Here is a 288,358-nt window from a genome sequence, read left to right on the forward strand (position 1 = left end):
AAATCTTGTTGTACTTTTCCTTCCAAATCAGGAGTCTTTTTTCCTCCTAACAGACCCAAGTTGCATTAAAAATATCTCTTAAAAGAGTTTTAGGAGATTCTTATCAGCACTTACACAGCAGAGCATCGATGAAGAGCAAAGTAAATGTCCCCACCCAGCACCCTCCTCCCTCTCCCTCCCCTTCCCCCTCCCTCTCTCTTCCCACCCGACCCCAAACACACACACGCCTGGTCCCTAGTGTCATCGTCATGCATCAGAATCCCCTCAGTGCCCACTCTGCTTTCTTGCGTCCTCTCTGACTTATATTCCGCTGTCATTGCTTGTTCAGTTGTTACTGTGATTTTGCAAACAATCGAGGCACTTAAATGTGCCCTGGGGTAGGGGTCTCACGAGGGTCAAAGATTTAGGGTGTTCTTCCCGTGCTGTTAGTGCTCTCGCAAACATGGTCAAGGTTCCTAAAACCCGCCGGACTTTCTGTGAGAAGTGTGGCAGCATCAACCCCGCGAAGTCACACAGTACAAGGAGGCAAGGTTCTCCTAGCGCGCAGGGGGAGTGGCGTTACGACAGGAAGCAGAGTGGGTATGGTGGGCAGACTGAGCCGATTTTCTGGGAAAAGGCTAAAACTACAGAGAAGATTGTGCCGAGGCTTGAATGTGTTGGGCCCAAGTGCAGATCTAAGAGAATGCTGGCTATTAAGGGAGCATTCTGAACCGGGAAGAGATAAGAAGAGAAAGGGCCAAGTGACCCAGTTCTAAGCTTCATTTTCTGTTTTATTATGTGACAACAAAACCATGAGGATATGTTAAGAAAAGATTTAGGGTATTGGAGTGTTTGATTGTTTTTTAACAGTTGAAGTTTCAGCGACTTGCTCACATGTGCGAGCCGTTTGGAAAGCAGGGCGAGCATCTCTGCGTCACTGACGTGGGCGTGCAGAGGGAATGTCTGCGGGGCGGGCTGCACCGTGTCGTCATCAATCATTAGCTTCCTGCAGGGTTGGCTGTGTCTTGGTTTCTAACAGGCACTCTCTATCTGTTACCAAAAGCACCCCTGTCCCACCGCACCTAGTGAGACACAGGATGATTCAGAGCACTGACTAGGGATGGGTCACTCAGATGTATACTGGATCCACCAGGTACTAGTTCAGCGAGTGTGGGAAAGTTCTTCAATTTCTGTGTGCTTCAGTGGCCTTGTCTGTCAAATGGAAATAGCAAAGGGTAGGATTTTTGAGAAGATTGAATGAGCCAATGCACAGGAAACACAGCCCCGTGCCTGGCAGCCGGGGAACCAGTGAGCCATTGCTACAGCTGCTGCCACAGCTATGGCGGCCACCAGCAGTGACTCTGTTTCTGTGTAGAGATGCAACCTTTATTATCTTATGTTTGGTGACAACTTAGTTTAGCAAATGATTTATTGTGTTCTTACAGTTTATCAGGCTCAGTGTAGACTGGACTTACACAGGTTAAAAAGGTACAGCTCCTGCCCTTGATACGATTACAGTCTAATGGAGAAGGGAATTTTCCAGCATTACGTACGTGCCAGGAACCTTTTAGCTCTGCCTGCTCTGGGGGAGGATTGAAGGAGAGCACAGCCGCCTAGGAGCCCAGAGGAGGCTTGGTGAGGCAGGGCGCCTAAACCTGGGGTTGTAGCATGAGCGGTGAGTGAGTGGTTAGACTTTACTTTTGTAAAGTATGTTTAGATGAGATTACATATATGTGTATGTGTAAGGGATTTATATATTCTTGTATGTACAGAATGTGGCAAAGTGCTAATTCCCTGCAGTGTCCATTCCATTCTCCCCACCCCCTTTGTAAAGTAGTAGCACACTTCTCAGTGTTACAGGGCACGAGGCACTGATGTCTCCAGTTCCCAGCCTCCCTTGCTGCCTGCTGTGGCCCTGTGGTGGTGCTCCTGTTACTTGAGCGACAAAGTGTTCCGTGCAACTGCTGGGATTAGCTCTTAGAAATGGCTGCGTATGAATGTTGCAGGTTTGATTTCCAGTCAGGGCACATCCAAGAAGCAACCCGTGAATGCATAAATAAGTGGACCAACAAACCAATGTTTCTCTCCCCACTATTCCCCACCCCCCTCTCTCTCTTAAAATTAATTTAAAAATGGGTGGGAATACTCCACCCACTCTCTTTTACTCTTCTTGTTGATTGAGAAATTGGCAGATTTAGAAAAGCTTCTCGTACCTGAAAACAGAAGCCACACATTGATGATGGCAGAGGTGCCCTGCCAAGCACGTGCTCTGGGGTTACTACAGGAGAGTGAAATAAATTTCTGTCTTATTTTCAGCTGCTCTGGTTGGTGTAACTTTTTTCAGAGGTTAGGTCTGTACCATATAGAGGACAGTGTCATGTAATGAATTAGGAATTGGGACACCTACTTCTTGCCTCTAAATCTGCCATGAACTAGAGGCATGTTATTGGGTGACCTTTCATGTCATGATTTATTTTTCTCCAAAAGGCGGGAGTTCAACTAGATCTTTCAGTACCATGGAACATATAATAATGGCTGTCACTTATGTTTTATGCTATAATTCTTTACAGTTTTAACAAAGTAGTTTTTCTCTTCAATGAAATGTCACAGACTCTTGGGACAGAAGCTGGGGATAGGCTGGGGACTGGGTGGGTGGTACTTCCTTCCAGGCCGACTTAGCTGAGACTGGCAATGCTTTGGGCCTGGACAGAGCATCACTACAGGTGTGCTCAGGGACAATGGCCACGAGTATATTGGCTCAGGGAAGAAGTCACCAAAGCAGGCAGGCAAGCCAAGGTCACTGGGCAACACGTGCAGGTGCCGTGCAGACAGGGTGGTCAGCCAACTAACTGACAGCTGTGTTCCTTGCAGTGCATTCTTGGGCCCGTTCCGGAGGCCAGAGACACCTGCCCGGACTCAACGGTGGGCCAAGCAGACGGGCGTCCGAGGTAGCAGGAGAGGTCAGATTCATAGAGGGCACGACCTGTTCTCCCCAGAGGAGCCCTCTGGGGGTGGAGGAGGAAGGCAGTTTAGAGCCCCCGGGCCTCCGTCCAGGCCTGGTGTGGCTGAGGCCTCCAGAATGAGGAAAAGAGCTGGAACTCTGTCGGGTCAAGCAGGGCTTTTGTTTAACCAGGTCTGCCTGGCTGCTTTTCTTGGAAGATAAGAAGTATTTAGGGGAGAGAAAAAAGAGACATTTTCAGTGTCAGCAGGATGGGGACTCAACGTCATTTATTTAATTTGAAGATTTAGAGAACTGGGACCTCTTTGGGAATGCCAGTTGGGATTTTGAGTTTCCAAAGCACTCACCTCATTTGACTTTTACTCCCTGTGGGGAGGTAGGCAGGGCTGCCATGAAGCCTATTTCTCAGATGGGGGAGAGGAAGCGCCCAGAGTCTCAATGACTGTCCCACAAATGGCGAGGCCAGCCAGGACTAGAACCCAAACCCACAGACTCACAATGTGACATGTGCTTCCTTTTGAAGGACTTTGCCTTGTGAGAAGCGAAAACTCCAAGTTGCTAAATGAGGGGTGGCTTTCCTTGGAAGCCTCTTTGTGGGGCTGGTGTCCCAGTACCTTGCCCTCAGGCCGACGCTGGGCCCTCCTCTGTCCCTGGGCCCAGGTCTGTCTGCTGGTCTGGCCTAGTAATTAAAGAGGATCTTTTTGGGTCAGTCTTTACAGAGGACAAAACAAGCCCTTTGGTTTCTTGATTAGGAAGCTCAACAGATTAAGTGACAAGAAAAAGTTTTTGATCTTGCCATTCTAGTCCCCTAATTAAAATGAGATGCAGATGCTCCAACACCTAGTAATTTTCACCTCACTCACTGTGGCTCCGGTTACAGCCCTTCCCCGCTGACTTACACTGTTTAAATTACGGAGTCCGAAGGAATATGACTGTTTACCTGTTTCTATTCATACTTATGAGTCTAACACATTATCTTTTTTTCCCAAGCAAGAAATTTGATCACAGGATTTCTCTTCACCCTGGAAATTGAGGGTAATAAGTCTTGGGTTAAATAAAATTAAACACTAATGAGAACTCAAATCACCCAACACCTATGTCAAACTTCAACAATTTAGTTTCACTTTAAAAAATGTATCCTTTCCCAGGGTCTTCAGAGTAACGGTAGCATTTCATACCGTCCTAGAACACACTCTTTGGGATGGAAAACTTTCCCTCATTCTGTTCAGGAAAGAGCTGTGGACTCATCCACTCTCAGATGTGACTAAGGATACCTTTAAAATGGAAAAGAAGTTAATTGGTATTGACTCTGACACTCTAGATCAGTTTAAGTTAATTGTTTCAAAGGTTGTTACCTTTATTGAGAACATAAGGAAATAGCGCTGCAGTTGAAATCACATGCACAGGGTCCAGCAGAAGTAAGGCCTGCTTGAGTGTGGTTGGTAGGGTAGTAACATGGGTGTAATAATTTAGAGTTTTAATTTGCACATTTTACCTAACATGTCATGGGGTGTGCTTGAGTGTGATATTGTTTATGTTAGAGAATTACATGCTTATGATTTTGTAATAAAACAAAGGGTGTTATTTGTACTGGATCCTGTATATATTTTACCAAAGTTGGTGGCAACCGGGCCTTCGTCTTTACTAAAAAGCATATTTGTGTAGGCAGAAAAGCTTTGTGGGCTGGGAACAGGGCTTCAATTGGCAAGCAAATAAACAAGCAAATAAAAACAACAGCAACCAAGCAAAGAGAACAGTGGGGTTCTAAGAAGGGTGGCTATTTTTCTCACCCTCTGAGTGAAGTCTGTCTGAAGTCATCTGTCAAGGCAGCAAACAGAAGATGCTGGCTTCGTCAGGGTGCTGTGAGCTCTGCATAGTGACTGGCCAGGCCGCGCTGCTCCCAGGGCAGGAGGGCAGCCCGGGGCCCATTCTAAAGAAGGTGGCCCCGCCTCTTCTGCACTTCATGCACTTGAACACCACGTAGCTTTTGAAGTGCAGGAGGGCCAGTCTGAGGAAGTAGCGACATGGAACATGAGCAGTGATGTGGAGGAGGAAGATAGGTACCCGTGAGCAGATGATCTCTCTTCTGTCTCCTCTTGATAGATTTTTCTAGTCTCTCGACCACTGACATCAGGGATGAAGTCAAATTGTTTGGTACCGCCAGTGCCAAAGGAGTTAATGGGACTAACAAAGACAACAGTGATATTTCTTACCTCTTCCTTCATACTTACTTTCCCTTGGCCTTCTATGAAGGGATATGTGGGCAAATTCTTCACCATTTTAACTTATAAGGCATTCAGATTAACCCTGGGTTCTCTTAAGCTTCTTCAATTTCTCTTGTGATCTATGGCTTGAGTAGCATAGTGAAGCTGTGAAAGCCGGGCTTTTCATCCTTTTCCTTCCACGGAGGCAGTCGGTGGCGTCACTGGCCCTGAGGTGGCAGGGTGCGCCTCGCGGGGGAGGTTGCCAAACTTGGCTCGGGCGCTCTCTTTCCCTGCTTTGTTGACAGTTCCTAATAACACTGCCGGCATCAGGACTTTGCAGACGCAGGAAGGAAGAGATGTGTTCTTTAATGATGGAAAAATATTAGAGCACAATGCCCTTAAAATAGCATGTGTGTGCCTAGCCTTTATTTTGGGGACTTTATTGTTGTAACCATCTCTCCTGGGAAATGCTGTGTGAGGCCTTTTCCCCTTTGGTGAAGCAGAGTAATTGTGTAACCCGAGGTGTCCCCCAGAGAGCAGAGGGGATGATGGCAACTCAGGCTTTTGAGATATGACTATGTTTTTATGTTGGTGACTGCTACAATACGGTCCTCCTCTCCGAACTCCAATTTCTGTAAAATGAGGATAATCACCTGTGCTGCCCACCTCACTGGGCTGCAATGAGGATCTACCGAAATAATAAACAAGAGTTTGTCCGCCAACTGTAAAATGCCATTAATGTTGTCATTGTTATTGACGACCAGAAGCCCTGCCCCTGTTGGGTGGTAGAGTTTTCATTTTTTTAATGAAATAACCCTTGTTCTATTGTTGAAATTTATACTTTTGCACTGACATGGATGGAGGAGGAGGGCAAAATGTTCAGCATCCGCCCCAGAGAACTGATGCTAAATGTGCGAGACCAGCCCACTTTCTCACCACCGAGAACACGGTAAGGGCGGTTGTCAGGATGGACAGGAAGAAAGAGACTGTTTGGCTCTCAGACAGACTTTTCATCATCTTCCTCATCCTAGAACACCCTGGGGAAGCCCTCCCAAGTTTCTTTCACACCGGCCTCCTGGCATTTGGTATTGTGTCCAATGTCACCTTCATGGGTTTTTTGTTTTCTCTGAAAATCATCAATGAAAAATTCTCCTGATTTCATGGTTCCCTACCATTCCCCTTCGTTAACATCACTTTATTTGGACCATTCTTGTCACTGGTTAGTGGGACTGATGACTTGCTCTGGGGATGATGGTAATGTTCTCAAGGGAGTCTTCATCTGAAGGTGATTAGGAAGAATAAAGAAGTTGCTAGCCACCTCAGTCAGCACCAGTGGGCTGTAGGGGACCGCTGTCCAGCCTCCTCTGCTAAGGTCTTGGTTGGCTCCCATTCTTTGAACTGTAGTTCATGACAGTTGAGTTGATCAAAAAGTGCTGAGGTGGAACCAAACCCTGTTTTACCAGGAAAAGGGGTGAGAGGCCTCTGAAAGGCCCCACATTCTGCAAACACGGGTTCTGAGCACCAACATTTTTGGTTTTAGGCACCAAGAGGAAGAGGCCTGCTGAAAGCGCTTCTGTGTGTGTGTGTGCATTCAGGGATGTGTGTGCAGAGGGGGGTGGGGAACTCCCCGCTAGTCAGCTGCCTCTCTTGATTCACTCCAATTTCATTTCCATTTGCTAGAGGGACATCTGCACATTTTTCTGCCCAGCCAACATTTAATGCACATCAGTTCAGCCCTAACCCTCTGTCGAGGTCAACCGCCCTCCACCTCCGGGCTTCCCAGGGGGTTAGAGCTAAGGATACACAATACTCTAAATGGAATATTGAAGATCTCCATCTGTCTGGAACTCCTGATCAATAAATGTGAGCCCTTCCTTTCCAATTCTGTACAAGTTACACGTCACCACCTGGTTTTAAGACAAGCGTGAGATGTGGGAGTCTGAGCACCCAGCTGTCACAGTGCTCAGCCGGGACAAGGATTATACTTTTAATCATGTTATTCTATGACTAAAAGGTTCTTTTAAATTTCCCTCACCCCCTTTCCCTCAAGGAAAATGTACCAGTGTCTTGTCTGAAATTACAGGTGCCTTTCCGACACTTTTATTTCACTTGCCGAATCACTTTTTTTTGAAAGAGCTTTTGTTCAGGCAGTCAAACCCAGGCTCCGCGCTTTCTGGGGCATCTCAATGGCTTCTGCCAACTTGCAAGGCTGAACAATACCAGTTTGCATGTATGAACAAAGCATTTAAGGAAAGCAGGCAGGTCCAAGATGCCAACTCTGGCCTCATGAAATACCTAGCCCCTTGGCTGCATTGGGGCAGCCACTCACCGCCGAAGACCAACAGTTTAAAAACACCCTGCAGAAACCTCCAACCCTGTAACAAGCAAGCAAACGCAATGAAACAGCTGGGTTGTCGGAGGCACTTCTCCAGCCTGAGCAGGGACATCCCTGGGGCTCCAGCCAAAATACAGGCTGCACCTGTTCAGCCTCTTCCCCAGATCAGAACAAAGCTGACTGCAGCAGAAGCCACCATACCAAGTATCAGGTTGCACTGCAGGGACTGTCTGCCTCTAGCCCACCCCTTCCCTCGGCCCAGATGGAGGAACTGGGGGTGCCCAGATGTGTGGGGGTGGGGTGAGGTGGGTATGAAGGGTTTTCTGGGAGGAAGGAAGGCTGAGTAAGGTGGAGATGCTGCCCGGGCTGAGGGGTATCTCAGGTCTTCCTAGCTAGTGTTGCTCTAATGATATGAACGAATGGGGTGGGTGTGGGGTGAGAGGCAAAAGACAGATGGATTTGTTTTCCGAAGCTGTTCTACCACCAGCTTTTGGATTGCGGGCACATGCGTTCACCCAGTGAGGTGCTCAGCTTCCTCATTTTTTAAAAGGAACGGGTCAAGGTAGCTGTGGGTCATTCTCTCCGTTTGACATTTGGGTGTAAGTGGGCAGGGCAGACCTGTCAGTCATTAGACGAGATTTTCTTTCAGGCAGAAGGGGATGATCACAGAGCTGTTTCCTAAAGAATCTTAAGCCAGATGTGGAGTTTTCCCTCGTGTTGCTCCTAATGATTTGGCTCCTGGCGCACTGCCCAGGGGCCCACAGCTTCTCCCTGGACCAGTCCGTTTTCCACATCACCATCAGGTCCTGTGTACAAGGAGACCTAGCTCTCTCACAGACCCTGCTCAAGGCCTGCCAGACCCTTGTTTCCCGAACAGCACACTTGGTGCTTGTGCCCAAGTTATCCCTTCTGCCGGGGCTGGATGTCCAGAGAACTCATTCTGCAAGAAACAGCTCAAATGTAGACCCCTGCCCCAAACTTCTGGGCCACTTCCTCAGCACTTTGTTACACCCAGTGTAACAATTACAGTGGCAACTACAGACGCCTGTCAGTCTCTCCTTACAGGAGAGGAGGGACTGTATTCTGGTCGACTTTGTGCCTGACGGTGCCTGGCCCTATAGGTGGGGTTTAAGAAATTCAATTGGAAGTGACTCATCAGAGGAGACTGGGTTACTAGAGGTGTGAACCGAAAACCAAGCCAAGCTTTCCCCGCTCCAACTGACCTGAAGCATTAAAAACTATTTCAGAAGGACAAAGGTAAACTACTGTACCCAAGGACTTATTTAAGTACTTGAAAAAATATCCCAGAGGGGAAAACCTGACCCAGGCATTTCCTAATGCTATTCTGCAAAGTGAAAAGGAAGGGCTGCATCCTCATTTACCTCCAACAGTGCCTTCTGGGTTACGAGAGATACATGCTAACAAGGAGTGAAATCCGGTGCCCTCCACCTTATTAATATGTAAAAGGCTGAAGTCACATCTGTGCAAGGATCTATTTTTAGTGGACCCTACATACTAAAACCCTAGTCTTGCTCTCTTAAACTATCAAGCCTACCATAAATGTTTGATGATGAACAAGCCCATAAAAAGAAAACGCACAAAATGAATAGAGAGAGTCAGCGCGTGCCCTGCCTTTTAATTACCGGTGGCTTCCGTACAATCCTGCTCCAGGCTGGGCGCAGGCAGAGAAAGCACATCAATAATTTTTTGGGGGGTGGGGACAGGGTGTGGGTACTGCAAACACATGGGTCTAACTACATTGTTATTTATTCTTTGCAAGCCAGATAGAGATGGAAGGGGTGGAATCCTACCCCCAAAGTGTGAGATTTAAGAAGGGAAAAGTTGAGAGAAATAAAAGCATCCAAGACACGAAAGATAATGAACAGTCTTGTTTTATTACTTTTAAGTAATAAAGAGCCTTTTCCTTGCTTTTTTTTTGTCTTTTTCCCCTTTTTTCTTTTCTTTTTTTTTTTTTACAACATACATTAAGTCGTGAATCAGATGTTAGGAGATGTGGAGATGGAAGGAAAATTGGTGACATCACAATATTTTTACAACTTTACAACAAATATAAATCTGAGTTTGTTGTATCTACCAGTGTCTAGCAAGGGTGGAAAGCAAAGGCACACTCGGGTTTATGGACCCTCCCCCCACATGCAGTGGGGAAATAAAAGAAAAAGGGAAAAATACTAAAATGCAGAAGACCAACTCAACACATGTGGGCACTCTAGGGTCAACCCCGTAAGTGATGGGTGGCGGCATGTAATTTTGACACAGGTCTTCATAACACAGCGGCGGCAGTGATGCCCACACACAGGAGGAGACAGTGAGCACCGCACTGTCAATACTCTTGGGAGTCAGGCTCGGGGAAGAAGGTGGCGGAGTAGCACACACCCATCACTTTCCTAAGTTCTGCATTTCTAAGAAAACCCAAAAATCCAAGGGAAAAATACAACGATCTGTTTCTATCTAGAAAAGACTTCACGGTTTCAGGGCACAGAGTTCACAGGATGTGAACTTTGATTCCAGTAACAAAACAAAAATATAAGGACACAAAAACAGAAATCTACCCTGAACAGCAAAACCGCGAGAGGTGGTGGGACAGGAGGCCTTCTCACTGCGCACCCAGCTCTGACCGCCAAGGCATCCCCTTCTCACCAGCCAACTCAAAATTGCCCAAACTTATCTTTTTTGGAAGTTTTTTCTTTTTTAAAGACAAAACTAAATGCAGATCAAACTAGAAATAAAAAGACAAAGAGACCATCAACTATGTTTACTTGTTTAAAAAAAAAAAACCATAACCAATAATGCTCACAGTTTACGTATGCTGAGAGTTCCTTTGTTCATGATAGCGTAAACAAAAGTCCCGTCTGTGTGCTTGCACTAATAAAAACCCAGGGGAAACACACACACCTACGCACCCCCACAAACCATAACAAAAGGATAAAGAATTTTTCTTAGAAATTAAAAATCTTTTGCCCCCGTCAAGGTTTTTGCAGCATCCATTGTGGTTGGCCTTGTACTCGGAGTTACTCATTAATCACAGCAGGGTCCAGCCTGCCCGCATCTATTTCCATGTCATTTCTTTGTGTGCATTGCTCGAGTGCACTGAGCACAGGGCTTGGAGGCTCCTCCCAGTCGCCTGCCCAGCCGCACACAGCGTGTTTTCCAGCCAGTGGACCTGGCAGAAATAAGGACTGGGACTTCAGTCCTTTTCCTGCTGGTAAATGAGGATATCACCAGGTTGAAATGATCTGAGGATTTATGGGAAGCAGGGAGCCCTGGAGGGAGAAGGGATTTGCCACCCACAACACTGGGGTCCATGCTTGGCAACATGGCCGAAGGGTGGTTGCAATTGGCACGGCTAGAAGGGTGAACTGGAGGGTGCTGTGTGCCCAGCTTTCCCAGGCTGCAAGATTACAAACATCACAACTGCATTCATCTTCCATCTGCTGGACAGCTAATTTTCCAGAGGACTGGAGTGGGGTGGGGGGAGGGTTAAATAAATATCTGTATTTCAAAAGGAGGAAAAAGTTTATCATGACATTTTACAAGGGTACACAACTCAGGGTGTAAGGCACAAATTTACATGTGGAAAACAGGCTATTCACAGATGTAACCCCACGAAAAACCCGTGTGATCAAACCATTAGTTTATGCAAGGTAGCAGCCAGCGTATTAATTAGTTCACACTGTTTGCGGATTCTGTTTGCTGTCTCACATGCAGGATGAGATTAGATGGCATATCACAAGCTGGTGCCTTCACAGAAAGTAGGAGCCACTGACATGTCGGCAGCAATGGGGCATGGATGTGGTGGCTTTAGAAGTTAGGATCTGGAAGGACTTTTCAACTAATTCATTTTTTTTGCATGTTATATAGCACAGAGACCTGACCAGCAAAGTGACTGGTAGATTTAAATAAATATTCCCCTCAACTTTTTCCTTTAGCTAGATACCAGACAGTCCAAACACAACGCTCAGAATTCCAGATCCAACTTATTTACTCAGTGAATTTATTGTAAAAATAAAGAAACTCAATTATTCCAGTTAATGGATTTCACGTTAAATAGTGTGACTTCCAGGGGCTTTTCGGAAGAGCTGTTCACAGGGTGGTATGTGGAAGAGTCCTTTCCTTAAGGAAAAAAAGGGTGAACAATAAATAAAGTTACTTGCGTTAACCGTCACGTTACTTCATTAAAAGAGAGGAGCAGAAACCTATGACATAGTTGCCCAGCATGGCATTAATCTGCTACAACAGAAAGCTGTTAACACTGGTGGGCACTTCACAGTATCTGCGCATAGTAAACTTCTGCCATTGTTAAAAGTCTGAGTTAGAATTATCAATGAATTCTTTTTTTTTTTGTCTTTTTAACTTGCATGATTTTTAAAAATGTATTTGTTTTGCAGGCTGGAACGCTAGCCTAGTTTGGCAGCGTTCTGTGCAGTCAGGGAGAGTGTTGTAGTTGTTCACCTGTGTGAATGTGAATGTGTGTGTGTGTGTGTGTGTGTGTGTGTTCGCGCGCACATGCGCACACGTGTGGGTGGGTATGTGCTTTTGGCTCATGTTTGTGATGATAATTTAAGTCTTTTGTGAGTACAACCTGTCGCAGGGAGTGGGGGGAGAGTGAAGGAAGAGAATGGAGGCGAGTCCCGCGTGGCAAAGCTTCACCAAACCGCGTGGGCCACTTGGAGAGCCCCCGAATCCCCGAGGACGCAGCGTCCGGCTCGGCCGCGGCCATCTTGGTCTGGTGCGCACTCGGGCGGCTGAGACCCGAGCGGAGCGAGCGAGCGCCTCGCCTTTCCTGTTGGCTCGACACCTGACCCCACCCCTGGGATTATGTACACGCATCATTGGGCTTCATGGACGTGGAAAGGGGGGCAAAGGTAGGTTTGGGGGGTACGTCCGGCTTTAGCGAGGGTGTGCGCTTCAGCCCCGACCTGGTCAATGAGTTGTAGGCGTTGAGGCTGGGCTGCCTCGACACAGTCACGGCCTGGCCAGACGCCTGCGAGCTGTGCACCTGGATGGAGTCCACTCGCTGTGGGGCGGGGGGCGGGTTGTCTCCCCGGCCAAAGCTCTGGTTTCTGGAGAGGTGGGAGGAATTGGAGGAATTGGTATTGTTTCTTTTGAGAGTGGCAGCCTGGTGGCTTCTCGTGAGCGAGTTCGTGGGGTAGCTCCTCTTATAGTCAAGCCCGTAGGAGGAGGAGGGGTGCATCTCCAGCCGCTTGCTTAGGCCGCTCTGAGACAGGGAGGCTCCCGGGGGGGCTAGGGAGGCCTCCCTCTGGGGGACTTTGGGGGGCAGGCTGTCCAGGTTCTCCACTAGGTTCACCCCATGGTTGGGACTCTTGCTGTTGAGATGCTCCTTGATGGTTTTATACTCCAGGGTGGCCGCCTGGTCCTCCAGGGCCATCTGGGCCACCTCGCTCATTTTAGGCTGGTCCACGTACTCATGCTGGTAGCCCTGCTGCGTGATGGGCAGGACCACCACGCTGGGGATGTGGCTGGGCGAGGCGCGGAGGGGCAGGTCCGTGGGAATCACAGGGGATCCCATGGGGGGCATGTCCTTTGTGCAGGCATTGATGAGGTTCTGGTTCCTTTCCCACTCCCGGCTGCCGCGGCTGGGTTTCCGCTTCTGCTGCAGTGTTGGCGTGGACTCTGGGGTGGGCAAGGCTGCCAGGTCCAGGTGGTGCTGATCAGCCTTAATGAGCATCTTGGCGGTGTTGCTGGGCGTGGTGAGCTTGCCGTTGTGCATGAGTGGTGTGAGGATGGCCTCTGGCTTTGGGTCTTTGGATTGGGTGTCACCAAAGAGGCCGCTGAGCTTGGTGACGCTGCTCATGGAGCCCCGGCGAGAGTGGGTGAGCTCCTCCTTGCGTTGCACCGTGGACACCTCTTTGCGCCGGTGGTCGCAGACACAGTAGACGATGATGCCTGAGAAAACGGCCCCCATGACAAAAGCCAGAATCACCGCAATGGCCAAGAGAGTGACAGGAACGAGCTGGTCGTGGCCTTTGAGGTAACTTTCACGTATCACTCCTGCAATAGATATGGCATGTGGTGTTAAGAAATGAAAGGATACGGAGAGGCACATATTTGTTTGGCACTCACCCTGTTAATTAATAACAGTAATAAGTGACAATAGCACCTCAGCATAAATTGTCACCAAGGCGCAGCTCGCCAAACATTAACTAATTAATCCTCCTCAAGCTCCCCCCACCCTGTGAAGTATGTAAATAGACTTTATTTGTTGCCTTCTTTCTGTTCTGAAAAAGTGCTTCTCTGAAGTGCTTGCTCTTTCTACTTTGAATCACTCTGTGGAATGTGGGAGTTCGTTGTTTCCAAAATTTAACCCCTTTTCCCTCTTCATCGTTTTTCAATCTGCCCCTCGTAAAATTGGGATAACGGAGATATTTTGAGTCAGGAAGAAGAGGCAACAATTTCACCCACGTTAAATGAACAAACCCGCACAACGATTCGGGCTTCCAGGACCTTTTCTGATGACTTCCTTAGAGCAGTGGCCTTCATTTGGAGAAAAGCTAAGTTTGCTTTTTAAGCAACTGGAGGAAGGACAGTGTGTGTCATTTATAGTGAAAGAAAATAGCTAAAGCCCACAGATTACAAATGTATGCTGTTTTGGCATCACCCCTCAAAAGAAAAAATTCACATACACACACACACAATTTCAGGTAAATATGCTGAATATTTGAATTAAGCTCTTCCCATACTTGAACTGAAAGGATATTTAGAAAAGGGGACCATTTGGGGCCCTGAAGTGGGTTTGAGAAGTGCCAGGTCTCATTATTGCAGCTAGATTTTGTTGTCACATTGAGATTTTTCATTAGAGCTAATCTCTTCAATTTAATAAAAATTACGTGACTACACCCATCAATAATCTCACACTACATCACCCAGGATGCTGTTTCAGAAGAAAGTTCCTGCTTCATCAGCCACCTCGCTGAAAGACTAATCAAACGCAAACACTGGAGCTTTTATTTTTAACACCAAGTGAGAACATGCATCACAAATGTCGGCTCTTAAGTGCTTGAAGCGGTAGCTAAAAAATAAAATCTCAAATACTTCAATCCCTGCCTCTGGAGAGTGAAAGAACAGGAATACATTAGCGGCGCTGCATGGGCTGAGAAAATGTAAACATTGTTTCTATGATGGAAACTGATAGTAAGACAGAAAATGTCCCTTCTCTGGGCCCAGGAGACCCATTTTTCATCTACTAAATCAACTCTTTCTGGACTATGTTTAATGCATTTCCTGGCAGATATCAATGGCACAGAATTAGAATGAAATGAAAGAAGAATCTCTACCCATTCCCAAACCCAATGCAACCCTTAAACTTCTGCTGAAATGCTTTGTCTATGTCACAGCTGAGACCTTGAAGAAATGAAGCTTTGTCTTGGGGTTTTTCTGCTAGAATATTCTGATTAGTGAAGTGACGGCTTTGAAACTCAGAAGATACATGCCCTTTTCTTTCTAAATAGCCCTCCCCCCTCAATGGTGACATCACAGTTAGTTGCCGTGGAAATGATTGTCCAGGAACAAAGGATTGTGACTTCAGGTGAGGAATAAATAGAAGCAGCCAAGACCTCTTGAGAAAGAAAGATCCTGTGATGAAATAAATGCCCTCGATAATGAAAAGTAGAGAAGGCCATTCATCCCTGGGAAAGGGTGTGTAAGATGGTATGACACCGAATAACTTCCAAATGTGACACTTTTCAAATATTTATACATGTATCTTCATGAACTTTTAAGGGGTAGCAACTGAGCAGAGACAGCAGGACCTTCAGGTGTAACTCACACCTCTTATGCCGTGGAATGTCTTCGTGTCCAAGTATGTTTAGTGCCTAGTCACCAAGGAACTGTGCTAATGAAAACTGCTTCCTTAAATCTGCATTTCCTTGTAGTTAATGCTAAAACAGCACTGCTTTTCTTTCCATTTTGATGGTGCACCGTGTTCTGTTGAATATCATCATTTCCAACCATTTAGGTATAATGGTAAAAAAAAGTAAACCGAGTAAAATGGTTTTAATTTCCCTCATTGATTTGGTGATCTCTGTGGGGCAACACTGTTTATTTTACTTTTAGACAGAGGAGAAAGGAGGGATACAGAGACATCAATGTGTGGTTGTCCCTCATGTGACCCCCCCTCCCCACTGGGGACCTTGCCTGCAAACCTTGGCATGTGCTCCGACTGGGAATTGAACTGGCACCCCTTTGGCTGGAAGGCCAGTGCTGAATCCACCAAGCCACACTAGCCAGGGCTAGGTGAATTTTTTTCATAGCCAACGGTTTTTCATAATCCCTTTCAGGCAAGCATATTCATGGGAGCTGTGCCTTCGCAATAAATGCATCCTCATAATAGGTACCTGTCCACAGCTGGCTTTGGAATTTTGTAATTTAAATTGCCCTCTCCACTTAAGAGGAACATGAAAAGAAGAAGCCTAGAACAACCGTCTGTTTTTTTTTTCATTCATTGTTTAATTGAGAAGACTGCAAAACTTTCAAGTTTGTCCACTGCTTCTTTACTTTTAACTTCCATTCATCTTTCATGTCTGAAAGTGCTCGACTACCTTTGACTCATGGAAACCACTTGCTCTTTCACTGGGAAAAACTCCTTTTTAGTGAGCACTTTGGGTTCAGGTTTTTAGTTGTTAATGAATCAAGCAAGGTCTGACTTTTGAGAAAAATGGTGTCTCAGACAGTTCCCCCGTCTCATTTTGTTTCGTAAATAATGCCCTTAAAACCTTTCCGTATCTCTTCAACTTTGAGATCTCTACCTTGAAGCACATGGCTTCCCTCAGCTGCTTGTGGAAATGCAGAAACTCCAAACCAAAATTAGAAAGAGGTCAGAGATTAAGTTGAAAGTGCCGTCCAGGAGAAGTTAAAAATTATTTTCAGAAAATCCCTTCTAAAGTTAAAGCTTTTTGCTTATGTCATGAAAAAGGGCAGAGGGGCATTCGTGGAAACGATTAAACCATCTCTGCAACACATTGGTCACAGCGAAGGACTGAACACAGCAGACTATCAGAGAGGCTGGGGGTGGTGTGAGCTGTACCAGACCAGGTCTCCGAAGGCGTCCACTTACTGCTTGCTGGGTGACCTTTTGGCGAGTGACTTAATGACTCCGGGCCTCAGTTTTTTCATGTTATGTGGGGTTAACCCATCCTTATTGGGTTGTTACTCCATCAAATGAAGTAATGGATAAGAAAGTAGTTAGATGTCATAGTTTGCAGGACAAATCTAAAGGTCAAAAACAGCCACAGGAGAGAATTGGTGGATCAGTACCTCACCAAGGGCTTAAGACCAACAGTCAGGGCTGCCCCAGTCGGTGTCTTTGGCTATGGGCCTCCTGGGGGAGAAGGGGGCAGGACGTTTTTCCCAGACCCAAACATTGTGCTGTCCAAATGCTGCCAAAGCGTGATATGGGGAGGCAACATAAGAAGACACTGCCTATTGGTCCAGAATTTTGAAATAAGTAAAACAACAAAAGTGGGGAATGTTCAAAAAACAGAGATTATAGTCTTCTTTCTAGTGGGGCAGTGATCCTGTAATCAGCACCTTGAGGAAAGGCACCAAATATTATATACATGTATCAACCTCACCACCCCCAGAGTACTAAGTAAATGATTATTAAACAAATGAGTTTGTAGTGTCTGATAGAGACAAGTTTTTAATGGTCTTCTAAACTTGGTGGGTCATCTTTGGAGTGACTGTAACCTTGCATCTGAAGTCACTGAAACATTATCTCCAGTCATGTAACAGAATATAAGTATATCAACATCCATTAGACAAAAGAAATCTGTAAAGATGCTCATAATTTGTTCAAAATAATGAAAGAAACTATTTTGAAAAATGAAAAGAAATTCATTCTGGGGTAATTCCAGAAGAGACAGTGAGGGTGAATGGCTTGTTTGTAACAGCCGAGTGTTCAGGTGGACTCGAGTAATCCAAAACAAGTGCCTCTGTGCAAAGGGCACAGGGCAGCCCTGGGGCAGTGGAAGGGCCTTTGTTCTGTGGGGAGTGTCCCACCCCAGGTTTCCCGACACTGTGGGATGACCAATTAGAGTTGGTTTCCCTACTCTAGGGTGTAGAAATGCCTTTCTCTACCAATCCCTGGGTTTTCTGCTCCCACCAATTGAAAATGGGGCATTAGTAATGAAAACAGTCTCTGAAAAATCCTTTGCATTGATTCATTAACCACACGCTATTTCTCACCCGTCATGAGGTGCTAAATGGTTTATTCTTCCCACCTTCCTATTGCAGGAAGCAAGGCACACAATGGCTTAGAGATTTCTCCGAAATCATGACTAAATGGGCAGAGCTGAGAAAGAATAGAATCTCCATTGTTTTTTTTTTTTCTCTCCCTGAGATGAGAGTTTTCAGATGCTGGAGGGAGGTCTCAGAGGGGCCGTCTGAAGGGTTTTACAGAAGGAAGCAATGAAAAGAACAACCCCACCCTCCAGCCCCTATAATATGTCATTCAAATAAGAACAATTATAAGCTGTAAAAGAGGAAGTCCAACAGAGTTCCGATTTTACCTACGATGACCATGTCAGTGCATTTTGACATTTCAGACAACGAATTCTTTAAAAATTGGTCTCTGGTAGTAGCCCTGCTTGCAGGTTCTCTGCAGTTGCCTAGTGAGCCTAGTGAGCCCAGCACCAGGGTCTGGACTGTGATGTTCTTGGCGCCTTTTCTGTCACTCTCGTATACCAAGGTTCCAGCTGCAAGCATCTTTGTGGCTGTCTTCAGCAAACGTTCACTGGACACGGACTAAAGCACTGTGCTTGGGGCTGGGGAGACCAAGGTGAAGGTGGCCTGACCCTGTGATACAGGAGGGGGATGGTGCTCACACATGAACTATATTCAGAGTGTGGACGCACCATGAGATGCATCACTTCCACTTCAATATGGGCAGAGACCTTATGGAGGAGGCGGCATTTGAGACAAGCCTTGAGGGCACAGGTGGTGTCAGCTGAAGTGGAGAGAGCAGCCCGAGCCAAGGCATGGAGGGAAGGAAGTGAAGGCCGTGCTCCTTAACAGCGAATGGTCTCATTCCCTGCTAGTCTCCTCTGTTCTGCATACCTGGCACTGTGCTGCACTCTTACCTTGCCTCTGGGCTTTCACACAGGCGGTTGCCTCTGGAATATCCTTGCTCACCTTCTGTTCCTCTGACTCTCTCCTTTAGGTCTCAGCTTAAGTGGAGAAGCCCTGTCCAGCTCCCTCAGTGTAGGTCAGCTCTTCCTCCTACAAGTGTCCTGAACTCTACCCGAAAACCATCGCTCTTATACTTGCTTTCTGTTTGTTTTTCTTACCCACCTAGGCTGCTCTTGGAGGGAGAGGTTTACCGCTGAATCCCCAGACGTAAAGAGTGCTCACTAAACACGTGTTAAATAAGTCATAAATGAGTATTTGTAGAAAGGAAATAAGAGTTAGCTCTGAACAGCATCGGGAAGCAGGTTGTGATAGCCTCGAATGACTGAAAAAGATATTTAGAAGACATGCCCATTTTGAAAGGAAAGCTTTTGGTTAGTTTGCCTGCAATTCCAAGGGTCTCCTTCCCCGAGAACGCTGACTTTCAGCTTTACTTGCTCCACGTTGAATCCATTATTGAAAAACTGGCTTCAGAGAGTCAATACCATTGTAATAAAAGCACAGCTAGTCTCCATGAATCTATAATTGCTATTTATAAAATTAAAATAGTCTTCAACTATATTTATCCCCTGCATTGTACAGAAATAGATGTTATCCTTTAAAAAAAGAATCAAAACAAACAAAAAAACCCTACTTAAAATTAATTGCTCTGATTTCTAAGCTAAATAACAAGGACAAGCCCTACCCATCTGTTGCCAATTATCTTGCTAAGTACGTGAAACCTAGGCAGCCGGTACCTCGAAATGGTTAAGTGCGTACTCTCGCCTCACCCCTGTTCACTGGACTGCCCGTTTCAGAGCTGCTGTGATATGATGGATGTGTCTGTCTCCATAGTGAAGTGATTAATAGGCATCTGTGTAAATCAGACCCGGTAACCACAAAGACAACAAAGCCTCTCTGTGTCCTGTAGAGAAATCTGCAAAGGCAAAAAGGAGGATGGACATTTCCTCCACTGCTGAGCCAGAGCGGGGCTGGTGTTGGGTCTGAGAGCTAGGAAAGATGGCAAAACACCAAGAAAAGCCCTGGAGTAGTATCCCCTAAAAATAGACTCTTGATTCTGCTTTATAGTAAGACAAGCCTACAATTTCCTTGAAATCCTCATAACAACTTGGGTGAATGGAATCTAACAACCCAGTTTTTCTTGTTTGAAAATCTTATTGCACCAAAACGCCAGGCTTACAATCCTGCAAGGCAGTATGAATGAAGTAATCATGGGCCAAGCGTCATGGCCGCTAACCACAGAGAGCCTGCTGTAATCCCTCCTAAGAAGAGAAGAAAATAAATAGGGGGAAAACCCTCACTGGAGACAATCTAGCCTCAAAGCCACGCCCCCGCCAATGGTGATGACCACACTGAAAGTGCAGTGGGAGCTCTCTGCGGTTATCTAGGCAGGAAGCAGCCTTCTTCTTGTCTTACGGCGTAATGTGAACCAGATGGCTTAGTAATAAACTAAAACTTTGGGAGCCGTGGAAATGGGCTCAGAATTCATAACTCTAACTTTCCTTTTCCTTTTATTTTATCCCCCTGCCCCTGGGTCTGTGCCAACACAAGAGTGAAGATTTGGTGCTGGAGGGGCCGTGGTCATCAAGGTGGTCAAGTTGAATGGCCACACCAGAGTAGAGGCAGCTTGCTGGCTGTGTAATATCCTCAGTTCAGAAGCTGTTTTTTTTAAAACTTATCTATTGAAATAGTGCTGACTGACTGACTGTGGATGAACCCACTTCCAGTTCTATCACCTTTAAAATGGATGCATATTGTTGAGGTTGGGAGGCCATCCCAGGAGGAAAAGGGAGAATGAGCATGAAACTCACTGGATTTCATACTCTGTGAGAAGTAGCTGCCACCGGGAGCGCTCGGTTCCCTGTCCCCCTCTGCTCCACTGTTTTAGACTGGGCCCCACCCAGGGCAGGGGGTGAGGTCTGCAGTGGGAGCCATGATGAGTTACCTTTTAAAAACCATTCCCTGGGACGGTTGGTGGCCTGCGGTTCCATGTGCTAGAACTCTCACCGTCTGTGCAAAGGTAATGATTCTTTCAGGTGCACGAGGTTTTAGCAGTATTTGCATGGTTTATTTTCCTCCTTTTTGAGATTTTCTTTCTAATAACGCTAGACACCTAACATCTAAGTAATTTCTGAAACCAGACAAAGCATTTCTATTACCCAGCTTCCTGGCTGCACCTTGTTCCTTTGCTCTCTCACAAAGCACAGAGTTACAAAATGGATTAACAGGATTTTCTTATAAATTTGTGACATTCAGGTGATTCTTTGTATTATTTGCAGGCTTTTCTTTTCTTTTTTTTTTTTACAAAGATAAAACAAATATGAGGAAATAGGTCTGTGTGAATACTCCTAAAACCAACAAATTAAACTTACTAGAAATATAGTTCTTTGGACCGAGGTTATAGATGAGGCTGAATGTTAGTAGTTAAGAACTTTCAGGTCATAAAGACCTGGGTTTAAGTAACAGCTTCGTAACTAACTAGCTGTATGCTGTTGGGCAGGTGACCAGTCTAAACCCCAGTAGTGTTGGCTGTAGGTATTGTTGGGAAAGTTAAATAGATTAAGTAAATGAATGCATTTAAAGCAGTTGGCATTGCAGAAATGTGTTAAGGCTGAACTAATAATGTGAGGGAAGTGTTTCTATAATTTGTGACAAGTTAACCTGCTTTTGACAGGGTCCAAGATAGAGTATTTTAATGCAACACTTTGGTAGGGTTCAATTATGTTTGCCAAGAGTGGAAAGTAGGATTTAAAAATACAACAAAATCTTGGAGAGTGACTTTAAATAAGTTGGCCCACTGCAATGGGGAAATTCTCCTAAATCAGTGCTACTTGGCATCAGCGTCACCTGTAACTTGGTAGAAATAGAAATACCCGGGTCCCACCCAGACCTTCTGAATCAGAATCTCTGGAGTTGGAATTCAGAAATTTGCGTGTTAACAAGGCCTTCAGATGATTCTATGTTCACGAAAGGTTCAGAAGCACTGCCCTAAATGACATGAATAGTATTCCGGAAAAAGCATCTACGTGTTTACCTTTAAAGTCCCACCTCAGACACCACAGAGGCAGCGTATAACCAGATTTTAAATGAGTAAGTGCAGTCTTCCTTGTTGTTCGAAGTCTGCGTCTTTAGCGGGCCTCGTGTATGACAATTGCTTTCCTGCGGTTACCTTATTCTGACAAAGAATACAGAACTGATGTGATTTTATTGGAAAGACTAATCCCTGCCACTTTCCCTGTTACCTGACAAAAGCTTGACATGGCCTAAAGTATTGTGCCATCACTCCTGTGACAGAATCAGCCCAGTCTGCTCGAGCCAAGAGCCGCTGGAAAAATGCTGGTGGTCTCTTTCTTTGCCCCAGCACGAAGAAGACGTGGAGGGAAGTTTCGGGTGCTCCCCACCAGTGTCCCAGGGGCCATCAGATATGTCCAAGATTGGACCAGGCCAGTCAGGACCAGGTCCCAGGGAGAGAAGCAGCAGAATCTCAGTGGGAGCTCACTACTGAACAGCACAACCTTCTTTTAAAGGCCTGCACCTCACGTCACCTCAAAATCAGCTCCACTAAGGACCACACACAGCATCCGGCAGCATTTCCCCTCTATCTTTGTATAATCGGGCAAGAGAATAAGAAACTCGGGAAGATTATTTTCCTTTTTATTTCCAGATTGAAGGCAGGACCCGAGTTCACATTTCATTCCCACGTTAGAATAATACAAATGCCTCGCACGATAATGATGAAAATGCCTGGTGCACTCATTGGAGCACAGTGCTCACAGAACTGCTGAGCTGAACTGAATCTGCAAATCCATAGAATTATATAAGATACCTTAAATTACATTAAATTTTTGCTGTGTGCTTTTAAATCATGGAGTGCAAGACCCATCGGCACTCAGAGTGTATTTATTACCTTAACAAATGTCAGATGATTGTGTCCAGTGTTATCTATTATTTATGAATAACAAGAAGCTGTAAGACTGGAAATGACAAGCTTTAATATGTCCAAAAGGTTAGGCGTAATGCAGTTTGCTGCCCTATAAATTTCTCGACATCATCTTCCCTCCTCATAAAGCCCTGCCAGTGGTGACTGCGCCGAACTTCCATTATTACTGCATGGTTCCTAATGACTGCCCCTGCCTTCCGTGAAGAAGTATAATTAATTGCAGATACGTTTTTGAAAAAGAATGCATCCTTGAAAGAAATGTAAAACTTTAAAATAATTGGGAAATGCCTGTTATCCCATTAAAAATGAATATTTATTTCTACAAAGACCGTTTTCAGGCTGTAGACTTCTGAGCTTAAGACATAACTAATTAAGGACAGCAAACCGCCGCACTGCTGGTAATGAGCTTTCCGACACCGGTGATGATCCCATCTACTGTGCATCCAATGTATTTGAATATACCCAACTACATTTCACTAGTTCACTTCGGGGCCCTTCAAGGACGGGAGGTGCTGGGAACTTAGCCCATGACGCTGTGCCTGTGGACCCTGTCGGGCCTGCTCTTTGCCTCACAGGACTTCCCCTAATACTTGCGCAGCCTGTACTTCCCTGGGACCTGCCCGAGAACACAGCTTTTCTGTTCTTTCTCTCTGTGGCATGAGTTATGTATTGTGAGCAACTCTCGCAGCTTTCGAGGCCATTGTTGTATGTCAAGAAAGGAGAAATGTCCTCAGGAAATTTCCCTGTGTCCACTTTTTGCCCTTGCTAGACTACTTTGTCTATGGAGGGGTAAGGTAATGCAAAATAAAACTTGTTATAATCATTTTTTTTTAACTCCAAGAAACGAGGCTATCAGAAATGTTATTTTTCTATTATTATACATGATTCTAAATACAAATGACTTCACAGTTTTACCGTTAGGACAAAAAAATTTTAGATGAGCACAGTGTAGTTGAAGCAATAAAGAGCGAATCTGTAACTACTCCAGATGTTCAGTTAATAAGATCATGCCTAGCCCAGCCCCTGCAATCCTTGGAAGTTCCATTAAGCTGTCAGAAAGCTTTGTCATTGTGTGTGTGTTTGTGCATAAGACGGGCTAGTGGAAATGGATTTTCAGGAACAGGGTGGGGGCAAAGTGGACTCATGTCTGTGGTGGGGCGGCTTGAAAAAATGGTTATACGTTAAAGGTAAGAAGCCCCTCTAGTAGGTGAGTTGAGTTTTTAAACACCCTAGGGGTTAAGTTGTTGATTTTAAAAGAAAAATTCAAGTCCCCATAACTATAATTTAAGTCTTTTGCTTTAAAAAACAAAGAAAAATGGATGCTAGGTGAAAAAAAGGCTTAGTATCTCTAAAGAGGAAGTTAAAATATTGGTGTGTAGATTCAGAGAGGCTGGGAGATGAAACAGCTTTCTACATGGCTGGCATTTAACTTATTTCCTCTTCTACCTTTCTACAATTTCATCCAGACCTTAGGTAAATTCAGCAAGTCCCCAAGAGGATACCCAATTAATTAGATCAAATCTACATCTCTGCTGACACTGCCGGAAGAACAATTACAGCCTTCTTTCTACCTGGGCTCCTCGGCCCTTGTCCCTCCTTCCCAGCACACAGGCCCATGGAAACTCCCACATCTTCTGTTAAAGAGCTCAGCACCTAACCTTGCAAAATCATTTTTTCTCAACTTTCAAAGTAAAGCCAGACTACAAAAAAATTCCCTTTTGGTAAGTGACAAAGAAATAATATAGCAAAAATAAATGGTGGCTCCCTGGATTATATTCTCATTTTTCTCAGTCTCCCTGATTACGAAAATCTCTATTCTGGATGAAAATTCTGCCATGTGCCATGCACCCCAGTATTTAACTAAAGTGACAGAGAAGCCCACGGGTGGAGTTCAGCTTGCGTGGGGTTTTCCCTAAAATAGAGCTTTTAGCTTGGCTTGGAGCATCTGCCAGGGAAATGCCAGTGATGTGCAGACACTTCAGATCCCAAAAGTGATATGAAACCTATGTCCCAAATTTATTGTGTATGTAACTAATAACCTGATGTGATTGAGTAATCAATTTATTATATCCCTGTCATCTGTCAGTCTCTTAATCTCCATCTTTCCCTCTCTCCTATCTCATTTTGTCCCTTTCCATTCGTCTGCCCTCCTGTCCCCCACTGCCTCCAGCTAAAGCCAAAACCCCTTAGTCTGACTTTCAAGGCTCCACACTACCATTTCAATCTAATTCCCATTCCAGCCTTCTGTACTTTGTCACTTTCAGCCCAGCTCACTACTTGCCTCTTTATCATGACACTCTCTTTTAATAGCATTGTGTCTCGGTCATGGCACTTATTTAACTTGGAATATCGTCCCCTTTTCCTTCAAGGCTTTGCAAGGCTTTCCCCAAGTACCCAGCTTGGAATGAGTTCTGTCTCCCTAACCCTCTCTCAGCACTTGGCCCGCCAAGTTCACTTCTTTTACTCTCAGACTTCACTCTGCCCCATCAGCTCGCCAGGAGGTCTGTCACCTGTGCGTGGCCCCTGCCAGACCGAAGCATCTTGAGTGCAAGGCTTATGCTGTAACACTGAGCATAAGGCTTGTGTGCAACACAGGTTTGCTGAATGTTGAATGCATGAAAAGAGAAATGAAGGAGGGTTGCTGTTTTGCCTTTCTTTGAGACTAAGGTTATTGTCGCTGGTATTTAAGTGTTATTTTGTAGTGCTTTTTTGGCTTCCAGTTTATCCCCTTCAAAGCCATGGAAATGGGCAATGGAAAAAAAAATGAAAGAACCACACAAAGAAGGAAAAATAATATGGTTAAAATACAGTTGGTTAATACCCGAGGTTAAATAAAACTAGGAAGGATTAAGGTTGCAACCGCACCGTGCTTAGGAACAATGGATTCTGAGCCCTTCGTACTTAGAAGTGGCGTGTGACAGCCTCCTTTTAGTGACAGTCATTTAGATTGTGTTTCAAACACATATAACTTGTAACTCTCTGAAATTAAATATTTTTCACAGAATGAAATTTTTACTTTAATTCCTCTTACATGGTTTATTCTAAGAGTTAAAGGGCAAATGCGATCTTACATTCTCACTGAATAAGTTATCAGGAATCTGTTCCACAGGATTACCAGGCAGCAATGGGCAATATATAGAACACGTGGTTCAATTTAAACTGCAGACAATATTTTAGTACAAGTATGCCCTGTGTACTATGTGGGACATATTTATACTAAAAAATTACATGGTTTACTTGAAATTCCAATATAGCTGGGCAGTCTGTATTTTTTCTAGCAATCCTCCTCTACCCCTAAATGATATGCTGGAGAATCTTCCTACAAATATTCTTTAGACTGTTAGACCCACTCTAAACTTTTGGAGAGTAAAATAGTTTAACAAATAGTAATAGAAATGGTACTGAATCATTATGGCTTAGCATAATTTACAAATGAGAAAATATTAATGGACTGAATTTTAAGAATTGTATTTTATTTTTCATTTTATCAGCAATAGCAGCAACTGGATACCAAATTTCTTGTGAGCTTTGTAAGATACTTTTCCTCCACCCCTCAGAAACAGAAATAAGTGAACTCTAATTCAAAAGGGGTTTTGGAACAATAGCAGTCAGTTTCCCATCTCTTAGTGTCCTTGGCCCTGACCACGCGTGTTCCCAACCAGGTCAGTTAATGGTCAGACTGTGGGTCGAAGGCAGAGAACGCCTTGCTCCTCCCATTCATGGGCCTCCTCACCCGACAGAAGTCCTTTCTCTGAATTCTCTTAAAACTGTCCCGTTCAACTCTCACATTTAGAAATAACCAGGATACGCTACAGGTTTTCCTTTAAAAGTTATGCAAATTATCACAGGCTTAGTTGTTAAACAAAAATAAAGCTCAGGCTGTTTAAAAAATAAGAAGGCCTGAATTTGCCAGCATTTCCACAAAAAATTTTAAATATGAGCCTTGTGCCAAACATCCCTCACTTTCTTCTTCCTCCTTGTCAAGTGATATATGACTGCTATAATATTGGTCCTAAAGGGAAGGACTGAAGAAAAGGGACTGAAACACTATTTCCAAGTGCTGCGTCCTGGATGTGTTCAGCCAAGTTGTCTTCGGTTGTCTACTATCTTTTTCTAAAATCTGCCGTGCACAGTTTTGCCTTGTTCACAAAGACAGCGGTGGTTGTAAAAGCTTTTTGGTACATTTCCTAGTCTGCGTATGCTTCATCTGTCTGGCCATTTGATAGTTCTTGGACAGGAACTATGTCTTTCTCCAGAATAGCCTCTAACTCCTTATTGGCATCCAATACTGTGCTATGGAGCCAGTAATAAATTTTGTTTGAGAAGCTGCAGAAAACATTTTTGTTATGGTAATAGTACTGAAGAAATGGCAGAGAAAATTCCATCCAAGTTAAGGAAAGAAGGGAAGCTTATCCCTCTCCCTTTATTACTGTCATCAGCAATAATTTTCTCAGTACATAAAATTACCTACACATGACTTTGATAGGAGCTAAGAAACTCCTTTCCCCATCAGGAGAACTGGGATGCTTTAAAAATCCCCAATCCATCAGGTTTTAAGGACTGGAGATTGTTAAAATGGAAGAGTGCTCAGGCTAGGTTCTCCTATCAAATGGACTCACTTAACATCAGATTGCTAAGCCTGTTAATGAAGAAAGCTGGGCTGTAATGGTCTGGGACTCAGAATAGGTAAAATTTGAATGAGAGAAAAGGGAAAGAAGGGTCAAGTGTAGGTTATTGCCAGGCCAGGGTAATGTACTGTAACACAAGGGTTCTTACAGATATGGGAAAGGTAGCTGAAGTCCTAAAGGGAAACTTCACCCTAGGCCACAGTTTGGGTATTAACTAGCTGGAGTCCACACTTGGCTGCTCACTGCTGGTCTGGAGAAAATCTCACCAGATGTTTAACAAGCCCAGAATGACTAATTTTTTTAGTTAAATTTATTTTGCTCTAAATTCTTCCTTGACTAAACTTCTCATTCCCAGTCACAAAAGCTCAATAGTTGGAGGAGAAATCAAAAAGCACTAGATAATATAATTGCAACATTTATAACCCTGCCAACAGAAGGCATAGAGGTTATTAAATCTTACTCTTTCCAAATGCTAGAAGCAAAGTTTTGGTAGTAATCTAATCCTTATTGGACTCTGAATTACTCTAGGCCAGAGTTGCCCAAATTTGAGTCATTCCACTATCAACACTACAATTTTGTGATATCAGTGAGCCTTATCAACCATATTATTTGCTTAATATTTTCTTTAAATTACCTTTAGAATGTATTTCAGATGGAAGTTATATCATTATCATAAATGGAAAAAAGTGTCACTTGTCATAGCTAGAAGGTAACCATAAGAATAAAATTCAGTTAAAGCAAAACAGTGTTAATTCTAGCTAGCTCCAGCAGCCAGTGAAAGCCCACAATCTAAGGCCCGTTCCTCCTTGCCAGAAAGAGACAGTAGCCAGTTGAGGGAGTTGTCAGTGATAAAGTACCGAAATTGAGACATTTTCCTCGACAGAACCAAGAAGAAGAAGACGGAAAGAGAAGTGAAAATGGTGTAACTTTCCACACCCCGTGATTCTTGCAATCCACGAGGCCCTGAAGACACCTAAATCATCTCATAGAAGGTGCAGCGTGTCCAGTGCGGAGACACTACTGCTGTAGGCTACAGTGCATTTGAGGAATAAATAATTGACCATAAAGAGGGTTATTGATAAACCCCGTACTTTATAGAATTCCATTCCAGATCGTTACAAAGTGTGCACAGTACACTCATTACCCTTTGTGGGCCTTGTGAGTCTTACCGGACTGTTGTTTCCCAGACTAAAAATTGCTGATACAAATCGTCTGTGCATTGATTGAAATACATTCAATGTTTTAAATTATTCATTTGCTCTCTTATTTAAATTCTGTTTCTACATCTTTTCCTTATCTATAATAAGCATATCTTGATTAAATGTAATATAGTGGTCATATCTCACTTTAAAGAGTTCCCAAAATATATAAACACACCACATTTCTGGCATTTCCACTCAAATGGTAACATGTTGTATATGTTGGCTACTTCATCCACTTTCTGAGAGCTCACTAAAACTCCATAAAATGAAGTCAGAAGTAGGGGTTTTTCTCCTATTCCCAATTTATTCTTGCATCGCAATGGTCAGCATTTACATTTTATATTTGTGCTACCCAGCTCTCTTGGCAGATCTGTGCGCAGCTAATTTCCTCACACATCTTGCAGTCTTCTTGGAAGTCAGTTTTTATGGTATTGTTACTTTTGGTCAGAAACAAGAAGCCCAAGAGTGGCTATTAATTCTCAGTATTGCTTAACCTAAAAAAGAAGGCTCTTATTTCTTTTGCTGTGGGAAGGAGCGGTGGTGAGGGGAAACAAGCCAGATCTAAAAATAAACTGGATTCTCTTTCTTATTCATATGTAATTAGAGCCCCTTTGTAACTACTGCTTACTACCTCAATAGTTATAGGAAGAATAAATAATATGTATTTTTAAATGTGGCAAAACTAAGAAAGCAGTAGCCAGGGCTGCATCTAATTTATCAACTTGGTGATTAAAGGGCTGGCTCTAGAGGCTCCAGACATCTGGGGACCCAGAGATAAAACAGAGTGGCTGGCTGTGTTTTTACTAATGAATCTAGGCCTTGAAAGATATCAGGCAATTTTAAAGAAAAGCAGCAAGGACGAGAGACATTAGACAAGGCCAATAGGGTAATGAAGGGCAAGCCAGTTACTGAGAGAGAAAATTACTTCATTTTCTGTGATAATGCTTCTGGTGTGCTTTGCAGGTCTCTTCTCACACTTTGTTAATACGACTGTATCTACATACGACATCAGACTGCTACTCACAGTATAGAAGGGAAGAGCCTTGGAACATTCCACAGAGGGGCAGAGGGCTGGGGTCTATTATTTTGAAAGGAGGAGGCTAAGAACAATGGTAGCAGAAGGGGGTTAGATTGCAAGGTTGGGAACGGTGCTTTAACAGAATGTGAAGGACGCACAGGGTTAAATCAACACGAAAGACACAGCCAGGAAAAGAAAGGACAGGCGAGCAAACATACTCTGGAAATGCAGAACTGTTTGGAGGATGAGGTGGGACCGAGAATGAGACTAGCCCCGAGTTGTTCAGAGTATCTGCAGAGCAGAGCTATGGGCTCGTCTGCTCGCTGGTTTTTTTTTTCCAGCGGCCAAAATAAAAGGGCAATGGACACCTGATTCCTCCTCAGCTAGCTGGTCAGTGGACACATTTTCTGCTTAGTAGGGGGAAATGCGCAGTATTTTAGAAACAATTCCAGAGTATATTTAGCTCCTAAAGCTGGCGCATACAAATGTCACATTCCTATGAGACAATCGACCCAGTGAAAAGAGCACCTGCCAGAGGCCCTCAGAAAACCCAGGAAACCCTCGCATCCCAGGAGATGCTGCACACACGGATGTGACATCATTAAGGCGTCCGCGTCAGGGGAGGGAGAGAAAAGCAGCGAGAGGATTACAGACTGGGTCACATAAGGAACGGCATAATGAGTCAGAGAAGAAACAAGACTTTCCCACAGAATAACGCCACCACCAAGTCGTAACACACAGTGCTTGGCAAAAGAAAAGAAAAGATCAAAAGAAATCATGATCCTTCAAAACAATTCGGAGCAAAATGGAAATCAAAATCACAAAAATCATGGTGAAAGGAACATTAAAGCTACATCTTTCAAAAATTTCTGCACAGCGTCTCATTGTCTTTGCCCCATCAAATACCTAATTGTCAAAAATCAAACTCAAATTTGATAGGGCAAGGCAAGGAGCTAATAGCACAAGAACAGTGATCATGTTAAACACCCATGCAGTCCCCTCTGCCACCATTGTTTGACAATCTGTAGACTGCTTCCAGCTTTGTCAATATTCATAATAAGACCCAAGAGAATGAACAATGCCGAATTTTAAAATGATGTCAAAGTGTTAATTGGACTCTGATAACCTCCATCCCTTGGGGGACTTAACGATTGGAGAAAATTTGAGCCACTGGTTTCACTGAAGTGAAGAAAAACATAATTGTAACCAACAGCTAGATATTTGGTTGACATATTTAATGCTTTACTGGAAAGGCTGTTTGGTTTTTTAGAAAGTCACAGTGGGCAAACACAGAGTGTTTTTACTGAGCTGTCTCTTCTTGAGAACCCAGCCAAGACTAATACCTCTGCAGTCTGGAGCCACACATAACAAATAATGACACATGCTAGGGGGCTGGTGGCCTGTTGTGACAGTTCTGTCTCACCACAAACCGGCCTGGTGCTTTCTCAGTGTGGTAAGTGCAAGGATCCCTCCAACTTAAAGAGGCTGCTGAGACAAAACCCACTTTTGAAAAGAGATTTGGGGCAGGACACATTAATAAGAGGTTACAGAATAATAATAAAATCAATTAAGGGGACATGCTGAAGAACCAGCTAAAAGGGCTGCGTCTTCTCGTTCTGGCTTGGCACACAGAGCAGCTGAGTATACAGCACTCTCAGGAGACCAGACGCAGAAGAGAGGATGGAAATGGAGCGTGCAAGGCTGCCTAGAACACATGCTCTCAGAGTAAAGACGGAGATGGGTATACAGAAAACCCGGGGGCGGACGTGCTCAAGACTGTCCTCCAAGGGTCACTGTGGCCGGACTCAAATTCCTGCTTGGACGAAAGTCTTGAAAACATATAGAAGTAAACAATTCCATATAGGGGGAAACAGCTCGAAATAAAACTGGCTTTTCAGTCTCTGTTTTGCAAGACTGTTTTTTTTGACAAGTAAAAGCCTCTTTGGTTGCAGCTGCAATGCAAGTAGGTTGTGTTACCAGAAGCAGCAAATGGCAAGAAAAAAGATGACATTTTCTGTCTCTAGCTGAGCAAAGAAAGCAAAGGAGAATTTAGGGCAGTTCACAGTTGAGCCCCTTTGATTTACTGCAGCTTCCTTTCCGTTTTAGATGCATAGCAATTTTGCTTGATTAAATAACACATTTTTACAGAAGAACATTTAGCTGTTGTTCTGTAAAGGCAGTTACAGTATGTCTCAGGACCACGGCTCTATTCAAATTCAGTGCCATGGGAGAGTGAGGTGCTACCAGCCAGGAAAGGCTTTGCCTTGCTATTTCTCTATAAACTGATTAAACGGACCTTTGACTACATGCACTTGCCAAAGCCCTCACTGTACCCCATTCCCTTATGTTGCAAAATGAAGATCCAAAAATTACAGAACCACGGAAGAGGAGTGGAAAGGGATCTCAGGATCCTGCATCTGCTTTTGACCAGGCCACACTGGTTTTGGGTGGAGAAAGCTTAGCGGCTGTGTTATTTGTTTTGTGCGGTTTCTCCGTGCTTGGGCAATAATTCAGGATCAAGCCTAGCACAGAGGATTGGGTTGCAGTCTTTTTTGAGATGCTTTCAATCATAGTGTGTTGGAGGTTCTTAAACTTTGCTGTGATTCAGCTGGAAGCAGTTACAAAGTCCTCCCTACTTTTCCCTCCCTCTCCCCCCAGAGGAAGAGGCAATTCCAAGGCCTTACCCTTCTTGTCTTGGTGATTATGGGAAGACACTGCCCCCAAAGAGTCTGTGCTGTCAGGTGAATGGAGCAGATTCTTCCAGTCCAGCATTCCTCCCCTAGACTCATACCCCTCTTGAGCCGCCGAATCTGACGTGGTGGTGCTGGGCAAGAGGGAACTGGAGTGCCCTGTTTTCATCACAAATACGGTTAGGGAAAACATCACTGGACATGCCCACAGTCCCTTTGCTCAGCGGAGGCCAGGAGATGTCAGTGGGGTTCAGTGGAAGACTCCTTGAACTCAGAGAATAAAAGGTCAGATCCCATCTCTGCTGCTTGGTGGGTGAGCCTCAGGGAATCATTTAACCTCTCTGGGTCGATTTTCCTTGTGCCCCAAATGGAGATTGAGTGGGATAAAGTGGCACAATGGTAAAAATACCTGGCAGTGTCTGGCACATAGTAGGTGCTCAATGCTATTATCCTTCTTTGGTATTCCCATAGCAGCACTGGAGGCAGAACGTGCCCACTGTGGGGACGGACACTCTTTGTGACTGGTAGGGGAGGTTTATGGTAGTGAACCAGCCTCTCCCCCAGCACAAATAGCTCAGCTGTGCTGAGCCTTTTTCCTGGAGGTGTGTCTAGTTTGCAGCTTTTCCAACCAACAGGCAATCCTTTTTGGGAGAAGCGACTGCTTTCTAAAGGGATCTGCTCCCACCTCCTTTTCACTGCAATGGAGGCCTCAACTGCTCCACGTTGTCATGATTTTGCCTTTCATGTTTTAATTCCAGCAACGTTATTTTCATGTTTTTATGAGTCATACTTTTGAAAGGTTGTTTTTGAGGCCACACTGACTGATACTATTCTGATAAGAAAGATAGCTTTTTGAGGTGCAGTATAGCCTGTGATAGGATGTCAGGAGATTAGCTAGTCTGGGAATTAGGGCAGACACTAGACATTTCCTGTGCACACATACCTAAGCTTTCTTCCCATCATTCCACAAGGTCAAATGCAGATCGTGGCTTTGATCTACACTGGCACAATGATTTAAAGAAGCCCCACTACCTGATATTCTTTCTGGCAGAAATAAAACATTACCTCCCTGTGATTTTCAAGTAGTCTTTGGTTTATTCAACCATTTGACCTATAGCAACTTCCTGAGCAATTTTTAGAAAGACATCGGGGCAACTACCATGAATGAGCAATTGTGCCTTTGGTAGAAAGCAGGACAGATTCTCAGGTGACTTCAACCTTGGGCTGTGATCATCAAGTATGTGATAAGTAAAATGCTGGCCACCAGAAAGAAAGCTTATAATGATCAATGCATCTTCTTCTTCCTTTTTACAATTATTATTGGATGTTGGCGCTCCAGGAGACTTTAATACTGCCAGTTACAAATATATTTATGTGAGCAGGAAAAAGCAAGTCAGCCAGTGGCTTATCTAAGCGGTAATGATCTCTGTGGAAGTGCCGCGGCTACACGCTGCAGCAAAGCTTCGGTAACACTGAAGAGGGAGGGAGCTTTCTGTGTAGAACTGGTTTGGCTCCCACGCAGCTTCAAACATCCACTTCGCTGCAAACAGTCTGGTTCCTATCCCACTGCTAAAACCACGTTCATTTAAAACTCAAGAATGCTTGATCTAGACTTTTTGTTTTTACAAGTCTGGCTTCCACATCTCATCTCCTAATGCTGATTAGAGAGCTGGGGTAAGAAAATAACCCAGAAATGGAAATACAGAATTTACTTTTACTTCCTCTAGCTTATACTGAGGTCCAAAATATCCTGTATTTTTTTCTACTCTTCAACACTGCTCTAATGAAATACACAGTTAACCTAAGAGAGAATTCAGCACTCTCAGGAGAAGCAAACGATTCAAAATAGCTTTGTACTGAGTAAGGAAGGGGGGAATGGGGGGAAAAGCTGGTCCCCTCCAAGTAGCAAAAATTTCTTTTACCTGAATTGATACACATTTTGAGCTCTTTCAATCTGACTGTGTTCAAGGGGCAATTTTATGATAATGCCTTAAGTATGGTTTAGGGAGAACATTTCTTAATACGGTAATCTAGGGGAAATATATGCCTGAGGGGCACATTATCTGTAGAAAGATTTCTTGGACCATATGCTGCAAATACGTGGGCAACTCATTGGTGATGGAAAGCTATGGCTATGAGAGGATATTAATGTGGACCAGATGGTGGTTAGGTAGGAAAATGTTTCACACAAATGTCAGAAATTAGCTCCTTCCTATTGCTTAAGTGTTAGCCTAATACCCACCACATCTCCCTTCTCTATATGTAAATCTAGAGAAACCATGCATCTGATGTACTCAACAGAAAAATATATACAACAGCATGAGGTTTGTGATCTTGTAAACTCAACACTTGAGGACAGGCAACACGTGTCACTGGTGAAGCAGACAGTCCAAGAAAGCAGTACCTGACTCTCAGAGATTTTAGAGCCGCCGTGTGAAGGACCGTTCAGCAATTCTTAGTTTAAAATCAAAGAAGTATACGATTATCGCTTAAGTTTAAAATAATGATAAAAGGAAATCACTTTATTTCTTCCTAGAATAATATAGCCTGTAGGCTATATTATTTTTGTTCATTCCCTAAGAGACTTTAAAACCAAAGTAATGCTACAAAAATAGGTAATCATTTGTGGATACAGTATGAGATGCCAATAGAATTGGAACCTATAATTTTGTCTTGTTAACCCAATTAGGGAGGCCATATTTTAATTAGTGGAGTTTATGATGTATAATTCTTATAATAAAGAGACAGATTTTAAAAGTTAATTTTAGTATGCATCATATTGTTTCTCTATATCTACAAGTCTCCGTGATTGCAAAGGTTAGAGACCCTTCAAACTAACCTAGTCACAATGATTGTAGACAATTAGACACAAAAAGAGACACTGTATCAGTACAACAGAGGAAAAGAGAAGGAAAATGTCAGGGTCCCATTCACTAAAAAGGGGTTCTCGATGATATAACTGGTGTTGTGCAGAGCTTTGGCCAAGCAAAGAGTGCATGTTTTATTGAAATGGTCTCTTTTTCAGACTTACGCAGTTGGGGTGGTGGTGTTCACTTTATGAGCCTGCACTCAGCCAATGACCTTGAATGGAAATATTCAAAGGACACAGCTAGAAACAGTGTGTGTGCTTTGCACTGTGGGGTTGGCTTCCTAATGTACATCCATGCTCTTAAATATAGCAATTTGGTATTTCATTTGATGGTACAAATACAGCGCCTAGTCCAGTGCCTGGTACATAGCAGGCACTCAATAAATATTTGATGAATGAATTAATTAAATCTATCTTTCATTTATTAACTCTAAAATAAGCATATCTTCACTATTTGGTGAGAAGAAAGTTCCCTGTATTTTTCTAATTACTGTCTGGACCAGCCCTCATTTTGATGGTCAAATCATTGTCTAACCACTTCACACTGGATAGATTTAGCCCGGAATGGACAGGACCATTGGTTAAAAGGAATGGTCCAACTCTTTACTTTCATTCCAGAAACCACTGATTGAGACCTGAGGGTGAAGGGTGTAACATTGTTATGGTGTTAACATGGAGGAATTTATAAGTTCCTTTCTGTGTGTGTGTGTGTGTGTGTATGACTGATTTTTGCTCATAAAGAACATCCCCCCATGGTTTACTTGTTCTATCTAAATAAGGAACTACCTGGGAGTTAACGTTGGTCTAAGTACAAATTGATGAATGCTAGGGAGGTTGCTGGTTCAATTAGATTGAAGACCTGAATTTCTCAGTATCTGATAAAGATTATTCAATTACAAGAAATGATTGCAAAGTGTGGTATTGTAGAAGAGCAGATGCAGAGTGGGTTCTCTTTCTGAAGGACAAGCTAAGCTGGATGACATTTGCCTCCTGAGAATTTCTCCTCCCAGTAGTTGGTATTTAATATTCTGGTTTGAATCACAGAGGAGATAGTGTTGAAGGTGGATGAGTTCTGTGGGCCCATCCACTCCATGCTGCCTCACTTCACGGGAGGACAATCAGGAGAAAGCAGGCATTGTTTTCCAGCTTATAAGACAGTCATTAGGACTTTTAGAGAGGCTTTTTATTTATGCTAATTAGACACGTTGCATGAGCATTTACATAGAGCCGTGAGACACACTTGTAGCCGTCCTGAACTACTACTTTGAATCCAAAATCTACTTGGCTGCCTTTTCTTTCCTATTTTATTCATTTCTTTATTTCCCCCTTCCTTTCTTACCTACTTCTACATTTAAAGACTGTCCTAGAACTGTTCTTAAACACAAAAACTATAAAATGTCTGCATATCAATGAAATTTCTAGTCCCCACTGTAATGCATAAGCTTAAATTCATCACATACCTTCTTTTCACTTTATATTTAAAAAATACATGAATAGTTTACCCTAATAAGTATCTGGAGGAACTTCGAGAAGTGGAGAGGAAACATTTCAACCACATCTCAACTCTTCTTATAAAGATCTCAGAATATTCTGCTTGTGGACATAACAGCTTTGTTCAGTGGTGTGTCTGTGTATCTCAGCAGGAACAAAGGGGTAACTCCTGTTTGCCTGTCACGTGTATGGTGCCACTCTTCCTTGTCCACAGTCTAAAGAAATCTTGATGAAAACGTGTCTAAATAGTCTCATTCTTTGTGAACTTGAATTTCGATGGCCAATATTGTGCTCTATTGGAAAGTTTTGCCTAGTAAGAGCTCAGTATGTTCACCCTGTACAGATTTTCCCCTGCAGAATGTATTGTCCCAAATTAGCATTTTGGGAAGGTTACTCTCTATCAGTTGAAGAGCTATGGCCTATCAGTTATAAGTACTATTCTTTTATCTTGGATATACTTATACCCAAAAGTAATTTCTTCTCCCTCGAGAACTCATGAAATATACTCACCAAATTCCTACAGTTGGCATATTTCACGTTACATGGATTATACTGTAGGACTCGGTCTCACACATCAAAAACAAGTAGAGTGATTTTATGGCATCAGGAAATTATCATTTTAGTGAATTGGGACCCTGAAGTAACAAAGATTCTGGTCCATGGTGTTTAGGGATGAAAACTATAAACTACCACAGGGTGAGTGGCTTGAAGAATTAAAAAAAAAAAGAAATCCACAAACTGACCATATACTGTGTTGTAAGACATTTCATGATCTGGTGGAGGAGTTGAAATGTCTATAAAGAATAATGAGAATAAAAAAATTAACAAGAGAACTAAGGTTTGAAAATACTGAAGAGGATTAGTGAAACAGGATTTCCTAAACAGATTTGTAGCGATAATTAATTAATATCTTCCTTACCATTCAGCGCCACGAAGGAGTCTGAAAGACAAAAGGAGGAGGAGGTTACTTATGTTTGATGCATGCTTAGTGTGACTTACACAGTACATGGGAATGAACTAATACAGAACTATGATAATGTATGGTACCCAATACTAAGTAAATACACTTTAATTTTGACTTTGTAACATGAGATGCTTTATTTTCCATCCAATTTCATACCCCCATCTCTTCCCCAAGTGAGTTTTCTCTGTCACTGCTTTTGTTGCCAAGAGACAGAGAAAAAACAAAGAGGTAGTCAAGAAATGGTAACTGCCATTATATGTGTTTCTGAGAACTTAAGCCCTACTCTATACTGAGGGACACATATGTGGATAAAGTAAGTGACATGAGGACACTTACAAAGTACTTTTAATCACTATACCTAAGGATCAGCAGATTGTATCCAAGTAGAAAATAAATATCAGTCTATGATATCAACAGTCTTCTGTCCAAAGTGAATAAAAGTGTTTCATTTAAAAAAATAAAAATTCATTGCACTTAGGGGATTTGTAAAAAAGTAACAAAATATCTTTGTTTCTTTTTTACATTCTCTCCTTCCATCCTAACCACCACCCTGTGAGGAACAATCCAGTTCATTGCAACAGTCTGAACTCAGCAGGGGTTTCAGTTAGGTAATTACAAACAAAAATAAAAGTAATCACACACACTCAGGCAACATATTGGGTGTACCGTGTGTCTGGGGTAGGACGCTGGTTCACTCGTCCTGCTACTCAGCCCCTAGCACTGGTTCTTTATGATTTCCTCGTTTCCCATGAAATCCTGTCAGAGTCACTGTGCACCAATCATCTAAACCCTCTGAGTGCCTATCAGTGAGGAGGTTTGCCCAGTTGAAGCAGGTCCCACTCTGGCAGGAGCACAGGCTGCTGAGAAGGCGCTAGGAAAGGCAGCAGAGGGTCAGGTCCGCCCACCTCCTGCCTGCAGTGGGTGCTCTCAGTGCCTTGGCAGGGATGGGATTTGGGGTCAGGCGGCTCATGAAAACACTGAGCCTACACTGCAGAGATTGAAGAGTAAATCACTGGCTTGGGGCCTGAGGGTCTCCCCTGGGCTAGATACTGAGGCTTCCTTAGGCTTTTCTGCCACGGACATAGGTGTGGTGTGAGCCTACTGGTGTAGCGGACACATGATAGAGATATTGACCATGTTTACATTTTTTCATACATTTACCTATGAAATCCAAATCAACACCCCAGTTTCCTACAGATGCCCATACCACCAGATCATAAAAATGTGATGTGAGTGAATTAAGTTCACTCACAAAGAAACACATAGAAACCAAAATCTGTTTCACTCAAAAATGGAGTATTAAGGTACCAAAGTGATTAAGACCCATAGATTGAATTGTTTTACCACACAGAAGTCACACAGATCTTCTGGCAATGACTCTGTGTCCTACGATGATTTCTTAACTCGTTAAATTTTATGTGTGAATAAAAAACTTTTACCAATATATAACATTTGCAAACAAAATAGTACATGGCAAAGAATTTGGAGATTAGGTTGCCTTATCTCTGTAGTTGATTGTGTCTGATCTCTACAAAAATATAAGGTAGAAGGTTGAACGGCCCGTTAGCATTTTCAGGAGAATTTTGGTATTAATCAGATCACAGGACAACCAGGATCCTTTCCATGAAGTTCTACCTATAATGTTACTGTTTAATGACTTTTGAAATGAGCTCTGAGATTAGCATAAGTTAATTTCTATGAAAAGGTTATTTTTGAGTCACTTTGTACTAAGTGGGTTTTTTTTGAAAAATGTTTTCTACTGCATGTGCTAACAGACATAAAACTAATTTTAAAAGTAATTACTTTTTGTAGTGTGCATGTTCAAGAAAGATAAAACAGTTTTACCACTCAATTAAAAAGCTAGAGTATAATGCCCAATCTTTTTATTATTTGGCTAAAAATGACAATGTAACAGCACATTTAAAAAAACAACAAAAATGGGTTTTTAAAAATGAAGATGCAGATATAACTTACTCTTCTGTTATCATTAATTCTCGTAGAGTGAATTTGTTCCACAGCATTATAATAATGAAATAGGTGCCAGCATTTATAGCAACTACATTGGCTTTAAAACACACTATTTTCTTTATTTGATATTTGGAAGATGGTTTCTGTTATTTATGCATTTTCGGTGCCAGCTGTACTGGGTTCCACAGGCAGGGTAATGTTTCTAGGCCATTCGATAAATCACCTCCGCCCAAAGGTAAACGTGGAGAAAAAGCTTTAACTTACTGTGACAGTCTCCTAGGCCTTCTGTACTGCCACGCTCTACATCCTGTTCGAAAGTCAGTCTTCAAGAAAGGAGGGAGGAGAAAAACAGAAACAAATTCAACAACGTGAGTCACTATGCTAGTTTAGTTTATTAAAGCAATTAACTCAGTTTGATAAGTCAAGTGGCATGTGCAAAAAAAATCAGTATATAACAGCTTGACAGTTCATCTCTGAAATTTATAGAAATGAATCTTCTATATAAGAATCTCCAAAGAGAAGCCATGGTTTAATTCAGATATTATTCAGGAGTTAATTAGTTAGTGCCTAATTTCTATTCCTCTTTTACTCTGATTCCCTGATCATTCCCTGAACATTTAAATGTTAAAACATACCCTTATAAACAATACAGAAGTCTATAAATGAAAAATAAAATTTGTTCCTCTCTACTTTCTCTTTCACTCCGACTCCTGCCTTTCTAGACATTTATCTATCTCCTTGCTTAACAACAACTTCTATAACAAAGTGTTAAAAGGTACAAATGGCCAGTGGAACTGTGGGGCCCAAGATGAGAGGACTGGGAGGTGCGTTTTGCTGCGAGCACTCGGGTACTCTGTTCATCGCCCCCAGCCCTCAAGAGTGCGGAGCTCGGGTCGGAAACCCACAGGTGCACTCTTCTCCCAGGTCCGCTCGGTCAACACTGGGCTGTACAAGCTACATAATACTAATGAGACTAATAAGAACATGTGTTTTGGTTTTTAACATAAGCACACTGGAATCACCCCAAAGAGTATAGTCCTTTGGGGTGAACTTTGTGTTTCTTCCCACGACATAATTAAAATTCCTGTTTTGCAACTGCCTTCAGAGTTTATTTATGAGCCATACAGGAAAACTCTTTTGAAATTCACTCCTTTATCTAATAATTTACTATGTTTGCTAATTTGGGGGACTGTTTTAAAACATCAAATTCATCCTCAAAGGATAAAGATTTCTAGTAGTAATGAAAGCCAGGATTCATCAGGCCCCAAAGACCTCTTTCCAAGGAAAGTTGCCTACTTTTGGAGCAATATTCATGTAGATGTTTTGAGAAATATGTGTGTAGATCTTTAAGGGAACAACTTTGGAGTTCATGTTAATTTAGAAATGATTTTTAAAAATCAGTCTTACTACCTTTGGTTACATCTTGAGTCTAGAAAGGACATAAGTTGTGTCTTAGCTCTACTCACTGTGCTTTGTGATCCTTCCCCCTTCACACCAAGAGGCCCCATGAAAAGATACAAAGTGCTAGCACTGTAGTATGTCTATATTGCTACTTGTAAAGCTGAGCTAACAATATATAGAAGTTAGCCCTTTGTTTTAGTCAAATTTCCAGGTCAGACTTAGAGTTATCATCAGCCCTGCTTACAGGAATCCTTTCCCTCCTCCGTATCAGGCAGGCAGTGGTTATGAAATGCCCTTGTCTCTTTGCTTAGCTGTTCTAAAATGGGAGAGGAGATTCAGGGTGATGTGAGGGCCACTCCGTCCCCCTTTGGATCTGGGGGAGTTGAAGGAATTGGCTAAGAAAGAACTGTGCTGCCATGTGGCATTTTCCTTGAGTGGCCATAACCTGTGAATGACATACATGGAATGTTTTTCCAATATTATTTTGGATTTCACATCCACTGGAGTAAAAACATAAACCTTTTAACTAATATCATCTAAGCACTTAAAGACAGAGTAACAATTTTAAACACCAAGATCACAGGCGTGTTAGCCTGCCCCGATCTAGCCGACCTGCTGGAGAACTGCCAAGAATTGACTACCTAGTGAGTAATGGGGTCACTGTTCTTCAGCACAGAAGAAAGATTTATTGGATGTATACAACATGCTTGCAGTACAAATGCATTGCTTAACAAATGCTCCGCAATTTCTTCTCAGCCTTGTATGGTCAATTAGAGGAGCCAGTCCTGTGAGGGTTGGACAGACCACATCACTAATCTAATTGGTATCCAACTGCTCCTTTTCTCCGCTGTTGTCAAATCGCAATGATTAAGGCTTGCACCTCCTTGTCCCTCTCTCCAGGGAACACTTAGAACGCACTGTGTTTCTTCTCTTTGTGTTTTTAATCAGCCTGAGGATGGATGATTAATCCATTTGAAATCTGCCACATGTGATATTGGGGTGTTCTATGAAATGGGAGAAGGAGGGAGAGTGGCTGAGTGGGGTGGTATGTGTGAGCACAATTAACTGTATATAGAGAATGTATAGCACTTTACCCTTTCCCACACCACGGGCACCTTACCTGCTGCCAGGCGACAGGTGGGCACATGAGCCTCCTTCCTTCACCCAGCCGCAGTACGGGTCCCTGGAGGCAATGCAGGTTCTGCAGGAAGAAGGTGACCATGAGCTACCTAGGATTCCTTTCTAAGCACCTCCTAATGGTCAATGAGCAAAGTACATACTTTTTACATTTCCCATGTCGTTCACACCGGCCAAGGGGAACCTTTATCACACAGGTGGAGAATGCAACATACAGGGAATTGCTTGCTTTGTCCAGTTGCAATCCCATAATCCTCTTGTCTTCTACTCCATCATAGCTGCACCTAATTTTATAGGGCAGGATAATAATATCATTAAAAGTTTCTCCCGGGTCAGTTCTCTTTTTCCCACCACCACCCTGATACCTCACCTCCCAGCCCACAAAGTGATCACTTAATCTGATCTAACTGAAGATGAAACAGATCCTTATGCATGTACACACACATCGCACACACACAAAAACACATGTGTGTATCTCTATAAATACATTATTGGCAAGGAGAAAATGTTTTTAGTGTATCAAAAGATTTTTACAAATAATATTAAAAGCCACCTAAAAATGCATAAAACCTAAGTCTGCTATAATTTTCTCTGAAAGAAAGGGATCACAATAACATAGCAAATAATTACTAAGAAAAGACCAAACATTCTACATACTTTTCTGGGTTGTAAACGCTCATCTCCTCCAGGAAAAGGCTGTCATTTAGGAAACCACTGTTTCCTATTCTGGCCAAGAACTTCAGGATGATTCCCTTCTCCGATCCCAGGAAAACCACAGTGTGGTTCTGATATGGCCCAGCAGCCGTGTCCACTGCGATTTTGGTGAGGCGGTACCTAAAATAACAGGATCACATATTTTGTCTCTTTGTTGGCCTGTCATTAAAGTGTCCCCTTTTCTGCTTGAAACAGTTGTAACACTGCTTTCTAGCAATAACCTTAAGAGAAGTATATGCCTACAAATAACGCTCCCAGGCTGCTCTGGTACGTTATTGCCATATGCAGAGCATCAGTACGGCTCCAAGGGGAGCGAGGAGGTATGGTGTGCGGAGGCCAAGTTACACAATAAATAGAGAGCCTTAACCATCTGAAATCACTCAGCCATGATCCCTTCCATGAGCAACGGGGAAAGGCTAATGTCTCCTCTGAAGAGGGGAAGAAAGAAGGGAACTCATTTAACGTGTCATGTAACATTGGAAAGAAAAGCAATGGCTACCACTTTTCATAATGTTCTTCTGAGGTGCAAAGCCTCATCAACAGAAAGCTTTTCAACTGTATGCAAGAGGGCTGAGACTTCAGCAGGACGTGCCAGCCAAACAAGGTCCCACTTAAAGCAAAGGTGAAGGGCATCGGTCTCGTCACATAAGTTCCTGTCTGGGATAAGTCCTGCTGGGCACTCTTTCTCTGAGACCCCTCAGCCACTCAGTACTCCAGACACCTACTTGTCCTAAGTGCCACGGCAGGTGCCTGGAGGCATGGACCCCGCTGCGGGTTACACTGTTTCCATCTTATAGGCAAGAGCCATTATAATACTTTAATATTTATCAATAAAGGCACAGTTTAAAAAAATGATAAAGTTCATTAACATTTTGTTTGATGTCTGCCACAACTGGAGGGCACTAGGGAAGGCCTGTTGAGCTGTTTGGAAATAAGCTCTAAATATATACCAGGAGGAGTTTTTAGGGCTTTCAGATTTCAGATCAGCTATCCCGTCTCTGTTGGCCACCACTTCAGATAACAAATGCTGAAGTATGAGCCTTCATACTGGTATATCTGTGCAAATCCTCCTTTTGTCCATGCGCCATCTGACAGTTAACAACCCAGGCACAATGCCAGGATGGAGTCTGTGCTCGTTTTGTAACCGCATCCAGCCAAACAGGTATCTACATCCACTGATCGATTCTCTTTCACCGGTCCCCTACTCTTGCACAGATTGGACTAAAGAGCTGACCAGGAAGGAAATAGCTTTGTTTCCTCTACTTGCTGTTAGTGTCCAGTTAGCCCAGAAACACCCAAACTCTTCTCACTGGGGATGTGATTATGTGGGTTTGGGGGTGTCCACCCAACCCACCAGCATTTCATAACTGAATCAGTATGTATGATAAGATGTCTATGGCATTTCTAAACATGATCCACTGAGATGAGCATAAGATGTTGAAGGGAAGCTCCACTCAGGACAGAGTCTGCTTGATACCCACCTGACCATCGTCCTCAGGAACCACGGCCTGTTGATGATAGAAGGCACGGCCTCATCCATGAGTGGGTGTGTTTTGATGAAGTTCAGGGTATCATCAGGAAACTCATTAGAGGTCGTATATTTTTCTAAGGAGGATGAGCCTGCGCAGCAACCTGGCCTAAAAAGAAAAAGACAGGGACCTGACTGGCGTGGCTTAGTGGGTTGAGCATCATTCTGCAAACCCAAAGGTAGCCACTCTGATTCCCAGTCAGGGAATAGGCCTGGGTTGTGAGCCAGGTCCTCAGTTGGGGGTATGCAAGAGAGGCAACCAACCTAACTAGGTTTCTCTAGCACATCGATATTTCCCTTTCCCCCTCCCTTCCCCTCTCTCTAAAAATAAATAAAATCTAAAAAAAGAAAAAGAAAGAAAGGGAGGGAGCTTATTTCATGCCTTATGGCAAATTCTTTGAATGAACTGCTTCTGTAAGCATCTGGCATGGAGGAGAATGTACTGTAGGCTGAGAGGAGGAAGTTGAACAATGCAGAATGCCACCAAATACAAAGTGCTTAGATTTCCTCCAGACCCCCTCATTCCACAGAGGAGTCTCGGCCAGGGCAGTTCAGCCTTGCTGGGGGCGGCTTGGCTTCCCCCCAGAAGCACAAACAAAGCCCATAAACAGCGATGGAACATGAAACAAGTGGGGGAGTGTATGGTTTGCACACGTCGCAAGGACTGCTCTCTGTGTCCTAAAACCCTGTGAGAAGTTCTTGAGGCGTTTGCTCCAGAGAAGGAGAGAATTAAGCTGACTTTTCCACACTCGTGTTTTGTTTTTTATTGATGAGTTTGTTATTGTTTGATTTGGGTGCGTATGAAAAGCCAATTACACTGAAGAGTCCCTCTTGAAAGGTCATTTCTTTATAACGCGAAATTTGTTTCTACAAGCTTTCAGGAGTCGAGGGACATCTCAGTGAAGTCCGATTGGGGAAACACTGACACTAATCCTCTCCAGACACCTGGTTTGCCTGCTGGTGCAGGAATGGAAATCAGACCGTGATAACAATGGCATAGTCTAGCCCCTCACACATGCCGCTTCGTGGCACTTGCCCGGTGGGCCCTGTGAAAGGATCCTGCTGTCTGCAAAATGGGCCAGGCAAGCACATGGGAAGATGAGGGTAAACACATTTCCAATAGTAGAAAATCACTTCAAGTATGTTTCCTGGCCATAGCTAACACCATCTTCTACACCAAGGGCAACATGTTATGTAAGTTCACCCTGAAATCTGAGCCCTGAGGCCTAATTCCCCTTCCTGTCTACCTAGAAGGTAGCTAACAATTCCAGACAGTGACTTAGAAAATCCATCTGAAGTTTTGCCAGAGTGTGCTTTTTGCACCTAGTCTGCTTTCCATAAGTAATGGGGCATGCACATGTCAGATAATTCATCAGATGAAGAAGACAGAAAAATCGTAAGGGTACCTCTCCTGGGTACAGTGGTTCACATTATCTAACTTAATTCAATTAAACGGCTAAGTATTTTCTGTGGGGCACTGGAGGTTGGAGGAGGTAGTTGGAAACCAAAAAACTTAAGACATTGGGCTGCTTTTCAGAGGCCCCAAAATTCAGTGGAGGACACCAAGCACACAGGGATGTTTCTGTGTAACTTAGATAGTAAATGCTGTAATGATGGTACCCAGTGTGTGCCAGGTACAGAGGGCAAGCGCTGGGTTGGGGCCAGCTTTCTCCTGTCTCAGTTAAAGAGAGTGACTTAATTGCTTTAGTGTGAGGATTGAGGGAGATTACAGAGGACCGAGGGGTCTCTGGGTTGTCTCTGGACAACAGGTTCCCAACGAAGGCAACTCTGGGGCATATTTTGGGAAGAGGGGAACCTGGACTGTGTCTGGACCCAAAACTGACCAGAACCTGGCTGACCAGAGACACGTTAATGGTCCATTGCACCTATGGGTTCTTCTTGCCCTTGGCCCAAGTCTTGACTCAGTTCTGATCCGACCTGATCGAAAAGTCCAGGGAACACCATTATATTTCTCATTTTATTAGGGTTTCAAGACATTAGTCTTTGTAAAATGGAAGGGAAGCAGGGAGGAGCGGTGGAAATCTATCCAGCTGTGTGAATTTGCACAACACACTTTATACCTCTCTGGGCTTCAGTTTCCTCAACTATAGAGAATTGGAACTAGCTGGCAGAAAGGTTCTATTCTTCTTAGAATTACATTGGATAAACCACAGATTAAGCAAAAGACAAGAGAGTCACAGTTTTAAATATAATGTAGGTAACTCTGAATTTTACTTAAGTGGATGAAAGCAAATGGCCTCATAGGCCCTTCTGTTGTTCTGGCATTTCTACCAGTACAGCTAGCGTGGAGGACACTGGCGGGCCGTCTGCAAGATGTTCATTGTCCGAGGAGCAAGCTGTACCATTTCTAGGAGTTCAAAATAGCCATATAAATATCGGCATGTACCTGGGCTTAGGCACTCGCTCATCAGGAACTGGCGTCCAGGTGGAATCTGGAGACTTCTGCTCTTTGAATCTTCCAGTAAAGACATTGGCAATGTCACGCATGTCATAGGCGCAGACCGCAGACCCAGGGATGCTGCAACACAGCGTTTCACACAGTTACTCATGCGACAGGGGCACATACAGCTTGAAAAGCACACTTCAGAGAAACTTCCTGTTACGGGCAGTTGTGTTTAAAGTTCATATTCTGAAAAATGAATTCTACTGTATAAAGAGAATATTCCTGTGAATCAAATGTTCATCAGTGGCCCTAAAGAAAGGGCTAGTTATAGCAAACTCATAAAAAGAAAGAACCTTTTCTGTCTTCTGGAACTGCTTTGGTTTACAAAGGAAGAGTGGTTGAACTGGGGATTTAAAGTGTCATGAATTCCTGGATACTAATTATCAGTCAACAACCCCAAAATCAAATCTTCACAAAATATTCTACATCTTTAATACTGGTAAAAATTTGAAGTAGAAGTGCCTCCACTGTCCACATACTGCTTCTTTGGATTTGGTACCTCAAGCCAAGGACGCCAGGAGTGACAATGAATGTGCGCAAAACCCATGAATATTTTTAGTCACTGTACAGTTTTTACTTCCTGTTTATTTGCATAAGACTGAACAATTTAAGTCTCTAAAGCATCAACACTTTGCAAATAAAGTACTCTATTAAGGGCTAAATAATAATAATGACGGTAATCTCTACCTGTAATTGCATTCTTGCCTGGCACTCCTGGAAGGACTTGGGGATTTTTTTTCATCAGTGGTGAAAGGCATGAATAATTCATTCATCTGGGTATACTGTTTGAACCCACGTTTATTTTTGACTAAGGTTGTTCCTTGATTTTGATCAAATAAATTGCAGGCACCAGCTGGCCGAGAGTTTGAATCAGGCTCTGAGGCTGTGGGCCAGTGCACAGCACAGGCACCAGGGCAGGGCTCAGCACTTTGCCGTGTGGGAGCACCGCCCAGTGCAGAGAGGACGGTTTAGTCTGGATTTTGCAAATGTTGAAAGGATATGGAAATTGCTTCATAAATAGTAAGAACTTTGTTATGCTATTTTATATTTCACATAACAATTATTGAAGAATAACATGTATAGCAAGAAATAGAGACAAAATTAGCTTATTTAAAACAAGGTGGGAGAATGAATTTTAAAGTGTTTTAAAATTAATAGTAGTAAATTTTTGAAGGCTGTGTGTATGTGTGTATACTCATATATACACCACACACATACACTCACTGTTTACAGAATTGAGTATATAAGACAGGGATCCTCATTTGTTTTGCAATTTTAGAACCCTGGCATTACTTAATTTTGTGACATACTTCATAACCCCCTTTCCTAAAAGTAACGGGTATACTTATTTATTTTAAATATTAAGAAAAATAGGGTAAATATTGAATTATTTTATGAGGTACTTTGTAAAAACTGAAGACACCCTAGGACTTTATAATCCTCCCAAGGTTAGAATCCTCGTGACACCCTCTCCTCTTCCCTGTACTCCCTGCCTCCATCCTTTCATCTTTTCTTCATTCATCTTTCTTCCCACCTGCTGTTCATTCAGCCTTTATTTATGGAATCTCTAATCTCAAGCAGTAAATGCTCAATAAATAACAGAGTACTGTTCTCGACTGACTCACAGTTCAGTGTGCATGCACATAACCACAATGGTGAGAATAAATTAGCCCAGGACAATCTGTTAAGAGCAGTATTTAAAGTGGTATGCACAAGGTCTCACAGGAAGTGACGTGAGCTTAGACTTGGAGCATTCTTAGGGTTTCAGTGGGCAAACAGACAGTGGGTGTACAGGGGACTTGGAAGACAGCAGGACATGAGCAAACATGGCACGTTCAAGACAGATCATGTTCAGAAAGTCTGTACCCCTGGAGGAGGACATGGGACAGATCTGGAGGGGCTTTGCCGTTCCAGGGAACCGAGGACTGTCCCCAGTGCAAAGAGGAGCACCTGAAGGGTTTGAAACAACCTGACAGTGGCCAGGTTTGCTTGAGTGGAGGATGGGGTGGAGTGGAGTGAAACTAGAGGGAGTCAAAACTGGAGAGGGACTATAATTTATAGATGAAAATGGGTGTGTGGGTTTTTACCATTTTCTGATCTTATTGAACAAATATCTTTCTAAGACCGTATAAGCATGCAATAATTGGATGTTTCCTAGGGGCCTTCAGAGAAAATACTTTAAATGAAGTATCTGTATTATGCAGTAATCTACTCGTATATTGTAATCACAGAGTAACTCACCCCCCTCAGAAAACAAACGAAACAGAAGTGTACTGTGAAATTCCACTAGCCCCTGCATTCCCATGTACAAAGACATCATTTTTTCAACAATCCTAGATACTAAGTACAGACAGACAAGGCCTGAATTATTGTATCTTTTCCATTATCAAGTCTAAAAATCCCTACAGATGGCTAAAGTGTACTTAAATCTCACTGAGTACTTCTTGCTGTAATATGGTTTCATACTCTCGTACATCTTCAGTGGGGGACTTTTGACCTCAGTATAAGGAACACTATTTCATCATTTAGCTTGCTCTCTGTTCTGGACTCTACCCAATCACGACCCATTTCTTTCAAGGGCTGCCCTCTAGTCTCATCATGAGTGTGCCTGTCATCGAGTTCTGAAGAGTCTTTGTGAAAAGTGTAATCCAAAATAAAACTGTATTCCTAAAGGAAGATAATACGGAGCATCCAAATTCTACATAGAAATGCGAATATAGTAAATGTATTCGGATTTCAGGACCATGCCCGGAGTTATGATCATTTTCGCAGCAGTGCTAGGACTCTGTCAAGTGTGAGAGCCGAGGACCAGGGAATGTGAATGCCGCCCTCCTTCTGTCCTTCACACTCCATACATTCCCACTGCCCTAGAAACAGTCATTGGTGTCTTCGTTCATGGCTCAGTCTTAGCTTAAAAAATACCAAAATAGGAATAAACAGGCTGGCGCTTAGTACTTCCAGGTTTGATAACAGAAGTCCTCGTTCGAGCCCTCCCGAGTCAGGCCGTGCTGCCGTCACTGGGATCCAGGTTCCTCCGACAGGAGTATAACCAGGGTGTCATAGGCGGGGTGCAAGGTGGGCTCATCTGGATCCTAACCTTCTCTATGTAGCACGTAAATAAATTTACTGTAAAAGTTATCAGTAATAAAAGTCAAACAGAATAGCATGTGACCAAGAGAGAAAGGAGACACATTCTTGAGTTTGAAGCTGCCTCTTCTTTCTGTCGAGTACCTTGACCAGGTAATATAATCGAATTTAGTTTTCTTAAGTGTAAAGGGCAACAGTCTTCATTTCTAGGCTTATTGGAAGGATTGAGAAATAACAGTGTTTATATGCCAGGCATGTAATTAGAAGATATTGTTATAACTTACCTAATTACAATACTTTCCCTAAAATCCTAATCTAATAATGCTTATCAGTGACTCTGAACATGTTGATGAAAACTGATTGTTGAGTGCATTTTAGCTACAAGGAGTGAACAGCAATTTTTCCATCAGTTGTGAATCTTGTGTATTAGAAGAGAGCCCCTGGGAAAAGGAAGCCAGGAAGAACTGATTAGGTCAGCACAGCCAGGGCACGGTTACCTGTTGTAAGGTGTGGAAAAGGTTGCCAGGACAACATCGCGGCCATTAATGCGAATCACATCCGTAACGGCCTGGAGTATGTTGAAATAAAAATGGGAGTCTCCGGGAACGGAGCAGTTCAGCCGAGCCTTAAGGAAAGATGTCCACTGTTTTTCCAAGACTCTCTGCGACCCTCCCATGTCGTTCTTACAAACCTGGGCCACTCTTGGGAAAACTACCTGCAGAGATGAAACACACAGGAAAAATGAAATGCACTCACTTTTCAAGGAGACTTTAGTAGAAATCCCCTTTCTTTGAAAACAGAAACAAAACAACAAGGTGCTTAATTTAATCTTGTGTTTCTAAAATCAGTGCCCTCCCTCCCTGCAAGAAGGAAAACCTCAGCATTGGAACAGCATGTTTTAAAAGATAAGGCTGTGCCATTTCATACAGAGCCATAAATCCTTCAGGGGATCAGCTCTCGGCCACATAAACTCATTTCCATACAGACTGCTTAGCTTTTTATTTCCTCAAACAAAAGCACACTTTGTATGCACCATCTCTGGCGTTCCCACTCTGGGCCTTAAATCTCATACTTTGAATTCCTCCAGCTCTGCAAGCCACCCTGGCATTGAATCTGTGCCCTCTCACTTGGTGACCTCGATCCACTCTCTGGTAATGACAACTGAAATGGACATCTCCTAGGTATTCATTCGCTTTCTTCAACAAAGGTAAAATTCAATACTCTCAGTTCCCTTAAACATGCTGGGCATCTACTCTCTGGGTGGAGCAACTCATTAAAGAGATGAAGCTGTTGAGTGAACCTGGAAAGTACCTCTTAACACCCTCGAAACTCAGAATGGAATCACCAAACATCTGTTTCTCACATTTTCCAAAGAAATAGTTAAGATGTCCCCTGTACTCTGTTACTATAATGAGAAAGCACACAGGACTTTGAGGCAGCACGTTTTCACTGCCACTAATCCTTGGATCTTTTCAAAATGATGGCCTTGTCTGTAGATTTATGGTTCCTACTTCAAGGGCACTTACAACAACATTGGTCTGGAAGTGAGGCACCGTCCAGCCCTTACCTTTCCCATGGTGTTGTATTCCACCGCTATTTCCCTGAAGAAGAAGTAGATGTAGTCTCCATAGTCCACCGCTTGTACAAAGTACGGTTCTATGGACAAATCGGAAACTTTAATTAGAGACAAGTCACACAGAGTTAAAAGAACTTTAATCAGTTGCAACCAGTGACATGTTATTAATTATAAGTGTAGGGCCACTAGGCATTTGGTTAACACTAACCATTTCTAGTGACCTCACATGTGCAAAGGCTGGTGATTTCAGAAAGCATCCGAGCCTACAAATTATGTATTTCAGAACTGGTTGCAACTAACAAAGAAGACTTAATGAGTTTTGCATATCTCTGTAATTTTATTTTCCACAATGGAATGCCCACATTACAGAAAGGATTTTGTACACATCTCCTTCTCAACCCGGACTCATACAAGGTTATGAATAGCTTTTTTCCTGCTCCCCACCATCTCCAATCCCCTGCTCCCCTTTATGAATGAAATGTTCAGTTCTTTTCATGGGGGACTCTGAAATGAGAGTTTGAGACAGGAAAAGATGAATGTAATGCATTCTATTGTAGGGGCATTGGTAGTTTTGTTAATATTTCAGAAACTCATGGGAAGTGAAAAAGGAGGTAAATAAATCAGTTGAGACAAAAGGCACAATTTGCACCTTCCTGTCTGTCAGAAGCCATTACTAAAATGAAACTACAGTCTGGTCCTTCGGGACCTTAAATCTCCCTCAAGACATGTATCTTCCTCCCTCCCCCATTTCTTCTTTTGTTTGTTCACCTTTCAACCATTTTGAATCGTGCTTGACGGTCCGTAGGGTCGGGCTGTCCCCAAGACTCCGGTAAATAACTGCATCGATGGCAAGGAAGTCAGTCACTGTGGCCGAGTAGAGTTTTCCATCTTCGGAGGAAAAGAAAAAAGGCAAAGGGGGTGGAGAGCAAGGCAGTGGGCATGGGGGAATAATAGAGACATACCCCAGATTGCCCTCCTATATCAGGCAAATGAGATAGGACGACTGGGAGAAATTCAAGAATCTCTGGGAAAATACTTGGCCCACATTTCCAACCATTTGAAATTGGGATCATGAGAGATGAAACATTTTTCATTTTTCAACTGCACGGCAATTTGTAAGCAGCAGCAGCAGCAGCTCCAGGAACAGGGTAAATGAAAAACGCTGTTTGCTTCACTTGACTGGATGGTCCTGGACTGAAACCTCCAGGCCAAGGCCCCTGGGACACGGCTGCCGCCACCACACCGTCGTCAGTCAGCTGGATCAGCTGGGATCCCAGGGAAGGGCAGGAGCTGATTGCTCGCCCCTGAAATGCTGTGTTCACACAGAAGTGACGGAGTCTTCAGACGGAAGAGGGGAGGGGAGTTAAGAAAGGGGGGGTCGTAAACAAAAGGGAGCAGGCTCACTTCTTGCTTATATCCTGAGAGTCACTGCTCCTAAGTCACAAGAGCCACTAAACCCTGCCAATCTAGCGAAATAAGAAATATTTACTTCAGTATTTTTGAAGTTGTAAACTTGAAAACATTCTGACATATAAGATACCAAAACGAAGAGAAAAGTGGGGAGGGTGATACTGAGTTCAGGCTTGGCTTTCTTTATGAATTCATGCTTTTTGGTAGATAAGCTTGAGGGTACATCCAAGGCAAAAGAGACTAAATTAGACTAAATCTAATCCCTAAACATTTTCATTCTTTTTCCAGATTGGCAAACTATCTTCACGCAAAAAATTAAATGGAATGTTCTGGGGTAACAACATCTATATAGATGAAACAGAGACAATAATTACATTCAAACTAAAAAATTAGTCCAATTTGAATGGATTACACATCTTCATTAGCTGTATGTCAGAACGGCTTACGTACATACAGTGTAGTATTCTTTAAGCTCTTCTACTTGTGAAAAGTATAATGGTTGATGAAAAGCTGATTCCAACATACCTAAATTCTTAATGTCTACTTTTGGTTTTAAAATAACTAAAGTTGGTTCAGGTTCAGTTTAGAGCTGTCTTAATACCTGAATTATTAACAGCCATCTGTATTAGTGAGTGTTGACTGGGTTAGATTGGAACTGCAGACAACAGACCTTTCTGTTGATACAGATATCCACAAAACCACAAGTTTTGTTCACAGAGGCACAGCCACGGGTCATACAGGTGTAACTAGGGTTGGGTACAGGGGGTGTGCGTGTGTCTTCCTCCTGACCACTCTCCACTACTCTTACTTGTAAAATGGAGCACTATTCTGGCACTCTTTTTAAAAATATATTTTATTGATTATGCTATTACAATTGTCCCATTTCCCCCTTCATCCCCTTCCACCCTGCACACCCCCTTCCGCCCACATTCCCTCCCTCTAGTTCATGTCCATGTGTCATAAGTTCTTTAGCTTCTACATTTCCCACACTACTCTTGCCCTCCCCACTGTCCATTTTCTACCTACCGTCTATGCTACTTATTCTCTGTACCTTCTCCCCCCTTCTCCTCCTCCCACTTTCCCTGTTGCTAACCCTCCATGTGATCTCCATTTCTGTGGCTCTGCTCCTGAACTATTCTGGCATTCTTGATCATGTGACAACCATTCAGTGGCAACAAGGCCCTTCTGTTAATAGGGGATGAGCTTGTGTGAGGTTTCAAACATCCAGTGAACACCTGTTTAGTACACCTGCTGGGGAAGTGGCCACCATAGAATTAACTTGGCACAAGCTGTTTCTACATTCTCTGACTACAGACTTAGGACCACAAATGGATGACACTGAGGATGAGGTTTAAGGAGCTAATCTTGTTTCATAATCAAAGGCCTAAAGCTCCTCATCTAACTAGAATTTTATAATGGAAATTATAGCTAACTGCTCTATTATGTGCTGTAACAATCACTAGTGTACCAGCTCTTTTTCCTATACGCACCTCCACACACACAGCTGGCAATGAATTCCTAGACAAATTTATAATAAAACACACACACCCTCATCTATAAAAATTTCAATCAGAAAATGATGACTTCTTTGCTGCTGCATTTATCTTTTGCAATGCAAGGAAGGTGTGAGGATGGGGAGTGTGGGTCAACCTGAGCTGACCAGCACCGTCCCTCTCGGTCACTACAACCTTCCCATCAGAGACAGGCATGTAACTCAATCATATCAATGATATTCGAGGAGGTATTTCCTGGAATCTTGCCTCACTGTTCTGAGAGAACTTCCAGCACTTCCTTTGTCTCTTTCCTTCTCCCTTCTATATGTGGACAAGAAGATATGTAGCCCTAATTGGGGTTGGCAGGCATCCTTATGATTGTGAGAGCAGTGAGTCTCTCTCAGAAGGAAAATAAAGGGAGCAGAGAAATGAAAAGGATCCATGTCCTGGATGATATCGATGAGTTGTTGAATCAAACCAACTTTTACCTTAAATAATGAGTCTTATTTGAGCCCAAGCAGGCCCTAACCAATGTCACATATTCAGTGCAAAGCTATTAGCCTTTTCTGAAGGCGCAAAATCATGGGTATGTGTCAAAAGAATTCTTTTAAGAAGCAAGTAACAATTTCCATACTGATTTCAAATGGAAAAGACATTCCTAATCACAGTAGTCACCAGAGAAATAAAGTAGGACTGCAACTCCTCCAGAGCAGGTTTGCAGCAACCAGCAGAACATGCAAAAGCAGATGCAATGAGGAGAAATCAGCTCATTTACCTGCAAACAGAGCAATGTTGGCGTGTTTGGCATCATAAGGGCATCTGGCCATTCCGCTGAATTCATCCCCGAAAGGTTCCAAAGTATCCATCTAAATGAAATAATAGGACTTCATTAGGAAGAACAACTAACAGTAGTAATAACTAATATTTACAAAGCACTTAATGTGCTAAGTAATCCATACTCATGGTGCAGACAGTCCTCGAATACCCTCTTAGATAAGTCTATTGGATTCAAGCAAGCAAACTAAGGTAAAGAGAGATTAAGACACTTGATCAAGGTTCTACAGCTTGAAGACTCTGAAATTCAGTCATGTGTGCTTGACTCAACCATTACAACACAGATTTCTATATCCTTCTAAAATGCTCTAGAAATAAGTGTTTTTGGAAAGGAATTTCTGAGGCGATCACCAGGAAAACTTATTTGCTTTCCTCCTTCACATCCCTTAAGTTATCTGTGGAGTCATGAACTCTACAGAGAATGACCTCAGTTTTTGGTTTTGTTTTGCCTGGGGAGTCCTGCCATTGTGGGTTAATTCCCAGGAGAAGACACTGGATTCCCCTTGGGTTACCTGGTAGAACAGTGTAGAATCAACTGAGGTGCAAAAAAATGGATGCAAGCAGAGTTCAGATGACCCTTTGTATCTCCTTCAGAGACATGTCTCAGCCTGAGATCATGTCATTGAGAAAGAGAGGTCCAGAAACTGAGAGCTCACACTGGCCAAAGGCGGTGTGGGGTGGGGCTGCTCTTTGATTTGTTTCCCAGTGCCCCGCCCGTGCCTTATTCCTGTATGCTAGTGGTTATTACTGGCTTGCCAGTGAGTTCAGTGTGGCTATCTTCTACATTTTTTAAAAAAAGAGAAAGGAAAGGAAAGGATGGAAGGAAGGAAAAGAAAGAATTAGGGAGAAAGAAAGGCAAAAAAACTATTTTAAATACGGAGTCTGCACATGAAAACCTGGAATTCTTAATGCTTTTGAGCAAGTGGGAAAGTCCATTCAGGTCTTTCCTACCCACATGGTAGCAACAAGCTATTGCTAAGTAATGGGCACCCATTGTCTTTCAACAAGTACGTGGTAGCCGGTACCAAAGCCCCTTCACCCACAGAATGCACCAACATGCTGCTTGTTTCACTCCTACGCTACCTGCCTTGCTAGCTGTTCACCAAGTTCCAGTCTCTTTCCTCATAACTCACTAAACTATACTCACCATCCTCCCTAGTGATTAGGTGCCATTGTGCAACTGAGCTCTGGCTAACGGAATGTGAGTATAAAGCTACGCACCACCTCTAGCTCTTGCCCCTAAAAACCTTCCAGGATCTTCTACTCTTGTTCTCCTTCCACATTCCCCCCTTTACACAGAGGATCCAGTGGGCAATTTCCAGACTCTAGGAGACAGCAGAGGTATGAGCACGATGGAGCTTGGCCTTCTGAATGAACTCATAGTGACCTCTGTCACTGACTGACGTGCGACTATGGCGTGAGCAGGAAATGAATGCTCTTGGTCAGCCGCTAACATTAGTCAGCCTTCTACCTGCTGGTCTTCTTCCTTACACCCTGGATCTTCCGGCATTTAAAGCTCGAGTCGCAGATTCCACATAAGGATCTCTTCCACAGCGTTAATGTTTTTATACCCCTCTGTCATGACCCTCTTTATAGTTTTAAGGTATTTTGTGTCTCACCTGGTGGTTGCATGGTTTGACTACAGATATAAAAATTGAAAGAAGATAAACCCACAACAGAGGAAGGATCCACGGAAAGGCCTTCACCACTAAATCAAGGTGCTCGGTGCCACTGTCCAGGGGAAAAGAGTGAGGTTCTTCCTGACTAGTCATTGGTGTTGCCCAGTCGATGGTGTTTTTGCCCTAAACCTCCAATAACCATTTCAGGGACATGACAGGCCCTTTCCATCTGTAACCACTTTGAGATAGCCCCCACTGAAGCCATCATATTTGTTCAAACTGTAGCTGAGAATTTCAAAACTGCTGTGTTAAACGCATGCATTTTTAGGGAAAGATGTTCAAGTCAGACACCCTTTAAACAAACAGACTCTTTTCTCCCAGCACATTTTTGTGGAAGTCTTTTTCAGATGATTTATTTCAGCAAGACCTTCCTATTGAAAACTGGGACAGACATTGCCATCTATAGGTCTGGCAAATATCCGAAACTGGTACTTAGTGCCCAACGATGCAACGGAAATGCCCTTCTCCCGAGCTTCACACTCTCGTGATCTTGGCAGTGGGGAAACAATATACAAGGGGAAGGTATTTTACAAATGTACCTACTTCTAAAACGGTGGCCATAGATGTGGCTAGTCAAAAGCAGGAGGCAGTGAAGAATTAATATGTTGAGTTGTGAGTATGGAAGGTACATAGACAAAACAATGCTGTGGTGAAATCCTCTTTTCATGGCATAAGAACTAATCTTTGCATTAGTCACCGAGTCTCAGACTTGAAGCAGCCCCTGGGAAATTAAATCACTGTAGGGTAGAGATAATTATACTAAAAGCCAGCCTGACTTTTGCAAAAGTTCAAGAGGTTTAGAGAACAGGAGGGAAAAGGTATAGAGTATAGTTTTAGATTTATAGTGGGTAGCCTTCAGAATTCTCCCCCAGATAATCTTATTTGGGCCATAATCTTTCTAATACATTCAGCCTTCTTTTGTTATAAAAAAAAACTATATAAATAAGGGCATGGATTAGAGGCAGAGACCAAAAACTTGTCACCCTCCTGCTTCAAGTTAGTCTAATTAATCTGATACTTCTGCATTGTGGGATTTGAATTTTCAGTGAAACATGGGTCATTGTTTTTTGTTTTCAATCTTTGGTATTGATCTGTCGATTAAAAAATGCAGAAGTGAGATGCTGTCCGTTCTCTCTGAAGCCAAATACAATATGTCCCGTGTCATCGGTAAAGGTTTGCTTTGCCCAGAGTCTAACAGAACACTTTTCTGAGCAATGAAGAAGGTTCTCATAACCAGTCACCGTGCTAGGCATATAGGTGGGGACTGCACAGGAAGAACACCTGTCTGGTTTCTGAGAGGCTCATGCTTCTGGAGTGTGTCTCAGCAGGTGAGGCTAGAACAAGTGAGTGGGGAAGGCATCACCATACGTGAGGCAGCCTGGGGAGTGGGGCATGTACGGGAAGAATGGGTGAGATCACTCGTGGCCTGTGTATCTCAATGCCAACAAAACCTGTCATTTGTCATAAAAGATAGCTTTCCAGCTAAGAAATCTGTTGGGATTTGTTAGAAACATTAATCTTAATGAGTCCTAAACAATGACAAACAGCACTGGAATATTAAGTGGTAGAATTCAAGTCAAAACTTCAGCTGCATGGTGCTATTGGCTAGAGTGAATGTTTGACTGGCTGCTTTTATTATAAACTGCATAGATCTTGTCATTATTTAAAACTTTGATATTTTATGATAGTATTTTGCATTGATTTATGTTTTTAAAAAACGGTGCATTAAGAACAACACTTACCTTGATTACTGAAATTTTTGATAGCGTTAGACTTTGCACCTGAGGCAAGTGCCTCGCTTTCCTCACCCTAATCCTGGCCTGGCTGGGGCCCATTTCCAATCCTAAGATTGAAGGTGAGCATTCGGGTAGAAAGAGGCCTTCCCTTCAGTGTCTCTGCTAAAGCAGAGGGTCTTGTAAAACTGTTCAAGCAAAGGCTGGTGGCCCCCAGTCCTGGTATCTGTTCTCATTCTTTACACCCCAAGGTTTCACTCTATGCTGGTGAAACCCAAGTCCAGTTCTCCCCACGTCTCTCCCTAAACCAAGGCCTGGCCATCCCTCTTCTTGTGAGATATCCCCATTAAAGTTGCACGGGCACTGTGTCCATAGTGCTGTGCACACTCACAATGCACAGAACTGAATACCCATCTTCTAGTCTATGAGCTGCTCCCCAGCTCAACCCCAATGCCCTCCCATTATCTCCTGTCTAAACTGGTGGTAGCCCCTGCCGTCCACTCACCCAGAGATAAACTAGTGGTCATTCTGAACTCCTCCCTCTCATTATGCTGTGCTTCCTATCAATTGTTAAGTCCTATGGATTTCTGCTACTTAAGCATTTCCTGAATCTGTTCTCTTCCTTCCATCCGTGGGGCCACCTACCTCCCCAGCCTCTTTGTTTTCTACTTGTCACTTCACAGTCCAACGCTCCAGAACCAATCAAAGGTTTCTGAGCTCAACACGTTGGTTTTACTACCTGCCTTTGTTCATGCTGTTTCCCCTACCTGAGTTGCCCTTTCCCTTCACTCAGCTAGCTTCTATTTCTTCTTTAAGGCAAAAAAGCTAGGCATTATCTCACACACTATCTCACAAAAATGCATCGAGCGCCTGTCGGAGGCACTCTGTTAGGCTCTGGGCAGTCACCGATGTGGTCCCTGTATTCACACAACGCATGCGTTTCTTCTGGGCTGCAGGTGTATGTGTTCGTGTGTGAGCACAGCAGGGCAAGTGTTTGAAGAAAGGATTCAGCTGCCTCTTTCTGGACGCTTTCCCTGACTCCTCATCTCAGGCTACTTTTCTGTTGTACTTCCATAATGCTCGGCGTTATGTTGCCATAGCAGCAACCACATGGAATTGTGGTCTCTTCCTGTCTGGCTTCTCTAAGGATGGAGACCTCTTATCCATTTTTACAACCTCAGTGCCCGGCCATAAGAGAAACTCAATACCTGTTGGCTAAATGAAAGACTGTGGTAGAAAGAAGGGACAAGGAGAGCTAGCAACTGTGGAGCCGAGACCTCAGATCACTGTTACCTCTGCTTCTGAGCTGGTGGCTCCCACTTCTTCAGCAATACTTCTATCAGCTGCAACTAACTATTTAGTAATGCTTTGGGAGTACATTTTTTCCCCTTGCAAAAAAGGCTAAGGTAAGGAAGTGGAGTACTAAGTGGAATTAAATTCCTGTGTTCTGGAAAAATCTTACCTAGAAGAAAGTCTACAGTTTCCAGTGGCCAGCTTTTGAGATACCTTTTAAAATAGGAATCGCCAAATATATGTGTGTTTTTGTGCTCAGAGAAGTGGGAAGGAGAGAGAGGAAGAGAGAGGAAGTCCACATGGCATATGTGGTAAGTATGTTGGTATTCTGAACAATAAAGAATAGGGTCTTACAGAAACTAACTTGGCTAGCTATGCTCTTTGAAGATGTGTCAATCAATCCTGAACTAACAGGAAACTTAGGAGGTTGCTCGGGATCACTCACGTGGAGTAATACACTAAGTCGAACAAGTGAGACGGACCCAGGTGGTGTTGAGTAACCCCTCTTAGGTTGCTGCAAGTACAGTCACAGGGCGTTATAAAATACCTCCAGAACCTGTGCTTCCAACAGGCAAGAGACTTACCTTGTAGTTTCTGCAGGAAGGGTTGAAGGCATTAGTTCCGCAGACAAACAACGTATCATCGTTTTTCTTTAGAATAACTTTAATAAAGTTGTGACACTCATCCTGAAAAATAATTCAAACTCTTTTGTATCCAGTTCATTCAACATAGAAACCCACTCTTCACCGTGAACTATGATCTGCCGACGAAGTCAGGTTAAAAGGATGGTGGCCGAGGAGCGCCTCTGTTAAAAGTTCGAGCTCCTCTAGATGTTTACTGAAAGATGATATTAACAATGACAATAGTTGCCTTCAGAACAGTATGTAAAACCATGGCATAGAGTCCATGTTCATGTCACAAAAGGAAGGCGAGCCTGGAATTGGCAGCCTCCCATCACACTAATTTTAATGCCAGATGCCGTAGGGTTTCTGGGTGTACGGAGCTTTGGGCTAAAGTGTGTTTTTATGTTCTGGGACCAAGGGTACAAACCCCTGTGTGCCTGCAGCCCCCTCTTCTGAGCTCTTCTTCAGGGGCCCTAAGGGCTTCAGACTGTGCGGTGGGCTACTAGAGAGTACACTCAGAACAGTCAGGGCAGCCAGCTCCGTGTCCATAATCCCTAGTGCCCCTAAGTAGTTCAGATGCATCCCTAACAGCTGCTGTGGTGTTTCATCACATTAAAAGGAAACTATTTTTGCAAATTAAAGCCTTCAATACGTTGATGGAAACAGCAATTACTGGAGGAAAAAGGACTGGCATGACCCATTCCACATCACGGTCTACTGCAGGAGATAACAGCCAAAACCTTAACCCAAAGTGGCAGCAGCAGGAGAAATGGAAATTGCCTACCTTATGTTTTCCCTTCATTCTGCACGTGTCTACATCAGCCTGTCTAGATTTCCATGTCAGTTTCTGCAGGGATCAGGAAAGAAATCAATCAGAACCCATAGACGGTTGCCCTTGATTTTAGAAGTAAGAGTTCCCTTGGGGAGACGAGAGGCTGAACATATATTTATTGAAAGTTCTCCACACCCTCTCTCCTTGATTAATTCGCCATAACAACAAAAGATTAAAGTTGAAAATGTTCATTTAATTTTGAACTCCTGTGTATTCATTAAAGTACCAAATGATCTTTTCCTTGCGATAAAGATGAAGGAAAAGAAGAGTAACTGTGGAAATTTCTCATAAAATATCCAAATTAACTTCTCTGTGATGCTCATTTTGATAAAATGTATGCCTTTGCCCTTTGCTTTCAGTTGATACATCAATTTGCACGAAGCAGGCTTTTCCCTTAACATAGGGAAGTCATTTTCTTAAAAAATAAAGGGGACATTCACTTCAGGTGGACAAAGATTTAATTCAGCTTACACTCCAGGAAAATTCATGGCTAAAGGGATCATCTACTTCTATGGCAGATTTTATTAACTAAAATAGCTCCATGCGGAATATCAGGGGAGCCTAGGTCGTATTTTATGCCTGAAATGGAGACTGATCAAATTCCTGAGGCACAACAGTCAGGTCGAACTTGCTACTGCAAGGCATGGAAACACAACGTTTCAACATTTGTGGGACGATTTTTACATGCGAAAGCTGGTATTTTCCTGCACAAACATGGCAATATTTTACTAAAGGAATGTAAAAGTCACCTAAGACCTGCGGTGTACACGCTTACATATTTGATGAATGAAATGATATATCTATATATAATGGTGTCTGAACTTGTATTAAGCCCTAACTTAACCCCAAATGAAGACTTCACAAAACGTTCTGAATTGTTATTAGCCACATCAGCTCAATCAGTGCATTTAATGTACAGATTTTCTTAAAGAACTATTCTAAGATCCTTCATTGCTGGATTGTTTTATTTTATTTTTTTTTAGACTGTATATATTTGTTTGTTTGTTAAAAATTTATTCCACTATAGTTGTCCCGATTTTGCCCTGCTGCTCCCTGCCCAGCTGCCAACCCCCTCCCCACCATCCAAGTTCATGGGTCATCCACACCTTCTGGTTAATTAGACTGTTCGTTCCCCTTCTTTCCTCCTCTACCTCCCCACTCCCCTCTGGTTGCTATCAGTCTGTTCCGTTTCCACACTTCTGATTCTATTTTCCTCATTTGTTTTGTCATTAGGTTCCTCTTATAGGTGAGATAATATGGTATTTATCTTTCACCGCCTGGCTTATTCAGAAGGATAGTTTTAAAACTACTTACTTTACTACAATAAATTTCTTCTGTGTGTGATGTGTCTATATCAACAGTATAAATATGGTCCCTAAAAACAAAGAAAAAACCAATGTCAAATATAAGACTCAAGACAGTTCATTTTATCCTGAATGAATATATATCATTCAAGGCAGATAAATCCATAGCTATGCTACCAAATAAACAAACAAGATATCCACATATAAGAAAAAGGGAAGAGTTCAGCCTGCAAGATGCCTCTGGATCACTGTCAGCACCTTTTGGTACAGTGGCATCTTGCTGCATGGGACACCTATTATGAACTTTCCTGTAGTCTATCGTATTGGAACCATAACATCTGTATACTGTAGTTCAGGAGAGAGAACTATGAAAGTTAAATTGGCCCCCAAAGCGGGACATAGATGGGTTCACATTTCAGTGTCTTCAAACCCAGGGGCCAGACACTTGGTATTCAACACGCCACATCTGTGCATCACGGTGGCTGACCAACAGCTGGCCTTCATCTGCATCGCTCAGCCCTGGCTCCATGACGTGGCTGACCAGATGGAAGATGATAAAGGTAAAATTATTTCCAGAAGCCACTCTTTCTTCACACAGTGATGGTCAATTAAGATCTAAAATGCACTTGAGCTACAGTTTACATTTCTTGCTTCTGTTCACCTTCCCGTTTTGCTGAGAATGTGGTTGTCTCTGTGACTTGCTGCCAATCTCCCCTTGGAAGGGGAGAAACAAAATCAGCAGCTCAGGTGTGGGGCTATATTTAAACATCCCCTTCTGTTTGAGCTGAGTACAAGGGCGTTTTTGTCTGGAATTCAGAAGAAAGAAAAGAAAAAAACCACATTTAACTGGGGAGATGGGGGGCTAGCGATGGAAAGCAAAACAGCTCATTTTCCTTTGAAATAACATTGACTTTTTTCTAAAATGCAGGAAGTCCTGGGGCTGGAAAATTACCCACAGCTTTAAACCAAGACCTCAAGGCTCCCATACAGACTTTCAGGCCCCTCGTTACTTAAAAGAAAGGTGGGGGAGGGGAGGGAAAAAAAGAAAAGGGAAAGGAAGGAATTATGTCAGGATTTACTTCAATTTTCCCCCATTTTTTGAAATCTGTTTGCTACCTCTTTTGTGGAAGGTACAATAGATAAAAATGAAAATAAAAATAGGCTCTTTCATGTGAAAATAGGAGAGGGCAAGGCAGTTGGCTTAGAAAACTTCCTGCTATGGAAGGAAGGGAGAGGGAGAGAGAGAGAGAGAGAGAGAGAGAGAGAATGAATAAGTGGTGAGGGGAGAATGGGGAGCCTGTTTTGTAAATTGCTGAATTGGGAAGTTCTGTAAACTTCAGTAGGGTGCCAGAATTGCCCTGCCCTTTAATTTCAAGGCAGTTCCATTGCATTCCTTTATTACTAGTTTGACTTTACGCTGTGGGTCAGGCTCATTCTCGGAACGGAATTGCCTATTATTTTGGTATTAGGTTTGAGATGATGCTAGGTTTTCCTTGCCCTGCCTCCCCTCCTCAAAACTTTAAGTAGGAGTGGAATGTATGGATTGTTAATTAACAGCTGATTAATATGCATTGGCAGTTCCTCAGAAAGCTCTTGGATTGCTCTTTCCTGGCATGGTCTGTTTATGTTAATTAGCAGTTTAGAGATTAAAGGGAAAAAAGTATTTACAAAATGGATAATAATAAAGCAGAATTGAAAGGGGCTCTTGCCATTAAGCCTCATTCAGTCCTCAGGTTCTGGATGGGGCTTCCGATTGCTGACACCAAGTGTCCAGAAGAACCAGGAAGCCTTTTAAAAATACCATCTGGGAATGGAATCTCCTTTTGCACAATGCCAATCTTTTTCAATATCTAAGAGGTCACACTGCCCAACAGGCAGAAACAGACCAGGGTCTGGGGTTATTCTGACACTGGTGAGTGCATCCTAGGATGCCTGCAGTGCACTGGCTGCACTAAGTTATTGGAACACAAGCTGACCTAATCCTAGGACTTCCTCTCCCCCCTCTCCAGTGAGCACCACTGCATTGTGTTGCCATGGCTTGAGCCTCGGGGAAGGATTTAACTTTAAATCATGTTACTTGCTGCCTAGGAACCTGGATCTCTCAGCACAATGATGGGAAATGTGAAATTGAAGTGGGAGGAGAGACCCTAAATATGGGAGCCACATAACTCCGTTAGGAATAGTTCCAAGGGTAGGAAATATTGAAGGGAAGTGGCTGAGTATAGAGCGGAAAGCAGCTTGTCAATACTAGGGTGTTACAAATTCTACCTCTAACAAAAGGCAAGTCTGTTTTATAGTTTTAAAAAATCTAATGTGGCCCCGGCTGGTGTGGCTTGGTGGAGTGAGGGCAGGCCTCAGAACCAAAGGGTCCTGAGTTCTGGGTCAGGGCACATGCCTGGGTTGCAGGCTGGGTCCCCAGTAGGGGGTGTGCAAGAGGCAACCACACATTCATGTTTCTCTTTTTCTGTTTCTCCCTCCCTTCCCCTTCTCTAAAATAAATTTAATTTTTAAAAAATAATTGAATGTGTTTCTCCTTTCTGTCCTTTCATTTCTACTTTCTCTTTTTTTTTGGGATCAGGGATTAGGATAAAAGTTGGTTTAAACAAGCTGCAATAATAGTCACTACTACTACGTTTGTATGGCACCTTGCTCCTAACTTAGGTGCCACCCTGGCCCTGCCAAAATAAACCATCAGGTATGAGGGCCGTCCGCCGTACGCCTTCAGGGACTCCACTGCAAAGTGAACAATTCATGGAAGATTCTCTAGTGAACCTAATTCTCACAGATCCAATGTTTAATCATTTGTTTTGACCAGCCTTTTGATAATTGGGTACAAATGTAGTCTAGCTGTGCTATATTTGGGAAACAAAGAATGATATTTAAGAAAGTGCTGATATTCTGCCACAAAGGTGGCTACTGAGGACCTCAACGAAATGCTTTCTAATGAATGCAGTCAATGACTAATAGCTGTGCTTGGGCAACAGCTATCAGAAGGTTATTCCCAGGACAAACATCACCACCTCTATTGCTCAGTAGGCTGCACAGTACAGGGAGTAATGCCCCAGACTCTAAGGCAAGGCTGTTCTGGTCCAAATACTGCTCTGTCATTTTGACCAAGTCATGTTACCTCTTTGAACTTTGGTTTCCTCCCATAAGACATGGGGTAATAATACCTCCTTCTCACAGGGTTTTTTTCCAGGATCCAGTGAATTAACATGGCACATACATCTAGTATATACTATATAAATTTTTGTGAACTAAAATAAAGAACAAAACATTCTGGCATTGTTCCCTGTGTCCAAATGTGGGTTACTTACAGGGTATTTTAATTTCACCAGTGGTTTTTTGTTTTCAACTTTGTGTTGCACAGCTTGTAATTCCAGAAAATCTATGTGCTTTAAAAGAATAGACCGCTGCTGTTGCTTACCTGTTCCTTACCTATGCTCACAGCCAGACACGCACCACAAACACAATCTCTATTTCTTTTTCCCAGTGTGAAATGATTAATCGGTCTAGACGTAGTAAGACCACAATGGAATCCCACAGGTGGTATCCTTGTTGCTGTTCATTTGGAATTATTTTGAATGAGCTACACACCCACAAAATGGGGGATCATACATTGTTAGAATCCCAGGAGACTTCATTAAGATAATCTGTTACAACCTCTCATTTGTCAGAGGAAGCTATTGCCAGAGAAGTTGTGTTCCAGGTAATTTAAAAGTAGAATTAAAGGAAAAGGCTAAATGCACATGTCTTTTTGGGCAGCATTCTGTCTTAAGATTCTGTCTGAACACAACCATTCAGCCTTAAGACATGGTTGTGTGTAAGTGCCATTTCCCCAGTGGACAAATATTTTCTTACTAGATCCAAATCAAAGACTCTTCGGGTACTACTGCCATTCTGTGAAAGTAATGATATATACTATATATTCACTGCAAAAATACAAACAGGTTTAATATACACACACCTACACACACTATATAATCACGTTCACACATTTAACTTAATTTAACCAACAAGTAACAAGGAGAAAGGCACTCTACTGAGTACTTGAGTAAATATTTGCATGTATGTTCAAGAAAAGCAGTGGATTACTTGAATCTAAACTCCAGAATAGGCAATTATTTCTATCTAAATCCACGGAAAGTTAAACAGACATAGAAAACCTCGAAAGAAATGATTGCTTGACAAACTAAAGTAGCTTTTAAATTAAATGATGCTTTCAGGGGGGTATTATGATCTTTAAAATGATGCACAGTGGGTACATTTATATCTTAGGACCTTCGGGTGCTTCTGGAAGGCAGAGCTGAGGACGAGGCCACTCACCTAGCAGCAATGTAGAGGGTTCTATTCATGATCATGATCATCTGGATGTCCAGTCTGTGCCTCTGTGTGGTGTTCCGTCCTGGCTTGTGGCCCACAAACACCGGATACTGTTTTGTATCTGTGAAAAGAGGAGATGGGGCAAGAAAGGGAAAAGGAAATCAAGCCAAGAATTGACAGGGCAGAGAGAGAAGGGGGGCCATCCACAAAACAAAACCATATTTAAGTCAGATCAAGGCACCCTTTTCCACCTTCAATGAGGCTGTTATTTTAGGAAAAACTGAGACAGAAGGGTGCTCTTAAAGGATGATCAAGTTACAGTTTCATTTCCAGATGATAATAAGCTGGGACTTATATTTCTAAGTGTCACAGTTTCTGACTTGTCCCTTTTCCTGGGGCTTAAACTTGCAAGTGAACCCTTTACATGAAGGTGCTCTTTTTTTCCAGTTCTCTTTTCATCTTCTTTAGAGTGCTAAGCCTGAGAGGCAGTCTGCCAAAGATCTTGTCTCGGGACAAAACTATTTCAAAGCAGCCTTCCCATCAATCACTGCAGCGGCAATGTGGTCTGGAGGCGAGAGCCCTCAACCAGGAGCCAGAAGAAAAATACAGTCTCCGCAGGCGTCCAGTTGGAATAATCCACCATTGAAGGCAGCCCAGCTAGGTTGGTTGGCATTCTAGGAACTGTGGGAAGTTCACTCCTGAGTCAAGCAATTGGCTAATCTCACAGAATCGGGAGCTTTGACAGGACAGGGTCAAACTGAGTGTAGCCAGTCAGGTGATCTGGAAATTCCCTGACTTGGAGAGTTAATGAGCGTATTCCTCCACTCTCTTTGGTTGAGAGCAGGCAGTTTGTAATAATATCTGACCTGCAGAAATACCTACATCTCAAAAGTCTCTCTGCCTTAAACCTACAAACTCTGGAATATGGGCATTCCTTTAAAGTAACCAAGGAGGAAAGAGAGATGAGTCATATTTAAAAGATACTTGTTTTTCTGAGGATGGTTGAGGGGAATATAATTAATGACTTGAAAACCATTCACAGATTGATGCTCAAACCCCTCACTTTAAACCCTTATAGTATGTGAGCATGACTTTCAGTGGGTATCTTACTCAAGAGCCACAGTATATTTGACTCACAATTAAGCTTAGTATGGGATTATCTCATGCTTTTCCCTCCACTGCTCTGAAGTTTCATTTACCCATTCATCAAGGAGCTTGCTAAAAAATATCATGACTCTAAAGTTTGCTTTGCAGCAGCACATTTAGGCTGGGGTCTCCTCTGTGTAACTCTCAGATGGAGATAGATAAATGCTTATTAAATTGGTACCTTGAATTAGGCACACTCTGCTGCTTTAAGAATGATGATCTTTTAAAAAAAGATTTTATTGATTTTTTTTTAGACAAAGGGGTAGGGAGGGAGAAAGAGAGGGAGAGAAACAGCACTGTGTGGTTGTCTCTCATGTGTCCCCTACTGGAGACCTGGCCTGCAACCCAGGCATGTGCCCTGACTGGGGATCGAACCAGCGACCCTTTGGTTCGCAGGCTGGTGCTTAATCTACTGAGAGCCACACCAGCCAGGGCAAAAATGATGATCTTGAACTACATCATTTGGCCTTAGTCATGCTTTGACTTTTGTTCTCTAATTGTTTTATGAATCAGTGTTGCCACCTCACCTTCATGTAAAATTATCTCTTTCAACCCAGACCATCCAGGAGAACGCTGGGTATTAATGGATTTTGTTCCTTTTCCATATTAATGGAAAAGATGTTAAACATCTTTTGTATGGTTCATTCAGTGTTTGTTTTGGGGTAGTTAATGGGAAAAATATTTGGGGAAAGTGTTTTCTTTCACCTTTACTGTGATAAAATATTTTGTGTTTATAGGAAAGTAAAAGAAGTAGTAAATTGTTCATTCCATCCAACACATAGGTAAAACTTTCTTCATTTGAGGAGTGAACTGAATTCTTTTTTTTTCTTTTTTATTTAATTGTTGTTCAAGTACAGTTTTCTGTCTGAATCTTGATCATGTTGCTCTCTGCCCTTGACAATGAAGCAAACCAAGGGAAAGTTATAAAATTGATCCTCTGAATTAAAATTCACTCTACCTGAATTTAGCAATGATATAACTCCTAAATCTAAACAAAGTTCATTTTTCTTTCTCAAGTTCTTCGAAGCAGTCTTACTGTTTTTCTGTTCTTATAACAACATTCATATATTAATCACATATGGAAATGTGCAGTACTGGCAATACCCAAGTGAGAGCGACGTCTCCCACAGGTGGTTTGCAGGCGAGCTCGTGGCCCCCACGCAGTCAGAGACTTCACAAAGGCACTGAGGGACGTTGTAAACGCTCCCGCATTTGCCCTACAGCGACACTGAATGGAGTTAGAGAACAGGCATCTCACCGATGTGACTAGACTTGAATGAACTCTGCCACCTACACAAGCTAAAAGTGCCTAATAAGTCTGCTATTTTATTAACGTTTTAATTTTTATGTTTTCCTGGTTGACGCAGGCTACAGTGTCCCCAAAGGGAGAGAGTGGGATTGTGGGTACTTACAGTTGCCATGCGAAATACTGATTGGCTCAGAATCTTCTGGGAAGCCGGCCCCAGCACAGTGTAGCAGTGTGAAATATAGCAGCAAGGCTTCTGACCTCATAGTAGTTCAGCGGGGAGACTTTATTTCTCTACTTCACCCTGCCAAAGAGCAAAGAAGAATTTTTTTTCTTTTTTGCAAGTCAGCTTTATTCAACTCCATAAAATGAAATGGTCTTGAGGATAAATTGAAGAGAAAAGAGGTCTCTGCGTCATATCCTGACCAGTGTGAATTCACTGATTACTGTGTTTTACATAAGGAAACTGTATCCATCCATTCATTACCTGGGGCACCCGCTCCCCCACGTATCAGAGTCCCTTTGCAAAGTTTTCCCCAAACATGTGATGTGGAACCTTAGTTCCTTTGTCCTGAGCCTATAATAAATAGGCCATCATAGGTGGCTAGTTCACAGTTATGAAACCACATTCCCCAAAATGTGGGCAACGGAGGAAACATTTTTTTAAGGTGAATACATTTGCCTTCTCAGCAGGTTTACAGCAATATGACATCCCTCAGACGTGTTTTGTTTGGCCAGCCAAGGAGCTTTCAAAAAGTTGTAGTTGCCAATATTAGACAATTAGGAGATTTCTAACCTTCTTATATAAAAATCAAAATACCTTTCATATTGACTTACATGACACTTCATCTCGGGCACTGCACCCCTCCCCCATCACACACAGACTCACCCCCTATAACTTCACTTAGTCTATTACCTGTTTGACCCCTTTAGTTGAGATTTCCATACTAGTTTATGTAATTCTACAGTGACCTTAGACACACATAAGACTATATAATCTATGATTTAAAAAAAGTAAATGGCCTTTTTTCAGATTCTAAAGAATACTATAGGGAGAATCTAAAGCTACATCCCGAAATGGTATTGTTGATTTTAAAAAAGCATATCTCTGTATATTTTAGTCTCATATACTACCTTGAAAAGAAATAGTAGTGAATAAATATGCCAGATATACTGTTCCACCCATCTGTATTTTCCTAAAGATGTTCTTTATGTGCAGAAAAATTCTCCTAAATCTTAGAAGTAAAAGCCATTCCATCTAGAGCAGCTGGATACAGTGAAAAACAGATTATTAAAACAGCAAATACCGCATAAGTCTGAGGCATATTTCAAATAAGTGTTGATCTGTTGGGGAAATTAATGTAAAGTGAGGATATCTTTTCATCTCTCCAGAGTAGTAAGGTCTTAGATGTAGCCTGCCAAAGGTGATCTTTTCTGAACAAAGCTTTTCTATATCAGTCCATCAATCATTTAAGATCTGTGCGTAGAAAAGTCAAACTTAGTAACAAACTGCTAACTTACGCTTTTTAGAATGCCATTTAATATAAGATACCTATGTCTCTCTTTTTCAGCCAAAAAAGGGAGCATTAACAAGCCCAGTGTGTTGCATTACAACTTATAATTTTACAGACATAGCTGGGCCTTCATTTTTTTTAGTTGAAAAGTGCAGCACATTAATTAATTTGCCGTATCTTGAAAATTAGAGAGGGAGGGAGAGCTGAAAGAGTAGCCTAAGTAATTTCATATCTTCAGCTCTGATGTGTAGATTAAAATTAAACTTTAAATGATTACTTGTTCAAAAGGGTGACCCATTACCAGGAGACATAATCATGTGTTTACAGACAGGTTAAAAGCAACCCTTTGTTCATTCATTTATTCATGCATTCTGCAGTTCTTCCATTTCTGGAGAATCTGATCCCAAAGTGAAGAAGCTCTGAGGTGCCCTTATTTGCTTCTCATGGTTCCTGCTTCAGTAAAACATTAAAGAGGTGAAATCAATAATAAGAGTTAAGTAAAACACACAGCAGACACTAGTCAGCTATTACATTTTGGATGAGAAAATATATGGAGAAGAGGAAGTGGCAACATGTACCAAGGACTCACGAGCAGTATTATAGGATTATACAGAGCATATTATCTTAGAGAGTTCGCGGCACACAGTGGAAGGATAATGGAGACTCAAAGGGCTGATTCTCATTTCTTTAGAAAGCTCTGGAAATATATGCGTACTTTTATAGATTATTGTTCTTGACATGTCAAATGAACCTCTATCCTTCCCCAATTACATTCATTTTTGCACAAATGTTCTACAAGCTAGTAAGACAGAGTCCTGCTATTTGATTATATTTCCCAATTGTATCTTTTTCCATCTTAAGATTGCATAGGTCAGATGCAACATTCTGAACCCCGGAAGCTGGCAGGAAGAGCACTGCCTGCAGAAGAAATCTCTTATGCAATTCAGTGGCTTCTCCTAATGCTTACACACAGTCAGGGGCATGGCTGAGATGGGTTATTGAAATATCTCCAGGTTTACAGTAGGGCTCTAGCCAGGAAAAATAGCTATTTTACGTGTCTTTCTATCATCATACCATCTGGTTGTTAACATGTACATCACATGGGTGAGTGTTCTGGCTGTACTGGTTAAACTTGGTGAGTTCACATGAACATGTGACAGTTTTCTTCAACTGGGCTTTTGATATATTATCCCCTTCCTACACGACTTTGGGCTCTAACCACTGTAGATATAGAGACACTCTATTTTCTTGTTGAAGTGAACACTTCGTGGATAGAACCCAGATCGGTCTCGCCGCCACTTTCCATCCTGCAGAGCACGGGCTGGGTCTCCCCACTGAGACCACAGCCGTGCAGACTTGCACCAGCCAGCAGAACAGAAATGGACCAGAACTCTCCCGAGTTTCAAAACCCTGAGCTGGCTGCACTGCTGATATTAAAGAGGTTATTTAACTAATCTTTGAAACTTTAAAAGTGCTACCTAAAAGTATTTTTAAGCATCTGCAAACAGTTGTTGGTTTCTCTCTCTGTGGCTGTGCTTATACAGAGTAAAGCAGCTACCCAGAAGGTAGATAATGGGAAGACTGTCAATATGAGGATTGGAAACAATGGAATTTAGTTCAGAAGTAAGCTTATCATGCCTGAATCTTTCATCTAATTGTCTCAGCCTTCCACTATTCTTAGCCTGAAGAGAAATGCCCTTTGTAAAATACACCATTACTATACAGTTATAATCCTATTCTTTCCCAACCCACAAAATTAGTGTAAAACCTTAAGAAAATTCTTAATTTTAATAGGCCTCTGTTGGTGAATTTATCAGATCTATATGGGTTCATCTAAAATTAATTAAGCAACAGTACTGTGAGTCAGATGGGCAGGAATCGTGTTGACTTGCTACACACTCAGAGCCCGGACAAAAATTCCCTGTGTTGTGATTGTTCAGACCAAACTGAACGATAGAGCTGTGATGCAAACGCTGTTGTGTCTCGACTGCCGAGAGTGAATCGAACCTTTCAGGGGTCTGACTGGCCAGGAAACTAGCTTTCAGGTGGTCCAGATTGAGGACCAAACGAAGGGGGCTAAAAAGGGGCCTGTTTGAAGATCCTGTGACTGCATGTGTTGATCATTGTCTTTAAAATATCAAACATTTTCAATAACTGGAGCTTTCACTCTGCCCCCTCACACCTTTGTCATATGGCAGGTCATTGTGACAGCAAAGCCAAGGGAATGTCACTAGGACTGGAAATGATCATCACGTCAGAGAATGACATCACATCACCACATCTTATTTCCGACTCATCAGATTAATTTTACAAGAGCCACTAGGACTGGCTTCCCAAGCAGGGTACCACTCACGCTGATCTCAAACTAGTTCTGTTCTCTGCCTGAGAAGTACCCCAAGTCCTTCTCTGTAAAATTTTACTTAGATTCAGACAAAAAAAAATCAGAGACCTGGCTTTGCTAGCCAACATTACACATGCCAACATTCTGGGCGGGCAGTGGCTGCCCAAGGCAGAGGGCTGGCCTTCTCCAGCTGGAAACATTCCCACCGCTTTCCGTTGTCTGAGGAAGCCTTTCTCACCCCCTTGACCTTACTGCCTGACCCCTAAAGGCTCTGAGGGCAACCTTCCTGCCACTCAGGAAAAGCATATCACCATCGCTGCCTGAGGTGTCCTGCTCGTCTTTGCCATCATGTGCAGGTTGCTGTGTGTCAGTCTTAGCAGGTGAATCTGGTGGGACCCAATGCCTGTGCACACAGATGAATGGGCGTTGCTTGTTTTAAAGACCCAGTTGGGCTGCTCCACACTGTCTGCATGTCCAGCTGCAGCAAATAGTTCATCAGTGCACTTGGACTTGGACTTAACTGTGTCATTATAATTTGTGTCTGACTTGGTACAACAACAGCATCTTCCAGAATATTGGCATCCAATGAACATTTTAATAATAAGTAGTAAAATGATGAGAAAAATTGTTTACCTGTGAACTAGCAAATACAAAATGCTCTTGATAAGTGTGGCTTAGAAAGAAAAAGGAAATGATAGCAGCGGCACTTTTTCTGTTAGAAAAATCAATACCATGTTTCAGTAACTCTCTTAAAAAGCACATTTCTACAGCCATCACAGGAAGTTTTAAAGGTAATCAGTAATTCACACTGCCATTAATAGAAAGAAGAGGACGATATTAGTGTGACCCTGGGCAAGTTACCTAGCCTCACTGGCTCCTACTTTGCTCACCTGGTACATTGAAGATATGTGTAAAATGTAAAAAAAAAAAGCCTCTGAAACCCCTCCAGGCTCTGAGATTATAAAATTCTTGGTGACTGTGCCCCCAATGAACAAGGGAATGGGTATGTGACAGTAATTAGGGAGGACAGTGCATGGAGTGACCCTGAGCCATTGTAACTCATTTCCAAGGCCAGGGGTACCACTTGGAGGTGCAGGGTTGGGCAGGGGGACTAGGGGCTGGAGCGGAACGAGGCCCGGAGCTCCACGTGTGGGGCATGGAGTTGGGCTCTGGTGGCGGCTATCTCAGGCACTCGCTTGAGATTATGGCAGAGGTTGGGCAGTAAAAGCTCTGTGCCCCTGGTGAGTGCTCTTTCTGAAGAGAACAGGGCTGATTTTTTCTGCATTTCTCCCTGCTTGCCCCCTAAACTGCATTTGGTTTGGAAACTAGGGGTCATCAGTGTGTCAGTTAGTGGCACTGTGTGCGGCAAACATGAGGGGTGCAATAGGCCCACTGCAGTGTTGCCGTTGGGGGGCCGCTCTCGGCACAGCAGGGACGTGGGGAAGGTCCCTCAAGCTGGAGCAGAGACGTCCCAGTACGGTGAACACTGCCTTTGTTTCGCCATCGCAGACTTCAAGTCCCGCAAGTAGTTCTGACCGGGCCAAAGAGACTGCTGTGGTTACCGTTTACTCACATTCTGAGTTTAGTTGGGCTTTACACTAAGGGGAACATTTTCATTCTTATTGTTCCAGCTTTCTGACCTCCTCATCTTTGCCTTTCCAGTGTGACTGTCTTTAAAAATCTCAATTGAAATTGGTTTAAAAGCTCCTACATGAAATCAAACTATTGCTAATAAATACAGGGGAGCAGTGGGTAAAAACATGGGGTTCGAATTCCTCGGTTCTGCGGACTAGCTGGGACGGGGGGCAAAATGCTCAAACTTCCTGAGCCTCAGTTTCCACTTCTGGAGTGGGTAGAGTTATCTCCAGATTGTTAGTGAGACAGTGTGCACAAAAACTGTAGCCCTCAAACAATGTTTGTCAGTTGAGATATTAAAAATTGCCCTGTAGTAACTTTTCCTGGAATTCCTTAAGAAGTTTCAGGTAGGCCCCAGGTCAGTAACTGGTGTTTTACTTCTTCAGTGGAGAAGCCCTCCCCACTTCTCCTTCCCTCCCTTCCTCCTGGAGGTCACCAGCTTCCTCTCTCTGGAGGCGGACAGCTGGAGAGGAAGGAGAGTCTTTCTCAGCATGGCGTAACTCATGCTGTGTGATTTCAGAAGCAGGGATCCCAGTGCTCACATGAATGCAAAGGGCAACAGTGATTTGGGAAATGGACAATGGATAGGATGGAAGTGAGGTTTACTGAGCACCTTCTGCATATGAGGTACATAAGCATATTGCTTTATGTAACATCATAGCAACTGGGGAGACAGGCCTTATCATCTCCATTTGCACACAAGGAAACTGAGGCTCAGAACGGCTAAACAACACATCCAGACAGTACACGGTCAGTATCTGCAGCACATCCATAGAAAGGGAAAGCCAGTATGCAAACCTAGGTCTGTGACGCCACATTTACATCCTTTCCCATACATCAGAGAGCAGGGAGCAAAAAGAAGGTTGGAAAGAGATGCTAGCATAAATGGGAACTGCTTTTAAGGTAACAGTTGAATACATGAATACAGGTTGATGCATCTGTGTTTACGTGGACAGAGTAGCTGAACGTCCCTAATGGCTTCAGTAATAAAAGTCTAGGAAAGGAGTGCACAGTGGCTTACAACCATGTAGGCGTGCAAGGCTCATTCCACTTTATGGCCCTGTGAGTGCAGGCTTCAGGTGATTGCAAAGATGCAAACACTTTTCAACCGCAGTTTTAGGAGGAATTGATTATCCTGTGATACCACTGTGTTAAGTGAAACCATTGGCCCGCTTACAGCCTCCTTAATATTAATATTTTAAAGTCAATACACCATGGAGAATAGTGTCTGTTATGAAGGCTAAGAACAAGGCTGCCTGCTTCACTCGCTGATACGATAAACCGATTTGGACACTCCTGAAATTGGTGTAAGAAACCTCTGCCCAGAGAGAGGAGGGGAGAGCAGGTGTTTGTGCAAAAAATCCAGCGTGCCGAATGTCGGAGACCTGTCTTGTAGAGATCTGAACGCCAGATTATTCTCACAAAGGGACATTTTGAGAATCAGAGTGTTTGGACAGCCGGTGTCCTTCCCTGACCTAGACAGCTCTTTTCCAGGGCTGTAGCATTAAGAGGACGCATAGCGGGGCCACAGAAGACTTCGCAAATGGAATTCGAAACAACTCGGACCCACTGATTTTGGTTGAAACCTTCACTGCATACCCAGTCTACAGGGACCATGCTGGCCGACTCTTTGGTGATATTGCATTAAGATACAAGGTTCATGCAAATGAGAAAAATAGCTCTAGCCTCTTCATAAAGCATCTAGTCTTTCTCTCCTCCCCTTCTCAGCCATTCGCAGAAACATAGAAAGACCCATTTCGGAGGAAAGGGAAATGCCACGGGCCTTAACTTCGACATGTTTTGGAGACTGGTGATGATGTTCAATGGGGTATAATAATAAATATCGACTAATCGACTGTGTATAATTGATGTTCCATTTTAGATCTGAAACACTATCACAAAGGGGCAAGAAAACGGCTGTGAGTTTAGAAGTATATTTAGACAGAACAGTTTTGGAAAAATTAAAGTTGGTTATAAACCTGTTATCATTTGAAGGGAGAAGGCAAGTTTTGTGTTTCAGGTGATTCTTTGTTATAACAGTTTTCTTTCTATCAACCCCGCCCCCCACCCACCATGCACAGGCATGCACAGGCATGCACAGACTCCTGAGTCAGTGCATTTAAGGCACGCTGCTCCAGTGTCTCAGATACACTCTAATGACTCTTCAGGGCTCTGCAGTTCTAGTCCTGATCTTAGCAGACCCGAAAATGCTATGGCAAAAACTATCTTGATCTCAATGGGCTGGCAATGACCCCTCCCCCGTTTACCAACATCACATCCCAGCTTTTCGCCACTTCCATCTTTTTCAACTTCTGTCATTGGCTGAACTCAAACATCTGCTCCAGAGGCAGAGCCAGATACCCTCTTTATTTTACCATTAGGAAAACTGAGGCCCTGAGGAGTCAGGTCACTTATAAAATGTGGCACAGTTCAAAAGTGGCAAAGCTAAGCAGCAACTGAGAACGCCCGACTCCTCCACCAAGCTCTGTCCCCACATTGTGCTGCTTTCAGAAAGGAAGCCAAAACTCATTCATTTCTCCTTGGCCTGCTGCCTGATGCTCATTACTTCCATTGCCTGATTTCCATCTTACTGATTCCCTGTTTTCTGCTGGGAGCCAGCTCTGTGCTAGACGCTAATACAGAGATGGGAGTAAAAGGTCCCGCGAGCCCCTCCCCACCCCCGTGGGGCCTCACCGTTTAGTAGGTGGGCCTGACATGCTCATCGTCTCAAAATAGAACGTGAACAGACAACAATAACTTTTCAAGACGACATTAAAGTTCCGTAGGGAAGAACACTGCCTGGAGGTGAAGGTATTGCTGAGTTAAGTGGGCGGGATGATCAGTGAAGGGCTCTGGTTGGAGAAAGCCTTGGCGGACCACATGCTGGTTTGCTGTGGACCGTGGGGTTCGGAGGGGCAGGTGGGATCGAGACATTTTGGGTAGAAGGACGAGCTCCAGAGAGCAGATTGTTACAATAAACAACTCCATGCCAACCGGATTTTCAGAAAGTCAAATTGGACCATTTCGCTCTGCCTAAAAAATTTCAAGTTACTTGTCTAATGTAAAGGATGTATTTTTTCACTTCATCTAAAGTTTGTTTTAATAATTATAGCAAAATAAAGATTGTGTCTGATTACTTCTTCCTTCTAAGAATATGGCAGAAGAAATGGGGGTGGGGCAGAAATGTGGAGTAAAATCTCAGAATTTTCATTCACTCATTCATTTCAGATGCTATTTGAGTGACTGTCACATTCCTCTAAGTTTCTGTTCATTTGTAACTTCATTAAAATGAAACAAAGAGCAAACATAACATTCCTAAATTGAAGGCACTTTCCCGCAACCCTTAGACATTTTAGAGTGACTTTAACTAGACATCTTAGTGACTGGAGTTTTCCATGAACCTTTGTCAAAATCCTAAACTGATTTTAACTAAAATAGAGCAGTCACCGGCCTTTGACAGGCTGCTTCTCCCTGATCACTTCTCCTCTGTGTGTGTTCAGTGTAGTTAATAGAAAACAGAGTCTCCGAAGTCATAACTCTCACCGTCCTGCTCCTCGCTTACTGCGGGATTGCTCAGGCTGAGCAGGCTGCAGGGGCGTGCTCCTCCCCATTCTGGAATTGAAGTCAACCTCAGACTTGGCTCGGAGAGAAGTAAAAACAACCTGCAAATCTCTCCTCCTTGGAGCGCTGAGTAACAGCCTAAAATAACAATATCACCAATCAAAGATGATTGGAAGTTTGAATGAACCCTACAAACTCTTACTGCTTTTTTGGTAACAAGTCTCAACATCAGGATGTGAAAAACATTTCCTTGAACTAATCCTTTTGTATCAAGTTCTCTCTTGTTCCCTGCACGCCATTTTTCATTGCATTTCTTGTCTCTTTCAATGAGCTCTGATGCTCCCCCCAGTATGCTGAAAGCTAAAAATAGAGTTTAAATTGGACTACAAGCTTCTAATTTTGTATCAGGAGACATAATATCATTGTAGGATCTGCTCCATAACAAAGCATGAGACTGCTGACTGGTGCTTATCTTCAGTAAAATACCGATAAACTCGGCGGATTATTGTCTGTACATCTAATCACAGCCTGAACAAAAATGAGCTGGAAGCATTTTTCTTACATTCTTTAGGAAGCGTATTTTATTTATTAAAGGGGGGGCTGCTTTATGCCCTGATGAACCAGATAAAAATTTCAAATCCACACATTTAAACCTATTCAAATTTATTATTGAGTTTGGTAGGTATTGCTAAGCTTTTCTGAAATTAATATCTTTATTAGATTTGTGTTGTTTACACATAAGGAGCTACTCATGAGTCAGGCTGGATTTACTGGAAGCAGCTATGGGTTTGAACGAGGGTGGAGAGAGCATCTCCCCAATCAGTCAGATCTAGGGATAACTCTCGCTAAAATGTTCGTTTGTTTTCCATGTGAAATCCTACCCTCAAAATTAATAACTTTTCCAAACATCCTGAAACTATGCTTCCTTAAGGCCAATGAGGGTAAGCTCCAGGAAATGATGGGTTTGTTTAAATATCTCTACCACTTAATGACTTGATTCCCTACATAGGTGACTTAAAGGTCACTGTACAGAAACAGATTTAAAGACCCATTCATAGCGGTGAAGGTGGTCAGCGTCTGGATGAATTATTTTGGTGGTAGCAGTGGTTTTTCATTTAATCTGCCTCACGTCTCCTTAAGTTTAAAAGAAAAACAAGATTCGTTTTTATCTCTTCCTTCTAAATGTGGATGAAGCAAATCGGTTTTGGGAATACAGGTCCACAGTTCCTCATTTGCAATCACAAAAACCAAAAGCAAACCTCCAAACCTGAAAATCAAAAGTTTTTTCTATTCATAAAACTTGACTTGAATGGGGCGTGAGACCATTTATAGTCTTCTTTTTAATCTCTTATTTATATACAACTCTTAGGATATTTATACATCTTTATACATTTTGCTGCAAAAATATTAATAGGTTTGATTACTGGGGGCTGCCCCCACAGGGGTACGTGTCCCATGTTGCTCTTCTGAAGTCTGATAAATTTAACTCTCTGAAACACATCTGTTCAAAGAAGAGACTGCAGAACTTTACTCCTCCGTCCCTGAAGAGATTGGAAATGGGATACAAAGGGGAAAGGACAGCCTCTGGTTTTCCTGAACCCAGGAACGCTCTGATTATCCCACACTGCATCTCAGGATTCTTACAGAATTTAAAAACTGTGATCTGATTTTATTTTTAACATGTGTATCATATTATCCTTTACTTGCGAGAATAATTCAGAGACTAGGACTTGCTGTCTGAGTCATCTAGTCTTAATTTCCTGTTTTGTGCTTGTCATAGCAGGGCTCAGGCCCCTGTCCGTACCAGGAACTGACAAGGACACGCTTCTACAGGATGAAAAATGCTCACTAGTAGAGGTGATGCTGGTGGAGATGGTCTCACGCCTCTCGTGGGTGAGCAGTGAAATCCAGCAACAGCACAGCGACTGCCTCACCCAGAGTAGCAACCCCAGCCCGAGGGCACTTCATTTCTCCTCCTGACAGCCAGCTGCAGGTGGATCAGCCCCCCTCCTCTCTCTGTGGTACAGGTGTTGATGCCACGGGTTTTCTGTGCATTCATGGTAGTGGTTTCTCCAAAGGAAAGTCCATAATGTCTGCAGCCTATAATCTTTCTCTTCCCTAAGAAGTGAGCCTGGGAATGGTTTTTTCCAGCCCCCATTCTCAGAGGAAGATCGTCACCTGGCAGTGCCTGCCCCTGCTTTGTTATAAGTACATGCCTTTCATTTTCAAATACCTGCAACTTTCTTTTCATAGTTAATCCTAGAAAGTTGAAGGACTAATTAATAAAATGAAGGATTTGTAAGTCCAGACTAATGTGGGAAGGCAGCTGTTACCTTGGGGGCGGCAGAGGAGGGGGGCCTACCGTCTTCCCCTCCTCTCTGAGGGGCCTCTCCACACACCGCCCCTGCCGCATTTCTCACAAAGCAGACACAGGCATCAGGCATAATGGCAGCCAGTTCTCACTCTCAGATAAAATGCAGGCAGGTGGTTAGGAGCAGCAATCCAAATTATCTGGAGGGAAAACAGTGCATGGATATTACCAATTAACCCCTAAATCTAAAAATAAATAAATTAATAAATCACAGTCCCCCTAATAGCATAGCAGGCAATCACTGTAATTACAGTCTCTGCAAGAGAGACCAGAATCAGGAGAAAGTGAAATTATCCGATAAGCTTGAGTGTGACAGGCAGAAGCCAAATCAAAGTGCTGAGGGTCAGATGAATGAGAGGCAACAGATCAGAGAGAAAGTGAGTGTGAGACCTGAGCCCAGGCCAGCGGCGGTGCCCAGGCAGCTGGCTACAGCGGGAGAGCACAAAGGTCTCTGCACGCATGTACTTGCCCTTCTTGGGGAAGAAATGGAGGCCCTTGGGGAGGAAAGGCACAAATCGTTCTGAAAGCCACTCATCGCCTGGTGCCGGAAAGCCCAGAAGTCCATCTGGGTCACGCAGGCTTTCACTGGGAAGGACAAGAAGGATGCGAAGGTCTGCACAGCAAGTTGGAAAAGGCACAGCCAGGGACCACGTGGAGAGGGGATGATGCATGAACTCCTTTTCAGATGGCACAGGCCCCAGCGACGCTCTTCCTGCTCAGTGAACATAGTCTCCATCACTCCACAGAGCAGAAAGAGAAAAGCCATTCTGAACTGTTATGCAAGAATAAGCAGATGTGTTCTTCACGCACCTATTTAATCAGCCCTTGCCAGCAACACTAAGATGTGAAAGAAGGCTGAGACTCGCCCGGAATCTTCAACGAGCAGAGAGTGGGACGCTGCGCGCACCTGAGCAGGGCCGCCCGAGCCCGGGCACCGCTTCGCCACCGGAAAGCCAGGGAGCTAAGAACGCCTCCTCCTCCAGCTCACGAAAGGTGGATTTGAAGGTTAAGCATTGTTGGTAATTTTTCCCTTTTTGGCAAGTAATTTTATTCAAAAGGACCATTGCTTTTGCACATCATGAGTTATTACTACTCTGATGTTTGGCAGTTACCAGTAAGAACATGAGGCATGAGAAAATTTTGAACAAGTGTGTGAGCAGTGACAGAGAACTTAATTTTCAATAAAATAAGAAACAGGCTTTGTTAGTAGTTTGCCTTCACTCATCCATTCACTCACCCAAGAAATGGCTGAGTCCAGTAAGGGCAAGCAGGCGGCACCGCACTGAGACAGTGCGGGATCCCGGGCCGTGGCCTTGTCAGGGGGTCTGCGCCTGTGGAGAGCCCCCAGACCACTGTGGGACATGGTATACGAGCAGCTAGCTATGACACAGTAGGGAGCAATGTCAACATAACACATCAAAGGACATACTCTGGGAGTTCAGAGGATTGAGAGATAACGTCCAGATCTGGAATCTACAACCCAAACGCATGTCAGATCTGCCCACTTCTCTACGCGCGACCCGCTACCTGTGATGGTCCCACCCTTCATCAGCGCCCGCGTGGATAACCGGTAGCTTCCTGAAGAGTTTCCCTAACTCCACTTGGCCCTCCTGCCATTTAATCTCCCCAGAGCACCTGTTGGTCTTTTTAGAAACATAGACCAGATCATGTCCTCTCTTGAGGAAACTCTCTAGTGGCTTCTTACTGCATTTACAACAAAGTTGAAACCTGCTGTCCTGGGTGCAAAATGCGCCAACTCCTTCATGCCCCTCTTTGTTACCATCCACCATTCCCCTCTGTTCCAGCCCCGCAGCCTGGCCTCCCCGAGACGCACTCACTCCCGCCTCGTGGACTCCTGCTCCCTCTACTTGGCATGGTCCTGGTCTTCACACAGCTGGCTCACTTTTGTCATTCAGAATGTAGTTAAAACGCCACTTCCTTGAACAGGCCTTCCCTGACCCACAAAGCAACCCAATGCTCTTTTTTCTTTTTCATCACTTTATTCTCAATTTCTGTAATGAATTTGTCACTTGTTGGCATTTCCATATGTATATTCTTGTTTGCTTTTGTCTGCCCCCCACCCCCGCCCCATCAGAATGTTAGCTTCGCATGGGCAAGTTGTCTTGTTCATCACTGCATCTCCATGTTCTGGAACAAAGCTTACTACACGGTGAATTCCCAACAAATACTGAATAATGAATAAGTGTTACACCAAGAAAGACCATCAGAACAGTTTCCGAATAATCGGGGTTAACCCAGAGAACAGTGGCAATGCAAGGGGCGAGGGCAGGCATTTTCAGATATTTGAAGAGAAACCTGGAAGACCTTTATGAGGGTCACACTAAAATCAATGGGCAGAACTATAAGGAGATAATTTCTGCTAAAAAATGAGGAACTTTCTAGTAGTCCCAGTAACACATACGTGGACTGGCCTGCCTCCTCTGAGGACGGGAGGCTGGAAGAGTTCCGGGGTGGAGGGAAGGTCGTCCACAGGAGTGAGGCACTGGATGTGGGGCGAAACTGGGCAGTGTTCAAGGTTCCGGTGGAGAGCAGGACTGCCCGTGACTGGTGGACACCCTAACAAGTCCTCCCACATGGTGAGAAAACACTGCTTAGTGGAGCAAACCAGAGGTGGGCTAGCACAATCCTGCCACTGACTCAAGCTCTTGCTGGAAGTGGCCTCTACAGTTCTACTGACAAAATAATATGTCTGGAATCAGAGGATTCAAGAGAGACTCCTAGGGCTTTGGCCGGGTCTCATTCATTGAGGATCCCAGTTTGACGGGCTTGGCTAGGTAGTGCTCAGTAGCAAAAAGAGAGACGGTCATAACCAAATGAGCCACAGAGCCTTTTTGGAGAGTGAACATATAGCATACACCCTGTCCTGCCTCTTCTCATCTCTGCAAAGCTCAGAGAAGGTATTCAAACGTGGGGTGCAAAGTCAAGCTCTGGTGTGTGGCCTTCCTGGGGATGAATGTCATCCACTGGCTTGTTACTAAGGCCCAATTGCCAATGACTACAGACCCCAAGAGACTATTTAACTCTGCTCTTGTCTGGAATCCCTTCCCAGTGACTCATAACTTTCTCCTGACGCCACAACAGCTGGGCCGGCCAGCTGGAGAAAGGACGTACAGATGTTGCTGGCTGGAGTTGGAGGGGCTTTGGGGCCCTCATCTGTACAATCAGCCCAGAACGCCTCGGTGGGCTGCAGAGTGTGGGTGTTCCCCACTTTGCAGACAAGACGTGGGTGGGGACGTCTGCTTTGTCAGGGGCTGTCTCTCGTACTTCTGTCTTCGAGCGGAGAGTGCTGTAGCTGCTCTTCTCATGCAACTCAGAGAGAAGTTTTACTTCTTTTGGGACGGTCAAATCCTTGAGCTAGCCCACCTGGAAGAAGGTATGAGTGGTAGTACTCTGGCCAGAATGTACCACCACCCATCCAGAGGTCTGGGCCTACAGGGGACCTCCAATCAGAGAATGCGTGAAAGCCTGAGGAGTCCTAGGAGGGAGAGGGGTGGGGGCAAGGAAGAGACGCTCTTTGTTTCTGAGAAAAGGATTTAAAGCAAAGACATACATTTAGATTCTTTGGTTGTACACCAAAAAATATGAAATATATACATGTAAAGACCTCATTAAAAATGCCTTGCTTGGGCAACATCTTATGCATTGAAGGTCCTCGTTAAATATTTGTTGGTTTTGATTCAAGTGGCTTTGAGTGTTTCTGAGTGCCAGCACACTGAGTGCTACAATGATTGTAAAAGGGGCGTTTTTTTAAATGAATGCTGAACTATAAACCAAGACTGATTCTTTAAAAAGTGTTGTGAATATTTTAAGCCCATTATACAAGCAACTGGTAATACCGGGTGTCTCCAAGGGAGGAGGACTGGAGGTCAGGTGGAGAAAAGAGACTCGTTTTTTACGTTGTACTTTTATGTTTTTTCTGCATGGGTTTAATTTTTGGAACAAGACAAAATGTTTAAAATGGTTTTTAAAAATCTGTGTCTCCAGAGGCAAACCTGGAACTCAGACCTACTGAACTCTGCCAACCCCCACAGCTTCCCCGGGACCCCGCCCCCTCCCAAGATGTCCAGCCATGGGAATGGCGGGAATATAGGATGAGAGTGAGGGAGCTTTGTGGATACCATGGTGTCAGTAGTGATCAGTTTGTCTGTGACGCAGACAGATGTATATGATAGCTGGTAGTTTGTACAATATTACAAACCCGCCTGTGTGCCATATGAATGGCTGCCTCATTTTTTAGCTGTCAGATAAAAATGTAACAGACTCAGAAAGCCAGGGCGCAGTGAAGTCAAATACAAAGATCAGAGGAGCTCGAAGCAAACACCCTTCATATTTTCATTTTATTTTCCATAACCAAGATTCCAGTGCTACGCACGAGAACCTTTTTTCTTCTGTTCACACATTCATTCCTGGGCAGGCTCCTGGCGCCCTGTCGTGGTGTCACCTTCCACGGCAAAGGAAGGACAAAGGCTACTTCTGAAGCATCCCCGCAGTATGTCCCACTTCCTAGAAGCCGAATGGCTATTCCTTTCTGGAATGGTCACCTTAGACTATCCCAGCATGACTGGGCCCAGAGAAGAGGAGACAGTGACTAAGCTGGAGAGAAGACGAGACTTTATCGGTAAAGCGAAGAGGGTTGAGTGCAGAGGCATCTACTGTGTGGGACATGATGGATGGAGAGCATCCTTCACCCTCTGCCAGCACCTCGTTCTGGGAGGCGAGCAACCAGCGAGTGTAACTGGTTTCTCGTCTTTTCACTCGTTCATGCAGTGAACACTGAGCTCCATGCTGCGTGAGGGGCAAAGGCTTCATTCTTCCCAACTCACTTCCCCTTTTTTCCAGAGTCCACCTTGGCCACTTTGAAGTTGCTTCTCTCACCAGCTGGGTCACAGTAGGCTCCTCTTCTTGGGGCTCAAAGTCTCTCACCAGGGTCAGAGACAGGCGTTTCTGATTCCAATTTTAACTCCAACTTGAACCTTGGAGGCAAGTGCTGCCCAGTCGAACATGCGTGTTCTCTTTTCATCACTCCACCAGTACATGCTTCTCTGTCCACCACTAAATGCAAAAAATGTATCACACTGTGAGTATAAACTGGTGGTTTCAGTCTGGCCCACACAGTGGAATCACTCGGAGAGCTTCAGACATCAAGGATGCAGGTGTCCACACCCAGGCTCAAGCCCGCCAGGTGATTCTTGTGAGCAGACAAGCTTGGAAACTGCTGATATAAACACAAGTAGTATCCAAATTACAATCCTAATCCCCTCCATTTCGATGCCTGCAGCTAAAGCCAGGGATAATTAATCATGATTCAAAAAAACTTGTATTTGTGCCAGCTACATGGAGTGGCTTTTAAAACCTCTAAGTTTATTTTGTGCCCACCTACCCTCATGCCAAACCACTAACAAAATATAATTTGATCTGTGAAAAATTACAGGGAGCCATGCAGAAACTTCTTTTCTAGCATATAGCTTACAAAAATATTTTTTAATGTAAACGCAGACAATAGGTATGTTGTGCTTTACGACAGAACTGAAGTAAAGCAGACCTAATTAACCCACCGAGAGGCTGGGAGGACCGCACATGTGAGCGCTGCCTGAGGAAGCCTCACTCGCAGCTTCATCAAAAACGGTTTTCTCCTCCACTGTGCTCTGGTAACGGGGGAAATATAAATTTTGATTACTGATTGCTGCATTGTTAGTAACTGACTATACATCATCAGTAGCTTGGTCACCAGTGTCAGCCCAGACTTAATTATCTCAGCTGAAGTGAAAATAACCCCATGAAAGAACTGTTTTCCAATTAAAGCGGCATAGAATAATGCGATTTGTCTCTCTGGTGATATCCAGTTCATATTCCTTTTCATGCGATTAGTATTGTCTTCTTTTCCTCATTACAAGCTCCAAGTCGTGGACCCTGGGCTCCCTAACAAGAAACACATAAATAGCAGGAGGGCAGCTGTCAGACCTTGAAAAAAAAAGTCATGAACAGTCACCACCAAAAACACAACAGAAATTACAGAGTTTGCAGTAGAAAATGCTGCAGCTAAGGTTAAAGATGCCTTTCAGTGCAACCATTTATTTTCACAGGCTCTTAACCTCCTATAGAATGTGTGTGGTTATGTGTCCACACACACACGCACACACTTAATTTTTAGAAGATATCCTCAGGGGTCAGATAGTCTATGCTTTGTCTTAGCTATTGTTTCCATGACAGGGGAAACATTTTCCACTAGTACAAGAAAAAATGTTTTGACTAAAGACCAAGGCAATTCTGTGCCTTCACTCGTCTTCCTTATCTCATTTGTTTTGACTGCCGTTAGTAAATTCGTCCTCACTGAATGTCTGCCCCTTTGCCTATCTAGGCAATTCTTTACCCCAGGAGCAAGTACAAAAGTTTATCTTCTCGGTGACTAAGTTGACCCTGGCCACTTTGTAAACTCAGGCTGTGAAGTCTGGATTGTTTCCAAAACTATTTACTGAGCATCTACTGTGTGACAGACATGTCTCCTGAGGGAACAAAAGAAATCTCTGCTCTCGGGTTTATATTCCAGTGGGTTCCCATCCCATTTCTTCCCTTAGTGGCCAAGTGGCCCTGGGTTAGTTTTTCAATGTATATGCATTGTTCTCATTCTGAGAAGATGGTGACTGCATTTTGGTGTTTAGCCAAAATTTCATGGACATCTAAATTACTCCTTTGCGGGGAGGGAGGGTTGCGCTTTTTATGAAGTAATTTTAGGACCATGTCGAGGTAAATAGGAGAAACAACTTCTGGTCGCTGGTGTTAGTCATTATCTGCCTGGTTCCTATCTCTCTTCCTATCTCCACTGAAAACACCTCAAAGAGAGGGCCTCTTTCACTTCTACTTATTTTCAGCAATTTAAATTGATCTTTTATTAGTGTCTGTTGATGCGCAAACCACTGTCTCAGGCACTGTGGTGGGAAGAAAAATGAGGGGAAGGCAGGTGTACTGGAACTCGGTGGGAAGCAGCACGCGGGAACCGCGTTGGGGCCTTCTCACCCAGCAGCCCACACACCTTGGTTTCCCTGCCCGCTGCCTGAGATGAACAATGTACACTAGGGTTTTGGTAGCGGGAAGGTTGAGAATTTCTCACAATCAGTTGAGTTTGTAAGAATGGCTCTTCCTTTGCTTTCTTCTCTTCCTCTGATTCCTTGTATCTTGGCACTGTTCTGCACTGGCCCAGGGTTTTTTCCAGTGCTACCACCCCCCGCCACCCCACTTCTCTATCCCATTGTTTTTCTTGCCTTGGGATTCCTACTCTTCCCCTTAACACACTGATTCCAACATTGTCTCCTCAGTGGGGTTTCCCTGATCCCCACTGACAGTTAATCACTAATGTCTCTCCTTTCTTCCACATGAAAGAGCTCTATGATAACAATCAAATTGACATGATTTGTTTACTAATCTGCCCACACCACTAGACAGTGAACCTGGAAAAGACTAACAAATGTCTGATGGATAAACAAACGGATCAATGAATGAAAAACTGAATACACAATCTTCGTCCTCAGAGAATTTACAATTTATGAGAGAGACAGATGTGTCGATAACAAACAGTAAAATAAAGTATCAGTATATATGTGGTACAAGAAAAATGCTACATATTCTCAGTTTTAATTTTTTGAGAAAGGTGTAGATTTACTAACACAGTTCACTTGTAAATGGATTGGAACCTTGAAATGGTTGCTGCAGATTGCACCAGACTTCTTTTTAAAAGGCCTTAGTGCTGGCTGGCCTCAGAAACTATTATGTATACACTCCCTGGTAATGCACAGCAGACTGACACAGCATTTGCCTTTGTACTTGCAAAAAACAGGCTCTTGAAATATACATGAAATGCACGACACTGGTATTCATATAGTAACATGAACACCTCCGTATTCTACGAAACCCCTGACCTAGTTACACTGCTGAAAGCACAGCTTAAGTGCATGTAATGCCCAGCACATGGAAGAAATTGTTATCTCAGGAAAAGTAAATTTTGCATTACCCAAGTTGTGTATTATTAAATCTGTGACCTTAATATTGCATTGGAGTAAATTTTTTATTCAATTGCACGGACAATGAAATAAGAACTGAGAAAGATGTAGTTGGCTCAGATCCCCCTGGGTGTGAAGATGATATTTATTTTATCTACTTCTGACAATAAAGTTTAAATTTTCACTTAAAGCTCCTACCAGCAAAATATCAATTCAAACAGAGGTGAATTCTTCACAGTCATACTTGGCTTTAAACATTTTGTCATCAGAACTGAGTAATTGAACATTTCTTCCCTAATAATGGGTGGAGTTGGATCTTACAAAATGCTAGATAAAGAATATTGAATGTGGCCCAAAGATGATTATTGCCAAATTAAACTAATGGATTTGGGGCTTGCTAAAATAAACTGTTTCTAATGATTTAACACAAGGAAATATATGGGTTTTTAAATTACACGTAGGGAAATATTTAGTACCTAAGAAGTTTGAGGAAGTGATCTTTTATTCCCAATAGACCATGAAAAGTGAAATTATAAATGAGGTTGGAGAAAGAATCTTACGTATCTCCCTCCAAAGAACTGATGCGCTAGCTACGTGCTGGAGAGAGGGCCAGATCCCATACACTGTTTCATGTGTCTTTGTCAAAGCACTTGATTTTAATGAAGTCTAATTATTAGTCTTAAGGTAGAGTTAACAGAATGGCATGAAAGTCAGTAAGAACTTTTAGTTAAAAGTCAACTCAGAGACCACAAAACCTTAGATAAGATTATATTTTTAACATCCAAACAGCTCTCAACTAATCTCTCTATCAGGCTGAAGTCCAACTCAAGTGCCATTAATTTAATAACACTCAAATCTAAACATCAGAAAGAAAAAGCTTATTAAACATGAACAGAGGCAACTTAAGAGTACCCAAAAAAGGGATGGGGGAAGGGAAATGCAGATTTTTCTTTAACAACTCCTTGCAGGATGTACATTGCAGATATAATTTCCTTTAGGTTACGTCATTTAAATGAATCTAGCTGTAAAGCAATTTGCACTTTCAGGATCACTAGAGGTTAAATACCTCATCAACAAATGTGTATCCCTTACTGGGGGCTTCCTTTTCCTTTCTTCATTTCCTTTCTTCACTTTATGTGAAGATCACTACTTTATGTGATTAACATAGCACACAATCTCTTTCTCATTTTCCAACCTCATCCTTTGAAACCAAAAAGTGTGTAACAAGCCTTCCTAAACTTCCTGCCACGTTTCTTGCTTGCTTGCGACTTATAATGTGGATTTCTGGCAGCGCCCAGTTCAAGGAAAACACCCCCACGCGGACCCCAGACCCTGCTGGCCAGCACCTCTTGCCCCTGCACCCCCCCATCCTCATCTGTCTTTACAGTGCAGAGCTGATATTGTAGAAGCAGCTGATTATCTGGAAAGCCAGCTCAGGTAAATTAGTGTAATGAAAAAGATGACTTTGTCCAGGAGTCTACCTTTGACTAGGCTCAAATATCCACTCAGCTAATGAGCCTGTGATAGGATCCTGGCAGAGCTGTCATCGTTCTGCCACTAAAAGCCCGTCCGGAGACCCACATCCTATCTTTCTTTCTGAAAACTAGGCAAAAGCTTAACAGCTGCCAAGCTCCCCAAATGCAAAGAGCAGCAGTTGCCTATCCAAGTTGTGATGGATGGTACAGAAACATGCATGCCTACTTCACAGGTACTCTGGCCTGCAACAAATTAAGGAATAAGCCTTTGTGTTGGGCAGGTAGCCAGCGTATTGTAGGGGACCTCAGTGGCCCTATAATTATATCCAGCCTGATAAGCATCGGTTCTACGGCTGTGAATGGCTGGTACCCAGGGACTTTAATTTCACCGCGCCCCTCCACCAGATAACACCTGGCCCTGTGTCACTTTGTAAAACACGGGGAAGGAGACAAATGAGTTTTTCTTGGACTATGTTAAATTAACTAATGGATTCTGATTGTGACACTGGCATAATAATGAGCTCAGCTCTGCCATGTCCATGGGTGGACATGTGGACAGCGTCTAAGGTGTTGCGAACCTCAGGTATTAAAACAGCAACAAAAACAAAAAGAATCTGGCTGGTGTGAATAAAGAACCTATTTAGTGTGACTAGTGATTAACCAAATACTTTCTATTTCAACTAGTTATTTTAGTATTTTGAGAGACAGCTAGAAGACAGCTGCTGTATGGGCTAAAACTAGGGATTAAGGGAGCAATTTTAATCAGCATTTCCCCCTTTTCTCCCAGTGCTGTGTTTTGTTTCCCTAATCAGAACGTGGTTATGATTCAATGTGGCTGCACATACACACATTTGAATTGAATGTTGTAAATCTTAAGTATCTGAGAATAAAAATAACCACTATTTACATTACTTTTCATTCTAATATAAAAGGGACTGTTGCTTGCAATAATTGGTAAAGGACATTATAATCTGTACAGTGGGGTGATTGTATAAATTCCAGTGTCGTCGCTGTATGGACACTCCCTGTTACTCATGGCCTTCATTTTAATATGTATTTTTCTTTTATTCACTAAAATATTATGGGTTTCATTTTCACACAGCTGAAGAGATAAAGTTCATTCCCATATTCCCATCAGAAGTCTTGTGTGTTCCAGGAAGTTAAAACATTATAATTCAGCTGTTCCATACTGTATTAACTGAAATTTGGCATCCCAGATGTGAATTGCTTTCCAAAAAGCAACAGAATCTTTTTTTTAAAAGAGGAAAACATATTGTACAAGCTTAACTTTTTAAAAAAGATTCATACTGTTTTTTAAAAAAATAAAATTGCATATGGTTTTATTTAAAGCCCCTTGGGCTTCTGAAAATTAAAAACACGTTAATCTAAACTTTTTTACCTTTAAAAACAGGCTACTGAAAAATACAAGACTTGTAGAATCTTTCTTAATCAGTGATCAAAAATACTTGCTTGCCTTTATTTTAGGTGGTGTGTTTTCATAAGGGCTCCCTCTGCCTAAGAGTCATTTATTTTTGCAAAATCACCACATTTTATAGCATGTTTTCCATGCCTCAAGCTCACATCTAACTCTCTGTGTCTCATGACTCGTTTGATCTTCACAACACCTTGAAATACATCCTATTATTAGCCCCGTTTTACAGGTGAGGAGACTGCCTAAGATCACACACTACTAAGTGAGGCAGTCTGGGTTCGATCCCCGAGCGCGCTGGCTCCAAAGCCCACTTTCTTAAGGACGGCGACATGCTCTGCTCTGGGATCACAGGCATTTCCTGAATCAGATTCACTCGGCATTTGTTTAGGCAGTGCCTGCATGCAGGGCATTCTGCTAGAGGTCGGGGCGAGAGTGAGGATGGCAAGGTCTGGAGTAGAGTAAGGAAGGAGCAGAGTTTAAAAAAAAACAAAACAACTTCTACCACAACCTTCCGGGCCAGATGGACATGACTCAAAGACTCTCATATGATGCACTAAATCCTTCCTTTCCAACGGGCCCCTTCCAGTTGTGGGGAACTGTAGGACTCGGAAGTTGGCGTCTCTGAGGCATTTTGGTCCCTCTGGATGGTGTGGCTGTGTGCCCAGGACCATCTTCTTGTGTGAAGGCCCTTTTGTTCCACGGGAGTCATTTTCAAAGGCAACCCTTCTAAAAATACCCCAAATCTGGTAAAAGTCCTCCCTCACCTATGTCACCATGCTTGTTATTTCCCGCAGACTCCAGTGGACATCAATAGCAATGCTTTCGGATGTGGTTGCTTTGAAACCCTGCCTCCTAGCACTCTGTCACACATAAGCCAATTGTTCAAGTGTCATTAGCTGAGACCCAGACAGAGATGACAGGTGTAAACAGTTTATAATTCACAAAGTGCAGGATCAGGTTTCTCCGTGCCCCGTGCCAGCAGCTCACAGACACACCTTCGCCTGGCCCAGCGTGCGCACTGTACACATTCTTACAGGACCATTTTCAAACAAATCCTGGAAAGCGTGGGTTCGGTAATGTTTTGGCCATTTGAGTCCTTTTAACTGTTCGTTCAAGCTATGCAAAGACACTAGTTCATTTCGAACTTAACATTTGCAAAATGTCCTGTGCAGCTAGATAATCACATGTGCCTCAGAAACTCTGAATGCACTGCCTTTCTGCTCTGTGCTGCAGATCCCCCCTCCCCCCCTTTTTCAGCCCATGGTGCTGGTGTGCATTCGAGATGGCAGGTCTGAAACGGTTAGTCTTTGAGGAGGCCTGCCATTGTTGCTCTGTGCACAGATGCCGGATTTCTGACACCTTTTTAGTCTGTCCTACTTAGCTGCCTTCTGTATTTTTCAGTGCTGACATGTTTCAGTAAAACTTGGACTAACTGGAATACTGGGGGAGGGAGGATCTGGCTGAATGATGTCCTGGTTAAACTGAAAGTTATTTAGAAAGCCCTTGCTGTTGAAAATCTTTCCAAAGTACAGCAGCCCATTTTTCCCTGGAGTGGGGCTGCACTGATGGAGAAAAATTGTACCTAGCTGTTTGGAAGGGCTTTGAAACAAATTTAGCAAAGCTGCTAACTGCTCTTCAGTCCTTCCTCTTGCGTGAAAGCAGCCCCCCTCTGGCTTGATGAGGCAGCTAGAATTCCAGACCCTTACTATGCCCCCCCCCCCCAGTCAGAGGCCCAACTTCCTAGCAGGCAGACAAAACAGAAGCCAGGAGGCCATCCGCCCTCACCTTTTCCTCCACCCCCAGGCTTCACTCCCTCCAGTCTCCACTTGCATTAGGGCAGGCTGACCTCTTTCTCACCCATGCTCGAGATCATTCCCTCCACCTCCCCAGAGGGTGCCCATCTCACTGCCCCTTCTCTGATCATTTTGTTCACTCACAATCCTGTGATGTGCCTGTAAGCTTGTCTGTTTCTCTTCTCCACACAAACCTTTCTCCTTCCCTTGAAGGCTGTGGCCTTCCTCGTTACCAAACCCCTTGTAAGGTTAGTCTAGTCACGACCTGCGCTTCCTTCCTCTCTGACACCCATTCATTCTGCAGCTGTGTTCCCCTTCTGTAAGTCCACCGACGCTGCTCTCACAAAGGCCATCAATGATTAGCTACCGAATCCAGTGGCTTCATCTCAGCCAGCCTTGTTGATTCTTCCTAAGTACAGCTAAAATGCCTTACCTTCTTTCCATCTCTGCTGCCACCACTGTTTTGCAGAACTTCTGGTGTATAGAGCGTAAATCAGATCTCGTCACTCCCCTTCACTGCTTCCCTGGGCCCTTGGAGCAGCATGGTGACTTCCCTAAACTGGCCCAGAGCCCTGCAGGCTCAGCTCCAGAGAGCCCTGCCCCTCCTTTGCCATATTCCAGGGGCCTTAAAGACCCTAGAACTCCTTCTGGCCTGAAGGTTCTGCCTAAGCAAACAGCTCTTCCTCCTGACTTCCCCTGGCTGGCTCCTCCTCCTGCAAGTCTTTGTTCAAAGGTTACCTCCTGGAAGAGCCCTTCTGTGACTAACTATCTGGGTGGGTTCCTGACACACCCCCTCCTCACCATAAGACTCTTTTTCATGGTGCCCTATTCTTCTCCTTCATGCCAGTGACCATGAGCTGTAGTGGCAAAGGCACTCGGGTGCCTACTGGCTGAATTATCATTTGCTTCCACTAGGCTGTGAGCCCTGTGAATTTTTGGACCACATCCTTCTTATTCACCAGGGTACAGCCTGTATCAAGCATGTAGTTACTGTACAACTGAATGAACAAATAAAGACTTTATATTTTTACAACAGAAGGCCTTTCTAGAAGGACGATAGAAACCTAACCAGAGACATAATCAATGAAGAACGAATAAAGAAACTTTCTGGCACTTGACATGCTTTACTCATCTTTACATACATGTAAGTCAGATCTCTCAGCTGGGGGGAGAAAAGCACTTAGCATAAGGCAAATCTATGTTCTTTTCTAAGGAAATGAGGATCTAAGGAAAGCCACAGACATTGTGCTAGGAGCAGTGACTGGAGTGGCCTGAAAGGAGGGCACCCTGGTGATGGACAGCGACGGCACAGTCAAGAGGAGTGCAGAGTGGAAAGGAGAAGTAAGCCTCACCGTGGTGGGTCATTTGCCCAGCCCAGGATGCTAAGGTCAGACCAAGTCATAAGGTCATTGACCTGCCTGGAAATGGAAGCTGAGGAGCAAGGGGGGGCAGAAATGCGAATCTGCATAAACATGAAGTTGGCTTTACAGCAGCTGGGAAAGGGAAGAAGACAGGAAGGATTGGGTGGAGAGGACTAGAAATTGCAGTGATGAGCAAAAGACACGGTGGCAGCAGGAAGGGGTGAGCCCATGAGTGAGCAGCAAGTTTCTTGATAGGCATGTGATCTTTGGATTTTGAACTATTCGAAACTGTAACTAAAGGTAATGTCACAGTTATACTGACTTGGTATCTGATCAGAAATGCAGGGTACCTGGGCTGATGATGCTTCGAGTATCAGCTGGGAGTATAAACCTCAGGAAAGAAAGCTGCTGTCAACCTGATGGAGATGATGAGTAACAGCTCAGCAGCTGGGGTTCGGCTGGAGCCCGGAAGCACCGCTATTTATGCCGATGTCCTGGCCACGTGGGAGATGGCGCTGAGCTGAGGCGGGAGATGGAAATAGGCAGCACCTTGCTACAGGTGTTTTGGTTTTGCACAGCTTTTTAGTGTTTAATCATTTTTAACAACATCCAAAAAGTTTAAGCCCACCCTCAAATAAATCAACTCCAACCTAGTTTCCCAAAAGCAAATGATTTCAGATAAAGATGCCCACCTGGCTTTTAATTCGCTGAGCTCTGTCTACCTGTAAGGAACATAATCATCTCCTCTGCGTGAAAAAATTCTCTAGAGCCCTGACTCCTGTGGCTCAGTTGGTTGGGGGCCATTCCGCAAAGTGTAAGATCGCTGGTTCGATTCCCGGTCAGGGCTCATGCCTGCGTTGTGGGTTTGGTCCCGGTTGGAGCTCATGAGTCAACTGATTGATGTTTCTCAAATTGATGTTTCTCTCCCTCTCTTTCTCCCTCCCTCCCCTCTCTCTAAAAACAAACAAATACAATCTTTCTTTAAAAAGTTCAGTTAGCAGTTAGAAAACACACTTTAAGCAGGACGGTGGAGCAGAAGCCAGCACCAGGGAAACTGCCTTCATCTCCCTCCACCCCCTGTTGCAATTAGATTAGTTCTGTGGTATCATTTTATGAGTGATTGGAATCTAATTTTAGTTAGAAAGAGCGGAGAGTCCATTGTTTACTTACAAACCAACAAAAGGACCTTCTCCCCTGCACTAGGATTCCTGCTTGGCTGGTTTTAAATAGATGAGGCTGACCAGATATTTACCATCAGCTTGGTGAAGAAAGAGACATTGTCCTGGGGAGCCCCAGCCCTGGGAACTCAGTCCACAGTGACACATTGCTAACTCGGAGTGGGCTGCGACCAGTCAAAGTCTCACTGCACAGATTGCGGAGGTGGGACCCACACAGGAAAAGAGAAAGTCCCTACGTGCCAGCAGGCTGGGGAGAAATCACTGCAATGTAATCGTGAGACAAGCGCTGGCAGGGAAACAGCAAAACAACCACAAACTGCAATATGCTTATCAGGGTTTGACCAAGAAAAAGGCCCCCGATCTTTCAGAGGACACTGGCAAGATTCCCAGGTCCGGCAACTCCTGAATAAGCTCCGTGTGCAGGGTCTCCTTCAGGTACTGCATTGTCAGCTTCGAGAGGTTCTCAGCGGTCAAGGAACAGCTGCACAATGCAAGCCGCCTCTGAATGGCCGAGGAGCTTTTTTATTCAGACCTCGTGTGATTAAAAAAAAACAGCCCACAAAACTGGTGTTCTTTTGTGCTTTACAAAGGCAGTACGTTTCTGGCTTCAAGTTTAAGACTCATGGGCTATTAGGAAAGGCAAGATGGACAATGTATTAGCATTTGTGAGGGGGAAAAAAAGAACAGGCAGTCCTTAAAAAAAAAGTCCATAATAAGAGCAGCCCAGTGTTTGGAACACCTGCCTCACCAGAAGCAGCTCCAACAGCAGTTAGAAGGTAAGTATTTTGACTCCTGTGTTTTTGAAGAAAATCTTTTGGCAAGAATCTCTCTCTCTCTCTCTCTCTCACACACACACACACACACACACACACACACACACACACACACGCTCACTCAGAGATCTATTGATAGGAAACTGCAACATTTATTCATAATAAACTAACATTTCTTAAAAAAGCAGTAATAGACACCAGACTCACAGAGCTAGAAGAACATCTAAGATACTTCAGCCTACAGAATAGCAGCCTGTCCTTCTGGAGAGGCTAAGTGACTTGTCCAAAAACACAGATACTTCACAAATAAACGAGTTCTTAACGCCCCTGTGCGAAGGAGGAGGTCCTGGCGCTCCCTACCGCTCTGCGTGTGAAGCAGCGTCTGGGGCCAGTGGAGGTCAGATCGTGGTGGTCAGTGCAGTCTGGGCTGGAACCCCAGCACTCTGGTTTTCCAGTTTCATGACGGAGCAGAAAACCCTTCACTGTTCCGAGTCCCCACTGACTTAACTGTACAGTGGGGACAACAGCAACACGTGCCCTTGGGGTGGCCACACAGATTGGGGAACGTGTAGCAAGCACTAAGTAAATGTTGGCTGCTGTGACTGTTACTGTTAGTAGGAGCAGTAGTGGCATTTTCACCTTCTCGGGAATTTTAAGGTTTTGAAAAAAAATCAAAACCAAAAATAAAAAACAGAAGTTACGGAGGGGATATAAAAAATAACCACAAAGGTCTATGAGTAAGCACATGAGGAATAAATGCAGGCAGGTCACACGAGTAAAATGTTTGCTTTATCTGCTCTTAAAAACTTAGGCCAGATGCTCTGTGGGAATGACAGTCTGTGGTCTCCACACACAAACATTACCCTTCTTATCCTTCTCCTTGTGCTCAATGGTTTGCGTCCCCCCCCCATGTTATTGACAGGTATTTGTTCTTTAAAAACACGGTATCTTCCCAAAAGGACTTACTGCTGGGTGTTTTAATGTTTTTTAAATGTCTTTATTTTTAGAGAGAGGGGAAGGGAGGGAGAAAGAGAAGGAGAGAAACATGAATCGTAGGAGCCCCGACGTGAGACTGAACCTGAAACCCAGGCATATAATGAATGCCCTGAGCGGGAATCGAACTGGCGACCTTTTGCTCTGCAGAAGACACCCACCCAACTGAGCCAAACTGGTTTCAGCTGGGTATTTTGATTTTCCCCCTGATGACAGGTACATGTCCCGAAGTAATTAATTTGGATGGCCGAGATGCAGTGCCCTTTACTCCCCTGAGCTGCCAGCCTCGCCCATGCGGAGCCCCCCAGAGTGCGGGGTAAAGAACCGCGCCCGGGCCCTTTGTGTCCACGAGTTCTCAGGATAGTTCTGCTCGGAGACAATCTCAGCCAGTGTTGTTTGATGGGGTTTCGATTTCAATGACAGTCTGTGACGTTTTTGTCTGTTATATTATTTAACCTATTATATATGTTAGAATATACTATTTAATAGCTTGCTTTTCATGTACTTATATTAATCTTGGAGTTGTCAGTATTTTATGGAAGTCATTCATTAGTACTAAGAAAGTAATGCTTTCAATTATGTGTTCTGCAGTCAAGCAAATTTTTCTTCATTATATAGTCAGAAGCCACATAATGACGTTTTCATCATTTTCAATTGGTGTGTTGAGTGGCAAACTGGGGCGCCTCAAGAATTTTTAAAACATGCAATACCTGACTATTTAGTCAGGGGCATTGACCCCTTTTCCCTTAGACTGTCAAATAAAAAGATGACAAAAGCTGCCCTGGCTGGTGTGGCTCAGTGGATTGAGTCCTGGCCTGTGAACTGAAGGGTCAACAGTTCAATTCCCAGTCAGGGCACATGCCTGGGTTGCAGGCCAGGTCCCCAGTAGGGGGCACATGAGAAGCAACCACACATTCATGTTTCTCTCCCTCTCTTTCTCCCACCCTTCCCCTCTGTCTAAAAATTAATAAATAAAATCTTTAAAAAGAAAAAGATGACAAAAGCCAACACAACAATAGCCATCCAGTGTAAATGAATCAAAATTATATCTTATTTTTTGTCAGATTGTCAAAAACCATATTTTTTGTTGTGCTGCAAATTTTACTAATTAGTTTATATGCGCCATGAAATGAAAAGGGTTGAAAAATGCTGGGATATACCACCTAGGCTTGTGTAAGGACACTTTATGATGTTTGTACAAGGATGAAATCACCTAACGACACATTTCGCAAACACATCCCCATTGTTAGGCAGTGCGTGACTGTGTAAAGAGTGCAATTTGTACATCTACACCTTACCCGTCTGTACCACCAGAAACTGATAACCCCACCGCTGGATATGAGAGCAGACAGCATTTCTCCTTCAGCACAAGACAACTTTCTACAGTGGGGTTTTAGCCGTGATGATCCTGGCAAGCTTATGGGGTGCTCCTGCTTCTTAAAGCTGGAGGTGACGCTGGGTCGCTTTTGTAGTGTTTGGTGCCTCTCCTGAAACACAAGTCACATGTTCCTAATTCTAAGACTGTTAAAAATCTGTAGACTCTTGAGCATGCACATAGTCCGACATGCTACAAAAAGGATCCTCTCTGTTCTGCAATCTGAGAACAAAACAGATCACGGACAGTCATTGCTTGTAAGGATCGGCTTGTAAGGATCGGCTTGTGGCCACAGCTGTGCTGGGTGTGCAGAGCCGCCATCCGCACTCGTGGGTTATACTCTGGGAGCCATAGTATGGAAGGAGCCCTACTATGGCTCCCAGTATTGTCACATGGTGACATCTTAATAATTCCTCTGATGCTGATGTGTGTGGCCCTTCTTTACTTTGTGCCTGATTAAATCCCCTCAAATCACACATAAACATAAAAGTAACTGATGGATTTCCTTCAATCTTGATTTTTTTCATTAGAATTGTTAATGCCATTTTCATGCTCAGATGAAATGATTTACAGGTCTCTGAAGTCTGTGTACTTTGCATTTTAGTTGACATTGTCCTTTGGTCCTAGAATTTCTTAACCTCTTGATTTTCATATGAAATTTTAATTATTTAGGTCAACAGTCACATCAGTTATTCGTTCCAGTGTATCTTAAGCTAGCACTAGATACGAAATGCATGGGACTGCTTTGTCAGGTTAGTATTTAGGGTGGTGAGGGTTCTGGAGATTTTTCTGGTCTCATTGTTCTGTTATGTCTTTCTATCACAAGTTCATTTCATCCTAATTCATTTGTTGTGATAAACTGTATTTTTATAAAACTCATTTTCTTACACTGTAACTTTTTGGTCAGGTAAAAGATCAATCTTTTTTATGCACTTAGTCTGATGTTTTCTTCAGGTACGAGATAGTATTCAGATACTGTTTTCAGGGCATCGTGGTTATTGTGACACTAAGAGATATACACATGTATTTTTTAAATAGAGAAAAGTATCCGTTGCCACGTTTTTGATTCGCAGTCACTCCAAATACTACTTTAAAAGTAGGTGAGTACAAAAATTGTTACGGTAACAGTAGACCCTGTCGTCATTCTGAACTCTAACTTGGAGGCCGTTTCCTGCCTCTGCCCGCGTGCAGTCCCCACCATAGTGGAGGTCTCTGTCCCTGGGTGAATTCCTGCTGCAGGTGCTTACAATGATCCCGATTTTAGGCTGTAGCTTCTGTTCAAGTCACTTCTACTGGGAGGGGCAGGCCCCTTGTCACACTCTGAAGTGGAGAAGAAATAAACTCCCCCGTCATTCCCACGTGCCACTTTACTCTCTCACTACCAGAACTGTGCTGTGGCAGGATGAGGGGGCGGGGCACCCAGCTGAAGTTTTGCCCCCAGATTCCCTCTTTGCTTACACTCAGGCATCCCTTGTATTTCATGGAGACTGAAGGGTGTGTGCATGTTTCATATAACTAATTTCAAGAGCAAGCAAGAGAGAGAAACTTGGCCCAAACTGTCTATTTTCACTTGTATTTGCCTTGGCAGTTTATTCTCATCACACCGGCCACAATACCAGCCAACAACTTCTTCACATCAGCATCTTCTGGCACTTGGATGACAGTGTTATTTCTGCACAGCTGAGTGCAGGCAGGAAAAAGCCTTGTGCAAATAATATTTCCCATCAGCATCACTGAACTGATAGCAAAGCTGGCCATCCATCCCAAGTCAGTAAAACTCACAATCATGATAATATTAATGATTATGTTCATGACAATGTAAATGACTTATAGGGGAGAACTGTTCTGCCCCACTTGATACTAATTGGGGCAAAATAAAGGAGGCAGTTCTGGATCACGTCTCTCTCAGGCTGCAGATGCTTGATAACATTCATACGGATCGTTGATGGGGGTGGGGGTGGAGGGCGAACACAAAAACAGCTGAATCACATGCTGGCCTGGCTACACAAAGTGCTAATTAGTGATGATCACTGTGTCTGTGCAGTTTAAGTATTCAAAATCAGAATTCAAATTAACTTCCACAGGTCTTTAATATAAACTTGTTCTGTCTGTTCTCAGAAGTCCAATTATGCCTATTGTGTAGGAGGCACGGGGGAAGGTAGAGTCACCAAAATTATTATTATTTATTTTTAAATGAACTAGCATGCAAGGACATTTCAAAGTAATATTCTTCAACAGCAACAACCCCAGACTAACCTGATTAAATAAAAGGTTAGTTGCTGTGCATGGCCTGGTGCTGAGGCCACCCACACAAGTTCACCCTGTCAGTACCAAGCTCATGTTATTGTCATTACAAGTTCAAATGCTAATTAGTAGCTAAGTGAACTTGGTAGCATCTTACACATGAATGGGTATCTAGGGCAGAAGAAAATCGTAAGTTCTTTAAGATGCTTTATTTATCCAGTTAAGAACTCTCATCTGCAGAAAAGCACATCACGTCTTGGTAAATGCACCAGTGGTTGTCCCTTCCTTTTCTTCTCCAAGTTTTCTGAGGGTTCAGTCCCAGCTGCTGGGAGGGTAGCCTGGAGAGCCATTCAACATTAAGAGTCTCCTTTAATTCCCTCTTCCTTGGAGATGCAGGAATCAATGTGGGATTTTTAAGACTTTGCATAGGGAGTTTGGGATCACCATTTCTCATATCCTGTACAGTTGTTATTTGCTAACCAAATCATGTAAAGGTCTAGGAACCATCCGTGGTAGCTGCTACTATAACTGACCAGTATTCTGGTGTATTTATAAGTTAGAGATCTGGATACTTCTTTGGGAAATAAAGTGTCTTCTAAAGGACACTCAGCATCTGCCCTTTCCTCTTCATTGCTCTGGTGTATTTTCTTTCTTCTCAAGAGACCCCTCCCCAACCTCGTTACATACAGATATTATTCGTTTACTTTTGTTGTTGACACAATTACAGATGTCCCCCATTCTCCCTCCTCCACAAGCTGCTGCTCCCACCCCTGCCTTCACCACATCGTTGCCTGTGTGCATGGACTTTGCATACATGCCTGTATGTTCTTTGGCTAATCTCTTCCAGTCCCCTACTCCCTCCCCTCTGAGATCTGTCGGTCTGTTCCGTGTGTCCAGGCCTCTGGTTTTATTTTATTTGTCCATTTATTTTGTTCATTAGATTCCACATATGAGTAAGATCATATGGTATTTGTCTTTCTCTGACTGGCTTCTTTTATTTGGCGTAATACTTTCCAGGTATACCCATGCTGTTTCAAAGGGTAAGATTTCCTTCTTTTTTATAGCCATGTAGTATATTCCACTGGATAAATGTACCATTGGTTTTTTTATCCACTGATTTACTGGTAGGGACTTGGGCTGTTTCTAGACCATGGCTATTGTAAGTAATGCTGAAATGAACACAGGGGAGCTTATATTCTTTTGAATTAGTGTTTCAGGTTTCTTTGGATAAATTCCCAGAAGTGGAATCGCTGGATCATAAGAAAGTTCCATTTTTAATGTTTTGAGGTATGTCCATACTGCTTTCCGCTGTGGCTGCACCAGTCTGCATTCCCACCAACAGTGCACTGGGGTTCTCTTTTCTACACACCCTCACCAGCACTTGCTGTTTGTTGATTTATTGATGACGGTCATTCTGGCAGGTATGAGGTGGTGTCTCATTGTGGTTTTAATGTGCATGTCTCTGATGATTAGTGATGTTGAGCATTTCTTCCATGTTTATTGGCCCTCTGTATATCCACTTGGGGTCCTTTGCCCATTTTTAATTGGATCGTTTGTCTTCCTAGTGTTAAGTTGTATAAGTTCTTTATATGTTTTGGAAATTAACCCCATATGAGGTGTTTGCCAATGATAGATGCCATTGATAGTCTTTTAAAATGACCCCAGTGTCCCTTTATTTTTCATTAATATGGCTCAGAAAAAAAAACTTGTTCTGTTACGACTGTCATTGGATTCCTTTAATTCATAGTGGTAGTGTCCTTCTCTTTCATAACTACCTAAATTTTAGATAATATTTTCTGAAAACTCCCAGGACCCCAGAGTCCAGTTGAACCAGCCCCTCTTGCCCCCGCCTACACAGCAGCACGTGGACAGAGGACCGGTTCGGGGGGGCTCGCCATCACCCGAAACCCCTCTACTCTTACTTTCTCTGAGGTGGTCTCTGAAATTGCACCTATGTCTCAGTGTTTTGCTTTTCTCTCGGTCTAGTTCCTACTGAAAACACATTTTCTTCCTGCATAATTCTCAATGGAAACATAACAGGCTATGTCGAAATACCCACTAACATAGAACGTTTATCATTAACGGCTAGACTTTAGATAAGGCCAAGGATATCATTTTTTAATTCAGAGTGACCCGGACTAATCAGCCTGTGATAACTTATTAGATCTTCTCCTAGGGTTTATAATCTGACTAGTTTCCTGACCTTTTAGGGCTGCTTAACCAAGATCAGGGAGCAGAAATACCACTCCCCACATGCTGATATGAGCTTGTGCTGGAAGGAGAAAAAGAAAAGTAAACGGGACAATATGGTAAGACGAGCATGTACTTCAATAATGGGATCAGGCCTCCATGTTCGAGATCAGGTCCCCGTATGGTTCAATTTATGCCCAAACTAGCCCTTTTCACTCCTGTAGCAGACTTCATAGGCGCTCTCTTCTTCTTTAATTCTTCATTAAATTCCTTAATCTGTTGGGCAGCTCTTAACATACACTTGGCAGGTCTTTGATTATACGGCAGTCCATGTTTTCTGCTGCATCTCTCATGAAGTTTAAATGAACATTGATAGCAATAGGAAAAAAAAATTATCTTTGCTCCCTAATGCTGCCAAGAAATAACATGAGTTCTGGGAATAGACTAGTCTCTGTTTCGGCAACGTATTTACACTTCTGGTTTATTGCTATTGGAGGTACTTCTTCCAACTGCTGTCACAATGGGTGGCCCTTCCTTACCAGAGTCAGTTTCTGGGATTACTGAGAAATTGCCTCCCAGTCCTCTTTCCCTGCCTGGGGTCAGGCACAACCCAGTTGGCAGTTTCTTTGTGTACTTCTTAGGAGAGGCCTCCCCTGACTCTCAGATTGGATTCTGTCTGCCAAAGAGGACTGAGATCATTGTATCAAAATGTCACAAGGACAAAAACATTTGTAATTACTGTGATATCACCACTTCTAGTCAATGTTTCTCTAGGCTGGTATTTACTGCTTCCAGACTTTGGCATGAAGAGGTGAAGTGGCAGGGTTTATCTGCAGCCCCACCTTCCACTCTTACAGGAGAACTGTGTACGAGGTTTACTCACAGACTTGGTTGTTCTGGAAAACGGCAGGCCAGAGTAGGAAAGCAGAGACAAGGACCCATCTGGCCTCTCTCTGTCCTAGGCTTGGGGATACCATGCAGGTGTGGTGGCAGTCTACCCTGAACAGGGCCATCTCTCTATCCCGCCATCTTCATGGCCCCGTCCAGTTCTGCTGCCCGTCAAACCTATGGGGGTCAAGGCAGGAATCCTCACTCGCCTATTAGAATTGGGAACACAGCACTGAGCTATCTCATGAGGCTGTGATGATGATTGTTTTTGAAGGACTCTAACGCATTTTGAAAGCAGGAAGCTTTAATGAAATGGTGGCAAATCATTTCAGTCCGTATATGCTAGAACAAAGGGTGGAGTCTTGGTTTTGAAAGCTGACAATAGCCATAATCCCAAAGGCCACTGAGATTAGCATCGCTTTTCTCATCACCCAGATCTTGGTTCCATTTGCCCATGTGGCCTCAGGGCTGTTAGGCAAATACTGGGTTTCTGTGCCATCACAGGTTACAAGCATGTCAGGGTTCAAGTTCACTCCCGAAAACTATCTTGATTGCTGTACACTTTTAAAGATAAACCGCCAACAAACCTCATCACATCTCTACAGTGTAGTTAGCTAGCTTTCTAAAAATAGTTTATTTCCCCCTTTTCTAAGACAACCCATATTTTGCACCCCACATGCTGGGTCGGTCCTTGTAGTTCATGTCCATGTGTACACCAGTCACTCATCACCTTGCTAAAATGCAGATTCTCTGTTGGTTGCTCTGGCATGGGGCTTGGGCATCTGCATTTCTAGTAAGCTCTCAGGTCGGTGGTCTGACAGCCCCACTTCTAGGAGCAAGGCTTTAGGTCACTTGTCAACTGGGATAAGGCTATGATTAGGTAATTACGGGAGCTCTCCCCTGGAGCCAGCCAACCTTCCAGATCCCGGGAAAGCCCCCACACTCATTACACAGATCCTCATCTAAGTCCCCCTCCAATTAACATAACAGCACAGGAGGGAATTTAGAGCTTCCAAAACTCGGAGCCTGAACACTATCCCGAGCCCACCCATTTTCCCTGATGCCATCTCCTCGCACTTTAGCCATTCCCAACTCTTTTTATTACTCATTATCGCAAGTCTGAGCAAACACAAGCTTCAGCCTGATAAGCAATCAACTGACTTTTCCATAAATACAGATTCTCATGAAAAACAAAAAGAAAAAAAGGGAACGTAATGGAGAGGTGCTATATATTCAATTTATTTTTGGTTCCAAACCTGTTTTTTTCCTTAGGCTTGTTGCCTGATTTCCATTTCGTCATCCTGTTTGCTCTTTGCCTTTGCATCAGTTTTTCCTTCTATTCTAGGAAAACTTCAAAAGGATTTTTAAAAATCTACTGGCCTTAGGAAAAAAATCTATCTCTTGTATTCTAGTTTCTTAAAGAAATGGTAGGTGCTTCCTGGGCATGTGTACCTAGTCTCCTGAAGAGACGTAGCACTGGAAAACCACTTTTTCAACTTTAGGGAAATATTTCCTTTGATCCTTTTCTTCCAGACTACCCTAATTGGATTCCAGGCCAAGGTGTGTATGGGTAGACCTTCCAAATATATCTATACTACATTTATATTTGTTTACTTTTCATTATTTAAACATATGAAATTAACTCCTAAAATGTCTGCAAATGTAGAGTGGGTGTGTTGTCATAAGTTAGTGGTTTTATATACAGTTAAGGTGAAAAGGGCTTTGTTTTCAAAGTATTTATTGACTTCCAGGCAAGATGGCAGCATAGGCAGGCACAGTTAGCCTCTTTGCACAACCACAACAAAATCACAACTGAAACATAGAACAGCCATCACTCAGAACCACCAGAAATCGAGTTGACTGGAAGTCTGACAACTACGGAATTAGAGAAACATCACCATCACCCAGACTGGTGCGGTGGGCGCAGACACAGAACAGGCAGGTCCGTCACCTGTGGATGGTGGATAAAAATACAGGAGGGGTTTCTAGGAAGCGAGGAGTCCCAGCCCCACACCAGTGCCCCCAGCCCAGGGTTCCAGTGAAAGGAAGGTAAGTCCCTACAACTTCTTGCTGCAAAAACAAGTGAAGATTGAATGGGCGGAAGAAGCTACTGGAGACCCAAGCAGTTCCTCTTAAAAAACCCACACACAGGCTCACCTACTCAAACTTACTCCCTCTGAGCTCCAGCACCAGGGTAGCAGCATGAAAGGTACCAGTGGTACACAGGGAGAAACTGAAGTGTCTGGCATCAAGGCAAGCAGATGCCATTCTCCCTTTTCTAAACCCTCCCCACCACAGAGCTGGCAAGCTGGTGCCATATCCCAGACTCTATCATCCTGGCTCGCTCTGTTTGACCTGCCTTGGAGATCCCCAGAAACTCTGCCCTAGCCAACTCATGGACCCACCCAAGCTGTTCTTCCATATGAATGGCTGGTCTTGGCTCATGCTTCACAACTTCCTAAATCCTACCAAACAAGCAATACCTGGCCTCAGTGAGTCCCAAGCCTGGTACTTGCAGCATCCAACGTAGATTCACAGCTTGGCTTCACCTGGGGATCTCCAAGCCCAGCCCAAGTAGCAGCCATCTCAGATTGCTTTACAGCTCAGGCAGGGTGGCCCTGGGCAAAACACAGGTGGGGGGCTGAACTTGGCCTACACAACCTGGGAAACCCCAGGACCAGTGCACCCAATGGACACCTACAGACCATGTCAGAACACCACCACCCTGCCCCTGCACGGCTGATCATCCAGAGAGAGCAGAAGTTGGAGGTTAGTGATCACATCCTTGCAGTGAGTGGCCTGGGTAAATCCCTCCCATTGATCTGCCAACAGCAACCAAGTCTCAACTACAAGAGGAGGGTGCACTCAGCCCACAGGAAGGGCTCACACTGAGTACCCAGCTTCAGTGATAGTGGAGGCTGTGCCACTGGACCCCGCAGGACACTTACAAAATTAGGCCATGCTACCAAGACACAGAGTCCAAGAAACTCTACCTAATACAAAGAAACAAACACAGGGAGGCTGACAATACGAGGAGACAAAGAAACATGGTCCAAATGAAAGAACAGATCAAAACTCTAGAAAAAGGGCTAACAATATGGAGATAAGCAGTCTATGAGATGCAGAGCTCAAAACACTGGTTATAAGGATGCCCAAGGAACTTAGTGGAGATCTCAACAACTTCCAGTCAGAAATGAAGGATACACTAATTGAAATAAAGAACAATTTATAGGAAACAACAGTAGAGAGGATGAAGCCAAGAATTAAATCAATGATTTGGAACACAAGCAAAAAACAACCAATCAGAACGACAAGAAAAAAGAAGCAAAAACATAAGGCTAGTATAAGCAGGGGGGCAAGGAGTAACTTGCTCAGAGTAACTATACTCTAAGTATAGTTAGTTACCTACAGGGAAGTTCCTGTAAGACTTTCATCTGATTTCTCAAAAGAAACTTTGCAGGCTGGAAGGGATTGGCAAGAAATATTTAAAGTCATGAACAGCAGGGACCTACAGCCAAGATTGTTCTACCCATCAAAGATATGCTTTAGAATCAAAGGGCAGGTAAATAGCTTCCCAGACGAGAAAAAACTAAAGGAGTTCATAATCACCAAATCATTATTATATGAAATGTGAAGAAGATCAAAACTATGAACAATAAAATGGCAAAAAAAATACATAGGTATCAACAATTGAATCTAAAAAACAAGAACAGAGACAGAATCATGGATATGGAGAGCATTGTGATGGTTGCCAGAAGGGAGGGGAGTGTGGAGGAATGGGTGAGGAGGTGAGGGGATTAAGTACAAATAGGTAGTTAGTTACAGAATAGCCATGGGGATATAAAGTACAGTATAGGAGATGGAGTAGCCAAACGACTTATACACATGACCCATGGAGAAGGACGGTGGTGTGGGGATTGCTGAGGGAGTGGGGGGTGCTGGGCAGAGAGGGCAAAGGGGTAAAAATCAGGATGACTGCAATAGCATAATTAATAAAATATAATTTGAAAAAATAAAAATATTTCTCATGTTTTCTCATTACTTAACTATTTTATTAATATCGCTTAAGTAATGTACTGATTAAGAAAAAAATCTATCATATCTCTTAAGGAAGCTTCTGCAACAGAAGCTTTTAATTCACAACAGTATTACTAAGCAGTAAGCATTAAGGCTAGCTAATAATGTCTTTGGATCTAAATCAGGAGAAAATCCAATGATGTAAACTGCTTTACATCTGGTTCTTAATAAAAGAAGCCCAATGATCCCTTGAGTCAACACCCGTGAAATGTAAAGCATTCTACAAATAAGGAGGGAACATGATCAGCACTATTAATTAAGGTATATTATACCAGTGCCTTGCGATATGTAAGTTACTCTTTGAGAGTGGCTAAAGTGCTTTTAGGGGCTGCAAATTAATACTGTCTCCAAAAGTGCTGACCCTTATCCCCAGACATGCCTTTGTTCGGGGAGACTCTGGCTCCATGGCTACTGTGGTTATTGTGTAAGACCATGTACCCTGTCACTTACATTCACACCTGCAGACAGGGGTGTGCGGCAGCCCTGGAACTTCACTGTCTAGCTTGGGGTTGACGTGTCCCGAATTGGTTTCAGTGCTCTGTGGGTATCGACGCAGCTGGGGCACTGCAGAACAGCAAGGGCCAGTTATAATGCCTTCACTCTCCATGACAGGTTTCTTTTTCCTTTCTTTTCCTCACTTGAGATTTGATTTATGGGCCTTAATACTTGCTTCCAGGGAGGACTGGCCCACACCCGACCTTGTCCATTTAGCTGCCATGTCCAAGTCAGCTCACAGTGGTTCTCAAGGAGCAGTGTGTGTGTTCAGTGCGCATCACACTTCTTGTTACGCTGGAGCAGAAAACTTGCTTTGAGGTGAATGGAGGAAAGTTTCAAGTTTTGCCATGGAGGACAGAAACTGTGTGTTATTGTACAGGCAACTTTAAGAATGTTTCTGGAGGAGCTCATGGGCTAGTAATACATCTCTGGGATTTTGATGGTCAAAAATTATAAAACAGGCCTCCCAGCATTTGCATTGCATTCAAAGCGCTTTTCAATTTATAGTCTATAAATATAACAGGTATACCATGCAAAAGCTATTGTTGTGCCTAAATTATACATTTTTCATTGCTGTAACTTGTTTAGCTGGAGGGTGTTAAGATGTTTCCACAAGTCTCTTTTTCAATGGAAAACTGAGGCCAGGGAATAAAGAGATCTTGCCCACAGATGATACCAATACAAGATATAAGAAGACAACTTCATTCTCTTTGCCTATATGGCTTAAAACAGCACTGCTCTGCACAATTCCATTGTGTGATCCATAATGGGTAACGAAAAGGGTTTTGTCATTATCCCCAAACATTTAAAACTCTATTCTCACAAGAATGCTGCCTTGGAAGTTAAGGGGATCATGGAACCGATCTGACCTTCTCTATCTGCAATTTTTACTTTTAGAAAGAGCTGTGTAGTAACTAAAGCAGGATCTTGTAGACACTGTATTCAAATCACTAAATTAAAGGTCCTTGCTACTAGCTAACGGGAAGACCAAATAAGCACTTTTCAGTTCAGGCTCTTGAGGAATCAACTAAAAATCAAAATCAAAGTCATTATAAACAAACAACAAAATAGACCTGATAAATCATCTTACAGGTGTTTCTGAAGATTAGGGGGAGAAAAATCACATGATAAATCCCTTCATATAGCCAAGAACCTACTAAGAGGTTACTTTATGAGACTCTACCATTTGAGGACTGAATCAAAAAATAAAAACTTCTTTTGCAGTCTGAGAGGTTAGCCTTAATAATGGGATAAATTCTGTTTTGTACCATCCTGTAGTATCTGGAGATCTCAGGTACAAGAGCAGAATTCAGGCTAAAGCCTGAAGAGAGATAAGAAGCAGAAGGATTGGGATGACTGTGTTTACCTTCTGGAGTAGACCAGAGCACGGTGAGACCCTCAGGACACTGGAAGGAGAGGAGAGGAGAGCCCGCTGCAGCCCTCAGAGACTCTGCAGCTGATCCTCTCATTGCAGGGGCGGCGGGGTGGGTGGGGGTTGGGTGTTAGTGAGGCTAAGTTTCCTTTTACCTCTGCCAACACTGAACAGAGAAACACAATGTAAACAGAGATGGGAACTGAAGACATGAAAAACAGAAGTTTTTATTATATTATGCATAATAAGTGAGGAACTACACTCTCCTCTTTTAATGAGGCATAAACATCCAATTATGGCTAACAGAATGTGTCATGTGAGTACTTTCCTAGTAATAACAGGAATGCAGTATACTATCAATGCACATCATTCTGTTATACACTTCAGAGCTGTGAATAGTAGAGACGGCAATCAGAACGCTCAACAGATACTCATGCGCTACTACAAACACCTCTCTGCCAGAGGCCAGTGCTGGGTTTGGGGCTTGTGACAGCGCCTATGCAGTTGGCTGTGACTGGACCCATTGCTCATGGGCATTCTAAAGGGGTGTCTTAAGGTTATGGTTAAGTCAGTGATGGATACTAACCTTGAACAGATAGAAAATAAGGAACTGCATCCCTTTAGGGTTTGAATGAAAAGGGGTTGGTGGGTGAAGAGTTTATTTTTTAGAGACATTTTAAGCCATTGTTACTTTAAAATATAAGCATTATAAACACTTCCCAATTATTTCAAGTCTTTAATTTCTATTATATTTTGTTTTATGCCTACTTCTAAGCCTTCTTGGTTTTATTTTAAAAGCAAAATAAACATATCTACTGAAGGTCACAAATTTCACGCTGTCAGCAATGTCTGGATTGTTTTAAGAAAGGAGAGAGATTGCTAAGAGAATGATGCTCTCTGAAGTTATCTGACACCATTACTCCACCTTTTAGTTGTTGAACTTGAAACCAGGTCTGTGAAATAATACTCTCAATGTGCTAATGTTAACAATATCTAATGATACAGAGAACCCCATGTCAGGCTCCATGGGCTTGAAACCTTGCCTGTAACTGGCTTTACTGAATCACAGCAGAAGCAAAGGTGATATGGGAGGAGAGATTTTCTCTAGTGACCAGCTTCCCAAGGCCCTTTTAGCACGTGCCTAGCAGACACCTATGTGCCCTGTGGCCTGAAACTCCCCACAGTGCCCTGGGGCTCTGCATCTAAGAGTAAGAACAGCACCTTAGGTTTATTGGGCCTTTACAGTGCTTAAAATGACATCATCTGGTCTGCACCAAAACCTTGGGGATAGAGCTTGGCTCTCTAATCATCTCATATATAAAGAATGTTATTCTCAGAACAGTTAATTAAAACAGAGGCTCCTGAAATTCACTGGCCATGACATTCAGTCACCCAAAGGACATTTGATTCCCATAGATTCCCAGGCCACAACCCTGCACATTCTAATCAGGTAGGTCTCTGGCAACCTGTTTTCTCAAATAGCTTCATATCTACAATGCTCACCCTTAAGGATAGGAATCCAACATTGTCAAAAGAGGGCTGGCTCAGCTCTGTTTCTAAATATTAACACCCTTTAACACATACAGCAGGGGACACTGAATGCAAAGATGACTAGGACACTGTCTATGCTTTTGGGTGCCTCAAAGTTTGGGTACCTATGCTTTTGAGTGGCTTTATGGAATTTGTAAAACATCATGTAGATGAGATACAGGCCATGAGGAAAGAGAACATGTGTAGATAAATCTAAAGGGGTAAAGTGGAGGAAGGGCGATAGACCAGGGGCTTGAGGTATAGAAAAGGTGTCAGAATGGATTGGGTAGGCAAAAAAATTTGCCCATGTTCTAATTCAAGTGTAGAATTTGCCCATGTTCTAATTCAAGTGTAGAATCAATTCTGCATGATATTCTCTACACAGGCACATACACTTTGCAACTTATGCCTCATCAGCATGCTTACATGAACAAATAATTTGGGGGATAAGAGTAAAAACATGAGATACTTATCTAGTGCTTACTATGTAACAGGCCTTGGAGGCAATTCACGTGTATTAACTCATTTAATCCTCACAGCAACTCTACGAGGCAGACACTATAACTATTCCTTTTTACAGAGAAGGAAACTGAGGCCCGGGAGGTTAGGGAGTTTGCCTGAGGTCACACAGCTAGCGAGTGGTGAACTTTGGACTTGAATCCAGGCTACCACCTCTCTGCAGCTTGCCCACGATTTTGCTTGCTAAAATTGTTTCCCTCCCACCCACCCAGAAGTTTTGATCTGAATATTGACTTCAGACAGAACAGGTATCCCAGAGGATGTAATCTCAACAAGCTCGCACTATCCCCTTCCTCTTTGCAATGAAACATGCTCCAACAACATCCATAATCATAATCTCACTACAGAATTAGAAGTCCGCCGCTGACAACTTACAGCATGAGGGCCATCAACTTTCTGACAGCTCGGGTAAGGCTTTAACAATACCTGCCTGATGTCTGCCACCAAGGACTCTCCTGAGGGTCTGTCACGGGGTCCTGTTTGTAGATCCTGACTCGGTTTTCCACACTAACCTGAATACACGGTGACAACAGAGGATGCAGGCCTGCCAACCACTCCCCACGAATGTCACTGGCACCAGTCAAACAAGCGCTGATTAACCCGGAGAGCACCGCAGGGCGAGCTGGGGTCTTTGTACATATTCTTTCAAGTTTCTCAGAAAGTATAAAATAATAGTGTCCACGGCCAAAGGTTTCCTCTGATGTCCACATTTCTTTTTTTAAAAGGACTTTGTAGCCCACCATCCTTTTTGGCCTGCTTTAGTTTACCAAGGTAAAAATTACAAGGCACAATATTTGGACAAAATGATAAAAACACATAACTTTACACTGACTACCATTTCATTAAAGAGGAGAACGTGTCTTCTCTTTGTCTGTCAAACCAGGGCAAAGACAGGTGTCATATCATATTGAGAGAATGGAATGGTGCATAAAAAGCAGCTTTGAAAAGTCTTGCACTAATTACTTGGTTACCTTCTGGGGCATTTAATGATTTGGTACTAAATGAAATCCTCCAAGTTTGGGTGCATTAGGATGATGCCTTTCCCCATCTCTCAGTACAGCTGCTGGAAGCCAGGGAGTAAGTCAGGTAAGCGCCAGAGGGGTGGGCAGGTGAGCGAGCCTCTTTCTAGGTGGAGCAGGAGGCCCCATCCTCCCCACTGGGAAGAGAGTTCACGCCTGTCGGTCCGCCCCTGTGCCTGCAAGTGCAGATCCGATTCTTTCTCAAAACCTTAAATCAGTAGGGGACAATTACTCACACTTACATTGATACTTACACTTACAGGAAGCATTATTAATGGGGCAATTTTACCAAAACCCAATAGAAAATTATTTCATAAGTGGTGCCACACGTTGCCAGATGCAACAAAAATGAAAACATTTTTATTCAGCCACTGTCAAACTATACTAGAAAGTTTTTTAAAAAAGTAAGATTTTATGTGGAGTGGGTGTAGAGGTAAGTGAGCAATGATGGACAGCTGGTCCCCAGAGGGGGCACTGCCCTGAGTGGAAGAGGGTCCGGCAGGAGCGGGCCGTGCTCCGGGGAACATCCATTCGTTCCCAGAATCCTTATGAATCACCAAAGAACACTTACTTCATTTGGGAAATGGGGACAACATTATTAATTTGCAAAATGCCTTGAAAATTATAGATTAAAAAATTAAGTACACGTTATACATTCAAATACTACACAGTGGGGCAAAAGTAGGTTTACAGTTGTGAGTACATAAAGTTTATTCTTGTATTATTACTTATTAATTATTGCATAATTTTTCATACAAACAGCTGTAAACCTACATTAGCCCCACCCTGTATACGTAACTTCGTACCACGTTTTGTGACTATGTTGGGAAACATGTATTAAACACAGTCACCCTGTCTACATTTAAGTGCTTGAAAAGTCCATCAAGTATAAGTTTAGCTGAAGACCACTTCTGAGCTCCAGGTTCGAACCCTCAAAGGAATTAAATGTTAAACACGCCACCAGGTTGACTGGTCTGGCTGATCCTGCTTGGTGTCATTAACGCTGTTTAATATGGCAGCTGATGCCTTGTGGTCCCTTGCAAACAGGGAGGGCGGAGCCTTGCAGGGAAGTGGATTGTAATTGGCTGCCACCGGACTGTGTGGTGCCGCCGGCGACAGTAGCAAATAGGGGAAATAGGAAAGCTTTAGAGAAGCTCTGTTTTACTGATGAAGTGGAATTCCTAGAACACACTGTGCTATAAAATGAGATTTGGCTCCGCAGCGCTGGGAGCAAACAATGAACTCAATAGTACCCAGGATTGGCTGCTGGGCAGTCTCGCTCTTTTAGTCGGAGCTGCCTTTCATTCATGGGAGCAGGAGCCACACTAGAGAATGGGAAGGAGGGGAAGGGGAGTGGTACTGGTCCGGAGAAATCCTGGGAGTGAAGTGTTAGGGGGAGAGAAAAACCAGGGACTTCCAACCACGGTGTAATACCACGATTAAGATGTCTTTCTCACACTCAATGTGAGATAGCTTTAACCAAATCTAAAATTTTTTTGATAAATAACTATAGAAATGTCTAGCAAAATATGTCTAGTTTCTTTAACCAGGATACTATAATAAGGATGGGTTTTGTTTGTTTGTTTGTTTAGGAGGATCTGGGGGGAGATGGTTTTTTTTAGTTCTCTCTTGAAAAGGACCGAGAGACAGAGGCTTTAATGAGTGCACGTGGGAATGGGGGCTGCAGAGGGGTTCGGGGGGTCTCATACTGTGCCCTACTCTATATGTGATCTGAGTGCCTGGAAAACAGTGAACAACAAATAGTGACATCACTAGCAATGTACTAAACCACCTATTATAAAACTCTGTCCTGCCTTAGAAAACCATTATTTGTCAGTCTCTAGACAGGTAACATATTGTATTAGTAATAGGCCAGGAGTTAAGTGTTCATTCTCAACTTGTAAAATTGAGAAAGAGGGGAGAATCCCTACTTAAAAAGTGCCCCAGGCACTAAAAACACAGTTTAACTGTTGGAATCAAAGACACTTCACCGCAGCCTTTACAAGTAGGAGCAAGTCCCCCAATCATGAATGGGGTATTGTGGAGCGGGTTTGCCCCCGAAACACTCACTTTCATTTAACAAACCATTTGCACAAAATTACAGTGCAGTTATCACTGATCAACTGCAAGTAAAGATCCGAAATGAAGTGCACACATTCTGTCTGAGGGTTCACATGAAGGTAATATGTAATAGTTTTCATGATATATTTGTTCAAAAACTACATAGAAACCAAACTGATGAAGAAAATTCTGCATGTTAAGACTTGTATTGGTGGGAGGTCAACCCCTGATTTGCCCGTCTCCTTGAAAGGTTTCAGCGGTTAGGCACACACACACAAGCACACACACACACACAGACCAAACACCGAGTATCCCTTTGGAAGACTGATGTCTGGGAGCCCACGAACCGCAAGTCCCCAAGTCTGGAGAAAGCTCAGTTTCCCAGCCTCCCCCTCAGCTGGAGAGGCAGGCTCAGGCCCTGAGATGGTGCAGCAGATCCAGCCAGTTCCGGCCTTATTTGTTCACATCATTAGGAGGGTGCCAGTCAGCCCCCATTTTGGTGCAGGTTTTTGTGTTGTGAACATCTGTCCACTAGCATCTGGCCAGGGACCAAGTCCATTTCACAAGAAACACCAGACAGCTGTCAGATGGTCCTGAGTTTGGGTGAATACACGGTTCCGGGCCCCTGGGGAGGGGGGGCCACACCCCACTATCCATTTTCTGATGCTCTCAGTGTTCAGGTTCTCACTAGGTAGCACACTCCCTAACTCCGGACCAGCAACTTAGTTACTGTTGTGAATTGGGGTTTGCCCACTGGAATAAATATTTGGGATGGGCAGAGCCAAAACTGACTTGCATTTGCCCGGCAGCTGACGGGTCGGTTGGCCCTTGTCTTTTTCCTTCAATCACATCATTTCTCTTCCGCAGTCTCCTCAGGCCTCACAGAAGCAGCGGTGAAGGCAGGGTCAGAACAGGGACTGACTTCCCAGCACATCCGCCTTGCTGTTTTGGTGGTTTAGCTCTTCGAGTTTATGAGAGACAAGTGTTTAAGGCCAATGAATCCATTTGATGTTTTCAATTTACTGGTGTAAGTAGTTAATCCCACCTGTAACTTGAAGTGTTTTTTGTATAAAGTACATTGGATACATTGGGTTTGACTCAGATATTAAGAGATGTTGGGCCCTCTGATTGTTAGTGAAAATTCCTAAATATCATGATTCCAAACATAACATCAACTACCATCCAAATACTATGAGCAGGAAAGTGAGAAAACACGTGGAGTTCCTTCGGCGGAGGACGGGGGCCGTGGTGCAGGGCATGCGGCCGAAGGCTGGTGAGCATGGGCTCCTCACTGAGCACCAGACCCGAAGGGCAGGTTAAAACTGGAGCAAAAGCCACTCACCTCACCTGACACCTTATTTAACGTTTTGCAAAAATCTAACAGGCTCTAAAAGACCTCAGTGCACCTAGTATGTATAGACTAAATGTTTCCTAAGTAAAATGAAGTACTGCACAATTGGTCAATCAGTTGTTTTAAATCATGCCCTGACCCATAAAAGGACATGGTGAAAGAGACAGACACAGGCAGAAAAGACTCATCTGGGCAACAGTCGCTTTGTCATCCTGTTGACTTTTCCAGTTTTAACCTACACGCCAAGAGCCGTAGAGCTGGTGAGATAAAACACTGAATTTCTATTAGGAGAACTTGGTGGCAAATTGCAACAACTTATCATTATTCAGTGCTTACTATGTACCAGGCGTCATTCTGGTACTCGTGGTCTTATTTAGTCATAAGAATTGCTTTACAAGATAGGCACTGTTAACATTCCATTTTACAGATGAGGAAAATGAGGCACAGAGAGATTAAGTAACTTTTGCAACGTCTCATAGCTAGTAGTAGAGCAAGCCCAGAGCCTACACTTTTAACTACTGATCATGTCACCCCTCTAGAAAAAAAAAGTTGACTCCCAAGTGAAATTCTGACCCTCGGCTTCATTCTGTATGTATCTCTCACTGATGTGGTCTTAGCTTTTCTTCCCGATACTAGTCTTAAGACTTGAGGGAAATCAGCAGCAACAGTATCCATTTCTATCACATGCCTGCCAGTCACTCTGCTCCTAGGAGCTGGATGTACCTGGAACATTGTAATGTTACCTTCGTAATCCACCGAGAGTGCCGACATTACATACATGCAAAAAACAGCGACTGAGTCTGAAATTTACTCTCTCCACTTACATTCTGGACAAAAGACAGAATTGGCACCACTATCAGAAAGTACTTACTGCCACAGTTTGGGCTTCAGTGTGTGCTACTCTTCTTAATAGCTTCAGAGAATGATCTATTAAGTGCTGGAATTGACTCTTTGAAGGTTTGCAATAGGATAATGTATTGAAGTTTGATACCTCTTCCCTGAGGGCTAATTATATAGTCAACTCTGAGTCTGTCTGGTCAGACATCCCCCACCCCCACCCCATGATGGCAATCGAAGTATTTTTCTTAGCACTTGTAATTTTTATTTAAACTTATTAAAGAACGTCTTTTAGACTTATTTAGACACAGCTTACTGTATTTTGCCATGTATATATAATGCACATTATTTTGCCCAAATTTTTGAGGGAAAATGAAGGATGCACTTTATACGTGCGTATAATGACCCCCTGCATGCTGCTCACAAAGAGCTGGGTGCACATTATACAGGGCAAAATACGGGTCACCTGTCGCTCTTCTGAACACACACAAAAGAAAATAAGTGAAATTCATCGGACCACATAGTCCTAACACTAATTGTTCGGTGTTTGGCTTCGTGTCTGGAGTTTCACTTTAAATCACAGTCATTGATTACTCTGTGTTTTTGCACACAGTGCTGCAGGCCCTGGAACAGCATTGCTTTCCTGTGCGGATGAGATGTTTAAGAACCTAACTCCTGTTGGTATCAATTAGCCTATAGGAGAACCTAGAACCTATGCACAAAATTAAGTGAGGACTTGCTGTACTGTCTGTCCCCTGTGCCCCGAGAGTTTTGGTGATGGGCCCATTTAACTTTTTTCACAACCTTTCAAACCATGTAGCATCAGTTTAACCCTGTGTTTAGAGACAGCGTCTAGGTTACCTGGGTTAGCTGCTGACTAGTTAGTAATATCCTCTGCTTGTGTTTTCTCCTTTTATGGGATTTAAGCAAAGTGGTTGTGTTGAGATTAAGTAACACTAGAGGGCAGCCTGCAAATTAGAAACAAATGATACTGCTCTGCAATCATTTGACACAGCACAGTAAGTAACCTATAGTTCTGTTTCCCAACATTATGACACCAACTTAAATATGGTCTCCCAACATAAAAGAATTGAATTGCTACTTAATGTTTAATTTTAATGTGCCTTTAAAATAAGACATCAAAGCAAACAGTATCATAAAGGTTTCCTCCCTTCCAGAAACTCAGTATGTTAGGGCTCCCTAAAGATGCCTGATGTTTCTAATTCTGCTTGTTTCACTTGTTTGCAACCTCTTTCAAAAAGAAATTTTCCTGGGACAAGCTTTATTCTGAAACCCCTGAAAGAAAACTGCAAAGTGAAGAGTAACACAGAATATCCATTTTTGAGAATTCTCTTTTATAGTACAAATATTAGTTATATCCAACAATTAAAGATACTGGAGGATCCTTCTGGACAACTATACTGTATCGACACTCACCTAGGGGTCAAAACGGCAACAAAATCTGTGACACCTCATCACCTATGTAATAAAGATTGATTTCTTTCTAAAGAAAATATTATTAAACACATTTTTTCTTCCACTATATAAGCTCTGTTCAAATTTAGCACAACCCAGCAAAAAAGGCCTTGCTGTCTCCTAACACTGTCTTATTAAACAAACAACACATTTTAGGTGTTATTTGTGTATTGTGAATTACATCATCTGCAACATTTCAGTTGCACAAGGCAACTGAAGACATAAACACTTACATAAATATGCCGAATGTGGGGTGGGGAGGGGGAAGGGAGACAAACGCATGTATATCTAATTTCAGAATTCAAGTACTTGCATAAAGTGAAATAGGAAGGAAAAGGGAACAGGTGGCTCGGTGTACCCCCGATTCCCGCAGGAGTGACTCGTTAGCCTTTGCTCTTCCTGCGCCTTTGTGATCCGTTTGTGTAGGTGCTGGCCGGTGCTGTGGTCTTCCTCATATTCTCCACATCATATATGGTATTAACCGCCCTGATGCTGGAGAAGGCAGTCCCAATGGCCAGACCAAATGTGACCGTTCAAACACTCTTAACTTAAAGCTTTTTAGCACTCGTTTTATAGACCTAGGTGTGAGCACAGTGGGACCAGGTCCAAGGCTTTGGAGTTTGGCCTAACAGGTTTGGCTTAATATGTGCTATTTAAATAAGGTTTATCATAGCTATTAAATATTAACTATTCTGTCTGTAAACCCGGGTCCCTGTCCTGGCCAGTGGCCCCACTATCCACTCAGTTCCCCAGATGTGACAACTTAGAACCGTGTTTTACTCCAACTCCCTTATCCCACACATCCAACTGGTCCCCAGGTCTTGATGGCTGTGCCTTGCAAACACACCCAGAATGTTTCCTTTTTTCCACTCACAGTGCTAGCAGATTTCTGTGTCTAAAACACACATTTGATGATGTCATCAGAAGCTTCAACTACCTGTGTATCTGAGTCCCATCTGCAGGACAGGGCTGCCGCCTCCTCGGGCTGCCCTCACTCTCCCTGTCAGTCCTCCGGGCTTCCACACCACCCTGCCGGTCCCTGGGGTGGACCCCTCGCTGCTCTGGGGCCAAGCCCTTCACTTTCCTGCCTCTGGACCTCTGCTCCCGACTTTTCCTTAGACGCACTGCTCTTCATCCCCTTGCCTCCCACCTACTGACATCTCACTCCTCCTTTAGACATGGCTCAGATGCTTTCTCCTCCACCAAGGCCTGTCTGACTTCCCGGCCGGACAAAGCTGCTCCCTCCTCTCCTTCTAGCATCCTCACGACCCTGCTTCTGGGATGGACCGTGGTCAGATCTTACGTTACGACTTTTCACGTATCTACCCTTCTTAGTAGAATTGGGCCCACCATTGGGCATATGGTGGGGACACAAATAATAGATTCTGAACTAGGTCTGTTGTGTCTCTTTGGTATCTAGCACTGGCCTAGTCTAGATGCTATGCTTATCTGTTGAATTAAATTGAACTGCTGTGTTCACTAGACCTGGTAACATGGACCAGAGAGTAAAATGACTTTGTCAAAGGGAAGACCCCCTTCGGCTGTGTCATGCCACTTTATTCCTTGCTAAAAACATGTCTGCTTTTCAGGTATATGTTTGCAAGGCCCAGGAGGCTACGGTGCCAGAGTGTCAGCTCCACCTCCTGTGCCTCGTCACCCTGCAACAGGGCCAAAGTTCCCATCCTTATCATCACTGTTTGTTTTTATGCCTACTATAAACCAGTACTAGAATCCCCAATGAAAACAGCCCCCATTTCTCAGCCACTTTCCCTTCAGATGACGGCTCAAGACCCCGAGAGCCTCGGTGGACAAGGTCTAGAAATGGCATTCAGGCAGGAATTCAGGTCCCAACTGCACTAAAGCCTCGGGTGACGTCCTTGGAAAGCTACTTCTAAACTTGTTCTGTGTTGTATTCAATTCAAAGAGTAGGCATAACGCGAGAACATCTATGGTTGGAAGACTATAATCGTATTTTAAAATGTTGGAGCGTTGAGTCAACAGTGAAATAACATGGAGGAGCACAACCCTCAGATTCAGAAGGTTGGGGACCTTGTCCCAAGCCCTTCCCTTACCAGAGGTATGCTCTTGGGTAAATTATCTGACCCCTCTGAACCTCAGTTATCTCATTTTAAATCGGGCATAACAGTACCTGCCTTGCCTAACCCAGGATGTAATGATATTAAATGAGGCAATGTTTATAAAGGCAGTTTGAAAACTATAAACACTTTGTAAATGAGGTCTCTCTTATTCATTATAACACTGTGCATACTGCTGATGTTGATCGTCATCAGTAAGCCTGATTTCTAAATCTAATGTGGGGCTCAGCAAGACTCCTTCCTGGGAACAGTCAGCCCAGGGCAGGCAGCGCACAGCTGGAAGCCAGTCTGTCCTCTCCCAACAAGGTGACATCCTGAGAAGGTGTGTCTGCACTTTAAACACAGGCACCAAAAGACAATGGAATATGCAAATGAAGTGTGATTACTTTGACTAGAACAAGCCCTCCAGTTAAGATTAGGTATAGCTGACAACATGCAAGAAAAGATATTGCCCCAGTCCTACATTTACATTTAAAACCTTTGCAAGTTCTGCAAGGAATAATTTGCATTTCAATAACAACGTGCTAATGTCAAGCTATTCACAACATTTCAAAGCCTTCTCTAGCACACCTGGCATGTTGTGGGATCTGCTGGGGAGCTGGGTGTGGGTGTTTTCTAACAGCACAGGCAATTATGTGTCCTTTTCCTTCTTGGGAACGGATGTGTTGGGGCAATAGTAACAGGTCTTGTGTTCTGGACATGACAAAATATGAAAATGAAAGCTCCGCCCTCTAAGATATCCCATGGGAATTAATTAATCAACACATTCGACATGTTGAACTTCCTCTCATCACAAATGAGAGGAAACACCTTGTAGATAAAAGTTGACTTTTTAATAGAAAACTTTTTCCTGCACTCTGAACATCCCTTTAAAAGAGAAACACATCCAAAAGATGTTTGTTACCTTTTCTCTTGGCCACAAGTGAAACTACTTCGTTCTTTCTACATACTCTGGACACCAGCAGCAGCTCCTCTTGGCTGGGCAATCGCGGGCTCGTGACACCGCGCTGACTTATTTCTGCTAAACATGAAACCATACTGTGTGTGGTGGGACGACAATCTTGAGAATTATTTTACACATAATCACTACCCTAGAACACACTGCAGCAAATACTGTAAATCAATTTCATTTAGGTAATTTCTCATTAAGTTGCTTATAGATCAGTAAGCTTAATTGTAAAAGCAAAGCAATGATAATAAGCACAAATTATGCTAAACTAGATGAGCTCTGTGCTATTAGTTTCATCATATAAGCTACAAAATGATTAGTCACAGGAATTTAATTCATAAGTTGGCATTAATTTATTATCTAACTTTTATTAGACCCTCTAGTTAAAAGTTGAATGTAGATAGTTTGTTAACAATCTAATTCAGCTTCTTGATACCAGGTCTAAAACTCACAAAGACATAGGGAAAAAGCATTTTCTACAGGAAGTAAGGCCGGTGTCTCTCCAATGCCTATGATATTCCCTGGTCTTTGTTTTTTCACACTTGCAGGAAACTTTCGGGCAAAGGAAATGGCGCTTAGGCCCCTGCCCCCTGCATACAGCAGCGTTTGCTTGAACGCACTGAGGCACCACTCCAAGTCCCATTCAATCTTTGGAAGGAATAAACAGCCTTAGATTCAGCTAGGAGCCGGTAAATACCAGCTATTTTGATAAGAATATTGTTTTAAAACTAAAAACGGTTCACCTACAGATTAAGTCCTCCGTGTCCCTTACAAACTCGTTGTCCTCCAAGTGGCGTGTTACTCTGTACACGACCACTCTGCAACGACAGGGAACCACACTGCTCAGGTACTGGGAACCGGCGTGCTGGGCAAGGCCAGGGGACAGACGCGGCTCGAGGTGCTGCCGTCTGAACGTTCCCCCGAAATACATTGCGTGCCTCGAAGGCACAGAACAAAATCTGTCATCAGAAATCATTAATTAAGGTTAATTCAAGTCCACATTGTATTTGACTGACAGCCACACGAAAGTACTGCTTGATTAAGGCTGTGTGTGTGATATGGTGACTGACTGGACACCCAAAACTAATCCCAGTGTTGTTACTGCGGAGAGGACAGCAGACTGAATTCACAGCAACTCCTCTCCCAACGCAGAAACCTTCCGATCTGAAATGTTAGTTCCACTGTTCTCTCCTACTCCACCCCTCCACTTAAAACAACTAACTTATGAGAATACTATGAAATTTTCAAGACCTATTTTTCTACCCTGTCAAATAATCGGGCGTCCATAATACTGAATTTAAAAACGTGTGTTCGTTCTGCCTCATGGAGGTGTTTGCGGGGGGCCTTGGCAAGGGCTGGGCGGATGATTGCAGCCTAGGGGTTCGCCAGACCACATGATCAAAAACTGCTGTGGCACTTGGAAGTGTTTCTCCACAAGGAATTCCGGTGCCCAGAAGCCTGGTGAAGCCAGTAGCAATTAAGGCCATGTTATCCTTTTAATTTACTTCAAATTATTGGCCTCTAAAATCAATCATTTCATGTGGTTGGGTGAGGGAGGGGTCAATAGAATAGGCACGTGCATTAAAAACGCTTGTGGACCTTACGCAAAAACTGGGGCAAGCTGGATACGGGGAAATTGGAAACAGTAGCTTCGAAGCTCATCCTGAAATAAAAAGTAGTCATTTTCTAGTAAAAAATAAAAAGTGACCAATTTTCTAGATTAGGCCCAATTGTAATGAGGTACAGGTTTTCTTCTTCTGAATCTGCCTGGATTTGAATGCGATGCCCTTTGCATGTCCTGCATTCAGTGTTGTCTGCATCACGTGTGAGATTGTCTGATTTTATTATGTTTTAATTTGCAAGGAATTTAATGGCTCGGCCTAGACAGCCAGGAGTCCTCGCAAGTCCACTTGAGAAACTGGAAGGAGAACATTAGGAAGTGTTCCAGTGGTATCGGTCACAGGGGGCCGAATTCGCGCGACAAAGGAAAGCTACGTTCCACACCACACACCCAGGGTGTGGCTCTCCCTCTTGCAGCAATTTACTTCTCCACATCTTTTCTTGACTCGGTCACACAGTGTGCCCACAACTGGAGAGCTTTTCCTAATCGACCCCTAAGTCACAAACCTAAAAACGAAATAGCCAAAACATTACAATTACAGAAAGGAAAAAATGCTCATATCCTCAACAGCTGACAAAGCAGCAGCCCTAGGTGCCAGGGTTGTAAAACACAGGGAAACGGTCCCTGGCTCCTCAGTAATGTGTGTTAGACCTAAAAAAAATAAAGGTGAAACCTGAAGTAAAGCACTGAATGTTTACACTGCCAGACCCGTGCGCAGCATACAACACTCTTGAGGTCACTTTATTTATTTAGCAATCTACAGGGCCAAAGCCAAATTATGAAACTGAAATTTTGAGCGGAGCCACGAATGCCCTCGTTTGCCTCCACCTTTATGAGCAGCTTTAACGTGAAGTCTGCACCCTTGTGCTTTCTTGTCGAAGGATGAAAGTGACATCAGCCTCTGGACTGTAATTTTTTCCCAGCAAGACTGCGCAAGAGGCAAATCCTGGCGTGCATATCAGCTGGCTGTGCACATAACAAGGTCCAGAGAGACACTCTCAGAAGTTGCCTCTTTTTAATCCAGCACTAAATTAGGCGAGGAGTGGTTTTCGGTTCTTTCGGAACACCACCACTGCCAACATAACCGCCAGTCTTGCAAGCCCTAGTCTATCTCAGACCTTTCCCAAGACACCCCAACACTATCTGAGGCACTGAAACTATGGCAACCGAATAAGAAAGCAGCCTCCATGATTAATAGATGAAGATCCCAGCGACAGTGTCTGGCTGGGGCCATCATTCATGATGCGAGAAGAATTAGCACAGAATCCATCTCAAAAACCATTAACAAGTATTCTTACAAAAATCCACCCGCTACCTGTACTCCAGTTTAGAATGCAGTGAACCATTTGGTTTGTATTTATCACTCACTATGCTGAGACGAGAATGTTCTTACAACTCTGATGTTCACGTTTTTAGAATAATGAAAGGCTTGATATTAATAGACCGGCTCTCCACCTGGGTATTTGAGGGCCTGAGTACTGATGCACTCAAGGACCAAAATGTGTGAATGAAGTCATGTGGTTCTCTGGGGTGAAAAGGAGGAGACCTGGTTGTTGGATTGTTTGAGTCTTTTTGTGGAATGCAGTTTTTCATAAAGCATTCCATTTTCAGGAAAGGAACATTTCCATCCACCAGCTCAATCAGTGTTCTCTCAGTTTCCTCATTCATGGACAGTTGGAGTCTGGGGGAGGGGGGCAGAAGTGCTGGAGGTGCTGCAGTATTAATGAAAAGACTGAATAGTCTCCTTAAAAGGTTCAGGAATGAGAAAAAAAATGGATGCACTGCAGAAAGCACATCTGTAAAAGTCTCATATAACATTAAACCATAATTAATATACTTTATTCCGTCCCAGTCCCCAAAATGTTTATTTTTCCAATGGCATGTTTTCATTGTGTTCAGTGCTATCTCCTGCGCTAACACCGCTTCAAATCACATCATGGCCAAGGGCTACGTCTTAAACATATGGGAGGGTAGAAGGGATAAGAGAAGCGTAAGTAGCATCCATTTTAGAGATTCTCCTGCTAAATTTTGTAATTGGCAGGGATTCTTTGAATTAAATTTTCTACAGATGGCAGTTGCCGGTTAGCGGAAAACCGCAGAAGCGCTGAGTCGTATTAAGTGGAAGCCTCAGGTCCATAGGCTGGGTGTGGACATTTCTATTGCGAACGACACTTTCAAAGCAACAGTTATCACTCTCGCTGCTCAGAATGATCTGGCCCTTCAGTCTTTGGTGCATGTTCATTGCTGATTTATTTCTCTCTTTACAAAATTTAAGAGGAAACATTTTTTTTCCTACATGAAAATACCTGTAACTGCCACAAGAGATTCTCTTCCTCCCGGGCACAGCCGGGGCCCTTCGGGGAACACGGTGATAACACCAACTTACTGCCCCTTCTGCTGGGCCTGTTGGGAGTCAGATTCTTCTGATAAAAACGAGCATGACTATCATTTCAATCAAATTTCAAACTGTACGTCAGTGGATCAGTCGTGGAGTCAATCCTGCCTTTGTTGGGGTCAGCCAACTATCTCCTAAGTTTATTGGGAAGGTAATGGTTTGCTTCCGCCTGGTGTTTCGTGCTCTTCCAAGTGAATTCAGGTTTGGCCTGGGAAGAGTGACCCAGTGAGTGTATGGCCACGTGAAGACCCTCTTCCAAAAATCAGTAACGGCCTCCAATCTCTCCCATCACAGCTATGGCGCTTGGGTCCATCCAGCTCAACCTGAACATCTGCAGGCTGTTCTCAGGTGCCAAATGTGCGCGCCCTCAGATTCTGTAGTGGATTCAGATCCTGTGTTTTATTCTTACCAAGTTAGTAAGTGAAGACTATTGCTTCTTTAAAAACAACTCTTCTTTGGGCTCTCATTTGATGCAGAGCCCTGCGCTACTTGCTATTGTTTTGTTTGTATGCTGTTTTTTCCTTCCATCTCGGGTGTGATATTTCAACGTCCGGAGTTAGGAAAAGGGTCCTGACTCCCCTTTCCGTGGAAGTGACTTTTCACATGCTTCTCAGCCTAACACCCCTGACACTACGGCCATGGGACGGCGCAAATGCTCCTTTCTAGTCCAAAGGTTGTTTCCTCTGCATCACCTCGTTATGTTGCAGGGTTGTGGGCATTTCCTTCTGTAGTCCCCCACCAGGACACGCCCCTGCACTCCTGTCACCCAAATAAAAATAACACCCCACACTTAATGAATGCGTGTGAGTGTGCCAGACATTGTGCTACCCATTTCACAGGTATTATCTTATTTACCCTTCTTAACAACCCGCATTATCATCTTACTAGCATCTTACAGATGGCAGCTGAGTTAAGTAACAGCTCAAATATGTAAATGGCAAAAACTGGGATGCAGATCCAAGTGTGCTGTGTCTACTTAAGAAGCGTGACCCCTGCATCCCCTCCAGACCCGTCTGCTGCCTCCCCCGTGACAGTCCCTCCACCTTTATAAACTTCATACCACAAAATCTAATGAACTTGCCCTTGTTACAGCAAAGATCTAAACATTTCTCTGACTACTCCTAGTTCACTTGGACATGCCTGTTCCACATCAACGTGTACTAGTAAAGTGAGCCAGTTTAGAACTGAGCTAAGCAAAAACAATGCCCTTGCTTTGTTTGTAATGACCGGCCGAGGGCCACTCCCATGCCTTTGCCCCATTTAATGGTCACACTGAAACAATCTTTACTGGATTCAACTGCATTCTCATTACTAAGGCTGTGTTTTCAATGCATTGGCAAATCTTACTTGATTTCATAATGTTTGCACTAAAATCACATCAACGGAGTGTAACTTCTTTCCTGATTTGGAAGACAATGAGGTAGGATCTCCACCAGGCCTAGGGTCTGGGGAGGGGGGAGCCAGCATCAAACCTCCAATTCCAGAGTACATTTCATATTTTACCTAGTACATTCACATTCCCGATTTTGTCTTACTGATACAGCAGTCCTGCAAGTTAGGGAGCATACTATTCACAATTTTTATTTAAAATAATGTAGCTTCAGAGAGGTTAAGTGGCTTGTCCAAGACAGTAAGTGTCTGGAGCCCAGGTCTTCTGACTCCAAGTTCAGGACCTTCACCGACAGTTACCACTGTGTGTGCTCAGGGCAGGAATGTGGGCCAACAGACATACTATTTTCCCCTGGTAGAAAGTTGAATTTTAAAAACTATTAGTAAACTCCAAAAAAGCAAGAAGGTTCTGAGGCCAGTGGTTAGAATGCAGAACAAATGAGTCCAAGGTCAAAAGCTCAATCCCCATAAATGCTGGCTGTCTCTTAGCTCAGTTTCTTGGCAAGTTGATTTTACCTAACTCAGATTCCCTCCAGCTTCAACCAGGTGTCCCACAGATGTGTGCTCTTGGCCACAGAAGGGGACTGGGTGAGAGTGTGGGAATGAGCAGCCTCCAGCCCATCACCAAGCCTGGGAAAACAACCCATAGTGAGTGCTCTCCTAATGATGCATGAGACATACCAGCTAGGCACACGGAAGACAGTGTTACACACATGTGCATGTGCACACTTATGCAGGCAGGAAGATAGCTCATTTGATGGAAACAATATAGGAAAATGAGCAGACAGAAGAGATGAAATAAAGACTAGTTGTTTGCAAGATTCATCATTCACTCATTTATGCACTCACTCAACAGACACTTGTCCTGGAGGGCCCAGGATGTGCTAGGTTTAGGTGCCGGAGGTACAGCAGCGAATCAAACATAAAGATATCTATCCTCATAGCATTATGTTCTAGTGGAAGGTGAAATAAATTAGGACAACATAGAGCTTTTTGGGTTGTGAAAAGTGCAGGGAAAATGAGGCAGGCCACGGGAGTAGGACGTGTTGAGGGGAAAGGGTGAAGTAAATGTAAATAAGGTGGTCAGCATAGGCTTCGGTGAGAAAGTGACAACTGAGCAGAGGCCTAAGGCACGTGAGGAACAAATCATGCAGCCATCTTGGGCAAAGACCCTTCCCAGGACACAAAGGAGAAGTACAGAGACCGTGCAAAGGACCAAGGAGGGCACGCTGGGCATATTCAAGGAACCCCAAGAAGGAGTGGAGGTCAGAGAGGTGGGGACCCAAGTGCAGAACAAGTGGGGTCCTGAGGACTTCGGCTTTTACTGAAACAAAGTGGGGAAGCGTCTGAGCCATGGAAGTGGTCTGATCCAGCTTAGCTTTTAAAAAACTCACTTTGGCTACAGTGTGAAGACAGTAGGGGGCCCAGGGAAAAGCAGGAAGACTGGCTGAGAGGCAGGCACAATAACCCAGCAGGGGGCACAGTGGCTGGGACAGTGTGAACACCCGGAAGTGGGAGCCCTGGAGGAAGTCTCCCTGCACTGGGGGGGGGGGGGGGGGTACCAACAGCACTGCAGCTGGAATGGGGGTGGACAGAGCAAGAGCCAGAGTTTAGGCTACAGCAACTCAAAGGATGGAAATGCCATTTATCAAGATGGGGAACATTTTAAGAAAAGCTTATTTGGGGGAGAAAGATGTGAAATTCGATGTTCGGATCATACTAAGTGTGAGATGTGTGTGAGATGTGTCCAAGAGGAGCCACCTACCCTGTGAGCACTGGCTGTTGAGGGGCACAGGAGAGAAGTCCGGGCAGAAGAGGTTTTTGGGAAACATGAAAGTATTGATAGTTTTATGTGACACTCCTCATTAGTGTAATGAGAATTAGAACTATCTAGTAAAACAAATTTGCAGTAAGTCATGAGCTTCACAAAGCAAGGTGTATATCCTATACTGTAGTAGTCCCATGCTGAGAAGTATTCTGAACTCCCTTGTCCCCTTGAGGTTTGTGTGGTATGATATCTTATTTGCCCATTTCAAAGGGATTAAATGGCTCGCTCCCTTCCCTGCCTTACCATATCCCCAAGAGGCCATCGTGTGGTTGCCAGCAGAGAATAGCTCAGTTGCTCTTGCAGCACACCAAAGGCAGAGGAGAAAAGCCTTCACTCTGGGGTAGAAATCACAGAGACAACTTGGCTTCAAGGCAGAGAGGAGGGTTATTAATACGGGAGGGCACAGCAGAATGCTTCCTGGCTTCACCTTCCCCGGGAGGTGGGAACACCCAGGCAGCACCCACTCTGGGAGCTGGACAATTGTCTAAATCCGAAGATGGGGTGTGGGGGAGGGGTGAGCACAGAGACACAGGCAGGCTTTCCCAGGCACTACACTGCAGCAAATGGCAGATGCCTAATTAAAGTATTTGCAATGAGTTCGGCTTGTTCTGTGGTTCCTTTCTGCAAACAAACAAACAACAAAGATGGGAGAATACATTAGCTCTTGGCCATCTAGTTCTAAGACAACTTTTTCTCCAGTCATCACTCCTTTGTACTGTTTGGAAAAGAGCTGAACTGCTCTACACACATAGAGAGTTAAGTATCTGACTTATCTCCTTGTTCCAAACAGTACTTTCCCCTCCACTTCATATGAGTACAATTACCCATTTGCTTTTAAAGCCTGAGTATTTGTTTTGAATTTAATAAAAGTTCTTAATTTGGGTGTCTTATTTGTATTCAGTGAAGATAAGTCTTCCTAATCTTGCTATCCTTCTGACTCAACACTCTTGGCATTGTTATCCACCTACTCAGAATGCAAATGCTATATATTTTTTTAATGATGGGAAAAGTATTCACTAGACTTTGAAAGAACTTGAGGGGTGTTTGTGTGTGTGTCTGTGTGTGTAAACAGAGTTGCCACTTTATAATAACCACATACTTGAAGGCATATTTTTTTCATTGTAGAAGTAAAAACAGTTCCACTTGAAAGTGGAGAAATGTGAACTAAGTGTGACTATTTTATTTACTCACTCATTCAACATTTAGTTGAGGTTCTACACTGAATCTTATGAATTTTGAACCTGTTCTATCCAATAAGATGTCCTATCCAATGAGAGCATTCTGCAGATGGCTCCTGAGGTCAAGATTCGGGGTGTCTGCTGAACATTGATTGACACGTGTGGACTATATGTATGCATTACTGGGAATGTGGCCCATCTCTAAGAGGTGGTCACTGCAAAATATAACACTTTGGGAAAGATTTTTGTAAATAAGAACACAAATAGGAAACATGAACACATCGTAAATAAGAAACACAAACTAGAGTGCTTCTTTAGACCAGGTTGAAAGAAGACGTAATAGGAAAGTAAGGCTTTATATCTGATAGTGCATTCTTTTCTGCTTTCAGGTTTGGAAAGTGCCCTCATATGCCAGAATGTCCTGAAACCCAAATATCAATAGAGAGTACAGGTTGCTCAGGATTCAAATTAAAGTTAACCATATAAACAAGCATGGGTAAACCAAATTCAAACAGTGAGTGCAATTATTTTTTAACAGATAGTTTAGGTTCATAGGTGGAGACATGGTTCTGCCACTGTATTTAAGGTGAGGTTAATAATTGACTTTGGTGCCTGGAATGGTTTAATCAAAGCTTACTGCAAATCGTAAAACTGCTCCATGCAGACTAAACAGGGTATTAAAAAACCATACAAAATACTTGTAATCTTGACCTCTAGTAGCCAATTGGATACGGTGTAAAAAAGTAAGATATTCTAATTATCTTTACTTTTGGGGAGAAAAAAACTAAATAAAGGATTCATGTACCCAGAACCAACAGTGCCCCCCCCCCCCCATCAGTGGCAAACTGAGGACTTCATGCCCAGGGAAAACATGGACAATTATCAAGATTAGAGAAAGACAGGGCAAAGGCGCTCACCCTTCCTACTCGGAAAAGACTTAAAACCAGCGCTGCGGGTGCAAGGGATGGGGGTGGGGGTGGGGTGGGAGAGGGATATCAAGTAGCTTTGCCGAGACCTGCTGGCAGGACTCTGCAACAGGGTCAAACTTTTTTTTTTCCGAGTTGAGAAAAAAAATTAAGTTGTGCACACGAGTGTGAGAAAGTGTGTGTCGTGCGCGCCTGTGTTTTTAAACCTCTCACGGATCACATTCAGTAGCAACTTGATTTCCATCCAGCATAAACAGAGAGCATTCCCACCGTGGCCGTGTCTGGCCACGGCATCTCCAAAGCAACCACCTTTCTCCCAAGGACGGACGCCGAAGGGCTGGAGGGGGGCTGCCCACTGCTTATAGGCCGGAGGACACCCCTTCAATGCTTGCTTTGGCTATGAAGACCCAGGTTCCAATCCCGCGGCACGCACACCAGGCTGCCTGCTCTGTTCTTCCCTAGACACCCGCCGACTGGGAAACTGCGCACGGAGCGCAGGAGGCTGGGATGTGTGCTGGAGGCTGGTACTTGCAAACCAGCCCGACCCGTGAATGCCCACACGCACCCGCGCGCCAGCCGACGGCCACAGGGGCCGCATCAGCATCCCGAGTCCTGATCCTGAACTCTTCTCCTTCTACTGCTTGAGACATTGGTCTAGCAAGTGCAGCGCTGTGGCCCCAACCCAGCGGACCACCGTCCACCCGCGGGCCCGCATCTAGCTCCCAGCCGAACTCTGGGCTGCCCACCTGCTTCCTCTGCGTTCGGTTTCTCGCAGGCGGTACACACTGAGCCCCAATCCTGTCATGCCCGCTGCCCCTGGCTTTCAGAGAAACTTTCCACAAGCGCCTAGTCTGGTGACCCACGCTGGAAAAGGAGGAGGAGGCGCTGGACCGAGGGGCGGAGAGGCGGAGAGGGAGCGGGAAAGACAGCGGAGTCCGGTTTCCTTTCCCGACACTCACGAGCTCCCTGGCTCCCCCTAGACCGCTGGTGTTGTGGGAAGAGGGAGGGGACGTCAGGATCCTGCTTTGCACCGTGTGCCACAGTGTAGAGCTGAGTAGAAAAGCAGCGAACACAGAGAAGAGGCTCTTCCCACCCCAGGGTGGGTGGGCATTGTCAGACTGTTCCCGAGTGCCCGCGAGGCAGCGCTCTAGGTCGCAGCTAGTAGTTCGGACAACCAGAATCAGGGGCTGGGGCAGAGCCCTTGTCTGGGTAGCAAGAACTGGGCCATCTCTTGCCAGTCTTTCCACCCTTCCATCTCCCGGGAACCTCCTTTCCAGAGAGGGACCTCGTAGATTCTGGAGGAGGGCGCGGCGGGCACCGGTCCTATCTGTATCGAGGGGAAGGACGCAGCCGCGACGGGTGCTGTCCTCACCGCCTAGGAGGGAGCTGCGGCGAGGGACAGGGCTGAGGGCGGGGGCGCCACACCACACCGGGAGGAGACAGCTCCTGGGCACTCATTCCGAGCAAACAAAGCCCGAAACCTCTGGTGCCAGCGGCCGCGGGAACAGGGATGTCACCAAGTGGCAGGGCGCACGGGTACCAGGGCCATTACAAGTTTCCTGCACTCCACAGAGCCCAGCCCAAACCCCGCGCGGACAACAAAAGATTCTCTTTGCTTTCCCACCGTCTCTGTGGAACCCATTCTCCCACCCAGAACCCAAACCTGGTGCTGAGCAAACACAGAGCTCTTCTACCCAACCTCTCAGCTCTCGAGGGCAGAACCCCTTTCCCTGCTTTCGCACCAGAACAGGGAGGGCTCTTCCGAGAATCTCACTCTCATGGGCCCTCTCTGCTTCCTCCTGGTGCAAAAGTGAGGACGAGCCCCGGGTCTACCACACACATCCCGGGCCAGACAACCGTCCTCCCGGTCCCGGTCCCAGTCGCGGTCCCGGCCCCGGGCGGCGCCGGGCTAGCGGGCGGCGCGGGTGGGGAAGCCCGTAAGCACGGAGCCTGGCCGGTCTCTGCGGCTCAGGGCACAGAGGAGCGGCCAGCAGGGCTCACGGTTGCGTCCCCCAGGCCGGGCCACGCTCGGGAGGCAGACGCACGAGATAAAATAAAACGTAGGTACCATAAAGCAGGCAGCGCGTGCGGGCTGCGGCCCCAAGACCCGCAAGCTGGAGCAGAGCCGCCCGGGAGGTGGAGCGCGCCAGGACGCCCAGCGTTACCTTTTCGGTGCATCGACGGGTAGGCGGCCGGGGCTCGGAGCGGGCTGGCACAGCGTGTATCCCATTTAGTAATCCATTATCGAGGGGATCTCTCCGGGCCGCGAGCTGCGCTCTCTCCTTCGCAAGCCTTTGTCATTCCTACATGTGTGCTTGCCTCTTTAGGGATAACAGTCGCGGCGACTACTTTCTGTGATGCAAACGCTCTGTGTTCATCTCCAATGACAGGCGGAGAAGGGGAGAAGAAAAAAAGAAAGAAGAAGACAACAAGGAAGGAGTAATGTTCAAGAAACTCTTCTCCAAATCCAAATTCCACTTGGATTCCACTCCAGTGAGTCCCTTCGGTAGTGTCTGCGCCGATTAACAAGTCATTTCAGGGTGGGGGGCGGGGTGGGGGCAGGGGCAAGGGTGCACCCTCCAGCCCCGTTCCGCGGCCGGGAGCGCTGTGCTTCGGGTGTGGCGACGCTGGCCGCTGCCGCCGCTCCTAAGCGGACATCGCGGGCGGGCGGTCAGCCCCGGGGAAAAGCGCCGCTGCTGCGTCCCGAGCGCCTGGGCAGCCGAGTGCGCGGGGAGCGGAGTTGGCTGCAGCCTCACCCGGTGCCGCTCACTACTCCTCTGTCACCAGAGAGGCAGCCGCTCCCGGGCGGAGCCAAGTCCCGGACTGGATTACGCACAGCGGACTCTCCCGCAACCCCGCCCCCTTTGGCTGCTGTCTTCTCCGACCCAAAGGAGAGCTGTGGGGTTTGTGTGTGAGCGCGAGTGAGCGAGACGGAGAGAACCGACGCGGCGTGGCGGCAGGTGGAGCCTTGGGCCGGCTGGCCAGTGAGGCGCCCTTCCTTCGCGTACCCGGCCCCTCGGCGCACTGGGCGGAGGTCCCAGAGGGGGCGACGCTGGCAGGAGCCCAGCCCTCGCCTCCCCCATCCCCGCATCTGCTCTGCCAGGGGGTGGGGGGCGGGCGGAGGGAAATCCCGGACAGCCTTGCGGAGTCCTGCCAAATTAGAAAAATAAATAAAAAATAAACGTAGTGCAGGAGCGAGTCACAAGGAAGAATTTGTTCATCGATTTTCTTAAATGGAAAAGTTTTAAAGCATGAGGGTAAGTGAACGGCGAGCCTTTGTAATTCTGACTACAGTATGAAGAGGTAGCTCCCCGAAGTGACGGGCGCTCTGCGCACCGGGATGAATTGGGAAGCAGCGGGTGCGGTTAGAAATAGGCTTCGAAGATAGGAACGCAGCTGTGAGTGGACGCACATACAACACGTTAATAAAGCATGTTAAGTAAGCAAATAAACCATAGCACAAAGAATGGTGTTAACGACGATCTGTTTTAAAATCTAGAAAGTGTGTAGGGTGTTCTTAGAAATAAGATACAATAAACAAACTAAATAAACTTCAGAAATAAGACGCAAACAATTTCCATGAGAATCCAACAGCTTCATGGAAGAAGTAAATGGCAACTTCTTCCAAGGCGCTATTGTTAGTGATCACACGACGAATGGCAGGCACGGCCTTCCTCCATCGCTTGCACAGTCATCCGCCAACAAGTCTTGCTGCCGTTACGGGCTTGTGCCAACGGGTCCGGCCACACCGAGTCCCCCAAACCCGGCCACTGAGCGCTCCAGCCGCGTCCTCTCGCTGTGCGAACAACTGCGCGCCGCGGCCGCTGCTTCCCAAGTGGGCTTCGCAGATGGTGCGGGCCGTACCCACGGCCTTTAGAGAACCTAACACTGGGCGGCCAAGCAGTTCTCGAAGCAATAGTTACTAGTCATGGGGTCGGCCAAGAAAAGCATTGAGAGGGAGATCAGGGGTCTCATTCAGCCTTAGGCCGAGTGCCCTCAAACACGTGCTTCAGAAACAGTACCTGTTCCCCAGCCCGGCTAGGGTCACTAATAAGCGCCCAGTTCTCTTTTTTGTGGTCCCGCTGGAAACCCAAGTTACGTACAGACATCTGCTCACGAGGACTCACGAAGAATAAATGCACGTGCGGCAACACCATACATGTATAAATAGTAGTATTATTTGCACAAACTATCTGGAGAAGGTGGGGGAAATAATAGTTAAGGGGGAAAGTCATCCTCTGCTGGTCGCCAGAGATACCAGCAGGGGCCGCTATCCCCACCTTTCCCCGAACAAAATCGCTACGGATTCCAGGCAGCAATCGGGGGGCGCGGCCCTGGGTGCGCGCGCAGTCGCCGGGACGCGCGGGGCTGGCTCGGGAGGGGCTGGGGCCTGGGGGCGGCGGGCCGAGAGGTGAGGTTCGGCGGACTCGGGGCTCGCCCGCTCGCGGAGGTCCTTTTCGAATTCAGCTGGGACCGGGGGGAAGGGCGTTGACGGGCGGGGACGGCCACCTCCTGGGCTGCGCAGTTTAACACCCAGGATTGGGTTGGAGGCGGCAAGGCCACCCGAGTCGGGTTCCGAGCTCCTCCTTGCACCCTAGACGGTCCCTAAACCCGAGGGTCCTCGCGGTCCCCCGGGAAGGCACCTCCAGCAGGCCCGGGCCGCCGAGGCGCCCTCATTGGCTCTGCTGCTGATTTACATGCTAATTGTGTCTGAGAAAAGTTCTTTAATTGGCAGAATTAGGCAGAGCAAACGAATTGTTTCACAGGCTGAACCAAATTAATTCCGAGTTTAACTTCTTCCCTTGGAGAAACAAACAATTAAGCTGTCTTGTTTGCTTTATGGATATATTGGGAATGCCCCACATCGAGTTTCAGGATATGTTTTTAAAAGGAAATGATTTTCATTAATAGTTGCATGTTTAATTTGCAGGAACGCTGAGCTAAGAAGCGAGATTAAATTTACCTAGTTTAAAATTATAGAATACAAGAAGAAAATAATTTGAGTTAACTTTCACTCGGCTAAGAAATACCACCCAGAATCTTTCCGGCAATTACTAGATTGTGAAGTCTGACCATCCAGGCGAGATTATTTGTCTACCTGCGGGGGGAGAGAGGTGGCTCCGGGAGCAGGAATTTAAAAAAAAAAAAAGAAAGAAAGCCAGCTATTGTGTAGCTCCCTGAAGCCCCAGGGGGGCACCTGTGGGGAATAGGCTGAGGAAACTTCATGATGTCATTTCCCCTTCTGTGCACCGCAGACCAACTTCCAGAAGCCTGCCTTAACTTTCCAGTAAAACTGCTAGCCTTCAAGTCCTTTGAATTCTGCAATCTACCCTGTCTCTTAGGGAGAAGAAAGCCAATGGGAGCTAAAGAATCAGAGTGTTAAAACCGGAAGGAAATTTAGGCTGCTTTGTAGTTAAGGAGCATGAAGTGGAGTGGGGAAGGCCTTCGTCTCTGGAGGCCAGCTGTGCTTATATGAGGTACTAGTTGGTGATCTTGCACAAGTCACTCGTAAATCGCAAGTGTGGGCCCTGACACTGCTCTGTGACGTTAACTCGAATCATTGTCATGCTTGTCATCCTCCACACCAATGCTACCACTACATATTACTGAGTCAGAAGGAGGCGCAGAGGAAAGAGGCGGCTTGTTTTGTGTCAGTGCTGAGAGCACCTCACAACAACTCCTCTTCAATAGACGCTTGTTTGACAGCACCTGCTTCCCCTCACATCACCTGGGAAAAGTATGGAGGAAAGTTACACAGAAAAGTTACACAGGGTCCTCTTAGAGACCACATCTAGCTGTCGGATGGGAATCTCTGCTGTAAGATGAAAGAGAGCGGTGAACTTGGGAGAAGGACCTGCTGGCACCACTCAGACCTTGTGAGTGTGAATTCCTGGAGGACACTTGGGAGTTTGGCCGGTGCATCAGGCCATTTTCTATCCTAATGAGGAAATCTCTCTGTGTCTACAATCCCTTCACCAAAATCCCCTTCCTTGTCTTAAATCGGTGGTTTTAAAATTCATTTGCATGTTAGAATTACTGGGAAGGAGTGAGTGGCACAAATCCCCGGGCTCCGGAGATTCTGATTTACCAGTCTAGGATGGGAGGTGGGCATGGGTATTTTTTTAACTCCCTGGATGATTCTAGTCTAGCCGGGGATGAGAACCACTGTCACAGTGGATCCCGGGTGTGCTCTAGAACACTGCTTTCCCCAGCCCCTTCCGGTAGGTCTGTTTATTTTCCCTCTTTCCCATTTATCCCAGTGTTGGAAAGTGCCCTTGCTCCTCAGACCGTTGCTCCTTCTCTGAAAAACTCCCAAACCTTTGGAGGTTGTGCCGTACAAATATGTTGGTGCTGTCATCCAGACGTCATTTTTGCACCATTTTTCAAAGACTTGGTAGTATCCAGCGTACTGTCCTTTTATTGGTCCCATCAATGGTCACCATTCATGGAAGTGTTAGTGTCCCCACAGCCGCTCACCCTCTGCTTCTCAGTTTATCTTAGCCTTCCTCTACACTGTCCTTTTCCCTCACTCACCTCTGCGCCCACGCCCCCCAGGGCTTCCTGATGAGCCTTATCATCAGAAAAGGCTCCTTCTTCTAAATCAGGACTGCTGTCATCCCACTCTGCAGTCACAACTTCCTCCCTTTCCAGCTTGCTTGTTAGGCACTCTTCCACACTCACTGTGGTTGCATGAAGACCTCCAGCCCTGGGTCTTGCCACTCTTGCCCCAGCCGCCCACTTTCCCCTTCTCGCGCTCCCCTCCCTATCCAGCCAGCTTCAGAATGACAATCTCTCTTGTGAACACTTTCAGCTCCCTAGCTCCTCTATCTTTTGGTCACAGCCACCTGACTAAAAACCAGTCCTGAATTATATAAATATCAGCCTTCTCCACTCTTTCACTGGGCAGCTGAAACCCACTAGAAAAAAAATTAAAGCACACATCCAAGCAGGGGTGCCCTCAGTTATCAACCTGGGTTGGACCCTCAGTACTTCCTCATCCTTATCTTCCCTTTCAGCCTCCAACTTTCTTCCCTTCAACCAGAGGCTGTGCCCTCTGTGCCCCCCTGCTCCCCTGGGTGGGGGAAGTCCATCAGATAGGAACGTTTTGCTTCAGTACTCATTATTTTCTGCATATCTCTTATGGTGGAGGCAGTGTCCCTCCTTCCGTTGGAGGCTAATCTCTCCGCCTGTTCTCGTTTATTCATTCTCAGAAATTCTGTCTTACTGTCTCCACCCTCCTGCATCTCCCCATCAGCATGTAAACAAGCTTCTGTCTCTCACATCTTAGAAACAAGGCAGGCTTAGATCCTCTATGCCTTTCGAGCTGTTCCCCCTCTCCTCTCTTCACAGCCGCATAGCCCCACAGATTGTCAGCAGTCACCGTGGCCTCTTCCTCGTCTCCCGGCCCTCATTCCTGTTAGGCTTCTGTTCCCAGTGCTCCATTAAGAAGGCTTTTGTTAAAATCTTCAGTGATGTCCGTGAGAATAAATCTAGTGGACGTTTTAAAGGTTTTATCTGAATTCTCAGCAATGATGAACACACAGCCATTCCTTCCCCCATGAAGCGAGCGCTGTCTCCTGCCTCCTACCGCTCTCCATTCTTTAACTTTGCTTTTCTTTGGAGAAAATGGAAAAATTCAGACACTACCTGAAGAATAATCTAAGATCTAAATTATCATCCACCAGGACTAACAACTGTAAGTTTTTTTCCTATTTGTTTCCTGTCTTCATTTCAAGCAATAAAACACTGTGTATAAAGTTTAAGTCCTTACAGTCCACCACCTTCCCCATTCCCATCACTGCCTCCTGGGTCGCACTAATCATGAGTCTTCTGCGCATCCTTGTAGTTTGCGTTCTATGCTGTTCTACCCACCAACCAATATAGAGCAATGTGTTTGGTGGCTTTTTCTCTTAAATTAAACATAAGTTATACCCTGTTTTCTCTTGCCCTCCACTTTATTCTCCAAATTGTAGCTAAAGTGACCTTTGAAAGATACATACCCGATCACATCACCCACCTGCTTAAAACACCCAGGCACTCCCAAGCCTTCAAGGCTGTGCCTGATTTGGTTCTTGCCTGTCTCTCTGGTCTCCCCTCTCCGCTCTGCGCCGTCCCTGTCTTCCCTCTGCAACGCGGCGGATGTGGGAAGTTCCACTTTGCTTTGCTACTGCAGGCCCGTCCATGTGCCTCTGCCTGGGACGCTATCATCTCCCGTTCTCACCTCTCTACCTAGCTAACGCCTACTCATCCTTCACCTTTCAGCCTAGATGTCACTTCCTCAAGAAACACTTTCTTGGTACTCCAGAATATGTCAGAGTTCTCCACTGTGTTCTCAAAGTACACCGCTAAATTAGTCCGCATGTCCCAGGTAGAGTTCATTTCAGTGCAGTTATTTGTCGAATGCTTCTCCTTCCTGTTGGGTCCTCAGCTCCCCGAGCCCTGGGAATACATTTCTTTTGTTTGTATTGAATTTGTAATACTTAGCAGAGAGTAAGAGCTTGGTAGATAAAAGAGGGGATAAGTTAATGAAAGCAGTGAGTTCTTTCTTAAGGAAAAGTACTTTTTCAAGTAGGTAAAAAATAGGTGGTTGGATGGGATAGGACCACTTCAAAAGGGGAAGAATAAAACCCCTAGAAAGTTATTTTGAGATGCCAGTTTTAAAGATGAACAAAACCTAGGTTTTCCCCCAAGATGGGACTTGCAATGTATGGTGTGTGATTTGTTTATTGAATGAGGAAATAAGGATTTACGGATGTAAGTGATGAGTAAATACCACATTTACCAAACTAGATGCTTGAAAGTAAGCTGCGGTAAGAATAGAAATATAACTCTACAAGACCAGCAGAAAGAGATAAAAGTGCAATTTGAATCCACTGGGAACACTGTGAGAGCACCCCCGGACCGCTCTCCCAGCAAGCTGGTCTGTGCTAACAGTGATTTACTGTCTGCCCTCCGTGAATGGCTTCGAGGGTGCCCTCTCCGCGTGTGACAATCGTCCCACTGTGCCGCAGTGAAGCTTGAGCTCCATTCACTTCTGATATCAAATTATTGTTTGGGAAATTAAGAGAATGGTAGATTAGAAATAAGGTAATGAATGAACAATAAACGTTAAGTAAACCAGAACTCCATTTTCCCTCTCACAAAAGCTCCTTACATTTAATGGAAGACGTCAGTTATGTAATAAGAGCAAAGGCTTTCTCTGACCTTATTTTCTTCTTTCTGTTCCAACATAACCTCTTTTCATTGCCCCTCCTATTCATACTTAGACTTAAAAGTATCTACTTGGATATGAATTTGTTTAAAAAGTGCAGTGCCCTAAGTGTGCTTTACACTTTTCATAACCAGATAAACCAGATGATTAAATACCACTTTAAATTTGCTATTTGGCCGAGAGAGATAAAAAGTAAAATATACTTATGTTTTTGAGAGAATTGTATTTAAGGCTTTGCTCCCAGGTAGTAAGGCCTGCTAGTGTAGGCAGTTGTTCTGGCCCATGCTTAAATACAAAATTATTCCTCAGCCCATTTCAAGTCTAGTTTTTAGATGATATGAGAAAGCACCATACTCATATCAACCAAGAGACTTTTTCCATGTTGTTTATGCAGAATCTGTATTTAAGAGTAATTTTATAACCATAGAAATAGAGACAACCAAGGGTATTTTGTTTCCTTTAACACCGAAACTTTAAAACAGACAACAGCTGTTTTAAACATCTAAACTTAGGCTGGATCATTGTGGGCAATGAAAATACAGGGAAAAAAATGATATGCTTGGATCTAAAAAGCAGGTTTTTAAATGAAGTATAAAAATAACATCATTGAGTAAGAACCTTCTCTCTGAAATACAAATAATTATAAAATATAAAGAAGGTTTACTGGTGTCTTAACCTGACTTTGGAATCTGCTCTGGGCACATCTCTAGGTAATGGCACCATAAAACACTGAAGACACTCAACTGGAGATATTTAAGAATGTTTTTAGATGTTATTTTATCATTATGTTTTTTAATACTCACTCAAGGGTACGTCTATTGATTTTAGAGAGACAGGAAGGGGGAGAGAGAGGGAGAGGTCAGTGTGGGAGAGAAACATCGAGCAGCTGTGTCCTGTCCGTGCTCCCTCTGCGGACGGAACCACAACCTGGGTGTGCGCCCCGACTGGGAATCCAACCTGCAACCTTAGAATGCTTTCATATTTTAGGCTGAAATGAGCTTAAATATTACATTTTCAAATAAATGCCATATTTTTTGCTACTTCCCAAAAGTTTCATATGATTCAGTAGTTACTAGTGCTTAATTGATGCTCCACCGAAATTTAACACATGTGGAACAATTGATGTCAGTTTCTTTGTGAAACCTCTTAAATACACCTTCATACAACAAAATGTATCAAAAATGCAGTGCACATTTGTTGAGTGAATGAATAAATAATGACGTCTTAGCCACATTTGATGTCAGCCACATGAGGGCCAATGGATGCATGTGTGCATCAGGCGACATTTAGAACAAAGTGAGTAGTTCTCTGTCAAGAAATGCTCTCAAATACAGAGCTCTCTTTGACGGGTTTTTTTTTTCTGTTATAGTGGGCAGCATATGGGGCATTTGTGTTTTTAAATGATTTACTTTTGTGTATGTCTGCTGCTTCGTGGTGGGAATAGTCACTGTGCATGCTGACCGAGGGGGTGCTGAGTGAGACACGCGTGGTGTGGGTGATGAGGGTTTTTCCTGTCTCTTGCTGGTTACTTCAGATGATCATTTCCAAAGACCAAGAGGAAAAGGAGCGCTGGCCTCACACTGCAACCTCCATGTCGGTCTCTGTATCAGTGCAGGCTGCCATAATGAAATATCACAGACTGGGGGCCCGAAACAACTCGTATTTATTTTCTCAGTCTGGAGGCTGAAATGTAAGATCAGTGGCTGTTGTGGCTGTTTCAGTTTCTGGTGCGTACTCTCTCCCAGGCTTGCAAATGGCTGCTTCCTTCCCCCTTCCTCGCAGTTCTCCCTCAGTGCACAGGAGCAGAGTGAGCTCTGCTGTGTCTTATCTGGTAAGGACACTAATCCTATCAGATCAGGGCCCCACTTTTATGACCTCATTTCACCTTAGTTACTTCCTATTCCAAATACAGCCTACTGGGTTTAGGGCTTCCACGTATGAGCTTTGGGAGAATGCAGACACTCAGTCCCTAACAGCCCCCTTTCCAGGCTCAGTGAGCCCCAGGAAGCCTTATGCTCACTGTCCTCCCACCGGGCTCACAGAGAGGAGGCCAGGAGGGCCATTTGGTTTGAGTCTCACATTCAGAAAAGTTCTCAAATGAGCTACTTAAATCTTTTCCTCAAATAATGTTCATACACACACCACCCCCATATACATAAAAATAAGATGTATATAAGATATATAGAATATAATATGTAAAATACACATAATTTATAAAACCATTGTATTTTTATTTTATAAATTAAGTATTTGCACAGGGCTTATGAGCCTGTTTTAGGACTTCTTATCTTTTAATATAAGGGAACAGCTGGGATTTCTTAGCCTCAGAGGTACTGCCTTCTAGATTTGGGACATTCCGTCCACCATGCTTGTCGTCCCTGTTACTCTGGGTCATCATCCAGACATTGTCCCTTCCCTGTCTATGTCTTACTGTTCATACAGTTCTGTGCTTGTCTTCCTTTGACTGGGTCTCCTAGTTCTCTGGATCCTTCCAAACTTCTGTTTCTTGTCCTCGTCCCTTTGAACTTCTCCAGAATGAACAGTGACCCCCTCCCTTCTCAACATCTTCCCTGACTGTCCTTTCTGCCTCAGATTCTCCCCTCATCTGGCATACAAAAGGGCCGAGGCTCTCATGGTCATGCTTGGGTGACGAGGACTTCATCTGGGCTCTGGGTAGAGCCCAGAACCTGCAAACTACCTCAAACTGATCATCTCCCAGGGTGGGAGTCATAGGGGAGCCCCCAAATGAGGGCCAAGGCCTTGGTTCTATCAAATGAGGGCTTCTGGTGAGATAGTTTTTTGCTGGGGGGAGGGGGTGCAGCCAGGCTAGTAAAAGAGCCAAGGAGTGGGACCCATGGGACCTAAGTGAGCCTGGCCTGAGCCTTAGTTTTTACTCTGAAATTATGTGTGAAATCTCTTAGCAAGGTGTCACTGGCAGAAAGGACCTCCATCAGTCAAGGTGGTGGGTATGCTCTTAAAGCTTCCTGGGGGCATGGGAGTGACTCGGGCTTGGGGCCAGGCTTCAGGGGTGGGGGAGGACTGGGAAAGGTCCGGGATCGAGACTCACCTCCCCTAGGAATCCAGCGGGGTGTGGGGTTTGGTGCTCTGCTACCCAACTGTCTGCAGGGACCGTTCCCAACATTGTTTGACGATGAATTTGGGACAAAGACTATTTTGGAAAATACACAAGAAAGTAGTGGTAACAGAAGAGAGAAGGGAATCTGAAAACATGCAAAGCTTTTAAAAGGACAAAAGTAGGACACTCGGCAAGCAGTGCCCTGCAGGGCCGAAAGCTCCCTCTAACACTGGACTCTGGTCATGCTGGAGACTTTTCTAAGAGCTTTGAGGGTATTGGCCCACTTCATCTTTTAATGATTCTAATACATAAATATTTTTATTATCCCTATTCAACAGACAAGGCAAATGAGTCAAACAGCTATTCAGAAAATGTATCAAAGCCTCCCAGTTGTGATGCAGCTGAGGCAGAATTCGAATCCAGGCCCAGTCGCCAGCCCCCCCCCCCCCCACCATTGCACTGCAAAGGTAGCGTGCAGGTTACCTGCAGTTGGCTGCTTGTTTGAGTCCTCTGGAGAAAAACACGGGAGTCCCAACCATCCTGGAGGCGTGTGGTAGTTAATGCTGCTGCTAATCAACAAAATAGAGTCTGGTTCAAAATGTGTGTAACGTGATGATGAATCTACTCCTAACACAGTTTCAGCAAATTGTTTAAACTTAAATGCGTGCTCATTCAAAAACCAAGTTAGAGAAAGATCTTAGTTATAAGAGAGATAATGTAGGGGTTGATAATTCAATCTATAGGAAAGATAATTGGCTTTCTAGAGGCATCAATATTGAAGTAAGCTCTCCATTCAGGTTTAGTGTTGAATCCTACTAAAATGTCACTTATACCTTATGGCTGTTGCATGAAGAATGAATCGACCTTGAGTTCCGTGCACCCAAGTGTGTGTTCCTGTGCTTCCAGAGGGGTTGTGCGCAGCTGTACACACCAGCTGACTTTGCTCTGGAGCTGGATCCAGACGCGGTGAGATATGGAAGTGTTTTCCCATCTCAGAGCTGGAGCTTCTAGCAGAAACAGTCAACTCCTTGCCCTGGAGCAAACGCCTTCTGTTTGGAAAAGAGCACCTCACACCACGTTGGAAAATGAATTCCAGATGGATTAGAGGCCTAAAAGTAAGAGAAAAACAAGAAACAAACTATGAGAGAGCTAAATGAGTGTGCCAGGGAACACAATTATGATCTTGGAACAGAAAAAGCCTTCTTCTGACACTAAAAGCAAAACCCTCTGAAGGAAAAAATCAGAAATCTTGACTATTTCCAAAATAAAAAATTTTGTAAGGCAAAATATATCATGAATAAAGTAAAAAAGCAGATGGCAGATTGGGAGAAAATATTTGCAACCTAACTAACAGATAAAGAATTAGCATATAGAATATATGAAGGAGTCATGCAAATTGAATAAGACAACGATAAACAACTTGATAAGAAAAAAAGGGCAAAACACATAAAAAGGCAATTCTTAGGAGGGAATGCAATTGGCCAATAAATATCCTGGAAGATGCTCAACTTCACGTTAGTGAAGGTAATATAAATTTAAGTAGGGAGATAATATTATACTGATCAGACTGGCAAAGAATATTAAAGTTTCATAATCTGGAATACTGGCTAGGATGTTTAAGAAGCCTTATGAATAAGTGAGAATGCAAATTGGGATGGCCACCCAGGCAGACAATTTGACAGTGTCTATTACAGTTCACAATGTGCACATTGTATGCACCCAGCAGGTCAGCTTCTGGGTGTCATCTACCTGCGAGAAATACTCCCCTTTGTCCTCAAAGAAGCATGTATGTATGAAGAGTTTCATAGCATGGTTGTCCTTAATCAGGAAAAAATATTAGGAATGAATTAAACATTTATCAAGACCCCATTAGTTATTTAAAATAGTAGGATCTGGTGATCATATTTTAGAATATTATGCAGCAGATAAAAATTAACAAAGTAGATACCTATATACTACTCTCAAAATTCACCAAGATATATTTTATTTAAAAACAAGTTGAAGAACTCTACACACAGGAAAATATTTTTAAAAAGCTTCACAGGATAAAATAACCTCATAAAATCTACAGTTGAAGAAAAACGTCTGGATGGTTCCTCTACCGGGGACTTGATAATGGAGGCCTCGCCTAGGAAGAAGCCTCTGAGTGGTAGAAGGAGTGGGAGGTTTTCATGGATTGCGTGTGTGTCCAAAATGCTTACGTCCGGGCCCTGACCCCCAGTGTGGGCGCCTGTGGAGCAAGGAAGTAATTAAGTTTAATGACAGGACACAGGTGGAGCCGTGCTCTGATGGGACTCATGTCCTTGGCAGAGAGACCCCAGAGAGCTGCCCCCCTCCGCTCTTCCCCCACCGTGTGAGGGTGGGATGAGAAGCCTTCCTTGGGCCAGGAAGTGAGTTCTTCCCAGAAATCAATCCCCGGCAGAACCTCGATCTTGGACTTTCAGTCTCCAAAACTATGAGAAAATCATCATCTTTTAAAAGGCCAGTCTGTGATCTTTTGTCATGGTAGCCTGAGCTAAGATGACTATAAAACAGTACATCAGTCTTAGCGGGTGCATTAGGTGTCATCTTTTAGAATGAAAATGTATTTACATATGTATGTGGTTAAAATGTTAATTTTTTAAAGTCCATTTCTCTTTTCTCTTCTCTAACTGCTCTTCTCCCCATTTCCTCGCCTCCTGCTGAGCAATGTGAATCTAGGCAGACTTTTATGTTCTGAGTCTCCCAGCAGCACTTTCCAAGAAGACCCTCCCCTCCGGTCAGGGTCACTCCCCAGGAACCTGTGAGGAAACACGGAGCAGGCACGTGAGGTGCGGTGGGTAGAGGAGGGCAGGGTGAGTTGGTAAGGGGAAATCCCTCTGTCCTAGCAAGAGAAGGCTCAAGTGCAAAAGTCCCTTTCTGTCACCTTCTCATACTACATGATGCGCACACAGCGTTTCAAACGTGTTACATTAATATCGATAGCCAATGTTTATTTCATCCTCAGTATGTGGCGGGCACTCCCTAAACATTTTTTTCCCCATAATTATCTTTTATTTCTATCAGACAAAATATTTAGGAAAATTTGGAGATTTTTCTTTTTTTTAATATATTTTATTGATTATGCCATTACAGTTGTTCTATCCCCCCCTTCATTCCCCTCCACCCTGCACACCCCTCCCCCACGATTTCCCCCTTTAGTTTATGTCCACGTGTCTCAAGTTCTTTAGATTCTATATTTCCCATACTATTCTTTCCCCCCCATCTATTTTCTACCTACCATCTATGCTACTTATTCTCTGTACCTTTTCCCCCCTTCTCCTTCTCCCACTCCCCTGTTGCTAACCCTCCATATGATCTTCATTTCTATGGTTCTGTTCCTGATCTAGCTGTCCTCTTAGTTTGTTTTTGTTTTAGGTGTGGCTGTTAATAACTGTGAGTTTGCTGTCCTTTCACTGTTCATCTTTTTTATCTTCTTTTTCTTAGGTAAGTCCCTTTAACATTTCATATAATAAGGGCTTGGTGATGATGAACTCCTTGAATTGGATCTTACCTGAGAAGCACTTTATCTGTCCTTCCATTCTAAATGAATGCTTTGCTGGATAGTAGATCAGTCTTGGTTGTATGTCTTTGGATTTCATGACTTGGAATGCTTCTTTCCAGCCCCTTCTTGCCTAAACATTTTATCCATATTATCTCATTTACTCTTCAGGAAACCCCCATGAGGAGGTTGAGATAATCATTCTGAAATCACCGAATTTCCTCAGGACATTTTATTTACTGTGAAACAATATTATACCAACACTGAAAGAAATTTAAAAACAATAAATTTTACTTAGTGTACTTGTTATATATGCCTTATAATTGTCATTTTAATGGCTACTCCATATTTCATTCGGTTGTTATATTACAGTTTATCTGTTCCCTTGTGGTTGATGTCTAGGCTATTTCCAACTTGTTATAGATAATGCTGAATAAAGATTTTCATAGCATAGTTGTCTTAAATCAGAAAATATTTGAGTTAGTTCTATAGAATAAGTTCTCAGGGGTATTACTCAGGGCCACATGATCAAGCAGTTTTTATTCCTATTGATAAAAGTTGCTCAGTAACGTTTCAAATGGCTATGAACAGTGGCCCAGCAATGGACAGATACACCACACTCACCACAGGACTGGTGGCACTGGCTAGTATCATTTGACAGTTTTTGCTGATGTAAAAACTTGGGGGTAGAGAGTTCTACTCATTTCTCCTAAGACTACTTGGTGAACTGATTGAAGACTACGGAAATCCATAAAAGGATAAGGATTGCTTTTCCCAGATCAGGTGAATACTTCCCTTCCTCTTGGAATAGCACTCTGAGTTCCTCTGCTCTCTCATCCCATCCCATTTAATGGGACCCTCCCAGGTCACCCTGAGATCCACGAGGTCAGCATGCGACCCAGTGTGATGTCTCTCTCTCTCTCTCTCTCTCTCTCTCTCTCTCTCTCTCTCTCTCTCAACAAAAGGCAAGCAGAGCCAGGACGGAAGAGTGAGAGTCAGTCCTGGTGACAGTATTTGAGTCCCTAGATCTAGCTGGGCTTGATGTCAGACTACTCAGATTTAGGACCAGTATACAGAGTACAGCAACTTATAAATTGAGGAGGGCTCTCAGCCAAAGGGGAAAATGGGGGCTGAAATCCATTTTGTGCATCTAGAGCAAGGCCATATCTGCCTAGGGGAGGGACACGTTTTCTGGGTTTCTCCCCCACGAGAAGGTTTCCACAGCTTGCCAAGCCACGTGCTCACTCAGATGTCCCTGTTCCCACTTCTCCAAAGGGACTATGTGGGCTGCCAATGGCTTTGCAGTTATATGAACCAATAAATCTTTCTTTTTACTTAAATCAGTTTGAGGTCTGCTTCTGTCACAGGTACTAAGCTAATCCTGATTAATACATTATATCAAGGGATTTAAAAACTAGGATAATCCTTCAAAATTTCTAAGGAGCAGTGGGTACTCTACATATGAAATAACTTGGGAAGTTTAGTAACTTGCTTGAAGTCATTCCACTATGTCAGTGGCAGCCAGTTAGCCTGCTTTGCAGCGTAACACACTACCCGTCCATTCACTACCCGTGATGCATTTTAGAAGTTTGGGTTTGAGAGGGTAGCCCTGCAGAGATGGGTTGTCTCCTCTGGGCTAACCTGTCGACCACGTATCTGCCCCCACGTCAACTACTTGCACTTCTTAATGGCATAAAGATCTGAAAAATAAAGCATAAGATATGATTCAATAAATTTATTACTGTGTATAAGAAATTAGCTGAGAAAGTGCCAAAAGACTATAACTACTATGACTGGGAAAATTAAACATCTGTACTTGTTAGCCTAAGATTTAAAGAAGTAAATGTGCTTGGATATGTTTGCACCTACCCTAGCTATTACTAAATACTGCTTAACCTGCGTGGCCTTTTCCCAGGCCTAGGCAGCACATTCATTACAGGTCCCCTCAGACTCTCAGACAAGGTCTCAGAGGGAGGCCCACCCTGGCCTGCGCGCAACTAAATGCTGAAAGGCATCCGTGTGTCTTCTGGTCCCTACCCACTGGTTTATCGTTTCCCCCTACTTGCATTGATATTGCTGAATTTCATTTCTCCTGGGGAATCTACCTTTTGTTCTGTCTGCCTCCTTAAGCTGGAAAAAGGAAGGAGCGTTCAGCTCTTTGACAAACACGGAAAGATTTCTCTGGGTTTCTGTTGTTTTGGTCTCTTCCCAGATAGAAGAGAGTAATTATCTTCCACCAAACAGCCTTCTTCCAACCCAAATTTGCCCTGTGATGATAAAAAAATCAGATTCTCTGCCAAGTTCTACAGACATCTTCTTTGTTTGGAGCCCTGGTTTCTTCGAGAATGACCTTTGCACAGACTGCTTTCCAAGGAGCTCGGCCCGTCCCTCCTGCTCACTGTGAAACCCAGTGGGGCAGAGCTGTCCCACCGGCTCCTCCTCTTACCTCATTTTGCCAGTGAAACAACTTCAGAGGAAGGTGTGGAGTGGGTGCTCTCCACGGGGAGCTGCTCCTCCTCTCGCCAGGAGCCAGACTGCCCACACCTGGGGCCTCCATCTCCTGCCTCTCAGGAACGTTCTACTGTCCTATTATCCCTTTGCACCCATATATCACATTTTGATCACGCTCTACTCGCACCCAGTGAAAAAAGTATTGGTTTAAAAAATCCAAGATTCCCTTCCCAATATGGCCCTGCTTTAGTCCCTCCCCTTCATCCTCCTGTTCCCTGAGGATTTGTCTGCACACACCATCTCTGCTTCCTTCCTCGCACTTTCTCTTTAACCTGTTCTACGTGGGTGTCGTTTCCCATCTCTCCACAAACACAGCTTTGGCTAAAGGCATTAGGTAGGGAAGCGCATAGACCTCCACGTGGCTCAGACACTGCAGGTTTTCCCTGGGGCCTCCATTTTCATTTGCTGCTGACTTTCTTCACCATCCAGTCTCTAAACGTTGGGATTCACGTGGGCTCTGTCGTGAGCCCCCCCTTTTTTGCCTCTGTCTACATTCTTATTCATCCCCATAGTTTTAAAGACCATCCATATTCGATGACTCCTGAATATGCGTCTTCAGTCTGCAGCTCTTCTCTGAAAATCAGATTTACATACTAAATTTCCTGCTTCATACCTCCATTTAGATGTCACAAGAGCATCATGGCCTAAGCAAGACTTTGCTTTTCTCCCTAAATTTGGATCATGCTTAGTCTTCTCCAGCTCAGTTTTCAGATTCGAAAGCCAGGGATTCCCCCCTTATCTCTCGTGATCAGTCTGTCAGCCAGTCCTGTCTGTCCTCCCTCCAGCATCGGTCCCTCTCTTCTTTCTTTCCTGTCCCACCACCACCATCCCGCCCAAAGCCACTCTCGTTTCCCAGCTGTTTCACTGTGCCAGCCTGATGCCTGCTTTTCCTGAATCCCATTTTGCTGCCCTCAAATCCATTATTCCTACTGCATCTGGAATTAAGATACAAACTTCACCATATCATTCTGTGGCAGAGAACTAGTTAATCATTTGCCATTGGCCTTAAATTCTTGCCGTGATCTTAGAAGCCTTGCCTGATCCTCTGGAGTGTAAGCTTCGTAAGGGCAGGTATCTCTTCTGTGTCATTCTCTGGTTTATCCCCAGTGCTGAACATCCCATGTAGCATATGCAAGGCACTTGATAAATATTTGTTAAAAAAATGAATGGTGAACATTTTACCATACTACATGCGGTTATTTGTTTAAAGTCTGCATTCCCAGCTAGAATGTAAGCTCTGTGGAAATAGGAAAGATGAGTTTTTTTCAACCCTTTATACCTAACAGCTAGAAAAAAGTCCACTATTCACATAAAAGAATTAGAAATAACAGACTGACTGCATGCAATATAATCATATCTAAAACATAGTACTGAGTGAAAGTGGTATGAAAAAAAATATATATATATAAAACAATGCCACTTTTAATTGATTTTTTGAGAGACAAATAGAAAGAGAGAGAGAAACATCGACTTGTTGTTCCACTTGCTCATCCGTTGATGGCTGTATGTGCCTGACTGCGGAGGGAACCTGCCGCCTTAGTATATTGGGACGATGCTGCAACCAGCTGAGCTACCCAGACAAGGCCTGCAGTGCCATCTAAAAAAAACCTAAAGATACATGCATGAAGAACAGCACTATTTTGCAGGAATGCAAACAAAAAGTGACACATTAAGTATATCAAAATGACTGCTTATGGAAGGGAGGAATGGACATGGAAAATAAGATAAAATAAAAAAAATAACTAAAGTAAGAGAGGGCACATATTTGTGAAATAATGACAAATGGATTCTGTAGATATTATGAACCTCCAAGATGAGTAAGCAGAATTTTTCAAGGAATAGCCGAAAAAAACCCTAAAGGAGTTTATAAATATACGTTCGTTAACTGAAGATTTCCTCCATGGTTTTGAGAATAATGATAGAAACACGACTATAACAGCTTGGTTCTTTATAAAAGGCAAATTTCCTTAGCACAGACAAAACAGAAAAAGTGTAATTTCCATCAGCATCAAACAGTGCGGATGAGAGTATGAAGTTCTGCCCTGACCACTATGGCTCTGCTCATTGAGCATCGTTCAGCAAGGTGAAAGGTCACTGGTTTGATGTGAGGTCGGGGCACATGCCAGGGTTGCGAGTTTGGTCCCCGATCAGGGTGCATACAAGGGGCAACTGATCAATGTTGCTTTCACGCTCCTGTTTCTCTCCATCTTTTTCTACCTCCTGTGCCCTCTCTTTAAAAATAAATAGATAAATAAATAAATAAATTACATCTTTAAAAAAAGAGTACAGAGTTGTCCTCTAATTCTTAAAGGTAAAAGGTCCTTGAGGGGAGGATCCCATTGTTCTTTCCTCTTGAGCGTGCTCATTAAGAATGGCAAAGTTACAGTCTCCTCAGAAAAGTGATCGCCAGATCTGATTTTGCTGATCTCCAGAAAAGCTCTGCGCTGGCCGCTTCAAACAAAATTTGTTGGAATTCATTTTAATTAGGGCAAATAAATAAATGTTATGCAGCACTTTGGAGAGGAAAAATGGATTATCCCATCAAATTAATGAGGTTAGGCATGATAAGGGGGGCACTACTGTCTTAGAATAAAACCTCGGGCTCCTTACAGCATCACACGGATTGTAGGCTGGTTAGAAATGTCCCGCGGTGGTTCTGTGATGCCCTCCTGACTGAGCCGGAGCAGGGAAGGCCTCCTCGTTGCTGCGTGAGAATCCCAGGCTGGCGCCTCCAGCACCTAAAACACGGGGCGGAGCCAAAACAAAATTAAAAAATCTAAACAGATAACAATGAACAAAAAATGGCGAGAAGGCAAAATTGTAATAAATCTCATTGTGATGAAATTGAAATACTTTACCAAAGCAGGCCAACCTCACTATCACAGCCACAGGTACATACAATGATGTAGTTAAATAAATATATCATCACCCAGGAAACAAATGTCAGCAGAGATTCCATGTACTAATTAAGCTTCTAACTCTTTTATGGTCCCTTTTTGATGCCAATTAAATTCTCAACATTTCAGTTTCCTTTTAATTTATTCTTTTTTTTCCATATGGAACCATCTTTTTAGTTTACAAATTGAGGGTTTAAATACTGACCTAAATTTTTCTGGGATTAGTTTTTCTTTACAGTTTGATCACAAGCAGATTGACTTCTTTAGTCCTATCATTTGGGGGATTTCTTCAAAGCATGCAGCCCTGTATTATCTCTGAACTACTGATAACTGCCCTTTGGGCAGGACTTTTCATTTCGGGGTGTCATCTAAATGACAGTGACCACGTAGTCGAGAGCAATTCTGATCTTACATGTAGAGGACATTTTCATATGTAGTCTAATCAATAGTCTTCTTGAAATATTGATTCATTTTACCTGTTATCAATCAGGGCTATTGCTCCATCATGGAAATACGTCAAATTCTATAATTCTACAATCACTATTGCCATAATCACCCCTACTATTTACTATTTCGCCTTTTCCACTTTGCCTTCTGCACACACAACACACAGCTGCATAAGCATCCAAATTATATTTCGGTGGTGTCTGGTTTGAATACATATTAATTTGCTCATTTTTTGGTCCACCCGTTCATTCATTCACCAAAGACCCATTGGGTGTCTACTCTCTCCAGGTGGTCTTGTAGTTATGTGGGATCCCAAGGTGAACGAAGCAAAGTCTCATGAAGTTTACATTCTATTGCAGGAGACAGATAAACAAAAAGATGGGAAAGTGATATAATTTTCAACAGTGGTAAGTGCTAGGAAGAGAAAACAGAGTAAGGGGTTGGAAGTGACTCAGTGGGGAGTAGGAAGAAGTTATTTTACATGGGGTGTATATGTGTTATGTTTCCTACTGTTGCTGTAACATATTACTATAAACCTAGTGGAGAAAGCAACTCAATTTGTTATCTTACTGTTCTGGAGGTGTAAAGGCTAAAATGAGTCTTACTTGGCTAAAACCAAAGGGTCAGCAGTCTATGTTCCTTCTCGAGGCTCTAGAGGAGAATCTGTTTCTTGGCTTTTTCCAGCTCCTTGGAGTTGCTGTATTCCTTGGGTTGGCCCCTTCCTTCATATTCAAAACCAGGAGCTTAACATCTTCAAACTTCTCTCCGACTCTTCCTGTTGGAAGAGGATGTGGCTGTTGGGTGACCCAGGAGATGGACCCAGGCAATCTGGGGCTCCTCTCCCCTTCCCCTGTCTTTGGAATATATGTTCTACCCAATATACGTTCTGACAGCGAGAGCTGTTTGCAAGGACACAGCCTTGAGAAAGCTGTGTGTTGTTGAGACCCTTTGGAGGATATACTGACTGAACCTAGATAAGGCATCTATGCAAACTTTTAAGATTCTGGTGGGTGGATGTGGAGATTCACTTGTCTTGCTAAGGTAAGTCTCGTCTTAATAAGTTAAGTTCCCTTGCTTATTAATCTCACCACCTACCAGTCTGCAGTGGTCTACCTTTTTCTTTGGTTCCTCCTTGTCCTCCTGTATGAGGGCCAGTTTAATACCAATGCTTACCCTCTGATAAGGTTCCCTGTGATTACACTGGACCTATCCAGGTAATACAGAAAAATTTTCCACCTTAAGATTTTTTTTAAAAAGATTTTATTTATTGAGAGGGGAAGGGAGGGAAAAAGAGAAACATTGATGTGCAAGAAATACATAGATCAGTTGCCTCTCATACACCCACAACTGGGGACTGGGCCTGCAACCCAGGCATGTGTCACTGGGTATTGAACCAGTGACCTTTCGGTTCACAGGCTGGCAGTCAATCCACTGAGCCACACCAGCCAGGGCTGTCTCAAGATTATTTTTTTTTAAATATTTTATTATTTATTTATCTTTAGAGGGGAAGGGGGGGAAGGAGAGAGGGAAACATCAATGTATGGTTGCCTTTTGTGCGTCCCCTGCTGGGAAATGGCCTGCAGGGAACCGGCCTGCAACCCAGGCATGTGCCCTGACTGGGAATCGAACCGCGATCGTGTGGTTTGCAGGCCCGCGCTCAATCCACTGAGCTACACCAGCCAGGGCCTCAAGATTCTTACCTTACAACTTGAAGGTCTTTATTTACCGTGTAAGATAATATATTCATGGGTTTCAGAAATTAAGAATGTGGGCATCTATTGGGGCCATTATTCTGCCCACCACAGAGGGGTCAGGGAAGGTCTTTGGTGGTTTGACCTTAAGCAGACACCTGGGTGATGTGCATGAGCCATGGGAGGGCATGGTGGAAGTCTCTCCCAGGAAAGAGCAGGTGCAGACGCCCTTTGGCAGGATGAACTTGAACACAGGCCAGTGTGGCTGATGCAGAGCAGATGAGGGGTGGGGAAAGGCAGGGTCTGAGGTCCTCAGGGAAAGCTGGGCTGGACGTGTAGGCTCTGGAGACCCTCCTAGAAAACGATTTGGCATTTTATACTGAGTGGGATGGGAAGCTTATCTGAGGGTTGTGAGAAGGGGACAGGAACGATCTCATTAATTTCTAGAAATCAATGAACCTGCAGAAATTCCTTTCTTAGCAGAGGTTTTAGGAGCAAACGTAACTGCTCCCCAAGCTCTTTGGTGAATCAGTCAGTGGAGAGAGTGGTGAGTTCAAAATGACAAAGGAACGGAGTGCGGCGTCCTTTGAGTCCTGCTGGCTCCGAGGGCTGCATCTCTGCTGATGGGTGTGGTCCGCGCTGACCATGTCTGTGGGGAGGGGAGGTGCCAGTGATGCCGTCTTAGCAGGCGCCTCAGGAGTAGAGCTGAAATGATCGTGGCCCTTTTTCTTTACTTTTTTTCCAACACAGGGAAAAGACAAAGTGATGTCTAAGCTTTCTGGCAAAGACCTGAGAAAGTGTGGATTCCATAAAATAGTTTGTTATATAGAATTATTTTTAACTTAACTAAAAATTACCTTGGGACAACTGTAATAGAACAACAGTAAATGTTAAAAAAAATTGCTGTCATCCTGGTTGATGCCTCCCCCACCTTCCACCATTGAGACAATTTAGCTACAGAAATATTGTTGTTGTACTATTGTTTTTAGTGTAATTTTACCCACAAGTTAAGTTGGTCTGGCATGATTTTCCTGTTACACAACCATGTTGGTTGCAATTTCATCATCACTACTGACATTCGTCTAGGATTTTGTCTTTAATAATTCTATGACCTTGGCTGGCATCAAAATTAGGCTGACCAGTGTAGTACTGGAAGCATATATTTTTCTTCTTTATTTATAAAGGATTTTAGGAACAAGGTAATTTTTATAGTGATCTTTAAGCAAAAAGGAGACCAAGGGTTTATATGAACATAATATAGCCCACTGCCTCCAGGAATCATGCAATAATTATTTTTAAATCAGGATTTTTTTCTTCTTTTTTTGTGTGAAACTCTTTCTTTTAAACTATGGAGTCAACAGCTTAGGCCCCGAACAATACAAGTCACAGTGTTGCAGCTGCTGTGCCCGTTGACGTGATCGGGGGCTGCAGCTGACGCGGCGGTGCCGTTTGGAGAAGAAAAAGTCCTCAGTGGGAATGTGCCAAAGGCGTCCTGACAGGAGCGCCTCGGATTAAACGCTGTGTTCACAGCAAGACTCCGTAAGAGCAGAGCATCAATCAGGGATTTAGGGGAGCAGGGAGAGAGGAGTGAGTTTGTCTTGGCAAGGCCCATGTTATTACAGCAGAGGACTGTGGGCCAGTGTAGACCATACCATGCCTCCCGAAATAGCTGAAGTCAAGGAAAGGGTGTAATTGCCATAATTGTAAATAAGTGGCCCAGAGAAGTCTGCATCATATCACAGGGGTTGTACATACACTTATAACACTGAACAGATTGTTAAAAATCAATGGAAGATAATAGAAAAAGCACAAGTAGGTAAATCAAAGGCTGTCCCCGTGATCTGTCCCTCGAATTCTGCTGAGGGTGCAGTCTGGTCAGCTGATGGTCAGCAGCTTCCCAGCGCTGGGAAGCCATTTACACCGCCAGAGGCTTGGACGCTGGGTTTTAGTTGAAAATTTCAATTGTTATGAAGCCAATTATTTTTCTTCTTGGGATAAAGGAAATTGGAAAGAAGAAGACACGCTTTAAAATCTTTACCGTAGAGACTGCGCTAGAGAAAATGGTCAAGGTGAAAACGTGATGAAGGAAGGAGGTGAGAAACAGAAGGGGCAATGGCAGTGATGCACTGAGAAGGAAGGAGTAGAACTAGGGAGCTTGTCTTGGAAACGCTGAGGAGAAAGTAGGTGTTCTCCCATGTTAGTCTTTCAAATACAGCTGATACTTGGCTGTTCTCATTAGCTGAAGCAGCCTGGCTGCCAAATCCAGATGAAAAGTGAAAAATGTAATCAGTTACCCAGATGTTTCCACATACCTGGATTTGGGGCATTGAATAGATGAAACATCTCACAAACTGACTGAATTTTTTGCTCTGGATGTATATATTCTGCCATCATGTGACAGCCAAAGATTTCCTGGCACTTGTCCATACAAAATGTTTCCCAACTGAACCTGTTTAACATGTAGGAACACTCAGGGCAGCCTCTGCGGGCACGTGCCTGCTCTGGCTCTGCCGCCGCACTGCGCTGCCGCAGTCTTTGTATATTAGAAGGAGAATTCGTGTTAAGCACGTTGTCATCACCCGTGAAAAGAGGTGACAGTGTTTTGAAAGATCCTGCAGAATAGTTGGAAAGAATAAGAATACCTCCTTTCAACAGCTTGTTGTTCACTGGTGCTCAAGAATTTCAAAAATCATTTTTCTTGTATTCTCATCCTTAGGAAGGACCGAAGCACATCCTAGAGCTAGTTAGAAAATGCCTTAAAACAGGGGTCCACAAACCTTTCCTGCAAAGGGCCAGCTAGAAAATATTTGGGGCCGCACGGCCTCGGTGCTCCTTTTCTCCTCCGCCACTGCCGTGAAGGCAGCTGCAGAGAGAACACACGTGGCTGAGAGTAGCTGTGTTCTCATAAAAGTTCACTTATGGACAATTACATTTGCATTTCATGTAATTTTCATGTGTCATAAAAGATATTTTTCTTTTTTCCTCCAACCATTTAAAAATATGAAAACAATTCTTACCTCTCAGGCTGAACAAAAACAGGTGGTGAGCTGGATTTGGCCTGTGGAACATAGCTTGCTGAACTCTGCCCCCAACTATGGGAGATTTAGGTGAATAAAAATAGTAGAATGATGGTCAACATTTGCAGCATGTTTAAAATGTGCCAAGCACTATACTAAACACTTTGTGTTCTATAGCAATTTAATCCTCAAAGCAGCTCCATGAGGTAGATACTCTCATTTCCTTCAGTATACAAAGAGGAAATGAAATTGCAGGGATTTGAAGTAATGGAGCCACTGCCTATAGTTGTGTGGATTGCTGACTGCAGGGGGTACTCAGTCACGAGGCTTGTGAGTGGGGGTTCAAAAATGAGGCCTACAGCCCCCTTGAGATTTCATCTGCCCAGATGGGCGCCTGTTTCTAATTTGCTTGAGGTCATTAGGGTAGCGTTTTAGGTACCTCGTTCAAGGCTACACGGTCATTAAGTTGCAGGATCAGGATTTGAACCCAAGGCTCTCTTTCTAAAAATTCTCTTGTGCTGTGGAAGCCATTCCTTGCAGACTTCTGAATATATTTTGTGTTCCTGAGATTTTTTAAAAACACAGATCTTATTTGTTTCTTTACACTCTCTCTCACTCCCTGGGCCTAGCAGATTCAAGTACTTTAAGGCAGCTCTGTGCCGGCAACGAGGCACGTCTGTCTGCACAGCTGGTTTGTGCGGCTGCGCGTCAGAGCGTCAGGAGACGCAGAACCGCAGTGGCACCAAACATTGCAGGAACGCAAACGTTCTGAGGATGAAAATACTTGTTTTCTCTTCCCTTCTGTAATGCTTTCCGTGTAATTTCTAAAGGGACTAAGATGCCCAGCAGCTTAAAATAGCAAACTAAAGTATAATAAGTGATTTTTGCCTGTAACATTACTCAGATGGAATGATCTCTGTTACGCCCAAAGTGATCCGTTGGGTGCGAAGTCAGCTGGACAGAATGCTGAAGTCATTGGTCCAACTTGCTGCATGAATTCCACTCTTCCCAGCGTTTTCTGCCACTGTTTCATGGACTCGTGTCTTTCTCTCTCCACTCTTAATGCAGGCTTTTCGCTCCCTTTTTGCTTCGATTACTGAAATGTTGTTCCATGTGCTCTGCGTTGTCCCAACATCCTTGTCTATTAATCTGTCATGCCAACTTCACAGTAATCTTATAATACAGTTTTTAAAAACCATTCCACAGTCCAGTTCGAGACTCTCTGCTGGTGTCTGGGGGTATGTGGTATCCAATACAAACTTGAGAGTCGCACACTCAAGACCCTCTCCAGGGTGGCTCACGTTGAGTTTCCTAGTCCTCTACTGTTCCCTCAGTGCCGTCTGTCACGTGCGTCTCCTTCATAAATGTGCTCGCCATCACCTCCTGTCCCGCGCCCTCGCTCATGCGGCCCCCTGGCCTAGAGAGCCCTGCCGCCAGCCTTACGTCTGATTTTTACATATTCTGCTGAGCTACCACTCCAATCCCACCTTCTCCAGGGAGCTTCATTAGCATCTCCTCTAACACACTCTCTCATTTGGCTACTCAGTGTTGTTCTCAGATTCACTTAGCCTCTGATTTCTGTGTGGTAGAAGACTACGAACGCTGGCCTGTGTGGCAGGGTTCATGAATTCCCCCTTCGCACCTGGAATCCATTCCCTGTATCTTTTCACTTCCTACATCTCAACTTGAGACCTGACCATGATTTGCCAGTTCCATCCGGCCCGTGTAAAAGCAAGCCAACAAGCAAAACACAACTAAATTTCAGTTCTTCTTGGGGTACTCTGACCACTTCCCTGGAGCTGCGCCTCAGTTCTGGGATCTTCCACGGGGCCGAACGGTGGGGAAGCAGGAGACACCCAGCCTCTGTTCGCTGCAGACAGGGTGGGCCTGAGAGCTGGTCCTCTTGGTCCGCAGTCGACTGCTGTTCCCATGTCATGCTGGGAGCCAGGAATCTTCATGAAGGCTGCTTATAATTCTGTCATTATGCACAATGTAGCCATCCCTCAGGGCTGGCAGCTTTCCTAGTGGGCTGCTCAATGTGGGGCATAAATCTGTGCTCTTGGGACTGGTCCCAGACATGCTCCCCTTTCACACTTCCGCAGGCCCAGGGAACCCGGAGAGCACAGAGGACCTTCTCCATTCCCATTTCTTCAGGATGTGAATAGAGAATCTCCTTCCCCATGGGTTTAAGCTTTTGTAAGACAGAGACACAAAAGCTTGTGGTTTGCCAGTTTCCAGTCTATTGTGTGCCTCTCCTGAGTGAATGGAGATCTGATCTTTGTTGGAATGGGGTGGGGTGGGAGAGGTTTGGGGGAAAAGTAGGAAAAAATGAAAAATGGAGCAAGAGAAGTAAGTGACTGTTTCAAAATAATAACTGTCTCTAGGCATTTTTTATTGTTTTCAATAGAGCCTTATGCAACCTTGGTGAAAATGCAGACGGAGCTAAGACCGTCTTGTGTAACTCATTGAGCTTGTTATTCACATTTACAGTGAAAACAATAGGAGTATCCGTTTCCAGCATTAGAAGTTTTAAAATGCATTCTCGTTTTGTTTTATTACTTGCTTTTACAGCTGGATTGGGTTTAACTAACACAGTTGCGACTTAAGCAGAATGTATCTATCCTCTTTCGCCTAGGAGTTTATCATCTTAATACAACATCCTTGCCTGTCAAGAGGTGTGAGGAAGGAAGGTGGAATCTGTTTACAGAGAAGAAACTTGGGCTCTCAATGACATCAATAGGTAAGTAGGTGGTGGTGAAGTCTGTGCAGGTAAATGCCCTCTGTTTGCCTAAGTCCTCAGCATGAGTCATTTGCAAACACTGTCCACTTAGGCTCTGCCAGGAACATTCCAGTTTGAATATCTTGCTTCATCAAGATGAATCCTAGGTATCTTTACTGGGTTTCCAAGGAAACTTACACACAAAATGTTCCCAGTGTCAATAGTGAGATTCTTCTGCGTCAGCCTTACGTTTAGGACCGAAAAGGCGAAAGCAGCGGAGTGATAGTGCAGGCACTGGAGCGGGATGCTCTGCCGGAGTTACAGCTCCTCTTCGCTGTGGGACCCGGGTGCGGGCACTGGGCTGCAACCTCCGGGGCCTCTACTTTCTTCTCCGAAAAACGTGGGGATAAGTCTGATGCTACTGTGAGACTATTGCAAGGAGTGAATGAGTTTATACGTCCACTGCCTAAGGTACTGCTGGGTACCCTGTAAGCACAATTTAGTGTTAGCTACTATTATTATCAGATCTGTGTTCTCCTTTTTTTTTCCCTCCTGCCATTTCTTTCTTGCTCACTCCTCTTCACCCCAGAAAACCACTGAAAACAACCTACCTAAAATTCTTTAGTTTATCATTCTGTTCAACGTAATTGGAACTCCAAGAGGGACTAACTATGACCTGTCATTTTAGGAAAGAGACTGTGGTTTACGTAAAGCCATTGCTTTGAAATGGGTGGCACTTTCTGGTTTTTGTGTTCCATCTAGGCCTTTAGGTGACTGGGTTTCCAATCGGTCTGTAATAGTGTCACTTGAAGCATGTCAGATGCAAAGAAGCAAAAACTGACTTAAACATTTAAAGCATGTACAGGGTCTGGCACAAATAATGCCCTACTTTATTATAAACCCTTCTATTACAAAATCATAAACACGTAATTCTGTAACATAACAATGTCACACTCAAGCACACCCTATGACGTCTTAGGTGAAATGTTCAAATTAAAACTGTAAATTATTATACCCGTATTATCACCCGCCAACCACACTCAAGCAGGTGTTCCTTCTCCCGGACATTGGTTTATATACACCTGGCAGTCTGCAAGCAGGACAGACCCCGGGTCACGTTAGTTCAGTAACTCAACAGTGTCATCAAGTCTCTTTCCATCTCTCCTCTTTGTCCACCACAGTGCGGGGTTCACCCTGGGGCTGGTCTTACCACGTGGTGGGAATCTGGCTGCGAACAAATTCTCATCATGCCAGCTTTCGTGTGTGTCCTTGGAGAGAGCAGGAGAGGCTGTTCTTTCCAGAAGCTCTCAAATTGCAAGAATGCTGCTTCTTGGAAGTAACAGAAATCATCTCCTCCTTGGTGTAAAAACAAAGACGTGGATCAATGGAACAAAATGGAGAGAGCACACAAACAAACCCACGCATATAAGATTAATTAATTTACAATACAGAAGCCAAGAATATACAATGGGGAAAGGACAGTCACATGCAAAAGAACGAAACTCGATCACTATCTTGCGCCATACACAAAACTTAGCTGTTTTCCTTTCGTCTCGTAAACAAGATAAGAAACAATACAGGTTGGCTCTGAAGGCACCACTAACATGCTTTATTTATATATGAGGTCGACATGTGCTATGAAATGCTTCTAGGTTTTTAGAGAAGTAAAAATTCTCCAAAGGTGGCCATTTATTTTACCCAGTTTTGTAAACGAGGGTGTTTATAATCCTTTTCTGGCCCCACCTTTCACCACCTCCTCACTCAAACCCTTGAGTTCTCCAATATAACCAGCTGTTTGTGAGCATCCGACCCTTGGCCGTGAGCCTCCTCTGAAGTGCTGTCCCATCCTCTGTGCCTGGCAAACTTACTCAGTTAACTTGTTCGGAGAATTTTATCGAGAGCATAGTCCGTGCAGGGTGCTGGGGACACACTGGTGAACAAGACTTAGCCTGCCTTCCTGGCTCCAGGGTCTTGGGTGGGTGTGGGCACTGGCCCTTGGAATCTGTAGTCAGACATCAGCTCCTTTGCGAAGCCTTCAACTGCCTTCCCTGTGTTCTCTGCCTGAGGCTCTTTTAGCAATTTATACATACCTTCGAAAATTCCCTCCTGGTCTCAGTGCTTTGTACCCTTATCTCCTCTACAAAGCTGAAAGTTCCCTGAAAATTGGGTTCCTCCTTTGTGTCCTGTGTACCTAGAACACTGGGGGGAGGGATGGCAGTCATTTAATATTCACTCAGTGACTGAGTTTGGTGTGGGGTAGGGACCTTAAGGCTACAATGAAATTGCAGACTCTTCCTAAACATAATGGCACCTTAACATCTGTAAGTTACTGAAGAAAAGGTTAGTTAACAGGTACATAGGTAGATAAGATGAGGAAGGCACTTTTAAAGTCTCCCCCTTGTGATGGATTTATTTGATTAAACAGAGGTATGTAGGAAGTGTTTACTTCCTCCTCTAGAAATGCCTTCCTTTCTTATTAATTAAGTTGTATATGGTGCTGTATAAATCTCCTAGTGCTCACTCCACTCATTTCATACATACTAATGAGGGTGAGCCCATGAGTGTGGTGGTGGTGGTGGAAATCATTTACTCAGCTGTGGGAAAAATAATATCAGGACGCAGACCCCCTGTTGACTTTGCACACAGTTTTTAAAAGATTTATATTAGCATGCTAATTAAGTAGCTGAATGCATTAAATAAAGAGCGTGCTACTACAAATGTTCTAAGCGACTCCTTGTGTTTCTCCACTTAGCGTCTGGTAGGTGAGGGTAAAGGGTGGACCCATTCTCTACATCTCTTCCTTCCACACATTATTTACCATTTTCCAGTTCTCTGCTTTCATCCATGGTCAATCACAGAGGGTTTTTGTAGTTCCCAGTAGCTACAGAAAGACTAATTTTGCCCTGGCTGGTGTGGCTCAGTGGATTGAGCACTGGCCTGTGAATCAGGGTTTCACTGGTTTGATTCCCAGTCAGGGCACATGCCCGGGTTGTGGGCCAGGTCCTCAGTGTGGAGCCCTTGAGAGGCAACCATACATTAATGTTTCTGTCTTTCTCTTTCACCCTCCCTTTCCCTCTCTAAAAATAAATAAATAAAATCTTATTTAAAAAAGGCTAATTTTGATACCAGATGCCACAGTTATTCTTTTCTTCTTTACACGGTGTATTTAACATCTAAATATGTGGGTGATAGTCTCATTAGCTAAGAAATAATGAATGTATTCTGAAAACATTCTCAGATTTGATGATTGTGCCTACATTATTTACTAACTTCTAAAAAGAGAAAAAGGGGTGTGATAAGTCATTGAGTCCCTGTTTCATCTACAGGAAATGATTTGTCTCTTCCTGGAAGTGAAAGAGCATTATTTTCTACAAGCCCACATGCTTACACAGCTCTTTTTGCATCCTGCTTACTATACCTAATGATGGCAGAACAGAAACACAGCAATATTAATTTCACAGTACATCACCTACTATTTTATTTTTTGAATGTCAGGTCAAACAAAATTTTTTCTTTAAATCACAGAGATAGCATTTGTGTGTGTATATGTGAGAGAGAAAAAATGAGAGGGAGAGAATATATAAAAATGACTTTTGGATTATTTCATAAGGGTATAAAAATAAAGCAATCTTTCTACTAGAAAGCAGGTGACTTAGTGTGACAGTTTTCTTCCTTCCCCTTGGTTTCCCTGTATGTGGGCATAAAAATGGAGGAACAATTCGTGATAGGCCAGAGCCAGTGGATTGATTAATTGTTTGGGTGTGTTTGTTTGGATTGTGGCTGGACCAAAACCTGGAACTGAGGGTCAGAAATGGGCAATGTCTTGGCCAAGGTCACACGGCCAGTTAGTGGCACAGCCAAGATCAGACTGTCAGCTCCAACTGCCAGTTTGGATGGTCTTTCCACTAGAGAGACACAGTTGCAAAAATTTTCCCCTTTCTTTGCTTTCCTTATTTTTTTCTCCACATTTCCCTCCATCTGTGTCTTGATAGTGTAGGTATTGGTAATAATAAAATACCTCACTTTTGTTTTCATTTCTAATTTTTCTTGATGCATCCAGTTTTTCCCCACTGGGCTGTCAGCTAACATTTCCTACCCCTTCTTGTCAATATTCTGTTCCCTGGGAGCTGGGTTTGTTTTCCATGTTTTCCTGGCTGAATCAACACAACAGGAATAGTTGAATTGCTGATTTTGTCTTTTTTTTTTTTTTTTTAACCATGAAAAGTAGAGAGAGGTACGGTGGTGGGGAGAAAAATTTTAAATAGTGGTAAGAAACTGTTCCCTCCCTTTTACAAAAGGTGGGTTTTCTCATCCTAGCGGTGGACTTCAGTACTGACCCATGGATCGGATTGTGCGCATTCAGTGCCCCGCCCCCCGACACCCTCCAGGACACGGCGGCCTCTGCTGAGAGGAGCGAGGGAAGCGCTGAAAGGGGAGTGAGTGTATCCAGCAGGTCTTGGACAAAATGTAGTGTACCGCTTAGGAGCAAACTGTCAAGGCTTGATGCCTGGCTCTTCCACAGAGCCCTGTTCGAACAAGTCTCCTTCTCCAGTGTCATGGTAGGAGAAGGAGCTCACATTCCTGGGAGGGTGAAGGGGGAAAATGGTAAGACCCAGGTAAGGCATCAGGAACTAGGCCAACGGGTCTTATCCCAGCTCTGCTCTACTCCTCGGAAGAACTGCAGTTCCAGACTGGAAACTGAGGCAAAACCCAGCAACCCAAGAGGAGCAAGGGTCCTTCCACTAATTCCTCTGCCCACTGGCTGGAGGTTCCCAGTGGACTTTTGCTGAGCACTCCTTCCCAGTGGAGCAGAGCTGAGCCTGTGGAGTAAAGGCTTCCCCTAACGCTGCCAAGTTGCCTTTGGCTCCAAGTTGCTTCACCACCCGGCAGATGGGGGTGCCTTTTGGCATCTCCATGTATGTCTCAACAGGGGCCCCTCCCTTCACTTGCATACTTTGCCTTACCGGTGCCCGAATTGCTGCGCTGCCCTATTAACCTACACCACTAAAGGTTCCAGGCTCTTCCCTTTAGGCACACAGGTTCTCATGCTCCTTAAAACAGTCTTCCTTCATCCCCGCACTGCAAACACTGTTATTTCCAAAGGCACTTCCTGCACGTGCAGTTAAAAAATGTCAGCCCAGGTCATTCCTGCCTTCTCTTCAGACACAAACCCAGCCCTGATGTAGAGATGGGCAGTATCATACTCAAGAAGAGTGGCAGTCCTCTGTGGATCTTCAGCTGACCTGGAAGGTCTTGTCTCACACAGACTCACGCAAAGTCTCTGGAGGGCATTTCCAGATCGCCCTGGGCCCAGACTCCCAGCCCCAAGCTTGGTCTTCAAGTCTTGGTCAACCGCTGCAGTAGGATCTCAGCCCAGCCGCTCACACTGTGAAACCACGCGGGCCTGATGCCAGCATCATTCTACGTGCACATGCCCATGGGGTTTGACTGAGTCGCCTCCTTTCTTGTGTTCCTCCCACAGTGATGGGAAGGCGAATGAGGGTCGCTATTATCGTGCAGAGTGAGAGAGATAAGAGGAGGCAGAACCTGGGGTAAAGATTCATTTCTCCTGTTGCCATATTTCTTTGTTCGTTATAGTTCTTTGCGCCCCAGAGCTCTTGTCAGTGACCCATTTTGTGAATGGAGACATTTCTGCTTTGAACTCATAATTTAGCCTGGAAGAGCTGCTAAAAGAAGCACTTTTAAACTCCGATCTGAGCGCAGGCTGGGAATTTTAAGTCACCTCCAAGCACTTGGGTAAATTGCAAAGAATAGCATCTTTCAACCTCAGGAAGTCCATTTTAACTTACTGCCCTTGTTCTCTGAAGATAGTTTTCTCAAAACAGTTTCTCCCCCTTGCTTTCACCACATATTCTGGCTTAGGTTATACAAATTAGCCCAGTACGATTTGTTTATGATATTTACTTTGCTCTAAATTAACTTGTGACTACCTTATCATTAACCATCTACCTAAACAACAGTTTTAAAAATTAGCCGGTGGAAAGCCTCAGGAAACACTGTATTTTTTCCAACCTACTCCAAGACAATTATAATTACTGTCAGCATTCCGTCTTCTTAAGCCTTCGAGAGAGGACATGGCAGAGGGAACGAGAATGTGGACGCTGGCATCCACGTGCCTGTCTTGGAATTGTGCCTTTACCACTGATCAACTCTGTGACCTAGAGCAAGCTGCTTACCCTCTCTGTGCCTCAGTTTCCTCAATTGTGAATGGAAGTAAAGCTACTGTCTTCCTCACAGGGTTGTTGCCTGTAGTGAATGAATTAAGATACCCGAAGACTTTAGAAAAGTGCTTGACATGTAGAAAGCAAAATGTAAATATATTTTCTTCGTATTAAATTGTCTTCTAAATGGGTGACATTTCAACGTTTGGTGGAGAAAGACATGCAGGATGGACCATGAAAACATGTATTTGTAAAAGCAGGTATCTTTTTCTCTTATGGCTGGATTAATTATGAAATGGCTTTTAGAAGCAGATTGGATTTAATACAATGGTGTTCCTAGATTTAGTCACTGAAAGTGTTTTGCTTTTTGTTGAATACAATCAGATGCTTTATCTATTTAAATCTTCTGGGTCTTATAACAATGCTATTTTGAATCTCATGTGTTAAAGGCTGAACAGAAATGCCTTCAATGTGTGCGTTTGCATAATGCAACCCATCTGACTGAATGGGGCTGTGTCAAGAGGCTGGCCAGCCTCTCCAGTGGCTCCCTTACTACCGTCCCTACAGTCCCCACACACTCTCAAGAGGGGTATGACACACACATTATGCAAGCCCTACAGAAAAGAAAAATAATAAAAACACATCTCTCTCTCCATATGTTATTGCTTTTTCTACACACTGAGCTTTCAGGATAGCTATCTTGTTGGTGAGTTTGCCCATTGCTGACAAAGCCATTCAGAGATAAACAATACTCTCTGTAGATTTGACAGGCTGCCAAATTTCCCTAAGAGGATTCTTTTGGAATCCCCTAAAAGTCCCTTTGTTGCAATCCACAGAAAGTCACAAGAGAGTAACTGAACTGTGCAACTGAGTTTTATTACACATACACACGTATGTACACACATGTACACACAGAGTGCTGGTTCCCTTGTTCCTGCACATTTTTTTCTGGGGTTGGTTAGCAAAGAAATTTGGGGCTAAATGTCCGCTTGTTTGGAGCCATGATTGCTTTCCCTTTCCAGGAGTTCAAACGTGTTCCAATCATTTCTTAATCTTCACAGTATGTGTTTAGCAGGTCTCTTATTATTTTACTCACTTTACTGCTGGAAAATCCAAGGAAAATTCCAGGGATTTGGCCAAGCTTGGGATAAAAACAGATTAATCACCTGGTAGTTCAGCCACATGGACTGAATCAGCTTTTTAATTGTTTGGGAGCCACCAACGAGAAGTTTGTGCGACTTGAATAAAGTGAGGGGGGTGTGGGGAGGGGTTTGCACAGTCTTGACCTGGAGGCCCCCCAAGTTCTGTCTCCAGCACAGTTAGTTTCCGGCCTTCTGGTCCCTCAGTGGGGGTCAGGCCCTCTGCCTCTTGCTTTCCGAGCCCACAGGTATCCTTCCTTTTTTAGATGTATCATGTCCGTAATCTTATGTTGACTTTTATGAGCACCTGGATAATTGTCTCCAACAGAAGGGCAGGGGCCCCGTCAGGAGGATGCTTTGCTAATAGCTGTGTTCTTAGTACCCAACCCTGGACCCGCCTGGCACACAGTTGGTACTTGGTACATAATGACTGGCTGAGTACTTTCCTTTTTGTGCATGTTTCTTGTGCTAATTTCCAGTGTTCTCTGTAGTACTATTGACTCAGTTAGGGCTGGCTGGCACCAGACATGATAGGAGTGGTAGAAATTACCAGATAATCCTCTGGGTAGGCAGGGAGGTGTTCCCTCAATCAACACCTCAACAAGAATTTATTAGATTAGCACCATATACTTTGTACTCAGTGCTAAAAATTGAGTGAAAGTTGCCTAGAGAGCTTCCAATTCCAGCTGGCAAGGTGAATCTCACACACACGTCATATTAAATGCTCATTTAAAACAGCAGCAGCAACAACAACAAAACCAAACCTGAGATTGATTCTGAGGCAAGTGGAATTTCAGAAAATGGAAGGATGAAGGTGTTCCAGAATGGACAGAAAAGGGTCATCTGCAGCCGGGAGTCAAGCAGGACACGTGTAGGGTTGGGATGTACCCAGGGGCAGAAGCCCCTTTCTCTGTGGGAGAGGGAGGAGCATGGGCGCAGACTCGAGACTGGGAAAGCACGGCTGTGTGAGGAGGAGAGAGGCCAGGGACCTGGCTGGAGTGGGGTGTGTTTGACAGACAGAGAAGGCGATCAAGGCCAAATGGTGGAGACCCTGACATGTGGTTCGTGATTTTGCTACCATGCCTTACTCCAGGCTAGGCGTGCTGGCATGTTCGCACCCAGGGTGGGAGAGGCAATAATTTGAACAGTGGAGGAGGCTAAAGGGAGAGATAGGAGTTGGTCCTGGAGCTTCCATTCCATGCCCTGCTCTTGATTTAGATTCCGTTACAATCAGCACTCGGTGTTTTGACTTAATCTCTGGGTGAGCTAACTAATCTCTCCACAGGGGTGGTGGTTCTCAAACATGGGTGTGCATCGGAATCCCTCGGGGATTTAAATGCTGATTCCTGGGGCCTGTCTCCTGCTCCACACCCAATCTCTGATTTAGTAAATTGGACTGGAACCTAGAGCTCTGCATTTTTGCAAAACCCGGCATGCTCCACGGACTGCATTTTGTGGACACTGCCCTAAGGAGGAAGTGGTCTAAGGAGCGGTAATAATCTCAGATGAATGGCGAGGAACGGCCTTGGTAATAGAAGCAAACTGCACTGTAGCCACCGTGACACTGTTCTTTGATGAGATTTAAACACTGCAAAACACTCTTCTTTCCCATCACTTATGAGTTTACCTTAATGTGATGAGTAAGGTGCTATGGAAATGGTCCACCTTTCAGAAGCCGAGGACTCAAAGTCCTACTGCTCGCTTTAATCCAAGGACATCCTAAGAGCAGTCACTTGAATTTATGTTTTGCTATTAGCTGGGCCCAGAGTAGCTCATTTTAAACTACAATTAATAACAAATTACAGTCAGACTGACTTCCAAGAGAGATGGCTACATTCTGCTAGGAAACAATTTACAGGATCAGATGGGTGCTGCTACTGGATCAAAGAAACTCATATGGGTCCTGAGACTTGGGTCTCCAGCCCTGCCCAGTCCGCACGTTGGCTTCTAGCTCCGGGCTTTGGCATTCTCATCAGCCTTCCCTCAAACCGCAGGCCTGGTCTGCTTGGGGCGGGTGCAGAGAACTCAGTGCAAAAATGCAGGGGTAAAGGTGAGTACATAAGATACATACTCCTTTGACATCTCCGGACGGGAAAACTGCCCATGAATTCTGTACTACTCAACCCAGTTTCATGATGTAGCCCCTGAAATCCTTACTGGGGAGTAAAGAGGACCCCTCCTAAAAAGGAGGGGAATTCTCCTCTGTCAACTCTTTTCCCATTTAATACATATTGAAGGAAGGCCAAACAGGACAGAGTAAAATCATGCCTCTGGGTTCGCCACCAAGTCACACCATTTGAGATTGAGACTGGAGCAGTGTCAGCTGCTGTAGTCTGGGACAGAGGTGGGATGTGGGGTGCTCAGGGTGGGTCCAGTTTTGAACGAGTCAAAGGGACCTCCTCAGAGGTAGAATTTGAGAAAGCTGTAAAGACGTATTTCATTTCTTGTGGCTAAGGAGCGAGGGGGCCTCCATGACACTTTATTTCACCACGAATCTTTATTTTCTTTGTGTTTTTCATTCTCCTGTGGTGTTATAATGAGAGCAAAGCCATTTTACCTGAGATAAAAACAAAGGAAAGAGCCCTAATAGTGAAGGAAACACATTTTAGGATTAGTCTCACTCCCCCTGCCTGTTTTTTAACCTGCCAGCGAAAAACGTTTGGGTTTATTTTGTGTGATACTGGCTCGGTAGAGTCAAGCATTCATTAGGGAATGCACAGAGCCATCTGTCTTCAGGTTAAATGAGTTCAGCGCAGATGCCGGGCTCTTCCCTGCCCAAGCACAAACACTTCTAATACCTGGAGTCAGGGAAACCAAATCCCCCACTTTTGCTAATCTCCAACAAAAGGCACCCAAAGGCAGCCCTCAGCTAGCTCAAGGATGGGCAACCTTCAACTTTCCCAAGGACAAAGCAAGACAGGGAAAGAATGCTGTTGAACTACAGTGAATTTGAGTCAAAAGCCAACACCCTTTTCAAAAATGCAAAATATTTTGTTTGCTTAGAATCTCTGTTCCATACTAGGTAGTGAATGGGTGGGTCGCTGGTGGTTCTCCAGGACCACCCAGTTTCTGACTGTGACCCAGCTCACGATAAGGTGGACACTTATCTGAAAAGGCATCTTGCATTCTTTCTTCTTTTACTTTCTTTCTTTGACTTCTCTCCATTCACCACCTAATGCTTTGCAATCAGCTGTCTTCAGGGTGTAGAGACGTACCCAGTGTCTTCATGTCCCAGTATAACACACTGAGGAAGAAACTGGCACAAACCCTGGGCCACAGGGGCTCCTGTGCACTTCAGAGGTAGAGGGAGCAAGGCTGTCTTCATCTTCCTAAGCTGGGCCCCTGGGAGCCCTGAGAATGGGGTGGATGTGCCCATTCTGAACAATACTTGGTATTTCTTTTTCGCTTCCTCACATACGTCATAATGAAATTTCTGACCCAACAGTTTCCTGGTTTTACCTGTGTCGGGTACAAAAGATAAGTGCTCAATATCTCCTGAGAATCTATATTTTGAAACTGATGCTCCCTGGGGCATTTGCAATCTATATTTTGATATGTTATCAAAAATCCAATTACATGGCCTCTTTCAGGAACCCGAGCTCAGGAGCCTTCCTGGAGGAAAATATGCATGTAATAGGGATCTGCTTGAACTTCTCTGAGCTCCTCGTCCACCTGTCCACCTCCCTTCCTCTTGGCTCAAAAGCAAGCAAGATTGAAACCAAAGAGGAGGAGACATTTCCAACCTCAGTGAAACATTTCCAATCTCAGCGAAACATTTTTAGTGTGTGGTGTTGAGCTTGTTATTGAGCTACCATTTGTTGAGTGGGATTAAACTGGTTGCATTTTGTGTCTTCCTGTGTCCTCTGGGACTTGGACCTTTAAGGGAATCAAAGGAATGTTCGTCATCCCACCTGCCATTCTGCTAGAGGTCTATCATTCCTTTGTGCATTTACTTCTTTTCTCTTCCTCATTTATGGGTCAGTTCGGTTCTTCATGGAATTGACAAATTCATGCACCCTGAATCCTAATTTTACAGATGAGGATGCGCTGACCCTGGAAGCTTGAGTGGCACATGTACACAAGTACCCGTGTTCCTCTCCTGATCCTCTGTCCTTTTCCTCTGGTGTTGCTGTATGTATGTGGTGTGTGTGTGTGTGTGTGTGTGTGTGTGTGTGTGTAAGAGAGAGAGAGGGAGAGAAAGAGAGAGAAATAGTGAGCACACTGATAGTTATTGGACTCCTATTATATGCCAGACTAGAAGCTGTTTTATGTATATATATATATCTTATTTGAACATCATGTCAGCTGTGTGAATGAGGTGCTATCTACATGTACTGCAGAAAGAAATGAAGGCTCAGAGAGGCTATTTGTTCAAGATTTCACATCTGGCAGAAGCTGGAATCAAGATTCACCTTGGGCCTGGCTGGTGTAGCTCAGTGGATTGAGCGCGGGCCTGCGAATCAGGCAATCGAGGTTCGATTCCCAGTCAGGGCACGTGCCTGGGCTGCAGGCCGGTTCCCTGCAGGCCAGTTCCCAGCAGGGGACACATGAAAGGCAACCATACATTGATGTTTCTCTCCCTCTCTCCTTCCCTTCCCCTCTAAAGATAAATAAATAAAATCTTTAAAAAAAAAGATTCACCTTGGGCTTGGCCCAGCACTGTTGCACTATATCACATGTAGGGCTCTGTGTTGCATTATATCACCCAGGGCTCCATGTGGAGCACTGCCCTGGTCCCAAAAGATGGGAAGCTGCTTTGCATGTGGGGATGAGGGGGGGCCTGGAGGAGGCAGCCCATACCCTCAGGGGATGTGCGCCTCACCCTGTGCTTGATGCGAGGGGAAGGGCTGTGTGTACGTGTGTGTGTTCCGAAGGACAGCAGCAGGTGACGGGGGTACTTCTGCTGCTCAGCAGGCACTGCTCCTAAATCACCTGCCCTACTTCTCTCCTTTCCATTTTGAGGATATTTTTCTCTCTGTAGTGACATTGGGAGGAAAAAGGATCTTGCGGAGGTGTTAAGAATAATGACACTAGTGTCACGGTCCCTTATTTGCTGTCTGATTGCATGGATACTACCAGGGACCTGGCTGAGGGTGGGGAGGAGGAGGGAAAGCGAGGGCATGCATCTTGCTGTCTTTAGGAGGATGAAAGTCTCAGATTACCTTACCTGTTGGGTAAGTACCAAACGGAGGACTTTGTTTCCTGGGCTCTGTGGTGGAGAAGGTGTTCTTGGGGAAGCATTTTCATTAAATTTTTCTGGGCATTTCTTTAGAGGCTGGTTTTCTTCCTGGTGGCCCTCTGAATGGAGGTGGAAAGGAAATGAACGAAAAGGAAATTTACAATTATTGACCAGGTCAAGTGTATTAGGCATACCGCTCTCTGCTTTCCCTGCATTTTTTCAGAACCAGATAATAGGTGCTTCCTTCCTGCCAGGAAGAGCTGACTCGGACCCTGTGCATGGGTCTGCTAAGGCCATTTCTGTGAGAAAAATGTTTTCTAATGAGGACTTTTCTTGGAGGAAATCCTCTGAAAAGGAAACCCTGTAATCTAGCTAGGACATAATTTCTTCTTTTCTTTTTGTTTGCTCTGTGCCTTCATTCATTACATTCGTCTTTTAAGACATTGGGACTATAATTAATCCCATTTTTGTATCTCTAGGGATTTCACGTGAGCTAATTTTGAGATGTTAATTGCCAACAAAGAAGGCTGGAGATTCCAATATGGGTGCAGAGTAGCTGGAAGCCACACCTACCTGCTCCCTCCCCCAAACTGGATTTATAGCTAAATTATAGAGCAATCAACCTGAATAACCAAATGAACTCTAACTGAACTGAAATATTATAACAAAGGATTTACAGAAGAAGCCATATAGAGATTGGTAAGAAGGGCATAGATGCAGAAAGGGCTGCTCCCTGCTTCACCCACACGCAGTGGCTGAAAAGTCAGAGAATCTTGGTTGTAATGCTGCCTCCCCCCAGGAGTGTGGGGTCTCAGCCTCATGCAGGGATTCCCAACCCAGAGGAACAAGGATGACAAGAGGAGCCCATATAGCATCTGGTGGTGAAAATCAGTGGGGATTCAGTCTGCCTGGGAGGAAAGGAAGTCTGCCAGAGACCCAGATGCCACCTTCCAGAGATGAGCAGTCCTGTTGTTACAGCACCAGCCTAGAGGGATGCATTGCCTAGGCCCCCAAATGCTGGTGAGGCCACTCTGACATGCTCAGGTCCTGTGAAGGGGTCTGATGGCTGTGCCCAGCAATGACTTTTGGGGCCTGTCAGAGATGCGTGAGAGATAGAGATGGAAGGAGCCAGATGATCTGACCCAAGTGCCTTTATTTGAAGCTGCACTGCAGGAAGGCTGAATCTGGACAGACTGCAGCAGTGGAAGGAGGCAAGAAAGGGGTTTTTAAAAGAAAAAGTGCAGAGTCGTGGGGGAATAAGGAAGGGGTTAGTCTCTTGTTCCTTTGGACTGTTGCCTCAGGGTTTCAAGATGTGAGTCAGGACAGTGCGTTAGGCAAAGGGCTGGACTGTTTCCAGGAGCAGGAAGGTCAGTCCAACCGCTGGCCATTGTGGCTGGTACCAAATATCTGTTGTGTAAGATGGGAGAGAGTTTCAATTAAGCCATGATCTATCAATTGAGTTGAGGTAACTGAGACATGAGCAGTCTGGTGGGTAAGAAAAGCTGGCCTGACTGTCTCAGGGCCCTCCTTTTCTGTAGAGGATCTTGGCAGAGACTCAGACAGTGACTGAACTATGTGGCTTTGAGAAGAAGACTGGTCTCCACCTTGAGAATGCAGCTGGTGTACCCCCTCACCTGTTGAGTCACTTTGCCAGCTAGTCCTGCTGAGTTCAGTCACACGGGGGATCAGAGTACTTGCTGTGCAGAGTGGGGGCTTTCAGAGTGTATCTCCTTGGGCAGCTGTTCTCCAGGAATCAGACAGGTGGGTACTGGATTGTGTGGCTATATTGTAGGGTGAGGGAACTCCTATCTCTCCCATGAGCTCATCCCAACCTACCCTGGGAAGGGGAAAAAGTATCACCCTCCTGCTATACGTTGTAGGCACCAGCCCCAATAGGAGACCGTTTGGATCTGCTCTTCTAAGTTCTGGATAACCTACCCTATCAAGCTCAGTTCTATGGTGTGGAAGGGAGAGCGATCCAGAGCTGGGGCGGTCAGAGTGGGAGTCCCTTGGAGGCTATTGTCTGGGACTTGGGTAAAGTGCTTAGCCCCTCCCGTGGGCTGGGCCAGCATCACCTTCAATGAGAGATTGTTTTGATCTGTCTTCCTGAGTTCAGTGGCTCCACCCTGCTGAGCTTGCTCCTACAGAGGGGACAGACAGTTGAACCCAACTAGAACCTGTGGCACACCCTTGCTGGCGGAACTAGAGTTGGGGACTCTGGCAGAGACTGAGTGGTTTGGCTCTGTGGTAGGTGCTACTTGCCCCTCATCGAGTGCCTATGAAACCTTGAGCTAGGGACCCTCTAGCCCTCTCCTGACCTCAATTTCCCTGCCCTACTGAGCTCACACCTTGTGGAAGGGTCTGTGGATTTGGGCCAGCCTAAGCCCACTCTACAGTCTTTTTTTGGAAGGCGTTGGAGGAAGACCAGGAAACCTTAGGGGAAGGTGGAGTAGCCAACAGGTGGAGGTGAACCTCAGGGAGCCTTGGCCCTTTTACAGATCTGCCCCCAGCTCTAAACTGGAGAGGCTGATCCTTGTACATAGATTGCCTCCCCACCCCCTACTTGCCACACAGTGGTGCAGTCACAAACAGTGAACAGTGTGGTAGCTCCAGACAGGTAGCCCAAGGCCAGATACACATAACATCTGACATCAACCTGTACCTGAACCCCACCTAAGTAGACCCAGAATCAACACAACCAGGGGTGGGCTTCAAACCACACCAGAGCTTGACTCAACTAGCCACACAAGTGGCACACCTAAAGGGGGATTCCAGAAAGCCCCAGACTCTGTGTGGAGCAACTCCTCCTTGGGGTGGTTGGGGAGGGGGTCAGCCCCTGCACAGCATCTCATACATTGTAATCAAGGTTTATCCTTATAGTCAGCCAGACTGAAGGGTTAACTTCACCCAAGAAAGGGCCAACAGCATTCATGACTCAACTGAAACAGGATGGTGCACATTCCTAGAGCACAGAGCTCAGGTGATCTGAAAGATTGTGTCTCTGAGCCTAACAGGAAACCTTTATTGTAAAGTCATCATAACAAGTTTGAGAGTCATAGCAGATCTACCTAATGCATAGAACAAAATGGGGGAGACACAGAGACATGTCCCAGATGAAAGAACAAGAGAAATTCTTAGAAAAAGAATTATATGAAATAGAAGCAACCAAAATACCAAGTGCATACTTTAGAACAATGGTTATAAGGATGGTCAAGGATCTTAGGGCAAGAATGGATGATTTCAGTGAGAACTTAAAGAGATAGTAAGCATTAAAAAGGACATAGAAACCATAGAAAAGAATTGGTCAGAAATGAAGAATACAATAACTGAAATGAATCCACTAGAAGAAATCAACAGCAGGTTAGATGAAACAGAGGACTGAATCAGCAATTTAGAGGACATGGTAAATGTAAGCACCTAAATAGAGCATCAAAAAGAAGAGAATTTTTAAAAATGGAGAAAGTCTAAGGGACCTCTGGGACAACATCAAGCAAAACAACATCCACATCATGGTGGTCCTGGAAGGCAAAGAAATTAAGCAAGGGATAAAGAATCTGTTTGAAGAAATAATGGCTGAAAACTTCCCTAACATGGTAAAGGAAAAAGTCACACAAGTTCAGAGAGCACAGGGTCACCAAAAAGATGAACCCAAAGAGGCCCACACCAAGACTCATTATAATTAAAATGCCCAAGATTAAAGACAAAGAGAGAATCTTAAAAGCAGCCAAAGAAAAGCAATTAGTCACTTACAAAGTAGCTCCCATAAGTCTGTCAGTAGATTTCTCAACAGAAGCACTTCAGGCCAGAAGGAAGTGGTATAAAATATTCAAAGTGATGAAAAGCAAGGACCTAGAACCAAGAGTACTCTATCCAGCAAGGCTATCTCTTAAAATTGAAGGTTAAATAAAAAGCTTCCCAGACCAATATATATTTGAGTTTATTACCACCAAACCAGTATTGCAAGAAATGTTAGAGGGATTGCTTTAAGAAAAAGGAGGAAGTGGAGGAGGAGGAGGAGAAGGGGAGGAGAGGAAAAAAGAAATCAAGAGAGAGAGGAACATATGTATAAAGAATAAAATGGCAGCCCTGGCTGGTGTAGCTCAGTGGATTGAGTATGGGCCTGCGAACCAAAAGATTGTGGTTCAATTCCCCATCAGGGCACATGCCTGGGTTGCAGGCCAGTTCCCAGCAGGGGCCATTTCCCAGCAGGGGATGCACGAGAAGCAACCATACATTGATATTTCTCTCCCTCTCTCCTTCCCTTCCCTTCTAAAGATAAATAAATAAAATTTTAAAAAAGAATAAAATAGCAATTAATAACTACCTATCAATAATAACCTTAAATATAAACCAATTAAATGCTCTAATCAAAAGACATAGGGTAGCTGAGTGAATAATAAAATGACCCATATATAGGCTGTCTTCAAGAGACTATCTCAGAACAAAACATATACACAGACTAAAAGTAAAGAGATGTAGCAAAAATATTCCATGCAAATGGAGCAACAAACAGAAAAAGATGGGGTAACAATACTTACAGCAGACAAAATAGACTTCAAAACAAGACACACTAAAAGAATTGACCCAACAAGAGGATATAACCCTTGTAAACATATATGCACCCCAACACAGGAGCACCTAAATATGTTAAGAAAATCTTGTTGGACATAAAGGAAGGGATTGATAGTAATATGATCATATTACTGAGCTTTTGTTTGTTTTGGGGGTTTTTCTTAGTCTCTATGTCATTTATTTCCACTCTGATCTTTATTATTTCCTTCCTGGAAATATTTCCAGTGGATTTTAACATCCACTGGCATCAATGGATAGATCTTCCAGACAAAAAAATCAACATGGTGAGAGTGACTTTCAGATGATGCAAGTAGATCAGATGGATTTAATTATATTTACAAAACATTTCATCATAAAGCAGCAGAATATACATTATTTTCAAGTGCATATGGAACATTCTCAAAAATAAACTACGTGTTCGGTCAAAAAATGTGTTACCAAATTTAAGAAGTGTAAAATTATATCAAGCACCTTCTCTGACCACAATGGTATGGAACTATAGAAATCAACTACAATAAAAAAGTGGGAAAAAATTAACATATGGAGGCTAAATACCATGTTATTAAACAATGAACTGGTTAACAATCAGATAAATGAAGAAGTAAAGAATTACTTGGAAACAAATGAAAATGAACACACAACAACCCCAAATCTGTGGGACACCGTGAAAGTGGTCCTGAGAAGGAAGTTCATAGCATTACAGTCCCACCTCCAGAAGCAAGAAAAATCTCAAATAAACAATGTAACCTTATACTTTAATGAACTAGAAAAAGAACAACAAGCAAAGTTCAAAGTTAGTAGAAGGAAGGAAATAATAAAGATCAGAGTGGAAATAAATGACATAGAGACTAAGAAAACCCCCCCAAACAAACAAAAGCTCAATGAAACCAAAATTTGGCTCTTTGAAGAGATAAACAAGATTGACAAACTTTATCCAGACTCATTGAGAAAAAAAGAGAGAGGACCCCCAGAAAATAAGATCAGAAATGAAAAAGAAAAATTAACTGACACCCCAGAAATGTTTATAAAGGATTGTAGGAAAGTACTATGAACAACTGTATGCCAGCAAATTGGACAACCTGGGTGAAATGGATAAATTCTTAGAAGCATACAATCTTCCAAACAAACAGGGAGAATCAGAAAACCTGAATAGACATTACAAGTAATAAAATTGAAGCAGTAATTAAAAATCTTCCAGTAAACAAAAGTCTTGGACTGGGTGGCTTCACAGTTGAATTTTACAAAGCATTCAAGGAAAAACCAACACCTATCCTTCTCAAACTATTTCAAAAAAAATTAAAGAGGAAGGAAGATTTCCAAGCTCTTTTTATGAGCCAGTATTATCCTAATTCCAAAACCAGATAAAAACACTACAAATAAAGAACATTATAGGCCAGTTTCTCTGATGAACATATACGCTAAAATCCCGAGCAAAATATTAGCAAGTGAGATCCAGCAATACATTGAAAATATCATACACCATGATCAAGTGGTATTTATTTTGAGGATGCAAGGTTGGTACACTATTTGCAAATTAATAAATGTGAGAGATCACATAAGTGAAATGATGAATAAAAGTCACATGGTCATATCAATAGGGGCAGAAAAAGCATTTGACAAAATCCAGCACCTATTTATGGTAAAAACTCTCAGCAAAGTGGGGACAGAGGGAACATAGCTCAACCTAATAAAGACTATATATGATAAAACCACACCCAACATCATACTGAATGGACAGAAACTAAAATTGTTCCCTTAAGATCAGGAACAAGACAAAAATTTCATGTTCACCACTTTTATTCAACATAGTATAGTAAATCTTAGCCACAGCAATCAGACAAGAACAGGAAATAAAAGGCATCCAAATTGGAAAGGAGGATGTAAAACTCATTTGCAGGTGACATGATATTGTACATAGAAAACCCTGAAGATTATACCAAAAAATTGCTAGATCTAATAAATAAATTTGGCAAAGTAGCAGAATACAAAATTAATATTCAGAAATCAGTGGCATTGTTATAAATCAATAATGAGCTAGCGGAAAGAGAAATTAAGAAAACAATTCCATTTACTACTGCAACAACAACAAAAATGAAGGTTCCTAGGAGTAAATTTAACCAAGGGGGTAAAACTTAGAAAATTATAGAATATTGAAGAAAGAAACTGAGGAAGATACAAATAAGTGGAAGCATATACTGTGTTCATGGATAGGAAGAATTTACATCATCAAAATGTCCATACTGCCCAAAGCAGTCTATCAATTCAATGCAATTTCCATTCAAATACAAATGGTGTATTTCACAGAACTAGATCAAAATTTATATCAAACCCCAGAAGACCCTGAATAGCCTCAGCAATCTTGGAAAAGAAGAACAAAGTTGGAGGTATCTCGCTACTTCATATCAAGCTATACTACAAGTCCACTGTAACCAAAAAGTCTGGTACTGATATAAGAACAATGGAACAGAATAGAGAGCAGGCATAGGAGGCATCCAGAGTGAGGAGACTGTGCCTGAATGACTGCCTGGCTTTCTACCTGGAGAGGGTGAGAAGCCTGGAAGCTGATAATCAGGGACTGGAGATCAAAATCTGGGAACACCTGGAGAAGAAGGGATCCCATGTCAGAGACTAGGGGCATTATTTCAAGACCATCCAGGACCTGAAGGCTCAGGTCTTTGCAAATTCTGTAAACAATGCCCTCATTGTTCTTCAGATTGACAGTGCCCATCTTGCAGCTGATGACTTCCACGTCAAGTATGCAAGGAAGCTGGCTCTGTGCCAATTTGTGGAGAGTGACCTCAATGGGCTTGGAAAGGTCATTGATGACATCAATGTCACATATCTGCAGCAGCTAGAGATAGAGATCAAGGTCCTCAAGGAGGAGCTGCTCTTCATGAAGAAGAACAATGATGAGGAAGTTAATGGTCTACAAAACCAGATTGCCAACTCTGGGTCGATTGTGGAGTTGGATCTGCCCAAATCTCAGGACTTCAGCATTATCATGGCAGACATCTGGGCCTAGTATGACGAGCTGGCTAAGAAGAACAGAGAGGAGCTAGACAAGTACTAGTCCCAGCAAATGGAGGAGAGCAGCACAGTGGTCACCTGCCAAACTGCTGAGATGGCACTGAGCTGAGGCATATAGTTCAGTACTTGGACACTGACTTGAACTTCATGAGGAATCTAAAGGTCAGCGTGGAGATCAGCCTGAGGGAGGTGGAGACGTGCTATGTCACACAGATGGAACAGGCCAATGGGATCTTCCTGCACCTGGAGTCAGAGCCGGCCCAGACCTGGACTGGGGGGCAGCACCAGGCCCAGGAGTACAAGGCCCTGCTGAACATCCTGGCCAAGCTGGAGGCTGAGATTGCCACCCGCTGCTGCTGCAGGAAGAAGGAAAGGACTTTGATCTTCGATCTTTGATGGCCTGGACAATAGCCACTGCATACAGTCCATCCAAAAGATGACCACGTGCAGGAATGTGGATGGCAAAGTTGTCTCTGAGGTCAATGACACCAAAGTTCTTAGGTGTTAATGGCAGCAGAAGTGGGGCACCCCTTGGGGGACAAGAGGCCAATTAAAAAGTTCAGAGGTCATTGAACATTAAAAACAAATGGGCAAAGGACCTAAATAGACACGTCTTTAAAGAGGACATCCAGGTGACAAATAGACAGGAAAAACGCTCACTGTCACTAGTCATCAGAGAGATGCCAATTAAAACTATAGTGAGGTATCACCTTATATCTGTCAAAATGGCCATCATCAATAAATCAATAAACAAGTGCTGGCGAGGATGTGGAGAAAGGGGAACACTTTTGTACTGTGGGTGCGAATGCAGATTAGTGCAGTCACTGTGGAAAGCAGTATGTAGTTTCCTCAAAAAATTAAAAATGAAACTGACTTTTGACCCAGTGAAACTGACTTCTGGAAATACATCCTAAAGAAACCTTAAACTCTAATTCAAAAGAATATATGCACCCCTATGTTCACTGCAGCATTATTTACAATAACAAGTTCTAGAAACAGCTCAAGTGTCCACTAGTAGATGAGTGGGTAAAAAAGTTGTGGTACATTTACACAATGGAATACTACTTGGCCATTTAAAAAAAAAAAGGAAACCTTATCTTCTGCTATAGCATCGTTGGACCTGGAGATTATTATGCTAAATGAACTAAGCCGGTCAGAGAAAGACAAATATCATATGATCTCACTTATCTTATCCGTAGAATCTAATGAACAAAATAAACTGATGAACAAGATAGAAACAGAAGCATGGACACATGTAAGAAACTCATGGCTGCCAGAGGCAGGCATGGGCAGGGACTGGATGCAGGAAGGTGAAGGGGTTAAGAAAAAAAACATATACCCGAAACACACAGACGGACAACAGTGTGGTGGTAGCCAGAGGAAAGGGGAGCTGGGGGAGGTGGGAGTGGAAGCAGACTTTGCTCGGGCTGGTGGGCGCACATTGCAGTTTGCAAAGGATGTTTTATTGAGTTGTCCAGTTGAAACCCGTACTTTTTAGTGAACAAATATCACCCCAATAAATTCAATTTCAAAGAAGAATGAAAAGAATGACTCAAATACAAGAAAAACAAAACCAAACCAAAGATGGCTTACAAACTGGTAGGGCTATTTAAATGCAGGTAATCTGAGGAAATGTTGGCGTATTCTATTCAGACATGGATTTAGTTTTCAGAAGAGTACAAAGTGACTTTTAGGAGTTTAGAGGAAGCTAACTAAAGTTATTTTATTATTTTGTACAGGGAAACAAAACCCCAAGAAAGAGCAGAATATGATATAAGAATCACACCAGAATGGGAGTGGAAGTTTCTCTAGGTTCCCAGTGCTTTTAATTGTCGTGAATGCTCAGTGCTCTTTGCCACACAAACCTTGTTGGGAATGCTGACTTATTACTGCTGCTTTGAGAAAGGCAGAAAAGCCCATTGACATAAGTTTGACTTGGAGGATTATCACTGAAAGAAAACCAGTGATATAGCTCTTTCAATGACCACAACGGGCCTTTTAATTTCTTTGATAATTCCTTCCCTGTGTTCTGTCTCGGTACAGCTGGGGCTGATCTATTGTATTTTCATCCTTCCTTACACGGTTTTGCATAGGTGATAGCAACATAATGAGGAGGCTCTGTCTGATGTTAAATCTCGCCCTTGAAACTCAGCAAGGCTTCTCGGCATCAAATCCCTAGACCAGCTTCATGAATTTTATTTACGTATTCATTTATTTATATGATGTTTGGTGCTGGAACAGGGATAAAAAAGTAAAACAAATTCATCAGCAGGACCCATATTGGAGCTAGATTAAAATTTGAACCTCTGAACTTCCCGACATCTGCTGCCACAGAAATAACAAGTTCATTACTGAGCTCCACAAACAAAGGAAACTCTCTCCTCTCCCCAATAACAGGCCAAAAAGGCAGACCTGAGAATACACGCACAGCTCAAAACATCATCACACTATCCCAAAACCAAAACAAAAGCAACTGTGCCAAACAGCCAAATAAACAAAGGTGAAGTCAGCCTTCAGCAAGCCCTGGTGGTTTGCCAAATTTGGCTTCTGGCTGTTTGCCCCATGGGAATTATGTAATTCCCAGGCAAGAGCCCTTGACTGAGAAGCTCAGTCCAGCCTCTCATTTTAGGCTTTTTACTCGTAAGAACTGGCAGCAAAAATAGGTGCGAATCTTACTTCTGCTGATGCAGCGAGGCTGTGGATTTTTAGTCTTTAATTTTGTTGTTAGTCTTGGGATGGTGTGGAAGGAAATGTTTGTGAGATAGTAGAATGAATTTCACTTTTCCCTCCCCCCAAATTATCTACATTGCTCTTCGTTTTATAATCTTAAGTAATGTATGCGCAGTTCTCTGTGGTGAAAAGATGATGGGACCATCCAGAGCAGGAAGCCCTGTTTACCGCATTCTTCCTCAGTGGGACGGCAAGCTTAGGTGTGAGAGTGGGGGCTGATAAGCTGGGAATTCACTAAAGAAAAGCTGGAGAAGTCCTAGGAAGTTGAGGCTGGAGGCTGGTGTGGGAAGATGAATGAATGAAATGAGACCACGGCACACCAGATACCTTACAAATGTCCTCTCATTTCACATCTGCATCAGCCCTATAAAGCGTCATTCTCATTTCCCAGGAGAGAAAATTGGGTCTGAGGGAGTAAGCAGCTTGCTTGGAATCACACAGCTGCTTAGACATGGCCTGGGCATATGACTCCAAAGCCCATTCCACTCTATAGGCCAAGAGCATTGCTTCAACTAGTTCAAGGGATTTTGGTGAAAGCAACCAGTGCCTTCACCAGCTCCATGGGAGCTGGTGTGGGTGAGCCTCCAAAGGTTTTTATCTCCAGACTCTAGGTCTACGTATTCCCTGGTCTCTGTGCTGGTCAGTATTGTAGCTGCTAGCCACATGTGGCTATTTAAATTCAAATTCATTAAAATAAACAACTCAGTTCCTCTGTCACACAGTTGCAGAATTACCTCCCAAAATTCAGGTTTGTGTTCCTCTTAGGCCAAAATGTTGACACACTGGTGTTTGAAGGTAGGGAAAGGTTCATTCGATTTGGCCAAGATGAGAGGATGGGAGAGAAAGATCTCTCAAATCCATTTCTCCCAAAATGCAAAACTAGGGAGTTTTTATGTGACTAGGGAGTAAGGAGAAGGGGAATTCCAGGGCACCGAGAGAGAGAAGTCTGTGTTTCTTTATTCACAGAGGACACTGTTTTGTATCAGACTCCTGGGCGTCAGCAACTGGTCATAGCTATCTTGAAGACATTCTTTCCTTCTGCAAAACAAACTCACATTCACCTTGCGACCCCGCAGTTACCTTCTCTTGCTTGACGGTGCACCAACAACATAACGCTATTGTGAGAACAAGGAGCACTAGGATGGAGAACCAAGATTCTGGAAAAGTATCTCATAATTGTGTGTCTGTTGTTATTTTTAAAGCAAGAAGCAAAAAGCTAGGCATCTTGTGACTATAGCCATTGTTTAAGCTATCATTGTTTTGTGCTTAGCTAGTTCTATTTTTCTTTTATCTCAGACAAAGTGTACTTTTACATATTTCTCCTGGAACTTGCATTACAGCCAGTCCTTCAGAACATTCTGTCTTGATCTGACTATAAACTACACGACAACCAGAGCAATTGAAACATTTAGTTAAAGCCTACACCTATATACTAATTAAGAATTAAATTATTTCATTCTAACTGCCAAAAATACTAGGGGTACTAGTACCACATGGGGCTTGGCTGCAACACCAGCAATGTGGCATGATCAGTAACCACATGTGGCCAGTGGCTATCTTTCTGGAGAGCAAAGCCTTCCAGAATGTTTTCATCTTCACGGAGAGTTTGGGTGGACAGCTCTGGAGATGGAACGAAACAGCCGTTAATGGGACCTCCCCTTTCCGGCTGCACTTAGTCCTGGGCCTGGAGAATCCAACTCATCGTGCGTGTTAGAGGAGGCAGGCTCAGTGTCACTCTGGGTTTCCACTGGGAGGGGTTTTCCCTCAGCGCATGTTTGACCTCTGCCTTTTTCTTTCCTGGCTCCACTCCTGGGAGGTGGATGGGGCTTTCCTGATTAGATAGTCTGGGAAGAATATTTGGGAGTGAGCTACTTTCTGCGTACATAAATTCTGTTCTTCCCTCTAAGATCTGCTCTTGAGTTGGACAGGGCTTGGAAGTGTCCTGAATATCTTGTTTGCCTTTCCACCCTTCCCTCCGCCCTTCTGCTCCTTCCTCTGGGCTCCAGAAGGCTGACCTGTACCACCTACACCAATGACCTCCCTTGACCTCTGTCAGATCCACCATATCATAACAGCAGCAATTTGTGATAAGATGGAAGAGCTACAAGCAAGGTCGGGGACACCAGGAAGTCACATGAGCAGGTGACATAGATCATTTAACCTACCATTCTTCCACTGGTGCCTCCAGGACACAGTACATACCCTGTGTCAACAACCATTTGATAGGGTGCCTGCCTGGTAGGTCACAAGCCTGAATCTGGGAGCCAAAGAGGGGGAAGACAGGTGACTCTACTATACTGCTTCTCTTGACCCACTGAGAGAATTTTTTCTTCCTATTATTCATTTCTAGGCTTTTCAGGATTTAGAGGTCTCAGTTTCCACAGGGAGAACACTTCCATTTGGAGATATAGCCGGGGTCCTTTTAAGCTTCAAGCTCTATCCGCTGACTGACCCTTGTGTCTTCAAAGTGTATCAGACAAGGGAAAGAGGCTCCATCCTAGCGGGAGGAATTGACCCTGATGGTCAGGAGGAAGTAGGGCTGCTGTCACACTCTGGGGTGTCTCTTTGAAGTCCCTTACCCAGTTCTAACAATACGGGGACAAAGGCAGTACCCGTGGGCTGAAAAGGACATGGTGAACAAGGGCTCAGATTGACTTTCATCTTATTGATGAAAGTCAGGGTGACTCCAACAGGTAAGCATCTTAAATCAACAGAGGTGCGAGCCAGGGGTGAGAGGAGGCTAAAAGGAGTAACAGAGTAGAGAGATGATGTGTATCAGTTACCTTGAAACCAGCTGGAGCAACAGGGGCTGTAATTCATGTCACTAACTTTCCTCTTACAAGTTTACCCAGAAAACTAGGCCAGCCAGAATGCTGGAGAAGCTGTTCCCAGATTTTACCGTTGAAAAATGGATCCGAGAGGCTCGAGGCTGAACCCCAGTGAAGTCTCTGGGGCACTGGACATATGCCCCTGTAAGCCAGAGGAGAGGCTCTCTCTAGGGACTATCTTCCTCTAAAGAGAGCCACAGGTCACATGCCACTCCCTCGGGGCAGCCACCAGCCAATGTGTGGTCAGTAGAAAGGCCCACCTTTCTTGCATTAAAGCCAGATATTTGGGAAGGTTCATCCCAGTGTTTGGAACAACTGAGGCCTTTGTTGCAACTTCTTCACAATTTAATACCTCCCTATGCTCAGTTCTGCCTTTTTCACTCCCCCCCCCACAGGTGTGGCCCTTGAACAGACTCCCCAACACGTTTCCTGCTAATCTCTGTCTCAGAGCCTTTTTCCTGGGGCGTCGACTAAGAAAGTTGTCTTCACCTCAGAGTACTTTACCCTGCCCACACTTTTGATGGAGTCTTCTAGAATAATCCTAATTTCATCCCTCTGACTCCTTCTGGGTCCCTCACCAATAGGGGTAGGAACATGGGGTAGGACTTCCCCATCCTCTTATCCCATGACTGGTGAGAAAGTCTGTCCAGTTTTAAGGTTAGTATTAGTGGGACCTCCCTATTCACAAATAGAATCTGTATCCTCAAATGCACAGGAATCAGCTTGATAAAAATATTTTGACCCCTACATTAATTCTGGGTTCAAGTTATTTTAGAACATGAGAAGGGAAGCCACTCACTGGTGGCCCCCTAGAAAGCCCAACCCTACTGAGTGCAGCTCATACCAGATTTGGATGAAGCAGCCAAGCATTTGGCCCGTTCAAGGGAGCCTTTTAGACGGTGTTTGTGTGGGTGCCGAGGTGGAGGGTGGAAGGTCTCTAGCAAGATGACACTCAAGAAAAGCTCTTCATTGTGCATGAGAAAGAATGAACAAGGATATTTATTGCAGCACTATTTATAATAGCAATAAAGGTAAAAACCTAATAGGGGTCTAAACAAATTGCGGTATATTTTTACAATGACATTGCATGCAGTAGTAAAAATTGTGAGTGGATCCAAAGTGCTAACCTGGAAAAAATCCTGGGGAGATATTGTGGAGTGGAAAGGGAGGTTGCAGGCTCAGAAATGTACCATGATTCTGTTTTATCAGGACTGTTTAGGAAAATGATCACCTAATACCAATGACCTGGCTTAGAGAGAGGGGGTGGGGAGCAGGAGTAGGGAGAGTGATTAACCCTGTGCCCTGCTCTTCCTCCTTACACCATTTCTTCCTTTCTGCCTTCCTTCTCACTCCACATTCTCTTAATCACTTCTTTTCATGGGTTAAAATTAGAGCCAAATCTACATACCATGAACTGTTTTTGTTTACTCTCATTAACAACCAGTTAACTCAGTTGATAAGCAAGGAGGCCAACCCTACCTGGGAGTTGGAGTGTCAAAATAAGTGGATCTAGTGCCCAGTGTCCCAGCTCACATGATCAAGTTAATGAATAATTAATAGAGCAGCAATATAATCTGTTATAAGGAAGCCTGCTTGCTTTGGCTACTTATAAAAGCGTCAAAGATAAGCCAACTATTAACAAAGTTATAAAAAACATATAGAGGAAAGAAACTTCGAGTAGGGTTTGAATAACAAAAGTCTAGTGTTTGCCTTAAAGAAAGCATAAGTAGTATTATATTTTGTGCTACTAGAGCATGTAGATTATTTGAATTGAAGAACTGAAAAATTTATTCTAATGGCTTCCTTTTGTATTGGAGAGAATAGTGGCCCAAGGAAGTGAGGCTGCAAAGTAGGACTCCCAGTCCAGCTGTTTTCCAATGACACATTTTGAAGGTAGTAGAGATAGATATTCATTTTTTTACTTTGGGAATGGTCTCATCTTTCTCTGGTATAGGAGGATCCAAATGTGTGCTCTTTTACTTTTAGCTCTGTGTTTCGGGCATACTCTCTAAAGGATGGATGGAAATGGCTGGCAGTACTGAATGGGTTAATGGCAGGAAGGACCAGTCCTGGACTTCTTTGGAGTTCTGTGTCATAGTTTAAGGATATGCCAATGCTAGTGGGCCTGGAAATAAAATCATATGATAAATGGCTAAAGGAATTGGGCATATTTAGCTAGAAGAAAAAATCCAGGTATAAGGTTATCAGATAAATACACCAGTTAAATTTGAATTTAAGATAAGCAAATGAGTATTTTAAAAGTATAATTATGCACCCTGACCAGTGTGGCTCAGTTGGTTAGTTGGGTGTCATCCCACAAAGAGAAAGGTCACTGGTTTGATTCCTGGTCAGGGCACATGCCTAGGTTTCAGGCTTCAGTCCCTGGTTGGGGTGTGCGCAAGAGGCAACCAACAGATGTTTCTCTCTCACATGGATGATTCTCGTTCTCCCTCCCTTCCCCCTCTAAAAATAAATAACTAAATACATACATAATAAATGAATATATATATATATATATTTTAAAGTATAGTTATACCCCAGATATTACATGGGACAAACTCATACTTAAAAAAATCCATTACTTATCTGAAATTCAAGCTTGATTTGGTCCTTTGTATTTTTATTTGTTGAATTTTATCAAGGTTACCCAGGATACATGTAGAAATATTGATTGGCAATATCTTGTAAACTTGAGAGTCCATTATTCCACATGTTTTTTGTTTTGCTAACTCTAAAAGTATAAATTATAACCAGTGCTTTGAACTTGAAGAGTGTTGGATGTTAAATCAGCTCAAGAAAAGATTTTCTAATAACTGAGGTATCCTGCAATAGAACAGACTGTCTCAAAAATAGTGCATCCCTGAGCCAAAGGAAATACTCTATCAACACTTTTAATAGCAAAAAACTGGGAGAGACATAAAAGGTCATGAACAAGGGACTGCTTTAAAAAATTAGGGGCACATCTACACAGTGGAATTTTCCACAGGTAATCTCTTTTCTTCTAGCCTCTGAAGCTTCGGGCTTCTGTTGTGATGGGACTATCACTACTCTTGTAACAGGGCCACCGACAGTTCCCCAACAGACACGCTGGTCTTTCTGACTCCTCAGGGACACTCTTCATGGTAGGATGGTTCTCTCTATGTAGATCGTGGGAAAATGTCCAAGTTGATCTTTAAGGAAAAAAAGCAAATGAACAGAAGAGCAGTATTCTCGTAAGATCCCATGCATGTACATTTTAAAAGCATAAACATAAATTCAGGAAAAAGCATAAACTTTTTTTTGGTTGAATACCTAAAGAAATAACAAAAAGTACTCAGGGGAAGGGGATCAGTTATGGAGGGCAGGTGAGGAAGACTTAGCATTTATTTTCTATCTTTATGGATGGATTTTAAAAAATAACTGTGCACATTGAAACAAGCTGGATATTTACCTTTTAGTCACTGCAGTGGCAGTCTCAGCGATGGGTCGGGATTTGCGCTAGAAGGAAGCCATCTGACATTCCTTTCAATATAAAGACTGTATATACTTTTTAAAAGAGCCTGCCAGTCAATTTGGGTAACACTATTGATGTCTTTGGGCATCAGTGTTGGTTGCCCCTGCTGACCTAGAAGCTCCAACGAGAGGAAAGTGTTTCCCAGTGTACGCAGGGCCAATATTACGTGTGTTTGCCAGTGTGTGTGTGTGTGTGTGTGTGGGCATCACAGGAGGGTAAAGACTGTTTAATGGATGAGCCCAGGGCCCTCAAGTCCACATGCAATTCCTGGTCTTAGGTTCAAGGCAGGCTCTGGCAGTTTAACATCCAGGGAAAGCAAAACTTTTTATTCCCTTCTTAATAATAGCTCAAACCAATAAAATTGCTACTGCATCTGCAAAACAAACAAATAAATAAATAAATAAATAAATAACCAAATATCAGCAATTTCATATGGCTCGACTACTATCACTCTTGGACATTGGCTTTTGCATTGTCCCTAGATCAATTAGAAAAACAAATCAAAACAAGCAACATACGTATCTTTCCAGGCTTCTAAAGCTGCCTTACCTTTCTTTACATGGCATGATCTATTACATATGAAACTATATTAATCAGATCTAAAACACACATAACTTTTTGTATTGCCATGTATTTTGAATGCTTTAAATCTTTATGCACATTTGAATTTTACAATAAACCTATGAGATATTACACTTGTCCCATTTTGCAAACAAGGAGGCTGAGACATAGAGTATGAGCACTTGGCCTGGGTTGACGCAGCAGCAGGTGTTGGAGCAGGTACCTGACCTGGGTCCTGGCAGGTCTGGTTCACCCCATGACATCACTGCCTCTCCTTTGTTCTGGCCCCTGAGTTCCTGTTATGATAGGTCCGTCACTCCCGTGTTACAACCTGTCCAACCAACTGTTTCCCCAACAGACGAGGCGCTCGTTGTGGATTTCCCCCAGGCACACATAATGTACTCCAAGACGGTCCCCAGGTTATAGGGCTTTGGAATGTAGGCCCTCGGGCCGCCTGGTCCTCATTCACTTCAGGTGCCATTCTGCTGCAAGGACATGGTGCCTGACCAGAGCATCAGTGGTGTTTCTGGCTGGTGTTCCTGAGCTCTCGCTGGAGGCACCCTGGGTTATCACCCCCACCCGACTCCACACTGAACTCGCCTCTGTGCCTGGGCTACCTTTTCTCTCTCCCGAAACAGTTGTACTGAGGCCTCGGGACGCAGAATGGCTGGTGTGTCCTACATGCAGGAGAACACCTGCTGCTTAGTACTTGTGGGCACGTACTTAACTTTCCTGTAAGTCAGTTACTTCATGTGTAGGAGGAGAATAATCATACTGATGCTTCGGGGTAGCCGTGTGCCTCAACTTGCTCATGGATGTAAAGCCCGGCATAACATGGGGCCTGTGGTAAATGACACGGAGAAGCAGCACTGGGGCCACATCCACTGCTGCGTGCGGCAGGGCCTGTGACCTGGGCTAGCACGGCTCTCGCTGCTTCCAAAGGGTCCCTTTAGCAATAACCACCTCATTAAAAGGCACCTTTTAACTTACTGGTTAAATCTTGGTATCTGCAGCTGAGGACGTTTAGAACCAACTCCTGATGTTGCCTTCTTTGAGGATGGAACTTAACGGTTTGGCATCTTGGCCCTCACTCATTCCTCCCCCAGGAAAAAGAGGGGGATGGGAAGTTACCTCTTGGGTGAGTTTCTCCTCGCCCTTCTCCTTTCTCGTGGGGCGTGTCAGCTGGATGGAGCACGTGGCCTCTTCTGTTCCCCCAGCGGCAGCTTCCTATGCTCACAGGTTCTGAATCTGGGAAGGGAAGAGGAGAGTGCTCTGTCATGATTTATGTTGAAGTTCAATACTGCGGGATTTTTCTGAGTACTATATTTCGGAAGATCTATTAGAATTCAATTTCCCCTTTGCTCTCGGACCATGTTTTGGCTTTGCCAAAAAATTCAAATTCTAAGGAAACACGGGCATTGCATACATTCGGTATTTTAGTAGGCGACAGCTACTATATTAATGTGAACATTTGAGATTTGTTATTTTTGAATAATTTAATATCAGAACATTATAGGCATTCATGCTGATTTTTAAAAAATATGTGATGGTATAATAGATTTTACACTTATTTTGGGGACAATTGCTCTTTCCTTAGGCCACATACTCAATTTTGAAATGGAACTAACACAATGTTCATTTTAGAGTGATTGAACTTTTGGCTTACTGATGAAATGAAGGAATCCTTTCCCTCAAAAACACTTCACGGTTTATTTTTAAATTAGGTAAAATAAACATACAGAAAAATACATTATAATGTAACCAGTACCCAGATGAAGAGAACATTGCCAGCACGCCAGCGCTCCCTGGCAGGTGCTCTCAACCACAGCCCCCACCAAGTTAACTATGACCTTGACTTCTCACATTATACATTAGTTTTGCTGTTTTTGAACTTTGTATAAATGCAACCGTATAGTATGCACTATAGTTCCTTGATTCTGCAAATAATGCTGGGATGGTTTCTAAATCAATTCTTGGAAAGGGAAGAAAGTGGGTGTGGAAAGAAGGCAGGCTGGGGAAGAGAGGGAGAGCGTGTTTGTGGGTGCCATTTGTCTATAGCTACTTTGACAGTAATGCAGGCATGGAAAGTTCTAGGAGAATATAAACAAGGTATGGTAGCCTGTCTGTGACTACCTTAGACCTTACTACGTGTGAAAATGAAGTAGATCTGAATGAAAACCTCATTGAACTGACTTGCTTTGGCTGTGGATATGGACACATGGATCTGATGTCTGTGAACTTTAAGAGGACCCCAGGGGATTGACCTGGCTGGATTTTATGGCTCTGCTTCTGAGTCTCCTTTGCACTGAAGTTATAGTCTTGTACTGACGCTGTCTGCCCAGGGTCTAAAAGAAATCTCCACCGGGACACGTTTCCTTCTAGGTTTTTATTGTAGTCATAGATAATAAATGGATGAGAAGATAATGGTATCTTAGCTCTTCACACATTGTACATCCCCTCTGGAACACTACAGCATTTTAAAGATGAGGGAGACATGTTTTTCATGGCCATATTCACACCACAGAGGCAGGCTTACTGATGAAGGCAGCCATGTTCATCCTCCCCAAGCCCCTGGGCATTTTCTTTCAGAGTCTGGGGGCCTTCTTGTTGGTCACCGTGCAGAGTGGAAGAAGATGCTAGGTCATTTTCTGAGGCTCATGAGTAAGAAATTTAGAATTTGAGTCTAGCTATCTGATTTCCAATCCAATGATCATTCACTATACTCCACTGCATGGATGAAACTGCATGATCATAATCCACCCTGTTAATTTTTCAAATGAGAAAATGGAGAGTATGTAACTTTCCCAGGGCCCAATGCCCTTTCACCCTGTGCCGTCTCCCTCTCTTCTTCCCCAATGCCAGCACAGTTTTTCTTTGAACTCCTACCAATATCTCAGAATAAGTGTGTGTTCTAATTATTCGACTTCACTATTCTGGACTAATAATAACTAAAGGTGGGGCTTGTAGGCCAGAGAGGCAGGGAGAGTGGCACCATGGTATTGTGGTGGGAAAGCTACTTTGGTCCTAGAGAACTTCTTGGTGTTTCTCAGATCATACCTTGTACATTCTCTTCTCCATTTCTTCATAGATCTCAAATTCACACTATTTTCTAAAAAATTATTCATTGAGCACTTACTATGTGCCAGGTACATAGGGGTGCCAGGCCATTCTAGGGGTTGGGACCCGTCAACAAAACAGACAAAAGTCTCTGACCTTGTGAGGCTTATATTCTAGCAGGGAGTGCTAGAGAACAAACAGTAATATTATAAATGATAAGTGGGTAAATTAAATAGTCTGTTAGACAACAAGAAAGGATACAGAGAATAGCGCAGTGGGGTAAGGAGACTGAGAATTCTGGGAGGCAGTCACTGCAGGGCTACGAGAGTGTTCAGGGTGGACTCACTGAGAAGTAGCATTTGAATGAAGACTTGGCAGGCCCTAAAGGAACAAGCCATTCAGGTATTTTGAAGAAGAGGAATTTACAAAGAGGGATGAGCCAAGGCAAAGGGCTTAATGTGGGAATGTGCCTGGAATATTCAAAGTAAAGTACAAGGTCAGTGAAGGAGCAGAACAATCAAAGAGGAAGTCAGTAAAGTAACCAGGAATCAAACCATGTAGATATTTGTCAGTCATTGTTAGGACTCTAGCTTTCCCTCTGGTTGAAATGGGGAGGTGTGACAAGACTTTAACCAGAGGGGAGACATCATATGCCTGATATTTTAACTAATCATTTTGGCTACACTATTGAGGACAGGCTGCAAGGGTCAGGAGATAGGGAGACCGGGTAGGAGGCAATTTTAGTAACGAAGGTGAAGGATGGTGATAGAGTGGAAGAGTGAAGAGAAGCGGTCATAGCCTGGCTACAGGACTCCCTGATGTAATGGATGTGGAAAAGTAGGCAAGGATGACAATACTTTTGGGGTAAGTGACTTGAAGATGGGAATTGCCATCAATTGAAGTGGGAAGGACTGCAGGAGCAGTGGAAGGGGAAGCAGACTAGGAGCCCACACTGGTGCCTCTTGGACAGCCCAAGTAGAGATATGGAGTCCAGCATTTTGGGGCAAGTTCTGGGGAGAGATACTTTGTGGGAGTGTCTTCCCATGTATGGATGGTATTTAGAGCCATGAGGCTGGAAACATTACGAAACAGTGGGAGTCAATAGAGAAGAATTCATTCAAGGTCTGAGCCTGGAATGCTCAGTGTTAATAGGTGAAAAGGAAGAGGAGAGGAACCAAGAAAGGAGATGTAGAGGATTGTCAGGGAGGTAGCAGGGCCCTCAGTGAAGCTCTCTTCAGGTTGTAACCAGTGGGAGGAATTTCCCAAAGTAGATCAGTTCAGTGCACTTTACCATGGAAGGGAAATGGAGGGCAGGTGCGCACTCCATCGCGGGGGCCTAGAGGCATCTCTGCGGCCGGCGGCATGTGGGACCTCACAGGCGTTTAGTACATTCATTCAGTCTAAGTGTTTCTGTGAACTAGCATCATACTTTATTTTAAATGTCATCTTCATACCTACATTTTGAAAAGGGTTAAATTTTATAACAGCTTTACATTTATTCGCTCCTTCTTTGCTTAAAAACTGGATGAGGTGGAGAGAACTAGAATTAACATGCCATCTTGGGAGGTGAAAAATGGAGGTGTGGATATTTAAGGCACTTGTCCCAGGTCACCCTGATGTCTTAAAAACTTAATCAAGGCTCCAATGAGTTTGACTTTCATCCATCTATTATTTCCTTTTTTTTTTAAAATGAAGTGGTTGGTTTTCTTAAGTAATCTTATCTCCTGACCCATTCACAAAAGTCTCAACATACATTAGGAAGCTGCAAGATAGAAAAAAAAAGTGCTCCGTAAAGGTGAGATTCAAGTCACCTGCAAGTTGGATGGTCAGGACGACAGTGTCTCTTTCTGAGCCCTCCTGACCAGTTGGCTCCCAGGGCTGAAAAAAAGAATAAAAGTCAGTGTGGTAAGTATTATAAGGGGCTATAAAACAAAGTGTCACACATCTGTGAAGTGTATCGTTTTACTTATTCATGCTGTAAGTTCTCCTTGTAAGTGTGGGCATGTGGCCACGTTATCGTGGTCTATTAATGCACTTGCGCCACAGCATGGGAGCACCAGCAGTGTGAGGTGGAGTCCCCGTACGTCATCTGTGCAGGTCACACCGGCGGATTTAGTCCTTCAGACCTGCAGCAAGTGTTCTACAACTGTTTTTCTTGCTACCTGTTCAGCGTGCAATAGTAAAGGTGTTTGATTTCCAACGAATAATTAAGCAAAGGACATTGTGTCCTGTCTCCGATGAAATGCAGATTTCACATGAAAATCAGATCTTTCATTTTTAAAGGTTGAATAAAATAGCATCTAAAAAAAGAATTCCCACTGGCTAAATTTAGGCTGCTGGAAAGAAAAGTTGAATGTAAGATTATTCTTGGTACAAAAATTGTGAATTGGCTGTGAACTGGATACATTTAAAAATCATTTTAGGCTCTTGCTTTCGGAGTTGTGTGTGACCAGGGGATCATCAACCAAATGTTAATAGGCATGTTGGAGTCAGTAACACTACTTCCCGCGGCCGGATGAAGGATTTGACGTGGCGATGCCAACATGAGGATGGTCTTTCAGTAGCAGGCACCCTTGCAGTGACTGACTGGCCGAGAAGGACCGATGGTAGTCTTACACAAGTTGGTCTTTCCGTCCAGGCTCAGCTTGCTCCAGTTCCTGAGCAGGCAGGACACTTGTCTCACTTATTTAAAATTATTGACCTTATCTGTACAGGCCTAGGAAGTTAAGTACCATGTAGCAGATATATCCATTTTAAGAGACGTACCAATTTACACTTGGTTGCAGGTCTTATGAATGTAATTATAATAGTAGATGGCATTTAGTGAACTTGTATGAGGTCCCAGGTATTAGGCTGATACTTATTATTTTAACCTCATGAACATAGAAATTATTAAGGAAGAAAACAATGAATCACCTGGCCATGAAATGGTCTAGACATTTGGCACATCTAAACTTGACCATCACTGCCTGGGAAGGAAAACAAAGAACATTGTGTATCTTTCCTTGACATGCAGAGATTTTTGGTTTCTTGCTAGTTTACCAAAGGGAGACCTTGAAAGAAAAAAGAGGGATTATTCTTTCTCATCCTATATCATGGCCTTATCCTCTCCCCAATGAATGGAGTGAAGACTCACAGTAGACCCCATAACACCTCAAACCCAGCGTGCCCTAACGAACTAAAAAAAAAAGTGATTCTGCAAAACAGCAGTTCCCATCCCCAACTCACCCCATGCCTGCCACACAGAGCTGGTGGCATATGCCCAACTTGGCAGGCTGCCCTTTCTTCAGGACTCTTTCCTTTGGCTCCTTGCAAAGCCTGGTCACACTGTCAGCCTCGCAGGACCTTTCTGGGAGGGCCAGAAAGCCACCAGCTTGCCTTCCCTGTTGTGAGGAAAAAACAGCTTCAGTCAGGAGCCATGGCCGTTGCCAGGAGAGTGGCTCAGTTATAACACCTGTCCTACCTCACAGGGGTGTTGTCGGTATGAGATGACATAATGCATGCAAAGCCCTCTGGAAAGTATCAAACATAAGTCAAAATAATTAAGGAACAAAAGAGCATTATGATTTCTGTGGTGTCAGGGCACTTCACCCCAGGCCAGTCAGAGCTGTCAGAACAAGGACAAGCCAGGTTCTCTCCGCAGGCAGCAGGGTTTTCACCCAAGTTATCTTTTAAACAGATTTGTCTGAAACTAACCATTCTCTTAGCCATGGAAAAAGAAGAATGAAAAGAGCAATGAGCTCCTATTTGGGGTTGGGACTACCCCAAATTCTCTCTCGCACACAGATACAGACTCACACCTGCTATACATGAGACGTACAGAAAAGAAATACATGCACGTTCTGTAAATGTTGAGAGAGGGAAAAAGGGTAATCCAGGGGTAGCTGGAGCTTCTCTGCTCTTATGGATCTGGATCAGATTACCTCCATCTCCAACTCTACAGCTTAGGGGTACCACTAAGCACCCCAAGAATTATCCAAAATCCCTAGGTCTTTTATAGTTATGCATGTTCTTGTGGTTTGTCCTTGGCTTTCTGTATCTTTGCCGCATAACCTAGACAGCACGAGAGACTCAGCCCCCGTCTGATCTCACCACTATCGAAACAACCGTTCGACTGTGCTGGGGTGACTGAGTGCACAGCGGTGGTGCAGGGGGACTCAGCGTACACGGCCGTGCTGAAGGCCACATCTATGGGTTCAGGAGGTGTCCCCCACGGTGGCCGCCCCCTTCCACAGAGTCTCAGCCCTGGCTTCCAAAGGCCTGCTCTTCTCTTTCCCTACTTCTCTCCACCTCCTACACGCCACATCCCTAACCCCTTAGTGGAGCCAAATAATACATTCCTGTCCTCGTTTTAAGCAGAGCAACTTGGGTCTCCTCCCCTGACCCCATCCTGCACCCCAGGCCCTGGTGGGGGGTGCGTCTCCTCCTCCTCTACAGGGAGCTCTTTCAAGCCATGAACGAGTCTTCCTAAGTGAATCTAGAGAGTAAATTATCTTCTTTTCCTTCCAAAAGTGTGAAATATTTACACATTACCTAAATCCTGGGTCCTGTCAAGGCGAACACTGATAACAATCAAGTCCAGTACATTTTAACTATAACTCGAGATAGGTCACTTAGTGAATTCTTTCAGTTAGACAAAATTGTCTTGAAGATGTAGCTAGGCTTAAACATTTTCTGTTCCTCTGTAATTTTACGGAAAGAAAGGGGAGAAAAAGATTTATTTCTGTCAGTAAAAAAAAGGAAGATGACTTGTTTAAAACAAACGTAAGGTGAATGCCGGCTATTCCTGTCCCTTTTCAGCTGTCACATTACATTGATATTGGTGAGCCAAGAAGTCACTTAGTGTATTCTTTAAAAAGCCATACTGTCTGGGGAAAGAGGGACACCGTCTTTCACTTCCAATCAGCCAGCCCATGACTCCTTTTCTCCCTTTGTACATTTGCAGAGTAACTTAAAGGCCATGAGTCATGTTCTGAAAATCAGAATGCACATACAGAGGGTATAAAGGGAGCCACAAAGAGAGTAGGAATTAAGGACACAATGTGGCCCTTTGTGAGACATGACAACATCCCTGGGGACCAAGGTTTCTGAGTGTTGTTGAACGAAGGAGGGTAATGACAGGGTTCGGGGTTTGCCAGAGAGTGTGTTATAACGTGCCGATTTCGGGAGAAGTGCAGGGTGCCTTTAATCAAGCCCGAGACCAGCGTGCTCATGACTCCCCGTGTGTCAGTTGCTTATGTGGCCGGTGGGCTGCAATCAGAACAGTGCCATTCTTTTGTTGTTGTTATGAAAGTTTATAGAGTGTTTATCTAATGCTTTTCTTCTCCAAGGAGACATTTTTAAGATGCTAATTATAGAGATTCCAGCTTTACCTTGTCTGAAAGATTAACTCTGCAACATCGCTTTTACTCGCGGTCAGCTCTATTAACGAGGGACTTGAGTTTCAGGGACTTGGCATGTCACTCTAAATGACTGTGCCCCCAAAGGGGGCCCCTTGAGACTCACCGCTTGCTCAGGAGGATGCATCACTTTGGGCTGTGGATTCTGGCGGCTGGACAACACCTTGGGAGGCTCCCAACCACACACGAATGGAGGAATTTCTACTTGTTAAGCCTTGCAGTTTGCCAAGGTAGTCATTACCTTATTTCTGTGGTAATAGATGTTTGTTCAATCACAGAGTGTTATGGTTTAGTCTTTGATCTCATCTCCCAGAGTTAATTGTAAAACTTTTGTATGATCTCCTGTATTCCTGGTTTACAAAATGCCATCGTCAGGCAATTCTTATTGTCATGGATAATTGCCATAGCGAAGGGAAATGGGATAGAGGGCTAGAATCAAAGAATGAAAGTAAACACTTATGGGGAACATTGTGCTTCAGGAGAAGGCATTGCAATGTGATAGCATAATGATTCCAAACCCAGATTTATAGTGATTTAATGAAATAAGCAGCATGCATTTGCTCTAAACATATGTTGACAGAGGCAGATCGAATATCAGATATTTGTATTGTAAAGTAGTGATTTTTGTGTCCAAAATGTCATTATCTTTAAAAGATATATATTCCTTTGAGATCTGAAAACATCCACAGTTTCCTTTTAATGCTCCTTGAGCCTAACACTTATTGTTTTATCTTGGAAGGCACTTGCTATTTTCCAGTACAGGCACTGTAATAGGATTTACATGTCGGCAGTCAGCAGTCCCCAGACTGGTTGTTAGAACGGCTGGGGGAGAGCGAGAAGACTTCTTATTCTGGCTGTCAGCGACCACGGCTGGGTTTACAAAGGACTTCAGATGTAATGACAGGGGGAGTTCATAACCCGATGCTTTCAAGTCAATTTCACATTCTGCTTTTAATTAGGACTGGCCCCCTTCTCTCTTTTTCATTTGCCAAGTAGCATACCTTAATTTCTGGGGTGGGGGGGGTGGAAACTCTCCCAAAACTGGATGGAAAACTGTTGCTTTGGAATCATGTCATTAAGCAGAACTAAAGAAAAGGGTTGAACTGGCTGCCTCAGACTGATACACCTCTCCAGGCTGGGTCCCACTGTGCTGTTGACGGCAAAGAAAGACAAGGCAAACTCAAAATTGTGTTAATCCGGCAACCGCCGCAATCCTAACGATGCATGTCTGCCACGGCCGGCATTCCTTCCGGATTTCACTTAACCCACCTAATATTTTGTCCCAGTCACATAATTTGAAATTTAGGGCCCTTTTCCACACAGGGCTAGCAATCCATCTTTGGCTTGGTTTTCAATATAATGATCTCCTCATCATATAATCTACTACTTCTTTTCAGCCCTCCCTTTGGGCCCCAACCTTCCCTTGTAGGGCCTTGGCTTGCAGGGCATTTAGTGTTTTTATGTTATACCTGCACTTCTTCTATTTCTCTGAATGTGGATCTAGCAAATTGTCAGTGAATGGAACGAAGAGCTTCCTCAGCTCCATTTAGTATATTTCCTGCCCACAGGTCTTGAATTTTTCTGCTTACTCTAGTCTTCATTTACCCCAACACTAGGATAGAAGGTTTCAGAGACCATGTTTTCCTATGAAGTTCTCCATGTTTTTTAACAAAGAACTCTCATGTTTCATTAAAGAAGACATCCAAATATGAAGAAGGGGATTAGAATGTTCAGGTGTTACAGAATGTCCATCCTCCAAATGGATCTTTAAAAAAAAGAGAACAATTGCTATCAGAAATGGAAGTAATGCAGAACCGAACAGGAGGCAAAAATGCCTCCAACTTGAATAAATGAAATCCACTAGATTTTTTCCTTTGATGTGAACCTTTTCAAGATTTTGAGTGCCTAGTTATTGCATAGCTTTGCTCCTCTTCTATCATGGTACCATATATAGACATTGTGGTAGCTAATTGCAATTATCCACCGTAGACAAAGAAAAAAAATAATGAGCCTTTCTTTTTGCAATGTCTTCGTTTGTGTGCAAGGTTGCTATTGCAGATGGGGCCTGTTTTGTGATGTTTTTTTCAAAGGGACACATTTCTTAAAATTGCTAAAAAATATTCATTAAGGAAATTAGAGCTGCTGAAGGCAAGGCTGTATTATTTATTTCTTTAGTTATTGGCAAAATTCTGGTAGCATCCCTGAAGAACGGTGGGGGTTCTCATCGAAGTATCTGAATCTCTCTTCTCCCTGATCTGCCCAATGCCATTGCGAAAAGGGAAAAAGAATCATTGGATTTAATTCTGGGCAAAAGCAATTTTTTATTTTGTAGCTATGAGAACAGAGTTGCACTATTTTGCTTAATGTGTCGTTGATTAAAAGTTTTTCTCAGTAGGACAGCAAGCAATTATTTGAAACAGCTGGGCTACAAGAAGGGCCGATCACATGTTATTACACGCAGAGGAATCATGGATTATGGAAAGATGAACAATGTAATTATGCTCATGGAGTGTCACTTATTAATTTTTAAGGTGAGATTTGTAATAATATCATAATAGCTGTAAAATCGGAGCAAATGCCTGGATTTCTAAGGGTCTCTAAGGTTTAACAATGGTACATGGCTTTAATTTTGTTAAAATGTGGAACAGCGCCTGACAGTTTTCAGTATTTCAAGGGGAATGAAATCATACAAATGCTGAAGACAAACTCTACAGCTTTTTGCTTAAAATTCTTGTTTCATTAACTTTCATTTACCACTACCCCATTCCCCCCATTCCTTTCCTGGGTTACTGCAGAGATGGGCTCAATAGCATACCCTACAACTGCCTTGATTTTCCTCTGAATAATTATGCAAAGGTGAAAAGAGCTATCATCTTGGAAGTAATTGACTTCCATGTTAATTAACACCTTTTCTGGCTCCATCATGGTAATTATCAGAGAAGCTCCTCACCTTTGAGGAGCCCAACAATCACTCAAAAATCAGGGCCGTCTTTGTTTTTCTAGAGGCCCTTTCTTTAACTGTTTAAAATAATTTCTCTCTACAGGCATACCTAGTTTTATTGTGCTGCACCTTATTGCATTTCACAAATATTGCCTTTTTTTTTTTTAACAAATTGAAAGCAAGACCCTTCACCAGCAATGGGATTGCGATTTACTTCGTACTCCTTTCATTAAGGCGGTCCGGAACTGAACAGGAAGCATCTCGGAGGGGTGCTTGTATTTTTGTTTCCATTGCCTCTTCCACTCTGTTTCTTCTAGTTTCTTATTAGCATTCTTACTAACCAGGGGGCTTTTTTCAAGCAGGATGAAGACAGTCTCTTTTGCAGTAAGCAATCAAAATGCACTTTACTGAATTAAAAAAAGACTGTAATAACAACAGTAAAACAAAAACAACAAGTGAGGGTGAAAACTGAAGTGACCTAGAAATTAAACTAAGTGAGTAAGCTGTGAGGCGGCCTGTGAGTAAGCAGGCGGAGGAGGCAAGTTGCCTGAGCAGTGGCTCTCCGACCATGTAACATAAAATGACAGAATATAGCCCTGGCTGGTGTGGCTCAGGGGATTGAGTGCCGGCCTGTGGACGGCAACTGCGTTGCTGGTTTGATTCCCAGTCAGGACACATGCCTGGGCTATGTATGGGCCAGGTCCCCAGTGGGGGAAGCATTTGAAAGACAACCACACACTGATATTTCTCTCTCCTCTTTCTTCCTCCCTTCCCCTCTTTCTAAAAATAAGTAAACTCTTTAAAAAAAAAGAAAGAATACAGATCATCATTATCCCAAGCCCGGTATAGTTTAAAATATACCAGCTGCTGTACAGTTATCGAGCTTTAATTTTTATCTTTGAGTATTTTTTCCAAATGGTGAAAACTTTATTTATTTTAAGCCTCTAAATGCAATGGATGCTCATTATTAATTCAAATAAAGTAAAAATCCCCAGTGAAAAGCTCTCCTAATATTTAGTGTCTCTCTTTTCTTCTAGCACTTTATATATGACACGTACATATAAATAAAAGATATGAATATATATAAGTACATTTTATTTATTTTTTAGTAAAGATTTTATTGGTTTATTTTTAGAGAGAAGGGAAGGGAGGGAGATAGAGAGAAATATCAATGTTAGAGAGGAATATCCATTATACACATGACCGGGAACTGAACCTGTAGCCCAGGCATGTGCCCTGACTGGGGACTGAACCAGCGACCTTTCACTTTGTGGGATGACATCCAGCCAGCTGAGCCACACTGGGTCAGGACTGTAAATGTATTTAAAATAAAAATTTCTTTATTCAACATAATTTATTGGGCACTTATGTTCCAGGCAATGGGATACCAGGGTGAGCAAACGTAGACATAATTCCTTCCCTTGCAGAGTTTAACAGCCTGTAGGAGAGAGAGATTAATTTTTTAAAAATCGTAGAACTGCATATAATATTACAAGTGTGGCCAGTGCAATAAAGGAGAGCTTTGTTAGTACAAGATCTCATAGTAGAGGACAAGAGCTTAATCCAGGATATTAGGGAAGGTTTCCCTGAAGAAGTGATGATATTGGGTTTAGATTTCAAGGGAGAGTCGGAGGATAGATGGTACCCAGAGAAAAGATGGGGGTGAGGGAAAACAAGGGATCCAGGGCAGCTGAGCTTTCCAGGTAGCTTCCTGCAAGGATTTGTGATAGGAGGGAGCATGTGCAGTTGAGAAAAGAAACAAGGGTAACATCCAGAGAATAAGCTTGTCACAGTGGGAGACAAGCCCAGTGTGGTGGGTAAAGAGCCAAACGTTGTGAGCTCTTGCGGGCCATTGAAGGACTGGGTACTTGCTTCTCAGCCTTAAGAACGGCGGAAGCAGTGATTCAGGCATGGAGGCGATGTGTGTTTCAGCAAACTCAGCCTACCTTCAGTGTGGAGGGCTGAGTAAGAGGCAAATTAAATGCAAGGAGATTAGATGGCAGGTTGTCATGGTAGAAGGGAGAGAGGGTGGTGGCATGAACTACTAGGGTAGTGGTGGTGGAGTTGGAGAGAGAAGAGCGTGGTGATGAACTGTATGTGGGGGTGAGAGTGAACCGAAGGGAGACTCCGCCTAGTTTCATCTGTGGTCGCCTTTCAAACTTTTTGCCCTTTTGACTACAGTGCCTTCTCTCTCTTTTTCTGACTGATTTGTGGAAACTTTAAATATTGTGAATCCTATTCCTTTTCCTGTTACATGTTCCAAATATTTTCTTGTGGTCTATTCCTCATGTTTTAATATTGTTTTATAATAACTTTTGACCAGAGTTTGCTTTGCATCATTATATTTGTCCATCCGTTTTTCTTTTCCTTATAGATTTTGTGTCTCCAGTTCTAAGGCTTTTGTGATAATGTTTAGTCTGTTTTTCTTCATTTGGAATTTATCTGGGGTCTGTTATAAGGTAGAGATTGGCCTTCTATTTTCTAGATGAGTAAACAATTATATTTATATCACTTATTCTCTTTTCCCCACTGTTTTGAAATAGATTCTCATACACACACACACATTTGTGGTAGATATGAAGCACATCATTCTAGTTGACTTTTCCTGTGCTAATCATGCACTATTTTAATTAGTATAGCTTTATTTAATTAATCAATGCAGTTTTAAAAAATATTGTTTGTTCTTTTTTTGTACATTTTGTTTTCCACAAGCATCCAGAGAATCAGCTTATCGGTTTCATAAGAGGTATTGTTGGGATTTTACTTGAGACTGCACTGAATTTATAGGTTAATTTGGGAAGAATTGACATTTAAAAAATTTGAGTCTTCCTATCTAGCAGTGTGGTATGTTGCATCTTTTATTAACGTCTTTTTTTGTGTCCTTCGGTAAGGTTCTATGTTTTTATTTATATAGCTCTAAGGCAAAAGTATTTTGTTTAACTTGAATTATCTTGCAGCTTTCTACTTCTTGACTTCAGTTAAGTATGTAAAAATAGACCTATTTTCTCTGTTGAAAACATCTAGCCTGGTAATTTTGCAAAGTTTGTGTACCTCAGATAATTTGTACTCTTGGTCTAAAGTTTGACATTTGTTTCAGGCAGAAGGACGTGAGGAAGGTAAATTTTTCTTTTCTTGAAATAAATACCTTTATGAAGAATTTCAAATCAATCTCTCTTTGCAAGTGACGGCCTGCCTTTTCTAGTGCAAGGTTTAGTGTTGGCAGAGGATATGTATCTATGGCTGTGTAGCTATGTCTATAGAAACACACTCTATAATGTTTTGGAAATATTCCAGCACGATTCCTCTGCTGGTACACGTTCAAGTCCAGCTAGAGAATCATTTATCCTTATCCTTGTATGTTTATCTGCTTCCTGCTCTTTCTCTTGCCTACCACATCTTAGATTCCCTAAAGAGTCAAGGGAATCTAGCCATAAGTCTGTAAGGACTGACTCTCTAGCTCATCTTCCATGTTTTTGAAAGATCTTCTCTTCTTTGTCCTCCTGCTCAGGTAAAGAAGGAGTTATGATTAGATGTTATGGTTGATAATGCACATTTTGGCATGTACCAAAAAAAGATGTAAGGCTTTAAACATATTTTATCTGTTTGATGGAGCCAGCATTCCTTCTTCATACAGCTTTGTTCAAAACGGTTCTTTCAATGTGGAAGCTAAGCTCGTGTCTGGTGGTACAGACTTGATTGAAATTACAGAGACATGGCGAGTGCCATGGGAGAGCTGGCGAGACAAAGCTGGGCTTCCTCAATCTTTCTGTCTCTTTTCTTCTGCTCTAAGCCTCTCCTGTTTTGCTTGCTTGTGAAACTCTGTCGATGATACTTGTATCTTCATTTTGTAGCCATAGCCTGGGCTCTGCAGTGGTAATGGCTTGTGCTTCCTATCCATTTCATTTGAGATTAACACTTTCCTATTATACCTATTGTCTGGCCCTCACTCTCCTGCCTGGTACTGTAATACACTGCTCTCAGTATTCAAATGGTATCGCATGGGTGTGCTATCACTAGCTGGATTTTTTAACAGGAAGCCAAGACAATAAAGGCCTTGTGAAAGCAAAAGTGAGAAATGCAGGCTTCTGTCTAGGGACATTAGTACAAAATGGAAACAATACCATCTTTTTTGCTTGCTTCTGCCACCCCATTTTCACCAGTGAAGAACTAGAGCCCTTCCCTGCACCACAGGCAGGAACAAAAAAATATGGCTCCAGCCATCAGGGGCTGAACTTTGAGATATAAAATAACAGTTTCCTTGTAAATATGTAATTGTCACCTGTTGTCTACTTTCCTTCCTTCCACTTAACACTCAACTCCAAGCAAATTCTTTCTTGGTTCAAAGAGCACACCTTGAATAATAATAATAATAACAATAATAATAATAAATAAAATACATGACATTTTAAAAGAAAAATTCAGAAGATCTAGTGGCAGGTAACTATGAACTTTTTTTGTATAGCTTCATGGGGACCAACACCATGCATAGCTGGTCTTTGAGAAATGGACCTCTGGTTCATTCCAGCCCTACTTAAGGATGCTCTATTTAATAGTAGCAAGTTAATGAGACAAGATTTGAGGACTTCTAGAGAGAAAGAATATTAGAAAATATAGTAACTTTTTACTATTCCAAAAGAAGAAAATGTAGAGTCAGAAATGGTCTCTATTTTAGCGGTCAACAATGTCAGATGTCTAATTTCTAGCTTTCTTTGCAGGGTCCTTCTTATTCTTCTTTACTGCAGTTACCTACTTGTTCTTACTGACACCTCTTTCCTTCCTCTGGGTGTACACTCAAATGCCTTTTCTTTCAGTTTTGTACTGAAAAAGATAAACTTTTACTTTTTTCCAAAATTCTCTTCTTTCATAATAACAGAGTTTTGGCTTGACACATGGATGCCTACATGGAAACTATACTTCCAAGGCTCCCTTGCAGCTAAGATGCTGGTTATAAATTAGGGTCCACTGATAGAAGTTCTTACAGGAGATTTAGAAGAAGAAAGATAGGGCTTTTTTGTGTTCTATCTTCATTGACCAGCAAGACCATGGATTTTCTACATTGGCTTCCTGTCTTCTCTAGTTTTCTGGGTGTCAGGAAATTGTGATGTTAGTAGCCACATCTTGATCTGGGCTCTGATCTCTGAACATATGAGGTCTGTCCAGAAAGTATCCAGTCATGTACTTTGAAAAATAGAGATATTTACTGAAGAAGATAGAAGACACAAGAAACTATACATAGGACAACGATGCCTCAGTCCCTTTTAAAGTAGGCACCTTGGGACTTCACACAGTTCTCCCAGTCACCATCAGCTGACCTGTTGTGTTTTTCTGAATCTCGATGGTCTGAAATCTCTTTCCTTTCAAAGGTGATTTTAGTTTTGGGGAAAGCCAGGAGTCACAGGGTGCCAAATCTGGGCTGTAGGGGAGCTGAGTTACCCTGGTGATTTGATATTTCACCAAAAAACTCTGCATGAGACATGATGCATGAGCAGGCGCATTGTCATTATGAAGCTGTCAATCATCAGTTGCCCATAGCTGTGGCCTTCTAAATCATCTGAATACTTTCTGTGGAGGAATGTTCAAGCTGAATGCAAAATCTGATGCAGACTTGTTGCTCTACAAGCTCAGTCATTTTGAATGTGACAGCCACACAGTACACATGCTCACTCAACTGTGTCTACTGCCCCCACTGACTAGAATAGTGAAGTCATCATTGTTCGTACATGCACATTTTAGTCCATTCTTCTTGGCTGCCAGGTTACATCAATGTTGTGCAAACTGCTCTATTATATTAACAATGGCTGGACTTTTCCGGACAGACCTCCTAGCTTCTCATGTCCAAACTCCTGCCTCCTTCAGACTACTATGGCTCTAGTTGTGCCTCTGAATTAGCAGCTCCTCAGTAGGCTGGTTCTAGGTTGTTCTGAGAGTCATTCCAAAAAGCTAATCTCATACTTTCCAGTGGTCTTGTAAACCACTCATCCCTGTATTAAATCTGCTTTACTTAAAATACCTGGGGTTAAATTCTGGTCCCTGTACTGATCTTACTGCAAATAACATTAATAATGTCAAGTACTATAGATTTTGAGTGCAGAGACTGTCCTCATATAGTAGACCTTCAGAGGGAATTAGTGAGTTGAGGCACTTTTACACACGTTCTTTTATTGACTTATGCCAACCACTGGAAGATAGGCATCACCCCCTTTTATTGAAGTCCCTATCTATAAAATGAGGGTTAAGGATGTTTGCCTTCACCCACAAACTAGGCAGTGAAACCTTTTTCTTTAGGCCTTCTCTCTCACCCAGTTTGAATAAAAAATGGTTAAAGTGTCAAATAACTGCCTGCTAAGATATCAAGATAACTTCCTTCATTTTCTTTTTTAAATTATATTTTATTGATTATAATATTACAGTTTTTCTTATTTTCCCCCTTTGCCCGCACTCCCTCAGGCAATCCCCCCACCCCTGTTTATGTCCATGGGTCATGCATGTAAGTTCTTTGGCTACTCTTTTCCTGTACTGTACTTTACATTCCCATGGCTATTCTGTAACTACCTATTTGTACTTCTTATACCTTCACCTCTTTATCCATTCCCCCACACCCTTGCTCCCATCTGGCCACCATCAAAATGCTTTCTGCATCCATGATCCGGTCTCTGTTCTTGTTTGCTTAGCTTGTTTTTTTTAGATTCAATTGTTGATAAATTTGTATTATTTGCCATTTTATTGTTCATAGTTTTGATCTTCTTTTTCAATAAGTCTGTTTAATATTTCATGTAATAATGGTTTGGCGATGATGAACTCCTTTAGTTTTTTTCTTGCCTGGGAAGCTCCTTATCTGTCCTTTGATTATAAATGATATCTTTGCTGGGTAGAGCAATCTTAGTTGTAGGACCCTGCTTTTCATGATTTTTTAATATTTCTTGTCAATCCCTTCTAGTCTGCAAAGTTTCCTTTGAGAAATCAGCTGACAGTCATATGGGAACTCCCCTGTAGGTAATTAACTTTTTTTCTCTTGTTGCTTTTAAGATTCTCTATTTATTTTTAAACTTTGGCATTTTAATTATGATATATCATGGAGTGAGCCTTTTAGCATCCATCTTGTTTGGGACTCTACGCTTCCTGGACTTGCATGTCTATTTCCTTCCCCATATTAAGGGATTTTTCTTTCAAAGAGATTTCTAATTTCTTGGTCTCTCTCTTCTCCTTCTATCCCCCTATGATGTAAATATTGAACCTCTTAAAGTTGTCTTGGAGTCTGCTTATACTAGTCTTACTTTTTTTTTTGCTTCTTTTTTCTTCTTGTTGTTCTTTTTGGTTGCTTTTGCTTCCTTATGTTCCAAGTCACTGATTTGATTCTTGGCTTCATCCCCTCTATTGTTGTTTCTTGTAAATTGTTCTTTATTTCAATTAGTGTATCCTTCATTTCTGATTGAATCTTTTTTGTGATGTTGAGGTCCCCAATAAGTTCCTTGACAATCCTTATAAACATTGTTTTGAGCTCTGCATCTCATAGACTGCTTATCTCTTTTTGTTAAGCTCTTTTTCTGGAGTTTTGTTTGATGTGTTCTTTCATTTGGACCATGTTTCTTTGTTTCCTCATTTTGTCCCTGTGTTTGTTTCTTTGTATTAGGTAGAGTTTCTTTGGATCTGTGTCTTGATAGCATGGCCTAATTTTGTAAGTGGCCTGCAGGGTCCAGTGGCACAGCCTCCACTATCACTGAAGTTGGGTACTCAGTGTGAGCCTTCATGTGGGCTGAGTGCACCCTCCTCTTGTAGTTGAGACTTGGTTGCTGTTGGCAGATCAATGGGAGGGATTTACCCAGGCCACTCACTGCAAGGATGTGATCACTGACCTCCAACCTCTGCTCTCTTTGGAAGATTGGCTGTTCAGGGGCAGGGTGGTGGTGCTATGACAAGGTCCGTAGCTGTCTAATGGGTGTGCTGGCCCTGGGGTTTCCCAGGTGGTGCAGGCCAAGTTCAACCCCCACTTGTGTTTTGCCCAGGGCCACCCTGCCTGAACTATAAAGCAATCTGAGATGGCTGCTACTTGGGCTGGGCTTGGAGATTCCCAGGTGAAGCCAAGCTGTGAATCTAAGTTGGCTGCTGCAAGTGCCAGGCCTGGGGCTCAGTGAGGCCAACTATTGCTTGTTTGGTAGGATTTAGGAAGTTGTGAAGCATGAGCCAAGACCAGATATTCATATGGAAAAGCAGCTTGGGTGGGTACATAAGTTGGGTGAGGTGGAGTCTCTGGGGATCTCCAAGGCAGGTCAGACAGTGTTAGTCAGGTTGATAGAGTCACAGATATGGCACCAGCTTGCTGGATCTGTGACTCTGGATGGGGGAAGGCTCAGAAAAGGGACAATGGCTTCTGCTTGCCCTGATGTCAGACATTTCAATTCCTCCCTTGAAAGTCAATGGTGCCTTTTAATCTGCTCCCTCAGTGCTGGAGCTCAGAGGGAGTGAATCCGAGTAGCTGAATCTGTGTGTATGTTCTTTAAGAGGAAGCCCTTGAAGCTCCAGCCATTTCTTCCACTGACTCAATTGCCACTGGTTTTTGCAGCCAGAAGTGGTGGGGACTTATCTTCCTGGCACTGGAACACTGGTCTCGGGGCCCTGGTGTGGGGCCGGGACTCCTCTCTCCTGAGATATCCCTCCTGTAAGTATTGTTATCTACCAGCTGTGTGTGAGGGACCAGCCTGTTCCATGTCTGTGCCCCTCCTACCCGTCTGGATGGCTGTGGTTTCTTTAATTCTGGAATTGTCAGATTTCCATTCAGCTGAATTTCTGATGGTTCTGAGTCATGGTTGTTCTATATTTTAGTTGTAATTTTGATGTGGTTGTACGAACAATGAGCCAAGTCTGCCTATTCTGCCATCTTGGCTAGAAGTCCAATTTCCTTCCTTTTCACATGGAAAACCTGAGACTGATAGAGGGATATGACCTACCTAATTTCTTTGACTCTTCATTGTGTGAACCATGTGCCTCACAATGATAAATTAAGGTAGTCCCCTGAATACACTGTGGAATTTTATGTCTCTGTGATACTGGGTGGGGGAAGGGGGAACACTTGCTCCTCACACTCTCCCGCTCACCGTCCTTATTCTACTTCAAGAAGACTAGGTGCTATGGATCAGTCCCTTTTAAGCACTGCCTATGGCTGAAGATTTCATTATATCCCATGTAAAAAAAATACATGAGTAACAGTAGCAGTACATCTATTATAAGAATTTCAAAGTTTTCCCCAGGCAGGAGTGGAAATGAGGACTGAGAGCCCCTTGAGCAGACTGATTCTCTCTTGCTCTTTCCTTTTACTTCTATTTACTTAGCCGAGTTGTCTGAGGTGTGGTGGGTGTTCCCTCAGGAGAGCCCCTGGCCTCTCACTGGGAGGCTCCGGTCTCTCCCACTGTCTGCCGCTGCGCCCTCCCTCTCCGATGGCTCCTTTTACTCTGGCACTGGTTTTGGGTGAAATAGAGTATGCTTTCCATTGGGATTCCAGGGCATTTCAACCATTCTAGCTTAGAAAAAGGCATTTTCCAAAGGTGTAGGTGAGTTTCTCACTTTACACTAGGATTTGGGGTAGGGTTGGGGTGTGGGAAGCCAAAAATAAAATACTGGGTGACTTTGCTTTGTCTTTTTTTGTACACATATACCCCTCAGGGAGCTTTGAGGTAAAGGAATGGAGAGGCCAAAGCAGAATTTAGGCACTATTCCATACCAATTTATTAGTATTAGTTCTCTGCATTACCACCCCCTGGAAAATCCTCTCTCCCGTTCACAGCCCCCAACACTCCCCATGAGTTTCCGCACACGCCTGAGCCTGACTGTGGGCAGCCTATCTTCCGTCAATGCTTAGTTCAGTGGTTACCACCTCTGTGAAGCTTTTGAAAACCTGGCAGACAGAATTAATTCCGTTGTCTTTAGCAGCCCACAAGCTTTGTTGACACAATCGAAATAGTACCAAAGCACTTACCACAGTGCACTATAATGAGCTGTTTACTTATCTGCATTTTCCACTACATATTGACCTCCTTAAGGAGAGTGATTGCATCTTATTCATTTCTTAATCCCCCACAGCTAAATAAATATTTGTTAAATAATATCAAATTTCCGCCCTCAATTCAATGCACTGTATTAAGCACAGAGGCACCAGACAGAGTTCCCTGGTTTTAAGGAGCCCTTGATTGTAAGATACACCTTTGATTTCATAAGTGTTTGGGGTTGGATATATTAAATGTACATGTGTACATATTCCCTTCAATTTGCTGCTGATGAATGTAGATTCTAGAGCCCAGCACCCTAGTGCAAATGCTATCTCCACCTCTCACAAACTCTTTGGCCCTGGCCAAGTGCCTTAACTACTCTGTGCCTCAGTTTCCTCATCTTTAAAATGGGATTGATGATAGTATCTACCTCATAGGGTTGTTATGAAGGTTAAATGAGTTAACACTTGTAAAGCGTTTAGAAGGTATTCTGGCACCCATAAGTGCCATTTAAATATTTGTTAGTATTATCCTGATAATCAGATACAGTAAGATATAAAATAGAAAACATATACCTTAAACTCATAAAAGATTCAATATTCTTAAAAGCTGTCTTGATAAACTATGCTGCCTCCAGAATTGGCTTGTTTTTCTCTGGACACTAAAAGGTTACTCTGTCCTACCCACAGTGACCTTGCTTACTTTTCTTGCACTATCATTTTTCTTCCTTTTTATCAGTTTTCTTTTCACCTGAAGGACCAACTCAAGGTCTTCCATGCTTAACATCAACTGACAGGGAATCTAAGAAACAGGAAGTATCTAATAAAATAGTGTATAAATAAATGAATCACCAACAGACCCACGCATAGCACCTGGAATCAATGAATAGCTACTGTATATTCAGGTACTTGGAGTTAGAATTAACAAATTAACAAACAAGCCCCCAATTTCCTGCTCCAATTCTAACAGGCACATACTCATATTTTTGGGACAAATGAAATGGGTCCCCGGCTGTGTCTCTTTCCTCTATCACTTGCCTCTATCTCTTCTCTCGGTCAACCTGGGATATGGACAATTTTCTTCATGCTCTTCTTCATTAACCCAGTTGCTCTCTGCCTGCTGTCTTTACTACCCTAAAACCCACTCTCCTGCATGAGCTCTTAGCCTTCACATGACAACTGTCTTGTCCTCTTTATGTCAGCATTTTTAGTGGACCATTTATGCTTTTTAAGAGCTTTCTTATTTGTGTGCTTGGCTCTGTGCTGACATGAGTTTGCCTACATGATTATCACTCCAGGACTCCTGCAGGTGAGACAATTGGGTACCATTTAATAAGTGCTTTTGGATAAAATGGTACTGGCTTTGGTGACTTATTCTATGACAGAGAAACAATATAGAAGATATGGCCAGTGCAGTCCATCATTCATTCTTTTATTTATTAAAATACCTATGAAGACTATTTGACAAGTACAGTACCAGATACTGACAGTCTAACTGGAGAGACGAGGTTACAAAATATTAAAATGCATCATTACCTGCACAATTGTTTGACACAGTATTGTAGATATTTATTGAAGGGACCATCAGCTGGGAAGGGCCAGAGTGGTTATAGCTGATTTTCCTGAAGAGAGTGGAAGTTGAGTGAGATTCAAGCTAGTGATGGGGAGGTATCCCATGTTCAAGAAGGGAAGTGTGGCAGTGGGGCAGGAACGAGCATGCCGCCGTGTGGGAGTGAGACCTGTTTGACTGGAACGGGGAGCAGGAAGCTCTGAATGGTAGGTCCAGGTATTTGATATAGACCGAATCAAGTTTCTGAGATGGAAGTGATGTGATAGAATTGGTTAGGAAAAAATAATATCATTAAGTTCTGAAAATAGTATTGAAGGACAGGAAACATACATAGCCTTGGGGAGGCCAGCTGGGAGCCGGGTTGTTAATGAGCCAAGGTGGCAGCATGGGACTAGAGACATGGATGGAAGATATTCAGAAAGAAAAGCAGAGCCAGACATGTTATCCTTCTTATAATTTGCTTAGACTTCCAGCACATTTTTTTGTTTTTGACTGAGGGAGTTTTATATATGGTTTTTACTTCCCATTTCTCTAATTACTCCGGCCCCTGTCTTACCTTAACCCTCCTTACAAACTAGTCATATAGAGTACAGCCACGTCATGGTGTAATAGGTGGTGTGATGGTTAATTTTACATGTCAACTTGCCTGCACCACAGGATGTCCAGAGAGCAGATTAAACATATTTCTGGATGTTTCTATGAGGGTGATTCTGGTTAAGATTAGCATTTAAGTCAATGAACTCTATAAAGAAGACTGCCCTCCCCAACGTGGGTGGCTATCATCCAATCTTTTGAGGGGCTGAATAGAACAAAATGTAGAGGAAAGAGGAATTGGCCACTGTTTTTGCCTCACTGTTAGAGATGGGATCTCTTATCTCATCTTTGCCTGCCCTTGAACTGGGATTTATACCTTTGGCTCCCCTGGTTCTCAGGCCTTCCAATCAGACTGAATTGTAACACCAGCTTTCTTGGGTCTGCAGCTTACAGGTGGAAGACTATGGGATCTCATCCTACATGATTGTTTAAGCCAATTCCTCAAAGTAAATCAATCTTTATCTATCTATCTATCTATCTATCATCTATCTATCATCTATCTATTGAAACAAAATTGATTATATCTAGGACAGATAAATATATCAATTTTTGTTTCTGTGGAGAACTTTGACTAATACAGGTGAGGAAAAATTTAATCATGTAAAACACAGGTGTCTGTTAGTGGGTCGTATGGTTGTGGTGATGGTGAGGGGTGTTAATGAAATGACCAGAAAGGCCGTGCACAGCTGACTTGGTACTTCAGTGAATTGTCCTTGTTACTGCTGCAATTTGGCATAATGAGTGACAGGTGTCTGACCCCCTTAGCCACATACCTCACCACTTCTAGCAAGAAGATAAGAACTGGGTCTGGGTGGAGGATAGAAGCAAGTCAATCACCAATCCTCCCTCCCCCAGTTCCTTTCTGCTTCTTTTTACTATATGTCTTGGTGATATTGTTAAGTCCCCAGAAGACAACTTCATGAAGCTGCTCTGGTAAGGACTCAGTTTTCTCAACCACTTTAGAAACTTGAGGAACATTATCACTGATATTTTCCCTCATTTCTCCAACCTTTAAAAAGTATTTTAGCCTGCTAGAATGGTTAGCCCTCCTAGAAGCTGTTAGTAATCCCTGCTGTTGGTTCTTGGTAATCAATGATCTCTTCTCAAGGAGGTTCAGCTTTGTTTGAGGGCCTGCCGTATCTTGTACTTTCCTTTACGCCTGGAAGAAGTGCTCACTAAGCGTTGGTTGAAAGGATGAATAAATAAATGAATTCCCTGAAGTGCTAGTAGCAGTGAAGGACTCATAAAAACAACATAACCTTTTTGATTTATTGTGATTTTGGAAGAACTTAAGATAAGTGTATTCATAAGTATGCAGATAAGGTAATTTGTAATATGGGGTTAAGTGTAGCTTAAGCATCAAGTATAGTTATACAGACTTCAGGCTGCAATACCCGGAAGAATGGCAAAGCTGGCATTGTGTCCTGGACTTGGAACTGTGGGCTTTAGGGGTCATATGCCCAGAACCTCCTACTTCTTTCTTTTTTAAGATTTTATTTATTTATTTTTAGGGAGGGGGGAGGGAGGAAGAAAAGGAGAGAAATATTGATGTGAAAGAGAAACAATGATTGGTTTCCTCTTATGTGGGAGAACCTGCAACCCAGGCATGTGCCCAGACTAGGAACTGAACTGGTGACCTTTCGCTTTGTGGGATGATGCTCAACCAGCTAAGCCCTACAGCTCAGGGCTTCCCACTTTTACACTGAGGACTAGTGGGAAGAACTCACTTGTCCAAGACACTATGTGTGGTGGTAGTGCCTGAAATAAAATCCAGAGTGGGCTGCCCCTCAGTCTGCCCCCAGGCTGCTGCATTTGGAGCCACACTCATCAGAGACCCCTCTAAAAAACAGAAATGCTCAAGCTTTAAATGCCAGATCTACTCCTGCTCCAAAGTCTTTGGCCGATACCTCTTCCACAGACTTTGCCAGCTGATGCAGAGAGGAAGAAGTACTGGGAGCAGAAGAAAGATTAAGGGTGAAGGAAGGAGAGGGTCAAGGACTGTGCAAGGAGAGCTCGCTTGGAGACACTGGTGGTGAAGGTGGAGGGGGAGTGTGCCTGAGAACCGAGGCCCGGAAGCTCAGGTTGTTACAGACTGAACGTTTGGGTCCTCCTCAAATTCCTATGTTGATGCCCTGGCCCCCCAGTGTGATGTTTGGAGAAGGTGGGAGAGGTCATGAGGTCATGAGAGTGGGTCCCCATGATGGGATTTGTGCCCTTATAAGATGAGGAGGAGAACAGAGCTCATTTCTCTCTTCCATTTGAGGACCCAGGAGAAGGCAGCAGCTGTCTACAAGCAAGAAGAGAGCATTCACCAGGAAGCAAATCCACTGGTACTTTTATCTTGGGCTTCCCAGCCTCCAGAACCATGAGAAATAAATGTCTGTTGTTTGAGCCATGCAGTCTACAGTATTTTCTTGAAGCAGCCTGAGTTGCCTAAGATACAGTCTATGCTCTGAGAATTTGGAGAGCTCCCACCAATTTTTTTTTTTTTTGCTGCATGAGCAGAAAAGCAATATAAGTTTCAAGTGAACCAGATATTTCAAAGAGTATTTGCAAACCTATTCAGAGATTTTTTTTCCAGGCATGTATTTGAACTGGGACATGATATAAAGTGGGACATTCTTTGCACTGAGTGTGGAGAGGCAGAGAAGATTAACTTCAGAGACAGAGAATAAAGAAGTAACCTCACAGAGCAGAACAAAGACGGAGTAAATCCTCAGAGCTAGCGGATAGAATATCCGTCAGCTTTCTGGTGTTAGCCTCAGTGTCTGTCTTCTTCCTATTTTACTTTAATTTGAATGATCTTTGTTTCTTGCAACAAGATTGTCCCCAGCTAATATCTGGAGTCATGAATTGCAATTCCTCACCTTCTTTCTCCCACAAACTCAAATACCTAATCCAAGAAAAGAGAGGAAAAACAAAATAGCCAACAATTCAGCAACATCGATCGAATAACAGTGCACTTTTGGAAAATTCTGGTTTCAATGCCTGTTGGTAAATTGGCCTACAAGTCTGTCATTTATAATGCTATCTCTTTATCAAAATGTACTTTGAATTCTTAACACCCCAGTTAATTTTAAAAACTTGTTTAAAAGTTGATTTCTGTGCATGTGTGTGAAATAGCTTGGTCCATTGTAGTTTAACAGTGCAGTGCAAAGACCACGGATGGATTTTGGTCTCTGGTGGCTGTAGGACTCCGACAGTTATTTAAGTTCTTTGAACATCAGTCTCTCTTTTAATTTCTAAAATGGAAACAAGAAAACTCTTACTGCTGGATTGCTACAAGGAGTAAATGACTTAGTTGACACAAATCAGTACTGTTTGGCACATAATAGCTTCTCAATGAATGGCAAATCTTTCCTTATCCTTTTTAAAAAATATCTTGGCCAGATGAGTTCCACTGATAGACATAAATGATAGTTTATGTAAGAACTTCATATGTAAGAACTTCAAACACATCAATTATTTGGTTTATTTTTGCTAAGTTCAAAATAGATGGAGGTTAACTTTTGCATTACTGGTATCCCTGTGCCAAAGTATATTGTCTCACATTATTTCAAATAAGCCTTGTATTATTGCCTGACCCTAGAAGGAGAAGAACATTTTGTTTTATTTTTTTCCCCAACAGGCAATTGGCTAAATGTAAATCCTAACTCAAGGAGTTGGGGGTAAAGAGTTTCCGTATGTTATTGAATGATGACTATAGCATGGAAGAGAGTTTTAGGAAAGCAACAGGGATGGTATGTATCCTCTTAGATACTTTTTATAGTCAGCTGGGGGAATCCTGATTTGATTCAGGTGCTGTTTAGTTTGTAACTGGATTAAACTTTGCACTCTATTAAAAACCAATCAGCTGACTTCCCCTGCAGGAATTTTGCTTTTATGAAGAACACTTCATTTCAGAGACTTTTTCCCCCCTTCTGAAAGAGTTTCTTTTAGCCTACAGCTTTCCTGGGTTTCCCTCATTGGTGTCTTCATCTTTTAATTTGAATAAAGACATGAGTAAATTATAGCATCCCCGTTGGCTATGGTTTTATTCTTCGGAGTGGAGATGAATTCCTCAAAGTTCTTTTCATCCCTTATCCTGTGAATTCTATCACTGAAGTTGAGAATTACTATGCAGAGTATAAGAGTCTGGGTTTAAGTAAAGGTTGGAACGTGTTTTAATAGCAGGTGTTAAATAATTGTCATGCAGAATATCAGGAGGAACAGCTTAATGACTTGTATGGGACAGGAGAGCACACTTGATTGGTTCGGAGGTGACAGTGCCCAAACCCTATTTCTTTTGGACTTCTCATAAACCTTTTCATGTGGGTGGGCTTGACAGATGCATTTTTTAGGAACATTGCCTCTTAATGTGTGCACAATAACCAAACTTTTACATGTGACCATAACACTGGGCATTCATTTTAGGAAGCCACATCTCATAGTTTTATAATAGTAATAATATTAACAACATAAATAAGACTAAAAAATGATAAGACTAATAAGAACCAACACTCCCTGAGCATGTATTATATACCTGGCACTGTGCCAACATGTGACATGCTCATTGCCTCTTTTAATACTCAGAGCCGCTTTAGGAAATAGGTGTTGTTTTCTCCCCTTTACCATTGCTGAAATCAGGTTAAATAACTTGCCCAGGGACACATAGCTAGTATAGGTACAGTGGGGTTCAAACCCAGGTACTTCATTCTTCTGGGTAACACGTACTCGGTGTCCAGTTTCCAAGAAGAGTATTAGTTCAGCAAAGTCAGTCTGAACTTATTAGCAATGTGGGAACTATTTAGCGGATAGGAAATTTAGAGCAGTTGGAAATATCTCAGTTAGTGACAGATGTTGAACACAAAAGTTCTCATAGACTGCTTGCTTCGTTGGTCAAACTCAATTTCATAAAGGTGCTGATTCACCAGCACAGTTGTTTTGCATTATGGCCAGATGCTTATTCAATACTTCAGAATGTTTCCTCTCGATTCAGCCGAATGGGAAATTAACAAGAGACTTCTGGGGAAAGCAAAAAATATGACAGGGCTGGGGTAGGGCACAGATAATAATCTTGTTCATAAAGGAACTGCCACCCCACCCCCACCCCCAGCTGCCCATTCCTCTGCTGAAGACATCTCAGCCCTCATCAGTTGCTTTGTCTTGGTTGACACAAAACTCTGTTTGTCCAACGGTTGCCAAGTGACACTTTGACATTTGCATAGCCAGGAAGTGCTGGAAAGTGGGGCTCTGAAATTTCCCTGTATTATTTTTATAGTAATTAGGAGTAAAGTTATTTTTAGTTTTCTGGCAGTAATTATTTGTTGCAGCTTCTATTTTAACCTTGTAAATAAAGTTCTATTTCCTGGTTGCTTGGAATGAGATGTTGATGGCATCTACTCTCTCCTGGAAGACTAACTAGTTTTGTGGATTTTATGAAACAAACTCCAGGACTGAGTAACAATCGATTCTTCATGGAAAAACATTTTCAGTGGAAGGATATATGGAATGAATTACTCACCATTACCCATTATTACATAAAGTATAACACTTCTCTTGTTTTAATTGTTTAAAATGTATGAAGATTGGTAATTTCTGTAGAATGAGAAAAATCCCTACTTTGTTTTGGCAGATTTGTAGAATAAGAGAATACACGTTGCTTTGGGTCTAAATTTTTCTTGGTTACAAATCAGTTCTTGTTCTACTTTAGTATACTGAATACATTTCATCTTTGAACCAAGCAAGAATTCATTAGGGAGGATATTACAATGTGCCTATGTATTACTTCTCTTGCTTTCTTGGAATGTTACTTTTTATTTTACTGTCTATTGTTCTCTTTCATAGGATCTCATTAGATTTTGCATAGGAAGAAAGGGCTTGGTTAAAATCAAACCATGTGACGTGCCTAGTATGTGCTTGCACTGTGGTAAGCACTGTGAGAGGGATTCAGAAATGAATTAGACATAGTCTGTTCCTTCAAAAATGTGGTAGCAGAAAAATTCACAGGAGTCATATATGTGAAGGAGAAGAAAGAAAAAGAAAAGGGCAGCTTAAAAAATGCATAGCCACTTGGAAGTCTGTACTGCTTCTTTCTAAAGTTTGGGTTTAGAAATATTGATTTCTTGTCTATACCATCTGCCCTAGATAGATCAGTGAATTAGCAGCTATTGACCTCTAACTTGGGAACTTTCAGAATTGAATGTTTCATATTCTATTCCCTTGGTAGATTAAAAATGCTTTTCTTACTTGACATATTGCATAAGTTAACAGTTTCTGAAAAGCATTAATTGACTTATCAGAAACAATCTCTAAATGCACAGCGAATGCAAAGTCATATTCAAAGAAATCTATTGCAAGAAATTCAGTGCAGTATGATTTAAATGTGCCTCTAAGTTGTAGGACTTGCATTTATAGTTTTCTTCTGGGTTTGGAAGACACGATGAGCTTGAAGCTGAAATGGAACAGAACTGTTGATGATTTTGCATTCACTCTACCTCATTTTCAAGGCCTCTAACTGCACTTTTGTATGTTGGTGAACAAGGAAGATGATTATTTCTTCAGCATGTGACCCTCTCATTTTTAAATACATATGCAGGCTTTGTTCATCTCTATGAAGTCATAGACATATGCCCTCTACCAATAGGTTACCGAAGTTTGGACTCAGTGTTGGGGGTCGGGCTAGGGCTGTACCAGTCAAATCTCTAACCACTCAGGTAGAGGCTGGCAGGCCTCAGTCACTGTCTCTTGGCAGAAGGTCCCACCATAGGCACCTCTCCACAGGGCTGTTCACAACATAGCAGTTTGCTTCCCTCAGAGAAGTAATGCTCTAGGGGCCGGGGTAAGAGGGATAAGAGAGAGTAAATGAATAAGAGAGTGCATTAGAAGCCATGGCCTTTTATAACATAATCTCCAAAGTGACATATCATCACTTCTGCAATATTCTATTGGCTACACTGACCAAACCAGATACAAGGTGGGAGGAGACTGTGAGAAAGGGGTGGATCCCAGGAGGCAGGATGGTTGGCGTCCATCTTGAAGACTGGCTATCATAGGATGCTGTTTGTGGTTTAGGTATCTCGCTGGTAAAACTTATTTATGTGGTGTTGGTCAGTATAGGTAAGGATTGTGTGTTTGGTGTTCACACTTAGTGTTGTCTTTATTCGTGAACATTTGAAATAGTGGAACTACAGTTTATTATGCTTGCAGTCTGATGCTTTTGAACAAAGAATTAAATTTTAACCAACAAAGAGCTGACGACAGATCTCTGAGAATGCGGGTTTTTAACTGGCTGCTGTCACATAGGTCACATCAATGGTATAAAGTATCCACATAATTAATGCATGTGTGCTTAAAAGTAGTTTCATATATGCAGAAACATCTTGTCAGTTTTAATCTGTGGGATTTAAACTTGCCTATTCTTTACTCTTTCAAAGATACTAGCTTTAAAAAAAAAACCCTGTCTCCAGTTTACTATCATTCTGTGTGAGAATAATGTGCAAATAGCCTGTCTATGTTGAAAATACCTAAGTTTAACCCATGTGATGGACTTAAGCTGCTTGAGACTTCAGTGCCCCAGTTACGCTTTGTATATCAAATGAAGTTTGTGATCACAGAGGCTGACACCATGCTACATTCCATCAGCTACTTTCTTTTATTAATTAATATCCATTGGAGTACAGTTTATAGATGGGCTGTGAAAGTAGAGAGGTTGAAAAGTAATAAAATCACGATAGGACATTACACAAAGTCTTGTGTTTTTGCAACACAAGTATTTGAGAGCTCTAAGGAATGGCAGAAAGAATATGTTCTAGTGATTAAATAAATCACATTGAGCTTGGTTTTCATTTCATATTTCATCCTGGAAGGTTTGAGGAGCTTGGTACCCTGGGGGAGCACAAATGGGGATGAGAGGTGATAGGGAGAGGCTCTCCGCCATCACTCGAGTTTCTGTGATAACAGAAGTCAAACCAAGTGAAAGTGATAGATTATCACAGTTTCTTCAGCAGGGCACTCTGTCTAACCCTAGGAGAATGATAACAGTGGTGTGAAGAAATATGATACATGATTTGCACCCCTTGCTGGAATGCTTCACGGGTACTCTGTCTTTCCTGTGAAGAGCGAAAGATTCGTTTAGAATGCCTCGATGAACTGGTCAGGCAGAATTGGTCAGGGCAAGGATATCTGGAGGCTACATCGGAACTCTAGCAGGGTTGATCGCATATGTCTTTCAGCTTCTGGAGTCTCAGGTTCCAGGAAGTTTTACTACACTAACCCTTTGCTTATTTTCTCTGATGCTATCTGGTCGACTTCTTGGATATCGCCTTGAATTATTGGCAGATGGATTCAAGCTTTTAGGGTTCTTTAGAAGAAAATATACACAATTACATATGTAAGTTAGATATAAAAATAAGTATTCACTTAGAATGAGAAGAGAAATCACAATAAATTATACATTAAAAACAAATTATCAAATACCACAAACACCATAAATTCAGGGGAAAAAAAGTGCATAAGTAGCTTCTGGCTCCATGCAGTGCAAACCTTTTTTTCCTTAACCACCCACAAACTTGTGGTTCAGGGGACTGTGAGACAAGGTGACTGCCTCAGTGTCTGTGCAAAGTGCGGGGTCCTGACGCTGAGTGTCATTAGTGTCACTGGAAATCCACCTCTGATGTGATGCTCAGGCTTAAAGCCATTATTATAAACTGCATTGACTCACACAGACGGGCTGATCATTTTGCCTTGACCATTAGGTTTTATCCTTTTATGACCTGGGTTGGCAACCTAAAAGCTGTGAATATTTCGGCTTGTCCGGTCACTGGTCAGCTGACCCAAATTCAATATATTTTTCTCTAATGAATGCAGCACTTAGACCCTGTGTTTTGGAAAATAAAATGATTGTATTCATAGAATATAGCCAGGATTGGCTGTAACATCATTTTCTTTCTTCCTCTCTCTTCTCCAAAGTACATTAAATCCAGAAAGGGGGTGCAGAATGCTAATTCAGGGCTTGCTGGCTATCCTGTAACACCCAAGAAGGTGACGTAAGGGTATTCTCATTCTCTGGAGACAGCACTGAAGTAACTGACTTCTTTCCAATGTACATAGAAACTAAGCATGATCAGAAGGTGAAATCATTAGCTCTCTAGACCTTGGGAAACATAATCATTGACCTTATGAATATTAAAAAGTGGCTCATCTCTGCCTCCCATGATAAATATTTTCTACTAAGTCCACATGTATCAAGCATGAATCTTGCAATGTAATGGATATCCCAGGTTAGATTTTAGTTTAATCCATCAAACATGTCCATGAGCCTCAGGAATTGTGTGTTGCACCCACTCTGGGGAACAATGTGCAAGCATCAGCCAGTCATGACAGGACAAGCAGAGCTCCTGAGAATTCCAGTTTTTCCGGCTGTCAAATTCCTATCTTGCTTTTAATTTTCCTAATTTCAACTAATTGTCATCCTCACTAATCTAATACATAGCACAAAAGCATAGCCACTCCCTCAGATCTGCAGTTCAGATTTCCTCCCGGTTTTTATTTCAGTTCCCTCCACCTTTCCTTTATTAGTCAATTCCTAGGTGGACAATAGTCTAATCTCTGTAGTTCAGTTCTAAATTTTCACTCTATGTTGGCAAGGTTTTCCTACCAATCCCGTTGGGAGACTTGGGCAAAAGTTAAACCTCCTGCTGCGAGGAACACCTGGCTAAACTCAGAAGGTAAACTAGCAGACACGTGACCAATGTAACCTGTACACAGGGTGATGTTTCAGGGTTTTTTCTCTGTTATCTTCTTTCAAGATCTCATGTTGCTATATAATCCAAAATAAAATCATGCACAACTTATATATATGTTTAATTCAAAAGCGTTCTGTGTAAAGATAAAACTGAAATTTCATCTTAAATATATCTATTCATTCAGTGCTTTGGAGGCCAGCCAGGAATGAACTCCAAATGTGAGACTCTGCAGCAGTAGCTGAGAGCACACGCTCCGTGGGACTTAAACCAGTATTTTTAAATGGTCAATGGAATAAGCTTTAAATGCTCTCAAGCTGCAACTAGGCTCATATGGAGAGATAAACAGAGGCCCTAAACTGTGCCCTGAATATCTAAGTCATCAAAGCAATTTTAGAATCAATTCAATATTTGACAAGGAGCCAACATGATTCCCTTGTGATTAGAATGACATGTTCAGGCTACTACTGTGGGTAAAATTCTGACAGTAGTGTTTTGTACATGTTGGAACCCATGCAGGATCCTTCCCCCCTCACCACCCCTTCCAATGAAAACCCTAATGAAGCATTACAGTGGTGTATCTGTGAGATCACTACACACGGTCACCATTTGACTGTGAGGGCATTGATGAAATTTTAGTGATTGGGCAAAAGAGCCCAGAACCTGGTACAGCCCCAGCCACATTTATAACAAGCAGAAGGAACAATCATCTTTGAGTCTAGAGATAATTGAAGACAGGCTTCTCCTATGGATGGGGATTTTTTTTGTTGTTTGAGGGAAGAGGGTCAGGACAGGAGGAGAATGATAGACTCTTGTATTTTTAATCTTTATAAAAGAAAATAAAACAGCATTTGCTAACCAGAGAACTGTTTGCCATTGATATTTTTCCGTCCTATGTGAGTTCTTGTTCTAAGTCTCTGTTTTCTTATTCTAAAAACTTCTCTTGGTACCTCGACTGGTGTGGCTTAGTGGGTCGGGTGTCAACTCACAAACCGAAACATCACTGGTTTGATTCCTGGTCAGGGCACACACCTGAGCTGTGGTCCAGGTCTCTAACTGAGGGTGTGCACAAGAGAAATTGATGTTTCTCTTGTGCACTGATATTTCTCTCCCTCTTTCTCCTTTTCTTCCCCTTTCTCTACAGATAATACAATTTTAATTTTAAAATAAAAAACACAAAGTTTTCTTGGCTCTTCAAGGCATTGAGAAGACCTGGTATGAAAACAAAGGGGAGGAAAATGGCAAGCTCATTCTATCTAGTTTCTTGTTAGAGTTTAACTTCTTTCTTTGGTTATTTTGGGGTTTTTTCCCCCTTTCATGGGAACTTGAGATGTAATTACCTCCGTTTCTTCTTGGGGCAACTAGAAGAAACAGAGGTAATTATACTTGGGGCAGCAGTGTCCCACAGCTGTGATTTTGATGCTGAACCACTATATCATTGTAAGAGGCTCAGAGCCAAATTTGCTCCTCAGCCTTGATTTCTCCTTTCTTTCAGCCTGAGTCTCATCACTTACAACTGTTGCTTTTTCTCCCTGGCCTCCATCTGGCGATGCCAGTGTGCCTGTCCCCCTCTCATCCCTTGCGTCTCCGGATAGTGCTCCAGTCACAGCAGGTCCTGTTGACTCCGCCCTGCTCCACCACCACATCCCTGGTCCCCATGCTCCAAGGTAAAACAGGCAGCAGAGGTCAAGTCCATGTACACAGCAGGCTCTGGATAGAGATTTTGTCTCCTGTTAGCTCAGCACCCCCTGTTGAACAAAGGGCCGTGTACATTCGTGTAACTGGATAAATAGTACAGAATACTACTAGCGATGCTGGAGCACCACCCAGGCAAAATTTTACTAAATGAAGGTCACAGACATGACTCAGCTGGTTCCCTGTGGAACATTCCCAGGAAAGGCACAGCCATGGAAAAGCGTTCTGCTTTTGTGTTTTTTCTTTCTTTTTTTTGGGGGGGGGGTTGTATTTTTTAAAATATTTTATTTATTTATTTTTAGAGAGACAGGAAGGGAGAGAGAAAGAGAGGGAAAGAAACATTGCTGTGTGAGAGATACATCAACTGGTTACCTCTCATACGCCCCTATCTAGGGACCTGGCCTGCAGCAGAGGCATGTGCCCTGACTGGGAATTGAACCGGCGACCTTCAGTTAACAGGCTGGCCCTCAATCCACTGAGCTACACTAACCAGGACAGGCTCTTTTTTTTTTTTTTGACAACCTCTGAGGGAAAAACTGTCTTTATGGTCACATCATACCCATCTCCTGCTAAATATCTAAGCTCTTTTTCAGGACCTATGAAGCCCTGTATGAGCTTGTCACCTTTCTGAACTTATCCCCAGGCACTTCCTTCCTCTCCATTCTAAGTCCCTACATACAAGATATCTGCACTGTGCTCTCCCCTCTGTCTAGAATGAGCTTCTCACATATCTTTGCTGCCCTCTTGTCATCCAGTTTATAGCTTAATTATTACCTCCTCAGTCAGTTGTTTTTACTTCTTACTTTATTTTTTCTCCTTGAAGGTATACCTATATGAATTTATATTCTAGCTTCGTTTACTTATTTTTGTCTTCCTCTGACAGAATAAGCTCTATTAAGGCAGGACACATATTGTCTTATTTAGCACTTTCAATGATTCCATCACCTGAAAGGCTTCCCGCTTGTGAGAGATGCTCAGTAAATAGGCGTGGGATGAATAATGGGGGGTGAACATAGAATGACCCAACCGTAGGCCTTTCTCAAAGTGGTATTCCCATAGAAGCATTCCTTTGGAAACATTGTGCCCTGGCGGACATTATTATAAAGCAAACTTACCTACCAAAAATTAAGTATTTTGAGAAATTTGGCAGAAGCTTATCTAGACCTAATTTGTGCAAGACGCTGTTGACGAGCACACAGGGCTCCAGTGTGGACTGGGAGATGGTGCTTGTTATCAGGGACTGTGAGCTTTGTTGAGGAGAGTGCTACCTTTTAGAAGGTACCTCATACAAAAAAAAAAAAAGACAAAATAAAGTAAAAGTTAAGTCAAGACCCCCCCCTCATTTATCATTCTTCTCTGTTCACATTTAAGTTCACTCAAGTTCCTACTTCTTAGTATTTTTTGAATCTGTTTAGCAATCTTCGGACCCACTGCCCTATCTGTAGTTTTGTTACAGCCTCATAACAGGTCTCTTTGTTTTCATTCCAAACTGGTCTATTCTTCACATGTTGCTATAATGAACTTGCTAAGCTTACAATCTCGGCAGGTCACTCCCCTGCCTTAAAGAACTTGCCACACTCTAAAGCACAACCTTCAAGGTCCTATCTGAACTGACCTTGGCTGGCCTTTCAGCTTGGTCTCCACCATACCTCATCCTCCCGCTTTGAAGCAGCCACAAAGTTTCATATTTGTTTCTCTAAACGGCCCATGATCTCACTCATCATGTGGCTTTTCCACGGTAAATGCTCTCTGCCTAGAACTCCCTGTCATGTTAGGACTCAGTGTTAATGTCCTGGTCACTGTGAAATGTTCCCTGACGCCAAAGTCTGTCTGGTTAGACACACCATTCTCCTGCAGAGCACTCATGATTCTGTAGCTCTTTGCTTGTCTAGTTCTTTCATTAGATTGGAGCCTCCTGAGTACAGGGGCAGTGTCTTGCTGAAAGGAAAAAGAAAGGAGCAAAAGAAATGATAAATGAATGATCCAACAAGGAAATACAACTAATATACTCTAGGGTTTCCAAGGAGAAGATTATTGGAGGCAACATGAAGCAAAGACATTTATTCTGGGCTTTGGAGGATGATCAAAAAGCTTTCTACAACCAGGGAGCAAGAATGAAATATTTGAGGCTAAGGGGAATGACAAGCAGTCTGGCAGGACTGGAAGGGTGTAGAGGACAATAAGGCCAAGAGAATAGCTTAAAGCACGATCACCGAGAGCTTTGAATGTGGTACCATGGAGTTAAATCTTATTCAGAAGGCAATAGGAGTTGTGATTGTTTTTGTGTAAGAGTGGGATATGAACTGATTTATGGATCAGGAAAAAAAATCACCTGGCAACTGGGTGAAAGATGGATTGCAGAGGTGAGAGGCTGGGGGTAGGCAAGCCATCCGAGATCATTTCAGTAATCCACATGAGCACTGATGAGGCCCAGGATGAGGCGGGGATGGGGTGGGGATGGGTGAGGTGTGAGGAGGTATGGGAGACACTGTGGAAGGAGACAGTATTTACTGTGGGAGAAGGGGAGGGAGGGTCGATCAGCTGGGAGGAGGGTAAGGCCAGTGTGCAATGGGGCTGCCAAGCTTGTGTCTCCCAAACAATGGTCCACAGTACTGTACACTGCCCAGTGCATGTCAGGAGAAGAATGTTCATGCTGTGCACTGCAATTTAAAGGGACATTAAAAGATGTAGCAGACTCTATGAAAGGCAAGGAATGAAAGCGATATTATGCATGTCCGGGGGGCAAAACTAAGGCTGAGAGTACACTGGAACTTAAAGCAAAAGCACATCTGGCTCCATAGCGGGGACCTTTCTCACATGTAGAACTGTAAGCTATGTTGCCGACTAATGAGCTTACTTGTACAAATGTCGGGGCTTAGACTAAAAGAGCTTTTGTGACTTGTAAGAAGGAAGTTTGGGGAGGCTAGATGGGAGATTTAACTAAGGTCCTACAGTGTCAGAGACTTTATGTTTCCCTTCATTAGTGCCCTAATTCACACTGTCTTTTTATCACATAGTATTTTTAAAATGTATTTTATGGATTATGCTATTACAGTTGTCCCAATTTTTTCCCCTTTTCTTCCTTGCACCTGGTACCCCTATTCCTTCCATCAGTCCCCCCTTAGTTAATGTCCATGGGTTATGCATATAAGTTCTTTGGCTTCTCCATTACCTATATTATTCTTAACATCTCCCTGTCTATTTTGTACCTACCAATTTATGCTTCTTAATCCCTGCACCTTTTTCCTCATTCTCCCCCACCTTCTCTCTCCCAACTGGTAACCCTCCAAATGATCTTCATATCTGATTCTGTTCCTGTTCTGGTTGTTTGCTTAGGTTGTTTTTTTTTTTTTTTTTAGATTCAGTTATTGATAGTTGTGACTTTGTTGTCATGCTAATGTTGATAGTTTTTATCTTCTTTTTCTTAGATAAGTTCCTTTAACATTTCATATAATGGATTGGTGATGATGAACTCCTTTCACTTTACCTTGTCTGGGAAGCACTTTATCTGCCCTTCCATTCTAAATGATGGCTTTGCTGGATAGAGTAATCTAGACTGTAGGTCTTTGTTTCTTAACACTTCAAATACTTCTTGCCAGTCCCTTCTAGCCTGCAAAGTTTCTTTTGGGAAATCAGCTGACAGTCTTATGGGAACTCTCCTGTAGTTAATTCTCTACTTTTCTCTTGTGGTTTTAAGATTCTCTCTTTTTCTTTAACATTTGGCATTTTAATTATGATGTATCTTGGTGTGGTCCTCTTTGGGTCCAACTTGCTTGGGACTCTCTGTGCTTCCTAGACTCCTGTGTGTATTTCCTTCACCAGATTAGGGAAGTTCCCTTTCGCTATTTTTTCAAATAAGTTTTCAATTTTTTGCTCTTCTTCTTCTCCTTCTGGCATCCCTATAATTTAGATGCTGGTATGTTTGGAGATGTCCCAGGGGATCCTTGTTCTATCCTCATTTTTTCGAATTCTTTTTTCTTTTTGCTGTTCTGATGGAATACTTTTTTCTTCCTTATCTTTGAAATTGTTGGTTTGATTTTTGGCTTCATCCTCTCCACTTTTGGTTCTCTATAGATTTTTCTTTATTTCACTTAATGTAACCTTCATTTCTGCATGGGTCTTTTTTTATGCTGTTGTCATATTTAGTAAGTTCTTTGAACATCCTGATAACCAGAGTTTTGAACTCTTCATCTGGTAGGTTGGTTATCACCATTTATTTTAGTTTTTTTATGGAGTTTTGTTCTGTTCTTTCATTTGGGCCATATTTCTTTGATTCCTCAATTTGGCAGCTGCCCTGTGTTTGTTTCTGTGTATTAGGTAGTGCTGCTTTGACTCTGGCCCTTAGTAGGTAGGGTGGCCATTGTAGAAAAGGCACCTGTAAGTTGTGTGAGGCAGAGTGTTAGGTCAGCACCAGGGCAGAGCAACCCACTTCACCACTTTGTGGCCCTGTGGTGAGGGGAGGGCTCAGAGACGGGACAATGCCACTGCCTGACTTCTGGAGGTTTTCCAGGGAGGAAAACTGTCTCCCAACATTCACTCCATTTCTAGTCACTTCAATTTCTCCTCATATGCAACTGGTTTCCTTCTTGTTTTGTCCTGGTGCTGAATCTCAGAGGTGGTGAGTCTGTGTAAGTCCTAAGTCCATGTGGGCCCTTTAAGAGAGGGTTCCTGAAAATATGGCAGTTTTTTTCTGCCACTCCAACTCCCATTGGTTTTTACAGCCAGAAGTAATGGGTATTTGTCTTCCTGGTGCTGGAAACTTGGGTTGTGTGGTCTGGCCTGGGGCTGGGATCACTCATTCCTGAGGTACCCCTCCTGATTTTTATCTACCACGTGTGAATGTGGGACCACCTGTTTCACCACCTTTGTTTCACACGGGGTCTCTGTGCCTCTCAGCCCATCTCTGCATCTCTTCCCCTGCTACCCATCTGGATGAATGTGGATTCTTTAAATCCTTGGTTGTCAGACTTCTATACAGCTCAATTTCCTGATGGTTCTGGTTGATATTGGTTTTGTGGTCTTGTTGTAATTTTTTCTGTAGTTGTGCAAGGAAGCGAAACATGTTTACCTATGCCTCCATCTTGACTGGGAGTCTCCTTTTACCACATACCATTGGGAATAGATCCTGAGATGAGGCAATCCTGATAGGGAAGAGGGAAATGTATTATGAGGACCACTCTGCTGCCCAGGCAGCAGGAACTTAGGTTAGAATTGCAGACCTTTGCTCTCCTTGCTTCCTTCCTTCTTTCTCTTCTCCATAAACCATGAAATTGTACCCTGAGCTAATGTGCCCTTAGGGCTCTGTCTTTCTGTTCCTTATGTTCCAGCCATCTGGCAGTCAGGAAATGTCCCCACTTATTAAACCCTGAATTCATTTGTTCTTCAGTGTGTTTAGACACAGAACAGGGCAAATTGAGGGAATTCTTGTTTCCTGTTTCCCTATGTTGGTGTTCTCTTTCCTATTTTCATTTTATATTTTATACTCAACTAGCTGACTGAGTGATTGACTACCTAGTTATCTCTCTCTCTCTCTCTCAGCATAGGGCTTTGTCAGTCATTGATAAAGTAGAAATCTTGCTTTTCAAGGATCTGAAGACAAGAGAACATGCCAGATTCTTGTAAAAATACCAAAGATAATAAAGATTTTATAATTTATATCATTATAGCTAGTATTTCTCTATGCTGGTGAGAGCCAGGTCTCAAAACAACCATATAAAGTCAAGAAACTGAAACATGGAAAAGTTAAGTAAATTTTCCAAAGTCACCATTAGTAAGGGTTAGAGTTGAGGTTCTAGGTCTGACTTCTGAGTTTCAAAACTCATCCTCTGGTCACTAAAGTAGACGACCATCTGTTTGCTTCTGGAATAAGTCTTCAGATAACTCTAAATCACACACAGGTGGTCTTCAGATTTCCACTGTCTCTTCAGAATGAAAAGTCCCTGGGAGCAGGGACTGATTTCTTCATGAGGCTAAGAGCTTTAATAACTGTGTTACCCAATAACAAAGTATGAACAAAATTAATGAATTTTAATATTGTGTATGTGTTGAAGTGATGTTGTTTTGGACATATTGGATTAAAAGGTATTAAATTTTATTTTACCTGGTTCTTTTTACTGTTTAAAATGTAGCTATTAAGACACATAAAATTACATTATATGGCTCTTATTAGTTTTTCTTTTTTTAAAAAGATTTTATTTATTTTTAGAGAGAAGAGAAGGCAGGGAGAAAAAGAGGGAGAGAAACACTGATCAGTTGCCTCTCACATGCCCCCATATGGGGACCTGGCCTGGAACCCTGGCATGTGCCTGGACTGAGAATTGAACTGGTGCCCTTTTGATTTGTAGGACAACACCCAACCCAATGAGCCACACTATTACGGGTATTATTAGTTTCTGCTGGAGAACATGATTTAGAAGATGGAGCCATGACTTTTCTCTGAGACCAACTCAAGTGTTCCATGTAGGAGCTTGCAAAGAGAACATTAGAAACTAAATGCCTGTACATTCTATGAAGGATTTTCCATATGCTCAAAGCTGGCATTTCACCATTACTTTCCATCCTTGGGCACTTTCACCCCTGGATTCTTATAATTTTTGTTCTGCTTTGCTTTAGAAAACGTTTTAGTGTTTTTGGCCTGCCTTCCTTAGCAGAAGGCCGGTCCTGAGACTGAGGGCACAGCTGCCTTCCCACCTCCTCCTCCTCCTTCTCACCTGCCCCCATTCTGCCCTGGCCTGGGCTGTCTAGGAGTAGATACCAAAAAGGCACAGCGGCATCCCTGGAAATGTAATGAGATGGGGACATTTATAGTGACCGGAATTCCTTTCTGGGTAAGAATTGTTTTGGTTGAATTGCTGGAATAATTTGGTATAATGTTCTGAGTGGAGGAGAGGTGTAATGAACCCATGGGCCTTATTAGGTCTTAAAGTTACTAAACTGCCTTGTAAAGAGCGTAGATTTGGTTAATTGCTGGGCTGTTCTGCTGAGGTAGGTGTGCAAGTTGGAGGCAAGGAGTGAACTGCTGGGGCAGCAGAGAGGTGAGAAGTTGCCACAGGGATTCTATACCCTCTTAATTCACCCCTCATTTGTCAATCTTAGTTAATATTTTAATGAATATCCATTGGCTGAGAAAGCCAATTATTAGTCTCCAGGGCACTCGTGTGTCAGCCTAGTCAAGGCATACTCTGATGAAATGCATTTTCTTTAGAGCTAGTTAGGTTAGGACTACATGGGTTCCCCCCACCCACCCACTGCATGCACAAAGAAATGACAGAGCTGTGTGTGCAGGAGATGCAACCCCACACTTTCAGAGACCATCTCCAGGAGAGCAAGGCAGAGGTCACATCTTCAAACTAGACTATTGATTTCTAGGATTTAGTAAATAGACCTGTTGCATTAATGAGTCGTGCAAACACATGCATTCTTAAATGAGGCTGTAAGGCTGAAGTAACAGGCAAGAGCGAGGGGGGAAAGCCAAGAAAATATTTGCACAAACTATAATCCATCTAGTCAATATGAAAGGAAGGGGGAAAACCCATTCATCAGTCTGCTTTCTTTTTTTACTTCCAGCCCAAGAACCATAAGCAAATTCTATTCTTTTCTATAATGCAAGAGCTACACCATCATTAACTCCTTTCTAATAGTCCTTCCCCACCCTCCCCAAGAACTTTAGCTAACATTCTTCATCCAGTGGATACTGGCTAAATAAAGATAAGGGTCTGAAAAGAGACTTCTTGTCAGGGCCTTGGCAGTGAAGGTGTCTTCACAATCAATTCTAGTCGACCTGGACCCCAGGGCTGATTAAGAGATGCTATCTAGAAGCTGAGTATGACTTGAACAGGACTATGGCCAATTGCCATTTGCTGTTTGCAGAGCTTATAACTGCAGTGCCTGATCCTGCACATGATCCAGGCAGCAGCCTGCTGTCCAAGCAGTGGGGACAGGCTCTTTGAATTGTACCTGGGGAATGTGTGACACACAGACAGCAGCTCTGCTCTTACGGGCCACTTGATTCCCAAAGCAGATGCGGCCTGATGAGTTTGCCCAGCTGCAGGGAGTTGTTCTGGACTTTCTTAAGAGATCTGAAGGACACAGAGTCACACTTCTCCTGAGGGCGACTGGGCACCAGCCCAATAATAGTCCGGCAGTGACTTGTCATCTCCTGCTCTCTGTGTGGTCTGCTCTGCAGCATTGCCATTCCCATAATCTCTGTCTGGGAAGTGAGAAAAGTGCCAAGAGAGAGACACTCTTTCCAAAATACAGGCACGGCTCAGTCTATTCTTCTGCGCATGGGAAGCAGCAATTGCTTGCTGTGCACTAGGTACAATTTTAGACACTTTGCATACATTAAGTTATCTAATATTCATAACAATTCTGAGAGTCAGATACTATTACTGTCCACATTTTATAGCTATGGAAACTGAGGCACACAGGAGTTAAGTTATTTGGCTAAGATCACACATTTGATAAATAGAAGAATCTGAATTCAGCCAGAATCTGGGCTCTTAATCATTGTACTAAATTGTCTTCTACTATGTATCTAGTCACTGATACATGTTTTGCTTGTTTGTTTGCTTATGTTAAGTGAGGGGAATATGTGAGAGTATTTAGCAGCCACAGCAGATTTATTTAGAGACCAAAGAAAGGTTTGTCTTAAAGCACAGCATCTACATCATTGCACAGAGGTTACTACTGCTCCTCAGACATACTCTCTGAAAGGCTGACTGATGGGAAAGGCGTGAGCCTGTCTTGGTTGCGTGCATGGTAAATTGAGTGGACCACGTTTTTATGGGCTTGTCTGTTTGGCCCTGGGTGTGTAGTTGTGGCCTCTGACACAGGGTCTTTGTACTTTCATCTAAATGCAAATTCTAAACTTCGGATTTAGAGAAGAGAAAGGAGCCTTAAAACACACTGAACTTAAAATCCTGTGATGGTCCTATGTAGGCTCCGAGGCTCCAGAAGGCTGGCTGAGGTAGAGAAGGAAAGAGGCAAAGAAGTGGACAAAAGTAACAAGGACTTGTCAAACCAAACCCAACAATTCCTTATCAGGTAATAGAAACTTCCTTTCTAAAAGAGAGAGAAAAATAAATTCAGAGAACGACTTTTTAGTAGAAGTATTGTTAAGAAAGTTGCCCATACCAAACATGTCACAGAAATAATATGGTTTACCATTGATGAGAGGGAGCAATGCAGACCTAATAATTTATTTAGATTTAGTGTTAAAATATAAATGGCATGTGCATGTGTGTGTGCGTGACTTTAAAAAAATGTTAGTAAGGTTGGGAATTAGGCCTAAGGGATGGACCGAGCTGTTTCACATTCTTTTCTCCCTACCTCTAAATCTATGTAAAGAAAAAGATATCATTGCTGGATCAGAATTTATAAGGAATCTCTGAAATTTAGAGTTAAGATGAGATTAGATTGGAGGAATCCACAGCCCAAAAAAGGTTCAGGAGAAGGTAAGGAAGAGATAAAGATGGCCCCAGGGAGAGTTGGGCTGAGAGGCAGTGAATAAGGAGGAAGAGGGGCCTGGTTGGGAGTTGCTGGGAAAGCAGCATGAAGGTGAGGTACTTCCTTTCCTCCTCTAAGGAATAGCTACAAATCTGGGAGGCAGTATCTGGGGTGGTTGGTGAAGCCCACAAGGAATGAGGAGCTCTTGTGCCAGGACTCTAGTTTAGTCATTGGAGGCAAGGTATCATCACAGACGGGCTATAAAGAAGGAGCTCATAAATGACAACCTTACAAGTACAAATCAGGATGTTAGAGGACAACAGCCATCACGAAAGACAAGTATCACATTTAACAAAAGAAAAAAAAAGAAGTATCTGAAGATACATAATTAATAGAGCAACTAAAAGGAGACTTCAGAATGTGTGTAATTAGTATTTTCAGAGAGCCGTGAGACAGTGGCATTCTGTAACATATCAACCTATTGTTCAAATGTGAAGGTAAAATAGGACATTTGTAAACAACAAGCACTTAAAAATATATCACTTGTGAACCTTATATGAAATAATTAATAGAGAATATAACTCAATGATATTAAAACAAATTCAAAAGGAAAATATGGAGGTAACATTGAACAAAATATAAGCATAATTTATAATTGAGTACTAATTATTTAATAACATTTATTATTTAATATATAAAATTGAGAGCCAAAATCCCACATAATTTCAACATCGTGGGAGTTCATGGGAATGGGGAGAGGACAGGAGGTTATAAGTATTTATTAAGGCCGGGTTTTTGGGTTGTAGGGGAAGTGGCAGCATAAGTAGATGAGGTACTTGAATTCTCCCACAACCACATAAAGATTACAACTAAACTACAAAACAACCATTATTCATAACCACCTGAAATCTAGCTGAACAGAATCCCTACAACTAAGGATATGAAGAAGAGGCCATGTTAAGACTGGTAAGAAGGCTGAAGACACAGAACTGGCCAGTCCCACACCCATGTGTGTTAGATAAAAATCAGGGGAGATATCTCAGCTGCAGAGGTCCCTCCTGAGACGTGAGGGGCCCCAGCCCCACACCAGCCTCCCCAGCCCAGGGTTTCAGTGTTCAGGAAGAGAAGTTCCCGTAAATTCAGACTGTAAAAAGCAGCAGGAATTGTGGCTGAGTAAGACAGAGGGCTGCTGGAGTCCAGGTGTTCCTCTTAAAGGGCCCACACAGGCTTATTTGGACCTGCTCCCTTCAAGCTCAGCACAGGGGAAGCAGATCAAAAGGCAACAAGAACAAACTGGGAGAAACTGGATTGTCAGACAATAGGACAAGAGCTGGAGGGGTAGCTCTCTCCAGAACAGAAGTGCTGGCAGAGGCCATTGTTTTTTTTCTGAGCCTTCCCCTGACAGAGCTGGTAGACAGGTGCTATATTTGAGTCTCTGTCAACCAGGGTAACACTGTTTACCCTGCCCTGGTGATTCTCTGAGACCATTTGCTACCCAACATTCAGGTCTGCCCTAAACAATTCCAGTGTCTTTTCCATACAAATAGATTCCCTTAGCTCATTCCGTGGGCTTTCCTAAAACCTCTCACATGAGCAGCATCCGAGATCAGTGTGACCTGTGTTACTTTCTAAGTGACCCCATGTCTGGCACCAGCAGCAGCCAGCCTTGGTTTGCTTGGCCTCTCATGGGCACCTCCAAGCTCAGCACGAGCAGCCATCTGCAGGTCATTGTGTAGCTCATGCTGGGTGGACCCAGGTAGGGCACAGGTGGCAGCTAACCTTGGCCTGCACCTTGTGGGGGGCTGCAGAGCCAACAAACCCAGTGGACAGCTTCAGACCATGTCAAAGTATCATCCAACCACCTTCACAAGTGACGCAGTCAAGGGGCAATCTGAGTGGGCAGCAGAGTCCCACCGAAGTAAGTCCTCATCTGTGGGGTTGGCCCCTGCACAGCTGATCTTCCGCAGTGGTTGCAGCCAGTTCTAGCATCCGATGGGCCTGTAGATAAACTCCTCCACCTGATGTGCCAACAGCAATCAAAGCTCATCTATAACAGAAAGGTGTACACATCACACACAGGAGGTGTACCTGGAGCCCCCAGCTCAGGTGACTGGGGAGGCTGAGCCACTGGAATCTACAGGATACCTACTACATAAGGCCTTGATACCATGACAGGGAGTCATAGCAGCTCTACCTAATGCATAGAAACAAACACAGGGTGGCAGCCAAAATAATGAGACAAACATGTCCCAAAGGGAAGAATAGAACGAAACTCCAGAAAAAGAACTAAACAAAATGGTAACAAGCAACTGTAGATGCAGAGTTCAAAACAGTGGTTATACTGTGTGGATGCTCCATGAACTTAGGGGAAGAGTGAATGAACTTAGTGAGAACTTCAACAAAGAGATAGGAAACATAAAGATGGAACTAGAAAACATAAAGAACCTGTCAGAAATGAAGAATACAGTAACTGAAATGAAGACTCTGTGACAGGGAATCAACAGTAGAGTAGATGAAACAGAGGGTCAAATCAGAGATTTAGAAGATAAGGAAGTAGGGAACACTCAATTAGAACAGCAAAAAGAAACATGGATCAAAAAAAAAAATTAGGATAGTGTAAGGAGCCTCTGGGACAACTGCAAGCATACCAGCCTCTGCATCATAGTGGTGCTGGAAGAAGAAGAGAGAGAGCAAGGAATTGAAAATGTATGTGAAAAAATAACAATGGAAAACTTCCCTAACCTGGTGAAGGAAATAGACTTACAAGTCCAGGAAGCACGGAGAGTCCCAAACAAGATAAACCCAAAGAGGCCCACTCCAAGACACATCATAATTAAATTGCCAAGGGTTAAAGACAGAGTCTTAAATAAACAGAACAAAAGCAGTTTGTTATCTACAAGAGAGCTCCCATCAGATGGTCAGCTGAATTCTCAACAGAAATATTTCAGGCCAGAAGGGACTGGCATGAAATATTCAAAGCAATGCAATGCAAGGATGTACAACAAAATGACTCTACCCAGCAAGGCTATCATTTAGAATTGAAGGACAGACAAAGAGCTTCCTAGATAAGAAAGAGTTAAAGGAGTTCGTCACTAACAAACCGGTATTACAAGAAATGTTAAAGGATTTTTTTTAAGAAGAAGAGATTCTCAAAATGTGAATAATATGATGATAAGAAATACATATCTATCAACAATTAATTTAATTTAGTTTATTTACTTTTGCAGTATAGAAAGAAAAATAGTTTAATATTGAATTGGCTAATCCAGAGTTGGGGGGGTGAATGCTCAACAGATCTGAGTCCCTGATGGCCTGTATGTTACAGATGATAAAGGTGAAAACTACAAGACACCTGGGTTAGGGCCTCAGGGTTGTGCTGGGAGCAATTAGGTCAGAAGTGAAGTATGGTGGAGTCATTTCTTTAGATCTTGAGGACAGCTCTGAGGTCCTTTTGGGGTCCCTTTGTCTGATTTCATTAGAAAAAAAGCGAGGGGGTCACGCTACCTGAGGGCTCAGGAACTGAAACAGAACTTGTAAGTCAAGATGTTATCTTTTTTTAACATTGTCGCCATTCATATATCATTTCTTTCTTTTAAATTTTTATTTTAATTATTGTTTAAGTTTTCTTCATTTTCCCCTCCCCCAGCCCACCCACCAGCCCTCCCCAGCCTTCCCCACCTCCCTCCTATTTCCACTCCTCTTCTGTTATTGTCCGTGTGTCCTTTATATTTGTTCCTGCCAACCCTTCACTCTTTTCCCCTGAAATTACCTCCCCCTCTCCCCTCTGGTCACTGTCAGCCTCAATTCAGAATTGAGACACTCAATTCTCAATTTCAGTGTCTTTGGTTATATTTTGCTTGTCTGTTTGTTTTGTTGCCTAGGTTCCTGTTACAGGTGTTTAACCTCCCAGAAGTCTGGACCGTGTGACCATTAGTCAGGTCTGGGCTACTATTTTCTGCTGCCTTGGGGGTTCCTCATTATCTGGGGGAAAGACTAGGTCTCTGAAGGATATATATTATATATATAAATGGACAGAGAGAGATAATGATTTCTAGACCTACGAGTTAAAACTAATTTAATCAAAGTCATAAAGACCCTTGGTTTATTTTCCATTACCATTTTACCCCCCTTATACCCTCTCCCTTGCAACCACCACACTGGTGCCCATGTCCACGACCCCTTTTTCCTCTTTGCTCAATCCTTCCACCCTCTAACATCCCCCACCACCCACAGTTGTCATCCTGCTCTCTATGAGTCTGTTTGTGCTCATGTTGTACCTGGAGTGGGAGGTTATTTTCAATAATTACTTTAAAAGCAAATGGACTAAATGCTCCAATCAAAAGACATATGGAAGCTGACTGGATAACAAAACAAGACCCCTACATATGCTGTCTACAAGAGACTCATTTAAGATCAGAAGACACAGACAGACTGAAAATAAAGGGGTGTAAAAAGATATTTCATGAATATGGAAATAAAACCAAATAAAAAGCTGGGGTAGTAAACTATGCTCATACCAGAGATGGGTTTGGGAGATGGATAAAAAGGGTGAAGGGATTTAGAAGTACGAATTGGTAGTTACTAAATAGTCACGTGAATGTAAAGTACAGCATAGGGAATATAGTCAATGTTGTAATAACTATGTATGGTGTCAGATGGGTGTTAGGTATATTGGGGTGATCACTTAAATTGTATAAGGTCTAATCACACTGTGTTGTAACCTGAAGCTAATATAATATCGTATGCCAACTGTATTTGAAAAATAAAAATTATTTAAAGTAAAAAAAGATAGTTTATAATGTTAAAAAAGGATAGACTTCAATAAACATACACTTTTTATAAATTTTACATAAGTTTAAGTCAAGTCAATTTTAACAATTTGAGTAAAACTATTAGAATAGCAGAAACAAGAGGGATAACTTTGAACTAACTTAAGAAAAACTATAGAATAAAAACTGTAAAACAGATATAATCAATTTAATAAATGTATTAAAGAATAAATAAGGCACAGTAAATAAAATCCACACACAAAAATTGATGATTCAGACAAGTAGACAGAATAAGAAATAAATGTAAATGGTTTAAATAACCCTGTTAAAAAACAGAGAACTACAACCTGGAAGAGTTAATATCCAGTTGCATGTTTTTTATTAGAGATGTATAAAATGAAACAACCTGAGATAGATGAATAGATGGATGGGTTAAGTTATTTTAAACAAATACTAATAACAACCATACTGATAGCAAAAGCTACTGTAACATATTATTATTAGACAAAATAGAATTCAAGACTAAAACTATTTAAAAGGAAAAAGTAACATGTATTGGTACTGAAAAACCCAATCACCATATTGTTTTTCATGTCTATGAGCTTTTTCTTTCTTAAAAATTTTCTCAATCCCTCCACCACCACCCCAGCCCCCAGTAGCTCTTTCTTCAACATTTCTGTTTATTTAATCAATAACCTACATCTATTTTGAAAACATGTGACAGCTATTAAATGTCCTTTGAATTGGTGTTCTGGAAAATATATTGTTTAATAATGCTGGTCTGTAATGTGGTGGCTTCATTGATATAATATCAACAATTTTGGGGTACAATTTCCTAGTAACTATGCTAAAAGCATCGAATGGGAAGTCTGGTGTTTTGGGATCTGTCATTCAGCAGAGTCATGGAAATGAATCATGCTGAATTAGATGGCTTTCAGTTCTCATGTCCCTGTAAACTATGCCTTAATAATATAATTAGCTAGGCCCTCTAATTGTAAGAGATAGTGAAGAGGTTTCATGATTCATCTCAGACACCTGTGGACAAGGATAGGCCATCTGTAGACTTTCCACCTCTCCTTCTACTCTGATCACAGTTTGTCAATATCCACTTATTCTCAAAAAGGTAAGTTGAAGATGGTGGAAGAATTGCTAAGGAAGATGAAGCCATTGTGGAGTAAAGCCCACCCCACACAGATTACGTATTAGTCTGACATCAAGTTGAATTACCTGATCAATAGTGACTGACAGAGATCCCTTAATTCTGCCTGTCGGTTAATTAATAGGAAATACCTTAGTTGTACCATACTATATTAAAAATTGTAAATAGCATAGATCAATCTTCTTTTCACGTCACTTACTACTTACATGTGGGTGAAAAAGGGGCCACAAACTAACTCTGACGAGTTCAGGGGAGGCCTGCATGGTGGGGTTACAAACTCAGAGATCAAAGTAACCACATGGGATGGTATGACTGTAAAAATTCCTAACTAAAAGCAGTTCAGGTTGCATAGTTGGGTCCTAGTCCTGTAACTTCCTTCACAAAGGCCAGTCTACCTTTGAAATTGTCTCTTGTCTTTGTGCATCTAAGATAACATACCTTTGAAATATCAGAGCAATTTTCTTTCCCAGACTTGTCAAGGCACAGCCATGGGTGCCAGAGCATGATGAGGCTGTATTTCTATCTTATTACCCACATACCATCTCTATGTGCTATAAATGTTTATTGTTAACTATCCTATACCCACCAATGCAAAAGAGGTATGAGTGTGTCCATTTTACCCTTTATGAATTTTAGAGGTTTCCTCCTTTTGGTACCGCACAGGGGACCTGGTTCTAAGCAGGTCTGTCTAGGGCCAGCTAGTAGTACGTGTTCTTGACTTTGTGTAGGAAAGATTTCACAACAAGAGTCCAGGTGATTATGCGGGTTTGTTTATTGAAGCTGGGGACAGTAAAACAAGGAATGTCTTAGTATAGAAAACACAACAGAGAGACCTAGGCTGGGCTGCTTTAGCTCACTGGGAAGTCAAAGAAGAGAGGGCTTGGCGACAGGTTCAGGGGGTGAGCCCAGGACGAGCTCCTGCTGCTCATTGCTCCCCTGGTTGCAAGTCTGGCGGGAATCCTTAGAGTTTAGGAGAGGCATGTCTGTGGGGGAAGAAGAGGGAGAAGGTAAAGGCATGGGCGTGCTCAGTGCTTCGGGGAGGGACAGAAAGTGCTCTGTCCTCTGTTTTGAAGGTTTTTATCTCTTGCTTGCAAGGTGCAATCTTAGGGGAGGTCAGTGCCGGGGGGCGGGGGGTCTTTAGTCACTGCACCTGATCCTAGCATCACCCTCCTGGTTCTGCTGCTTTTCTGAGCCTGGAGATGAAACACAGCTGAGCCCTGGATGTTACCTCTAGGGAGGCGATGTATCTGGATGTAAAATGCCCCACCAGTTTGTTCAGTTGTCTGCCTCAGTTTCCCCATTCCACTTGCGAAGGGATTTTCCTAGCTTCTTACTATCCTGCCTCACTTTGATTCTAACCTGTAAAATAAACAGTAAAACTGCCATTCTCTGGAGCATTTTTTCAATGTCTTAGGATAGTGCTTCCTGGAAATTGTCATCAGTTTGGTTCAAATAAATCCTTGTAAGAATGTTTCTAAGGCTGGGCGTTCTTTCACTGACATGTCTTCAGTTCTTTGCTGTGCTACAAGTCACTTTGGTTATAAAGATTTAAAGTTAGGCTTGGGGGTTATTTTATTAATTTTATATTTTATTGCTTCCTTTCATTACAAGAAATTCAAACTCTAAGAAACATCTAAAGTGAAAAGTAAGTGCTCGCCCACCCCTTTACCCTGCTATTCCAGGAGCAACCAGTGTTAATAGTTTCATGTGTAAACTTTAGTTCTAGCTAAACACACGTATCTATCTTTATACATTTATCCATACGTGCTATTTACTTTCACAAAAATATTTTTATTACCAATTGTATGTTCATAGAACTTTTTTCTCCTTCATAATGTTTTAACACTATTTCATTTTGGTCTATGTAGATTGACATCATGCATTTTATAGCTGCTTAGTAGTCGTATATATAAATTTATTTTACCAGTCCTCAGAATATGGATAATTGTATTATTACATATGTTCTTTCTTTACAACAGTGGGCCATGACCATCATTTAACAATGCAGTCACATCTTAATACTAAAGTTAACAGTAAGGCAACAGTCCCTAGAAATAAAATCAACTTGTACATTTATTAAATAAAGATACATGGTTTGCCATGTACAATATTGTTCCTTGGAGATTCCCCAGTGATAAGAGCGATAAAGGTGTCTTTTGTTACGTGAATAAGGTGGCTCTTGGAAGCACCTAAGGATGGGGGCCTGTGGCCAGGAGAGCCAACCTCCTGATTAGAGGGTCGACACTTTCAGTTCCATCCCCCAGTCTCCTGGGAGGGGAGAGGGCTGGAGGTTGAGGTCAGTCACCAATGATTTAATCAGTCATGCCTCTGTAATGAAAACCTGTGAACCCCCCAAAGAAGAGGGTTCAGGGAGTTTCCATGCTGGTAAACACATGCAGATTGGGGCCAAGTACTGTCCTGGGAGAGAGAACATGGAAACTCCACACCCTTCCCATCCCTTGCCGTAGACATCTCTTCCATTTGCCTCTTCCCGAATGATTTACCCATTTGTAATTAATCAGTAGTCTACTAAGTAACACGTTTCTCTGAGTGTTGTGAGCCACTGTAGCAAATTAATTGAACTTGAGGGGGGTGGTCATGGAAACCTCCAATCTATAACTTGATCAGACGGAAGCACAGGTGACACCCTGGACTTGTGAATGGCATCTGAAAATGGGGGGAGGGGTGAGCAGTCTTTTAGGAAAGAACCCTGAACCTGTGGAATCTGGTATTATCTCTAGTTAGTGTCAGGACTGAGTTGAATCCTCGGACACATTGCTGGTGTCCCAGAATTGCTTGTTGAAGCTACAAGAGACCTGCCCCCCCCCCAGTGGAATTGGGTACAGAACAGCTTCATACTATATACCATGTTTGCACAGTCATACATGTATATATAAATATACAACAGACACACGGATGTATAGTTTATTTGTATGCACATATAATCAATATTTTAAACATAATTTATAGTGTTTTAACTGTAAAAAAGAAAATGTATGGTTGAATTTCTTCAAGTGTGGAGATTTTATTATACATGTGTCTTTGTACACATGTAGAAGAACTCAATATACTTTATGTAATTTTCTAGGCAAGATGATTTTTATTAAGATATAAATTTAATTATGTCACTTCCTTGCCTAAAACTCTTCGCTGGCTTTCGAATGAACTTGTACAATGTCCCACATCTCTGACGTGGTTCACATGGCTGGGCTCTAATCCTGCCGCCCTCCTCTCCAGCCTCATCTGTGACACTCGCCATCACATCCCGGTCTTCTTCACTTTATTGACTGTGCCTTTCCATATGCTCTTCACTTTGCCTGGAGGATTCTTCTTTCCATTGGTCCTTGGATAATCCTTCATGACCAGCAATGTGCACTGGGTGCTGTGGGGGAGGATCAAACTTTTCTCTGCCCTCAAGGTTCTTCTGGCTGGTCTAATAATCAAATGGACATGATATAGATTAACTAGAGAAAATAACCAAATTTAGTGCATACATATGGATAGGAACCCCACATACATGGGAGAGTCAGAGAGCCCACATACATGAAGTTTCAGAGATAGGAAGGGAACATGGATTTATAACACATCCTAGACTAGAGACAAGTTACGGTGCTTTGGGGGCTTGCAAAGGTCATTACAGGATAATAAGAGCAGACCTTAAGTTATCTCTATGGACAATGCTTCTAGTTCAAAATCTTCTAGGTAGTTAAAGGGGGCAAGGTCAGAAGTTTCTTTTGAGGCTGCAGCTAAAGTTACCTGTAGCTCAGGACAATCCGCATATCTTGGGGCCCACACTACCTCCTTTATTAGTTCTCATATCAACCACAGTTTTTCTCTTAGTGTATTTGTCCTAATTTTAAGAATATGTGTATTTGTTAATTTAGTCAACGACCTGTATAATTTCTTCCATTAGAAGGTAAGCTTTGACCACTGCATCCTCAGCCCCTAGCACATAATGGGCGCTCAATAAATAGTGATACTAATAGTAAAGCAAAACTTGCAAAGCATTTCATGACACTGCTCTAAGTGTGATTACCTATGAATATATTTTTCCCTCACTGTGGCCCTAAACTGGTGTTACTGTTATCCCCATTTTACTGATAAGAAACCTGAAGCATAGAAATAGTTAAATCACCACGGAACGTCAGGCAGTGGCTAAGTGGCAGAACCGGGGATTGAATGTAAGTAATCTGGCTCCAGCATCTGTGCTCTGAACCACCACGGTCTGTCGCAGTATTTTCAACAGGAGCGCTTTACTGCACGTTAAAAAAATGCCCTAGAAAAAAGAACAACAACTGCCAGTGGTTATTTACTTGTATAAGACATGTTTGGGCTTATTTTTGAGATAGTTTATTACTGATCATTAACTTCACCATGTTTACTACATGTAAAATGGTAAAAATGTTAAAAAGTAACATGGGTTTATTAATTACCAGGAAAAGTATAAGCTTAAAAAAATTAAAAAGCCTAAGAAAATTATTTGTAGAATCATTTTGCCATACCGGATTTCCCTCCAAAAAGGTTTTACTGATTTTTTAAAAAATTCTCCATAGTGCATCCAAGTGTCCTTTCTCCACACTCTCCCAATCTGGTAACATATGCATTTTTGCAAAACAAATTTTTGTGCTCTGCATTTTTGTCACCCTGATATGTGTTTCAAATGAAGATGAGAGCCTTTGGTTAAATAAAAATTGAGCACATGTGTTTACCTGGCAAGTGCTCTCTTGCTAAGAGTTTGCTGTTTAACAAACTGCATAAATCGTATCATTGAGGCTTGACAACATTTTGTGTGTACACGTGGGAGGGTAGGTGCAACACTGAGCAATTCTAGGGTTCTATTCACCCAGCACTTACCATGTTCTTAGTTATGGGTTGGTTGCAGTGTTTGATAGTAAAGGCATATACTACTTGGTTTCTGCCCTTAAGGATCATGTAATTGAGTAAAACATGCTAGACGTACACTTACAAATTAAAGGTGAACAGTGTAAAACAACAAGTGATTCAGTACTAAACTCCACACTGCAGACCACAAATGATATATCATCAGCTACGTGTCTTGGTGATATATGCAGGACACTGTGAGATGCCCTCAGGGGAGCCGGGAGAGGACAGGGAAGACGTTTGTCTGAGAAAAGCAATAGGCAGATAGAAGTCGGTGATGGCGGCAGATGCAAAATGTGATCAGACCTTGAAGGATGACTCAAATTGAAATAGATCAGGGTGTGGTTCTTCCAACAAGAGCCACAGCGTGTGTGAAGTTGTAAGGTTCAGAATGAATGGAACCTATTTCAGAGACTGGCATTTTCTCTCATTATGAAAAATGATCCCACAAATAAAATTGCCTTGCTTTGTCAGAAAATTTAATAGATAGCTGGAACTAATTAATGAAACACCATGTAACTGCTTCGTGGTAGAGCAATCGGGAATCATGTAGCAATAATCACTAATTTAATTTAAACTCATTTTCAAGGATGAGCAGAACTGAACTCTGAAGGACTCCTTGATATGATTCCTCTTGACCTTGACAGTATCCTGCATGTCTGCTCCCCCAAAACACATGGCACATATTTATAGGGCTTCATATGAGGACTTATATAAATTAAACCTATAGAATTGTTCTTAAGAAAGTAAAATAAGCAATTTGCTCTGAAAACCAAAAGAAGTCTCTAACTTCCACTCACGTGAGTGCACTTATATACTACAAACACAGAATCCTGTGTGATGAATTCTGCAATCGGGAAAACAGCTAATAAGCCTTCTTTAACAATTTTGATTTTTTTTTCAGGATTTGAGTTTGGGAGTGGCAGGGATCCTCCTTTTAAAACTTGCTGTCTAAGTGGTGGGCAATTTTCTTACCTTCTACGTACAGTGAAGATAACAATACAATCTACCCTGGAGAGTTAACAAATTAGAGAGTGCTTATGTATAAAGCTTTCTACAATGACCACATATACTAGACAACAATGGAAAGATACTTATTGTTGTTACTATTCTTCTTCTTCAAACTAGATTAAATAAATCTGAGAGAATAAGGTAAGCCATCAGGGAAAAGGGAAATGTCATAAGTAGTTTACAGATAGCTGCTTGCTTTGGGGCTGAAAAGTAGCGTTCCACCCACACACAAAGGCTGAGCCTATGTAGTACTTGTAAAAACAAAAGGATTTTTAATAAAATACAATATCCTGTTAATATTCATATGTACACCTTAATTCATGCTATCATTTCAACCGTAATTTGGAATAATACGCTCTGATGTGGTGTTAGCGATTTGAAAGGTAGTAGAAAAGCCCAGGCCTTCCAGATCTCCTCGACTGGTGACCAACGGCAAGATCACCTTGTGATCGTGAACGCTGCTTGGGGAAAAATAGGCAAGCTACTTTGAAATTCTCTAAACTGGTGCTCTTTAAGCAAGTCTTTAGGCTGTTGTCCTTGAGTAATGGATTTGCTTTTAGCTTGTTTTTGAAATTACTGTTCTCCGAGGGCTCTCTCTCTCTCTCTCTCTGTGATTAGCACAAGTCGAGTTGGACACTTGAAGTATTTTTTATTGGGAAGGGTTCGTTGGGTCTTCTACACTTTGCATCTTCAAATGTATCTCTGAATGGACACCTGAGAAGGCGTTGAACAGAAACACTTGCTAATGGTTTTTCTCTTATGGTAGGTTTACTTCTAATGCAACAATAATCACGTATGTTTCCAAAGTGCTTTTTATCCCCCAGTAGAGCAGAGCTCTTTATAAACTAAATGTAATTCTGCAAGCACTTGCCCCATCTCAGCTCCGCAGCTGTCTGTGATGCAGGACCAGGGCTGCCCAAGGAGGGGTTCTGAGAGGGCTGCGGGGGGGGGGGCGAGGCCGGGAGAGGGGGGCCGTGGGATTGTTCTCTGTGGGAAGTGCTATAGAAACAGAAACGTTACATTGTTGTTCTCCTCTTCCTTTCCTGATTTCCAAGACCATACATAAATTTCGTTTGTTTTTAAATTTCTGTGAAAATTGAATCACATACTGTTCATCATTTTGTGTCAGGTTCTTTTGCTTAAAGTCATGTTTGAGATTCACCCAGGTTTTGGATAAAGTGATAGTTCATTCACTGATACTTGTTAATAGTGTTATATTGTATGAATATGTATTCATTTCACACACATACACACACAAACACACACACTTTCTATTTACTAAGGGTGTATGTAAACCATAATGGCATTTAACTTAAAAACTTAAAATAATTTTTATGTTAACCAAAGGTGGTAAAGTTAATTCTATGCCTGTTTTTAAAATGGATGCCCTGTATTGAGGAATCTCTGTAAACTTGGGTACTTCATAATCAGATCGGGCAGGGTATTCTGTCACAAAGGATTTTTCTTTCCATGCTTGATTTTATGGTGTAACTACTTCACATAAGTTGTGCCTCATTTTTCCTATACGCCTTGCCTCCATATGCAAAGTGTGCGAGATGTTTAATAGATGCTAAAAGTAGCAATAATGTACAAAGAGCAGAACAATGTCCCAAGCAACTATTTGGAACAAAGCAGAAAATAAGATAGTGTTAGAAATGCACAAGAGATAGAGATGGGGGAAGCTGGAAGGTCTGATCCAAGTGCCTTTATTTGACGCTGCACTCACAGGGGCCTGAATCTGGGCAGACTACAGCCACCGAAGAAAGCAAGAGTGGGGTTTTTACAAGAAAAAGTGCGGGGTTGTGGGGGAATAAGGGAGGGGTTAGTCTCTTGTTCTTCTGGACTGTTGCCTCAGGGTCTCAGGATGTGAGTCAGGACAGTGGGTTAGGTAAAGGGCCAGGCTGTCTCCAGGTGCAGGAAGGTCAGTCTGACCACTGGCCATTGTGGGCTGGCGCCAGATATCTCTTGTGCAAGATGGGAGAGAGTTTCAATAGAGCCTCTAGCTATCAAGTGAGTTGAGATAACTGAGTTACGAGCAGTCTGGCGGGTCGGAAAACTGGCCTGATCCTTTCATCCCAGACTGGTTTTTATTATTTGTGTAAAGCTGGGGGTAAATGGGTGAAGATTGGTCTTCTGGAGTGGCTTCTAGCTGGGAAGGGTCATGAAGCTGTCCCTAAACCATACCTATAAGCTGGGCTTGCACTTGTGCTTACTCAGGTTGCTAACCCTGCAGGACAAGTACCACTCCGACTTGTTTTTTGAACACTTCCAGCCTGGAAGATACAAACTTTACAAGCAGGTTGAAGATACGTGGTCCAAACGAAGGAGGAGGGAGTATTGAGAGCAGAGATCCCAGGAAAAGCAGTAGCCAGGTCATGCTAGAGAGCCAGAAACCAGGATTTATGGAGGGACTCAGATTTTTAATTTTAGATGCAGATTCCAGCATACCCTGAATGCTTAGTTGGACCTGGCCTGATTTGCTAACACAGGAGCAGCACTGTTTTTTTGAAATACAGACATATCCCCCCTTTTTTTCATATCCCCCCTTCTGATGCTGTGAGGGGTCTAGGGCTCTTCAGTTTTGAAGGGCTACCCCTGCGAGGGGGTCTAGCTGCTCCTGGAGTGCAACTGGGGTTCCCCAGTCTTGGTCAGTGCCTCCGCTGTTTCTAGAGATAATTGGTGATGATCTATAGGTCATCACCACCTGCCTCAGCCCCACTGGGGAGAGAACTCCTAGTAATACTGTTATGGGGATCAACGGGCTGCCCCTTTTGAATAAGTGTCGCTGTCCCCTAGGGGGAAAGGGAGGTACGGCATTCTCCCATGCGAGAGAATGTATAGCAGACCCCTGTCCAGTCACTTTGGGGGCAGGGCCCAGTAGGCCCGTGATCTGCAAATCCATCTATCCCCAAAGAGTGGTGGATTTCTGCAGAAACTTGGTGTTCTGCCAGCAGAGCAGGCTGGGTTTCTATTGAAATATATCTTCCATTAACAAGTGGGTTAGTTCTAGGGTGTTTGGTGCCCCAGTATTCAAGTCCTTGTGCTGCTAGGGATGCTGTGACTAGGGGGTCAGTGATGGGATTTTGGAAGGGTTTGTCTTTAAATTCAGAATAAATGGACCCCAGCTTTTCCCATAATGAATTGCCCACCGTGCATCTTGGTCCAGGGGGAGACAGTCCTGGTCTTGTAGGAGGAAAAACGATTGAGAAAGTTAATTTTTCTAGCTGGCCTGCCATTGCAGTAGGTGGATGTCTGTGTTGGGATTGCGCTCGCTGGTGAGAGCTTCAGGTTTTGGTAGGAAATATGTAAGAAAGCAGTTTTGTCTCCCAGGTTTTGGATTCCACCTTTTCCAAGATTTGGTGCCTGAGTTGGGGAGAGTCTCGAGGTGTTTCTGAGACGGGGTTGTGGGGTCGTGAAGCTCCACTGGCACTGGCACCCCTCTGACTTGCGATGCAGAGAGGGCAGGTGGCTTGCAGATAAGCCATGAGGTGGGAGAATAGGGGGCCCTGAGGAGAGTGCCAGTGGAGAGTGGAGAAGGTTTCTGACAGTTTATTATGATGGTCGTTGGCAACCTGAGACCCCCAAGGATTTGTGTGGGAGATTTTGGAGTCCAGATTGCAAGAGACTTTACCCCAATGGCCTGGTGGTAGGGGTTGGACATACCCCCCTCCCCCAGCTACAGGTGGAAAGGCAAAGCCAACAGCAGTAATTTAACTTTAGGGAGTGGGTGATATGAACCCCTAGATTGCAGGAGGTTTCTGGCCCAGGTGAGGTTGACCAAGAGGTGGGATGAGGGAGGGGGTGGAAATAAGAGCAGGAAAGTGCTAATTAGGGTTACTCCTGCTCAAGACATGCAGAAACTAGTTCCCAGGAATAGTCCTGGAATCCCCCTGGAGGTCAGTGTCCCATAGTATTTGGAGTATGTTTTGTTGAGGGGAGTGCTCAGTGGCTGCATCAGTTACGGTGCTTATGCAGGGACCATAAAAGGCCTGGGCACTAACTGGTAGGGGATTCTTACTGTTCAAGGAAAGGTCAGGGGTGTGGATTATTTGGGGCTGTTGGGGAAGGAGGATGGAATAATACAAAAAGCTTGTAGGAGGGCAAGGAGAGTTATGATAACTGCAGTGAGCAATCGGATAAGGCAAAGGAGATGCTTGAGAACCCCCACACTGCTCATGTCGCTGGACACATTCTGCTCGGGCTCCTCAGGAGGGCGGCATGGTGAGGGAACTCAGTGGTTATGGGAGGATAAAGGGGTCTCTTACGACCTTGTTGTCTTCTTCCGGGATTCTGGATAGCTGCAAATGGGTGGGTGTTAGGATCTCTGGCCAATAGATCAGTCTTTGGAGAAGCCTTGCGTTCAGGCTGGGAGGTCTTCTTTAGCCTGGAAGAATGCAATCCTTGAGGCAGTTCTTGAAGTTGGGCAGCTGTGTGTGTGGTGAGGATGACCTGGGAGGGTCCTTCCCAGAAAAGGGCTAGAGTCCCTTGCACTTCTGAGAGTGTCTTTAGCAGGACCTAGTCCCCGGGTTCTAGGGGGAGGGGGCTAGGCTGCCTCCTGCTGGTTTAGGGAGAAGCTCGCCGGCTTGTTCCCACAGGAGCTGCCTGGTTGGGGCAAGAGTGGGGAGGTAGTCTGCAAGCGGGAAGTGGGAATTCGGAAAATGATTGAGTGGGAAAGGCCTGCTGTCCATAAGTTCAAAGGGGCTAAGGAAGGTGGGCGCCCATGGAGTGGCGTGGATTCTGGCCAGTGCTTGGTGGAGAAGGGAAATCCAGTCCATCCAAAGTTCTAGACATAGTTTAGTGAGTTGTGTTTTTAGGATGGAATTGGCCTTTTCTATTCTGGCCAGTGCTTGGTGGAGAAGGGAAATCCAGTCCATCCAAAGTTCTAGACATGGTTTAGTGAGTTGTGTTTTTAGGATGGAATTGGCCTTTTCTATTCTGGCCAGTGCTTGGTGGAGAAGGGAAATCCAGTCCATCCAAAGTTCTAGACATGGTTTAGTGAGTTGTGTTTTTATGATGGAATTGGCCTTTTCTATTCTGGCCAGTGCTTGGTGGAGAAGGGAAATCCAGTCCATCCAAAGTTCTAGACGTGGTTTAGTGAGTTGTGTTTTTAGGATGGAATTGGCCTTTTCTATTCTGGCCAGTGCTTGGTGGAGAAGGGAAATCCAGTCCATCCAAAGTTCTAGACATGGTTTAGTGAGTTGTGTTTTTAGGATGGAATTGGCCTTTTCTATTCTGGCCAGTGCTTGGTGGAGAAGGGAAATCCAGTCCATCCAAAGTTCTAGACATGGTTTAGTGAGTTGTGTTTTTATGATGGAATTGGCCTTTTCTATTCTGGCCAGTGCTTGGTGGAGAAGGGAAATCCAGTCCATCCAAAGTTCTAGACATGGTTTAGTGAGTTGTGTTTTTATGATGGAATTGGCCTTTTCTATTCTGGCCAGTGCTTGGTGGAGAAGGGAAATCCAGTCCATCCAAAGTTCTAGACATGGTTTAGTGAGTTGTGTTTTTAGGATGGAATTGGGGGCAGTATGGAATGTAAAGTTTCCACTGGATATTTAGTGTGGTAGCTATGTCCTGTGTGATTTGAGATATAAAGACAGGACAATTATCAGATTATATGGATGCAGGGAGCCCAAAGCTGGGAACAATGTGGTCCAGTAGGATTCGGGTTACCTCAGCTGCTTTTTCTGAGGTGGTAGGAAAGGCTTCTACCCACCCCCAGAAGGTGTCTACTAGGGTTAGGAGGTATTTGTGATTGTAGGGAGTCTGTAAGTAACATCAATTTGCTGGTCTTGCCCAGGAGTCTGTCCCCTAACTTGGTGGGTGGGGAATGAGAGTGGAGGTCTTATCCCTCCTTGTGGGGACGTCTGGCTGCAAAGGTTTCAGTGCTGGGTGAGGCTTTGCGGCATGGTGGCCGGGTGAGGGCAGACGACCAAAGGGGTGAGAAATTTTAATAGTGGCCTGAATCCTGCATGTAGGGCCTTATGGAAGTGTTTTAGGATTTGTTCCTTCTGTATATTAGGGAGTATCAGCCGTCCTGCAGATGTAAATCAAGCCCCTTCCCACACCACCTCCTGTTGGGTTAGCGACAGGATTTCTTCAGTTGTATACTGAGGAATAATAGTGGAAATGGCTAAGAGTGGACCCTCTGGGATCTCTCTGGCTGCAGCTTTCTTGCCCTGTCAGTCAGCCTTTTCATTTCCTAGTGTGATATTTGAGGGTGTACCTTGATGGCCTCAGCAGTGGATAACTGCTCTTTGGGTGACCTCTTGTTCCTTTTGTAAAAATTTGGAGATCAGGTCAGCATTTGTCATGGGGCATTCCTTGGACATGAGAAACCCCCTTTCTGCCCAGTAGCTGCATGTGAGTGTAAGGTGTGGTAGGCATTGGGGAATCAGTGGAAATGTTGATTCATTTGTTTTGTGTGAGTGCTAGGGCTCGTATTAATGCAATAAGTTCAGCCCATTGGGATGAGGTTCTGAGAGGGGAGGGCCTGGGTATGAGAGACTGTTGTGTATCCTGCTTGCTTCCCTTTTCCCACTAGTGACGTAAGAGCTGGCATCAATGAACCAGGTGTTATCCGGGTTGGGCAGGGGTGTTTCAGAGATGTGAGGAAAGGGAGAAAAGAGATTGGTAGAACTTGAGGTGAGCAGGGATTGTGTTGGGGGTCAGGCAAGGGCAGGAGAGTAGCTGAGTTGATTGTGGTACATCTTGCGACTATTGTGCGAGAGGCTTGCAGTAGAATAAGGAAAGTTGGCTGGAGTTGGGCGAGGTGGAGAAATGGATGTTCAGGACTGTTGGATGTGTAGGAATAGTGATGGAGTTCAGGACTGTTGGATGTTCGGGACTGTTGGATTCATAGGTCTGGACTAAGCGGTAAGTTCCACCAGGTTTTTTTTTTATCAGTAAAATCGGGGTGTTATATGGGAGTCATAGAAGTCCTACCTGCAAGAGGAGAGTAATTGCAGGTTTAAGTTCTTGCAGGGTTTTGAGGGCTGTTGGGTATTGGGACTTGGCCGGGTATTGGGTCAGATCCCTGACACATGTAGTGACTGATTCGTGGTGGCTGGCAATGTCTGGGGTTTCAGTGTTCCATGCCTCTGGGTTAACAAAGTGGGAGGGAAGGGGGGACGGTGAGCTAGGGTGCATCTGTTAGAGAGAGAGAAGGAAAATACCCTGTGAGTTTTGAGGAGAAAGAATGAGTAGTTGGGCCTGAAGCCTGGTGAGAATGTCTCTTCCAAGAATTGGTGCAGGGCCGTGAGGGAGGACCAGGAATGAGTGAGTAAATAAGTGGTCCCCTCGTGAACACGGCAGGAGAGGGGTGGCTAATGGTTGTGAGACTGTGCGATTGACTCCTACTGTTGAGACTGTGGAATGGATTGTTGGCCTGGAGTATTCAGAGAGAGCAGAGGAAATAGCCCCTGTGTCAATGAGAAAAGAGATCGGCTTACCCACTACTGATAGAGTTACCCAAGGTTCTGTCATGTTGATTATGGTGGGGCCATATGTGGGTCCCAGGCACCACAGTCTTCTGCTGCTAACCCTAGAACATATGGGAGTTCAAAACCAGGGGTCTGATCTGAGTGGGTAACCAATACCCCCTTGCCTTGATAGGCCTGGGGTAGTTGGACTTCCAATGGACAGCCCTGGATTGGCTCAGGAGTTTAGACATTGGCCCAATGTCCAATTTTCCTGAACTTGAAACAGGTCCCTGGAAAGTCTTTCCCTTTTGTCTAGGGAAATCTTGGGTCTCTTAATGCTAAGGCAAGTAGCTGGTAGACCCAGTTATGGTACTTGGCTTTGGCTTCCTCCTTTTGCCTTTCCTGTTGGGCCTTTTCCTCCTCTGGCGTTGAAAACCCTAAAGACCAGATTAACTAGTTCATCCTGGCCAGTGTGAGGGCCTGCCTCTAATTTTTGGAGCTTTTGGTGTATGTCTGGAGCTGATTGGGAGATAAAATGGTTATGAAAGAGCAGAGTGCCCTCCAGGGGTTCTGGGTTCAGAATAGTAAATGTTGGAGGGTTTCCCATAGTCTAGCGAGAAAGACGGTGGGATTCTCATCTGCCCCCGGGGAGACTTCTTTTAGTCTACCACAGTCGTCTGCCTTGCGGGTGGCAGCCTGCAGTCCTGCCCCGAGGCACGTTATCCCGTGATTGCAGGTGTGCAGACCTGTTCGGGTCTTCACAGGGAATAGTAGTAGCTCCTCCTGGGCCACTGGGGGGCCTTGATTGTTTAGGGTGTCATCATGAGCCTGGGCTGCCAGCCAAACACATTCTTTCTCGGGGCACAGACAGGTGGAGAGTGTAACATAAAGGTCTTGCTAAGCAAGATTGTGGGAGACAGTCAGATACCGGAATTCTTTGAGAAAGTGGGTGGGGTCAGAGGAAAGGATCCTAGCTGTTGTTCAATTTGGGAGAGATTAGAAAGGGAGAAGATGTGAACTTGGATGGGCCCTTCTGGTCCTGCCGCCTCCTGGAGGGGTAAGACAGGCTGAGGCCCATTGGACTTGGTCTTTTGAGGGGAGCAAGATAGAAGATCTGAGCTGGAGTCAGGAGAGAGAGGGGATTTATAGTCTGCAGTCCGGGAACTGGCCCGGCCGGGGAAGAAACAGGGGGTGCATCGGGAGGGGGAGAGAGTCCTAGCAGGGACCAAAAGAAGTTTCTTCTGGGGCACTGGGAGTATGTTGTCTGGGAAGGGAGAGTAGAGGAGAAGGATTTGGTGGGTGGAACAGGTCCAACATAGGGAGGGGCACCTACACAGTTCCAAGAAGGCCTGGATATATGGGCCCTCATTCCACCTGCTGAGACACTGACAGAAATTGTCAGGGTCTGTGAGGGTTTGAGGGTCAAGTGTCCAGTTTTCTGGACAGATGGGCCCATTATCCAGCTTATATTGCAGCCAGGCAGTGTTACAGACGAAAATAAGTCTCTTGGGTTTTAAGCCCATTTCTAGGCCTAGGTCCTCTAGACTTTTGAGGAAACGCCCCAAGGGGCTGTTGTGGGGAGGCAGTGACTGGCCTCTGCTCATTATGAGGAATAAGGTTCAGGAGGGCAAAAGGGGTAAGCCCAGTCATCCTACCCTTGGGCAAATAAGGAGGTGTCCCACCCTGAGTGTCTTGGGTCATGACAGGGAAAGGGAGGAGAGGAGGGAGGTGTCCCACTGTCCTTTGTGCTCAAGAGGGAGTGAGATGTTTCTGAGATGTCCAGGACAGCAGCAGAACAGAGAAGGGGAGAGAAGGGAGAGATACATACTCGTTACCCTAGTTGATTTCGCCAGTGTGGGTGCAAAGGTCAGGCAAGTGGGCTTCCCTGATTACGGTCCTCTCCGGTTCAGCACCAACTTGTTAGAAATGCGTGAGAGAGATAGAGATGGGAGGAGCCAGAGCTAAGTGCCTTTATTTGAAGCATCCCTTATAGGCAGACTGAGTCAGGGCAGAACGCAGGAGTAGAGGGAGGCAACAATGGGGTTTTTAAAAGAAAAAGCGTGGGCTTGTGGCAAGAATAGGGAGGGGTTAGTTTCTTGTTCTTCTGGGTGGGTGTTTCGGGGGTTTCAGGATGTGAGTTAGGACAATGGGTTCGGTAAAGGGTGGGCTGTTCCCAGCTACAGGAGGGTCAGTCTGACCACAGGCCGTTGTGGCTGGTGCCAGATGTCTATTGTGCAAGATGGGAGAGAGTTTTGATGAGGCCTCGAGCTGTCACGTGAGTTGGGAGAACTGAATCATGGGCCGTCTGGCGGGTAGGAATACTAGGCTGACCCTGTCAGTGACATGCCTAAAAACCAACCAAATAGTAACTTCATCTGACTGAGAAATGTCAGCCAAAATGAAAAAGAAACAAAAAAACCCTATGTGTATCTTGAGTAGTCAAGGTATATTTTTAGTTTAAGAACATTTTTTTAATGTTCAATGAGACTTTCTGTGATGTAGTTTAAGGAAGGTTTATTTTATTTTCTGCACCGCAAAAGTGTTGCTGTTTGTCAGTTTTGCTTCTATGATTATCATGTGAATGTTTATTTGAACTCAGCCCATGCTCAGTCAGGAGAACGGGTATGCTGAGCTTTACACAATCGAGAAAAATAAAAGGATGAACCAGGTGTCAGGCTAGATTTGAACAGAATTGCTGTGTAAATAAACACACATATTAAAAATGTAAAATTCACAAGTATATGAGTCCATAGGTCATCAGTAGGGACGCATCTGTGTAACTGCAAATGAAGTCAAGAAGTAGAACATCACTAGCCCCCCGGAAGCCTTCTCACACCTCTCTCCCCACGTCATCCCTTCCCTGCTCCTCTCCTGGTTGCTCAGAATATGTGCGAATCGTGCCTGTTTTAGCACTTTATAAAAATGGAGTCATGTACTGTGTATTATTTTGAATCAGGTTCCAGGTTTTGGATAGAGTTGTAATGAATTTGTTTATACTGGTGAATAGCATTGTATCCTATGCATAGACCACAGTTTATTTACCTCTTCTACTGTTGGTAGATATTTAGCTTGTTTCTAGTTTTTGCTATTACAAATATTATTACTATAAACATTTCTTGTGCCTATCTTTTGATATACACATAGCTGAATTTCTCTTGGTCATGTAACTTGGAATAGAATTGTTGGCCTTAGATTTTTTTTGTTGGTTTCTTTTTCAAAAAAGATTTATTTATTTGTTTTTAGAGAGAGTGGAAGAGAGAGAGAAAGAGGGAGAGAAATACCTACGTGCAAGAGAAAAGGAACGTCAGTGGGTTGCCTCTTGCCTGCCCCAACCTGTACTGCCTGCTACCCAAGGCATGTGCCCTGACAGGAAATGGAACCTGTGACCTTTTGCTTTACAGAGGATGTCTAAGCAACTGAGCCATGCCAGTCAGAGCTAGAGGTTTGTGTTTTTTAACCATTTTTAACTTTGATAGATACTGCTAAGTAGTTTCCCATACTAATTATACCAGCTCACACCTCACCAGCAGTGTGTGGGAGTCGCCATTGCTCTCCATGCTGACGAACACTTGATAGCATGAGATGTTTTCATTCTTGTCTTTTTGGCTGAATAGCACTTCTCATTATGGTTGTATTTACATTTCTCAATTACTAACGAGATTGCCTCTTTTTATATATTTATGGATCGTGTGAATATTGAGGATGATAAATTTTTGCTTATCTTTCGGTTATTGGTGTCAATTTTATTCCATGTACTTCTCAACTCCCCACCATGCTTTTGTGCACGCACACACAGGCCCACTGGAGATTAGCTGATTCTTCCTCCTCTACAGCATTTTATAGATGCATAGTTAAAAGATAGCAGAAGACAGTGTAGGAAATCTTAGGAAGTGGCTATGTCACCCGCCAGACTAGGTTCAACTACTCAGTAGTTGGCTACCAAAAGACAATTCCGACATGATTCTATGAAGGGTGGTACTTCATTGCTAGCAGTCAAGCAAGGACACCGATTGTGGGTTGGGAAAGTAACCTCTCTTAAGTGGCATCTTCAACCACAGATCAGATTCCTCTTTAATCAGGGAAACCCTGATAAAACATCAAAGTGAGTTTTGTCACATGCATAGGTGGGGGACATTCCTGCGCAGGTACAGTTAGAAAACATGCCTATACATACATCACATGTTTAAAAATGATGGAAGAATCACTGTCCCTGGGCTGCGATTTTAGTATTATAATGGGAGTATAATGAGAATGGTTCATAAGGAGGTCAGTAGAGGGTTCTCCAGGGCTCTTTGGCTGGCCTTGGAAGTCAGACCCAGATCAGTGCCCTTGTCCTACAAATTACCCTAGGCTTGTTCCTGCAAAAATGATAACCTTGGCTGGGTGCTCAGTTGGTAAGAATATCGTCCTAGTATATCTAGGTCGCGGGTTCTATTCCGGTCAGGGCGCATATAAGAAGCAACCAATGAATACATAAATAAGTGGAAAACAAAGTGGTGTTGCTTGCTTTCTTTCTCTCTCTCCCCCTCTCTTTGTCCCTCCCGTGCCCTCTTTCTAAAAATGAATAATATTTTTTTAAATTTCAAAAAAGAGAGCAGCAGAAAAATGAGGTAATAGCTGGAAGGTTTCATGGGGTCTATGCACTTTGTTAAATGGAAGAAATAACAAAGTGTTTGTGTCCTGATGGGAACGTTACAATAGAGAGGGAGGAGATGATAATTCCAGGAAACACAATGAAGGAAAACAAAATATAGATTTTTAAGAGAAACAGAATTAAGTAAGTTTGCTTCCATGGACATCAGCCAAAAGGAAATGATACATAAAACTTTTACTATTGCAAATTAAAAAAATAGAATTTTCTCTCCCAGAAACACTATTTCCTATCATGGATCTTGTGTTGTCCTAAAGGGCCGTGTTTGTCCATGTACATAAAAGAACAAAACCTTTAGACATTTATGATCCAGAGGTTCTGTGCCTTGATTCAAACATTTACACGCATTGCCCACGGCTTATTTTCTCACTACTTATCCGTAAAACCAAAGATTTTATAAGCATCAGGACCACTATAACGAATATTTCACCAGAGAAACCAGTGAAAGAAAGCAGTTTCAGCTAGCATTTCATATCACCTCAACTTGTTTACAGCATGCGGTTGTGTTGCAGACTAGTCATCTCGGCCGTTTAAAGAACTGAAAGTTTGCTAATCTCCTTTCCCAGTGGCTTTGTCAGGGACGCGCGAGGCAGGGACTTGTGTGCTGTGTGTGCATCTTCCTCCCTACTTCTGCAGTCCTTTGTGTTTGTGCACGGAATAGTAGGAGATGTGTTTCCTGAGGCTCTGAAGTTCTCTACCCGCATATTTCATGTGCTTTCTGGGCTCTGTTGACAAGATAGGAAAGAAACAATGTAAGCAGCGGAGCTATTTCTTGTTCTATAAATAAAGACAGTAAGTTTAATTTTGTACAAAAATAAAGAAGAGAATGTATGCAAAACAAAATAGCTTTTCCCGGCACTGAATACAGCGTATATGATTAGATGTTCTTTTCAGGTATCAAACAATGGGCGTCAGCTATGTAGACACACTTTTTGGATTTTTTTTCTTGTAAGAAAATCGCTCTGCTAAATGTTTATATTTTTTTGCAGTTTTTCATTTATGACTCAATGTATTCCTTATGCTTGGTGTAATGAATATAGTTTTTATACTTCACATTTTTAAATACTCATTTGTATTGTGTAGTGCTTTCTAGGTTTCAAAGTCTTTTTAAAAATCCTCGGTCTCATTTGAACTTGTCTGTGACATGAGCACAGGGACTGCTGCTTTACCAGCCAGGGAACTGTTCGTGAAGCTTAGGGAAAGTGAGTAACTTGCTTGGAAGCTAAACTGGGTCTGAAACCCAAGCGTCTGACCCCCAGCCTGGTGAGCTTTCGATCACACCGCACTGCCTCTCTAGGCGTGTTCACTTCCATTTTAAGTTTTATCACAGTTTCTAAAAATCAGACTTGATGTTTCCATTTGTGACTTCCTATGGCTTTGACAGGGTGATATTAAAATTTTATTTCTTTATAAACTTTGAAGAATTAAAAATGTACCTCATTTCACTATCAATACGCCTTTCAATAATACATTTAAAGATATGCGATGGATGTTAGTTAACTGGACTTACCATGGCGGTTGTCTCACAACACATACAAACACTCAATTATTAGGTGGTGCACTTGAAAGTGATGCAATGTTATTTATCAGTTACATCTCCATACAAATGTTTTGTGCATTTATATTAGGTATAAGCCAGGCGTTGTTCTAGCTTCTGGATACAAGATGGCCAAAAAGACAGGGTCTTGGCTTTTGTGGGGTCTATACTCCTGTGGGAGCTTTTTCAGTGAAGGGTGAGTTACCAAATGTCATCTTGTTGGGCCAGTTGGAGGGAGATTTGTAGTGAGCAGCCTGACTGGGGAAAGTCATCTGTACTACATGCTTGAGGTCATTGAGCTGACTTTGTCAGCGGTGCGAAGGTGAAACCCTCTTGTCAGTTTTCTATGTGGCAACAATCACAGTAACTGGAACATGGCACCATTGATCTTCTTTGTAATCAATTTGGGTTTTTCCCTGGTCAAAGCCAACAATGGTAGGACTTTTGCAAAAAGCTTGAGGACCAGCATTTTGAAGTGCTTAAAATAAAACCACATGAAAACAGTGTTTTATTTACAGATTTTGCTAAGTCAGGTTATGATGCTTATAAAATATTATGAGTGTCAGGTCTGTGGAGAGAGGCATGTCATCATCATCTCTGTGTTAAAGTTGAAGAACTGAACCTTGGGGAGGGAGATTACATGCTTTATCTAAGAGGTGTCAGAACTCGAATTCGAACCCAGGAGGCGTAATTTTTTAGCCTTTGCTCTAACTACTCTGCTATAATCCTCACAGCCAAGGGCCTGCCTCTGTGTGTTTCCACAATTGTAATATCACTCTATAGAGAAGCCATTTCAGGAAGTATTCTGAAAGATAGGTGCCATCCACTGAAAAGCTCAGAAAAATGAAAACGACTCCACATTTTGAAAGTCCAGTTTATTCCACAAAACCTGTGATTGATACACCTGAAAACTAAAAACAGCACCATTTGGAAGTTTTCATAATTACACATAGACATGGAACTGACTCTTCCTTTCATTTTGTGATTGACTGGTTAGCATTAGTCAAATCCAACCTCTGGTTTTGGAGGGTTTTTTTGTTGTCTCTCTCCCTAAACTGTTCATAGAGGGTAAAATTCCAATTTTGCCCTTGCAGGCTTTTACTTTGAAGGCTAAATTAAAATGTTACAAAAATCTCTGCCAGCCTTCTCTATATCCCTTTAAGCAATTAATTGATGAAACCAATGGCTATCATGCTTTTTATGTGGAAGAATGAACAAGTTCGGCTCTGGTGAGTTGTATAAGCATTTGGTCTATGTAACCCCATCCATGTTTTGGGCTTTTACTACCTTCTGAACAGGGGTTAACCGGCTTTCAATGATATGTTTTCTAATCAATCCCTGTAAAAGGACACTTCTTCACAGAGAGTCAGCCAGGTTTAAAGATGCTTCATAAATCACGGAGAGAAAAGCTCGTTACATTCACAGATCTTGAGCAAAAATTCAGGAATGTTTCTGTTTGTTACAGTTTTGTTTAAGGTAAACTGCACCAAAACAAGTACAAACTTAAAGGATTTAAATAATGTGATTAACCAACATTGTTCTATTTTACTGTTCGATATTAGCAGGAAGCAAATAAATATTTTTCCAATATGCATATAAAGTATGCACAAAATTTAATTATATACTTGGCCTGCAAAAAGCTTTAACATTTGTTCCCCTCAAATTAGAAAACTTCTGGGACACATTATGACTGCAAAACCAAAATATTGTATTTCAATGGTAAAACAAAATAATGAAAATCCACTCAGAATTGGGAAAAAATTTTTTTTCTAAATGACTCTTCAATGGAGAGGAAGTAACAGAAATTACTAATGCTTTAGAAATTAATGCAAATGAGCCCTCTTCATTGAGAAGCCTCCGTCACGTGATCCAGCTGCTCCGAGACTTCAGGCTGTTTTATTATTTTAGTGCAAATGACTCAAACCTGTAGGAAACTAGATGAGAACAACCACATAAATCACAAGTGAACACAAGAGAGCAAGAAATTAATAAATAGAAGGCAGAATTTGCTATATTTTATACAATTAATCCCCAAAACATACAAAAGCACTGGCCTTAATCAATGAAAATGAAACCTTTTTTTTTTTAAACCAGGATGCTTAATGGATAGGTTTGCCAGAGAAAATAGCCTACACTCAGTTAAATTTGAATTTCAGATAAACAACACTCTTCTGATATATGGGACATACTTATGTTACAGAAGAAACATCCAGAAACTCAGTTCTTGTTGAAACAGTAAATAATTATAGGCCAGTGAACCTACTAGTGTGCAAGCCAAGTTTGTTAATGCTAAATCCTAACAGGAAAGCAAAAGCAAGGGTGGCTAGAGCAATGGTGGCCAGAGGCCAGGTGGCCAGCAGAGAGGTGACCAGCGGTCCCCCATGTCGCAAGAAAGCCATGAGGACAAGAAAGAGTACTTTGTTCTGAGGACTTACATAGTTGGTGGGATGGGGGTGAAGAAGCTGCATATTGATTGACAGGTAAAGGTGGTGCTGGCTTTCCTGGGGAGACATGACTACTCAATCACGGGTATGGGTGGGGGTCTCTTAGCCCTAATCCTTACCTTGCTGCAGACTCTATTTGTTCATTTTGCATACGTGATGGGAGGCAGGCAGTTAACCAAAGTTGTTTCATGGGCTTTTTTGGGGGGCACCTTGGACCCCCCTCCCCTTCCCCTTTCTAAGCGGTGGGATGAATACACAGTCTCAGAGTTTTCCTTTTCCCAGCCGGTGGAGATGATGCACACAAACTTTCAAGGGCTCTCCCTTCCTGTACTCTCATAGTTTCACTTGTTCAGGATGCCTGGCAGCCTTATCAGACCAGGCTCCGGACTACTGGGTCAGCAGGTGAGCTTTTGCATTTAGCCTCCTGTATTAAGTTCTTTGTTAGACGGTGATGGTGAGGGTCCCGCCTTTATTTTCCCCCGGCCACTCGTTACACTGCAACACTTACACTAGAAGTATATTCCCTTACTTATACAAAATTGTAATTCATTATTTAGCTGATATTTAAGTTTAAATGTGTGTCCTACATTGTTATTTGCTAAATTTGGCAGTACTATCATTGGAAGAGAATAATCATTTAAGTTTGGGAATCCAGATGAATTAGATCATTCTGTAAGGAAATTAAAATTATACAAATTGCTTCAAGAGAAGAGGACAAAAACAAAAACTGAACAGGAAATTAAGTACTGGGGAAATACAAAGAGTTTCACATATCTACCATCAAAAAGGCACTGGGATTCTGCTTTCACACTAGGAGGAGTAACAATGACCAGATTGAAGCTACTGCAGTAAAACTGGACAAAATATAAGAAAGAACTACTTTTGGATATTGGACAAGAGTCAGTGCACACCGTGATCCCCTAGAGAAGGGAACAGATGAGGTAAGCCCTAAGGTCTTCTTGGCTTAATGCTTGAAGGCAATTTTCAGACATAGGCACTGGCAGAAGAAGCCCACACAAAGCCTGCTGATTTGTAGAGATGGAGACTGGAGTTTGCAGAGGCAGAAACAACCAGAAGTTGCAATGCAGAGTTCCAGAAATGAAGGACGTGCAGAGAAACAAAAGGCCCACAACTGACGTGGGCTTCCCTTAAGGCTTTGCTGAGCCCTGGCTGGTGTAGCTCAGTGGATTGAGTGCAGGCTGTAAACCAAAAGGTCGAAGGTTTGATTCCCAGTCAGGGCACATGCCTGGGTTGCAGGCCAGGTCCGCAGTGGGGGCCATGTGAGAGGCAACCACACATTGATGTTTCTTTCTCTCTCTTTCTCCCTCCCCTGCCCTCTCTAAAAATAAATAAATAAAATCTTTAAAAAGAAAAAGGCTTTGCTGAGCATATGGGAAAGAAAACTCAACAAAGAGGGGTCAAGAATGGCTGGGGAGTCACACACTCAGATAGGACAGTACACCTTTGAGGTCAACAACAAGGGCAGCAACCAGAGTAAAATTGGTCTTATGACGATAGGTGTAGAAATGTTAAATGGTACATTAAAAATCATATAAAGGGCTATTTCATGCTCAAGTGAGATTTATTCTAGAAGTGCAAGGATGCTTTAAATTATTTTAACAAATAGAGTGTAATCAAATAGGATTTATTCAAGGATAGCACAACATTATCAAATCTATCAGTTTAGCATCTATTCTTGGTGGAAGTTCAAAAACAAATAGGAAGAGATGGGAAACTCCTAAATATAAAAAACAGTGTTACACATAAAAAAATTATAATTACATTAAATACTAAATGTGTTCTTATTTAACTTGGGGGCCAAATATAGATGCTATTATTATTATTTAGGTTTTTTTGAAGATTCTAGTCAGTGCAATAAGATAAGTAAATGGCATCTGTGATGGAAGTAAGGATTATTATTATTTGCAGAAAACATGACCATATGCCTAGGAAATCAAATAGATGTAAATGAAATAGCATTTATCTAATAACTAATCATAATAGCATTGAACAAAAGTGTTTGGAAGCAAGATGAATGTATAGACATAGTTTAGTTAATCAATAATCATTTACCACTTTTTAAAGCTCATTAATGGTAGAAACAAGAACTGTGAAAAGTCTCAGACTAAATGTAACAAGAAATGTTAGTCTTCATGAAGTCAGCAATGGCATTTTCCCCAAAGAGATATAGGGCCGAATAAATATAGAAGTAAAGATATCCTCTTCTTCAGATTTGTTTATCAATCTCTTGAAATTCCCACTATAAATCTAATATGGTTTTGGTGGGAAGTCAGTGGGAGGGGACTTGCCAAGGTTTTTTTTTTTTTTTACTTAAAGATTATCTGAAAGTTCATATGTGCAAGATTACTCAAAAAGGTTCTGAAAATAATTTTATTGTGGAGAGACTTACTTTAATACATATTAAGAAATTTTATTAAACCATTGGATAAATAAATCAATAAAATGGTAAAGAGAGTTTAAAAAAACATTGCATTTATGAAGCAGGAATATACTTTATAATGTAAGATATTAGGACAATTAGATTTCTCTTCGAAATACAAAGTTAAATATCTACTTTGTAAAAATTTCATTGAATGAAAGATCTAAACATAAAAAATTACTAAAGGCAGTACTTTATTGTCTCCAGGCCTTTATGACACAGAACTCTGACACTACAAGAAAAAAAGATTAACATGTATTACTACATAAAAATTTGAAACTTTGCCATGTTGAAAAAACTAGCAAATAACATTAAAGAACAAATGATAGGTCAAGGAATAACCTCTGTGTATCTATATATTTATCCTCATATATAGTAAAATATATATGTATACATAGTATAATATCAATGATATGTAAGGAGTTTTCACAAATTAACAAAGATAGTAACCAATAGGAAACCACACAAAATCTATGAACCAGTGATTTGGAAAAGTAAATGTAGTTGACCAAGAAACAAAAGAGAATATTCTAAACCTTGCTAATAATGTTAAAATTTGAATTAAAATGAGATGATTTTTAAATGTTTCATCTATTATTTACAATAATTAAATCACTGATAATTCCTAGAGCTGGTGGAGTTACGGGCAAATAAAAATTTTCACATACAATTTTGCTTTTAACTATTATGTTTTGGAAGGTAATTTGATAGTGCTCATCCCTTTTAAAACATTTCTACTTTTTGATAGAAAAATACTACTTCTAGGATTTATCATATTAAATTTTCTCTGCCAATGAGCTTGATTAGTACAAAGACCACCTGGATGCTTCAGTCACCTGCTTCTTCTTTGCCTTGATCCCCTTCCATAATGTCTCAGAACAAACGCTATGCCTTCTACGTCTAAAGGTGACTTTGTAATATAAAATTAGGTCCCTGGACTGTGACGTCTTCAGTACTGTGAAGGTGGTCCTTTATTCATCTGCAATCCATTTGGAACAGGTTACTGGGATACTTGAGGGGGCTATGCTTCCTCTGTACCTCTAGTTATTATTAGCCCCCAGTGTGATATATTTAACCACCATATTTCATATATTTTTAAATGCAGAACTTTTTTCTCCATTTAGCAACCCTGGAATCTTTGTATATCTTAAAATCAATGGCATATTGTGGTTTAATTGGCAGTGTCTTTTCTGTCTCAGTAAGACATAAGGTAATAGTGTATCTTATAAGCCTTGGTATTTTAGTTTCAATAAAATTTAATTGCTATACACAGTTTAATGAAACTATCAACCCAGTCTTATTTTATTTTGGTAGCAAAATAAGTTGCATGGAATTTCATGATATCGCTTTATGGTTAAATAATAATTATTAATATAATTATTATTTTGTTATTATTAGCCTTTCCTTAATCTGTTATCAGTGTTTTCCGAGATTTGTTTTTAAATTCGAAGGCTGCTGTTTACCAAGAGCACGTATGTGCCAGCTGGTTATCTGCTTGGTGCTGTTCATAACCCTGAAGTGAAACTGAGTTCCAGTGTTTAGATGTCATTTGTTTAGCTGTACTTTATTTGGATTGTGGCTTCGTTTTCTGCCTTTCTCTCACCCTTCCAACTCTTGTTCCCTTACTTTGGAAAGATTTTTCAGCAGCTAAGATTCAGACAAAATATTTCCTGAATATTTTATCGAGTTTCTGAGGGTGGTTAAATGAAGGTCGGGACACTAAGTAACTAACTATATAGTCTGGGCAGGTCACTGCAATTTTCTCAGCCTCAGTGTCCTCATTTGTAAAAGCCTTGTTCACCTCAGTCCTTTCTGGGATGAACTTATTTTCTAAACTCTAAAACTATGAAATTTCTGGGGATTATTAACAGTCTCAGAGGACACCTTCAACAATAGCTAGTTTAACTAATTTCCTGAGCAATGGTGCAAGGCACCCCCACATATACTGAGTTAATGTAGGATGAGTTCTTTTATTTCTTTTAGAGCTCGTTATTATTGTGTCTTCTCATGCCTGATGGTACCTGCTCTAACGTTCGGAGAGCCTTCAGAAAAATAGTGCGGCAAGGATAGATCATGAGCCTACGAGAAAGCAAGGGGAAAATTCACCTTTCCTAAACCAGGTTGCTCTGTCTTCAGTAGATCAACTGCCTCGTACATCTAGTGTTCATTCTACCCATTTCTTTTTCTGTAATCTTGTAATCAATCTGCAATCACACGATCAAGCCCTAATTGCTCATCAGCACAGGGCTGTATTCACTACAGTGTTCCATGAACAGTGGGACTGTGCAATCTGGAAGTGACTCAGAGGCACCCCCTTGCCCTAACGGGTCATCACATCTGAAGCATCTGAGACAAATTATCATTTAGTCTATTCTTAAAGACCTCCTGAGGTGGTTTCCCAACCTCCCTCAGCAGCTCATCCCAATACTTACCCAGTGTTCTTGCCAGTAAATGCTCCTTCGTAGCTGCCTCAGTGAAATGAGACAACACTGACAATATAACCTGTGTTGGAATTTATCCCTGATGTGCCTCAAACCCTTTAATAGAGAACTCCCTCTTGCCTACAAGGTAATATTCAAATTCCTCACCATGCCAAAGAAGGCCCATCAAATCTGCCGTGGGCTATATTTATAATATCCATTCCTGACATGTCCTATGCATATTGTGTTTAGCTAAAGTATTTTCTGAACCCCAATATGACCATGTTCTTTCATGTGTCATGTTTGTACACAACAGCACAGTATGTTGGACTGTCCATTCCCCTTATCTTGATTCTTTGTTTCAACATTCAGCTTAAATATCACCTTTTCTGGGAAGAATTCCTGCAGCCTTCTAAGCAGTTGGTCACATCGTACTCTTTCAGAACTTCTGTTACACTAATTGATAATTTAGGATGATACTGCTTTCTAATTGTTTATATGACATTTCTTACTCCTCAGTAGAGTGTGAGGATTCGAGGCTGGACGTGAGTCTTCCTGTACTTACTCTGTGTACAATAATGAACATACAGCAGGGGACCAATAAATTAGCTGAAGGAAGAGAGGAAGGCGTGTCATAAATTAGGAGGAATGTAATATAAAAACATGAGAAACCTGCCAAAAGCATGAACAAGCTAAATATCTATGAAGGTATCCTAATTTAAATTACCATTATAAAAAAATGATTGAAGGACAATTGCAAGTCTTTTTATCTCTTTGAGAGACATCATGGCAGGTCTCCATTTGCCTTCCCTAATATAAAAAAAAAACTTTACTAAGCCAGAAAGTCAAGCATTGATGTTTTATTATCGAGGAGTGATTTTTCCATTAACTTTTCAGTACCCATCAGCAGGGCATTTTACAAAAGCCTATGGGTGTTGGCGACCAGCGATGTATCAGATGCAGGCCATTAAAGATGCCCAGGCAGCCTACCAATGCCATTAGAGATTCCATTGGCCAGAGATGGAAGACCTGCTTACACAAAGTGCACGACACTGGCGTGACATTGTGATATGAATAACCTGCATGACATCATGATGTTTTTCTGATTTTATTAACCTATAGAAATATCACTTCCCAGTGAGCATGTCCTAGCGAAGATAAAGTGAATCAGAACTGGAGAAGAACCCGAGACTGTATTTTGTTGCTGCTGTAACGGAAACTTCCTTCAACTGCCCTTTATAAGTACCTGCAATTTTACTTCCTCACCATAATCTCTTCTTCATATGATACTGCTTGTTACTATTTCTAGATGGTTTTTAAAGGTCTTTGTGTTCCTACTTGTGTCCAAAAAGGAGATCTTTTTGATGTTCAGTAAGATCTAGAGTTCATGGGAGCAGGAGGTAAAACAAAGGGCTTATGCCGTTTATATGCTGGAATTTCTATGCTGTCTGCACCCTCATTACTGTGGCTATCGATGACACAGTGGTGGGACGCCCATCTCTGGGGCCATGCATCAGTGTTTAGCACATCTGTTAAAACTCATATTAGCTATTAAGGGAAGAGATGAGATATAGGACTTTTAAAAAGCGCAGACTGTAGAGTCTCTTGTATGTAAACCTTTAAAATAAATGTGCAATGGTTTTTTTGTTTGTCTTTTAAAATTGGCTTCTGAGGGGTTAGAAACTGTTTTTAGCTCCCTATGATACATATTTTTATTTTTAGGAATACTATTTTCTTTGCTTATTTTTCCCTTTGTGAGCAGTGTTAGTCTATTTCATTTTTTAGTGGTGTTATTAGTAAAGTTTAGTTATTGATTTCATGCGTCAATCATGGTACTCGCTGTCAAATTGATATGTTGGGAAGGTTAAGAGTCTTGGGTTGGAGCTCTGAATTTGACCTTGAGAAAAGTGTTCAAACTCTGTATTTCTAATCTGTAATAAGAGAGACAATAGTTATAACTACCTCATTGCTTAGTAATTCCTACTCCACAGGGTCATTATGAGGACTTAATGAGGTAATGGTACAAGTAAAGGATATATGTATGTAATCTATATCCATATCCATATCCGTATCCATATCTGTATATCTGTCTATCTCCATACACCTGAGCTTTAGCGTGAGTTTTACATTCTGGGGCTAGAAGGCAGGTTTTAGGTCAGAAAGTATAGGATAGGACCTGATTCCATTTCTCTTGGCTTGGCTGTCCTGGCAGAAAACTGTATGTGTATGTACCACCTCACCAGGTGATTCTTATGTGCAAACATGTTTGAGGACCATTTGTCTAGAACATCATCTTGCCTTAAGACAGAGCTGGTTTTGACACACTAAGGATTTCCATTCTGTTTTTACAATGTTTCAGAAAAGTTGAGTTTGGAATATTTCTCAGTAGTTTATTCCAAATACTTCTTATTTTTGCTACATTTTTTCTTAAATTGGCTTTTTAAATAATTTATACTACAGAGGAACATGAGCTCCTTTATTATAACCTGTGTGAAGATGAGGCCTTTTGGCATGAAATTTTATTGTATGTGGCTATTTGTGTATGTCTACGTACTGCTTGCCTGACTGAATGGATTTCAGTCTGAGTTACAGAAAATGCCCTAGTACGTATATCTGTATCAAAGTGAAGTGGATGTACGAGTGTCTTACTGAAACTTACGGGAAAGGAAAATCCCCCAAAAGTTTCTAGTGGGAGATTGCAAATGACAATTAATGGCAATTTACTGATTATTGTTAAATTAGATTCCATAAGACATCACAGGTATTCTTGGGCTTAATATGTTGTCTTGACTGACTGATGCGGGAACATATTTATGAAGTCTTATGGATTCACTCATGAGCGGAATTTCCCAATTCCTCTACTGTGTTATTTAGGACTCTGTTTGTTGTCACAGACAGAAACCAATTCAAGTTCAATTTAAAATGGGGCAGGGAGGGTGATATTTTTCGTGGCTCTCCTAGCAGTCCGGGAATGAATCTGTTGAACTGTCTCTGGCATGGCAAGATTTAGGGGTTCATATCATGTCCTTAGGACTCAAGAACTCCTGTATTTCACATGGCCTGACTCTCCTGTCAGTGGGTTTCGTTCTCAAGCAGGTTCTTGACTCTGTTTCTTCCAGCTTAGCCTCCCATCAGAGAGAGCGTTTCTCTTTCCCGGTGGTCCCAGTAAAACTCTCGGGGCTTCCTCTCACTGAGTGTGAACTGGACCCTGTATCCATTCCTGACCTAAGCACCATGGCAAAGGAATGAAAGTCAGTGGTTTACCAGGCCTAAATAACATGCTAGTTTCCTGGGGATGGGTCCAGCACATCCCCCACGCTCACAGAAACTGGAGACAGGTGAGGCCCTCAAGGAACGTGGAAGGGTTGTCATCAGAAGAGGAAACATGCTGAACAGCCAAAGGTCAACAAATGTCACGACCTCTTGTAAGGTCCTGAGTCCCTTAACTAGGAAACCTCCCACCTTAGAGATTTTTGCCACTGATCACTGCAGAGGGAAGACTAAGCTGGGACCTGTTCTTTGAGGGAGACCTAGTAATTTCAGAAAATGTTAAATATGATTTCTCTCAGCTTCTTTCTCTACCAATTTATACAGTCTTGTCCATTTGCTCTCCAGTGTGATGGGAAAGAGTTGAATTCATCAGAAAGCTTTCGCATTACGCTGAAGTACCATATTTAATTATAATTATTTTTTATTTGAGAGGAATACACTAAACTTACCTAGGAACCTCTGGAAGACAGACCACAGGAGAGAGATTTGTTTTCTGAGAACCTCTCTGTGCCAGTAGTTCATATTTAATAACACTTAATAGTATCCCATGCGCTATAGTCTAAGTCTCCTATTATATAAAAATAGACATCCTATTTAAGTGGCAAGCATGCTTTCAGCAGGCAGTGGTCTCTCTTTTGGCTTTCTCTAGGCTTTCTTACTTTTTCCCCAGGAATCCAACCTTCAGGAATCACGGCAGCTCCCTGGGTTTCCTATTTATAGCATCCTGGGCTTTCTGTGGTGACCCCAATGTTATGCATTCCTATCATTTCAGTAAAGGAGATTTGTAATATGCAGTTATAAGGTCGTTTTACTGTTATATTTTGAAAAGAAATAGGTGTGAATAAATTAACAAATCCAAAAATAATTAGATGATGATTCCTAACTTGTGCTTCAAAAATGTGGTCTCAGGTACCCAGTAACCCACCTTCCAGGTATCACTCGTCCTGGAGGTAGCAAGCCGAGATGTGACATGGGCATCCTTCCTGGGTTCAAAATAATTCCCAATAAAAAAGAAAACACTATTGATTGTTCTTCATGTGTGGAGCACTTGTGTTTGGTACCATGACTTAAAATGCATAGAAGACACAACCTTTGCTTGTAAGGATGTGAAAAATTATGGAGGGATGGGCAAATCATGAGAGATAACCCACAGACATCAAGAAGAGTAACATATACTGTGTCTGGAGTATATGTTGGTATCATGTCTTTGTAGGACAACTTATAAATATCTATTAAAATTTAAAATACTGAATCTATAAAAATTTAAGACAGTACCTGAAAAAGATAGGACAGAATTAAAACAGTAATCTACAGAAGGCATTTCTAAGCATGACATAAACTCCTTAAGAGACTGATAATTAGACTATACAAAAATTAATTTTTCTGCATGATGAAAATAGACAATAGCAAATTGTAAATTATAACTCACAAAAGAGCTTTTGTTAGTATATAAAATTCTTCTACAAATCAAAAGTGAGAACGCTAAACTAATGGAAAAAATAGACAAAAACATGAATACTCAGATTATAAACGAGGAAGTATAAGTGACTTTTAAACATAGTAAAAGACGCACATTCATAAGAAGAGACCCTCAGATTAACAACATAATGAAACGCCACTTACTCTCTCAGTTTGTCAGAGGTGAAAAGGTTTCTGAATACATTATGTGTCTTCTGGTCAGGTGAGAGTGTGCCGAAACAGTCACCCCTATGCACTGGTATTGGACAACTAAATGGCTATGACCTCCATAGAGGGCAATTCAGCAGTAGCTATCATATTTTCAAATACAGCTATTCTTTGATCCAATAGCTTTCTTTCTATAAATGCATCCTCCTTTGGAGATACTTGTCCTTTTGCCAAATGATGTGTATAGAAGATTATTTATTGCAGCATTGTTTGAATAAGCAAAAAAATGGAAAATAACCTGCAAATCTATCAAAAGGGAACTGGCTCAATTAAGTTATGGACCATCCCTCCATATTGTACTACTCAACTTTAAAAGAGAATGAAAGCCTCTCTGCATGCTAACATATAGCCGTATAGCCACAGTATGTGGTTGAGTGAGAAAAAGGCAGGCGTGGAGCATTGCATTTCTCGGCGAATGTAAAAGGAGCTGGTAGCATCAGTTGCCCTGGTAATGGGGACATAATGGCTTTTGAACACTGGTGTTCAGGAAGACTACTTTTTCCTTAATGCACTGTTAGGTTTTTTATTGTTGTATGTGAATATGCTGAATCTTCAGAATTGATATACTTTTTCAAATACAATAAAATGCACACATGAATTTATGAAGCAATTCCACCACTAGAAATTAATCTGACAGTGCAGTTTATAATAACAAGATGCAGTCGCTCAATGGCAGCCACAAAAAAGAATCCCATGAGTGGTGGTATGGAATGCCGTCTAAGACATGGTGTTCAATAAAGAAAAAAAGCAGGTTGCAGAAAAATATATACTATTGCCCTTTATGGGGAAGTGCATATGTGTGTGTGTGTGTGTGTGTGTGTGTGTGTGTACTCTTTGTATGGACGTGGGACATCTGCCTATGTGAAAAGACACACAGGTATTTAACAGCGAGAGACTCTGGGCCAGAGGCCCAGGGGCACTAGCTTTGCAGCGGATCTCTTTATATACCCAATGAATTTTAAATTCCGATGTCCAGATAATAATTAGTCAAACAAAAAGGAAAACATAAAGACAAGGACAAACATGTAGCTTTATTAGTTTGCGAGCAGCTGAATTGCCCTTCTGGATGAAGAGAGCCACGCTGCGTTAAAATTAGCATTAGAGGAAGAGCCAGCTCACCACGTGCCCAGCTGAAGTCCTGGAGACCCATTTAGGCTCCTTTAATTCCAAAATGACCAAACAGAGAAAGCAATCTCACGAGACAGATGACTACATTGTGGGCAATAGTAGGCTTACTTTTAAAAGATACTCAGCTATAGCAATTTCCTTTTCGGAGAAAATGTTGCATTTTTAAAATCATCCATGGAATTTGGCAGATGAAAAAGGGGGAAATGTTGACTTTTTCATGTTGCCCATTATGCAAAATTCTGAAATACTTAGAACACAAGAGACACATGCAACAAGCACAGTGACCTTAAAAATTTTTCAGGCAGATGTATCAGAATTCATTTCCCATGGCGATGTCCTTGGCCAACAGGCAAGCAGAGCACACAGCTGGCTCAGTGCCACCTCCATAGCAGCCGGTCGAGGGTGTGCATTAGCTTTCCATTTGAAGAGAAGCGAGGGAGCATGATGGCAGAAAGTGAGGCGTGTTATTCAGGGTCAGACGGCAAATAGACGAGGGCCTGAAAAAACACTCTGATGATGTGTGCAGTCGCACACGCAGTGGGGGAGAAATGCTCCCAGAGATGGGGTCCGCCCCTAGTGTCAAAGCCAAGTTCAAGTAACCTTTAGCTACACACTGAAAGTCGTTTTATCATTTGGGTGAAGTTTCTATCCATCAGTGGTTATTCTTGCTGCCTTTTCTGGGACAGAACTCTCAACTCTGGAGTTCCAAAGCTGCATGAAGTGGGGACACATTTGCTCCTTGCCATTTCCTCCTGTTATTTGCTACTGTAAGTCAGAATTCTGTCTAGTTGTATCCGTCTCATCCTTAACTGGAGGTGTTCTTCAGCTTTGCTCCTCTGCTCACTCCTGGTTGTAAGCGTCGGTCTAACCACAAACTCCTTGACTTCTTAGTGGATGCCTATGGCCATCCTGACTGGCCTCCACTCTTCCTTCTCAGTCCCCTGGGGAACCATCACCTCCTGGCTCCATCTGAGAAATTCAGATGGTAAGGATGGTGGCACCCCTGGGTCCAGGACCAGAAGCTGGGATCAGCACCAGTGAGCAGCCCAAACCTCACTGGCCACAGTGATTGGTTTGTTGGTACACAAGTGATCCAATTGGTCAAAGCAGATGAGTCCTGGGATCGGAGTGGGAGCTTCTGGGACATGCATTATCCCACCGACTTTGAACTGGGGAGGATGTGCGCTGGAGCAGTGTTGCCACGCACTGAGAATGAAGACCATGCAGCCAACAGCAGAGCTCAGAGGCGCAGAGGAACTGAGTCTATGGAGTCGGTGTGTTCCCTGAACCTGGCCAGGCTGGCAGCTGCACATACACTGGACATTTTAGCTACAGGAGTCCCCCAAACCCAGTTCCTTCCCTCCCCCCCCCAATCTGCTTAGTTTGGGCTGGGTTTTCAGTCACCTGGACAAGAGAGAACTCAGACTAAAATACCTCCTATGAAGATGGTAATAGTGATACACCTGGGCAGGTCTCCACACTTTCCAGACGCTGTCATCAACATCGGCTAGTTTGTTCTTCCAGCAACCCTGCACAATCATCAGGACAGTTGATACTAATTTACACTTATATTTGGGAGAACTGAGACTCGCGGGGGTTAAACAACATGCCTGGGGTCAGAGCTGGTGAGGCACAAAGCCTGCTGTGGAGGTAAGACTCTGGGTTTCATGCTCTTTGCAGGCCCCATGCAGCAGGTAGCACATGACCCTAGCTGCTTTGACCAGCCTGCTCTCTGGTGCACTGCTGGCTTGTGAGCTCAGAGAACCTCTTGCCCCACCTCTGAAAACTCAGCTAGGAGAGTGCCTGGGGCTCAGTGAGCACCAAAAAGGGGATTATGCTGACTTACTGGAAAATAACCAGTCCTCATCCCCAAGGAGTGCTAGGGGTGACAGTTTGGTTAACTGTCAGAAAGAGTCCACCCTGGGGCAGGAGGGCACCAAGGGGCCCAGCCAAGGAAAGGGTGGCTGAGCAGAAGTGACCCTCCTTGGGCACAGAGTGGCTTTGGGGGGAGGAGACTGGGGAGAAAGCATTTACACTTTTGTGTGCCTGCATTTGCCCTGAGCGCCTTAGCATCCTGGACGCAGGGCCCTGCAGGTGCTACTGAAGAACACGGGGCTCCTGTCTTCCATGCACCGGCCCTCCCTCACTTTTCTCATTCAATACTAGTGATAACTCTTTGAAACTGGCACGCTCACGCCCATGCTGCAGAGAGAAGGCCAACAGTCGGAGAAGTTAGTGACGTGCCCAGTGTCACCCACTAGTAAGTGCTCTAGGAGAAATTAAAATTCAATTCCTTGGGACTCGTAAGGCCCATCCTACTTACCTCATATTTTTCCACTGCAGTTGTGCTCAAGAATGCGATATGAACATGCTTGTTGCTTATAAAAGAATAGAATGTGAAGTATTTCTAGTTTTTTTTTAAAGATTTTATTTATTTATCTTTAGAGGGGAAGGGAAGGAGAGAGGGAGAGAAACATCAATGTATGGTTGCCTTTCGTGCGTCCCCTGCAGGGAACTGGCCTGCAGGGAACTGGCCTGCAACTCAGGCATGTTCCCTGACTGGGAATCGAACCAAGATTGTCTGGTTCACAGGCCCGTGCTCAATCCACTGAGCTACACCAGCCAGGGCTGTATTTCTAGTTTTTTTAAATGGTAGGATGGAAGCCCTTTTGTGCATTAGAGAAAGATAAGATTCCTGGATGAGGACTGAGTATTCTCTGCACATTTATCACTGTCTTTGAGGCACGGGGACTCGAGACCTGGGACGCCAACCTAATTAAAAGAGCTGAGTTAGAGAGGAAGTGGAAGCAGCACCAGTTATGTTCTGCAGCTAAGGTGTTTTTTTTTTCTTTTAGAGGATCCACCCACACGCCCTTTGAAAGTGACTGTCCTTGGCTCATGGTGCTCTGGGTTCCTGGGGACTCCGCTCCTGGGGAGCGGCGGGGTCATTGGGCAGCTCACGTGCTCCTCCCCCCTGCACCTAACCTCTGCCGACCCCTCTGTCCGCTCATGGTTTTTCTTCTTCAGGCTTTGGCAGGTAGTTTGTCACACTGATCTTAATCAGATCACTGTGTAATTACAGAGGGACTGTCAGGGTATTTTTGGTTGTCATCTTCTAACAAAATGCAGATTGCATGGCATGCATACATAGAATTGCTCTGTAATTCAGAGTAAATTGACATTTAATTTCAATTTAATTACACAGGAATTACAAACATGACAGATAACAGTCTAATTAGGAAGCGAAGTATAAGAATCTGTTTATGGAATGAAAATCCATATCGTGTCACACTTTAAACAGAATCAAAGTAAATTTCTCTGCATTTTTGCAGAGGATATGTAATAACAACAGTAATATTTAAAAATGCAATTCTGGCCCACCTATCATGTGGACATATTTTGTCTTTCTTAGTGCTAGCAGTGACTCTGAAATCAGGATGATCAGCGCCATGCTGCAAAGAAAAGACTGACAGTTGCAGAAGTTAGTCATGTGCCCAGGGCCACATACTAGTAAGTGCTCGAGGCGACATGGAAATTCAGTTCCTTCGGACTCTAAGACCTGTGCTCAGGATCGCTGTGCTGTGTGTTATCACTTCTGGGGAGCTGAGTGTGGGCATGGGGTAAATGCCCCCTCGACCTCTGCAGCCTGAGCTATGGCCTGGAAAATGGAACTTTTTGCTCCCCTCCTTTCCCTCCCTCTGCTCCCCCACCCCTTCTCCCTTTCTTCTTCCTTTCACTCTCTTAACAAACACTTCCTGGGCACCCACTCTGTCAGGCATTGTTCTGGGCTGTGCATCTCGGGGCCAAGGCAGACTAATAACATTGTTGCCACTCGGGCTTCACTGGGCCTCTTTTTGTCCCTTCCCAACTAGGACACTTGGAACAGCCCGTTCGGCAGCTGGGTATGTAATGGGCCCACACTGCTCAGCTCCCTGTGTGGGGACCTGTCGGGGTGCAGCCATGTGTCATGGATGGGAGCAGGCACAAGGTGAGGCATGGAGCCCGTTCTGTGGTGACTTCACCCTCAGTAGAGTCACACCCAGACTCAGAGGCCACTAAGCTTTCTCTTCCCTCCTGGTGGGTCCTCCAATTGAAACAGGTTTTACTCTTTGATTTTGATGTTTTTATTCCTCTGATACCTACCCTTCTACACAACAAAGGTACAGTTTGGGATGCTTCCTGCTTTTCTAAGAACGAGGCCCATTTACCCACAGTGACAGCAGAATTTTCTTTGTAGCTGATTAACTGGTGTCCTTGAACTTCCTCTTATTCTTTCTTACCCCTTCCCCACCATTCATGTATGGGGACGATCGTCTCCATTGGTATACTTCCCAATGTGTAACAAGGTTTTGTCTTACAATATCTCATTTGATCCTAAACCACTAATCTCTGAGAAGTTCATATTTTTATTGTATTCAGCTTCTAGGTGGGGAAGCCAATAGCCAGACACTCACCACTTCCTGTGGCTTCTCAGCAGGAGCGCTGGCCTCAGACTCAGCTCTGTTGGGGTTGAGAGGGAATTTCATTTCAGATCATCCGCTTGCCTTCCACTGGAGGCCCTTTATCTTTTTCCTCCCATTACTCCAAACGTCATCATTTACGTATTACCTATATAATTCATTTACATTTTTCTTGAAATTGACTTTTTAAAATACTTGCATATATTTATTTCAGAAGATGTCTTTATATTACTGCCTCAGGTTGACGGCTAGCATCACTTGGTAGAAAGAGTAAATGTGAGTCCAGCTACAACAAAAACGAAGCACTAGACTGTAGCTAGCTGCTGTTTCTCACCCAAGCTTTTTATCCCGATGCCAGCTCTTCACTGACAGTTGAACTTAGCAGGATTGAGAGGGCTGTTAAACATCTTACTAAAGCCTGAGATGAGGCTTTCTCCTTGATGTCACTGGAAGAACTGAAAGAGAATTGAAAATGAAAATGACAGCAGAGAACAATTTTTTTCGCTGTGCCTTCAAAATTTTTCGATATTCTGCCTGTGTCTTGCTAAAATCACCTCACGTACCACTGGCTTGGCCTAACTGCGCTCTTCCACAGAAACGTGACTCTTTGTGTACCTACAAGGTTTACACAGTCACATCCTGACGGCCAGGTCCAGCAGGATGCTTGTGGGCGTAGCTTTCTTCACCAGGTGCAGAGCAGGCCCTGTGCTGAGGGCCTGAAGCTTTCTGGGCATTTTCTCAGCATGCTGAGGGCAGGTGGCTATTTTCCACTCCTAGATTTCTTTTAGAAATTGTATAGACTTATGTACCTAATAGAGAAATGCACCTTATGGAAAAAAAAAACAAACATAGACCTAGAAGAAGTGAGCTTCTCCATGATTTATGAAACCTTGGTGAGATTACTTAACCTCTCCACACTTAGATGTGCGTGAGACCTCTGAGGTTCCGCTTTCTTTTGCTTATGGAAAATGAAAGACCCCCATGCTGAAAGATGGGGTATTTTGAGTAGGACCTCAGGTGTTCCCTTGAAAACACATCTTGATGCAATGTAAATGGTAATGTAAATGAATCAAACCTACTGGATCAATTAAATCATTAACATGTCAGTCATTAACAAGTAGATTTGATTAAAAAAATAAAATAGAACTGCTCCTGAACCTAGATCAGAAATTTATACATTATGCTGCTTTACATCTTTTCTGGAATAATGCAGGTAGAAATATATAAACATAAGTTAATAATTAAATACTAACAATCTTGCCCCTTGTAATTTCAAATTTGGAAGTGAAGAAAAGAAGTACGTAGAAAAAGATACCCTGATGCCCACCATCAAAGTGATCAGAGAGCGGCTCACATCTGAGAGATGGCCGCGTTTGTAGCTCCTGGGGTCCACACTGTTTGTTCAGTTGCTTTCTTTGCCTCGTGAAGATGAAATCTGAGAAGCAAGTCACTCCTGAAAACACACTTAGAATTCATTTTCAATTTGCAGGAGATAAAAATCAAAGACTGCATTGCCTTACCTTTGCCTCTCTATCAGTTTAAGGAGTATATACAAGCAACAAATCTGAGCATGCAAAAGTGTTAGCTGATCAAAAAGAGATCAAAAGAATAAGAGACTCTCCACATGGCACAGGGCGGCATAGGAACAGGGACTCTACAAAGGGATAGTTTGCCATGAGGCAGGGAGGATAGAGAAAAGCAGACGAGAGAGCATTTCCACAAAGTAGGAAGCTGTTCACCAGGTCACGCACTCCCTGCATTTGGGATTAGGAGAGAAATCTACCCTACTGCTCCGTGTTGCTGCCAGTCCTGCCCACCTCTGTGCAAGGCCTGAGCATGGGGGAGGGGACCTCTTTTTTCTGATGTTGTTTGATGTTGGAGGTTCAGCTGGTCTGCAAATTGTTGGTGGTGGGAAGTCAAAAAGCTCATTGTGGTAGTTCAATTAGAAGCAAAACTGTCAGGTGTATTTTTATTTTATCTCAGTAAACCCTCTCACTTTACAGCCTCCCCTTTACAATATTGCCCGATTGCTTGGTTACTCCAAACAAAAGATGCCCCATTCTCTGGAGCTGAGTCTCTTGCCTCTCTGTGTCTGACCCTTCATAAGAAAATATCCATGCCACGTTCTGCACCTATGAGACTGAAATCCAGGGGACAGCCTCAGATGCTTGAGCAGACAGCCAGCTAAGCAGTGGGTGTGGTCATAGGGAGCAGGGGGCCTGTAGTGCACAGAGGACCAAATGCTCTGTCTAGAGCAGTCAAGTTGAAGGCACTGCCAACCTCAGTACTTGCTCAATGAAACACTCTGTGGGAGGCTTCCATCATTGGGAATGGTCCCAGTTTGAAACCCTTGCAGGTCTGATAAAGAATCCGATAAAGACAATAGAGTTAAGGTTTTACTGAGTATACTACCTCTCCCTTTCCACCTACATCTCCAAAAAGAAAACAAAAAAGATTTGTGCTATGAAGGGAGTCCTGGTCATTTGAAGTCATAGTTATGGGTGGCTTAAGTCCTTAGGACAGGAAGGTAGGCTTGTAAGAAGATGCTCATCTTCAGAACAGAAATATGCCACGGAAAGCAAAGCCACATGATGGACACTCAAGTCATACTCCTATTCCCTGCCTTTGTCCACTTGCCAGTACTCATGGCTTTTTTTGCTCACTGACTCTAGGAAAACCAGCCAAAGATGCCTTCTCTCCATGGCACTCCTGGCAGTCTCACCAATTATTTGGGATTGGTAGGGGAGCTCAACTGCAGAGGCAGGTTCTGTGTACTCGGCGCAGGGGCTGAGGCTGTGTGAGGGATGAGCATGAAGGTAAGACTCAGAATTCTTCACAGGCCTTGGGAACCCTCAGCACCACTGCGAACATCCTTTGTTAAGAAATCTCCTCACTTACAGAAGAAGCCATGTTGCCAATGTCCACCAGACCCCACTGGAAAATTGGATTCAGATCAGAAGTGTGGTCATGCAGGACGGATCTGAGAGTTAGACAGTCTGGATTCGAGTTCCAGTTCCTCCACTGATTAGTTATGAAGCCTTGGTCAAACTGCTTAAAACTTCTCTAGACCTTGTTTTTCTTCTGTTAAATGACTTTTCTAGCCCTATCATTGTGGGAGGGTCAGAAAAGAAAGTCATTTAACTCATATCACAGGGTAGTGTGAAGCTCAAAATGAGATGCCCTGTGTAAATGTCTTTGGCAAACTCAGTAGAACTTCACCTACATACAGTTATTTTTCTCTGGCTATTTCCAGATGTTAAACCATGGAAAATTGGAGAAGCCCATTCTTGTGAATGCCTAGTATCCACTTGAATCCAATGGAAAAACATTGTGCCAATTGTAAACCTTTATTTTTCATACAACGGAGGGTTTTTTTAAATGCCAAAATGAAAATTTTCCTTACTCTATAACTTGATGGAAATAAAATGAAGACTGCAAAAACATTAACTGTTTAATCTATCATTTTCTTGCTCTTGGGAAATACATTAAAAAAGTGATGCATCGTGTTCTTTTGTTCCTTGTCTACACGTGACTGAAGATCTCTTTGAACTATCCAAGATAATTTCAAGTTCAGTAGGAATAAACATCACCACTTCGGCAAATGTGCTAAATTCTTGTTTTAATAAACTGAATTTACACTCCCTGGTCCTTGCAAAATTAGGAATTGTAAACATGTGCTTTCCAGGAAAAGCAGTCATTTGCCTTGCTCTCATCTGGATGAAAATGAGATTGTTTCGGCAGCAAAGAGAAAGAGAAAAAAGGCTGGTCTGTACTTACACTGCTGGATGACCCTGGGACCAGCTGAAAGCAAAGGCAGGAAAAGGGATTTGAACATGGGGTGCAGAGGCAGCCTCGAGACTGCAAATCTTAGGAAAGGACTCCAAGGGCGGCCATACTTTGAGGGGTCTGTACACTACATTTATTTTACCTCTTCGACTTTACATTTAGAATTTCTGAATGTCTTCTGAAGTAGCTTTCTGTTTTTCTTTCAGCCAATTAATTCCACTCAATACATTTTAACTTTTGCTTTCAAATCAAGAGTTTTTCTTTTCATAGTTTTTGTTTACTCAGAAAAACCTTAGCTTTTAATTATCTCTGAGTCTAGCAGTGATTATCCTCCAGAACTTCATGTGACGAACAAGGGTGAGCCTGAGAAGCCAAGCACCTGGGTACATTGTACCAGCGGAGTCATGTTTTGTGTGCTCTTTCAAAGCATGGTGAGTTCTTTGTAAAGGAAATCAGCACTTCCAAGTAATAATTATTCTTTTTTCTACAACAGACAATTATATAGCTCTCGAAATGTCAAAGAAGCTTAGTACATTTTTCTTTAAAGTGATTAGTAAGGGATACTGCTAATTTTTTAAAAATTTAAATTTCCATTCCCACCCCTTTGAAAATCAACAGCTTTTCTCTCTATCTCTTTAGGAATCTGTTTTTCTTTTGTTAGGTTTATTCATTTATTTTGGTTTATTTTAGATTCCACATATAAGTGAAATCATGTAATATTTGTCTTTTTCTAACTTATTTCACTTAGCATAATATCCTCTAGGTCCATTCATGTGGTTGTAAATGGCAAGATTTCATTATTTTTTTATTGATGAGCAATGTTCCATTTCATAAACATGCCGTGGCTTCTTCAGCTATTCATCTACTGATGGACACCTAGGTTGCTTCCCTATCCTGGCTATTGTAAATAATGCCGCAATGAACAAAGGGGTGTACACAGGGTGGAGTGAAGGTAGCTGCACACTTGTGAGTATGCAAAACACAGAGTTTATTCTTGTGTTATTATTTATGAACTCTAGCATTATTTCTGTTCAAAACAACTGTAAACCTACATTTGCCAAACCTTGTGTATCTTTTTGAATCAGTGTCTTTGTTTTCTTTGGATACACACCCAGAAATAGAATTGCTGGATCATACTGCAGCTTCATAGTTAATTTTTCAAGGAAACTCCATACTATTTTCCATAGTGGCTGCACCAGTTTACAATCCCACCTACAGTGTTTGAGAGTTTCCTTTCCTTTACATGTTTGACAGCACTTGTTATTTGTTGATTTATTGATGATGTCCATTCTGACAGGTGTGAGGTGATATCTCATTATAGTTTTAATGTGCATTTCCCTAATAATTAGTGAAGTTCAGCATCTTTTCACATGACTGTTGACTGTATGTCCTCTTGGGGAAAATGTTTACTCAGGTTCTCTGCCCTTTTTAAATTGGATTATTTGTGTGTGTGTGTGTGTGTGTTAAGTTGAATGCGTTCTTTATATCATTCAGATATTAACCCTTTATTGAAAGTATCATTTGTGAATACATTCTCCATTCAGTAGTTTGCTTTGTTCTTTTGTTGATCATCTCCTTTTCTCTGAAAAATAGAGTTTTAGTTTGATGTAGCCCCATTCAAGGAGATATATCAAAAGAGATATTACTGAGAGTGATGTCATAAAGTTTACTGAATATGTTTTCTTCTAAAAGTTTTATGATTTCTAGTCTAACATTTAAGTCTTTAATCCACTTTGTGTTTATTTTTGTATATGGTGTAATAAAGTGGTCCACTTTTTTTTGCATGTATCTGTCCAGTTTTGCCAATGCCAGTTATTGAAAAGACTGTTTTTACTCCATTGTACATCTTTGTCTCCTTTGACGTGTCAACAAAACAACTAATTAATCTATCAGATTAATTGTCCATATAAGTTAGGATTTATTTCTGGGTTCTCTATTCTATTATATTGATCTATATATTTGTTTTTATGCCAGTACCATACTGTTTTTGATTATGGTAGCTTTGTAATACAGTTTGATATCAGGGAGTGTGATAGCTCCCCCTCTGTTCTTTTCCAAGATTTCTTTGGCCATGTGGGGTCTTTTGTGATTCCATATAAATTTTAAGATTAATTGTTATAATTCTAAGAAGAATGTCTTTGGTATTTTAGTAGGGATTGCATTGAATCTGTATATTACTTTGGGTAGTAAGGATGTTTTAACAATATTAATACTTCCAACCCATGAGCAAGGTATATATCCTTCCATTCATTTGTATCTTAGTCTTCAGTGTCTCATAGTTTCAGAATATAGGTCTTTTGCTTCTTAAATTTATTCCTAGGTATTTTATGCTTTTGATGCAGTTGTAAATGGGACTATTTTTTACAATTTCTTCTTCTGATTGTTTGTTATTGGTGTATAGAAACCCTACAGATTTCTGTATATGACTCTGTATCTTTCCACTTTACTGAATTTATTCATCAGTTTTAATAGTGCTTTTAGTGGAGAGATATATATACACACATACATATATTATGTCATCTGTGTATATAGTATTATATCATCTGCAAATAATGAGAGCTTCACTTGTTCTTTTTTAATTGGAATGTCTTTTTATTTCTTTTATCTGGTTACTGTAGCTCGCATTCTACATTGAACAGAAGTAGTAATGGTCTTGTTCCTGATCTTAGAGGAAAGGCTTTGAGGTTTCACTGTTGAGGACAATGTTAACTGTGGGTTTGTCATTTATAGCCTTTGTTTTGTTGACACATGTCCCTTCTATGCTCACTGCTGAGATTTTTAACCATAAAACAATGTTGAAATTTATCAACTGCTTTTTCTGTATTGATTGAGATGCTTATATTTTTTTATTAATATTTACAGAGGGGGAAGGGAGAAAGAAAGAGAGGGAGATAAACATTGATCTATCAGCTGCCTCACATGCCCCCAAACTGGGGACTTGGCCCACAGTCCAGGCATGTACCCTGACTGGGAATCAAACCAACAACCTTTCTGTTCATAGGCCAATGCTCAACCCACAGAGCCACACCAGCCAGGGCTTATATGGTTTTTAACTTTTATTTTGTTAATATCGTGCATTACATTGATTTATTTATGAATGTTGAACCATCCTTGCATCCCTGGGATAAATCCCACTGGGTCATGGTGTATAATCCTTTTAATGTATTGTTGCATCTAGTTTGCTAATATTTCATTGAGAATTTTTGCATCTATGTTTATCAAACATATTAGCCTGTAATTTTTTACTTTTTGTAGTATATTTATAAAATAAGTTTAGGAGCCCTCCTTCCTTTTACATTTTTAAAAAGATTTTTATTTATTTATCTTTAGAGGGGAAGGGAAGGAGAAAAAGACAGAAATATCAATGTATGGTTGCCTCTCGTGCATCCCCTACTGGGAACTGGCCTGCAACCCAGGTATGTGCCCTGACTGGGAATTGAACTGCGATCCTTTGGTTCACAGGCCCATGCTCAATCCACTGAGCTATACCAGCCAGGGCCCTTTTTAATTTTTTAAAACAATTTAAGAAGGATAGGTGCTAATTCTTCCTTGAATATTTGGTAGAACTCATCTGTGAAACTATCTGGTCTTTGACTTTTAGTGTTGGGAGTTTTTTGTTTGTTTGTTTTAAATTACTGCTTCAATTTCATTGCTAGGAACTGGTCTACTTAGATTTTGTATTTCTTCATGGTTTGGTCTTGGAAGGTTATGTGCTTCTAGAAATGTATCCATTTATTTTAAGTTTTTAATTTTCTTGTTATGTAATTGTTCACAGTATTCTTTAATGATTCTTTGTATTTCTGTGGTGCCAATTATAAGTTCTCTTTTATTTATGATTTTATTTATTTGGGCTCTCTTTTTTCTAGATGAGTTTTTCTTACGTTATCGATGTCATATTTTAGATCTTTTTGTGGTGTGTCTTCTAACTACTTATTGTAGTTTGAGTTGAGTTTGATAGTTTTTTTTACTGACCTTGGTAGTAGCTTTTTAAATGCTCGATTTGTTGTATTTGTTGAATATCAGTCTCTACTGGTGAGGTTTTTCCTCTTTCTCCTATTTTCTTATTTTTGGTTATGACCTTTTCTTTTCTACTTAAAGAAGACCCTTTAACATTTAACATTTCTTGTAAAACTAGTTTAATGGTGATGAAGTCCTTTAATTTTTGCTTGTCTGGAAAACTCTTTGTCTCTCCTTTAATTCTGAATGATAACCTTGTTGGATAAATTGTTCTAGATTGTATGTTCCTTTCTTTTAGCATTTTAAAGATGTCCTGCCAATCTGCTCTGGGCGGTAAATTTGCTGATAAGAAATCAACTGATTTCTTGTAGTGTTTCTTGTAGCCTTGTAGTGTTTTCTTTGTATAAAATTCCTCTTTTCTTACTTCCTTCTAGACTGTCTCTTTATCTTTACCTCTTGCCATTTAACTACAATATGTCTTGGTGTGGGTCTCATTGAGTTTGTCTTATTTGGAACTCTCTATGTTTCCTGGATGTGGATGTCTTTTTTCTTTCCCAGAAAGAAAGTTTTTAGCCGTAATTTCTTTAAATAAAATTTCTGCTTCTTTTTCTTTTCCTTCTGGGATATCTATAGTACCAATGTTGGACCACTTGATGTCATCCCAGAGATCCCTTAGACCATTCTCATTTTCTAGATTACCATACTTTTTCTTTCTGCAGTTCTTATTGGTTGATATTCACTAGTCTATCTTCCAGGCCGCTCATCTGTTCTTCTGCATTAGCTAATCTACTTTTGATTTCTTCTAATGTGTTTTTCATTACAGTTACTAAATTTTTCAGGATGGCTTGGTTCTTTCTTATATTTTCTAACTCTTTGTTTAAGTTCTTTCTAAGTTCTTCTATTCCACACTCAAGTTTAGAGATGATCCTTATGACCATTTCTTTGAATTCTTTATCAGGCAAAATAGTAATATCTATTTACTTAGTTTTTTTTTTTCCTGAGGACTTTTCTTGTTCATCTTAGAGATATTCTTTTGACTTTTTATTTTTCTTTTACTTTCTATATTTGCTTATATAAATGAGAAAAATAGCTGTCTTTTCCAGTCTCAGAAAAGTGACATTATTAGAAGCAGACTCTGTACAGACCACATGTGCTGGGTGGTTTTGGCTGGCCAGCAGGAGCTGAACAGGTGCTTAAGGCTTTGGGGGTTCTGGCCTACCCATCTGGAACAGCTTGGGGTAGGGAGGCCAGGTGTGTGCAATAATGTCCTGGTAATACTGCCTGTTCCCTTTGTCCAAGCCAAAATGGGCTTGAGGAATGTGTCTGGGAACTTGCCGCAGTTATCTCACAGGTAGGCCAGAGCACCTGGATAGATCCCTGGCTCACCCTCTGGAGATAGATGGAGGGTGCCATAAACAGTGGCACCTGCTAGTCTCTGTAACCACTGAGAATTCCAGCAGTCCCTGCGAGCTCCCACTGCTCTCCAATCTTCTCTGTGCATTTCTCTCTTGTTTGCTGGACTGAAAGTGATTCCATGTAGAAGAGACCTCCATGTAGGCTTCATGTGCTTCATAGTTTGGGGAAGCTGTTTGGAGCCTCTTCTTGCTGGGCAGCCACTTAAGGCACCGGAGCACCAGCTGGCACACCAGCAGCTCTCCACGGGGAGGCCAGGCGGTTGTGGTGAGGTGCTAGTGCTGCTGTTTGCTCTCTCCTTGCCTCCCCCAAGGCAAATGCTGCAGGCAGTGTGTCTGTGAACTCCCCACAATGATATTGCCTTGGAGAGTGTTCCCATGTACACAGTGGCTCTTCTCCACTCCTCATGTAACTCCCACAGGGCTCCCTGGGCTTCCCAGCTTTCTCCATTCGGTGTCTTTCTCCCGTTTGTTATCAGAAGCTGTTTATGCAGCATTCAGCTGTCTCGCCAGTTCCTACCTATATACAGGTATATTTGATTTTGCTCATGGGCTGGGGGTGAGCTCAGTGTCCTCCTGTGCTGCCACCATATTGGACCTTGGGATGAGTAATAATTATTCTTTCCTTTCATAATTATATATCTAGGATGAAGCTAAAAATAGTGGTCCATGGATAGGAAAGTGTTGCTAAAGCTAGGTTCTGACAGAGAGGGAGTGTGTCTAAGAGAAGAGGGAAAAGGCAGCCTGAATGAGTTGCTCTCTAAGACCCCCTTCACCCAGTCAGTGAGTCCTAGGGAACAAGCAGATCTCTGTGTGTGTGTGTTTGTACATAAGGGCCTGTATGCACATGCCTATGTGAGGACACGCACATGTGCATGCAGGCATGTGTACTGTGTGAGTTTGCCTGTGTGCCTGTGTGAGTGTGCGTGTATGCGTAGGTGCTTACATCTCTATGATGGTGGTAAGTGGACAGAGGGAGGGAGGAAAACACGCCCTTTATGGGCTCCTTCAGCTCAGGGTAACCTGTACAGCTGCAAAGTTAATGACACTGGGTGTGATGCTTTTTCTAAAGTGTATCTCCTTTCTTGCCCTTACAGAACTAAAGGGGAAAAAAGAAGAAAAAAGGTTTATCATTTTAGTTTACTATATTCTGTAAACATGAAATTGTCCCATCCAATAATTCTGAATTAGTATGATATAATCCCAAGCAAAAAAACTTTGCTAAGAACCTCTTCAG

The 288,358-nt window shown here is 43.0% G+C and overlaps 3 protein-coding genes and 1 pseudogene across 7 annotated transcripts; 2 read left to right on the forward strand and 2 right to left on the reverse strand.

Annotated features, from left to right (window-relative positions):
* Positions 1 to 442: 442 nt before the first annotated feature.
* LOC128627455 (60S ribosomal protein L36a-like) lies at positions 443 to 709 on the forward strand. The gene has a single exon (XM_053665325.1). The coding sequence runs from the start codon at positions 443 to 445 to the stop codon at positions 707 to 709; it is 267 nt and encodes an 88-aa protein (XP_053521300.1).
* An 8,642-nt stretch (positions 710 to 9,351) lies between these two features.
* Positions 9,352 to 134,363, reverse strand: SEMA6A (semaphorin 6A). 5 transcript variants are annotated; one of them, XM_053665274.1, is made up of 21 exons: positions 96,887 to 96,988; positions 95,079 to 95,248; positions 69,397 to 69,534; positions 66,842 to 66,959; positions 62,526 to 62,586; positions 61,164 to 61,226; positions 60,341 to 60,442; positions 54,993 to 55,083; positions 52,083 to 52,202; positions 51,306 to 51,394; positions 50,236 to 50,453; positions 46,595 to 46,726; positions 44,141 to 44,296; positions 42,603 to 42,779; positions 42,089 to 42,229; positions 41,929 to 42,009; positions 39,672 to 39,730; positions 37,395 to 37,415; positions 37,219 to 37,269; positions 32,110 to 32,274; positions 9,352 to 13,507 (listed from the first exon to the last, which is right to left on the reverse strand). In XM_053665274.1, the coding sequence occupies exons 3-21, from the start codon at positions 69,494 to 69,496 to the stop codon at positions 12,312 to 12,314; spliced, it is 3,141 nt and encodes a 1,046-aa protein (XP_053521249.1). In that variant the 5' UTR covers positions 69,497 to 69,534; positions 95,079 to 95,248; positions 96,887 to 96,988; the 3' UTR covers positions 9,352 to 12,311. The 5 variants fall into 5 exon arrangements, with proteins under 5 accessions (XP_053521249.1, XP_036997696.2, XP_053521247.1 ...); XM_037141801.2 differs by lacking the exons at positions 95,079 to 95,248; positions 96,887 to 96,988 and adding an exon at positions 133,654 to 134,363; XM_053665272.1 differs by lacking the exons at positions 95,079 to 95,248; positions 96,887 to 96,988 and adding an exon at positions 93,801 to 94,337.
* LOC128627448 (uncharacterized) lies at positions 125,615 to 133,666 on the reverse strand. Its single transcript, XM_053665279.1, has 3 exons — positions 133,557 to 133,666; positions 132,235 to 132,934; positions 125,615 to 130,005 (listed from the first exon to the last, which is right to left on the reverse strand). The coding sequence occupies exons 1-3, from the start codon at positions 133,664 to 133,666 to the stop codon at positions 129,934 to 129,936; spliced, it is 882 nt and encodes a 293-aa protein (XP_053521254.1). The 3' UTR covers positions 125,615 to 129,933.
* Positions 134,364 to 139,847: 5,484 nt separating the features above from the next.
* On the forward strand, positions 139,848 to 181,184 carry LOC119046654 (keratin, type I cytoskeletal 18-like; annotated as a pseudogene).
* Positions 181,185 to 288,358: the final 107,174 nt, after the last annotated feature.

Source organism: Artibeus jamaicensis, unplaced genomic scaffold (assembly GCF_021234435.1).
Source record: "Artibeus jamaicensis isolate MK-2021 breed Jamaican fruit bat unplaced genomic scaffold, CSHL_Jam_final contig_402, whole genome shotgun sequence".
NCBI lineage: Eukaryota > Metazoa > Chordata > Mammalia > Chiroptera > Phyllostomidae > Artibeus > Artibeus jamaicensis.

Coding starts and splice junctions, on each gene's coding strand:
- LOC128627455 (XM_053665325.1), top strand. CDS start 443: ATGGTCAAGGTTCCTAAAACCCGCCGGACTTTCTGTGAGAAGTGTGGC.
- SEMA6A (XM_037141801.2), bottom strand. CDS start 69,496: ATGAGGTCAGAAGCCTTGCTGCTATATTTCACACTGCTACACTGTGCT. Junction 52,203..54,992: donor CAACATTGCTCTGTTTGCAG/GTAAATGAGCTG, acceptor TTTCCTCCGAAG/ATGGAAAACTCTACTCGGCC. Junction 50,454..51,305: donor AATACAACACCATGGGAAAG/GTAAGGGCTGGA, acceptor TCATCTCTGCAG/GTAGTTTTCCCAAGAGTGGC.
- LOC128627448 (XM_053665279.1), bottom strand. CDS start 133,666: ATGCACCGAAAAGGTAACGCTGGGCGTCCTGGCGCGCTCCACCTCCCG. Junction 132,935..133,556: donor CACGCGCTGCCTGCTTTATG/GTACCTACGTTT, acceptor ATGAGTGCCCAG/GAGCTGTCTCCTCCCGGTGT. Junction 130,006..132,234: donor ACCGAACGCAGAGGAAGCAG/GTGGGCAGCCCA, acceptor GTTTGTTTGCAG/AAAGGAACCACAGAACAAGC.